Below are 288,358 nucleotides of genomic sequence, written 5' to 3'. Positions count from 1 at the left end.
ACAAATGAAAAACTAAAATTTTAGTAAATAAGTAAAGTCCCAAAGTCTCTCTACTCAATCAGATATGCTTCTTTACATATTCATGCACATCACAGATATTTTTTATACAAAGTTATTTAAATTTAAACATGTTAAAAAGTGAACTTTATCTTACCTTCTGCTAGCAGTGTGTCCACGCCGGCTGTAGTCCCAAAAAGGACTGTCCAGGCCCCTGACGGAAGGTCAAAGCCACGCCCAGCTCAAATTTCATTGGTCACAGACTTATCACCAGATTTTTAAAATGATACTTTATTAAAAAAAAATGAATGGGGCAGTGTGTAAGCCAAAATAGTGGTTTGTTGCCTGTTCGTGTGGAGGGCCCGCCATATTGAGTGTCGTCCCAAACCATCGAGCCTCGAGTGTGAGTGGTTTATAAAGCCCTCGATCACCGAGTCTGCATCGATGCAGGCTCAGCCGTCGCTGCGTTTCAATTGTCGTTCAACATGCCCTCGTTCACTTGCCCTCGGCACTGCCCTCGGGGAATCCCCGCCGCCATCATAAGTGTCGTTCCAATTGTCTGGAAACTGAAGTGAACTTGGTGAGATAGACCCTCGGAGGGCTGAGTGATCAAGTGAACATCCATGGTCACTCCAAGGTGGATATCACCCACAGTGCATTGCAGTTTGTCTTCTTCTTCTTCTTCTTTTATTTTCCGGTAGACTGTATGCCTTTAGGGACATTGCGGCCACCCACATATAGGGGAGGACGGGGAATGTGAGGCATCGGGTAATGTGAGACACCCCCTGTATCTAGGACACCGAACACATTTTTGGTCATGTGAGATATATGTTTTCAAGCCCCTCTCATTTCCCTTTGGCCATGAAAGAGAGGACCTCATGGTGATGTTGTAAGCAAACTTCTATCACACATGTTGATGAACTACTTACATATGAAACCATGTGATGATGATAACTGAAGATTAGCCTGAATTGCTGAGAGAGGTAGTTTTTTCTCAAATTGTGGCAGTGGGGTAAAGTCAGACAAATGCTGTGGGGTAAAGTGAGACAGTGTCTGTGCCCTATTTTAATGAATCCATTATATTTGAGGTAGCAAGGAGACTAGTTTGAGAGGACAAAAGACAATGTGGGCTGGAGGTGGGGGTTGATGGTTGAAGGGGTGTCAGCAAGGGCATGGTTTGGCACGTATGTATGTTGGGGACAGGAGAGTGACCTTTAACATCAATAGACTCTAAGAAATATGTCTTTATTCAATTGATGATCCCAATAAAATAAATGCAGAAAAAAGTCTCAAAAGATGGAAAATTACAGCTGGGTCTAGTCCTGTTCTGAGTCCCAGACTGTTCTGGTTCTGATTGTCCTTTGCTCTAACCCCCAGACACTGGCTGGCTCTAAAGGCCAGGACACACCAGCCCGATAATCGCCGTCGTCAAAAAAAAAGACGAATCTGTTTGGTGTGTGCCGTGACGTCGGCCGACGTAGAGGTCGTCGGGCTTGTTTTGAGCCTGTCGGCCGCCGATTGAGCATGTTCAATCGGCGGCCGACCGTCTTTCATTTGGAGCAATTTGATTGGTGGAGGGCTAGCGAATCAGTGAAGCCCGGAAGTGAGGCGGGTAGCACAAACAGCTAACAACAGCTAGCCATCGTTTTAATGTGTTTGTTCGTTTCGTTTTGAGAGTACTCACATGCATCAACCCTTGTTGACTGCTCGACACCATGCTCGACACTCTCTGCTAAAAATTGTGCTCTTATGGTCCATAAATATTAGAGGTGGGCATAGATTAATTTTTTTAATCTAGATTAATCTAGATTAATTTTGGAATTAATCTAGATTAATCTAGATTAAAATGGCTCATTTGAATTCATTCATAATATGTGTGTGCTCCTAAATAATGACTCAAAGTAAGTCTTTGAGAACGTGTTTCTCAAGCCAGGTGGCGCATCAGACCAGGGGCTCATCTCCTGTGTAGGTGCACACCTAATGCATCAAGTTAACTTGCGTGCAGAAAGAGGATGTCACGGAACACATGTCCGTTAGCTTTTCAATATAAGACTGTCAAAATAAAAGTCCCGCAAAACAATCGTTATTTTGGGGATTAACTTCTCCGCGTGAGAAATTTGAGTTGTAGGCTAGCGTGTGAGAGTGTGAGCTGGTTGATATGAGTGTGTCTCACGGCCAAAAGGGTGAGACTTGGCAGCTCTGTCAGTTGTCAAACAAAGCGGACGGACGTGGTCTCTATAGCAACGAGATCAGCTGAGCTATCACTGATAAAAAAAAATGTTGTTTCCATAATGATTTCCATAGCCTTAAGCCATAGGCTAGCCTACATGTTGTGTAATTCAGTGATTTTCAACCTTTAATGAGTCGAGGCTATGCATTGGCTTTGGCGATTTCCCTTGCCTCTTTTTTTTCTCTCCACACAAAGCTCTCCCATTGCACACACGCATGCCCCGGCCGCTTCCGAGAGCACAGACTGTTAGAACTCCTACAGTAAACCAATTCCGCATTGCACAAGGTGCAAACAACCTTGGTCTTGTCGAGGTTTCCATTGGGAAGCTTCTTAAAAATAAATTTTCCCTGAAGCAAACCCGGCGGCTTCCTAGCTGCATCCATGTCAGCACGTTACGTTTGATGTGGTAGGCTACACAGGTGCGAAGTCGGACTCGTTCTGACTCGTGCACTACAGTGCAATTCGGCCAGGTATATATCCGCGCTAAAATAAGAGGAACAAGAGATTAACGGCGATATTTTTTTTATCGCCGATAAGAGTCTGGCGTTAACGCAGCACGTTAACGCCGTTATCGGCCCACCACTAATAAATATAAATACGTATTTATATCTATGTTTATGCTCTAGAGAGATGTCCAATCATTTCCGGCTTTCGTATTTTTTCGGGCCACATTACAGATTAGCGCCGCCTGCTGTTGTGGAGACATTACGTCCCGCGAGCGTACGGAAAGTAAACAGTCGTCTCGGTGTGTTCTTTGGCCGCGACGGGAAGACTGGAGCTTCCTGAAACGGCCGACTCCATTTTTTGCGTAGTCGGAACATGTCGGACTGGTGTGTCCTGGCCTTAAGGGTCCTGTGTTCTGACCCCCAGACTGTGTTTTAATCTAACTGGTTCTATCTGTCATTTGAATGTTAATTATTGAATATGAATTATATGTTGTATTTGATCAGAGTTACTTTCAAGTGTTTAGAATTTGTTTTTGCTTAATTGACCAAACCCCATGATTCTGTTACTAGTCCGACATTAGTTTTGTAATATTTGGTTTTCAAGCTAGCTGTCAGGATTCTAAATGTTACAAGTTGTGTTGTTATGGTAGTTTCAGAGTGTACAAAGTAGGTGGTTCAGTTTACCCCCTTGATTTTTCTGGTCTGTCTCAGTTTACCCCACAGCTGGGGTAAAGTGAGACACATGACAACTTTTTTTTAAAACAATCATATTTTCACTGCCCTTTGTCTTGAAAAAATTCTGCTAATGCCCATTTCTAGGAAACATCCTGAATTAATGGGAAATGTGTAAATTTGAGTGATAAATCATTTTAGCTCGCTTAGAGGGGAGCAAATGTAAAAAGTGTCTCAGATTACCCCGTTCTCCCCTATATAGGCTATATATTTTCCAAAACACCTCAATAAGCCTATCCTATTTCCATGGTAACAATTCAGTGAATGCATTGCAGTTTACATTGCCGCTATAACGCTGACGGCTGGCAGTTAGTAGGGTTATTCAAAACGGCATGGAAATGGCTTTATGCAATATATGTCAGCAAAATGTTATAATTTTCTTTTATTTGCATTCAGAACTACCTATGTAACTGACAGTCCATTGCGACTACAAGGGCAAGTGGGTTCCATTTAAATCCCCCGCTCCTCCCCCGACCAGTCTCCCTCCGAGCTCCAAGTTCCCTCCGTGCGACGTATGCTGTTATGTCATAACAAGGGCTGAGGGTAAGTTAACGAGAGGAAGTGGAACTACTAATGAAACACAGCGCCTACGTTTGACACGTGTCCGCCAATCAATTAAGTCCGGAATGGAAGAGCAAACCTACAAATGAGAGTTCCATTCCATGCAGTTTGTTTCCCGAATTATAAATGAAACATTCTGTTACGACGGGGCGACTGTGGCTCAGGTGGAAGAGCAGGTTGGCCAATGATCCAAGGGTTAGCGGTTCGATTCCCGCATGGTTGTTGTGTCCTTGGGCAAGACACTTCTTCCACCTTGCCTCGTGTGAATATGTATGAATGCTGTATGTTTGAGTTGGTGGTCGGAGGGGCCGTTGGCGCGAAATGGCAGCCACGCTTCCGTCAGTCTGCCCCAGGGCAGCTGTTGCTACTATGGTAGCTTACCACCACCGGTATGACTGTGTGTGTATGAATGGAACCTGGAACCCTGTAAAGCGCTTTGAGTCCCTAGGGAATAAAGCGCTATATAAATCCAATCCATTATTATTATCTTACACATGTAAATTGTTTGCTCCGACATATTTTCTTATTTATGTTAGTTTCAACCAAAAACTTTTGTTTTAAATAGTCCTCTAGTTGGCAGCCATCTGTGTTATATAAGCAATGTGTAAACTGCAATACATTCACTGGATTGTTCGTATGGAAATAGGATAGCCTAATTGAGGCGTTTTGGAATATATTTATATATACTGTATATATTTGTCCTGTGGGTGGCCACGATGTCCCTAAAAGCATACAGTCTACCGGAAAATAAAAGGAGAAGAAGAAGAACACGAACTGCAATGCACTGTGGGTGATATCCACCTCGGAGTGACCATGGATGTTCACTTGATCACTCAGCCCTCCGAGGGTCTATATCACGAAGTTCACTTCAGTTTCCAGACAATTGGAACAAAAGTTAAGATGGCGGCGGGGATTCCCCCGAGGGCAAGTGAATGAGGGCATGTTGAACGGGTATTGGAACACAGGGTCAGAGGTGGATATCACCCACAGTGCATTGCAGTTCGTCTTCTTCTTCTTCTTCTTCTTCTTCTTCTTCTTCTTCTTCTTCTCCCTTTATTTTCTGGCAGACTGTATGCCTTTAGGGACATCGCGGCCAACCACAGGACAAATATATATAGCCTATATAAATATATTCCAAAACGCCTCAATTAGCCTATCCTATTTCCATAGGAACAATCCAGTGAATGTATTGCAGTTTACACATTGCTGCTATAATACCGATGGCTGCCAATTAGAGGACTATTTAAAACAAATGTTTTTGGTTGAAACTAACAGAAACTAAGAAAATACGTCGGAGCAAACAATTTACAAGTGTAAGTAACAATATCTTGATAATCTGAGTTACCATGTCAAAATTCAATGTGTGTTATGCTATGGAAATGGCTTAATGCAATATAGGCTACTGTAGAAGAACGTTATAATTCTGTATTATTTGCATTCAGAACTACCTAACTGACGGTCCATTGTGACTACAAGGGCAAGTGGGTTCCATTTAAATCCCTCGCTCCTCCCCCGCCCAGTCTCCCTCCGCGCTCCAAGTTCCCTCCGTGCGACGTATGCTGTTACGTCATACCAAGGGCTGAGGGGAAGTGAACGAGGGGAAGTGCAACTATAGTCAAAATAGCATTTTACGACAGACTAATTGTAAAATTATTTTTTTCAGCTCAGATCATTTCTATGAGGTGTCCAGAACAACATACTAAAAGTCCAAAGAAATCCTGGTTGAGGAAATATGTTAAATGCTTGTTCGAGAAAGCTAGTGTCATTCTTTACTTTTTCAGTGCCATTCCCTTTCCTAAGCCAAATAGATGAGACGTAGAATCACAGCCTGAAATGGCATGGATAAAGAGGAGGTTGTCTGGTTGTTGTTGCTTTCTTTGGTTCTGGTGCCAGAAACAGCTCCTGTGCATTCAGATCAGGATGATGCAACAAGTGTACTAACAAGTGACAGTTGAGTATGCAAGTTTGTGTAGGCGAGAAATGCCAGGATAAATACTAACTTTCGGGAAAATTTTGTGTATGGATTGATACTTTTCCTACTCAACCGCCCCACAATGCATTGCTTCTTTTCAAACAACATGGAATGTTTTTTTTATTCTTTATTGCTTCTGAATACTTCAGTGTAAACAGTCCGACCAACCTCGCATACACAATCGATTGTTAAGTAGACAGTATGTAGTATATACATGTTGGGCCGGTTTCACAGACGAATAGTATTTTTTGCATAGGAAATTTCCTTTCCTATCGAGATGACCCGGAAGTACTCGGCAGATAGGTGATCCGAATTCTCAAAATGCTTAGGAAAGGCATAGGAAAGGAGCCTCGATTCATCCTTTAACCCTCCTTTAGCATAGGTTACTCCGGACCAACCTATGCGAAAGGAAAGGAGATAGTGGTATCCCATAATCCTTTACGGCGGCAAGATTTAAAGTAACAGGCCACCGCCGGAGTTTACCGACTCTACACAAATACGAACGAGAGGTAAAACAGAAGAGAGGAGAGGAGAAGAGAGGAAGATTTAACTCGGCTAAAACAAAATACCCCTTCCCCCCCACACACACACACACAGGCTAAAGATAATAAAGAACTCATAAAAGACCACCATCATAATAGTTATTTTCGTAGCACATAATTTACACCATAAGAAAATAAAATACCAACTTCACATTTAATGAAGTTACTGGGGGCAGTTAATTTCAACATCAACATAAGTGTAGCCTCTTTTTATTCCACATGTGAATTGGGATATATGGGAGTGATTCTCACTCTGTTGGCGACAACCTGATTAAAATCAATATGAAAAGAACGCATGGATCAAACGAGCGCTTGTTGTAGTCAATTTTCGGAGAATAGGCTATAGTGTAGTTTCACGCGAGTGACTCACGTCAGCAATACTCGCCGTCGCGCAATGACGTCGGTTAGGAAAAGTGGAGTCGAATTCTTTTGAAACAGCGCTGTCCTTTCCTATGTTCGATAGGAAGCACCTTTCATCTCTCCTTAACCCCGATGACGTTTAGGGGTTAAGGTATAGGAAAGGAGGCTTATAGGTTAGGAGAGTGGACTATTCGGATAGGCCCCGAGACTAAAATGCCTGTTGAGCTGGGGCCTATCCGAATAGTATTTTTAGCATAGGAAATTTCCTTTCCTATCGAGATGACCCGGAAGTAAGCCTACTCGGCAGATAGGGGATCCGAATTCTCAAAATGCTTAGGAAAGGCATAGGAAAGGAGCCTCGATTCATCCTTTAACCCTCCTTTAGCATAGGTTACTCTGGACCAACCTATGCGAAAGGAAAGGAGATAGTGGTATCCCATAATCCTTTACGGCGGCAAGATTTAAAGCAACAGGCCACCGCCGGAGTTTACCGACTCTACACGAATACGAACGAGAGGTAAAACAGAAGAGAGGAGAGGAGAAGAGAAGAGAGGAAGATTTAACTCGGCTAAAACAAAATACCCCCTTCCCCTCCCCCATTAAGATAATAAAGAACTCATAAAAGACCAACATCATAATAGTTATTTTCGTAGCACATAATTTACACCATAAGAAAATAAAATACCAACTTCACATTTAATGAAGTTACTGGGGGCAGTTCATTTCAACATCAACATAAGTGTAGCCTCTTTTTTATTCCACATGTGAATTGGGATATATGGGAGTGATTCTCACTCTGTTGGCGACAACCTGATTAAAATCAATATGAAAAGAACGCATGGATCAAACGAGCGCTTGTTGTAGTCAATTTTCAGAGAATAGTGTAGTTTCACGCTAGTGACTCACGTCAGCAATACTCGCCGTCGCGCAATGACGTCGGTTAGGAAAAGTGGAGTCGAATTCATTTGAAACAGTGCTGTCTTTTCCTATGTTCGATAGGAGGCACCTTTCATATCTCCTTAACCCCGATGATGTTTAGGGGTTAAGGTATAGGAAAGGAGGTTCATAGGTTAGGTCAGGAGATTCGACTATTCGGATAGGCCCCTGGATTAATTCAAAACTACTTGCACAGACTCAGTTTAAAATAGTCCTAGATTAAAACTATTCTGGATTAAACAAAGCCAATTGCAAGACAGACGACTAGAGCTACTCTAGGTCTAAATTTGAGTTTGAATTAATCCTCCAAGGAGGCAGGTTTAACTTCATGTTAGTGGTGTTTGTGAGAGAGCATGGACTATTTGGAATATCTAAATGAAGACCAACTCCCACTGCAGAGGCCAGCCAGAAGAGTACTTGTGGATAGGTCTTATCCAAAACATTTATTTGATGAATTTACATTTCGAGATCGCTTTCAATATGGAAAATGCACTGCAAATAACAACTTTGCTTGACCTTATTAGATGGATGCATTTAAATTGAAGATGTATTCAGCACAATACAATGAGTGTCTAAAACAATTGTGTTTTCAAATGTGGTTGTTGTGATTTAAAATACTAACACACATGAATAACCTTTGATTTTCTACTTATATCTTCACTGTGATTAGTAATCACAATTGTCTCAGTCATCTTGTTTGAATCACAGCTCTCTCTTCCAACTTCATGTCATACAGTTTACGCTCTCTGGACTTTCTTTCCACCTCTGTCCCCAGAACCCATACTGAGTTTGGGAAGAGGGCTTTCATGTACTCTGCTCCCTCCGCCTGGAACACTATTAAAAAAACACTCAAATTGCAGGAACTCATCACTAAGAATGATTTTTAAAACTTTTCTCATTGCCTCAAAATTGTTGTTCTTCTTCGCCTTCTGGAATGTATTTGTCTCTGTTTTCTCATGTCTGTGCTTTCTTCTTATGTTTGTCTTATATTTCATTCATTCTAACTGCTGCCATTTTCTGCCAGGCCTTGCTCGGAAAAGAGGTCATTTGACCTCATGCAATTTTGCCTGGTAAAATAAAGGTTAAATAATGTCCAATTCCACCTGTTTAACTAGTCCACATTAAGGCCTACTCCTGGCTTAATCTAGGCCCTGTCTGTGAAACCGGCCCGTTGAGTATGTAGGAGGGAGGACGTTAGTATGGCTTTTCGAACACGACCTGTGTGATCACATACTAAGACTGTCTTTTGTTCTGGCAGAGGCAATGGCAGTTTGGACAATGAGCACATCTGCATCGTGCTTTGCATGGTCTGTGATAGACCCCGCCCTCTCAAGTTTAACACTGAGATAAACCAAGAACCGTTGTCTTATTTACCATACATGGAAAAACCTGCTTTGTTCTACGTCACACAAGCCAGGATATTAGGCACTAGGGTGCCGTTGACGGCATCGGAGTGTTGAGGCTGTGCACAGCCACCCCAGACAGTAAGCAGGGAATACGTCTAAATGCACATACGTCATTATCTGACACTTTGGTAGCATTTACCATGACTGTATTACATTATAACAGCATTTATAGCTCAGAAAAGATGAAAAAGCACAATAGGTGCTCGGTAAGGTCAATAGCCTATAAGTCTTTTTGTGGAAAGTGACCCAGGTAAGTGGGGCAAGTGACTTTAAATGTATCATGTTTATGCATAGGTTAGCTTACTGTATGGACATGAATTTGTTAGTTATTTGGCCCCTGTTTTTTCTCATTGTGACTTTATGGCTTCTTAGCCATATGTCAATTAGGCCTGGTGTTGAACTCATTTGCATATTTAAAATAGATTTTTCCGAGAAACTTGTAAAACAAAATTTTTACTTTTCATGTATACTTTCACTGTGTAAGTTTGATTTTGATAGGAGTAAAGGAACAAATTAAGCCTATTTGGGTGTATTTTGGGGTAGCCTATATTCGATTACTGTATTGCTCATTTGCATATTCAAATTAATTTTCAAAGAAACTTGTAATACAATTATTTTTACGTTTCATGGATTCATTGTGGGAAGTTTAATTTTGATAGGAGTAAAGGAAAAAAAAGCCCTATTGGGATGTATTGTTGTCTCGCCTTATTGCCACACATCTCGGATTTACGAGAATTAAACATATTTCCTCAACTAGGATTTCTTAGGACTTTTAGTATGTTGTTCTGGACACCTCATAGAATGATCTGAGCTGAGAAAAATTATTTTACAATGAATTATATTTCTGCCCCCTTTAAAGAGGACCTATGATACTTTTCGACTTTTATGACCTATAAACGTTGTTATAATGATTTATAGTCATGTTTAACCATACTAGAGTATCAAATAATTATAAATAAATAAACATGTATTTCGACGTATTCTCTGCTGACCGTCTGGGGTGGCTATGCAGAGCACTAAACACTATGGCAGCCGGTCGAGCCGAACTCGTTCAAATTTCCGGATAGTTTCTGTCACGCTCGGGTCGTTTCTGTTATTTTTCCATGTATGGTAATGCTGCCGCTCAGGCAAGCTCTGGCTGCATGCCCCCACCTTCCTGAAAATTTCCCGCTGCTGGAAGGAAGGTAACCAATCACAACGGAGTGGGGTTTGCAGCAGGAGGGGGGAGGGGCGGAGAAGCTCAAAGCAGTGTGTAGAGAGAGACTGCTGTGCTCGCTAGGGTAAGAGGAAGAGTGTCCCGAAAATCTACATAGTTTTTTGTGATGTGATTCGTGTCAGGTTGCTCTATAGCAGTTTTTAACAAGAAATGAAGACCAGAAAAGTAGTATAATAGGATCTCTTTAACCACTAGTTCCTCCTCTTTAACACACTAAGCCCCTCCCCTTACCACATTAAGCTCCTCCCCTTTAACATGTTAAGCTCCTCCCATTCACCATTATGAGCTCCTCCCCATACCATGTTAAGCTCCTCCCCTATAACACTTTAAGCCCCTCCCCTTCACCATATTAAGCTCCTCCCATTCACCATTATAAGCTCCTCCCCCTTATAATGTTAAGCTCCTCCCCTACCCAACGTTAAGCCCCTCCCCTTCAACAGGTGAAGCTCCTCCCATTAACCATTGTAAGCCCCTCCCCTTTACCACATTAAGCTCCTCCCCTTTACCATATAAATAAAAATATATATTGACCTAAAAATTGGAATTCAAATGTTGCATTCCCCCACTTGCAGCGGGCAGTAGGCAATTGTAATAGTGTATGGGGCAATTGTAACAACAGTTGTTATACCTTCACATAAACATCAAGAACCAAAATAAACTCACTTAAAGATAGGCTAAGGTCCAACAATTTAATATTATTTGGACAATTTATTCTTGTTTAATAAAAGAGTATAGTTACTTAACAATTCTAAAAATATTAAAACTATTAAAGGCATGGAACAAAAAGTGCCTTTAAAAAAAATCTACGGAACATGTACCACTCTTTACAGTCTACCATAAAACTACAAGCCACAGACAAGTCACATTGACCGTGGTTTTGGAAGTGGATGCTGACTTGACTCACTCAGTAACATTATGGTCCCACTCGCCAGCCACAAACAGCAGATGGCATTGTTGCACTTCACAGAGAAATGACGAAAGGTTGTTGCTGCAGTGCTGAACATCATGTAAAGCAATCTTCATTTAGTCCTCAATCAGGATGTTATACTGTTATTCTCCTGTGTGTAGAGATCCAAGTCCAATTCGATACAAAAACATCATATAATCTCATGGGTCAAAATATTGAAAGGCAGTTTTCTGATCAATCAATTGTTGTTTTGCCTTGTAAAACTGGCTGGGAAGAGCAGGATGATACCGGAAGTACACCCTTAATGTCAAAATAAAGGCTTCAAATTTGTAATTTTTAGAAAGCATGAAATGAAATATGCCATATAAAGCAATGCTTACTGTGTACTTTGATTGACTTCATATCTTGCTATCGTATACTTGACCCACATTAACCCATCATGTTCTCTCTAGCTTTCAGTGAATCATGAATTCAGTCCTCGCTGATGTTTTCTTGTAATTTCTTGTAAACTGTACTTTAAAACGGTTTGTAATGGTTAGGCATTGAGTTTAGTCCAATGTTGTATTGTTTCCATGGTGTATGCTAGCCTGGCTCCGCCCGCCCGCCTACTTCCGGACAAATTTAATTTTCCCTTCAGTAGTCAGTCTGGGTGTACAGTGCATTTCCCAGTTTTCTCCGGAGAATCTTCAATCGTCCAATCAGCGAACTGAGCGAGTGGCTGAGAACGATGACGTCGAAGTCGCGCTCCAGTTTCAGTTGAATGCTGCGTTCCTTTATACTCGGAAGAAGGAGATTTCCGACTTGGTAGTTCCGAGTTCCGACCTGTCTGTGTTCCAGTGCATCTGCTCGCGAAAGTATGGACGCCTAAAACCATTCTCGTCCAAATAACTAAACGTTAGGCTCTAACAAGTTACTGTTGCCAGGTACCGGTAGATTCATAGACTACAATATGTAGTGAAGTCGGAAATTTCCGAGTTCCCTGTCCAACTGGAACGCACCGTCAAAAGCCGGCTCATGACACACGTGACGACCAAACGTGATGCGATTGGTTGGCTAATCCAGAGTGGCACTGGGTACACCCACCTCCAAGTGAGTGAACGTTTGCCAATTACAGCACTTCCAGACCTTCTGTACAAATTAAATGAAGTACGATGGTCTGGTTGGACCAGGCTAGGTGTATGCAGAAGCTTCTGGACGATTGTAAAGACTTTCAATTGGGTGATTGGCAGCAATACATTAATACAATACAAAAGATATATCATTTATATTATTGACTCTCCAAATTTTCTCCAAAAGCTGGCTAAATATAGTGTGCAAAAACATTGTTTCATTTTAGGTGTAGAATATAATTTTAAGGATGTGTTATGAAAAGCTGATGCAAAGACAAAATTCCAAATTTTAACAGAGAGATCAGTTATTAAATATAGATTGAAAAAGTGACACAGTTGGATCTTAATTATGAGAAATGGCCAACGTCAATGTCTTGTTTTATTTTGAAAGCAATAACAGGGAAAAATGGACGTGCTACTGTTCTCAGCTTGACTGCCTCAGCTGAGTGCCCCATGTTGGTCAGTGTTGACACAGGAGCAGCATGAGAGCGCTCTCTGCTCGGATCATGAAAGCATGGGGATATATGGAGGAAAAGACAGTGAAAGCCCACTCTAAGACAAGGTAAGCAACAACCCCTCTCTTTTTCTCCCTTAAAGAGAGGCTGCCAGATACTTCCAACTGAGCATGCAGATTTGTTAAGGCTTCAACTGAATGTGCTTGTGTAAAATATGTCCATAAAACATAATCCGGGGATGTAAAAATGCAGTTTTACCCTCTGGCAAATAGATATCCAACATAATAACAATACTCATTATAACTTTGAAAACAATCTTTTACTTCAGTATCACAGCAAAGGTTTAGTAACCTTATAGGAAGAGCAACACAACATTCTTAAATATGTCTATACATTTACAATTGACCATCACTGATAGAATTAAGGTTCATGTTAAAAAGAATATAGAAATTGTATATTTATAATCACAGAGACACATTGTAAGTTCTTGTAGCAATGTTTAAGAAATGTAACTTTGTTTTTTTCCTGTACGGGATTGTGAACTCTAGGATGAATGCTGGTTAAGGGAAGGTCACACCCTGATCTGGCTTGATGCCGGTCGGTACTATATGGATAGAAATAGAATAGAGTTGAATATAGTGTCGCTGTGATTATCTAGCACTAATATCAAACACAGCAGATGGCCCATAAGTCCTTGGTCAACATAAGAGAGCTCCGACAGTACGTCCTGAATGACATGTGACGGTAAAGATAGAGGGATAGTTCAGTGATTCAGTCATTTGACTGGAAGCTGGTTGGGTTTCCTGTCGTGGTTAACAATCAAGCTATTAATCAGCTTGTTATCAGCCTTCTATAAGCACATGTTATGGTGTTGGGATGCATTAGCTGAAGTGCATGTATTTCTGTAAATACCAATATGTGACATGGTTTCTTATTATTAAACCACTCAAATATATGCACAATCAAACAAAAGCTCTAACGTATCACTCTCACAGACCTATGCAGTTTGATAAACTAGCAAAACTGTGCAAACTGAACAACTAAGGGCGGATTCCATTGATTGAGAATCTTTTCCATTTTGGCGTTCAGTGTACAATGCACCAAACAATCTAGGTTTACATGAAAGTATACACAGGGATTCATTGAACCTTTTTTCAGGCAGACGGTGTGCACTGACTATTTGCATGTCTCCAGGGTGATTTTCATTCACTTTTACATGCAACACGGACTTGCAGGAGTTGCTCATTTATGCCACTTGATGTGTCTGGTCTCCATATATAAATAGCTAAATATCTGTATTCTTGTCACTCCCTGGAATAGAGTGACATTCACTAATGTTATTCTAATAACACCCTCATGCCTCGCACTCACTCACTCACTCACTCACTCACTCACTCACTCACTCACTCACTCACTCACTCACTCACTCACTCACTCACTCACTCACTCACTCACTCACTCACTCACTCACTCACATTTTCCAGGCAGCTTTGATTTAACCAGCTGAGGCTATTATCAGGTTTGCTTTGTGTGTTCCTATCTATATTTGGCTCTATTTCTTTGGAGTGTCTGCAGGAATACCCCCCCCCCCCCCTCTCCCCAAGTGTCGGCAAGTTGTACTCCCCACACCCAAGACCTCCATGTCAGAACAGCTCTTTACTAGACTTTTCAGTCCCCTTCAACGATTAATCCCGGAGCCAGTCCCAAGGCCTGTCTGCCCGTGGGAAACTTACCCCACCCACCCCAACCAGTGTCCCAACAGCGTGTCTTTGACTGGAACAGCCTGCCCCTGCCATGCAGCTATCAGTTTATTAATAGGTGCCTCGGCTGCTACTTTGGTCACAGCTCCCTCCCCAACTAGCTCTCCCCATCTCATAACACAAACAAGCCAACAAGCCCCCACTTCCCCCACCCAACCTCCAACAAGTACCTCAAAAACAGTGTTCTTATTTTAGGCTCGGCCGGCGGGAGCTAACTGACACGTTAGGGGTATACATACCGATATGTGCAGGGCTTGTAGTTAGAGCGAGCAAGGTTTCATCTCGTATTGCACGATAGGGAAAAGGAGAACGCCACAGGAATCCCAATTGTTTAAATTGAGGGTTTAAGAGGGCTAGATCTCTCCTCATCACATGCTTGAGTCATTAGCATTCATGACCAGTACCAACTCCCTCTATTATGTTCATTTAATGCTTTGAAGATATAACATACATACTTGGGGAGACTGCTAAAACAATGGGAAGCATCTTGTGCTTGCATTGCATCCATAGTGAGGGAGTTTTGTTTGTGACAAGTCAGAAGCAAAAAGGAATAAAGATGGAGCTAGCATTGTTTTTGTAGGGGATTTTCTGAGGAAATACCGCGGTGAGATAAAATGAGAAATGGGATTAAAGAAGAATCCAAGTGGTTGCTTTTGTGTCAGGCTGACCATATCTGAGAACTGTGTCAGGGTGTGCTGGCTCCCACGCTGATTGATAGTGTGTGTGTGTGTGTGTGTGTGTGTGTGTGTGTGTGTGTGTGTTTTGAGGGCATGTTAAAGCTGGCATGGTTACTGCTGTATCAGTACTGATAGGTAGTCGGCCGTCTGCTGGGAAAGCTTGCTTTTGGTGGGATAGAGAAGTTCCAGGTCGTGTCATGCTTTGACCATGGTGTGTCTAGGGAGCAATGCATCTCTCCTCTGTTCTGCTCTGCCTGTGCTGCTTCTACAGCCCCCGGGACAAAAAGTACAAAAGGGAAAATCAAAAGACACGTCATGGCAAAGCTCCAAGCTGCACTCGCTATTTTCGGGCCCAGCTATGGGAAAATAACCAAGTCTGTAATAACTCATCCGCGGACAGCTCGGTGTAAACCCTGGTTCTGCTGTTGGGCCGGCTCTGAAAGTGATTTATAGGATCCGAAAGGGGTCCACTTTCCAAATAATGAGGAGAGGAGAATGGGTACAGATAGCGGTAAAAAGACTATATTGTGTTTGTGATATGTGCGTGTCTTTAATGTTTAAATTGGGGAGTGCATTCAGAACATTTGTTCTTAGAAGGCTGTGTCACCCTCAGCTTGCAGGTCTATGTTCCCTGTTTGACCTGTAACTCAACCTCCTTGTGGTCATTACATAACAGGATCTTGTGTGTTGACTGATGTTTGGCTCCCACTGTGCTACATACTTGCTAAGAAAAGTTTTTCATATGTGTTTCATTTAAAATAAGCTGCCCTGAATTGATTGTCTGATTTACAATACATTTTCTCCTTAAAAACATGCCGAAAATCCATTTGTAAGACCTGTGGTAGGTTTTTTTGAGAAAAAATATGGTAGCCTATCCTAAATCTGTTCTGTACATTTTTAATGAATGAATTATTTCATTTGAACTCTTCTCTAGTGCTCCTTTTTTTGGTCACAAAAACTGCTTCTGTCACTTTTTGTTTTACGGCTGACAAAGTTGTAGAAATCCAGAGCTAAGTTCAGACACAATTTTGCAATTGTTTTGTGATGGCATGAAAGAATGTAACAATTCCGAACAGCTTTGCTATTGGGCTGACAAAAAACAAACAACAACTTTTCATTGGTGAAGACGAGACAATTTCCCTTCTGCTGTCAGACATGACAGTGACAGCCATTAGCTCCAGCCGAGGTTTTCTATTGCTGCTGAATGGAATGGGTTGTTTTGTTTATCTGCCGATGCAAGCCACGGCTGTACTTTAAGACAAATACTTTTCTATTATGTTAACCTATTGTCTTTGGGTGCTGGGGCTGTTTCTCAGGACAAAGCAATTCTCAATTTGTTGACACTTTATAGACCAAGCTTTATCGATTCATTGAGAAAAACTATTTATAGTGGAAAATAATCATTAACAATTCTGAATAGTGAACTTCCTGGCTGTTCTTCTTTCTTTTTTTTTACCATGTGTTTATTGAGTTTTCAATTTTTTGACAAAAAAAAACAAAAAAAAACAGACATAATAATTATAGAAATTAAATTAAAAAAACATATATATATATAGGGGAGAATCTGAGGCATCGGGTAATGTGAGCCACCCCCTGTATCTAGGCAACGGAAAACATTTGTGGTCATGTGAGACATATGTTTTCAAGCCCCTCTCATTTCCCCATGGCCCTGAAAGAGAGGACCTCATGGTGCTGTGGTAAGCATGTTTTTTTCACCAAAATAGGTATTTTGCATGTAAAAGTAAATGTTCTTGCTGTCAACTTAATCAACTGTTGTGCCAAAGCAAATGTATTCACATAGAAAAACTTCTATCATACGTGTTGGTGAACTACCAACATATAAAAACCATGTGATGATATTAGCTAAAGATTAGCCTGAAATGCTAAGAGAGGTAGTTTTTTATCAAATTGTGGTGGTGGGGGAAAGTGAGCCAAATGCTGTGGGGGAAAGTGAGCCACTGTCTCACTTTCCCCCACCATGAGGCACAAGTTAAGTTTAGTCTTAAACATATTTTAATGTAATATTACATGACATATGTTTTATTTTAATGTCATACACATTGTAGAAAAGCCATCATGCCAAGGAAATACACCAGGAAGACGACCTGGGGCAACCACACGGAAAGAGCACCTTCTCATCTTTCCCTGTAACCTTCAGGGCTGGAATGTAGAGTAGGCCTAGTTGTAGAGTATGACAGGCTGATGTTATAATCCAGTTGTGTCTTTTCCTGTGTTCTGAGTCCCAGGCTGTTCTCGCTGGTTCTGATTTTCCTATGCTTTGACCCCCAGACACTACCTGGCTCTAAGGGTCCTGTGTTCTGACCCCCAGACTGTGTTCTAATCTAACTGGTTCTATCTTTCATTTGAATCTTATTAAAACCTTTTGAATTATAATATGTTGTATTTGATTTTGTTCAGAGTTACTTTCAAGTGTTTAGAAAATTTGCTTTGCTTAATTGACCAAACCCCATCATTATTTTACTAGTCCGACATAAGTTCTGGAATGTGTGGCTAGCTTTCAGGATTCTTACTGTTACAATATGTGTTGTTATGGTAGTTTCAGAGTGGAAAAAGTAAGTGGATCAGTTTACCCCACAGCTGGGGTAAAGTGAGCCACATGACAACTTTTTTTAAAACAATCATATTTTCACTGCCCTTTGTCTTGAAAAAATTCTGCTAATGCCCATTTCTAGGAAACATCCTGAATTAATGGGAAATGTGTAAATTTGAGTGATAAATCATTTTAGCTCCCTTAGAGGGGAGCAAATGTAAAAAGTGGCTCAGATTACCCCGTTCTCCCATATATATATATATATATATATATATATATATATATATATATATATATATATATATATATATATATATATATATATTAGTGGTGGGCCGTTATCGGCGTTAACGTGCTGCGTTAACGCCAGACTCTTATCGGCGATAAAAAAAATATCGCCGTTAATCTCTTATTCCACCTCCTGTTCGGCTCAGGGGAGATAATAATAGCCGGGGGCCGTTGTTGACACTTGAGGAGCCTTTATTCTCTCACACACCCGCCGCTCTCTCTCTCCATCACTTGCCCACGACACAATCGGGTATTGGAACGCAGGGTGGGTGTGTGTGGCCACCGGTCGCCACGTGACTATAAGTTTCCAAGTTTTAAACACTTCTATCTCTTCAACGTCACCGTACCCGAATCCTAAATATCCCCTTAGCAGACGCTATATTTCATCGGGGGGAAAACTTTGTTTTGCGCCACAGTTCGGCCGTAATGCTGCTGCACACACAGACACAGACACAGACACAGGCGCACACACACACGCTGCATGTCAGAGAGGGGCGCTACCAAAAAGACGAGAGGAGCGGTTGGAGCAGTTGGAGCGTTTAGAGACACATGCGTGCACATTTATTTACATAAAATCGCAATCGCAGTCATTTGTGCAGTTATGTAAAATGTTTCACTAAGGAAAATTACAGAAAAAGTAACGCACAGTGACTTTGATGAGTAACTTTAATCTGATTACTGGTTTGGAGATAGTAACGCATTAGATTACTCGTTACTGAAAAAAGAGGTCCGATGCCGGTAACGCGTTACTAAGTAACATCTTGTTGAACATTATTTATTTTCATCACCAATTATCATAGTAGAACAGCTTCCTCAAGCAGATGAGCCCCTGGTCTGATGCGCCACCTGGCTTGAGAAACACGTTCTCAAAGACTTACTTTGAGTCATTATTTAGGAGCACACACATGTTATGAATGAATTCAACTGAGCCATTTTAATCTAGATTAATCTAGATTAATTCCAAAATTAATCTAGATTAATCTAGATTAAAAAAATGAATCTATGCCCACCTCTAATATATACATATATATATATATATATATATATCAGTGATCCTTGAGAACCGGGACAAAAGGTCGTCTTCCATATGTAAATGCTGTTATCTTTCAAAATAAAAATATTAAAAATTGTAGATGTTATTAGGGATTAAGAATAGAATGTCTGGAGCACAATTATCCCCTTAAATTTAATTTTATCATTATTATGTCAAATATATGACACTTGTTATCTTCTCACGACGTCCAAAACAGTGTGTCCACAGAGAGGGTTTCTATCTTTCATATGCAATAAAACCTATTAAAAATGTACTTTAATGATTAAAAAGTGCTTTTTCATCATAAGCAACACTAAATAATCTCTCATATCAATAAAACAGTTTTTCTTCAACAAATTTATGTTTTATAAGGTTTCAAAGTGGTTTTTGTCACCACCGTCAGTCCATCCGACAATCCATTAAAATGTAAGAAAATCAGCCAAAATAAGGGGCAGCTGTCACTATGAAGGACCTCTTGTCACATTCTACCTCTGCAGAGTACATTAGGGTCAGACAGGCTCTGATAAGTGTTGTAGTTTTAGAATATTTTACATTCTAAATCTTGAAAGTAATGCGTACAATTTCTGAAGAAGTTATTTGAAATGTTTCGATAATTTTATATTCCTGAGTTCATACTAGCACCAATCATCAACAGAAAAAACAAATGGCTAACTAGATTAATTCCGTTTGTTTGTTAATTTTTTTTTAAATATGTCAACACCGTCAGATGTCAACTCCGTCAGATTTCCTGTCTGACGGTGGTGACAGGCCAATGACGGAGTTGACATTCAATGTGAAGGCATCATATTTGGGTGGTTTTCAAGTTATTATAATTATATTAAATACAGAAATAGGGTTTAGTTTTTCTAATACTGTATTTTTGGAAACTCTCACAATCTTCTTTTGTCATGGGTGATTCTTAAAAAAGTACAGGATGATATACAAAATGAGGCGATTTGGTCTGAGTCTTTTAGAGCTAGTCTGATTGAAAGACTGTAATGTGAATCTTGAATTAACACTCAACCAATAATATGCTGTTATAAAATCACTGTTATTGATTATTCTATGTATTTGATGGTTATCTGGGTTTTTGTCACCACCACCGATATGTCAAATTCATAAGATATACTTGTCAACTCCGTCAGATACTGCTGTGTCAACTCCGTCAGATTTATATTATTATGATAACAATACATAATGCTAGTTCATATTTGTTGAGGAATGGTTGGTCATATGTGAAAATCTAACCAGTCACCTAACATGAGAATGTGTTTTGAAATTTGAAACACATCTTGATTGCTGTTAATTTTAAAGTAAACATTCTATTACACAGTTCAACTGAAGAACATAGAGGAAAATCGATAGAAAATATCTATAGTCATATACATGTAATTTAATTTGCCTAAACATAGGGTTTGTATTTTTTCAACATTGCACCCTGTTTTGTCCCACTTCTCAAGAATCCATGATAAATACACATGCATACGACACATTTCCTGGCTGTTCTATGTCTAGCAGAGACAATTGTATTTTCATATTCAAAGGGCTGTTGGGTGTCAGATGTGTCCCCTCACTGTGAGAGTGCCCTCCATGTCCCTTTGTGTCTCTGTACACAATGGCTTATTTTTATCCTGTTGCTCCGTCAAGAAGTGGAGTTTGGGACAGAGAAGGGAGGAAGTTGTTGCAGGGTGACAGAGGTAGATAATAGCATCCTTCTCAACCTCCATCCTTCCTCCACCCTCCCTCACACACACACACACACACACACACACACACACACACACACACACACACACACACACACACACACACACACACACACACACACACACACACACACACACACACACACACACACACACACACACACACACACACACACACACACTCTTAGGGTTTGTGTTGCTTCTCTGTGGTTCCTTGGATCCCCCCCAGTAAGAATAATGTGTGAATATAGCACATGCACTAGCAGACACACACACTCCATGGATAGCTAAGAGGAGGAAGGGGGGGGAGCTTAAAGTGAAGGATTCAGTGTCAGCGATGAATCTTGAAGGATGTCCGACTAAACATATGGATATCACTGAGCATGTTTTACAGTTTATTACAGTAAAACTGAAATGCAGTATTTTTCTGTGATTTTTTAAATATAAATTAACATTCTGGTTAGAGGGTTGCCAGTAGATTACTTGAAATACTACATGTTTACTGAAGACGGATATAATTGAATAGAAAAACTCAATTTAGCAATTTAGAATATCTAACATATCAATCTTCTAACATTTGTTTTTGTCTTCTAACACGTTTTTGTTTAGTTTTTTGGGCTAAAGACATCTGCTATGCATATCATGGATTATTATTATTATCAGGTAATCCATGATAAAAAAGCAATGAACAACTTCACAAGAATATGAATCAAACAGACTTTATTTAAAATGGCAGTATTAACAAATACGGAGACTGTCTGGGATGCAATGTATTAGGTCCTCAAAAATCTGTTGAAACATTTGGAAAATATGCATCATTAGGAAAAAATATATAAAACAAAACAATGTACAATTCAGACCCTTTGAAAAATATGCATATCATTAGCAACATTTGGGAAAGAAACTCCAGGTAGGCTTGTCTCTTAAAAGAGTCCTGTGAGGTAGGCTAATGCTTAGCTTCAGAACGAGTCTGGTTGTTTGTATCTGAGAGGAAGTCTTCTGGGTCGGGGGAGAGATGACCACCACCTTGCCTGTTGTTGATCCTCAACTTTGATTCAATCCAGGATTGACACTGTAAAACTGCAACAAACACAATAATGAGTCAAATCATCTCTAGAATTGGGAATACTGAAACAATGCGGACTCGATGCTAATGGTCTGGGTATCATTGGACCAGACCCAAACTCAGCCTTACTGATACATGACATTTTAATATCACACACTCACTAGATAGACAGGTTTCTGAGCATTGGTTTCATTTCAAACATTATTATTTGGAATGTTACCTTTATGAGGAAATAAGTGATGAGGAACATAACATTGTTTTTAATTACCGTTTTATTTCTAGATGCTCCACTCAAACGATGCAGAGCAATGCTGGACTTCTTGTTTATGCGTTGCACATGTACTCCAAAGTGTGTCCTACTATCTGGCTTCAAGCAGCGAGTTATCGAGCATCATCTCAGATCTGTAAGTGTGATAAAACATGATAAAAACCATCAAAACACATCACGCGCATACACATTCACCCATCTGTTGCTCTCGGTTGCTCTGAATGTGCACCGGCAGTGAGACGAGTGCCGGTTTATAGCGATCTCTCTTCTGATTGGTTATCAGTAGTGGGATCCCCGAAAAGTTTATTTGCCGATTACATGTAGAGCGGGTGACTGAGAGATCGGCTTTATGAAACGTGCACACTACGTAAGTGATAACTGCATGAATAACACTTATATTAACATAAATAAATCAGTTACTTCACCTTTAAGTGTTTATAAATGTTTAGTGATGAGCAGTTTCAGGGGGACCGAGCCTGGCATGTGAATGAAGGTGAAGCCCATTGGTTGTCTGGAGTCATTGGCTGTGTGTCTCGCTCCCTCTGGTTCTCCCTGCTGGTGTGTTTCTGGCATTTAATCTTATCAGTCACACTCCCATCTGCAGCACTACACACTAGAGTATTTTTGAGTCACACTATTTGAGTCTTGTTTGTCTTCGTAATCATGAAAGGAAAACACGTCATTATGGAATTATATTTTCTCTTTGGTTGTTGACAGCAGCACAATTCCAATTAGACATTTGCTCTTTAGGCTGTTACATTATGCTACACAGTTGGGGTTTTCTGACCAGGCTTCTGTTCTCTCCTGCCTGGAGCAAATGTTAAATGCACACTATGCAACATTTAACAAAATAATTAATTTAGAGTCACATAAAAATAATCCCTCTCAATGATCACTTCGGCGCCACTAGAATATGTGGTGGTGTGTCAAGGCCTAGTAGACATGAGACAGCTCCTGGTCTCCCTCTCCTTTTGTAGGTCTTCCTCTGGGTCCATTGTTTGGTCGGATCGATCCTTCTGTCAACGGTTGAAGCAGGAGTGGAGAAAAGCAGAAACAGTGGCAGGCAAGTTGAATGTTGGGTTTGTTAGTGTAAAGAAAACGGGAATACTGGAACACTAGGATTCTAAACAGGGCCAGCCCTCTACATCTGGGGGCCCTTAGCACGATCATTTTAGGTCCCTGGCAGTGTGGATAGTTAAGTATTGCCGTGGCGAACTAGCAACTGATTGCAATCCTAACTCATACAATTACATTTTATCCGTGCTAAGCCTATATCTTTTAACATGATTGGCTGCGATTATTTTTCCTGCTAATTACGTTTTTATTTTTTTTGGACAGGTAGCAGATTGTGAAGGGATATTCACTGATCGTAACAACAAGCATTTTCCAGAATTGCTGACTTCACCTTTAAGGACAGTGATTGTTCTCTAAAAGTATGGCTTACAATCCTAGTTTACACAGAAGGTCCTTTAAGAAATTACTCTGAATTAAACGTTTTCATTCTGGTGGATGTTAAGCAAATAGATTACTTGAGATATTTTAGCAGATAACTTGGTGTTTGATAAAAGAGTGATCTCATATATTTTGTGCAAAATTAGAGATCCACTGCACCGGATGCAGAGATAACAGACATTAAACACACACACACACACACACACACACACACACACATCCAACTTGTAATTGGCATATTACCATTCATTGGAAGTTTTCCAAAGGCATTCTGGGAAATGTAGGATGTCATTAAATAATTTAAAAGGAAAGGCGGATTGAGAGAGACAGTGGGCGTAGGAACAATTAATTCAGTTATCAGTAGCCTACATAACTTAAAGAGCGGATGGGATATGACAGGGTGGAGATGGATTTTGATGCATATGTTAGGGCCAAAAATAGGAGTTCCGTACATTATGCTTATGTTCTACCTTCTAGCATGAACACATTGTACGTAGAAAGGTAGAAAGACCCTAAGTCACAAATACAGAGACACGCACAGACATGCAAGCGCCCGCACACACACGCAAGCGCCCCCCCCCCCCCGCGCGCACACACACACACACACACACACACACACACACACACGCCTTGTATTCGTGGTTGAAGATGCACTCACTGTTTGTGAAATACTATGCCTCCCTCCACTTTCCATTATAAAGACAGACCTTGTCCTTGTCTTTGCCTTGAAGGTACAGTGTGTAATATCAGAGTATTAAGCGGCATCTAGTGGTGATATTGTAGGTTCAACACTCCCTTGCAAACCCCTCCCTTTGGGCAAATTTACAGAAGCTATGGTGGCCTAAGCTATAGTTACCAAAGATGGCATCATCCATCACTGCCTTAAGTCTTTCCACCCTATCAAGTGATGAGGTGAAGATTGATTTATATGTATTTTTTTAGTTATTTATTCTATAGTACGTCTTTTTGGTCGTCCAACAGTTCCATTTCCCCAGGACACCCACTATATATAAAAACGTGTAAGGCCGTTAATTCTGTTAAGTCTATTCTGTGCTGTAGAAACATGGCGGTGCAACATAGCACATTCTAACTAAAGTAATAAAAAAAATCTTAAGCGTGTATAGACCAATCAAAACATATAATTCTTATTATATAACAACTAGTGCTGTCAAACGATTAAAATATTTAATCGCGATTAATCGCATTAATGTCATAGTTAAAGGCCTACTTCACCGGTTTGAATATGAAGGTGTATTGAATTCTGAGATCCTATGTAGTATAAATGTGCAAAAAAAAAAAAAATCGGTTCATCCTAGCCTGAGAAAAGGCAGAAAGAGTGTTTTTTTTAACCCTATATTTCTCTTTCTCGTGACATCACAGAAAGAGAAATATAGGGTTAAAAAAAACGTACTTTGTAAATATTACTGTGATGTCACAGTAAAAGACATCACAGTAATATTTACAAAGTAAGAATTCAATACACCTTCATATTCAAACCGGTGAAGTAGGCCTTTAACTCGCGATTAATCTCGATTAATTGCGATTAATCGCATTTTTATTTATTCTAGCCTGAATGTCCCTTGATTTCTTTTTGTCCCATTATTGTTTCTCATTTTAATGCTCTTATCACACCCATTCTAATTATGATATTAAAGAAATACACTGATTGTAATTCAGTGTATTTCTTCTAAAATATCATAATTTGCAATTCAGTGCAAATAACAATAGGCTTGACTGAATTGACAGTAACTTAAATGCGAGCCATATGAATAGTTTGTGGTGTTTCAGTTGTTCTAACATTACTAGTTGATACAACAGCATGTGAAACAACAACCACAACATTTCCTAGGCCATGACGAGCGTTAATCCCGCGATAAAAAAATTTACGCCGTTAAAATGGGTTTGCGTTAACGCCGTTAATAACGCGTTAAACTGACAGCACTAATAACAACGTATAATTATTATATTAAATTCCTACTAAGTCTGTTGCTAAAAAAAAAGCTAATACATTATACACACTGCACCTTTAACCTGTTGTGAAGGAGCAGTTTAGCTCAAACCTAGAAAGCTTTTTAAGTGTTTGCTTACAGCTTTGCAGCATTGTCAGTGTATTTGTGTATGGAGATTTTCATCACTGTCATTGATGTGTGTGTGTTGTTATAGGTGTGTTATTGATGCACATCACTTAACTTGAGCACTTTGGTTGCCAAGAGACTAGCCCTGCGTTCCGAATCGCATACTATTTCTTTTTTCTATTCTACATTTGACAATAAAAATAATCTAGTTACGATACAGCAGGGGCGTTTCTAGGTTTCTGAAACGTCCGGGGCTTAGCCCAAGAGGGAATAGGATAGTACACTTTATTGCGCATGCATATTTTTTTTCATAATGCTTTACCTAAATAAACACAATAGGCAGGTAATTATAGCTTTAAATAGCTACCTGACTGCTATGCTGCTTATCCCCAGACATCTAAAGTTCCATTCAAGTTATTTCAGAGTAAAATTTATACAAGTGAGACAGACCTTACATTACCATTACCTTACAAATGGCCACTCATGATGAAATGATAATCACACTATGGGCCGGCATGGAGTTTACTGACATGCCTTCTTTTTAATCCAAAAGTAAAAACAACATCTATGAATATATGGTTTACAACCTGCGTACAGCGGCCTACGCTAGGTTTCATTTAAACATTTTGGGGAACAAATTATAGGTGGGGGGGTATGCTCCCCCAGAAATTTTTGAGCCTCAAACGCTTAATTTCCTGCATTCTGGTGGATTTTTATTCATCTATCTGTGCCCTTTCTGCATCATTTTATGGAAATATTTTTTTTTCTGTGAAGGAAAAAACAACATTCAGGTTCCTAAAGAATCAACTATAAATAAAATAATAATGCAGTAAGGCTCTCAGGCATCCTGGATTTTTCAAAACTTTCTGCAAAATAATTTTTTTTGGGGGACATTTTTCTCCGTCCTTTTGAAAAATAATTGTTTAAAAATGAAGAGCTAGTTTTAAGGTTCCGGGTAGAATTAGGTTTAAGTATGGTTAAGTGTCAAGTATTTTGTTCATCAATGTGATACATTTTTGTTTTTTAAAGAATTGAAAATGTACACATAATTTGTTAGATATTGTTTCATATTTATTCAATATTTCTGGAAAAGGTGTATTAGTGTTATACAAAATAATATTGTTTTAATGTCAGTAATCAACAGGCAAAGTTTCATGAGGATATATCTATAATTTAAAAGGTTTCCCCTTTTCACCTGCACTGTCTCACATTAAAGGTCACATATTATGCTAAATGCACTTTTTAAATGTGTTCTAACATATCCATGGGTCCACGGTGTGCCTAGAGACTGCCAAAATATTTAAAAAAATAACACTCTCCTTTTCTCACAACAATCCCCCTTTCTGAAACCCCCACCCCTCCCCCCCCCCAATATACTCCAGTCAGAATTCTCCCAGTTTCTGACCTCACAAACTGGCTTCGCTTCCGGACAGGGGGCGGGGGGAGCTCAAAGATTGTATATTTACGAGGGGAGCTGCAGTTCCTTTTTAAAAAATAGGCCATTGTGAGATTAGCTGAACATCAGCATATACAATAAATTATCTGAAAGTTTTTTTCAGCAAACAATTAAAGAAAAACGTATTAGGGACCACTAAAACCATATAATATGGTGTATAATAGAACTGAAAAGTGTATAATATGGGAGCTTTAAGTTGTGATGTTTAAGACCAAAGGCCTTTGCACACCGGGCGCGAAAAAGCGAATCATTTTGAATGTGATTTTGATGCGTCTGACTATAGGAAGTGGCGTCCTAGAAAAATCTAACTCAGTTCAAAAAAGTAAAAGCCGCAAATTCGCGAAGCGAAATTACGGCGCTGACATGGAAGCTTGTATTGACTCTGTATACGTTCGGTAATGATTAATAATGTGCAAATTAATCACACGAAAAAAAACACGCCCGTTGTGCAAAGGCCTTTGGGTGAGGAGCTATGGAATGTGAGTGCCCTCACAAGCAGTGTTGGGCAAGTTACTTCAAAAGCGTAATGCGGTATTTATTACTTATTACTGGCATTTCAAAGTAGTTAGTTACATTACAATATTAATGTCTTTGAATTGTAAGGCATTACACTACTTTTACATTACTTTTGCATTACTTTCACCAAAATAACATGAAATATGGATTTGGTGTTCTCAATAGATCTTCTTGTGTTCAATGCAGCTCATTACACAGCAGGAGGTGACATGGTATGGCATAATGACTGAGCTAGGCTTAAGGCTAACACAAGTAGGCCTATGCTATATAATATAATGGTCACATTTATGGCTCATGGTGCAATACATTTTATAATAGAAATACTGTATCTTTAGGTATTTATTTAGCCTATATTAATGTAGATTGAAAAAGTAAATTGAGCCTCAAAGATTTTTTTCTTGCGTTCTGGCGACTTAAAAGCACAAACAAGTTGTTCACATCATCATCAACTTTTGCCTTTTTTAGTTGTTCCAAAGAATCTGCCTTATCATCTTGCCATCTAATCTAAATGATAACAGCCCATTATGTTTGTTTATCGTCTCTCTTGCGTGACATTTTATAATAACAATAGTAGCCTAAATATATATCTCCTTTGCTAATTCAAAGCATCCACTCATTATGTTGGGAGTCGACGTGTGTGTCAGAGGCATGAATCGACAAAGCGATCAACTCTTATTGTGACTTTTTTGCTGCAGCACTTTTAGTGCTGAGGAGAGCTTGCCAACTGCGCTGTCCTTTACGCACCATCATTGCCGCCGTTATGTTAAGATTTCATAATTTGCATCAAAGCAAACCCTTTAGGCGCTGGGTTTTATTTTTAAAAATACTAGATTTTGACACTTAAATTTCAGAAGGCTCTGGATTGAAAGTGGTTTGAGATAGAGACAAAGTGCAAATGAGACAAATATTGGGAATGACCTAAAGTTTATCTGGGGAGTAAATGTTCCCATCTAATTAGCACATTATGACGTCATATGGTGGCGGCCAGGCTATTATGCAATTTCCATGAAATACCTGATATTTTGAAAGAGAGTTGAACTTATTTAATCAGATTCACCCCTCCATCCATTTGTAATGATGTCCACTTTGTTGTAAGCCAACAGTTGTAAACTAGAACTAGAACTACACCACAAAACTCATATAAACAGTAGGCGTTTATGATATTTTTTACCCACCACCATTTTTATTTCCTTTTTTCTTCTATTCTTCATTATTATTATTATCATCATCATTATTATCATTATAATATGATAATATTAATATATAATGCTGCGTCGCATGGCTGCACCACTGCTGCGCATGGACGCACCGTGACCGGGGCCATAGAAAGAGTGAACACCAACTCCCTACTCGTCAACTTTTTGCTTGCCATATCTCTAAATAATTCCTAAATCCAGCAATACCGCTTCAGCATAAATAGCTTCGTGGCACACTATCTCCGATTTCGCACCTAACAACAGCGCGATTCATTTGCAGCCTGGACGCGGAGGTGTGTCACCTCTCTGCTCTGACAGCAGACAGGGACTCGCTCCGAGGGGCTGCTCCAAGACTGACCGTCTCCGAGTGCTCTTATGCCTCATTTCCACTGAGTAGAGCGGGTCGGATCGGAGCGGCTCAGAGCGGGACAGCTCACTTTTAAGAATCTCTGTGTTGTTTCCACCGCCGACCCTACCCTTACTGGTAGGGCGGGGTTTAGGCTGGACTGCGATAGCCGCCGCCAGATTGTGGGTCAAACTATCGGGCTGTGGAACAACTGTGGTCAAGCCAGCGGTCTCTTGTTTTTGCTTGGTCAAACCAGCCGCTTCTTTATTTATTCCCCCCTGTGTTGTGAGCACAGAGACGGCTCGATGCAACTGATAAGAGACGGTGAGCGAACAGCGCTGGCTGCGGCAGCTACGTGACATCGTAGCAGTGGGACACAGTGTAGCCAACTGATTCATTTAATGACGAGGAAAAACACCACACAATAAACAGTGCCGCGCTCACATTGTCGCCAAAACTCTCTTCACTCTAGCCGAGGTGACTACAAACGGCGGAAATGATTAAAACCAGCCGCTTCTTTATTTATTCCCCCCGTGTTGTTGTGAGCGTGTATTTACTACTATCTATGGCGTAAACACACAGAGACGGCTCGGCGCAACTCACAGAGACAGTGAGCGAACAGTACTGGCTGCGGCAGCTACGTGACTGTGGGACACAGTGTAACCAACTGATTAATTTATTGACGAGGAAAAACACCACACAATAAACAGAGCTGTGCTCACATTTTCGCCAAAACACAAGACTATCTTCACTCTTGCCGAGATGACTACACATGGCGGAAATGATTCTTTCGACCAATCAAATGACGGCTCCGCCGTTTCGGCACCCTTTCAGGCGGCCAGTACCCCTATGGAGGAGTACTGAGATTTGGAGCGGCTCAGAGCGGTTAGGTGCGCTTAAACCGTAACCTACCCAACTTTTGGCAAATGAAAAGCCAAACTACCCGGACCGAACCGCTCCGATCCGACCCGCTCTACTCGGTGGAAACGAGGCATTAGACGGGGAGGGGCTCGCGGCAGCTTCCGCTGCTCGTTGAGCACAGATTGATACGTGGTTTCACGTCAGAGTCTCCAAACACCACAAACGTTTTCAATAACTTGGGCAGTGAGACGGAAGCCAGTAGGCTAGCGCATCTTTGGAATCAATTATAGCAGCAAATCGAGTTTTCTTCTCCTCTAGCAGTAACATTAGCGTGGGTTTTTTTCTCCTCTGCGAAACTCGCAGTGTTGGCCAATTTGTATAAAAACAACAAACCAGTCAATTTCGGGTTTAAAATGCATTGTAACGCGCGTTTCTGAGCTATGTACCGCGTTACATATTACCATTTTTTTTGCTGTAATGCCTTACATTACCGCGTTACAGCAAAACGTAATGCATTACAGTAATGCATTACTTCCTGTAACGCGTTACTCCCAACACTGCTCACAAGTATAGCCATACAATCGCGCGTGTTTGTGTGTGTGTTTATTTGACCTGAGTTTAAACTTCTCCTTTCCTTATGCCCTCCTAAGGGAGAGAATGTCTCGACACAAATGAAATAAAGGTTATCCAGGAAATGCTGAAAACATGGACACATTTCAACATGGAGAAGGATAGGGACTTCAGACAGATCTAACACACACAAATATGTGCACAATCTGAGTCAGCGTAAAGCGGGTTCTCTTTTATTGATAATTAAAGCTCAAATATAACGCAAGTCAGAACAGTTTTTCAAGAAAGTTTGTTGTACATTTGGTGTCATTTTGTGAGTGTCTCTGCACATTCCTCCCTTAAGCTGCGAACACAGTGCACTGGCCGCGCGGCGAGATTACATACAAAGTCAATGTACTAGCGCGTGGCCGCCAAAGAATCGGCGTCCAGCGGCGGGCGTTTCCGCGGCGCGTGGCCGCGCCTCATCGAAGCGCGTGAATCGAAGGCGTGACCATTTGCGGCGCGGCCAACATGTGCGGTGAACGCATGATGAAAATATTTATCTTTTTGGCGCCGACGCGCCGCGATAGCCAATCAGCTTTGAGATTGCCTGGTGGTCTGCAAGACGAGGTGGGCGTGTGGAGTGAGGACATTGTGCTTCCAATACATTCTGCAAATATGTGTATTTGGCATCTGTTTAGCTGTTGGTTGTACTTTAGCCAAGGTAGCGCCGGTTAGCATAGTGAAACTCACCCAGCTGTGTGCTGCTCCTGAGGATAATATGAACCCAAACTTGACGGCAGTGTCCGTGTGGAATTCCAATAAAGTACAGCGAAGCACCAGTGTTGTCCTCCGCCAGACCGCGCACTTTCACTTTCAGGTAGGCTGATGTCTGCCTTTATTTTTGCCACTGAGCACAGACTGCTGTTGTTATTGTGTTTAGTATGTTGCTGAATTGCTGTTAATGTGTGTGTATTTGCGATCGGGGTGCGTCTTCATTGCTGTTTTAATGCTATTTGTGACATGACTGCCGCTGTACACAGTGTACCTACATCTGTATTTTTTGGCACAGCTGGACCATGTTGTTGTTGTTGCACCGTAAGTGTGACGGGTCTGATCTCAGAAACGGCGTCGGCGTCAGGAATATATGGCCCAATATGATCAAGCGGCGAGCAACTTGCGTTCACTCGGCCAACTGCCGCAGGGGGCGAGTGCAGTGTGTTCGCAGCTTTAGAGTCGTCCATACCTCTTTTTATATGACACATCCCCTGCGTTCCAAATTGCTTACTCTTTATTTTTCCTTTTCTACATACTACAGCTGACCATAAAAATTATCTACTAAATCTGACCACAAGAATCGGGACATCCTAAATCTTTTTTCTACCATACTAAATTGCAGAAAGTATGGGGATCGTAACGCAGGGAGTCTTTTCCTTCAATGTCTCCGTTCATCTCCATTCATGATCAGAGGTGATGACCCTGAAGAAAATAAAGGGACAAAAAGACGTGGACAGAGGACGTGACATTATGCAGCCGCCCTTCAGTCTCTATTGTTACCGGGACACAAAGACAAACCAAACTGTTTACAGATGGATTGTAAGCAGTGTCCGCCCATGGCTGACAATGGCATATACAGCGAGCACTGCCATGGTATTATGATGTGTTTGAGTGTGCCCTTGGATTGACAATGCCCTGATAGTGAAACAATACGTTCCTTAGTTTTGTCAGTGGGTTTAGAGCATTGCGTGTGTGTGTGTAAATACTTTAAAAAAATATATAAATAAATACAAATCAATTATATAAATTATAATAATACAACAAAAATAATATATAAAGAGAAAAGATATATCAAATATAAAAGACAATAAATAAAACATTGAAAAATTGCTGTTTGCTGGGAGTTCTAGAACTACAGTACACACACCCAGCTATGGATATACAGTAGCTCCACTGCATCGTGGGTCAGCCTCACCCTGACAGAAAAGCAGTGTTCTGGCGGTGCACAATATTAATTATGCACGTTAATGAAGAGATACCAGTTCATATAGTACTGTGAAATAGAGGTTGCTGACATAGGGGACTTTAAATTCAAGTTTTTTTGGTAAATAATAATACATTTAGGTATAAATTTATTAATTAATTAATATTATTTATACATTTTAAGAAACATGTCTGAGTTCATCTGAAATATATGATTTACGTAAGCAATTATCATTAAAGACTCAGTCTGTAATTAAGACTGACTTCTTTAGTTACTGATGGAGTAACCATTCATTCATATGGCCGAGTCCTCCATGAGTCTGACATGAGTCCTACATTAACTCAGGATGAACTGGGAATTAGTTAAGCATCAATTAATGCGGATGAGTGTCTACTTAATGTAAAGTCTACCGAGTGTTGTACCGTCAGTCAAGTCATGGCCAACACTCGTGCAGGCTGGAGGAGGACAGGACAGCCAGGAGACAGCAGAGGAGGGACAGGAGGAAAGCTCCTGTCTACTGACACATTTACATGTCCTACATTTCAGAAGTTATGTCGGTCTAGGATCGGGTTGTATAGCCAGATTCAATCTCATATAGATGTGAAACCATGGGGATGGGTTATATCGGCACTGACTACCTGGAGCTTGCTTGTACGGAGCCTGGGTCTGTTTCATTTCATTTCATTTATTGTTTATTTAGCAGGGACAGTGCACAATATACAATTGAGCCAGATTATAGCCACATGGCTAATTTTCGTCTGTAGTCCCTGGACAGGAATTGGTGTTAAGCTAAAAACAAAAAGGATTAAAATGAATAATAATACAAGAATTTGATAATACAATTAAAAGGTGCCCAATGTGCAAATATAGGCTCACAATATGAAGGTGAAGGTGCGTTGCTGTTTTTAGGCTGTGATAGCCATGTAGTAGGATAGGATATATAGAATTGGCATTGACACTACCTGGAGCTTGCTTGTACAGAGCCTGGGTCTGTTGAAGGTGGCTGTGCTGTTTGGGCTTTGATAGCCATATGATAGGATAGGGAAGAAGTAAGTGAGAAAGTATGTTTTTGTGTATATAATTTTTTTTACAAAAAGGTTCAAACTCGATATCATCATTGAAATTGATGGTTGAGTAAGTGAGTGAGTGAGTGAGTGAGTGAGTGAGTGAGTGTGTGTGTGTGTGTGTGTGTGTGTGTGTGTGTGTGTGTGTGTGTGTGTGTGTGTAAAGGGGGGTTGAAAGATAAATAAGTGTATGCAAGATCTATAATTTTGTCAAGAGTTTTTGTAATGCCACAGGTCGTGAAGTGATGAGCACCCAACAGTGACCAGTAAGATCGTCTTGCTGGGTCTCTGATACAGACAGTGCTCATCTAATTACTCCTGTCAAACAATGAATTGGGTATTAAAGGCAGACTAAAAGGACTACTGGGACGCCGCTAGACATACATATCTGTGTTTTAGCCACTGAGCTAACTAAAGCTAACCCCAGTCAAGGAAGAGGGGGGAGAGTTGTAAGAACTTTTGACTTATTGGTCTTAAAGCTGGGGTATATGATTTGGGAGAAAATAGCAGTTGGGATAGAGATTTGAATCCAAATACCTCAACTGCTCCACTTGTGTTCTTTCTGGTCCCTCCCTGACAGCTTTACACCAACAACGTCGGTGCCAAAGTGAATGGACAGTCCCAACAGCCCATAAGAACGGAGAATCGGAGCCTCGCTCTGATTGGTCAAAGTGTACATGAGCGGTGGCAATTTTTGGGGCAGGCACACACAGGCAGGGGAGAGCAAAGTGATGAGTAGATATTCTCAGACCACCTCACCTACATATAGCTGAATGGCTAATATGACATTTTTGCCAAATATTACAGTGAAAAAGTTACCCACCCCAGCTTTAATTGGCAAACGTTTACATGGTCTGTTAGAACCAGTTAGCAGCAGTTAGCATCTGATTATGTTTTGTGAAAGGAAAAAATGTCTGAAAGGTGAGCCATGTATATTGAATAATTCAGACTGAGAAGTTATTTATTGCAAATGTTTTCCTAGTTAACTTTGTTCCTTGGGGGGACCTTTGCACACCACTCCCTTTAGATATGACACATTATAAATCACTGAGCATTATGCCTTAAATGAGGCTTTCATTGCTCACTGGAACATCATTTATGCACATTTTCTGGCTTCTGTCTTGTTCCCCCTATCCTGACAATCACACACTCCTGTATCCCCTGCTCTGAAGAAAGAAAGAAAGAAAGAAAGAAAGAAAGAAAGAAAGAAAGAAAGAAAGAAAGAAAGAAAGAAAGAAAGAAAGAAAGAAAGAAAGAAAGAAAGAAAGTCCATATAAGGAATGAAGAATGTTTTTTCATACTTTTCAAAGCACTGGTTCCTGAAACCCGCACACATCCTGCAGCACAACATTTCCCATATTTTTATCTCCTTCATTTCTCTTTTCCGTACTCTCTTTCCCTGTCAAAATGTTTTTGTTGCTTTGGCTCCAAATAACTTCTTGGCACGAGTGTGAACTGTAACCACTTTTAAACTTAAAACTATCTGGACTTTAAAGGTGGAGTCAGTGATTCTGGGGCAACAGTTGTTGTCACAAAATCAGTGAATATCTCCTAACGATCTTCAACCTGTCCGTAATTTGTGTGTGTACGTGTGTGTGTGTGTTTTCCATTAAATACATCATAACCAGTTTCCTCCATGGATACATAAAGCCCTGATTTTAGCATCTGTCCCTTATGCGTCCTTATGGAGAGGATTTATTTCAGCCCTTGTTTGGCTCATTAGGCCCAAGAGGAAACAGTGCCACTAACCGCTCCAAAAGCAATAATAAACACACATCTGTTTGTGTGACCCTGAGCACAGCCAGCAGAGAGGAATGACTGCTGGAGCATGGACTTCCTGTCCTGTTAGATGAGAAAGATACACATAATGTAAATAAACATACAATCGCAAGCACTCGCATAAACTCATATATAAACTCAAAAAAGAGGCGATTGCATAGTTCTTCATTTTGGGAGCCCTCAAATAGACACATCAGATATACAAGGAGTAATTCCAGTGGCCTCACAGAAACCTTTGAGTTAAAGTTGATTGTGTGCAAAATGTGCCTCAGTGCTATCATGTCTTACTTCCACTTTTGCCAGGCTATCTGCACGACTCAAGGGGACGACAATGTCAGTGTTCCCGACACTTTGGTTAAAAACAGTCAAATTCACAGCAGACATAACATTCCTGCAACGAAGGGAAAAAATATACCACCTAATACCACCTAATTCACCAAGACCAGCGCTAACTGCCACAGAGAGTTATAGTGGAGCAATTTACCACCGTATTCCACCATGTGTAATAATCGTAACGCAATTTAACTCTCTGTCTTTGTCTCTCTCTCACTTCAACGCTGGTCCTGATGGACCAACGAAATATAAATAAATAAAACAATGTAAAAAGGGTAGGTGCAAAAAGCTAAGCTTTCAACCAACACCTTTTCAATCAACACTATTGATAATAAATGTCAATGTATAAATCAAGATGACAACTTTGTCTTTTTTTTTACTCATGTATGTCATGTTGTGAATCTATGTGTGATCGAAATAAACTAAACTAAACTAAACTAAACTAAACTAAACTAAACTAAACTAAACTAAACTAAACGCTAGTGAGCTTTAAATGATATTGAATTGGTATTGAGTTCTATCATAGGGGAAATCTACAGTCAGGAAGAAGTGGGTTGAGTACTTATAAAGGATTTTGAAATGAAAGAGTTCTGATGCAGCTCAGGATAATTCAAAAAGGGGCTGCTTTATTACAACCAATGTCACGTGGGTAAAAGTGTGAAAGCACACGGTGCCAACTCAAACGGTTCCACCAGGGGAGGGATCCGCTCACTCACGTCAACGCAAAACGAGGGCAAACTGCGCTCAGCTGCCAAACGGTGTGTTAGCACCGGCATATGGGGCAACCGTGGCTCAGGTGGTTAAGCAAAACCACCAATGATCCAAGGGTTGGCGGTTCGATCCCCGCTCTGCCACCAGTGTCATGGTTGTTGTGTCCTTGGGCAAGACACTTCACCCACCTTGCCTCGTGTGAATGTGTATGACTGCTGTATGTTTGAGGTGGTGGTCGGAGGGGCCGTAGGCGCTGAATGGCAGCCACGCTTCCGTCAGTCTGCCCCAGGACAGCTGTGGCTACTATGGTAGTTTACCACCACCAGTATGACTGTGTGTGAATGAATGGAACCTGGAACCCTGTAAAGCGTCTTTGAGTGCCTTGAAAAGCGCTATATAAATCCAATCCATTATTATTATATAAGTAGTGCAAATTCCTTTGTAGATACGGTGCTAAAACGGGGCAGATTTCTGGCGCTTTTTTGCAGCAAATCATGGAGCTTTTAGTACGCACAATCATTTCTCAGTTCTCTAAGTCTTGTTTGTGTAATAATCAGGGCCGCCGCTCCCTATACGCAGAGTACGCAGACTGCGTAGGGCACCAAGTTCCTGGGGGGGCACCCCAAAAAAAATATATATATAATTATAATTTTTTTTTTTTTTTTAATTAAAAAGGAAAAAGAGATGGTCCGGGGGCCCCCCAAAATAGTTTTTTTTTTTAAAGTTCATGATAATCATTACATTACAAAAAATATATAAATTAGTTATGAACAGGCCCATCGTTGTTTTTTCTTAATTGTGTAACCTATCCAGGGGTGGATTACTGCACAGGCACACCGGGCACAGGCCCAGGGGCCCAAGGGCTCAGGGGGGCCCTTAGCCAGAGATACTGATAGTAACTTTTCATGTTGCATAGTCAAAGAGCTCAGTCACTGATGTCAATAACAGGGTCCAAAAAGGAATAGCCTAAATATAAGTACTCATTAAAATGTAACAAGATAGAAATCATCATGGGCCCCTCAACTAGTAGGGGAGAAATACAAAAGCAAATTAAAAACAACAGCATTAGTAGCTCTGTCTAAGGGGGTTGAAGGCCCCCTCACACATACACAAATAAACTTTATATGTGTGAATTCTAAATTGTTCATATCCACCCTTTATCTGTTGAAATGGGCCTCTCAATCATAGAACATGGGTCTGCAGACCAATATACTGTTTTTACAGTTGCAGAGTAAAGAGTGCTACCTGTTTAAGAAAAATCTGAAAAATAATGTTCCTTCTGCATCTCAGGATTTGATATCTCTCTAGTCTCTAAAATTTCCTCACAAAGTGCACCAGATTGATGCATTTTACTTTAAAAAGGTAAAAAAAATTCCACCCACCCCCCAACAAGGTACAGGGTCCCTCCAACAATACCCCAAGATCCTGTGGGAAACACTGACTTCCTTAATATGTTTTTGCCATTAATTGTATGTATCTGTGTAGAAAATTCAGTGTACCTGACTGGATAGGGACAAGTGGGGGGCCCTTTTAAGAGTGTAAGCCCAGGGGCCCATTATCTCATAATCAGTCTATGATCCTATCACTCAATTCCTTTGCAAAGGCAGTTTTTTCACAAGTTAAGCTGTTCTTTCTGTTAGTAAATGCTGGCAAATGTGCCAAAAAGCAGTCGCAGAGATCTTGTAATGGCAAAAAAATGTTGCTCGCGCCCTGCGGACGCGAGCTTCTGGGTGTTTTTTTTTTGGGGGGAGGGTGGGGGGGTGGGGGGGGCATCACTGACAATTTCTGCTTAGGGCACCCAAAAGCGTAGCAGCGGCCCTGGTAATAATGCACACATAGAATACTTTGTTTATTGTAAGAAGCGAAGTTTAGGAATAAGTAGCGAATTCTCATTTGAAGTACTGTATTGTTGTGTCAAAATGTCTAAAATGCATCATTCTTGTTTGCCTTTCAGAAACATGTGCAGGACTCTAACACTCTCACTGGTCATTGCACTGGCACTGGGCACAGAGGTGAGTGTGATCATGACTCATGAGTGTGCGACATTACAGTATGTAGATGCATAGACTTCTTCCTTGCATTCTATGTACATTTAAGTTACTACTTTTGCCACCCTGAATGTGTACACCAAGTAGGTTTCCATATGCTGTACTACTTATTTCCATACTCTTGTACTTTCCCATTACATTTTAGCTTTGATTTGTTTTTGTTTTAAATAGGGCTGTTAAACGATTACAATTTTTAATCAGTTTAATCACAGGGTAGCTGTGGATTAATCACGATTAATTCTAACATTCGAAATATGCCTAAAAGATTCTAATTTTCTCTGTATATTGTTGTTGGAACGGAAAGATAAATGACAGAGGGTGGATATACATTGATTGCTGTCCGTGGTGTGTGTGTGTGTGTGTGTGTTTGTGTTTGTTTGTGTGTGTTTGCACGCGCGCCCACGTTCTGTGGGATTGTTATTTTGTGCCAGAAAGCCAACGTTTTGTTAATTTCACTTATTAATCACACACACCTCTGGAAACGGAAGACGTTTGTGTCCTCCCGACATCAACTGCCGCCCATGAAACAGACGTGGCCGTTAGCAGTTCAAAACATAGGCTAGTGTGCTGCTATGTTTGGCTGCGCACAGCTGCTGATCCTGGGTCAGTCACAACGTTAGAGTGACTGTAGTGCAGAGCAGGTGGGACGCACAGGGCGGGTCATTCTTCACATGCGTTAAAAAATTAACGCATTAATTCCAGAAATGAATCACTCTGCGTTAACGCGTTCATTTTAACAGCCCTAGTTTTAAATAAAGTGTTCATAAGTGTTTAGAAAGTCCCATTTGCATCTTTTGTACGTGTAATGTTGCTTAATAAAGAAGATGCTGGTGACTTGAACAAGAGTGATTTACTCCCAAAATAGTCACAAGGTGTTACAAACAGTAGAGCAGTAGCGTATCATCGTACATCCAGTAGTCACCAAAATGTATTCTATTCTACTTCCTCTATTGCTCTAACTTATATGAACACTTACTATGCGCTTTACCATAGTGCCGCCTAGTGGTGTAAAGTAGTAAGCATGAACACAACAATACGTTATTCTAACTTGCAATGCTAATGGCACAATTTCTCCCTGGGACATTTCTGTTAGTAGGTGATGTACTGCAAAGCGATATTTGGGCCTAACAATATAACACTGAAGATGATGTCACAAAGATAAGCCCATCATTCTAATGTCTCTAATATCCATATAAATGTAATGTTCCCCAGGTGTCCCAGTCTGAGGATGTGGGCTCCTTGTTAGCGGTTGTGAAGGAGGTGGAGGAGCAGCAGCAGGAGAACTTCACTGACATATCCATCGTACTAGGAAAGTCCAGACACCAGATCCTTGCTGCTCAGTTTGAGTGCTACCTGAAGATCATCCATGACCCACCACGAACAGAAGAAGGTGATATCACTATGCCTTCTCACACTTCAGCTTATACATCCAGATGGAACCTTACATCACCCTGATGGTATAGGTTTTTTTATACTGGCCTTTGGTAGATGTGGAAATGCTCTTACTTTCACTATTAAACATAGCCCGGAGTTCTACTGTCGATATTTTGATTCCACCAAATATATATATATTTTTTTAAAGTGATCTCCCTTCAAGATCATTTTCGACCACATTTCTTCCTCAAAGATGGGGGTTCACCACTATCTATCCATGTTTTAATAATGCGTTGGGCAGTTCCTAACAGGATTTTAATAGTTTCATCTTCTCCTGAGTAGTTTTCTTTGTTTTATGTATGCCAATGATTTCACCCCTCTGATACAGAGTAACATATTTTCTTTACACCACAGCACGTCTTCTGACATGGTTGTTTAGGAAATAAGAAGCTATTCACTGCATCAGTTAGGGTTAAATAACTTGACACAGGTGTCTTCTATTTTGATGAAAAAAAATGGTCTACACAGCCTTTTAAATAAATCATGTGCTGATAACTGTTTTATAACATGCAGATTTGGACGTATGCATTACTGGTTGTCCTACCTATGAACAGTTTCCAGTGTGTGTGTGCACCCACTAAGAGAGAGAGAGAGAGAGAGAGAGAGAGAGAGAGAGAGAGAGAGAGAGAGAGAGAGAGAGAGAGAGAGAGAGAGAGAGAGAGAGAGAGAGAGAGAGAGAGAGGAAGCCGCTCTGAAAGAAAGGAAACTTGCCCTTTGTCTCTTTCCCCGTGCTTGTTACTGGCTACTTCACTGCCTCTGAATGTTATTTTGTGCTCCATTTCCCAGCATGCCACTGTGCTGCCTGGTACCGCCAGGTTTCCGTCTATTGTTGACAAGCTTTGCACAGGGCCATCTGTGGTGACACACGCCATTTGTAGAAGTAGAACACCGCGTTTGTGCTGAATAGATTATTTATATGATTCATCCGGCCAGGGAGTGTATTAAAAATTCAGATAGTACCCCGCCTACCTTTATGATTCTCTGTGGACCTCTGTGAGCTACTGACAGCACACACACATTACACAGCTGTTTAACTTCATGCGTTGAGTGATTATACATAATGTACTGTCCAATGCAGTAGTCCATCTAACCTATACCGGTATTTGAAATAAAAGCATAATGCTGCCCCTAATTATTTCAAATGTAATACTAATTTCAAGTAGTTGTAAAATGAAATGAACATGCAGTCTATGTATAAAACATTATATTTGAGTAATATTTAGATAGGGGAACACATCACTACTGTCCAGTCATCATGTCCTTACTGTCCTTACACTGTAGGTTCTTACTGTAACCGTACATGGGACGGCTGGCTGTGCTGGGGGGACACAGGGCCGGGGACTGTCATGCAGATGTGTCCGGGTTACTTTCTGGATTTTGACCCTGCTGGTGAAGCCACACACACACACACACACACACACACACACACACACACACACACACACACACACACACACACACACACACACACACACACACACACACACACACACACACACACACACACACACACACACACACACACACACACACACACACACACACACACACAGTTTTATTCTGTGTGTATTATTCCCATTCTTTTGTTTGATGATGATTAAAATCACTTATCTCTTACCTAAGTCAAACCATAGATTTGTTTTAACGTTTTTTGTATGAATGATAACGTGTTGAACAGAGAAGGTGACCAAAGTGTGCAATCCTGATGGCAACTGGTTCCACCACCCGGAGAGCCACAGAGTGTGGACTAACTACACCCAGTGTGAGGCCTACACCAAGGACAAACTCAAGGTAAAACAACTGCAGTCAAACCACTGGCTGTTTCACATGTCTAACAGATAATATCGGTTAAAAAAAAACAATGCTCTTTGTCCTATTTTAGTGATTAACCATGAGCGATAAAATAATGCCAATTAAGTGCAGACTCATTTGCTTAATGCTCCCGCCCACACAAATGACTCATTTGTACAACATACAGTGGAGGAAATAAGTGTTTGATCCTTCACCAATTTTGTAAGTTTGCCCACTTACAAAGAAATGAGCGGTCTATAATTTTAAAGCTAGGTTTATTTTAACAGTGATAGACAGAATATCAAAAAGGAAATCCAGAAAATCACATTAAAAAAAGATAGAAATTATTTTTCATTTCATTGAGTGAAATAAGTATTTGATCCCCTACCAAACATATAGAATTCTGGCTCCCACAGATTACTCCCTGTGCTTTAAAAAAGTATTCCTAATCTCAACTAGTTTCCTGTATAAAACACACCTGTCCACAGAGTCAATAAATCAAACTCCAACATCTCCATCATGGGCAAGACCAAAGAGCTGTCTAAGGACATCAGGGACAAGATTGTAGACCTGCACAAGGCCGGAATAGACTAAAAGACCATTGGCGAGAAGCTGGGTGAGAAGGAAACATCTGTTGGTGCAATTATTCGAAAATGAAAGAAACACAAAATGACCATCAATCTCCCTCGGTCTGGGGCTCCATGCAAGATCTCACCTTGTGGGGTATCAATGATCATGAGAAAGGTGAGGGATCAGCCCAGATCTACACAGGAGGATCTTGTTTATGATCCCAAGGCAGCTGGGACCACAGTCAGCAAGAAAACCATTGGTAAAACACTATGCCGTAATGGATTGAAATCCTGTAGTGCCCGTAAGGTCCCCCTGCTCAAAAAGGCCCATGTACAGGCCCGTCTGAAGTTTGCCAATGAGCACCTGAACGACTCAGAGAATGCTTGGGAGAAGGTGATGTGGTCAGATTAAAACAAAATAAAGTTATTTGGTACCATGCTTGGAGGAAGAGGAATTCTGACTATGACCCCAAGAACACCATCCCCACAGTCAAGCATGGAGGTTGAAGCATTATGCTTTGGGGGTGTTTCTCTTCTAAGGGGATAGGTGGACTTCACTGCATCGAGGGAACTATGGATGGGGCCATGTACCATGAAATACTGGGTGACAACCTCTTTCTCTCAGCCAGATCCGTAAAAATGGGTCGTGGATGGGTCTTCCAGCACGTCAATGACCCTAAAAATACAGCAACGGCAACAAAGGAGTGGCTCAGGAAGAAGAACATTAAGGTCATGGAGTGGCCTAGCCAGTCTCCGGACCTTAATCCAATAGATCTGTGGAGGGAACTGAAGCTCAAGCGACAGCCTCAAAACCTTAAAGATTAGGAGACGGTCAGTGCAGAGAACAGAGACAACAGGAGGCTGACAGATGACAAGATGTTGATATCTCATAGTCAGAAGTTACACAAGGGCGGACAGCTGAGTTTAGACAACACAAATGTAGTAGGGTGGCCTGCAGTGTGGACTCACTGACTGCCGTGAACTAGCTGTGAACACTGTAGTCTAGGGCTGGGCCATTTGATGTATAAATCCACTTCTCTAAGTAGAAAAACAAGTAACTTTCATTTCTTGCTAATTAAATAATGCCATTTGAAAAGTAGAAAAATTAACTTGAATCTCTTGTAACCCAATATTTGAAATATTTCCCTGTGAAAATAATAAAATATCTTGAATCTCTAGTAAAACTATATGTTCAATATAAATGCATGTAAAACAAAATTACTGCTGATTAAGTGTTAAAAACTGCTTGAAGAAGGCCCAAATTAGAAATAATAATGGACACGGTCAAGTTTAAGTCGAGTACAGGGTCTGAATGTCACTTTACTTTTATTATTGATTAATTGCCCAGCCATACTGCAGTCTGTACTTGACAGATAACAAGCCGGCTCCTCCATGTTTAGCTACGGTTAAACTTCAGCCAGTGGAATCAGATTTTCATTGAAATCTCCAAACTGTTTAAAATCTCTATGATAGGTTCACAGTTCACACACCCTGATTGGCCATTGGTATAGTTGTTATAATGATCTCATTAAATTTAGATAACAGTGATGATTTTCTTCAGTGCTTCTCAATTCATTGCTTTTCATGAAACATTTTCTGTTTTGATGTTTTCTCAAAAGGCTCACTTTTCCCACAGATGTGTCCTTTGCTTTTTTCAGGGCTGCAAAGAGGCGAAGGTGCTTTTGATAAAGACTGTGCTCACTTTAACCCTACACTGTAATGTTCGTTTCATGCTAACTACTCTTGTATTCCCGGTCAAAAATGACTGCCTCGTGATAGCTGATTATAAATCCATAATTATACATATATGATCACCTAATGTTGTTAAAAAGGTTTTTAATCCATTTAAGTTATTGTGATTATTGCACGTTTCAAAATTCTGTTTACTATGTATGGCCTGTAGGCCTCATTGATCTGAGTTCATACATTTTAGATTGAGTAAAAAACATACTGTTAAGAATAGGATTATTTTGACTATAAAAATAAATAATCAGATGAAACATATTGGGCTTTTTATCAAACACAATATTGTGTCATAGTCTAACAAGGACATTTGTTTTGAGACATTTTCAACTTTTTAAATAATGGCACAACATAACCTCTGACACACACATTTCTTTCTGTTGGCCATTTCAATGGTCATTTTTGAACGGGAACACCATGGGTGTATACAAATCCAATAAAACACCCAAAGTTTTATGAAACAAAAATCTTTCTGAAGTTTGTCCGTGTCCACGTATGTTGGTGTGGGACGTCCTCTGGATCGATGCCCGTGTGTAGGTTCCCATAGCACCAGCCTGCTGGCTGGGACCTCGTGGTGTCTCTGGCAATGACCGGCCAGCCTCATTCTCCTGGATGCTACCTTCTCACTCAGCCCTGGTAGCCCACCATACAGATGCTTGTTGGTTACATGCTCATTCTGGTCGATGTTGAGGACTGCGCGGAGCATTCTGGTGTAGCACCCATCCAGAGACTTCTGTATGGTGGGTTTCAGGGTCCATGTTTCACAGCCATATAGAAGCACAGACTCCACGGTCGCGTAAAAGAAGCTGAGCTTGATGTTTCTGGGGAGGTTGGATTTCCATACACAGGCCATGCCATTCAGGGCCCTCCAAGCGAGCGCCTTCCTCACTTTCAGGTCTTGTTCCGATGAGTTTACCCATGAGCCCAGGTACTTGAAGTCATTTAATTCCTTCCACTGCCCGCTGCTGTCATTAGGGGTGGATGGTGCGGGAGGATGTTGTAGGTGATTACCTCGGTTTTCTTGGCATTCAGCCTAAGACCAACCTTGGCACATTCCGTCTCCACTCTGGTCAAGAGCTCCTGTGCCTGCTCTACACTGTCCGATATCAGGCTGATGCCGTCTGCATAGCCCAGGTCTGTTAGGACTACGGCAGGGAATCTCCTAGACCTCCCCGGTGTGATGGTGAACCCGAGTTCCAGCTCTCGTCCTCTGATGGCTTGCCTGAGTGCGTAGTCCAGCACTATAATGAAGAGGAAGGGTGCGAGGGTGTCTCCTTGTAACACCCCTGCTAGGATGTCAAACTCCTCACTGTCTCCATCATGGGACGAAAATATGGAGGAAAAAGGACAAATACAGTAAGCTTGCTGCAGCGTGCAGAGAAGCAGGGTGGAAGGCTTTCACCTACCCTGTTGAAGTTGGATGCAGAGGCTTCATTGGAAAATCCACCCAACATCTGCTGAAAACTCTGGGAATCACTGGAAGCAAACAAAGAAAGGCACTCAGGGAACTGGCTGAGGAAGGGGAGAAAGGGAGCTTCTGGCTGTGGCTCAGAAGAAAAGACCCCAAGTGGGGCAACCAAGGATCTTAAGGCCAGTCGCAGGGAGTGGTAGGGAGACGTCCCTATCACTGCCCCACCACCCAGAGATGTTCTGAGATCAAAGGGGCGAAACATCTATGAAGGGTGGCTCCCAGCTGACGACCCTGCGGCTGGCTCATCGGCACCGGCGGAGGTGCAGCAGGCAGAAATGTCTTGCAGGTGGAAACACCTGTGCTTCTATCTTTTTGAAACAGTAACTACTCTTTTTTAAACAGTAACTACTCTTTTTTAAACAGTAACTACTCTTTTTTGTGTACCTTATTGTAAAGTTTTACCAAATCAAGTACATGTTTCAGAGAGAAAGATTGTAAAAACGGTCAAATTTGCCCACAGCAAAACAGGAGGGTTAATGTAAAGGTTTCACTCTTGTGCTTAAAATATATATTGAGGAATATAACAGCCGTCAGAATAAATGAATAAATAAAGTACTCGATAAATAAATGAATATTGAGATTGAGGGCTTGATTATCTAATAAATGTGCATTTTAAGTTGAAAATAAATGAAATAGAAAAATAAATAAAGTTTATTTATTGATACGACAAATTAGTATGTTAGCTATTCATTAATTTTCATATTATAATTTTTTAAATTCTAAAACCCATCTTGTTTGTATGTGCAGTTTGCCATCAGTCTGTACTACCTGGCCATGGTGGGTCATGGCCTGTCTATTGTGTCCCTGATGATCTGTCTCATCATCTTCTCCTACTTCAAGTGAGTCAAGTCTTTGACTTTACATAGCCGCGTTTCCACCGCAGGAACTAGTTCCCGGAACTAGGAACCTTTGTAGGAACTATGTGTCACCTCAGGAACCAGGGTCTAAACTGTAGTTCCTGGAACCTTTCTCACCCCAGAAAAAGAACTGCGCTCAAGCCAGCCAACACTTTGAGAACGAGAGTCAAGCCAGCCGACCCAGTATTTTGCTGTACGTGTACATATACTAGCCATTACGTCAATAGCGTCGCAGAACTTGTTTCAAACTAAAAGCATTCATTGGGTACATACCGAAAGACAGTCAATAAAAGCAAATACTGTCAAAGGAAATGTACAGACTTTGTGATATGTATTTCAAAATAAATTCCCAACTGATTGACAAATGTATAGGCTTTATGCCAATATTTTTATATTGTAACAATGCACTCTGTTTCCACACAATCATATCACTTCAGGGTAATAGTACACACCCCCATAGGGTCCCCCAGTAAGTTTCAAGACTTTCTGTTTTATAATTTCAAATTAAAAGCCCACCAAAAATTCAAATACTGTATGACACATATTACATATGATTTTGGATTCAATTTAAAAGTTACAGTTGTTACAGAGACTAATTCCACTTCAAGGCAAGGCAAGGCAAGGCAAGGCAAGTTTATTTATATAGCACAATTCAGACACAAGGCCACTCAAAGTGCTTTCACTTCAGGCTATTAGTACACGACCCCATAGTGTGACCCAGTTCCTTTCAAGACATTCAGATGTATGGTTTCAAATTAAAAGCCCACCAACAATTTAAATATGAGACATTAAATAGGATTTTGGAAACATCATTTGTCTCATCTGATTCAATGTAAAGTGAAACATCATTTTGGTCTCATCTGACCAGAGCACCTTCCTCCTACCCTTGCCACAAGCCATTCGGGGGACACAGCATAGTCAGATTTGTCCAAACTTAAAGTTTCTGGCCTGAGTGCAAACTGCAATGTGTGGCGGAAAACTAACACTGTGCATCACCCTGAACACACCATCCCCACTGTGAAACATGGTGGTGGCAGCATCATGCTGTGGGATGCTTTTCTTCAGCAGGGACAGGGAAGCTGGTCAGAGTTGATGGGAAGATGGATGGAGCCAAATACAGGGCAGAAAACCTGTTAGAGTCTTCAAAAGATTTGAGACTGGGGCGGAGGTTCACCTTCCAGTAGGAATACTACCCTAAACATGCAACCATATCGACAATGGAATGGTTTAGATCAAAGCATAGTCATGTGTTAGAATGGTCCAGTCAAAGTCCAGACCTAAATACAATTGAGAATATCTGGAAAGACTTGGAAATTGCTGTTCACAGATGCTCTCCATCCAATCTGACGCTAAATCTGAAGCTCAAGCTATTTTGCAAAAATGTCAGTGTCTAGATGTGCAAAGCTAGTAGAGTCATACCCCAATAGACTTGCAGCTGTAATCGCAGTGATAGGTGGTTCTGAAACGTATTGACTCAAGGGGCTGAATACTTTTGCACGCCACACTTTTCAGTTATTTATTTATTTATGAAAATAAATGAAAAACATGTTACATTTTTGTTCCACTTCACAATTATGCACCACTTTGTGTTGGTCTAACACGTGACAACATGTGGAAAAGGGGTATGAATACTTTGGAAGCCACACTACATCAGAATGCCTTGAGGTGGAATTAGTCTTTGTAAACATGGCGCCTATTTTAAATTGATTCCAAAATCCTATTTAGGGTCTAAAATTTTAAATTTCGGTGAGCTTTTAATTTGAAACTATAGGTTTGTGACCGAGGAGTTCCTGGTAGTTTTGGTGGAAACGCGTCTCATGTTAATGTGTCAGTGTCAGTATGTGTGTGTGTGTGTGTGTGTGTGGGTGTGTGTGTTTGTGTGATGGCTTGGAAAACTGCTATAAGCTGCTTGTATGTAGACCAATATATGGAAACAATAATGATGCTTGTCACATAATCACAAGTTCATTGGTCAGTATATCATAAATTACATTATGAATACATCCATGTCTGTCTGTCTGTCTGTCTGTCTGTCTGTCTGTCTGTCTGTCTGTCTGTCTGTGTTTCCAGGAGTCTGAGCTGCCAGAGAATCTCCCTCCACAAGAACATGTTCCTCTCCTTTATCTTCAACTCCATTGTCACTATAATGTGGCTCTCGCTCAACGTGGCCAACAACCAAGCCATGAATGCAACCAGCAACCCTGTGAGACGCTCAACTTATCCATACCTCTTCTTATTGCAAAAAGAATCTGCCCATGAATATCTGCTTTCGTTAAGACTGTACAATAAGGGTACATTCAGTCACTGTTAGTTGATGCAGTTAATGCTCTAAACACTTAATCAATGCATAAGTACTGCTTAGAAATGTTTACTAAGCATTAACTAACCTTTAATGTGTACTTATTAATGTTATTTAGTTAAGGATAAACTATGCTAAGGGAACTAATGTTAAGTAAGCACAACCGTTAGTATATGCTTAATTAATGCTTATTAATTAAGTATAAATTAAGCAGTGATTAATGCTTGGATAATGCTTATTAACCATTAACTAAGCATTAACTAACAGTTAATGAATGTACCCTAATGTAAAGTGTTCCTCTGCTCTCATATTTCATCATACCCTTGACTGTGTCCATTCAGGTGAGCTGTAAGATCCTGGCCGTGCTGACTCAGTATACGTCGACCTCCACCTACTTCTGGATGCTGTGTGAAGGCATCTACCTGCACACCCTCATCATAGTGGCAGTGTTTGTGGGGGAACAGCAGCTCTTCTGGTACTACGTCCTGGGATGGGGTGAGTTCAAGACAGTTTAGAGACTCCCTCGCGAATGCAGTCTCCAACTTGTCGCAAACAGTCGCAGCCCAGTGAGATAGGGGCTTAAACAAAGCACTCTCATCATATTAATAATGCATTTGCAAAACCTCATAATACTTACGTATGAGCAGCAGTCCAAGAGCAGAGTACCGGCATTATCCCCAATGATTTTCAATGCAATTTCAATATTTTCTTTTGTCTTGATTTTTTTTAAATGTATTTGTATCCCCCTATGAAGCACTTTAGCCTTATGTCTGAATTTTGCTATATACTGTATAATACAATAAACTTGCCTTGCTAACATTAACTGTTTCAAAGGTGAACATTCAAGTTAGTTCTTCCAAATTGAAGTGTCAAATCATTCATCTACTTGTAGGTACAGGTTGTATGTATGGAAGCACCTGCCGTCTTTGACATTTGAATGCTTTTGTTTTGCACTTAAAACATCACTTCATTCAAAATGCAAAAAAATGCAAACTTTGAAGCCTGGATTCACCTGTGCTGAGATAAGTGGGCTGTTCATTTCAGCCCTCATGCGGCCATTAGTGAGCCATTCCTTTGTATCTCTCTACAGCGCACACCTTCTATATCTGTATAGTGTTCCTGTAATAAGCACGGCACATGTCCTCCATGTCACCTTCACTTCTAACTCATTGCTGTTGTTGGTGGTAGGGTAGCATGACCTTCCTTAACGGAAAACCTGTATAGCAACTTGAGTCGAGTCGATAACTTGAAGTTACTTAAATAAATTGTTTTCTCAAGCACTGGTCAATATTGAGATTGTTGGGTATTTTCAGATTCAGATTCAGAAAACTTAATTGTCTGTCGTAACAGAAAATCATCTCCGACGTGGCTCGACATACAAACAGGACAATGTACTGATAGGCATTCACACAACATTGATCTCCGAGATCACACAGTGTGTATAGATCTTAAAACAAGTATAAATATTAAAAACTGTAAAAATAACAAGATAAAAGCTGTGGATATGTGCAAAGTGTAAAGTGACAGTGCGTCAGGGTTCATTTGTCCATTGTTTGTTTAAGCTGTTTATGGCATGAATGAGTTTGTGTATGTTTTTCTTAGATAGGGGTACTCTATACCGGCGGCCTGATGGCAGAAGTTGGAAGGACTTGTGCAGGGAGTGGGTGGGATCCTGTGTAATGAGGTTGGCTTTCCTTTTAACTGCCTGGCTGTGGAGTACTGATAATTGAATTTGAGTTTTGCCAGTTATTTTGCTTCCTTGATTGACGATCCGGGAAAGCTTTGATTTGTTTTTGACAGAGGTGAGGGTGAACCAGGATGTGATGTTGAACGTGAGTACAGATTCTATGAGTGATTTATAGACAGCTGTTAAAATGTCCTGTCTGACATCACAGCTCCTGAGTTTCCTCAGGAGGAACAGGCGTTGCTGTGCCTTTTTGTACACAGAGTCTGTGTGCTGGGAGAAGGACAGGTGGGTGTCGATATCTGTGCCCAGGTATCTAAAGCCCTCTACCTGCTCGACTGTCTGCCCATTCAGCCTCAGTTTTGCTTCAATAACATGTTTGATTTCCTACTCGTATAGATAAAAGGTCCAAAATGTACATGTATGTGTTTACTCTTGACTAAAGCTTGTATATTTCCTCTATTCAACCATCTTTACCACCCATTATCTCAACATAATTTTCTGAACCAAAAATCTCAACTTCTAAAGCACTTTCATCTACTAAACTTTCTATAATCTTTCTCAGCACTAATCTGAAGGGTGTTACAGATGGATTTGTTCAAATGTTATTCATTTGTGATTTATTATACATGGCCTTGATTTATAAAATGAAAAAAGGCTGTATTCAAAATCCGGAATTTCTTTTTGGACACTAATATGTTGTGAAAATGGAATAAGAATTAGAACTCTGGCGTAATCCAACATCTAGATTTGTTTTAGAGAGATTGAGGAAGTGTCACAATGATGTCTGTGTTTCCCTCTGTCTCCCCTGCAGGTTTTCCCATGGTTCCTGCCGTCACTTATGCTGTGGCTCGCGGCCTCTTCTTTAATGACAAGTATGGCCCCTAAGAGGTTTACTGTTGTTTCTATTGTCACAACCTGTGAAGCAGGCAGTTTACTGTAACATCACTACAGTCTCCTCTCTCTCGTCCACTCTGTTTGATCACCTTCAGGCTGACAAGAATGAAAAGAGATTGATTTTCTCCATTTAAAAAAAAAAAATTCTTCATTGGCATTTTGCCCACAATAACTAATCCACTTCAATTTGACTAGGACTAAACTATCCTTTTTCTCTAAATACTATTTTGTGTCTGTTCTGTCAAAAAAACTTTTTGATAACTAGTTGGCTAATTATTTAGACATGGCAGAGCAGTAAATAAAGAGGCCAGGAATTCCTTTTGCGTAGCTATTTATGTATTACAGCTTTAAGTGGTATTTGTGTGAGCCCTTAGTCGGCTGAGTTGAGGACTAGTGATGAATTATTAAGGCTACCATTCATTGGCTTGGCTTTTTAATGTCGCTGTGCATTCAACAAGATTGTTGGAATCCTGTCCAGAAATTCACTTCTTCTGCCTCTTTTGTTTTATTTGTGTTTTTTAAGGTGTTGGATCAGCTCCCATACACACCTGCTCTATATCATTCATGGGCCCGTTCAAGCTGCTCTGCTGGTAAGTCATTAATGGTGAAGTAAGCGATTTATTTATGTTAATATAAGTGTTAAATGTATAAATTACACTTATATAGTGTGCGCGTTTCATAAAGCCGATCTCTCAGTCACCCGCTCTGCATGTAATCGGCAAATAACATTTTCGTGGATCCCACTACTGATAACCAATCAGAAGAGAGAACGCTACAAACCGGCACCCGTCTCACTGACGGTGCAGGCGAAGAGAGTGACAGAGGGGTGAATGTTTATGCGCCTACAATGGCGGAGCAGGTAAAAATCCTTCCCAATAATCTGTTTTGATGGTTTTTATCATGTTTTATCACACTTATGGATCTGAGATGATGCTAGATAGCTAAACTGACCATTCTGCTTACTGAAACTTTAATTAAGGTGAGACAGTGTTAAGTTAATAGGGTCAAATTGTTGACGTATAGATATCAACATGAAACTTTGTCAGTTGATTTATAACGGGGGCGACTGTGGCTCAGGTGGTTAAGCGGGTTGGCCAACGATCCAAGGGTTGGCGGTTCGATCCCCGCCCGGCCGCCTGTGTCATGGTTGTTGTGTCCTTGGGCAAGACACTTCACCCACCTTGCCTTGTGTGAATGTGTATGGTTGCTGTATGTTTGAGGTGGTGGTCGGAGGGGCCGTTGGCGCTGAATGGCAGCCACGCTTCCGTCAGTCTGCCCCAGGGCAGCTGTGGCTACTCTCGTAGTTTACCACCACCGGTATGACTGTGTGTGAAGGAATTGAACCAGGAACCATGTAAAGCGTCTTTGAGTGCCTAGGCAATAAAGCGCTATATAAAACCTATCTATTATTATTACATTACAACTTTTATTTTTTGTGTTACCATTTTTTCAGAAATGTTCTATTAAGAATACATCTCTTTTTGAAAACCAAACATCTAAATGCTGGATGAAGCCAGAGTTCAAATCTTTATTTCATTTTTACAACATACAAAGTTCTTAATATGGTTAAAGCCTTCTCATTTAAAATTGACATTCAAAACCACTTTTCAAAAGAAGTGGTAAACAGTGCTAACTATGTTAATATTAAACAGTACTAACTATTTTAATATTAAACAGTACTATCTATGTTAGTGGGGCATTTATGTATTTTCAGCATACTACAATTGACGTGCATGTATTGGGACATCCTAAATCTTTTTCTGGCATATACTAATAGTAGGGAAGTATGGGGATTGGAACGCAGGGATAGTTCGATGCCTTCATATGGAACTTGTCAGGTGGAGCTTTTGACATTGAAATTCAAAACCCTATGTCTCTTTTAATACAAAACAGACAAAAGCAAACCAGTTTTTTGGAGACTTTCCCTATGTTCCAAATCACATCCCTTTCTTTTTACTATAGTACATACTCAAGCATGTTGCTTTCCATACTGCAAAATGCAATTGGATTTATTAGGGAATTTGGGTATTTATGGCATACTGCATTTGACATGACATCCAATTCTGGCATAATAAATATATAGTGTGGAAGTATGGGTATTGGAATGCAGGGTAATTTTCCATCAGCTTGTTATGTGAATGTGTAGTTATAGTGCCGCCATCAGGCCAATCATTGTAATTCTTTCAAAAATATGCACAGACGCAGTGGTGTAAAGTAGCCTGGTGCTACCAGACCATCTTACTTAATTTAATTTGTACAGAAGGGGAAAATCAAATTTGGCCGGAAGTAGGTAGGTGGGCGGAGCCAGGCTAGGTGTAAAGAGTACCTGAAAACAATACTTGAGTTAGAGTAGAGATACCTTACTAGACTCCGTTACAAGTCACCTTTTACATTAGCTTGAGTAAAAGTACAAAAGTAGCTGATTTTAAAAGTATTTAAGTACCAAGAGTATTGAGCTGTAAAAGACTGCATACATGTTATGTTCATTGTTGATCGAAGTATTTAATGTTTTATTTGCATAGATTAATTGTTTGCTTGGTTAAAATTCAAATGATTTAAAGGAAAAGCAGCAGATCATTAAATTTGAGAAGCTGGAACCATGACATGTTTGGCTTATTTACATTAAAAATGACTTATCAAAATAGCCAATAGAAAATCAATTTTTGTCAGTCAAGATATTGATTAAGGGGACTAATGTTTCAGCTGTGCTTGTAGGCCTATATAGGGGAGAACGGGGTAATTTGTCACACGGGTTGGTTTTCACAATCGTTGTATCTCGGAACCAGAAGGCGCTGTCTATGAAATTTTGGTATGTAAATATCCAGAATTGGGATCAGAGGTCACCTACATAGTCTCCCTTGGAGTTAGACTGCTGAATTTGAGGTGAGACGACTGTTTGTGTTTTTCATGTCAAATTGAAAATATTTAGCTCCTCAGTATTTTTCTTCTAGGCTTTTACGCAATGGGTTTATAACAAAACACTTGTTACCCATACAAAGTGTGAAGGGTAAACTATATTTTAGATTGTGGTTAGCAAGCTAATTAGTTGTCAGATGGTTGTTGGCCTTGATGCTAGCAAGAAATTCAAGTTGGGGTTGGTCGTCACATTTTTTGGGGGGTTGGTTGTCACATGTTATCTCAAGGCTGCAGCCAGAAAAGGAACCCAATAACGAAAGAAATTGTCAAGCTGTATCCTCACTGACACCCCAGAGAAGGAAAGAATAGAGCAGGAAAAGGCAGCTAGCAAAAAGGGCAACAAAATCAAAACAACCCAGTGCATCCCAAACTAGACCAGCTGCCAAGGCTACAGTAAGTTATGTAGGCCTATTTTTCAACTTGACAATGCAATTAAACTTTCAAATTTAGTTCTACTTTCTTGCCTTCTTTTTAAGATTATTCCCATTAAGATAACATTATGACAAACAACCCCATAGTGTTTGACAACCGACCCCTTGATGGGGTTGGTTGTCACAATGTGTAAGGGTGTCTTCGATGATTAATTTCTTCTTTATTACAATAAGATAGAAAAAGTGAGGGGTACATCTTTCAAGCCAACACCTTAAGCTTCAATTTAATGTAGGAATGACTATTGAAAGATGTTTAGGTGATAAGCAATTCTTACTAGAGTAAAAAGTGTGCCTACTTACCCCGTTCTCCCCTACTGTTTGTTATTATACAATAATTCATAAACTCTTAATATGTTTCATTTGCAAACATCTTAATGTGTAAAGTAACTAGTAACTAAAGTTATCAGACAAATAACAAAAGAGATTATTTCCCCTGGACTTGTAGTGGAGTGGGAGTACAAAGTAGCATGCACATAACATATTCACGTAAAGTACCGCAAACTTGACTTAAGTACAGTGAATTGAATAAATGAAATTAACATTACACCTCGGCACAGATGTTCCTTCCATTCAAGTCAAGTTAAATACTGTGTTATCAGTAGCTTTGACCGATTCCTATCTCTGCCCCTCCCTTCTTCATCCATCCATCCATCCATCCACCCATCCATCCCTCTCTCTCTATAGGTGAACCTGTTCTTTCTGCTGAACATAGTGCGTGTGCTGATCACTAAGCTGAAGGAGACCCACTGTGCAGAGTCCACGGCCTACATGAAGGCAGTGAGAGCCACCCTCATCCTCATTCCTCTGCTGGGGGTACAGTTCATCCTCTTCCCCTGGAGGCCCGAGGGTCGCATCAGCCGCGCCATCTACGACTTCTTTGTCAACGTCTTCAGTCACTTCCAGGTATAGGCATGGGGCCCGCTATGATATGCTGACGGTAAATGATAACCTTAGGCAAAAGTAGCACAGTTTCACGGTATCACGGGAGTACGGCTCTCGAATGTGTCATTTTGGACACATGTCTGGGTTAAAATAAAAACAGAAAAGGGATAGTTCAGTATATTTGAAGTGTGATTGTATGGGGTACTTAGACATAGTTACGCCTCGTTTCCACATACGCACATTCTCGTACGCAATCCAACCAGATCCGACCGAATGTCCATTCATTCCTATCTGATTCTCCGTAATGTCCGTTTGCCTCCGAAACTAAAAGTTAAAAAAATTTACCCTTTAAGTGGATTACGGCTAGACCGTATGGAAGTTTTGCTAGGTTAGCTTACATGCGATGTCTTTCCACTCTGTTAATGTTGATTGTCAAGTCAGTTAGATGATTTAAAAGTATTTGATATGAAATACAGTCAGATTTATTAGTTTAATGACACAAATGAGAGTTCCTGCGATCGCTGCAGACACGGACCCCACGGACCCCCACACTTCCTTCTGTCGGACACTAGAATAACCATCCGTAAAACGGGCACGAGTGACATACGTATGTGGAAACGAGGAGTTAGTGTGTTACCTTATGGAGATGGGGGTCAGCGCTGTCACTTTTAAAGGGTTTGGGGGAGACATTGCTGTACAGAAGAAAGAAGTTATACCTCCACATATGTAAATGCTATATTAAAACCTAAATATCCCTAAAGTTGTACGCTAAACTAACAGCCGGACAGCTGTTTAAGTTTGTTTTCTTGTGTCTCTTGAATAATCCGCAGTAGCTCTGAGTCGAGAGGCTGATTGGAGGAGTGATACAAAAATAAAGGGCTGTCTGGCAGCACAGTCAAGCTGTGCAAAAAATCTCAGTTTAGTGTACAATTGAACAGATATTTCTGTTTTCGGTTAGCATTTATATATGTGGAGAAAAAACTTTATTTCTTCTGGCCCCCTCTGTAACAGGACAATGCTAAAGTCTCCCCCAAACTCCTTATAGTGACAACGCTAACTTAATCCAAACACCATCTCCATGAGGTAACACACTAACTATGCCTAAGTGCCCCATACAACCTCACTTCAAAAATGCTGAAAAATGTAATTTTCTGAACATTAATTCACTTGACATAATAAAATAAATAATTGAATTATTCTAAGCAAAATTTGAACAAAAGAAGTCCTTTAAGTGAGCAGCTCAACAAGGGTTTTTAGACACATTATCACTTTCTACACATTTCTCTTTCAGTCAAAGTTATGACGCAGGAATATTATGAACATTAATAAACTGGTAAACCAGATCAATATTGTAAATAAGAAACTGTTCTTAATATTTTATCTGCAAAAATAAAGGTTAAAAAAAAAACTTGTATGTCAACATCCTGTGGAGGGACGGGGGCGCTTATAAGAACGGTATGAGGTCAAATAATAGTGGTTCTGAACACCTTGACTTTTTTCAAATCACGGTATACTGTACCTTGATAGCGGTTATGGACCCATGCCTAGTTCCAGGTAGAGCCAATGATAAAACTGCCCACTAGAGTTTGAACAGTAAAGGCCGATTAATTCAACTGGCCACAGAGACTCATTCAAACCATGGTTAAAGGGTCACTACGATGTTTTTCAAGGGGGGGGGGGGATTTGTTTACATTTACAGATCCTGCAGTTAGTTTACAAAATATATTTTCACTACGTATTGAATCATCATAAATCAAAATCAAATAATTTTGGGGCACCAGGAAACAAACTCAAGACAAAACTGTAGGCCTTGCTGCTGTAAAAAAAACTAACAAAAACTCAGTAAAACAGTAACTTTTTAGATAGATAGATAGATAGATAGATAGCTTTATTGTCATATGCACCGTTACAGCACAATGAAATTTGCCTTTTCAGTACACACCTCTCCAAGAAACATACAAGACAGTGACAATAACATGGGTGGACAGGAGATAGTGTAACTGCAGGGTCGCAGCGGTGCCGCGCCCCTCTTTTAGGATGCTTTCTAACTACAAACAGTGTGAGGAACCAATTTTCCTTTTGAAGAACGTTTGTTTATTCAGAGAATATACCTTACAAAATGTTTACTTCCCTGACACACCCAAAGTAACATAGTGCACCTTTAAAGAAACGCCTATATGCGGAAGTTGACTATCACCTCTTTTGTTTTTACACTTATAATCTGCATGTTTCCTCATGGATACTTTTGTCTGCTTGTGTTGTAAAGAGAAATAATTTAATTTTCATTTCAGCTTTATTTATACTGGAGAGATCAATTGAGGGGCGACCCTCATTTTCAATGTCGACTAAGTGAAAACAACAATACAAACAAAATATACAATCCAAAATATACAATCCAAAATATATCGAATATACAACAAGCTGATAAAGAGAAAAAACTATTAAACATTTAGACAGTGATGTAGAATGGCTGGAAATACAATGAAATGAGTGAAAGTACAATATAACCTAATTAAAACAGTTGCCGGTAGAGTTTGTCAGATTTAATATAATGTGTTTGAATTGGTTAGAGGATTTGATTTGTTGCTAACCTTAACCCAATCCTCTCCTTCTATTGGAAATTGGACTTTCAGTTACTCGAGTGATTTTTTTATTTGCATGATAATCTCACTGACATTTGTTTCTGTATTCATCTTTAATCTATGTCCTATTTTTCTTCCTTTTTTGCAGGGACTCCTGGTGGCAATTATATTCTGTTTTTGCAATGGGGAGGTACATTATAACTATTATATTTCATGTTTCAAAGATAATATAAACTGCTGAAAAAAACCTACAGGTTGATCAGTTGTTATGACACGCAATGTAAACTGTTGCGTCATGTAGAATAAATGCATGTGATAAATCTGTGAAACTAGTCAAACTAAACTTTAAAGGAGTAGTTCAAATCTTTAAAGTGTTTAGCTTTTTGCACCGTCACAGCACTTTCAGGGGCCTGTTGCATAAAACTAAGATAAGGGATTAACCTAGGATATTTTGGTTATCCTGGCTTGCGTTAGCCATGATCCGGTTGCATAAAAGCGGAGGGACATAAGTTACCATGGAGATTTATCCTTCACGTTTAGCCTGGTCCCGACCAGGCTAAACTTATTCTAAACTTATTCTGTTGCCTGATTGGCTCAGTCAGCTGTCACTCCGATCTGAAATCAAGGTGTTTAACAGTTATTCCATGATCTTCTGTGTACTGCTTTAGTTTCATTAACCTGTTTTAAGGTACCACATAAAAGACTGCATTGTCATTTAGTTAAATAGTTCTTATTTTTTATTATTTAACCTTAACCATTTATAACAGTGTTAATTTTGGCAGCATATTCTGATTTAGTCTTAGTCTTTTGAATATCACACCATTTAGTCTTAGTCCTATTTTAGTAATCTGAAATATTTTAGTATTAGTCTAGTCTTAGTCAACTAAATATAAACACATTTTAGTTGACTAAATGTACAGCAGACTTAGTCAACTAAGGGTATATTCACACATGCCGTGTTTAGTTCGGTTGAAACGAACTCAGATGCACTTCTGCCTTCGGTGCGCATCTTTCAGGCAGGTGTGAATACAGCAATCGCACTCGGGGGCGGACCAAACAAACGCTCCGAGACCCAGCTGAAGAGGTAGTCTCGGTGCGTTTCCAAAGCCCAGAACAATATTACATTTGATCGAGACATGACGCGTAAACATGCTGAATGTGTTCAGCGATCAGATGAAGGAGAGGGGAGCGTCTCTCGCACAGTGCCAACAGGTTCACGCTGCGCAAGAAGTGTGTGTTTTTATTTTGCTTCCCATGTACGGGACCGTCAATACTGTCCCTGTGTCAGTTTGGAGCTGAACTGCGCCGACCCAGCTGATACACAGCTTAATCAGCTGAGTGTCAGCTTGAGCCTATTCTTCTCGCGTGACGCGCGTCCAGCACCAAAAATACAGTAAAAATTATGTTTCACATTGTAGGCTACAAGCCACATAACGTGGCATTGACATAGGGCTACATATTATAACCATATGAAACAACAATAATTTGATGTTTTTCCTCATTATTTATAGGTTAGATGAAGGCCATTTTATTATTTTTGACCCCATATTATATCAATGATATATATTTCGCAGTTTTAACTTTGTGCTTCCTGTTTCTCTCCACCCCAGAATGTCTGTCCAATGAATGAATAACCTCAGATCACGTGTGGTTTTGCTTCGTAATGCTGGTTCACTTGCAAAAGGGGCAATATGAAAGTGGACCACACCAAACAAAAAAAATCAAAACTCTATTTGGTCTGGACCAAAGCAAGTGAACTAACGGACTTTCCCTGTGTGAATACACCCTAAGTGTTTCTTTCTTCATTGAATGGTATTAAGTTTTGAATATGCAATACAGACACAGATTTAATGGTTGTAATACAAACCATGTATTCTATTTCATTCCTAATAATCTCGCATAAAATCAGTTACCTGACTGAATAGGGGGGGCTTTAAGAGCCTGTGCCCGGGGGCCCATTATCTCATGATCTGTCTATGAACCAACTGGATTCCACAATCTTTTTTCTTTATGCGGGGAGCATGCACAAGAATTATTTATAAAAAAAAATTTAAATAAAGAAAAAAATTGGTGGGGGGCCCCACACTAGGTCTTGAAACGGGCCCCGAGATCGCTAAGGCCGCCCCTGGGCAGCAGCAGAAGCACGCAGTTAAGGCGCTGACAAAAGTGAGCAACTGCGCTTTCCTTTAAACAACACTGCTGCCGCTGTGTGTGTTCGGACTTCTATTGCATTGCATCAAAGCCTTTTTGATAATAAAATGAGAGGTTTTAATTGAACGCTGTCCTTGCGTCGGAGACTGTTGATTGTAACTTACTCGGGTGAAAACAGAAACTAAAGTTGGGGGGCGGCAGTTTCACAGTTAATTTCCTATATAGATGCGCAGTCAGTTTGGGGACATGGTTCTGTGTAGTCAAGCTCGAGACACAGCCTACTACAAACAGATCGCGGAACTTAGCCGTTCCCCTAGACAACGTTAACGGGAAGGATATCCCTGTCTATCATTTTGTCCATCAAACCGCAGAGTTTTTCTGCACAGCGGCTCACTCCACCCGCTCACACTGGCGAGGTCTCCCGTCGATTTTCACCGACACAGGGTTGTATTCGCTGCTTTGCCCTGATTCGTCCCCCCCTAACATTTTCGTATCGTTCCTATTCGTTGACTATAGTGTCAGTTATATTCGTCTCAGTCTTCGTCATCATATCTGCCTTTTTATTTAGTTTTTATTTAGTTTACGTCCGTGAAAAAGGTTTGTTGACTAATATTTTCGCCATAGTCGACTCTTAGTCAACAAAATTAACACTGATTTATAATTAACTTAATTATAATTACATTAAGATGAAATGATATAAATTATAATAATTTATGTGATAGTCTGTTCATATTGCAGGCTATATTTATACAATTGATTATCGATGGCAGATGACGTTGCAAATGTGGGTCAAATAAATTCACTTTGTACTTATAACTATATCGAGGTGCATCTAAAACAAAATGAAATATCAATGAAAATGTCCTTTTTTCTACACGTTTACCGACTCTACACGAATACGAACGAGAGGTAAAACAGAAGAGAAGAGAGGAGAAGAGAGGAAGATTTAACTCAGCTTTTATTCCACATGTGAATTGGGATTCAAGTGGCCTTAAATATTCCCCTTGGCCAAGTCCGATCTAAGTGATTCTCTCTGTTGGCGACAACCTGATTAAAATCAATATGAAAAGAACGCATGGATCAAACGAGCGCTTGTTGTAGTCAATTTTCGGAGAATAGGCTAGTGTAGTTTCACGCTAGTGACTCACGTCAGCAATACTCGCCGTCGCGCAATGACGTCGGTTAGGAAAAGTGGAGTCGAATTCATTTGAAACAGTGCTGTCTTTTCCTATGTTCGATAGGAATCAAGATTCAAGATTTTTATTAGTGTCCCAAGAGGGCAAATTGGTTTACAGCGAGGAGAGGCGACAGCACATAACAGTACAAAACAGTGACGGACGCAAACATCGCAACATGTACGCAGGCCTGGGCACTATAGTGCAAAGAATCAGGGAGAAACCAACACAACACAGTCAGTTCCTTTCCCTCCACAGATTAAGACGGGCCACGCTGGGGATAGAGTCTTGCTGTACGGCAAAACTTGCCCGAGATATGACCAGAGAGTTCGGGCTCTTAGTAAAGAGAGTTCCCGCTCTGAGAAGGCAGTCCAGGGCAACTTTCAACTACTGTTATCCTCCTAGCTCCGACAGGTAGACTCAGGTCTTACCGTCATAAAATAAAATAAAATAAAATCATAAAATAAAATCATAAAATCATAAAATCAATAAAATCTAATAAAATCATAAAATAAAATAAAATAAATTAAATCAAACATAAAATCCTAGAAACGTAACATCATAAAGTGCCAAGATAAAGTGCTATGTGGTCAACAGCAAACAATCAATAGCAGCAAAATAAAGTGCAGAGTGCCGTTAGCAGCAATGCCCACAACAGCAACAATATCAACAGTACAGTACCATAAACACCATCAGCTATATAAAAAATCGAAAACCCAGTCAACAATAGCAGCATTTATCTGCTGCAGGCAGCATTGGTTGCTCGAATCGAGGCAGGGGCAAAGGAAAACTTGTATCTGTTTTTGGTGGTCGTAGGGCACCTTTCACCTTTCATATCTCCTTAACCCCGATGACGTTTAGGGGTTAAGGTATAGGAAAGGAGGCTTATAGGTTAGGAGATTGGACTATTCGTAGAGGCCCCTGGGTCTACTTCCGAAAGCTGTGGGCTGGCACTTAACATAATTACCCTTTTCATCCTGGATTGGCGTTTATGCAATTGACTAATCCAAAGTGCCCAGGCTAGACTTTGTCAAGGCTGGCTTTATCAATCATCCTGGATATCTTAATTCCACTTTTATGCAATAGGCCCCTAGTTTCCTTCCAGTATGTATTTTGTTTATTAAATGACATAACGTGTACAAATATAGAGCGCAACATAACATGGTAAAGAAACAAGTCCCAACAAGCACACAGGAGCGTTTAGTGATGCTGTAAAGTTCATCTTTTGACCTGCTCCCCTTGACTACCAGTGTTTGATTTCTTCATTAAAAAATGCACACAGTTACAGGAACGGTTTTTGTTGCCTTTTTCTTGAGCGGGGAGGGGGGGGGGGGGGGGGGGTAAGGCAAGCTCAAAATTATAAAAATAAGAATAAAGTATGTTCACTGGTATTGTTTTTATCTCACTCGACTATGCATCTGTTTTGTGGCCAGGCCCAGACAGCGCTGCGGAGGAAGTGGGCCCAGTGGAAGACGGCCTGGGGTAAGACGGGCTGGGGAGAGACGCACAGGGCCAACAGCCACTTCAGCTACCATCACAACTCCTCCATTACAGAGAGCAGCAGGGCCACTGTCAGCCTGGAGCTGCCCCCCTCTCCTGCCCCCTGCCTGGCCCCCTCCCAGCAACACACATACCCTCAATCCATGAGCAATGGACTGCAGAACAACAGCAAGGAGGAGGAGGAGGAGGAGGAGGACATGCTTCACAAACTGGAGACCACTGACATCTGACTGGACAAAGCATGGTGATGGCTGCGGTGCCAAACATACACTCACTTACTGTCTACAGACACAGTGAGGCAGAAGGATATTTAAAAAAAAAAGGAAGTTGAATTTTTCAAAGTAATGGTTCATTGATTGCTCAGTCGATGTTGATGATGGAGTTATCGGAAAAGCACTTAATGTTCACACACACACACACACACACACACACACACACACACACACACACACACACACACACACACACACACACACACACACACACACACACACACTGGTAAAAAAACTAAACATTTATATCATGGTGTCATAATGTAATCCTTATATTGTAATGGTTTTCCTTTGTTCTGTTGCAGGGATAACGTCCATGCATTTCATTTATTGTTTTTTTTAATAATATATTTCCTGTTGGGAGGGTGCAAATCCCAAATATGTGGATTTGAAAGGCAGAGCTGTGTGTTTAGTATGTAAGCCGTTTTAATAGCTTCTCAATACATTCACTACTGTGACCAATGAATGTCATGGCCCACTGTTGTGACGTGCATTTATCTCTGACTATATAGATTATAGAATAATCCCTGGCCTACGCAAAACCAGCATCCCTATCTGAGATGATGCTCAAACTAAATACAAACACACCATAGTAAGAAAATCAATATAGATGTCCAGATGGCAGGCAACAGAAATAGGATTTGGTCAAAACTGAGTGAGATCACAATCTAATAAAGATAAAGCCTAAATGGTGAAATAATCACAGCTAGCCTTAGCTGAAGTTCAAACTACATTTACTGATTTTTCCCAGCATTATTTGTAATATCTGTTTGGATGAATTGACAACTGGTAACTCAGTTTGTTATAACTAAATGAGTCGTACAATCCAATCGTGATCAAGAGAACATGAATGCTAACGTTAATTGACCAAGCTATAGTCTGCTGCTTAAGGTAGCAAGGTTAGCATTGTAGCAATGGCTGCATCACAAGCTTTGAACTATTCTACAGTCAAAAGCTGCGTGGTTTTCATGTTTGAATGTATTACATTATATATTATATTATATATTGAAAATGAATAAATTGTATTAGTTTCTATATATTAATGGTCAACAGAATAAATAAGTTTACAACACACAGGTGGCAGGGTGGGGATCGAACTGCCAAACCTTCGATCATTGGCCGACCCACTCTACCACCTGAGCCACAGTCGCCCCAACTGGTGCAGACATAATGGAGCTGTGTACGGCTGCAGTCATTTCTGTCTCGGTCATTTCATCCCAGGGTTTGGGCCAAAAAGTAGTACACAAACATGCACTATACAGGGTGAAATGATGTCTGTGATGAGTGTTTGTTCATGTGCATTTAGCTATAGCCCCTACTGCTTTATTAAAATTGGTGGGAAAAAAATTACTTATTTAATTTCCCTGAAATCTTTCTGCAATTCCCTCAGAATCTTTGTTTTAATACAACAGGGAAATCTTCTGATATGAAACTTTCATGAGCTGAAAAATTGATTAGTACAAAGATGAGACAGAGCTAAGCATTCACCATTCAATTGTGAAAGGTTTCTGTATAGCCTAAGATGAAATATAGCTTATGAACACAGAACAAGACCTTGCCAAGTACATGTTTCAATAGTTAGGAATGGATGTTTAAATATATCTATTATTACCTCCACTTCAGTGAGCATGGGGAGGAGACATTTTCAAAAATTTCTTTTTTTCTTACAGTGTTTCTACTGCTTTGTAATTGTCTGTGCTATTACTGTTGTTGTGGCTTATAAAAGAAACGTTTTACCATAACCAATGGTTTGTATTATTGTTACAGTATGCTTTTATTGCTTTTCCATTGCACCTGCACAATGGCACACACCACAGTACTTTTTCAGTTTTCAGTGAGACAGTTTGTAAATGCGTATGATGTACTTTTATGATACATCCATATACAACGTACTGGGAACACAAGGTGCCAGTGTGGATACAGCAGGGTTCACTGACACATGATAGCATAGAAAAAACACAACTGGGGTAGAGAAACAGAGGAAAATGAAAAAGGCTCACGGCTCATTCTAGGGATCCCACCCTGTACACTTTTGTCCAATTCTGCCCAGTGGAGAAATAGCTCTCATGGACATATTTATAAAGACATTTGAGAAAACATTCCACTGAAACACAAAAGGAAATCTTCTATTCAAGCATATGTTTATCACTGCCATTTAGGCTACGTGTGGAAATAAAGTTGTTTGACAAATACACCATGGTATTCAGTGTGGATTATTTCAGAGTCAAATTACAGTCAAGCCCGAAATTATTCATACCCCTGGCACATTTTGACTTAAACTTACTTTTTTTCAACCAGCAAGTTTTTTCTTAATTAGAAATGACACAGGCTTCTCCCAGAAGATAATAAGACGATGTAGCCTACAAGAGGCATCATTGTGAAAAAATAAATGTTTCATCTTATATTTACATTTGAACAAAACGTGGCATGTCCAAAATTATTCATAACCTTCTCAATAATCAATAGAAAAAGCCTTTATTGGCTATTACAGCAATCAAATCATTTCGGGCACGACTGTAGCATACATAATACTATGTAGGGATGTCACTTGGAGAAAGACTGTCAGAAAAGCCTTCATATAGCCCAGTGTTTCCTTCTTCAACCGGCACTCGAGTAACGTACGGGAATCCTGCTGTATGCCCATGAATCTGACCGACAGTTCTCACGTTTAATGTTTCTTCGCACTCCCGCTGTGAGTGGATCTCGTTACATACCGAGGAAAAGGACGAGGTCCCACCGAGATTTGAACTCGGATCGCTGGATTCAAAGTCCAGAGTGCTAACCATTACACCATGGGACCAGATGGTACGGCCAAGATGGCTCATGTTTTTATCATAGAGCACGAAGGCCATAATACGGATGGCGTAAACGTGTTAATCATCTTCGGTTGAGAGGTCAAACATCGAAACAGACATAGTGGACGGAGCTAGCCGACATCATCTACTTTGGAGTCATTTTAGCTAGCTAAAGTGTGTAGAAACAGTTTCCCCAATACCGCTCTGTGTGATGTAGGCCTATTTGGAGTGAAACGAAAGTCTTATACTCTAACGCTACCTCTTATGATCTCCATATACCTTAATAATGGCAAGTAAACGCGTTAAAGATGAGTGTTTTGTTGATGTAGTAAGCTAATGCTGGGGTGAGGTTGTAGTAACTGATAATGCCACGTGGGGGCAGTAGAGATCTATCGAAGCTTGACACATAAAATAGGCAGAACCATTTTTTTTTAACATCCAGGCTTATTTTTTGTTTCATATTTGATACATCACACCAGTGTAGACATTTGGAACATTTCAATAAGGTATGAAATATTCAACATCAATTATATTATTTTCAAAATACCTTTTCAAAATGAGCATTATGTTGATATGATATATGGGGTTAAGGTACCAAGTCCATAGTGTTCTGGCCTTCTGTGACTTGAAGGTATAAGCTACGTCTGCAGCTTTTAACTTGAGCTGTGTCTCAACACATCGGTTAGGCTACATTATGCTTCACACATACAGCTTGCTTTTCTACCCCTTTGCTTTTCTTGAAGATGATTAAAATTTCATCCAATCTAATGTAAAGTCAAATTACCATGCTCAATGAACTTTTGAATTCAGTTCAAAGCAGCGTGAAATGCCCATCCCCCTCTTTCTCTATCTCCCCTCTGTGTGTGTGTGTGTGTGGGTGGGGGCGGGGGGTGTGTGTGTGTGTGGCTGTGAAGCGGGCAGACGCTGCTCCATTCAACCGGCGCTCAGCGGGGAGGTGCTGCGAGGAAACGTTAACCTGATGTCCCACATCTATACTAACAGCTTAATGCACACACACACTTGACTCTGTCATCACAATCCCTAACACGTGAGCACACTACTCTCCCAGCTGACCCCCCGCCACTTCAGCCCCATTAAAGACCAGTAGAAACACACCCACACACAACCAAGCCACCCCCCCCACCCCCCCCCCCCCACACACACACACACACACACACCAAACAACACTTACATATACACTCTCTCAGACCCATATTTGTTCAATTTAAAGGGATTTGGTGGTAAAGGGATATGAAATCAATTTAGTGGGACCTAAGGCTGATTGTACATGCATCTCACTGCTGCTTTAACCTATACCCCATATACAGGAAGTGGGTCAAGCTCCCCACACATAAATGGATTTGAATTGTCTCCCTGCTATGACATATTATGTTACAAAATGATGATGAACAATTAGCCCAGAAAAAAAAACATGCCCAGAGCAAAATCAGTTTACATGTGAAGACATTTTAAATGATTCAAATCCTCACATTTCTATATTGTGAAAGAATAACGTGGTCCATAGCCTAGAGAGTGATGCAAGACCACAGGGAATTAAAAATATAAACAAATTCTCACTTTAAAACTTTAACGGCAATGATCTTCTCAACATTAGATTGTCTCAATACTCTGAATCAAATATCTCAACTTCTGATGGCGGTATCCATGTTCTATAAATGCTATAAACACTTATATATTGTAAAAAAAATAAAAATAAATAAAGATTGTAACTCTGGCTTTATCCAACATCTAGATGTTTGGTTTTTATAAAGATGCAAATGTACACAATTAGTTAGACATTGCAACATTGACTTTGACAAGCTCTGGGAGCCGTATATCATGGCGGATGGGAACATAGGATATATTTGCCTTTTTTTGGTCATCTTTCTTTTGTTTTATTTCTGTTCTGTTTTTTGTTTGTTTTGTTTTTGTATGTTGTGATGCTGCAGGCATTTGTTTGTTTGTGTGTGTTGTGTAAAAAACAAATACAATGAACATATTGAGAAAAAAAAGATATTGCAACATTTGTATATTTATTCAAACATTTCTGAACAAATTGTGAGTAATCAGCTGGCAAAAATGTATCCCTATTCACCTGCAGTGTTTTTCGTTAATGTATAATTTTGTATAGTTCAGCTCACATACCGTATAGTAAAACACACGTACAGGCTTTTTTTTCGTCACAAAAAAAAGCATAGGAGGAAATGAGAAAAGTGGTGCGACCAGAGAGCGCTGTATTGGTTTTGAAAAAGCTCTTTAGATGTGGGTTTGGCAGTGAGAGCCACATCCTGCACCGCTAAAAAGAGAGAGAGAGAGAGAGAGAGAGAGAGAGAGAGAGAGAGAATGTCAAAGTGAGATGAAGAGAGATTAGAAGAGCCAGGCAGAGTAGGGGAGGGGGCAGCCGGCTGTGTTACACTGCCATACTGACAGCTTCAAGTCAGGCTGCAGGATCCAATCGGGGCATGCAAGGTCACAGCCACTCAACCACCAGTTACAGTACACAGCCAGGAGGCGCCAGTAAAATGCAGGACACATTGGGCTGATGTGAACAACTCATTCTTTATGCATGTTGTCACATAACAGAACCCCGGTGGTGTTAAAAAGAGCTTTATGTTGATTCTATTGTGCACTTTATTTTTTTTTTAAATAATCAAAGAATGGAGGAGGTGATTCAAGTCAACAGAATTAGTTAGACTTACAGTTTTTTTCCGATCGCTAAACCACAGTGGAGCGACATGTGCAAAACGCTAACACTTTGCACAGCAGCGGTTCATGTGGACCAAACTCTAGCTGGTTTTTCATTGCTTAAACACACATTTCAAAACTCTACACACTTATTTCATGGCTTATATCACAACCTGCACAACACTGTGGATTTCCAGCACTTGGTTCAAATGCTAACACACTGCTGTCACAACTGTAAAACACACATTCAAAACAGAATGGATTTCAACCTGGTGTATTTTATACACTGTGGATTGCAATTTCAACTGAACCACTAAGAAGGTGTCTTGTTTTAGACTTGTTAGTGAACATACAGTATAGGGGAGAGTGGCCTGAGTTGTGCCAGTGGGGAAGTTGTGCCACCCCTTGTTTCTAGAAAACTGTGGAGGAAATTGGAAATGTGACCATATATTTAAGAAGAGCCATCCATTTGACTCATCCTGTAAAGAAGGGAGACACAAGGAATAAGATATAAGCACATTTAAGCTCAAAAACTGTTTTGCACACAAAAAATTCCATGATCAAGGTTTTTTGATTATTGTGTCTGAACAATTATAGACAAGTTTGAAAACATTTGACACATGTTTTAGTGCTTAAGTATGTTACACTTTGAGTCTACTGTATACAGTTAGCACGATGTCAGCCCTAAACTGCTGCATCATGCTAATTATCCAAAATTCTGGGGTTGGGGTGATTTGTGCCAAAGGGCCTAGGTGAGTTATAAGTAAGTAAAATGTATTTATAAAAGCACATTTATAACAGTTTGCACTGTCCAAAGTGCTGTACATAGTGCATTCAGTAGGTAAACAATGAAGGTAAAATAACAACAAAAATAAAAGACATAAAGCCCATACATCCACATATAAACAAAGATAGTAGTGCAGTAGTGGATCTCGCGATGTTGTGTCCTTTGCCCTCAGACGTCTCAGCGGACCAGGCGGATGGGATGAAGCCGGCAGGCTGACCATAAATAAAGTTTCTCCCTGAGCCTCTGTGGATATATCGAGGTCTACGCAATAGTCCTAGCTGCTTAATGGTGGAAATACAGGGTGGGATGGAGCGGTTGTTGTACTTCAGCAGCTGTGAGGCGAAGTACGTCAACATCGAACCAGCCAGAGTGATGTTAGCCTGTTAGCAGCTAGGTACGGACACGAAGCAGCTGGAGAAGAGCTGGGAGGCAGTGCAGAAAAATCCACGAGATAGTAGAGACAGCTTTGCAGGTTGACCGGGGCATATTCCTCACCAGGATCACCGAAAAAAACGCCAGTAGTGACCAGGAAAATGTTACATCGGCTACTTGTTTTTAGCCGTTGCTAGGGACGCCAAAATAGCAAGTGAGCTACACAGCTCTTCCACAATAAAGTTGGAACAACTAAAGATAGTCCATAATCCATTGCTTTTCGTTGTTGATGTAGCTTGCAGGGAACCAAGAAGAGATTAACGGTTCACAAAAAATCACTTTTTGAAATAAAATTGGCCCAAAAATTGCTTGGAGAAGCGCCGAACAGACAGCGCCAGCGTCCTCTCCAGCTGATTTTTTTTGTCTGAGTTAATCTGTAATAGATGTCTTAGGTAAGCAATTATCATTAAAGACTCAGTCTGTAATTAAGACTGACTTCTGATTAGTTACTGATGGAGTCTTACAGCTCACAGTGCATGTCAGAGCAAATGAGAATCATGAGGTCGAAGGAACTGCCCAAAGAGCTCAGAAACAGAATTGTGGCAAGGCAAAGATCAGGCCAGGGTTACAAAAGAATTTCTGCTGCACTTAAGGTTCTGAAGAGCACAGTAGCCTCCATAAATCTTAAATGGAAGAAGTTTGGGACGACAAGAACTCTTCCTAGGGCTGACCGTCCCTCTAAACTGAGTGATCGGGGAGAAGTTATAGGTGGGAGAGGTGAAGAAGAACCCAAAGACCACTGTGGCTGAGCTCCAGAGATGCAGTGGGGAGATGGGAGAAAGTTCTAGAAAGTCAACCATCACTGCAGCCCTCCACCAATCGGGGCTTTATGGCAGAGTGGCCCCACGGAAGCCTCTCCCAGTGCACAACACATGAAAGCATGCATAGAGTTTGCCAAAAAACACATGAAGGACTCCCAGACTGAGAAATAAGATTCTCTGGTCTGATGAAACCAAGATTGAACTTTTTGGCCTTAATTCAAAGCAGTATGTGTGGAGAACCAGGCACCTCACATCACCTGGCCAATACCATCCCAACAGTGAAGCATGGTGGTGGCAACATCAAGCTGTGGGGATGTTTTTCATCTGCAGGGACAGGACAACTGGTTGCAATTGAAGGTATGATGAATGCGGCCAAGTACAGAGATATATCGTAAGCACACAGCTAAAATTACAAAGGAGTGGCTTAGGAACAACTCCGTGACTGTTCTTGAAGGCCCAGCCAGAGCTTTGACTCAAACCCAATTGAGCATCTCTGGAGAGACCTGAAAATGGCTGTCCATCAACGTTCACCATCCAACATGACAGATCTGCAAGGAGGAATGGCAGATGATCCCCAAATCCAGGTGTCAAACTTGTTGCATCCTTCCCAAGAAGACTCATGGCTGTATTGGCTCAAAAGGCTTCTTCTACTCAGTACTGAGCAAAGGGTCTGAATACTTTTGGCCATGTGATATTTCAGTTTTTGTTTTTTAATACATTGGCAAAAATGTCAACAATTTTGTGTTTTTCTGACGAAATGGGGTGCTGTGTGTACATTAATGAGGAAAACAATCAACTTAAATGATTTTAGCAAATCGCTGAAAATTTAAAAATTGTGAATCTGAATACTGTCCGTACCCACTGTATATGAATGCTTACCTAAAAAAAACATCCGTTCACACCTGGACTAAAGTGGTGAACTGACACACCAATATTACTGTCCTCAAAACAAAAGAACAAACTATATACTCCCTGATAAATGCACAAGACAAGAAGATAGCTGATGATAAATATAAAATATTTCATGCCAACAATCTTGTTCATGAGTGACTCATTGTCCTTGGGGCACTGCCTGCATTTCCTCTTGCCCGTACAGCTAAGTAGCCTACACACAGCATGTATTTTGAGAGCTGGGCTAACTTTGGTGGGTGGCACATGAATTCAATATGGCTTAGAAGTTGTATTTTGACACACCTCACTTAACGTGCGGAAGAGGCCAGTGCATGTGTTGTCATGCAGGGAAAGAGTCCGCATGGTTCTAAAAGAGTTGGTAGAAAAGCTTCAAGAGACACCTCAAAGCGCACCTGGGCACAGGGATAGGGGTTAAAGTGAAGTGCTTTCCAAGATATTTGAAGGTCGGATGAGGGCAACAGTTTTGAACTGCCTCACTTCTCTTCTGTTTCCTGTGCACATGTTGGATGTCATTTTATTGGGCTGTACCTTGTGTTCATCCATAAATAAGCCACGGTCTTAATAGGAAACTTTAAGCCAGTAACATCCCAGAGGCCCAGCTGTTCTGAGGTCAGCCTCTCCTTTGTAACGTTTTTATACAACAATATTTATGTATAATTTGCTCCCGATCGTTCAGAGGGTGTCTTGCATGGCAGCTATACTGCCATCGGTGTATGAGTGTGTGTATGAATGGGTGAATGTGGTAAGAAATGTAAAGCGCTTTGGGGCTGTGTTAAGAGAAATGTCCTGAGATTACAGTTTGTTTCGATCGCTAACCCACAATGGGCACAACTGGAGCAACATGGGCAAAACTCTAACTACAGTCTGCACTACCAACAGTCACCGGAGCTGAACAGTTAATTTCACCTGCAAAACAGGTTCAGCGCAGCAAACACTATGAACAATCCTCATTGAGATAACACATACTGTCACTCAGAACGCACTCAGAGTATAAACACGAGCATCAAACCCCAATACACAAATTACAAACTTTTAATCTTCACAGTTTGAATCATTTGAATGACTTCACACAAATCAATATTTTCTTAAAACTAAAGCGTTATATTCTTTCTTATGAACATTTTTATTTCATAACATACCAGTTATTTAGGTAAACAAGAAGGAATCAGCAGTTTGCTACAATATATGTATATTTCTATTTGTATTTTAAATTGTATAACGTTTCCAAATATATCATTATCAGCTAGCACTCTATCTTTACAGTAATCTCTTTGGTTTATTGCATTGTTGACAACAACCATGTCATAGATAGCATTTCCCTGTGCATCTGAAGATATCCTTCCTCTCCCTCCTGTTGGAGGCAGCCTCTGGGTCCTGTTGTAAATATATAATTTACAGTAAAACTGTTAGTATATATCTGTGTAAATACTCAGCACAGAAAACAATTCCTGTAATGTTATTCTTTTCTGTAAGGATGCTACTCTCACCTGTTTGTTTGGTGAAGAATGTTCAAATCCATTCTGTTTTGAATGTGTGGTTTACAGTTGTGACAGCAGTGTGTTAGCATTTGAACAAAGTGCTGGAAATCCACAGTGTTGTGCTGGTTGTGGTTAAGGCCATGGGATAAGTGTGAAAACCTTGTCCAAGCAATGAGAATTTGGTCCACATGAACTGCTGCTGTGCAGACTGACAGGATATACATATTACACAAATATATCATAATCAGCCACCACTCTATCTTTACATTTCCCATAGTTGTATTGCATTGTTGTGACAACAACCATGTTGACCCTGCCTCTCTCAATGAGAGACCATGATTCACACCAGGGTCTATCAGTGTAGCCCTTACTGTATTTCAACAGAAATGTCAGCTCTATGTCTACTAGGTCTTCCTCCACGCATTCACATTGTCACAACACAACCTGTCTTCCCTGGTCCATTTCCAAAAAAAGTAACCTGAGCCTCATCTACAGTACACTGTGTGCACAATTATTAGGCAAGTTGTATTTTTGAGGATTAATTTCATTATTGAACAACTACAGTGCTCTCGGTCAATCCAAAATGTTAATGAACCTAAACCTGAATGTTTAAGAAAGTAAAAGTGAGGTTTTGTCTTTCTTACGAGAATATATATGTGTACAATTATTAGGCAACTATTAGTCTGCAGAATTATAATGCAAAAAAAATTAAAATAAAAATACATTTCCCATCTCACTTGTTTATTCTCATCTGTTAAAGTGAGAATAATAAAACTAAAAATTTACAAATGAAAATTTCCGACATGTCAAAAAAAAATCAGTGACCAATATAGCCACCCTTCTTTTCAATAACTGTCACAAGCCTTCCATTCATGGAGTCTGTCAGTTTCTTGATCTGTTGACGATCAACTTTTTGTGCAGCAGCAACCACAGCCTCCCAGACACTGTTCCGAGAGGTGTACTGATTTCCTTAACTGTAAATATCCCGTTTAAGCAGGGCCCACAGGTTCTCAATAGGGTTTAAGTCAGGTGAGGAAGGGGGCCATGTCATTATTTTTTCATCCTTAAGGCCTTTGCTGGCTAGCCATGCAGTTGAGTACTTCGATGCATGTGATGGAGCATTGTCCTGCATAAAAATAATGGTCTTCTTGAAAGATGCAGACTTTTTCCTCTATCACTGCTTGAAGAAAGTATCTTCTCGAAACTTGCAGTAGGAGTTGATTTTGAGGCCATCTTCAACCCGAAAAGGTCCAACTAGCTCATCTTTAATAATACCAGCCCATACCAGTACCCCACCTCCACCTTGCTGGCGTCTCAGTCGAAGTGGAGCTCTGTGCCAGATCTTGAATGCACCATCCACCGTCGAGGGAATAAATAAATGATTAGCTGCAATTGGGCTGAAAAGTGAAAAATTCTGCATTCCAAAATTCTTCCTAAATTGGGTCCAGATTCGAAGGGAGTGCTTAATCACGGGATTACTGTTGGGAATAGCCGAAGAGAGTGGAAGTGCGGCACTTAAGAGGGCAGATAGAGACAATGGGCTAACAGCGCTGGACTCCATTGTTACCCAGACTGGGGCTGAGTCGTCAAGGTGAAAATGCACCCAATACACTAAAGAACGGATATTAGCAGCCCAGTAATAGTATTGGAAATTAGGGAGGGCCATTCCGCCTGTTTGTTTTGGTCTTTGAAGAAATGCTTTCCGTAACCGAGGGTGTTTACCCTTCCAAATATAATTTATCATTAAAGAGTCAAGGGCCTGAAAAAAGGATTTGGGGAGAAAGATGGGGAGACATTGGAATAGATATAGGAACTTTGGGAGTAATGTCATTTTAATTTAATTTATTCTACCTATGAGAGAGAAAGCCAGAGGAGACCAATTCGGTAATATTTGCTTCGCCTGATCCAATAATTTGAGGAAGTTCGATTTAAATAGGTTTTTAAAATTCCTGGTAAAACATACCCCAAGGTAACTCAGATGGTCTGTCACCACTTTGAGTGGGAGAGCTGTATAATCAAGGAAAAAGTTCGCTCTTGCTCAAGTTAAGTTTATAGCCAGAAAACTGACTAAAGACTTCCAACACAGAAAGTGCCTCCGGTAAAGAGGTGGCTGGCTTGGCGACAAACAAAAGTAAGTCATCGGCGTATAATGATACCTTATGTTCAATTCCTCCTCTCCATATCCCCTGAATCTGTTTGTTACCTCTGATGACAATCGCAAGTGGTTCGATTGCAATAGCAAAAAGGAGCGGGCTCAAAGGACAACCCTGCCGGGTCCCACGGTGCAGATCAAAACTACTTGAGTAACGGCTGTTTGTTAATACTGAGGCAGAAGGGCATGCATATAATAATTTAACCCAAGAAGTGAAAACAGGACCCAAACCGAATTTTTCAAGGGTGAACAACAAATAATTCCATTCTACTCTATCAAATGCTTTTTCAGCATCCATAGAAGCGAGGCATTCTGATTCAATATTTCTGAGGGAATATAAAATGTTCATTAGCCGGCGGATATTATAAAATGATTGGCATCCCTTTATAAACCCAGTTTGGTCGGGGGATATGATAGAGGGGAGAACATCCTCCAATCTGTGGGCGAGAATTTTAGCAAGTATCTTCACATCCGTATTTAATAGTGAAATTGGTCGGTATGATGCACAATCTAGAGGATCTTTATCCTTTTTTAACAACAGGGAAATACAGGCCTGGTAGAACGACGGCGGGAGTTTACCTGAGTCAAATGAGTCTGAGAATACTGAACATAAAAAAGGCGATAATTCGGCTGAAAATTTCTTAAAAAAGTCAGATGGAAGTCCGTCTGGACCAGGAGATTTGCCTGATTGCATAGATGTTATTGCTGCAATAATTTCCCTCTGAGTAATAGGTGCCTCAAGGCTATGTCTCAGGTCTTGAGAAAGGGAAGGCATGTTTAGGTTACTGAAAAAGGTTTCCATCACAGCTGCGTCTACTGTACAATCAGAACTATACAAATTTGAATAGAATGTTTTGAACTTTTCGTTTATCAATTTCTGATCTGATGTTGTACACCCACTGTCTGTCCGTATTCCAGGGATGAGTTGCTTCGCTCTAAATCCGCGCAGTTGATTGGCCAGGAGTTTGCCAATCTTGTCACCATGCTCGTAAAAAGTACTTCTGCTCCTAAGCAACTGGTCAGCAACCTGACGAGAGGAAAGAAGGTTGAATTCTGTCTGAAGTTTTAAACATTCTTTGTAAAGTTCAGATGAAGGTGAATTAGCATATTGTCTGTCTATGTTCAGAATCTGATCAGCTATTTCAGTTTGTTTATGTTTTGTACACTTATTTTTGTATGCTGCAAATGATATAATTTCACCTCTCAAATAGGCTTTCAGGGCTTCCCAAATTGTTGCATTGGACACATCTGGTGTTTTATTTATACTCAAAAAAGTTTTAATATGTGTAGAGATGTGTGAAAGAAAACTCTCATCTGTGAGCAACAATGGATCCAGTCTCCACTGTCTTCTTGTATACTCAATGTCAGAGAAAGCCAGTTGAAGGAGCAGAGGAGCGTGATCTGAGATCACAATACTTTCATAACTGCATGACTTTAGGTCTGACATCAATGAATTATCAACAAAAAAATAATCAATTCGGGTGTAAGTGTGGACATTCAATTCAATTCAAAGAACTTTATTCTTCCGTTAGGAACTTCATATGTGGAGGAGCATCAGGGTACAACGGTACATACAATATACAAACTAGTGGTGGGCCGATAACGGCGTTAACGGCTACGTTAACGCCAGACTCTTATCGGGCGATAAAAAAAATATCGCCGTTAATCTCTTAATTCCACCTCCTGTTCGGCTCAGGGGAGATGCTGTTCGCCGTCGGGGTGAACCCCCTTCCGCACGTGAAGGCTCGCTTCACGTGCGGGAAAGCTATAGTGTGAGCGGCCACAGCTTGTATTTTGGTCATATCTAACACTGGACTGCAGGCCTATATAAAAGTGTTGTACCTTTGCTTTCTTTGGGTTAAAAAAAACTCCATCAACTCAGTATCCGTCTAGTCCAAAAAAACTCTGTCAACTGCAGTGGCTGCAGACGGTGTGCAGACGTGCTCGGAGAATCGGCATCGGCGCATCAACAGTCATTCAATGCAGCGGCAGTAATCATACAACCGAACGGTGTAGAAAGTCCCGTCAGTTAAAAATAGTGATCCAGATTTTAAATCCATGTTAAAATCGGAAGGATATAAAGCTAGTTAGCTTAAAAAAAGTAGCAAACATGTCAACTGTGATGTGTTCAGGCCGGCTCAGTAATATGATTGATGTGTTCAAATGCAACACAAAAAAAAAGAAATTTGAGATTTTGGCGAAACTTGTTTTCCCAGCAAGATAAAATAGATAGTAAAGATGGAATGGAATTATGACCTGTTTAATGTCCTATCTAGAGCTATGATCATATCAGCAATTAAAGCAATAATACAAGTTCTATTTCAACAAAATAATAGAAAATTATCAATTTTGATATCAATAAAGACTTGGATCGTTAAGGAGTCTTGAAAATGGTATCAATATCAATACAAATTAACGATCTCCTGTCATCTGAGAGAAATTAAGATGATTTAATTTTTTTAACCGTTAGTATTTACCGGTTAAAAATATTATCGGTTGACTGGTTTACCATGGACATCCCTTATACTGTATAAATGTATATCATACATTGTATGTTTTTTTTTGTGTTATCCCAGTTAAGTTTATTATTAATTTTTTATCATTTAATATTACTTTTAATAGTTCCGGGACGTTGGAGCAATAACCTGGTGTTTTGACACTTCAGTCTGCACTGTGAATTTGAAGTAATGTTCAGTTTTTGAATAAAGATGCAGCATTTACAAATGTTTATTTTTTTTATCCGATTCATCGATTAATCGAAAAAATAATCGACCGATTAATCGATTATTGAAATAATCGTTAGTTGCAGCCCTAAACAATTCATCGTTACCTCTTATGGCCTACAGTTCAAAGTTCATGTTTAACTGAATAAACAGTTTGTAAACACAAGTACATCTTGTTGAACATTATTTATTTTCATCACCAATTATCATAGTAGAACAGCTTCCTCAAGCAGTTTGTGATGCATGTTGGAAACAGGAGATGAGCCCCTGGTCTGATGCGCCACCTGGCTTGAGAAACACGTTCTCAAAGACTTACTTTGAGTCATTATTTAGGGAGCACACACATATTATGAATGAATTCAAATGAGCCATTTTAATCTAGATTAATCTAGATTAATTTCAAAATTAATCTAGATTAATCTAGATTAAAAAAATTAATCTATGCCCACCTCTAATACAAACACACGCGCGCGCACGCACACGCACACACACACACACACACACACAGCATCAGCCCGTACTCGACATATGGCAGATAAAAACAATCTTTGCTTAGCCTATAGTGAATAAATAGTACCTCCATAGAGGAGGAGTAATAAATATGTTAAAAAAGTTATAAAAAATAGTCCAGAAAAAAAAAAAAAAAAATATATATATATATATATATATATATATATATATATATATATATGTGAAAAGAATGAATATTCTCTTCCTGTGGAGTATAAAAACCTGTATGGATCAGAGAGGCTATAATCAGCAAGAAATGATTTGATATAACCTGCAGATCTGCTAAGAGTGGCAAGTTTGGGGGAAGAGCGATCTAAAACTGGATCTAGATAACAATTAAAATCCCCACCAAGAATAAGAGAATAGGAATTGAGATCGGGGAGTTGAGAAAAAAATCTCTTAAAGAATTCTACATCATCCACGTTAGGCGCGTAGACGTTGGCCAAGATGACTGACTTATTGTAAAGTTTGCCTGAAACAATAATAAAACGTCCATTTTTATCTGATATAATGTTTGAGGACTCAAAAGGAATATTACTATCAATAAGGATAGCTGTGCCCCTAGCCTTACCCCTGAAATTAGAATGAAAAAAATGTCCACGCCAGCATTTACTTAATCGCCAATGGTCAGAGTCATGTAAGTGGGTTTCTTGAAGGAAAACTATTCCAGCCCTGAGCCGTTTTAGGTGGGTTAAGACCTTACCCCTTTTCACTTGGTGATTTAGCCCCTTGACATTCCAACTAATTAAATTAAGATTGCCCTTCATCTAGCTCAGTTATAGTGAGAATAAAAAGAGTTGCTCCGATAAGAAAAAGAGTAGCAAAATACAGAGGGAAAGAAAAACACAAAAAAAGGAAAACACAGATAACTGAAAACACAGCAGGTGATGACTTATCAGCTAAACCCCCAGTTAACACCACCCCATCCCACCCAGAACCCACCCCATATATTGCTCTAAACAGCAAACCCCAAAAGACCCTTACTAGTCTCACAACAAACATTCCAAGCCTTAACTTTCTGACCTGTGCTAGCTTCCCACATAAGTCTTGTACAATTCACCCCATAACAGCTAGTAACACTATGAACAATCCAGCAAACTGTCAAAATGACAACACACTAAACAAACATACCGTGCTCACCCAACAAATTCTAAATACAAAAAAAAGAACAAGGCGTGAGTTAGACAAGCTGTCCAAATGGCAAAAAAAAAAAATAAAATAAAATAAAGAACAGACACGCTTATCTAGCCGTTTTAAAATAGAGATACAAATATCATTTTGACAATACGTCAAAATGACAAGCAACAAAAATGTCACGTTCACCCAGCTAATATACTAATTTAAAAAAAAAAGGGAGAAAAAATGCGCGTTGTACCATCAGTCTGAGAGTTTGGCTGGGGATATGAAAAGAGCATTTGTCCACATTGTATACTCACAGCAGGCGATCGGATTTACTACGGACTCACACCCAGTGTAGATATGTAGTTAGATGCTTCAGAGACAGACCGCAGCCACTTTCTCTCGCCGCTCTGGAGAGTAATGCGAAGCCTCGCAGGATGAAGAAGAGAAGGACGGAGACCGTGCTGATAAAGCACAGCCATGGCCCCCCTGTATTCAGCCCGCTGCTTCACCCGCTGGACGTTGAGCTAGCACCAACGTCCATGCTAACCACACTGTCCGAGGACATATCCGACTCCGCCGAATCTCTTTTTGCGTTTTTCTTGCTTCTAGGCATCTCTCCAAAACAGTATCAGTGTTACCGGCAACACAAGCACAAAAAAAATCGACGAAAATAGGGTTTAATCAGTTAGGTCTGAAATAGTTTGTGGGAGCTATAGAGCGATCGCACCTACCCCATGCTCTGTAACCCGGAAGTCCGAAATGTGCTACTATTTTAAAATAATAATGAGCCCTTGCTCCCCCAACTGTCCCTGCAAGTCCCTGGTTGATAAGATAGTTATTCTCTCTACAAATACATGTATGTGTTTATTGAGGGATGAGCGCACTCACACTCATTGATAGAAGTAAAGCATGGGTGAGGGGGGCCCATTGTCTGGAGGTTTTCAGGGGCCCAGCCATTTGTGTGGGCAGGCCTGGCCACACCCTCACTCATTACACAAATACACATCACCTGGTATGCTTAAATCCAATAAGCACTTAGCACTTTATACAGCTTGAAGTTGGGAAATATGCATTAAAATTATGATATGGCCAAAACCCTCACTTCCCTAATAATTGTGCACACAGTGTATATACTGTGTATATCTTCACTACAAGTCTAAAACAATACACTTCCTTAGACTTTCAGTTGAAATTGCAATCCGCAGTGTTTGAAATGGACCAGGCTCAAATCAATTCTGATTTGAATGTGTGGTTTACAGTTATGACATCAGTGTGTTAGCTTTAGAACAAAGTGCTGGAAATCCACAGTGTTGAGCAGTCTGTGAGGTCTAGGGGTATTTTCTCCGATTTTACATACTTCTATAAATACCTATTTCAAATGTGCAAGAAGATAAATTATACCAAAGCGTTTTATATGGAAATGTTCAGAACACATTAGGCCTTTGTTTTCTGAGGTCTACTTATGTCCTAGACCATTATGTATATAAATAATTGGCTTAAATGCTGAAAAATTAATTGCGATTTTTGAAAAACCTGTAAATTTGTGTGAAAGAAGAACCTTTAGTCATCCCGTTGAGTTGTTTTGGCTCTTGAAATTGCTTCTCCTAAGCCTTAGCTTCAAAAATGCAGTGGAAATTTTCCAAAACACAGTAGGGAAGTGCACAAAACATGACTAATATAAAATATGGTCCAGACGCTTTTTGGTAGAAATGTTGTCTCTACTTTCAAAAAACATTAGGAAATTAGACTGAATGAAGACTTTGAACCATTCATGGGATGTATACTAATAAAAGAGGAAGCATCACAAAACATTTTTCAAACAAACCTATATAACAACAATAACAACAATAATAACAAACTATTTTCACACTATGTATATACTCTATGCACTATTTACAAGCTAAGTGGTAGCTGGGGAGCTTCTGGGTCTTGCTTCTCACGGTGTTTCCTAAGCCTGTAAGGGACTGACAGTATCACGAGAACATTACCCGGAAACAGGAGGACCTCTAGTTTGAGATGATGTTTTCATTTTATTTTTCAGCCATATCTTCAGGGAGATATTAATAAAGATTTGCGCCTCATAGACCTCATAGGGTTGCCATCAGATACGTGTGTAGAGTTTTGAAAAGTCTGTTCCAGCAATGCAGAAGGAGCAAGTGTTTGGTCCACATGAACCGCTGCTGTGCATAGTGTTGTTAGAGTCTGTGGCTCCAGTTGAACCCGCTGTCGATAAGCAATCAAAGAAAAAAAACTGAAATGCTTTATGGATGTCACATCTTCTCAGATGTACAGAATGATATTTCTTCTTTTGCCTTTTTCCATTTGGCCTTCCACTGTAATTGTCTGGTGCCCCAGAGTTCTGGCTGGTGCTATTATTTTAATGTTCCAGTCTATAACTAAAAAGATTTTTTAAATGAATGGCTGTTCTTCTTCTTCACCCACTCAAATGTATTTGTCTCTTTTTCTCATGTCTGTGCTTTTTTCTTATGTTTGTCTTATTTTTCATTCATTTTAACTGCTGCCATTTTGGCCAGGCCTTGCTCGGAAAAGAGGTAATTTGACCTCAAGCAAATTTGCCTGGTAAAATAAATGTTAAATAAAATAAATTTCATTTATAATAGCATTCATCTGATCATTTTCTTGTACCGACTTTTACTGAATATGCTCTGGATTTCAGAGGTGAGACGAAGAGGGCAGAAAAATATTTTTTTCAAGCTCTTGTCAATTTCTAGATTTGAGTCTATTGGTGGATAGAATAAACACCTGCCAACACACTAAATAACATGCGTTATAGCCAACAAAGTGGCTTTGTAATAATCCCTATCATTTCTGCTTAATGTGAGAATGACATTTTGGGTGGCTTTGACTTCATGACACACCATGGAGTACATGAAAACTTCAAAGATTTGTTCCGTTTGATATACAGTACGTCCAGCAAGCATTTGTACTTTAGCTACAAAGCAGCCATGCGGCCACTTGGTCATTATCACATAATGGTGCATTAGATTCCCTTTAACATTTCCATAAATTCTCAGAAGCAAGTAGTTCAAATAAATGTATTAAATCTTAAAAGCTTTAAAGCTTACATAAGTTGTAAATGACATTACAAAAGACTGAAGTTACGTTTAGTTTTTCCCGGTAATGCTTGAACCTTGAACCACTTTCAGCATTAATTCCTCAAAGACTGGATCTAATATTTTTTACCATAAAAAAGTGTATTGTTAAGGTTATTTTACTCTGATCAAGAAGTTGAAAAAAAATCTATTTGTTTCAATGCTTTTGTAGAAGAAAAGATGGATTCAGCTCAGGCCGGAGCTCAACACTCTCTTCTACTTCCAGACTACAATGTGTTTTTAAGAACTGGACATACAGGATGGTGCCACATTCCTTTTCGTTAGACTTCTTCATTTTTGGGCCTATACACTTCTCTCCTGTCATTTACAGTATGTTTAAAGTAACATCCCCAACAACCAACATAACTGGGTGAGCTTAACGAATATATGGACATTTCATTACGTTCGGATCTGTGATGCAAATCAAATGAAAGAGAGCCAGAGAAGGCTGCACGCGGCGAGACAAAATACACTGGAAAAGTCCCGGAGAGTTTGGGAGTATATACATAGACATATAACCGAATGAAGGCGGTAGTCTCTGGCCAATCAGTGGCCAGCAGTCTGCCGACGTCACATTTTAGCATCGGCTCAGCTCGCTTGGAACCTAGAGCGAGGCGATACCAAAAAGCAGCCGCTACCAGGCACCAGGTACCATGATTTTGCGGTGGAAACGCCAAAAATGCCAGTTTTCGTCGAGGTACAAGACACAGTGCTCAGACAGCAGCTGAATTTTGATTCAGCATTTTGATTCTTAAACACAGTTGTGTGGCCCTCCACTCTTACTGTAAGTGGCCTGTTTTCACAGCAGTAAATTGGGTGCTAACAACCCAGACTAATGTAATGAAAGAAAAAGTGCTGACGTTGCAAGAGTAAGGACCCACAGTCCAAGAACACACTTTGAATCCAATGTGCTGAGACAGAGTGGCTGCTGTTTATGGGATGATGGGGTACATTCTTTGACACTATTCTACAGCACCACATTTTGTATGTATACTGTATAATATAAAAATACACAAATTAGCTGTGTTTTGCTGTCTTTTTTAATCAATTATGTGTGTTGAAATTGGTAACACTTTACAATAAGGGTACATTAATTAACTGTTATTTAATGCGTAGTTAATGCTTAATACACATTAATTAAGCATGAAGTAGCTATGAATAACTAGCATTAGTTAACTTAGCATAGTTAATGCTTAACCATAACTACGCATTAACAGTTAGGCCATGGTTCCCAAACTTTTTCTGCAGGACCCCCCTTTTGTAGAAAATTAATTTTTACGCCCCTCCAAAAATAAACACTCAGACACATCCTTTGCTTGCACACTACTATAGAATTTATATAAAACATTGTCTGTAATTAAGAAATACAACTTCAGGGTGTGACATTAAAAGGGAGGATTGGTGTCCCGATGTATGACAGCCACTATTGAGGTAATCAGTGCAGTCTGAGGCTTGTAATGTAATCGGTCGCTATCATTTCTGTCCCAGCTGGCTACTATAGGCTATATAGCTGCTAGCTGCCCTACATGTCTCCTCTCGTGTCGTGTACAGTATGTTTAAAGTAACATCCCTAACAACCAACACAACTGGGTGAGCTTAGCGAATATATGGACATTTCATAAAAACAATTCGGATCTGTGATGCAAATCAAATGAAAAAGAGCCAGAGAAGGCTGCACGCGGCGAGACAAAATACATTCAAAAAGTCCCGGAGAGTTTGGGAGTATATACTGTACATGGACCTATAACCGAGTGAAGCCGACGTCACCTTTTAGCTTCGGCTCAGCTTGGAACCTAGAGCAAGACGATACCAAAAAAAGCAGCCGCTACCAGGCACCAGGTACCATGTTTTTGCGGTGGAAACGCCAAAAATGCGAGTTGAGTCGAGTCGAGTTGAGCTGATGAACATTGGAAAAGCGACATTAGAGTGATCATCACTGGCTTTAGACTGACTGCTGTCTAAGCCTATCAGCTGGTCCAAACAGCTGTTTGATAAGGAGATGAAAACAAAATTGAAACTAAACTGTCCTGGGGCCGTATTCACAAAACATTTTAAGGCTATGAGTAGGTCCTAACGTGCTGATTTAGGAGTAACTCTCAAAAATAAGGGGCGTTTCACTCCTAATTTTAGGACTCCTAACTTTTTAAGATAAGTGTAATTCATAAAGCATTTTAGCGCTAAAACTAGCTCCTAAATCTATAAAAAGCTAGGAGTCCTCGAGAGGACTCCTAAGTCACTAAGAGTAAATCACAGACAACCATTTTATGGTGTTTTGGAGAGATTTAATGCTAGTGAGCTTTATAAAAAGGTACCTTTAATAGCTGTAAGGGTTTAATGATCTTAGTAAAGCTATATTTAGAAAGTATAGACACATTTATATTTATTATATTGTTATAAAAAAAATATTTATTAAGTTCCTTTTCCTGCAGTTGCTTTGGGTTTACAATGCACTGAAAGTTACTGTTGGTATCACGTTTGGATTTAATTTCCCACTAGAGGCCTATATGTGGCGCTTCCCAGCATCTCCTCCGTTCCCCAGATCCGCTACTGTATAGTTGCGCGTCTCGCCTTTTTCCTTCCTCATGCACTTTACGATTTTGCCGGCTGTTGTTTCTAAATTGTGAATTTCCTGGTTTGTTGCTGTCCGACTATTGCTGCATAGTCCGCCATTGAGAGAAATACAGTGAGAGTGCATGGCGTGCAGCTGTTCAATGAGGATATTTTTCCGATTTAAATCATTGTAAAATTTAAAATGAATAGACCTATGTGGCGCTATTGTAGGTTAATTGTGAACAAATGTGTGGGAAACCCTGCAGTATCTTGGTTTCATGTTAAATCAGTGTCACTTGTCATTAATTGTATATAAAAACTCTTCACTTTAATACAGCAACACGATATGGATATCTCCCACAGTGTTTCCATCATAAATTCACTCTCAGCCAATCACTGTGGGCATAGAAGGTATGAACATGACATCATCCATAGCAACAGGGTCAACACCGCCCTCTAGTCTTAGCTAAGGAGTCCCTCCCATTCCTTAGTAAAAGTTGGTCTTATCAGCTTTGTGAATAGGTTTTAAGAAATTACTCCTTACTAAGAACTTTTATTGCTCCTTAGGAGTACTCTTAGTGCTAAGATAAAATGTTTTGTGAATACAGCCCCAGACCTGGCTCGGCTGACTTAAGGTGGAGCAGCAAGGTATACTGTAGCCTAAATTAACAAATATTGTAATGTAATGTATTATGGCTATTGTATGTGATAAAACTGTTCCGTTCGTAAATTTCATGTCTAAAATTGTTTTATCACGAAGTCCAGAGTGAGTAAAGTTGGTTTCCGGGTTTATTGTGAAAAACCAAAGGAAGTGTTTTTGTTTTTATAGGTTACGATAGTGACAGGGTGTATTTACGTAGAGCAACAGATGGGTGAATGTGTATGCATCTACAATGACGAGGTAGGCTCCTCCTATGAGTTTTCTCGGGATAGAGACGCCTCTTTGTTGAAAAAGCCGGAACGGCGGGGAGAGAGGGGAGTTGGTTTCACAACTCGGTGACATACAGGCGGAAATGCAAAAAGCACAAGCTCTCTCTCTATCTCTCTCTATCTAAACACAGATGACTTGGTCAAATGGTAAACGAAAAAAGGGGAAAATGATAGAATAGGAAATCGGATAGAATGTAGAGGAAGTAGCAGGATATTGGTGGTCTAACAAGGCTCCTTTAGTTTAGGCAATACCTGTTTAAGTCCTTATCATTTTTGAAGATTTCAGAGTAACGCTTTATACAATACTTATTTGGCATGCATGCATATGTCTTTGTATCGTTTCAAGATTTACAAAAATTCGGAAAAGAGATCAAGTCAACAGACAATTGGGCAATAGAAATACCTCATTTGAAAAGTATGTAGGCATATAACCTTTTCTGTCTTTTCTGTCTTTCTGTTGTATGATGTTGTAATATCATGTAATTTGAATAAAAACCAGTAAAACGTTCCACAAGTCTCCGTCACCGTAGTTTATGTTGAGAAGCAAAGGACCTAAATAGAGTTTTTTTTACAGCAGGACGAGAGTCGCCCCGATGAGAACACAGCGTAAGTTAAAGGTCACATATTATGCTAAATGCACTTTTTAAATGTGTTCTAACACATCCATGGGTTCACGGTGTGCCTAGAGACTGCCAAAATATAAAAAAAAACAACAATCTCTCCTTTTCTCACTCTCCCCCTTTCTGAAACCCCCTCCCCCCCAATATACTCCGTTCAGAATTCTCGCGGTTGATGACGTCATAAACTGCACAGCCACATCCCCATATTTTCTTTATATGTCCATGCTCCCCCCCCCCCCCCCCCACATTAGTAACCAGAAACTTCAACCGTGCAGTAGTCTATAGCCCCTTTTACACAGCCAGTGAAAGCCGGGAATATGCCGGCCTTTCGGCCCTCCGCCCTGCTGTATAAATGCGACAGTTGCGGAACGAGGGAAGAAAGGTGCGAGAGATTGTTCCGGGAATTTTACTACCTCGGGGGGTAGTAAGATTCCCGACACAATCAGTTCCGCCTCTCTGTTTAAATGCTCCAGCTTGTTGTTGCGGAACAGGGGGGCGTTTGACGCGCAGCGGAGGGCTCTTGTTCAGCTTGAAGGTCGACCTAGTAACGGGGGAATAGTCTGCTCGCCCCGCTAGACTGTCTGCTTCAGCTGACTGAAGGCTCCGGCTCAGCTGTTAGCCACAGAGCTACTGTTTTGCTAACACATTCCGCCGCCACTATTATTATCCTAAGTCTGAGCGTATATCTACACTTTATTTCTGTCTACAGTAACGTGACTTCACACACTGTGTGTATGTGTATGTTTATGTCTGATTGGCAGATCGCTGCCCTCACAAAGAGACTCGCTCACAACCAACCTGTCACACACACACACACACACACAGAGGTGAAGCAGTCGGATTGATTTAGTCAGTTTGGTTAACTGTCCCAGTGATGTTGGACTCAGCGCGTAGCGAGATCAACTGGCACATCGTGGGGACAGTAAAATACGGCCCTCTTACTGCAAGCTCCAGCACTTCTGCTCTCAATTAACCGGCCAGTGTTGTTGTTGTAAAGCAGCTGACCGGCGCGGCGCTAAATGTTTACGTCACACCTGACGCTGTTTACAAGCACCTCTTTCATTCCGGAGCGCTGTGTAAAAGGGGCTACTGATGCGCCAGCAGGCCGGCGTTGCTTGGTTCTGTGTAAATAACACAGAAGCAAGCAAAGCCGGCATTTTGGAGTGATGTTGTTCCGTCAATATGCCGCAATCTCTGTGTAAAAGGGGCTTATGATAACCCCATCCCCCCCCCCCCATTTCTTATTGGTCCACGGCCCCGAGATCCGATGGAAAATTTTACGAGCGATGTTGCCATGTTGCTTTCCCCGCTAAGCGACAAGATGCCCATAGTACAGCCTGAATGTTACATACACCAACACAGAATGCTTTTTCCCATACTCCACTAATTTATCTTAACCACAGCAGTCTATGCCTCGATTTTAATAACACAACGGATAGGAAGCTACTTGTGGGTTTTTTCAAACAGTGAAACGGAAATAAATGTTTTTATTGGTATTTTTGCCTGACTGGTGTATAGCTATTAGCTTTGGGACAAGCATTCAGCTTTTGCTCATAAAAACATAATTCTATTACCCACACCAGTCTGGAAATGCCTCGTTTTTAACAGGACAAAGGATTGGAACTTAATAGTGTAGAAGTCAACTTTGAAGATAATTTTTTCACTGATCTTAGTGGTAGTTTTAGCCGGTAGCTCCCGAGCTAGCTTCGAGACAAGCATTCAGCTTTTGCTCATAAAAACATAATTCTATTACCCACACCAGTCTGGAAATGCCTCGTTTTTAACAGGACAAAGGATTGGAACTTAATAGTGTAGAAGTCAACTTTGAAGATCATTTTTTCACTGATCTTAGTGGTAGTTTTAGCCGGTAGCTCCCGAGCTAGCTTCGCAGTAGCCACCATCTTTTGCAGCATTTTTATTGTGAACATGCCGTTTCCATTAGCTTGAAAACGGCAAGTCAGTGCATCTGTATGAACATAGTCTTTCATGTAGACAAGGATAGGTCATGTCAAACTGTTCAAAGTGCGTTACTAGCACTAGACTTGGTTCTTCTCATGGGTAGGCTAACTGCGCTAACAGGCCCAGCAAATACGTCATCATTGTTTACAAACAGACAGAGGGCGAGGCGTATCTGGCTTCGCTTCCGGACAGGGGGCGGGGCAGCTCAAAGATTGTATATTTACGAGGGGAGCTGCAGCTCTTTTTAAAAAATAGGCCATTTTGAGATTAGCTGAACATCAGCATAGTACAATAAATTATCTGAAAGTTTTTTTCAGCAAACAATTAAAGAAAAACGTATTAGGGACCACTAAGACCATATAATATGGTGTATAATAGAACCGAAAAGTGTATAATATGGGAGCTTTAAGTAACCCTTGCACCGCCTACATAGCTGACAACACTACAATTACATAATCTCATACACCTAATCTTTAAAAATAAAAGAATAGGTTATAAATACCTTTCCAGATTAAACTAGATGTTTAAATTCTTTAAATAGTATATCTGTTCTATTTTATTAGAAGGGTGGTTTACAAAACTAAGTTACTTACAACTTATAAACAATAACTTGTGAATGATATCTTCCGTGAAAAAGGAGGAGGATTTTCTGAAGCAATATTTAAAAGGGTTTATACTACACGGAGATCGGCATCATCATATAGGATGAGGGGGCTCTGATGAAGTAAAATGCTGAACACGGTGGTATATATTGAATATTGTACATTGTTTAGAAGTAATCTCAGGTAGTCTTGAGGGTAAATCCTGCGCTTTTAGCCGCAGAGGCCGGGGTTCGCATCTCTTGCAGGAACTGTGGTGAGGAGAGACTTCTTTATGAAGAAATAATAAACAATTAAAGCATCGTGTTACAAGTTGGTTGATAGGACATAACTAATAAACTTAGATACTAGCTTTTCATTATAGATCAGACTTTGGAAGTCGAGATCGCTTTAGTAACTAAAAACAAGTAATGTGTTGTGTGATTTTCGTCACTAGCCTACAGTAGACCTAGATGCTGCATTCTGAACGCCACCAACTGTTCTGTAATACACAATCGCCGATCACGTGAACACACAGCCCGTTTTTTACATTTTCTATCACATATTCATCCGCGCGCCCCACCGTTTGAAAACCACTGATTTAGGCAATGCTTAATAAGCATTAACTATGCATTAACTAACCAGTCATAGCATTAACCAACAGTTAATTTATGAACCCTTATTGTTAAGTGTTACCTTGACATTATACAAATGCAGGACCTTTTATCCATCATTATGCATCCTCACACACTCCAGGAGCCAGCAGCCAATGGGAGGCCTCCTCCAATAGGAGCGCTAGTCAAACAACACAAACACAAACAACACGGAGCACAAACACTGCTCAGTCATTCCTGTGGAGCACAGAGAGCTCTAAATGTGTCTGAAGCCCAGACCCCCCTCCAGGTGGGACACCTCGCACACAAGCCACACACTGCATACTGTACACAGGAGAACTCCCACAGACAGGCTTATACTGTCAGCAAAGGCTGTCTGCGTGTGTTTGGGGGAATAGTGAGACTGTTAGATGCAAAAAAATAAATACAGGTATCTGCTTCATAAAAGACGGAGTTTAACGAAGTAGTGTAACGTAAACAAATGCTTGTTTCAAATCAATGTGTAGTACCTGAATCCTACAGGTAGTTATGTAGAGTTGAGTGTTGTTGTTGGGACCCACAATCCACTGCACACCAGAAGTGATGTCACATCCATGGAGCCTCCATATGAAAACAAACGGGGATGCAACGGATATATAAGCAAGAGGCAAGATTGAGGTGCAATGTTATGATGAAATAAGTAAAATCACGTCCCAATTGTGGCATACTATATGTAAGATTATTAGATATTTAGATTGTTTTATGGTCAGCTGTAGTATGTAGAACAGGGGACAAAAAGAAAGGGTATGAGATTTGGAAGGCAGGGCATTGTTGGAGCCATGCGTTGTGTTGTGTTGTTGGGCAGCACAGAGTACAGACAGATCCTCCAGTGATCTCTCAGCAGGCTTCATGACCTTTTGTTATCGGGCAATGGGAATCCAATTTGCCTTTCTCTATCTCGTAAACACACAGCAGCATCAGTGTGTAGGGCAGACACACACACACACACACACACACACACACACACACACACACACACACACACACACACACACACACACACACACACACACACACACACACACACCAAAGAGCATGAGGGCCAGGGACAACCAGTCCACACTTCCAATTCAATTTAATGAGCTTTATTGGCACGCATGTAACAAAACAAATATTGCCAAAGCATCAGTCAAAATGAATAGATACAGGGGGAAAAAAGTGTTCTAAAAGGCCTTATGTGCGCTATATTTATATAAATGTGTGTGTGTGTGTGTATTTGTTTTTTTATGTATGTGTTGTATGTTTAAATTCAAGGTGCGCGTTTGTTATTTGGGGCTTTTAACCCTAACACGTGTGCAATCAGCGCACATGGCTTGGTCATTGTTAACCTCACATTAGGCCTTAATTAGGCAGAGAAATACCACTTCAGTGTTAAAGGGATAGTTTTGTATTTTTGAAGTGTGGTTGCATTAGTACTTGTGCAATATATTTAGTCTGTTACCAGGGCCGCCGCTAAGCTTTTGGGTGACCTAAGCTTAAATTGTCAGTGCCAGAAAAACTGGGGATGGGTGAATTTGGAGGTGGGCTTTCGCCGTGCCCACCTAATCAGAAGCTAGGAATGGTCCTGGTAAACTAAATAGCCATATTTTAATTGGCTGAATTCACCTTTTTTTTAAAATATTTTTTTGGCATTTTTATGCTTTATTGATAGTGTAGAGACAGAGTTGAAATGGGGCAGAGAGGGGAGTGACATGCAGAGACCGCGGGCTGGAATCGAACCCGGGTCCGCTGCTGGCCGAGGCCCATGGGGGGGACGCCCTACCAACTGAGCTAATGGCACCCCTTATTTTCTTCACTTTTGATTGGGTGGGCTGGGCACACATTTGGGTGGGCAGGCATTAATAATTTCCTTCAAAAGCTCCTCCCCTATACCATTCAGGCCCCTCTTCTTTACCACTTCAGGCTCCTCCCTTTACCGCATCAAGCTCCCCCACTTTACCACATTAAGCGCCTCCTCTTTACCATTTATGCCATTTAGGCTCCTCCCCATTATCACATTAAGCTCCTCTCCTTTACCATTTTAGGCTCCTCCCCTTTACCACATTAAGCTCCTCCCCTTTAATTACTAGCTCCTGTGATTGACTTTAAAACCTACAGTATTTCAACAAACACACAGTAATAATAATAATAATAATAAATTGTATTTATATAGCGCTTTTCTCTCATTCAGGGCGCTTTACAAAACACAACAATAAACAAAACAAAAAGAACACATAGAATTGATGGGGCTTGGGTTGGTGGGTGATCTAGGGGTAGGCAGAGGAGAAGAGATGGGTCTTGAGGTGGGACTGGAAGATGGTGAGGAACTCAGAGTCACGGATATGTTGGGGGAGGCTGTTCCAGAGCCTGGGAGCTGCCCTGGAGAAAGCTCTGTCGCCAAGGCTGCAGAGTTTTGATGTGTGGGTGGAGAGGAGACTGGCTGAGGAGGATCTGAGGGCCCGGGGGGGATGATAGGGGGAGAGGAGGTCAGTGAGATATGGGGAGCCAGTGGAGCTTTTTGAGGACTGGGGTGATGTGGTTCCACGAGTTGGTGTGAGTGAGGAGACGGGCAGCTGCATTCTGGACCAGTTGGAGTCTATTAATGGAGGTGGTGCTGATGCCGGCGAGGAGTGAATTACAATAGTCAAGGCGGGAGGAGATGAAGGCATGGATGAGTCTTTCAGCAGCATGGGGTGTGAGGGAGGATCTAATCTTTGCAATATTACAGAGGTGATAGAAGGAGGTTTTGACGGTGAGGCGGATGTGGGGTTCAAGGGAGAGGGTGGGATCAAAAATTACGCCAAGATTGCGGGCCTGGGGGAGGGGGAGACCGTTGTGCCGTCGATAGTGAGTGTGTGTGTGTGTGTGGGGGTGGGTGGGGGGGGGGGGGGGGTGAGTTTGCTGAGGGTGAATTTGGAGCCGATGAGGGGGAGTTCAGTTTTGTTGCTGTTGAGTTTGAGGGAGTTATTTTTCATCCAGAGTGTAAGTGAAGACAGGCAGGATTCAATGTGGGAGATGGGGGGGTTGTGGGGGGATTTGGTGCTGAGGTAAATCTGGGTGTCGTCTGTATAACAATGGAAGTCCATGGAGAAATGGCGAAGTAACTGACCAAGGGGGAGGAGGTAAATGATGAAGAGGAGGGGGCCGAGTACAGAACCTTGGGGAACGCCTTGTGTGACTGTGGCAGATGTGTGGTTGTGGAGGGAGATGAAGTGAGATCTGTCGGAGAGGTATGAGTGAAGCCAGGAGAGTGCAGTACCTTCGATACCGAGGTTGCTACAGTATCGAAGGCTGCACTCAGGTCAAGGAGGATGAGGAAGTTGAGGGAACCAGCGTCAGCAGAGGTGAGGAGGTCATTGAAGACTTTGAGGAGAGCGGTTTCTGTGCTAGAGCGGTTTCTGTGCTGTGGAGGGGGCGGAAGCCAGATTGGAGGGATTCAAAGAGGTTATTGGTGTGGAGATGGGATTGGAGTTGTTTGGTGACTATGCGTTCAAGGGTTTTGGAGAGGAAGGGGAGGTTGGAGATTGGGCGGTAGTTACAGAGGGAGGCGGGGTCGAGACCGGGTTTCTTGAGGGTGGGGGTGACAGCAGCAGATTTGAAAGCAGAGGGGACAATTCCATGGGACAGTGAGGAGTTAAAGAGGTTAGTGAGGTAGGGGCAGAGAACAGGGAGGCAGGACTTGAGCAGGGGAGTGGAGAGGGGGTCGGGGGAGCAGGTAGTGGGTTTGGAGGAGCTTATAAGCTTGGAGAGTGCAAGAGAGGTAACCAGGTCAAAGTGGGAGAGACGGCAATGGGGAGGAGGGGTTGGGAGGTCCAGCGAGATGGGTAGGGGAGGGGCCATTGAGTGTGCAGGGGGTTCATGTACAGGGAAAAGTGAATGGTTGATGGTGGGGATTTTGTCAGCGAAAAACTGGAGGAATGAGTTACAGAGATCTGGGGTGGAGGTGGGAAGGGTGCTGGTCCGGGGTTTGAGGAGGTTGCTCACTGTGGAGGAGAGGGTTCTGGGGTTTTGGCAGGGGTCAGAGAAGATGGCGGAGAGGTAGGCAGACATGGCAGCGGTGAGGGCGTCTTTGTAGGCAAACAGTAGGCCTATAGAGGGGATGTTGATCCTAAATATAGCCTACATTTCATTTGATTATATTTTCATAACATGTGTCTTTTATTTATTTATTTCCTTTCAGCACAAATGACATATTAATGAAAAAGCAGCTTTCTCTTTTTTCACTTGTGAATACTGACTTGTGAAAAAGCTCTAGTATCACTGTATGGGGGGAGAGACAAATCTAATTCCTGAGAGGCACCTGTTATACCCCTGGCAGGTAAGCCAGGCAGTTTTTCAGGTTAGAGGCCAGTCTAAAAGCAGCATCGCCATCACCCATTGGCAGTAGGATGATTGGATATTCAATAAGTGTGGAGCTCATGTGCATATTCAAATTGATTTAGGAAGAAACTTGTAATACAAAAAAAGTTACTTTTCAAGTATACTTTTACTATGTAAAGTTTTATTGTGGTAGGAGTAAAGGAAAACATTAAGCCTATTTGGGTTTATTTTGGGCATGTACGGTTAGTGTATAGCTCATTTGCATATTAAAATTAATTTTCAAAGAAACCTGTAATACAAAAAAAGTTCATTTTCAATTTTCTTTGATTGGGTAAAGTTTCATTTTGATAGGGGTAAAGGAAAAAAATAGCCCCATTGGGTTGTATTGTTGAACATATGAACTGGAAAAAGCACACAGGTCTGTGGTCAGTACTACTGAGTCTGAAGCTCCCATGTCCCGAGAATGCACCAACACCTTTGTTTTCATCAGTGGGTCATATGCCAAATCACCATTGTTTTAACTCACTATGTGATTGATAGGAACTTTACAGACAATAAAATAGATGGCAATGTTACGGAGTATAACTTTAATTACTATATTTTCAAGGAAATTGTGATATTATCACTTTACTGTAGGAAACTTCTCTACAAAAGTGTATCCTTGAATATTGTTTCTCCTGGGGGTCCACATATAAAAACAAGGCAGATTAAACATTAAACATATAAAAACATGACCAACATATGTTGGTCATATGTGTCATATATGAACACATATGACCAACATACATTTAACATTCATAAACATACAACCAAAAATGATAATCCACAAATAACAAACCTAAGACATACTGTTCATACAACCAAAAGTTACAAACCAACAAATAGTGTAACATAAGACACTTATTTAAAATACAACTCTAATGGGATTTAATCAACACACTGATGCCATTGACTGTTTCCCTCATTCCCCTTCATAACATCCTACAATTATGATATTCCAAGATGTTTCTTGATTTGGTTTTTGAAAATCAGTTTTTGTGATAACTTGGTCATTAACAGCGGTAAAGTATTGAACCGTATAACATACCCATGTTGAAATGCTGGCATAAGCTTTTTTTGAGTATCCTCTTGTCTAATTGGCTTAGAAGATCTTGGTCTGTAAACAAGTTAAGTGGCTTACTAACAGAAAGAACAGTGTTAATGGTCTCATTTTAGCACTTTAAGACTTGTCCACACTTCCACACTTGTGTCCACACGCTGGACCTCTTGTTATTGATTTGTAAGTAGGTCCATAAATGTACACGTCTGGGCTACGCCCCAGAGCAATGTCAGAATTTCAAGCACGATTCATAAGATTTACATATTCATGCAAACCAATTTACAAGCAGTCACATGTAAAAGCATTTGCAGGGAAGAGTATTTGGGCCACTAGCCTGGCTCCGCCCCCCTTCCTAATTCCACTCAATTTTCATTTCCCTTCAGTAATCAGTCTGGGTTCCACCGTATATTCGCGGGTTTTCTCCTGCAGATTTTTTGCCAGTCCAATCAGCGAACAGAGGGAGTGGCTGAGAACAAAGACATCACAACCAAACATTATGCGATTGGTTAGCAGATCCAGAGTGGCACTGGGCAGAGCCAATAGTTTTAAACTTCAACAGACACCCGCCTTCTAGTGAGTTTACGTTTGTCAATTGAGCGATTCCAGACCTTCTGTACAAATGAAATGAAGTACAATGGTCTGGTTGGACCAGGCTATAGGGACACAGGGGAGGGGACAAAAAGGCGAGGAGGATGTTTCTCTTTTCATTATGCACTTTGTTATGGAAATTCGTAATATAATCATAGTAGTATTCAAGCGTATTTGTTTATGTAGCCAGGTGCCATTGTGAATCTAAATACAAGTAATCTGTGGCTACTATCGTAGTTTACCACCACCAGTATGACTGTGTGTGAATAAATAGAACCTGGATCCCTGTAAAGTTGCACAGTTTAAAGCTCACATATTATGCACTTTGCTGTCAATTTTATATGGTCTAAGTAGTCCCTAATACTTATTTTTTAGATGTTTGCTGAAAAACCCATTCAGATAATTTATTGTAGCAAGCCTCTATACCCTGATTGTCCTCTGGTCTCAGGATGACCTATATTTGTGCGATCTGGCTGGCCCCTCCCACCTCTCTGCCGTGCTTTCTTTATATGTCCATGGGGCTCTCCCACCGTCTCTGCCGTGCTCTCGCGATACTAGAGAGACACTGCGTGACTGCGAACAGTGTTTACCCGGCCGGAGCTAAGACATACTTTGAGAACAGTTTGACATGACCTGACATGACTAAAACCAGTGAAAACAGTAGCTTCAAAGTTTGATTTCTACAGGAATATCTTCCCATCCTTTGTCATGTTAAAAACTAGTCATTTTCAGACTGCTGTGGGGAATATAAACAGCGTGTTATGAGCAAAACTTGGTGCTACAACCGAAGCTACATGGGCGCTAACGCTAAAAATAAGACTCAGACGATAAAATAAAATAAAAATACCACTAAAATCAGTGAAAAAAATATCTTCAAAGTTGACTTCCCCACTATTAAGTTCCAATCCTTTGTCCTGTTAAAAACGAGGCATTTCCAGACTGGTGTGGGTAAAGGCCAGGACACACCAGTCCGACTTGTTCCGACTACCCAAAAAATGGAGTCGCCGTTTCAGGAAGCTCCAGTCTTCCCGTCGCGGCCAAAAAACACACCGAGACGACTGCTTATTTTCCGTACGCTCTGCGCTTGCGCGGGACGTAATGTCTCCACAACAGCAGGCGGCGCTAATCTGTATTGTGGCCCGAAAAAATACGAAAGCCGGAAATGATGGGACAGCTCTCTAGAGCAGTGGTTCTCAACCGGTGGGGCGCGCCCCCCCGGGGGGGACACTCTACCGGGGGGGCGCGAGGGGGATGAAAAAAAAAATAATCTTATTTTTTTTTTTTTTGTAATTTCAATTTTTTTCCTGATATGTAGCCTAGTTCAGAGATGATATGTATTTTTTTTCTTTCTTAACTTTTTTTGATAGGTAGTTGCCAAGTTCATCACACAAACACTCCAATCCACTGATATGAGATCAGTTTGCAATTTCCAAGTACTGAATTAATGGTAGGACTGTGGCCACTAGAACTGGTCTCCGGTCAGCAAAGGTCTTGAAAACAGCATAAGTGTGCTTGTGACATGCGTGCCACCCATGCATGTGTATGGGCACGTGTCCCAGCAGATTTTTGAAATCTGAATAAAAAAATGTAAGTTTGTAGTTAGCAAGTGTAACATGTTCTTAGGGCAGAATTTCATAAATAAAGGTTTATTTTTTTAGCAAGATATTTGGTCAAAAGCTAGTTGTCATCCGTCCCTCTGTCCAGTTGTTAGGCATCTGGCTGCTAGCAAGTTATGTTGTCTTGCTAATTTGACTATTCATCTGAACTGAAATAAATATTGATTTTTTCCTTTATTATCTTCGCCAGAATGCACCAGAATGCTTAGATTACATGTTAAAAACACAAAAAAATCTTCTGGGGGGGATGCCCCCAGACCGCCCTTCAGGGGTTTAGTTTTCTGACAAACATTACAATGGATACTAACATGATTTGGGCATTTGGGATTATAAATCATCTTTGAATTGGTTGTACAGCATATCACATGCTATTCATTCAGGGGTGCGATGGCCACCCCACTCTAGCTCTGTGGCTCACCTTGGCCACCCCCAGTCAAAATTTCCTGGAATCGCCACTGAGACACACACAACTCCGCGTTCAGGCTGCACAGCACATTAATCGCAGGTAGCATTTTGAGCTAAATCTGGCCACTTTCCAAATCCAAGACTCAATAGTTGAAACATTCTCTGAACTGGGTTGTCAGACAGCAGTGTTTCCCATTGATCATAGACTTTGTTTTGTGAAGCTTTTTCACAACAGGTATACCTATTGTAGAATTTATTCTGTGTATGTTCTATTTAGGCTACTATTTTCTTCTCTTCTAAGGAGATTAAAAAAAAACATTTCCTCAGTGTCTCATTGATACAATCTCATAATTAGCTTTTAAAGTGCACCAGAATTTAACGTTAAAATATAAGAAATTTCCGGACCCCAACCCTAAACCCAATGTTCAACTCAAAGGTGCACCACTGGCCTAGCCCTTGTGATAATAACAATAATAGATTATCTATCTATCTATCTATCTATCTATCTATCTATCTATCTATCTATCTATCTATCTATCTATCTATCTATCTATCTATCTATCTATCTATCTATCTATCTATCTAGGGTGGTGTGTGTGTGTGTGTGTGTGTGTGTGTGGGGGGGCGGGGGGGGGGGTTGTCAGGGTCGGTGGGGGGGCCCAACTGCAATGACCCAGCTTTGGGGGGGCCCAGCTTGCAGAAGGTTGAGAACCCCTGCTCTAGAGCATTTGCGATAGCCAATCAGCGTTGAGATTGCCCGGTGGTCTGCAAGCCGAGGTGGGCGTGTGGAGTGAGGACATTGTGCTTCCAATACAATCTGCAAATTGCATCTGTTTAGCTGTTGGTTGTACTTTAGCCAAGGTAGTGCCGGTTAGCATAGTGAAACTCACCCAGCTGTGTGCTGTTCCGTAGGATAATATGAACCCAAACTTGACGGCAGTGTCCGTGTGGAATTCCAATATAGTACAGCAAAGCACCGGTGTTGTCCTCCGCCAGACCCGGCGCACTTTCAGGTAGGCTGATGTCTGCCTTTATTTTTGCCACTGAGCACACACTGCTGTTGTTAATGTGTTTAGTATGTTGCTGAATTGCTGTTAATGTGTGTGTATTTGCGATCAGGGTGCGTCTTCATTGCTGTTTTAATGCTATTTGTGACATGACTGCCGCTGGTTACACAGTGTAGGCCTACCTACATCTGTATTTTTTGGCACAGCTGGACCATGTTGTTGTTGTTGTTGCACCGTAAGTGTGACGGGTCTGATCTCAGAAATGGCGTCGGCGTCAGGAATATATGGCCCAATATGATCAAGCGGCGAGCAACTTGCGTTCACGCGGCCAATCGCCGCTGGGGGCCAGTGCGGTGTGTTTGCAGCTTTCAAACAGGGGCTAATGAAAATAAAGCAGTACAGAGAAGATCATGGAATAACTGTTCTATTTCGTTCCTACTGACCGCCAGTGGTGGTGCTTTCAGCACTGGATGTTCCATCGCGCGCATGCACAGGTCGAGATCTTATACCAACAAAGTCACCTGTAACACCTGGGTGACCCCGGGAATGTCTATATATTCCGAAAGTCACCAGAGGTTCTGTTCCTTCTATCTTCTCGCAGACTAGCAGGACAAACACACATTGTGTGTGAGAATATACCATTAGCTTGTCGCAAGTAGCTTTGTAACCTACGGGTTGGTGCCTCGGTTTGACATCGTCCACCAAAGGCTGCGACTTGCAATTTGTTTCGACTTCGGCTTCAGCCGGTCAGGGGTGAGTAAAGTGTGAAGGCTACCGCGGAAGCTAATATCACCTTTCCACCTTGCTTTAAATTGAGCTCGTCAGGCGGCGGCTGGTTTCACAGTCGCCGTGTTATCCTTTCGGTCTCGCACCGTTGCTTCTGTGTTTTTCGCTAAGCCCGGTTGCTAATTGTATGCTCGAATGTATTGTTTTTCTAGCATTGTTGCACTGTTGCTCCGGTGCTAAAGTTCGCCTAGTTGCTTACTTTGATTTAATCGACAGCGGTCCAAGCCGCCCCCACAGTATTGTGTAGCATTGTCGCACTGTTGCTCGGGTGCTGAGTTCGCCTAGAGCGGTTGCATGGGCTACTTAATTTGCTCGTCAAGTGGACGGCTTCGGATCAGAAGTCGCTTTCACTGTTGTATTTGAGCTGTGTCGCACCAGTCGCGTGCTCTTACCTAAGCCTTGCGTGGCATAGCTTACCTTATTTGCTTGCCAGTGGGTGAGCCGTGCCACACACTATGCTGTTGTATACACTGTATGCTGCTGTATTGCTCGCCGGTGGGCAACTTAGTTTCCTAAATCGCCTTCACCGTGTTATTTTAGCCGTGTGTCGCCAGTTGGCAGCTTAGTTTCACACAGGGTTCCAAAACAGGGTTACTATTGTACAAAAAATACTTTTCAATGCAAAATAATATGTCCAATAATGTGTCCAATAATGTGGAGTAATGCGAAGTAATGCAGTCAAAAAACTGTTGGCTCTCTGCCTTCCAAACCTGAACAAAGTCTTTCTCCTCCCCTATATGAGGGCCTCCAATAGGCTCCAGGTAGAGCGTGACACCACTATCTCCCCAGGTGACACAAAGGACTAATCACCACATCCTCACAAAATGCATAAATATACATATGAATACATTTTTTGTTAATATTTCATACACTTTATAATTCATAAATCATAATTTTAGCCATAAACTAAAAATGTATTTACTTTAAAATATTCAACACAAAAAACCTCTAAATGGCTCCAACAGAGTAAGTGTGCTGTGAGGTGGTGAGTACACTGAGAGATAAGTCAACAAGAAACCACATAAGTACACATCACCACAGTAAATACAAGTCTATCCACAGTGGGAACAAATATAGATGGGAAAATGACATAGGAATCTTGTAAAAAGCTGAGTGTAGGTTAATTCTAAATGCATGTCTGACATGTCACACACACACAGGGCCTGCCCTGACCAATTTGGCGCCCTAGGCAAGATTTCAGATGGCGCCCCCATTGCATTGCAGTCAGGTCCACCACTGTTCATACACTCACACAGAACTGGATAGCTTTGTCTTTGACATTTCATTTTATTTTAGAGAGAAAATAACCCACAAAATAAAAACCATACTACAAAACAAGTGACATAAAATTAAATATGAATACAATATTAAGATTTGCACAAAATAATGCAGACATTAAAATTTGAAATTATAATCTATTATAAGTATAGTTTAAATAATTCATAACTTTGCATTGAATATAATTACACACACAAGCTATATTACAAAATTAAATGACAGAGACCTCTGGATTGTACTGCTATTTAACTTGATTCCAACAGAGAGCTGTCTACATTTAGATGTTAAGACCTCATCTTCATATCTCAACAAGCTCACCTCACCTTGCTACAGCCTGACTACTCTTGCCTTTGGGTCTATTGGTGAAGCCTTTATTCCTCATGCTGCATCACTGGGCTGTGCTGAGGTGGAGAAGATGTCTGCAGGACAGGTGGCTCAAAGTATTTCAAATGAAAACCTGAAGAGAGAAGAGAAGTATACATCATGTTACATTATTTATAATAAATAATAGTGAAATAAATAGTGAAACAATTAAGAGAAGCTTTAAAATGGAAATTAGATTAGATTAAACTCTTGTCATTAAAATGAAATGCAGTTTAGCATCTAACCAGAGTGAAGAGAAATAAAATAACGTTTGTTTTGCAGGACTTTTATTTTCAAATTCTTATTTTGAAAAGCTAACAGACATGAGTGCCGTGACTTCCTCTTTCTGAACGCGCGTTAACGTTATGCTTTGATGTGCACTGTGCATTCGAAGCGGGAGGCGAGCGCCCTACCCGCACCTTCTCTTCCGAGGTGTGTGTTGATAGCCTGCCAATTTACCGCTGATAAGAATTGTGTCCCCGCCGGCCGGTGAGCGCTTGCATCAAACATATACCCTTCAATTTCACTCAAGTAAATTCAGAAGATCTTTGGATCGTTTTGTATATTGTTTTTGGTAATTTGTTTGAAAATTAGTTTTGCAAAGTAACAAATGGCTCATCCGCCAATAAAAATGCTTTTATTCTTCTGTGTAATGAACTGTAGCCTATGTATTGCACATTTATAGCACTTTTCATAACACAAATCAAGGTAGCCTAAGAGGAGGGACCAAGTAACCCAGATGTTTTATTTTAGCCTAGTAGTTTGCATTGGTGTTGAACTGTTCCCTAATTTCTTGTCATGATCCTGCTTGGGCCTCTAGGCCTTGTGTTGTTTTTCCCTTTTACCCTGGTCTATGTGCTGGTCTATTGCAGGGTTGGAGTCAGGTGTGCTGGCCTGACTCCAGCCACCAGCTCCAGCCCTCGCCTGCCAGCACTTCCTCCCGGACCCCTCTGCCTGCCTGCTCTAGCCTGCTCACACTCAGCTCCCTGGACTTGCCCCGTTGCTCTCTCCCTGGAGCCCCATGACAGCCAGCTTCCCCCCCGGATCACGGTCCTAACCCCCTGCTGGTTACTTCCAAAATAAATCTTCTTAAAACTGTTACTGTCTCCGCGCCTGTGTCCTCCTGATCCAGCCGTTACATTTCTTTCTTCTTTGAATAAAGCCTAATGCTGCTAGTAAAATACCACTAGCCACTCAACCCTCAATAGTAGACATGATATAGAATAATGACCTTTATTACAGTTTAACCAAATGTTTTAATAATAGGCTACAGGAGATATTTGAAAGCACTACACATGCATTGTAGGCTATTCAATTAAATTTGTGTCAGCGAAACCGTGAATGTTCTCTTTTACTTTACATACTAATGAATGCAGAAAAGGCACACATTGCTTCATAAAAATTCACCAGAATGCAGGAAATTAAGTGTTTAATGCTCAAATTTTTCTGGGGGGGACCCCCAGAACCTCACTTATAATGTGTCCACACCTAATGTTTAATTAAAACCTGTCCTACGACTTTGCAATTCATTAATTTGTTTATTTTGATAAGATTTTTGATGTTTTATCACATTTTCCAATTGTCTATATTTCTGATTTATTATGAACAATATGTAAACTTGCAGGACACTAGCAAAAATGATTGGGTGGGAGAGAGGACACCGTTCTGGGTCCCTCGGCCAAAAAATCTCACTCCAAACTTTTGGTGAAACTTGGCAGCCCTGATCAGAAGCAAGCCTTCTGATGATATCTCATGGCTTTATGTACAGCACTTTGAATTACCTTGTGTTGAAAAGTGCCTCACAAATGAACTTGCCTTGCCTAAGGTATATGCAATGTTAACAGTTATGATGCTGTGCACTTTTAACACTGATGTAAACTAACACAATAAACCAAAGATTGACAACCATTAATTATAGTGGAAAAGGGATAGCTTTCTAATAACTATTACAAGCAGTGCAAACTTTGGCAAGTTATGAGAGGTGAGGTAGGCTAACTGAAAACTTATTCTAAATGTCTTTGATGAATTTAAGCTGGGAGTAACGTTACCCATCTTCCAAAAGTAAGCTAGCAAGTTAACACACTGCTCCTACAACGGCTAAAACAATGCAGCACACTATGCATTCATCACATTAATGTCACTGTAGGCCTACCTCTGTCTTTGTCACGTTTTTCCTCCTCTTCTTTTCCTATTTAGTCTTCCCTTGGCACCAGAGAGCTTTGGCTGTGTTCGGAAAGCCATACTAACGTCCTACTCATACTCATTTTGACTTCAATTTGAGTATGTGATGGTTGGGTATGCGAGTTTGGGTATGTGAGAAATTCCCGGATGAGTACTAACTTCCGGGAAGATTTTGGGTATGAATCGATTGTATACTTTTCCTACTCAACCGCCCCACAATGCACTGGGTCAATTCTACCCGCCCAGGAAAATGAAATATTTTCGAGCAAGTTGCTAGGCAACGACATTGTTTGGGGTCCACGATCTGACAACTGTACGTGCAGTCGTTCATAAACTCTTACAATAGATACGAGATGAAGATAAATACCTAACAACATTAGAGTTACTGTTAACAGAATTTAATTTGCTTTATGGTTGTATAATATTTTAATGCACAATACATGCTTTCTGGCTGTTGAACTTTGTCCCAGTAAACTAACAGCCCCAAAGTGTTTTGCTAAGACAAAAGTTGTTGTTTAGCCTTGAAGAAGAAACTGCCTAATAAGATTTTGGCACATACAGAGGTATGACGCATTCATGTGCACAGTAGTTGAGAAGAAAAGACTCCCTAAATTTCCCATATCCTGTTATCTGCCTAATTAAAAACATTTCTGCTTTCGCCAGCAAAACAAGGGCTGGACACACCAAACCTAGTATGTGTTTGCGCACACACCACCTTCTCTTGCATATAATCCCATGTACACTGTTCATTTCTTTGTATTCAACCATGTACCAAACCAGATACATTGTTGATTCCCTTGCTGCTGTCCGCAAGTAAATTTCACCTGCTCTGAAGCCTGCCTTGACTCAAATCCTTTTATTCAAACACTTGGTTTTAATAATTCCTTTAACAAATGGTCCTTCGAGTTGCCGGATCCAACATCCTCTTCTCTGGACAAGAAGAGCCTGCACGTGAAGACGGGGGAGTCTGCGACTCTCCACAGAAGACCTCCAGCCCGTTGCTACAGGGAGAGGCCGTCAGCAGACTCGACTTGGACGGAGGGGGGGTGACGGAATCCAGAGCCAAAACTGAGCGAGTCGAGGCTTTCTTCGAATCAGGTGAATATAAACAGCTGATTTTGTTTTGTCCAGGAATTATGGTAGTTCCTTTATTTTATGTTTTTTGTTATAGGCCTACTTGTGATGTATAGATAAACTAGTTTATGAAGCAGATATTCTAGGGGAGAATAACTGATCGTAGTGTTTGGGAAAATGCACTAAAGAGAAAAATATTTCAACCTGAAGTGTTTGAGGAAATACACTCACAACAAATAAAGTCTCAAAAATGATCATTAGTGTAGGGTCCAGGGTGGTCCCTTTGTTCTGACAGGTATATTTTGTTCCATTAAACTGAGAGTTCTTTGTAATTTGGGAAGGTTTTATGGAAACAGGGTATATTTTCTTCCATTAGACTGAGAGTTCTTTGTAATTTGGGAAGGTTTTATGGAGGCAAAGTATATTTTGTTCCATTAAACTGAGAGTTCTTTGTAATTCGGGAAGGTTTTATAGAAACAAATTGATATCTGGCTGCTTGATGTTACTCAGCCTGGGGCTGCACTCTGGCACGGGGTACTGCTCCCGGGAGTTAGTCTTTGACAGGTTGTTTATTTGTCTTGTTTTGTTATGTTTGTCAATAGTCTACATCTGCAGAGTAGACTTATTAGTTTTGTTTAGAATACATCACATAGGGTGTTCTAGTTTTAAATTGGTGAATTTTTTTTAATCAATTGGAGGGAATAGGGGTGTTTGCCCTGTTAAATTGATTAGATTTTACATTTTAAAAATGTAATTACATAATATGGATAATGATAAGATAGACATTAGAAAAAAAAGGAGACTGGTGAAGAAAAGTCTCCTCCACCCCTTCCTGTGTCTCTTTCCATTGAGACCCAAAACCCCGGCTCCTCAGCTGCTCTTCTGCTGGCAGGTCCAGAGAATCAGATAAAGAACAGTAAAGAGAGAGGTGGTGGCCCAGGAGATGAATAACATGTTGTTGAAAGTCATGATAAAAAAAGAGCTTAAAAAGTATATTCAGGAGTCTGTAGAAAAATGCCTATCAGAGAAAATGAATGTACTGCAAAGTCTTATCAAGACAAAGGAGAAACAAAATGCTCGTCTCCTAAAGATGACCAGAGTTCTGACTAAATTGCTAAACGCTTTAAAGTTTAGAGCTAAATATCTTGCCAATCCAAGCCCCATAGTCAACCTTAAAGATTAAAGGTGTAGTCAGTCAGTTGAAGTCCCAGCATAAACTTACAAAAAGCGTCCTTTTGTGTTCTTTTTATGAAAATGTTCACTAAAAAGAATTGTTCAATGCTTTTGATTTGAATTACAAGTTAAAGGGGATTTTTATGCTAAAATATCATCATAATGTGTATTGTTGATATAAATTGATTCAAAAACTGGTTAACTGTAAAGACACCTATACTTAACCAAGATGTTAACTTTTGTTATTTGAAGAACAAACTGTAACACCATGCAAAGGGAGAAAAGGAGAGAGCACAAGAAAATGTGTGTGTGTAATTCAGTCCCATGCAGAAAAGGGAGGGCCTGTCTCACTGTCTGTGTGTGCTTGTATGCTACCCAACACAGACAACCATGTGGAAGAACGAAATCAAACCTATCCTAAAATGTTGATATGCGTCATTGTGACATCTAGAGCAAGCAAATTGGATAGGATGATATTTTAGAAGCTGTTTGCCCTGGCAGAAGAATGAGTATTTGTTTTGGAAAACATGATACATACTGCTCTATATTCATTCTGCTTTCAGATGCAAGAAGAAGACCAAGCTGACATGCTTCAATAAGGACGGACACTGAGGAACAATCTGAATAGGTTATGGTAATGCCTAACCATTCCCCCAGTGACTGTAATATGAAGGACACTTTGCGTCAAAATGCCACAAAGGGACTTGTAGACCATCAAGACGACCTAGGTTCCTGTTCCCTGGCTTCTGCAAAAGACTGTCCTCTCTGAAACTGTACATAGACGATGTTGCACCAGTACACAAACTTGCATTTTCACAACTGTAATGTTGAAAGTACTTGATATTCTGCTTGAATGAAACGCATTTACTCATTTGCTTAAATTCTATGCTTGCAAGAAAGTTGCATTAAATATTATAAAAAGGGTGGAATGTTAACAGAATTTAATTTGCTTTATGGTTGTATAATATTTTAATGCACAATACATGCTTTCTGGCTGTTGAACTTTGTCCCAGTAAACTAACAGCCCCAAAGTGTTTTGCTAAGACAAAAGTTGTTGTTTAGCCTTGAAGAAGAAACTGCCTAATAAGATTTTGGCACATACAGAGGTATGACGCATTCATGTGCACAGTAGTTGAGAAGAAAAGACTCCCTAAATTTCCCATATCCTGTTATCTGCCTAATTAAAAACATTTCTGCTTTCGCCAGCAAAACAAGGGCTGGACACACCAAACCTAGTATGTGTTTGCGCACACACCACCTTCTCTTGCATATAATCCCATGTACACTGTTCATTTCTTTGTATTCAACCATGTACCAAACCAGATACATTGTTGATTCCCTTGCTGCTGTCCGCAAGTAAATTTCACCTGCTCTGAAGCCTGCCTTGACTCAAATCCTTTTATTCAAACACTTGGTTTTAATAATTCCTTTAACAGTTACTATGCGAAATGAGTGATGTGAGTCTGATAGTGGAGAAAGATCAGAACAGATCGCTGTTCCACACACCGCGGCTCGTCCAGCTCAACTCACAGACAGCTGAGTGCTGATGAGCCGGACAGAGAGCGTCGGAGGGATCCTCCGCCTCAAAACATAATTATAAAACAAGAGGTCTAAAACACAGATGATGAACACAGGACAGTAAAAATCTAGTTCAATATCTAACCTGTAGAGGGCGGTTATACGCTAAACAGCGTCTTAACTGCCTGAATCTTACAAGAAGAAGAAGAAATTCTTCATTGCTTGAGTATACTTCAACTGAAAACGTTTTGACGCACCTCGCATACACAATCAATCTTTGAGTAGACAGTATGCAGTATATAGATGGCGAGTGTAGGATGTAGGACGCTAGTATGCCTTTCCGAACACAGCCTTTGTCTTTTGACATGGTGTGCGCTCTTTTCTTCCGGTTCCGACCGGTGAAGTTACCGTTCAAATCATGGACATATAAAGAAATGGACACCTTATTGAAAAATGGCGCCCATTCATTCCTATGAAAGCTGCTCATTGGCTTAGAGAAGCAACAAGGAAGCTGCCATATTGCTTTCATGAGAGCCCTGGCACGCCCAAGTGTATGACATAGCGGCGCCATCGACCTATCAAGAAAGAGGGGGCGGCAATGGGCGGCAAGCGTAGGGGACTGGTAGCGGATGTAGAATCCTCATCCTGGTTCTGTAGCATTGTAAGCTAAAGGTTTTAGCCTTTTGCGAGCACATTTGCTATAAGTCGTTGGGCTAATAAAACGCTTGATGTGGCGTTTTGAAATGAAAAAACTTCAGTTTTAATAGTATATGGTCTAAAGAGAAGTTTGAGCCTATGATTGATATCCAGAAAAATGTTGAGGCGACACAATCTTGTTCACCGCTTGTATTGGTGTGGACGGGAAAATCTGCCTTAGGGCTACCATGAAAATAAGCTCCACCCCCCAGCCCCAGCCCCATTCATAGCATGCAGTACCAATGGGTTGGCCACATGTCCATGCTGGCTGCTCGGAGAAGCACAGTCCTGGGGGCCTGGTTCAAATACCTGGCTGATCGCCAGAAATCTGGAAGAGTCTAACGAGCCTGGAGGGGAGGGGGGGGGGCGCTTTCTATCATTTATTTTATAGTTTGTCTATCCTCTGTAGTTGTGATATTTTAAGCTTAACTCATATTTTTAAATAATAGTATTAACAGTATTAGTAAAACAAAATTAAAAAAAAAAGTTTTGGTAGCCCAATTATTTCATGTATTTGTTGTTGCTGCGCCCCCTATGGATGGATGCGCCCTTAGCATTTGCCTATACTGCCTATGCCCAGGGCCGGTGACTTGTCATTTTCTGCTACCTATCAGATTTTGCTCCCTAGTGGTTCTGCGCATGCGCATTCCGAAAATAATAATTCTGCGTGGCCAGCAATGTTCCCTCTAATTTTTCATGTGCCTGGGCATACACACAAGCTCCCTGAGCACACTGAGAACCACTTTGAGCAACATCAGATGTGCACGCTGTGGCCACACACCAGTATCACACCTGGTCAAAACCTTGGATCATAGCAAGTTACATGGCTTATTAAAAGATTCAAATTACAGCAACAATTTTCATTATTTTACTTTTAATATTTAATGATTTGACCCAATTAAAATGAAAAAGACATACATCTTGTTGTTCATGAGATGTGTAGTATGTGAGAGTCGTGTTTTGGCCTGGGAAGAAGAGTCCTGCTTTGGCCTGGTAAGAGTCCTGCTTTGGCCTGGGAAGAAGAGTCCTGTTTGGCCATGGGAAGAAGAGTCCTGTTTGGCCATGGGAAGAAGAGTCCTGTTTGGCCATGGGAAGAAGAGTCCTGCTTTGGTCTGGGTGAGGGCCAGTTGTGGCCTGGCTGTGGGTCCTGTTTTGGAAGAAATGATACATATACACCTTTCAGACATAACATTTTGTTCACATTAAAACGTTCACATTTTGCACAATGACGTGTGCTGTAACTTGTGTAAATTCCTGTAACTCTTTATCTGTAAAATATCTAATTACTCAGTTTTTTTATTAGCATTTTTCTACTACCCATAAATGATCTAGTAGAAACAGCATTTAATAATTAATATCCATAAATATATTTTTTTAATAAATGTCACTAGAATATGCACAAATCTGACTTAAATTTTACCTTATTTTTCACGTCTGTCCTTCTCACTTCTCCAATGGTTGTACACTTTGTCCAGGTTGATGGCTTCGTCTGCTTGTTGCTTTGACTTTATGCGCATCAGCTGGTCCAAATGTGCCACTTCAAGACAATTTCTGGATGCTGTTTTGATGTGATTCATTAAACTAAATCCTCTTTCACAATCTGCACTGGAAGCTTGGAATGTAGCACAAATATCCACCAGCTGTGAGATCTCCTTTAGCTCCTCACAGCTAAGTGCTGCAGCAACCATATGTGAGAATGTGCTGATTGACCCCTGTTTAAGTTTTTGCTTCATTATGTACTTAAATTCAGCATATTGACTGTTAATGGCTTGGCCTCCATAGACTGTGGGTGACGGAGAAGGGCCTCATACTTCTTTGCCAGTGTGGCAATGTCTGCTGATCCATAGTCAAAACTGATGTCTGAGCTCAGTGCTTCAATGTCAAATGCAGACCACTCCTTTAATTCATCCTCTGGAAATCGAGCATCCATGTGATCACAGAGTTTACTAATGAAAAGAGTAATCTCACCAGTATTGCTGCCATCAGCTGATGAGGTCCCCATTGCCTCTTTGACACGGTCACTCCACTGTACATCCTTCTCCTTCAAGTATTGGGAACGCAACTTCTCAATCTTTGCTCTAGCAAAGCAGTGTCCTTCCATCACAGTCAGGTTGCGTCTTTGGAAAGTGAGGCAGAGTTGTGCTAGCTCACACAAAACATCTCCCAGAGCAGTGACGGTACAACAATTGAGAATATTGAGAAAGACTTAAATTGCTGTTGACAGACGCTCTCCATCCAATCTGATGCTGAATCTGTAGTTCGAGCTATTTTGCAAAGAAGAATGGGCAACAAATATCAGTCTGTAGATGTGCAAAGCTGGTAGAGAAATACTCCAATAGATTTGCAGCTGTATTGGCAGCGAGAGGTGGTTCTACAAAGCATTGACTCAGGGGGCTGAATACCTTTGCACGCCACACTTTTCAGTTTTTTATTATTAAAGAAAATTAAAACCACGTTTCATTTTCATTCCACTTCACAATGATGCGCCACTTTGTGTTGGTGTATCACATGAAATCCCAATAAAATAAATGTACGTATGTGGTTAACGTGACAAAATGTAGAACATTTCAAGGGGTATGAATACTTTTGCAAGCCACTGCAGGGTTCGACATAACGTATAGCCCGATGGCCCGGGGCCAGTAAAATCATATGCAGGGCAAGTTGATTGGCCAGTCACTGTCCCGCCCGGGCCAGTGACTGGCCAATCACAGTTCAGTATCTTTTTGTAGATTACCTTTTTTGTAGACTATCATGGTTCATTGAAATGCGCGTTGAGAGTCGTAATGAAAGCAGTGTTTATTTAAGACTCAATATAATAAACCTAATATAAAATATATTTTTTAATGAAAGGCCAGTGGACAACCGATGCGTGGGCGTTTTGACAGGCAGAGCAAGAAGCGGGTGCACTCTCGCTCCGTTGGCAGAGCTGCCTACCGTCCGCCTGCGAGTCGACACATCAATCGACTTGCTTTGCCCCCTTTCTTTCTTCCCACAGCAGAGGTTGAGGTGCAGAAAGTGATAACTGCGCTTTTCCTTTATCTGCCACCGTAATGTTACAGTATTTGCATACAAGCCCCAATGGTAATACAAATGAGAGGCGTTATTTAAACGCTGTGAATGCGTCTCCGGTGATTGTGTCGGTTGTAGACAGAAACGAACGAAGGGACTCCGCTCACTGTACAGTTCCTATAGTCGCGCAGTTTGGCACTGTGTTTTCAGGCTCGAGACATTCAATCAAATCGCGGAAGTCTTTCCCATTGAAATCGCTAACGGGGAGAATATCCCCGGTTATTATTTTAGCCACAAACCACAGTTCATCTGCGCGGCGGCTCACTCGCTGGCGAGATCACACGGTGAAACGCTGCTGTGATCGGACGAAGGCATTGTGTGTTTCTAAGGTGATTTAACGTCTTAGTCTTAGACGAGCGTTTAACTTGTGCTGCATATTTTGCACTGCATTGTTTTTTATCAATAGTTTGAAAAAATGGTCCCACACCGGACTCTTAATGTGAAGCTGACACTTCATGGAGAAGTGACACTCCTGCAGCGCGCTCACGACCAGACGTGAACTCACATACACGGTGAAATCTCCCATTAAAAAAACGGCATAACCCCCTGATTTTCGTATTTCTATTCTATTTTTAAAGTCAACTTGAGCGCAAGTGGAAAACCGGTCATTCGGTCGACACATTCACATCCCTAATGCATATAGAGAAAGTAAAAAACAGCCTACCACACCACAAAGAATGATCAGACCTTCATCTCTTATTTTTTTTTAATGTTTGAACATGACTTCTGCAGGTGAACTATTCATTAAACTGCCCAAATTCAAGAATAAAAACAATCAAAAATCATAAAATCAAACTACTGGACTTTAAAATACGTGGCCGACTCTTTCAACATACTTTCAGTTGTAGGCTTCTAATTCAATATGTTTGCCTGGTTTTATATTATGTGTATGAGCAATATCAACATTTCATATAATTAACTAAAATAAAAATAACCAAATCTAAAGGGAATATCTATACTGTTACAGTATAGATATTCCCTTTAGATCTGGTTATCTTTCTTTATTTTTCTAATACAGGTATTATAATTATTGACACTAAATTATGAAGAAAAAAAGTGTGTGCAGGGCCAGTGAAAATATACAAGGGGCCAGTAAAACTCAGATCCACTGGCCCGGCGGGCCAGTAGGAAAAAAAAGTTATGTTGAACCCTGCACTGTATACAAAAATGGCACTGTCAAATTATGCTATGATTGGCTGCATAGCGTAAGTGAACCGTATCATATCATTGGCTGGACACCTGTCACTCACTGAGTTACATTGCAAAATGGTACAGAAAACAATATTATTGGTCTAATTTATTAGATTAGATTAGGTCTAATATTAGATATTAATTAATACGTTTATGTTGAATTTTATTTTATGCGCTGGATAGATTTTCTTGTGCGCCGAGAATGTGCGAGCAGTGCGCGATTGCGCATGCGCGCAGCTTAGAGGGAACATTAGTGGCCAGCCGTCACATTCTGCTACCTTTTTGGCTGATGGCGAGTATTTTCTTTAAAACATGTTTTTAACTGCGTAATTATGCTACACATATGTTTAAATTGTGCCTTTTGACCTGTGAGCATGTACAAATATGCATGTAGACACTGGCTTTGCTGCTGAATATAGAAATAAAATGATAGGGTTTTCTATGTGTTAACTTTACCGGACTCGGAGTGGAGAAAGTTTTCGCCGGTGGTGGGAGGGGGGGGTGTACATGGGTAGTGTTGTAAAATAACGTGATTCTGTAGTGGGAGCATTATTTGATAGAGACAATTGATCTCACATTATACCCTACTAAATCTATAATAACGTTATAAAGGAGCATCAAAATATGCTCCCCAAGCTTTCAGTGTAGGCTACATAGGGTGAGTAGTGGTGTAAAATAACCTGATTATGTAGTGGGTGCATCGTTTGATAGAGGTAATGTGGTGATCACAGCTGGTTGCTGTGCGTGTTCTTCCTCCTCCTTCTGCCACTCCCCCTGTCTGTCTCCACACCTGGTTCTCATCACTAATCAACTCACCTACATCTACTCCTGGTTTCCCTGCAGTCGGTGCCAGAGCGTTCCTCGCACTCAGTGGTAATTATACGTACCTGGCTACAAGTGTATTTGTCTACCTCGCTCTCACTCTCTCTCTCTCGTCTCCTGTTGTGCTTTTGATGATCACATCCTAACCTTGTTTCCTCTGCCTGCAGTTACCCGGATCTCTCACTCCAGCTCACCTGTCTCGCACTTCCCCCGGCTTCCTCATCAACCCCCAGCTTCTCCACCTCATTCAATAAACTTTTTATTTATCCTAATACTGTCTCTGCCGGCTCTTGGGTCCAACCAGCGTCAAACCATAACAGGTAATTGGTCTATACGCAACCAATGACGTAGTGTAGCATTTTCTGATAGGTAGCAAAATCTGACAAGGGAGCAGAAAATGTCAGAACACCGGGCCTGCACACATCTTAAGTCTGTAATCAAACATTAATGCACCACTGTGTATAATTTTAGTTTCTGCTCTGCTCTTCAATGCCTTGGACTCGACCTGAAGAATTAAAGATCGCTCTAAAACATTTATTCATAGACAGAGTGAGCGTCATCTGCTCTACTTGTTAATCATGCTCACAAACACACAGACACACACAGACAGACACACACACACACGCACACACATACATACATACATACATACAGACACACACACACACAAATACACACACACACACACACACACATACACACACAAACATACACCGATGCATTCACAAACAAAACACACACACATATAGAGGTACATGCACAACTCCCTTTCCCCCTCTCGTATGAAAAAGATTCAACCTGGCCATGTCTGGAGCCTGTTTGCTTTGCCTGCAGAGCTCCACAACACTACACAGTAAATTCCCCAGTGTTAAATATGCAGTGTCAAACTCCATTAACTCTATCTGAGTTAATATAACAACAGCTGGAGTAGAATGCCTCCTAGTGTTGGTGTCAATTTCGGTAGTTAAAAGACGGGGTGTAGAAAGTACTCTATAAGGCTTTAAATAACACTATACAGTGTACACTGTAAACAATTGCTGTAAATTTACAGCAGGATTTCAACAGCATTAACCTGTTATTTATAAAAACAGCATTTAACTGTTAATATAAAAGGCAGTCTGTTAAATGACAGTCCTTTGCTGTTATGTTACGGAACGGTAATGTTTTTCAAAAATACTGAACTTTGCTGTTAATTTACCATCAAATTTAGAAGGGACAACTTGACATGAGCTGCCTGCACATGTGAAGCTTATACAATTTTCTTCATTAATCCTCATCCTCACATCTTAACTAATAAGTGTTGTTTACTTCATATCCTCTGGTTAGGTTTACTTAAAGTTGAGTTATATTTACTTGGAAATGAAAAGTGCAGTTAACGTAATTAGACCAAGTTAGTCTGAAGTTATGTTTACTCAGTAGAATGAAGGAAACGGATTGCCTTCGATAAATCAAGTAAGCACAACAAAGTGTATTGTAGAGACGCCCCCTTTCCCACAATGACTTGCACTGGACTAAACGTTTGTTATGTTGCTATTTGCACCCTCAGTAAAGGGGATGTTTCACTCCATTACCTCACTATGCATTTTGTTTAAATAAAACATTTCTGTGTGAACTAACCGTTATTTTTGGTTATAACAAACGGTTTGTGGAAATCTTAAGCAAGATCCCTAGTTCAACTCAGGAGACAATTTACAATAGAAATTAATCATTCCAATGAACTTGATATATTGTGACAAGTGTCTTGAAGTAACAAACAGAAGCTGCTGTCTATGTTTAGCATTTTAACAAATAGGGGACATAGTAAACTTACATATGGAATGAAACACATCTGCCCAATGAAATATAACATCCCCTTCACTCACGGTGCAAACAGCAACATAACAAACATTTAGTCCAGGTTCATCCCTTTTTTTCATTAACAGTATAATCCTGTCAATTTTATTGACAGTAAAATAATGTTAATTTAACAGTATTAAAATGGCAACCCTGCTGCCAGTTGATTAATGTTTTTGTACAGGGAAATGTCTTACAGTGTATTTTTAACTCTATTTTGAGTTAATTTAACTTCCCTTTCTCACCTCACGGCTTCTTAAAAGTTGAAGCGTTTAAAAAATGTAAAAGGGAGTGTGTTGGCGTTGCATAACAGTTGGGTGGTTATGTAGAAGCAGCAGAAGACTCATCAACACTAAAATAATTCAAGAGCTGGATGTTAAGGGCACAGTGCTATACTCATGCTAAGTGTTTGATTGACCAAAGAAAGACAAGGTTGAGCATCAATGAGCATCATGTTTTGCATACTTGATTTGATCAAATGTATCCGTGCACAATAGTTGTGTGTTTGTGTGTGTGTACTAGGTGATGCAGGCTGGAGGCAGGAGGGGTTGGCACACCAGTGTGTAATTTACTATGTATAACTCTGGCTCTGAGGCATTACGCTCAGGGTTGCCAGTTCATGTTTTTCTTATTTTTCTTTCTTTTGAAAACGAGACCCAAACAATCCCCCCCCCCCCCCCCCCCCACCCCACACCCCACACACACACAGACACACACACACACACAGTGTAGGAATACACAGACTCTCGTAACGTATGGATTCCAAACATGCCCACCACGTGACTTCAGGGGACACATGCATACATAATCTTGCCCTTTGGCTATGTACTGTACATACTGTAGCAGGGGGGAGATGGAAAATAAAAGCCACTCTCCCCCACCTCTTTTTATCCTCCCTTCCTTCTGTTTAATTCTGCAGCCTAAGAAGGGTCAATCTCATCCATATCTGCACCTGTCATCTTGGAAGTAGAACAAAACATCTTGTACTTTAGAAGGGTCTGAGCAGATGGAGGGAATAACTTCAGCAAACACATGCAAACATGTCACGCACGTACCGTATGGGCCCATGTAACTCAATGTCCTGACGTGCAGAGGTCAAGACGAGAGAGGACAGTGTGTGTCAAGTCCAAAATGAGTCATGAGTATGGCTGCAACTATAGCAATGATTCATTTATAGAATGTAGATTTACATAAGGATTGTCTTTTTTATTATTTGATTGACTGTAGAGATAAAGATACATTTAGATCCCATAGATGTCTTATTCAAATGATGCGTTATTGTCCAACGTGTTTATTTGACTTAACCTTGTCTGTGTGCGTCTGTATATTCCTCCTATGCAGCTATATTTAACGGCCATTATCCATTAGTTTTTTCAATACTCTGAGCTAAAAATCTCAATTTATAACATACTTAAATCAATTAAACTAAAAGTTACATATTGACAAATTTGCATATTTATTCAATCATGAATGAAAAAATTGTTACATAAAAAAATTAATTGTTTTAATGCAAGTAATCAACAATGTAATAAGATATATAAGTTAAACATGTGACCCTTGTTCACCTGCAGTGTCTTACAGTTTTTTACGATTGCTAAACCACAGTGGGCACAACTGGAGCGACAAGTGCAAAACTCTAACAACAGTATGCAGACCAGCGGTTCATTCGGACCAAACTGTAGCTCGTTTTTCATTGCTTAAACACAATTTTCAAAACTCTACACACCTATCTCATGGCTTAACCACAGCCTGCACAACAATGTGGATTTCCAGCACTTTCTTCAAATGCTAACACACTGCTGCCACAACTGTAAACCACACATTCAAAACAGAATGAATGCCTTTCAAACACTGCGGATTGCAATTTCAACTGAAACACTAAGATGTCTTGTTTTAGACTTGTTAGTGAACATACAGTATATACAGTATAAAGGGAAAGCTCAAAAATATATATTTTTTTGGAAATGGACCAAGGAAGACAGGTTGTTGGAGGTAGAAGAGTGGCAGTGAGAGTGTGGTTGTGTGCAGGAAGACCTAGAAGACATAGAGCTGTATGTCTGATGAAATACAGTAAGGGCAACACTGATAGACCCTGTTGTGAATCATGGTCTCGCATTGAGAGAGGCAGGGTTGAGAATGGGATCTGCAAAAATCTAAAGTTGCATCTGTAATACGAATTTTCCAGCAAACAATCAGCTTAGAGTTGCATCCTTACAGTAAATGACAAAATTACAGGAATTGATTTCTGTATTACAATTATAGAGTATTTACACAGATAAATACTACATTTGGAAATGTTTTCAATAAAATATACAAAATGTGTATCTATTGAAGCAAACTTATGATTTTCATTTATTTTTGTTTTCCTAAAAAAACTGGTATGTTATAAAATAAACAATTTCATGTGAAATAAATTCACCCCTTCATCAAAGAAAATATTATGTAATTTGTGTGAAATAACTCAAATTATTCAAACTGTAAAGATTAAAAGTTTGTAATTTGTGTATTGGGGTTTGATGCTAGTGTTTGTACTCTGAGCAGGTTCTGAGTGACTGTGTGTGTTATCTCAATGAGGCTGGTTCATAGTGTTTGCTGCACTGAACCTGTTTTGCAGGTGAAGTGAACTGTTCAGCTCCAATGACTGTTGGTAGTGCAGACTGTAGTTATAGTTTTGCACATTGAGCTACAGTTGTGCCACTGTGGTTTAGCGATCGAAAAAAACTGTAAAGCCTTGTGGTCAAACCTGAGCTTATTGTGTGTAGTTCTAGGTGACAACAAACATACTTACGTTTGGGAAACTAACCCGACAAGTAACAACAACACGAGGGCTTGGTGCAAAAAGGGCATAAGTGATATTTTCTGAATTTTATAGGAGAGCAAAAACAAACTTTTTATTGATCGTAAATATTTAATAAAAATCAGCATATGGAAGCAATCTCTTCTTTAATAGGGATTAGGCTTCAAGGAATTCATATTTTAGAAAACATTTAAAATTTAAAAAAATATAGGGGAGAACGGGGTAATCTGAGACACTTTTTACATTTGCTCCCCTCTAAGCGAGCTAAAATGATTTATCACTCAAATTTACACATTTCCCATTAATTCAGGATGTTTCCTAGAAATGGGCATTAGCAGAATTTTTTCAAGACAAAGGGCAGTGAAAATATGATTGTTTTAAAAAAAGTTGTCATGTGGCTCCCCAGCTGTGGGGTAAACTGATCCACTTACTTTTTCCACTCTGAAACTACCATAACAACACATATTGTAACAGTAAGAATCCTGAAAGCTAGCCACACATTCCAGAACTAATGTCGGACTAGTAAAAGAATGATGGGGTTTGGTCAAATAAGCAAAGCAAATTTTCTAAACACTTGAAAGTAACTGAACAAAATCAAATACAACATATTATAATTCAAAAGGTTTTAATAAGATTCAAATGAAAGATAGAACCAGTTAGATTAGAACACAGTCTGGGGGTCAGAACACAGGACCCTTAGAGCCAGCTAGTGTCTGGGGGTCAAAGCATAGGAAAATCAGAACCAGCGAGAACAGCCTGGGACTCGGAACACAGGAGAAGACCCAACTGGATTATAACATCAGCCTGTCATACTCTACAACTAGGCCTACTCTACATTCCAGCCCTGAAGGTTACAGGGAAAGATGAGAAGGTGCTCTTTCCGTGTGGTTGCCCCAGGTCGTCTTCCTGGTGTATTTCCTTGGCATGATGGTTTTTCTACAATGTGTATGACATTAAAATAAAACATATGTTATGTAATATTACATTAAAATATGTTTAAGACTAAACTTAACTTGTGCCTCATGGTGGGGGAAAGTGAGACAGTGGCTCACTTTCCCCCACAGCATTTGGCTCACTTTCCCCCACCACCACAATTTGAGATAAAACTACCTCTCTCAGCATTGCAGGCTAATCTTCAGTTATCAACATCACATGGTTTCATATGTTGGTAACATGTCAACATGTATGATAGAAGTTTTTCTACGTGAATACATTTGCTTTGGCACAACAGTTGATTAAGTTGACAGCAAGAAAATTTACTTTTACATGCAAAATACCTAATTTGGTGAAAAAAGCATGCTTACCACAGCAACATGACGTCCTCTCTTTCAGGGCCATGGGGAAATGAGAGGGGCTTGAAAACATATATCTCACATGACCACAAATGTTTTCCGTTGCCTAGATACAGGGGGTGGCTCACATTACCCGATGCCTCAGATTCCCCCGTTCTCCCCTATTTATTAAAATAAAATAAAAATAAAATGTTTATTTTAGTGTCCATATTGTCTCCATCATATGTGGATACATTTTTTTTGCAGTATAAATGTTGGTCTTTTCTGCAATCCCTCCATATTGTCAGCTCTTTAGCCTATTGTTAATGCACTTACACCTTTTGTGTGCCAAGCTCAGAGCACTTAGGCCTATTTTGCTCCAAACTCAACTGAAGGTTTTCACTTACTGTAATGTATAGTGACGTTATTCTTTTACCATTTGATAGAACTTATCAAGATATTCAAAATGATATATAAAAGTCATTTTCGGAAAATATGTCTCTTACGCCCCTTTTGCTCCAAGCCCTCGAACTAGTCCATATTGCCCCCTACTGGGTTAATACTCTTAATATTTATAAGCCATTAATATCAGAACTTTATCAGAAATAGTCTTTCATTTAGTGGTATAAATCCATAGCATCACCTTTGGATTCCTCTGCTCATGTATGTTGTGCAGTCACATGCTCTGTGCTGTCTTAAATCCCTAGAGCTTAGCGTGTGCTGCAGGGCTGTGGCGATGTGTGTCACATGTGTGCTCTCATGTATTAACTAATGTTCATGCTGAGACCCAGTCACACATGGCAAACAGGGGAAACTGCTCTTCTGTATGGCTTCACTTAGACTGTCTACTCTGTGACAACTTGTTTAAGCACTCGGCTGAAAAGTGGGATTACATCTGTACATAACGTGTATACATATTTTTAAATTATATTTAACATTAATATATTACATGTACAGTATCCTATTTCACTAAAGTTATTGTAAGTTTCATTTAATAAATTTCTTCTAAATTTTTCTAAATGTACTTTTTATTTGGTGCACCTTATCTCTACACTGTTTACCTGCACTGTGTCCTTGCACTACTGTTGTGTTTATTTGTGTCTCAGGTGTTGCTCTCTTCACTTGTGTTTTTCTCTTCTTCTATATTGCATTGTTGAGCCTGGGACTGAAGAACTTCATTGCCAATAACTGCTGCTGTAATTTTGAATGTGCATATGACAAAAAAAAATCTAAAATCTTGAATCTGTGTCCACGGTAACACGGGCAAATCATTTCACAATCCTGCAGAAATCCTCCAGCCTAGGAAGACATTACTTAGGAATTGGTTGGTTGGTGAATGGATCTTTAGCAAATAGGAAGCTGTTGTACCTTGGGGTCCTCCCTTAAAAACAAAAACAAAAAAAAATGTAATTTAAGAAGTTAAGATGAGAAGAAAAAACAAAACTTCAAATGTGCCTAAAATGAAGTGGAGAACAATGTGTTATATGTTGAACTTGACTGGTGATACTTTCCAGTCCATTTTGGGGCAAAGAATAATAGACCCAAAAAAACTAGAATGAAAGACGCAAGAAAAAATTACACAACACAGCTTGCAAATGGAAGGAAATACTGACCAACCTAAGCCACAAAATGTCCACAAAATTAAATAAAAAAATCCAACAATGGGAGGGTTGGGGATGGACTGTCCTTTGAGAGCTGCTGCCAGTTTCCAGCGCTAGGGGAACAAGTGTGGCATGTGTGGTGGTGTGCACTCCATAAAAACAGAAATCTTAGTGGTAGGAAACTGCCAAGATGGAATGAGACTGTATGATTTCATAGCTCACTGAAAATTGGACACATAAATGCCACGACAAAATCTAAACTGGGGGACGTGAAACGCAAACACAAAATCTGACCCTGCAATGGCAGCTGTGCTCTCTTGTGTGTTATAAAAAAGTCAAAATCTTCATCTTTTATACATGGGCTTTGTTTGATAGCAGCAGTTTGTGGAGCTTGTTGGTTTGTTGTGTGTGTGGATCTGGGCCTTCCAACTATCACTAGCTCTCCTGTCATGTGACAATCCATTTTGGGCTTCTGACGCAACGCTGCAGGAGCATTACATTTCACTGTTCTATGGAGCCAATGAAGCGGGATGTTTTCAGACCATGGCTTTTTAGAAAATGAATGGGGGAAATGAACAATCCTTGTGCACCACAGTACACCATTACAATGGAACTGGTATTTTTTTTTCAGCAGTCACATAACTGCTATCTGTTGTGAGGGGATCTTGGGTGTTTCCACACACTGCCTGGGCCTTCCTCTTGTGAGCAGGCCTACTAGGACAGAGGTCACACACAGGGAGCAACGGAGGGGGGGGGGGGGGGAGCAATAGATAGGAGGGAGAACCTGCATTGTCATCAATCCCTGCATTGAAACACCTTCCTAGAAAAAACGACTCAATTACAAGTCAGTATTGACACTTGAGTAAAAGTGCAACGGTATTTAATTGTGCTGTGGCGAAGTGGAAAGGTTGTGGACCAGCAACTACAGGGTCGGTCGGTGGTTCGATCCCCAGTCTCCCCGCCACATGTCCAAGTGTCCCTGAGCAAGACACTGAACCCTTAAACGTCTCATGATAGTTAGCCAGCACCCTGCGTGGTAGCTGCTGCTATCGGCGTATGAATGTGTGCTCAGTTGTAAGTCGCTTTGAATAAAAGTGTCTGCTAAATGACATGTAATGTCATTTAAAAGTATTTAAGTATCGAGAGATACTTACAAATACCAAACTGTAAAACATACTCTGGTACAAGTAAAAGACATGCGAGTCCGTTTTTATGCATAAGCAATAAAGACAACTTTAAAAAGGATCCCCAGCAACAAAAAATAACTAAAATAATATAGTTCATGTTGAAAAGTGATAGAAGTTTTAAAACATTCTGGTTCTACCCTCTTTTATTTAAAACATTCATAGAACATACATATTCACTTTGCATACATCACTATTCATATTTTAATTTAGTATTACATCTGGTCAATGATTGACTCCTTTATGATTTTCTCTACTTACGACATCTAATGCAGTATGTCCGTCCTGGGAGAGGGATCCCTTACTCTGTCAACTCTGCCTGAGGTTTCTCGATTTATTTTAATCCTGATAAAGGGTTTTTTACTGGGAGTTTTTTCTCAGCCGAGCTAAGGGTCTAAGGGCAGGGTGTCATACTGTATGGAATGTAAAGCCCACTGAGGCAAATGTCTATTTGTGATATTGGGCTATACAAATAAAACTGATTTGATTTGATTTGATTTGATTTGATTTGATCAGGGTCCATGATGTTGAACTCCTGGATTAAAACTAATCAAAGATTTGGGACAAAACTACAACAAAATAATCTGAACAGATGAATCGAAAACATCAAACAAGAAATATAGCAAACAGAAAATCACTGCTGCAGCTCATGATCCTTCAATATTTGGTTTCTGAGAGTTTTTCTTTTTGTTTGTATCCAGTGTTACTTTTTTCAGCTCATCACTGAAACCATAAACTCAGTAAAACTATCTAAGTATGATCAGGAAAATGTATTTCAAGTTAAAGTGACGGTTCTTCTATTATATATTGGATTAATGTTTCTCTTGCATTAAATTAAAATCAGGTTTGTAGCTGGACGAGGTGGAGCTCACTTTGTATGGGACTGCTACTGTGGCGACTGTGGCTTAGGTGGTAGAGCGGGTCGGCCAATGATCGAAGGGTTGGCAGTTTGATCCCTGCCCTGCCACTTGTGTCATGGTTGTTGTGTCCTTGGGCAAGACACTTCACCCACCTTGCCTCGTGTGAATGTCGATAGTTAACCTGCTATCGGTGTGTGAATGGTAACGTGGGAATGGGAACAGGTCTCCCTTGCAAAAGAGTCTCCGGTCTCAAAGGGATTGTAGGGGAGAGTGGGGTGAGATTTACTCAAAGTGACTTTAAAGTGAGGCATTGACAGTAAAGTCTCCAACTCAAATATGTACATATATTTCAGGGTGGTGTGCATCCCCGGCAACAATAACTTTGGATCTGAAATAAACTGTTTAAGAAATATAGCTTTCTGAAAAAAAGTTGTCTTGTGGCACAACTTGCCCCCGGTGTGGTGTAAGTTGTGCCACAAGAGAGAATACCATGGGGTAAATTGTGCCATTGATATATATCTCATAAACTGTAATGCAAGACAAGCGTATACAGCCATGCGTATGCAGCCATGCCAATGGCACAACTCTCAGAAATTTACTTTGCACTAGCTGCTTCGCCCTTGTAGAACCAACTGCCACCTGACATATGCGATTCCCCCTCCATTTCTGCCTTTAAATCAAGGCTCAAAAACCATCTGTACACCCTGGCTTTTCCTCCCCATTAACTATCTTACCTCTGCACTACTATCTTTGTCTGTATGTCTGGGCTTTATGTCTTTTATTTTGGTTATTGTTATTTTACCTTCATTGTTTACCTACTGAATGCACTATGTTCAGCACTTTGGACAGTGCAAACTGTTATAAATGTGCATTGTAATAAATACATTTTACTTATTTACTTACTTATAACTCACCCCAGGCCCTCTGGCACAAATCACCCCAACCCCAGAATTTATGATAAGCATGATGCAGCAGTTTAGGGCTGACATCGTGCTAACTGTATAGACTCAAAGTGTAGCATACTAAAGCACTAAAACATGTGTCAAATGTTTTCAAACGTGTCTATAATTGTTCAGACACAATAATCAAAAAACCTTGATCATGGAATTTTTACTTTGAAAGGCAAAAAACTGTTTTTTGAGCTTAAATGTACTTATATCTTATTCCATGTTTCTCCCTTCTTTACAGGATGAGTCAAATGGATGGCTCTTCTTAAATATGTGGTCACATTTCCAATTTCTTCTATGGTTTTCTAGAAACAAGGGGTGGCACAAATTCCCCACTGGCACAACTCACCCCACTCTCCCCTATAAATAAAGGTTAAAAAAATACATTCCCTTATCTTTGTAGATTGAAGTCGTTATTCATTTATTTTATTCAAATATTGTTTACTTGATGATCAAAGGGGAAATCAACCAACTTTGAGAAGCTGGAACCATGACATTTTGCATTTAAAATGATTTTGAAAAATATTCACTTGAAAATACATTTTATTGGACTAATGTTTCATCTGTGATGTAGTGGGTTGAAAGTATACAGTAGCATGGAAAGAAAATATTCAAGTTAAGTACAAGTGCCTCAAACTTGTCCTTAAAGTACAGTACTTGAGTAAGTGTAGTTAGTAACATTACACCACTGCCCAAATGTTTAAAACTGCACAGCAAAATATTTAGTGTTAGTATTAGCATCAGACGTAGAGGGACAAACTGTGGACCACTAGTCTATTGAAGTATTGCTGAAATCTCAACACAGGTTGTCTTATTATATTTTAATGGAAATTATGGTTTTATTTTGTGCAAATTTGCCCCCATACCTCTGATTAATTTGAGAGACCACTGACTTTATCTTTATTATTATTGTTTTTTTTCTATTGTATTAATTAATGAATTAGTATTTTTTTCTCTCCCTTTTTTCTATTTGATTTATATCTCTGTATTATGGATAGCTAATTGATGGTTAGCCCTGGATTGAGAGGTAGCTCATGTATTCTACTTCTCTTGGTGGAATACATTTTATTATTTATTTTTTTTATAAATATGTCGGCATGGTTTTTATCATTATTGCCAAATGACTGGAGCTGGAGCAGAGAGAGAGAGACAGAGATAATGTGGGGCCTCAAGAAATGAAGCAATAAAGGGAAGACAAAGGGAGAGGGGTTTGGTGTTGTGCAACAGTTTAACATTGATCAGGGCTGTTGAATGGTGACACAAACAGCAGCCTATTGTCTCATCTGTCTGCACTGTGACCCCCCCTCCCCTCCATTCTGTCTTTTCACGTCTTTGTGTAGCCTACCGCAAACCTTTCTTTTCAAATTGTTTTCTTCCCAGTATCCTTGACATCCAGTTGGTTTATGGTTGCCATGGACAACGGAGACATATACTAATAATAATAATATCTTTATTTATATGGCACCTTGAAAAACAATGGTTTACAAAGTGCTTTAATAAAATACATACGAGCAAGTACAATCAAATACATACATACTAATCAAAAAAACACATATACAAAAAGATAAATACACATACTCATATATACACACAAACAAACCAAACGAGATTAATAGGTGCTAGTTAAAAAGACATTGAGGAAGAGAATAAAAATATATGGAATGTGTCTGTATTGTTGTTGTTACAGTTAGGACTGATCTTTAATTGTGTTGTGACAGTTCTCAATTGAGACATTTTCCATGTCTCAATTGAGAACATGCTCTTAATGAGGTTTTTGTGTAAAGAACACTGATGACACCGCGGGGGCATCTATCCCATACGTCTGTATCATGTAACGTTGCCATTTGATTACTTACTTTAAAATAATATTTTCTTCTATTACATTTTTTTTTTTAGAAATCTTTCAATACAAATGCAAATTTGGAAATGTCTAACTAATTATGCATTAATTTGCCATCTAGATGTTGGATAGAGCCAAAGTTAAATTATAGTTTACTTTTCACAACATATAAATGTCCAAAGTTTTAGTGCTTTAGAAGTTGAGATATTTGGTTCAGACTATTGAAAAAAACGTATGTTGAGATAATTGCCGTTAAAGATGGTTGTAGGGAGATATAGACAGACGCAAACAGACAAGGTTTAATCAAATAAACTCATAAATGAACATTCTGGACCTTTTGATATGTAATAGTATGAAAGAAGAAGTTAAATAGGCACAAATCCCAAAACTGACCAGAGCTTGGAAAAAACAAAGTTTTTGCCTGCAGTGTCTCGTCTCGACAAGTAAAACCAAATAGAGACCCACATTCATCCACACCCAGGTTCATCTACATCTGATTCTAGTATTGGTGGAACATAATGAATTATCTCTCCTCAAGAGCTTTAGTTGATTTTAAGGTTATTTTACTTTACTTGATCATTTGCCCTTTTATGCTACTTTACTATGCTGGGGCGGCAGTGGTGAAGTGGGTAGGGAGGTTGTCTACTGGATTGCAGGGTTGGAGGTTCGATCCCCCGTCTCCCCGCGATATGTCAAAGTGTCCCTGGGCAAGACACTGAACATTGCTCCCGATGGTTCAGAGAGCGCCTTGCATGACAGCTACTGCCGGTGTATGAGTGTGTGAATGTGGTAAGAAATGTAAAGCGCTTTGGGGCTGAGAAAATCGGCTAAAAAGTGATATATAACTCAATTCCCTTTACCTTTGTACTTCTGATTCACTTCATGGGGACAATCTATAAATATATTGGCGTGTACTGCGGGCCCCTTGTCACATGATTCATAAATCCTTACGTTGATACTATTACAACAGAGAAGGATTTACACACATTAAACTTCTTACAGGGTTAATTTTTTGAGGACTGAAGGGGCAAACTTTCAAATATGGCATAAAAAGAAAACATTAGAGAAAAGAAAGCATGTAAATCATTTGTATAGTAACATATTAACATATCCCTGCTTGTGGCATATTAAAGATGGAGTTGGGGATTCTGGACAACTGTAGTTGTCAAAATCACTTTTGGTTAATATCAGTGAATATCTCCTCATGCTTCTACCTGTCCGCAGGCCTGCCCACACAAATGGCTGGGCCCCTGAAAACCTCCAGTTAATGGGCCCCCCTTACCCATGCCATACATGTATTTGTAGAGAGACTAACTATCTTATCAACCAGGGACTTGCAGGGACAGTTAGGGGAGCAAGGGCTCATTATTATTTTAAAATAGTAGCACATTTCTGACTTAGCCCAGCATACCTACCAATCTATTTCGATTCCCTGACACTCACACAATTGTTTAACAGATCAACAGATCTCTACAAAATAATCAGTTCACACAGAGACATTGTTCTTCTTTAGTATTCACTAAAGCAAACAGTTTTTTCACAATTTGCACGTTTTCTATGCTACTAGTTCAGGGGTGGCCAACCAGTCAGAGACACAGGCCACAGTCCTACCATTAATTTAGTAATTGAAAATTGCAAACTGATCTCATATCAGTGGATTGGAGTGTTTGTGTGATGAACTTGGCAACTACCTATCAAAAAAAGTTAAGAAAGAAAAAAAAAAAACATATCATCTCTGAACTAGGATACATATCAGGAAAAAAATTAAATTAAAAAAATTAAATGAAAATAAAAAATAACATTTGAACTGGGGGGGGGGGGGGGGGGGGGATGGCACTGGGGTGGCCAGTAAGATTTCAGGGGGGGGGGGCGTTTTTATTTTCGCGGGGAGCTTGCACATGCATGCACAAGCATTATTTATAAAAAAAAAAAAAAAAGGCCCCCAGATCGTTAAGGCCGCCCCTGTGATAATGACAGAACTGGACTCCTACAGTACTAAAGACGACAGGGCAGTCATTTTCAACAATGAACATTGTGTGCACTGCCTCACACACAAACTCTCAGTTCAACCAAGTCCACAAACAAAAATATAACAATTTAAAATAGCGTTTTTCTCTTACTATGCATGTTGCTTTGTGGGACTTACTTTTAGCATGGAGAGAGCTGAAGTGGCGCCGAAGATTTGAAGCCTTGAAATGCGCAAATGACACCTGGCATATAAGGCAGAATGGCCTGCCATAACGTTCAACAAAAAATATGAACTCTCCCACTCTGTTTCGGAGCGAACTTGACACAAATAGTTTACTCACGGAAAACCTCCCTCCAAGCTGAGCGGGCAGTTTTATGTTGCGTCCGCACCAAACGTTTGCGAACGTTATGTTGCGTCCTCAATTAAACATTTGCGAACAGGCATACACATAGGGCCTACACATTAATAAAATAAAAAATGAAATAATAGACAACATGTAAAACGAACGTAAGAGCCGCATGAAACGTTTGCGAACATGCACACACATAGGCCCACACACAAAAAAAAGTATATATAAAAAAAGAAAAATAATTATAATCACATCATTTGATATGAACTGAAGAGCCGCACGAAGCTGGGCAAAGAGCCGCATGCGGCCACCACTCTGGTAAGATACATTTACACTAATTGACTGCACCAAATATTGCACTTTTTTGTATTTCTGCACATGACATTAAATCATTTGAAATCTGTTGGTGGTATTGTTGAAATAAATAACACTTAAAAAACAACATCAACAACAAATTCTTCACACACAAATGAAAAAAGGCGGTTCTCTACATGAATAACCAAACCAACCTACCCTCAAAACTATAAAGTTGGTTGCAACATTTAGGCTTAGTTCATTCTCCTCTCATCACTGCAAAAGCACTGAAATCATTACAAAAAAAGGTCTTAATCTTTGAACTCAAATCTGTTCCTTCAATTATTTCCAACTTCTTTGTGCCTTATGTCTTTCTTTGCATCAAGAACTTTTTTAAGTCTATTTAAATTTTAAATTTTTAGAAACAATACAGAAAGCAGGACCTTGGTGGTTACGGCAATAATTAAAACAGGATGATGCTGCTCGTCAGCTTCATTGTGGTACGACCCGCCTGGTTGGTCAATTAGCCAGGTTTCTGAAAAACTGGTCAGACTTGGCTGGTCGTGTCAACCTGAAGACTTATGTCAAAGCCTTTAGAAGGTATAGTCCCCAAAGGAAAATTCTTTTTCACAAAAAATTACGTTATGTGGAGAGAGAATTTAAACCTGTTTGTAGACTCAGGAAAATTACAGAGTAACTAGCCTGTCCTGTTTATAAGAATGTAGAAGAACTACAAAAGGTACCCAACCTGTTTTTTCATGGGGTCCAAATACTTTTCACAACGACACCCAGACATAAGTAGCAGGTAGGCCTACATGTGTTTTCCGTGAGCAGGAACGACTCAGGAAATATAATCCAGCCAAAACTGTTTAATATCAAAACCCAATCTTGTCACCATTTGGCACATAAAGGGTTTATAGGATGGATTATGTTTTAAACAGTTACACTCCGCTGTGCTCAATCTGAAACATTTTGAAAATTTCTGCTTTTCTACTGCTTTTTAAATGGCCGTAAGCGGAGCCGCGGCTCTGTGTAAACACCCAACTTAGAATAGATATTGACATAAATATCAAAAAATCAAAAAATAAAGTTTAGCTTAGTTAGGTTCTTGGCTTCCAAAGACCATGGGCCCCCCAAGTGGCTGGGCCCTAGAAAGCCTTCCCACTTTCTACCCCTTATGGGCGGCCCTGCCTGTCCATACTGTGCCCTGAAAAGTGTATTTAATGCACAGCCTAGGCTGTGTAAACTGGTATGTAATTAAGGGGTGTGTAAACAAAGGGGGCCCTGTGCGGACAGGCTAGCGGATAGTGAGGAGATATTCACTGATTGTGACAAAGAGTGATTTTGACATCGAGCAGATTCTCCAGAATCACTGACAATTCTCCCACAACTTCTTTTGACAAACAACCTTTATTTGATTATTTGCCTGGCTTTGGACATTGACGGACACACACACACACACACACACACACACACATATATATATATATATATATATATATATATATATAAAATATATATATATATATATATAGGGGAGAGTGGCCTAAGTTGTGCATTTTGGAAGTTGTGCCACCCCTTGTTTCTAGAAAACCGTGGAAGAAATTGGAAATGTGACCACATATTTAAGAAGAGCCATCCATTTGTTTTGCCTTTCAAAGTAAAATTTCCATGATCAAGGTTTTTTGATTATTGTGTCTGAACAATTATAGACAAGTTTGAAAACATTTGACACATGTTTTAGTGCTTTGGTATGCTACATTGTGAGTCTATACAGTTAGCACGATGTCAGCCCTAAATTGCTGCATCATGCTTATTATCCAAATTTCTGGGATTGGGGTGATTTGTGCCAAAGGGCCTGAGTGAGTTATACTGTAAGTAAGTAAGTAAGTAAGTAAGTAAGTAAGTAAGTAAGTAAGTAAGTAAGTAAGTAAGTAAGTAAGTAAGTAAGTAAGTAAGTAAGTAAAATGTATTTATAAAAGCACATTTATGACAGTTTGCACTGTCCAAAGTGCTGTACATAGTGCATTCAGTAGGTAAACAATGAAGGTAAAATAACAATAACCAAAATAAAAGACGTAAAGCCCATACATCCACATAAACACAGATAGTAGTGCAGAGGTAAGATAGTTAATGGGGAGGAAACACCAGGTTGTACATATGGGTTTTGAGCCTTGATTTAAAGGCAGAAATGTAGGGGAATCACATTTGTCAGGTGGCAGTTGGTTCCACAAGCACGGAGAAACTAGTGCAAAGTACATTTCTGAGAGTTGTGCCAGTGGCATGGCTATATATGCTGGTCACCAAAAGAAAGTGATTGTCTACAGTAGCTCAGAAGAGAGTGACATCTCAATTCCACTTAACGACACCACTGAGAGTTCAGATGGCCAGAAAGATGATGATGGTGACTTTGTCATTGTGAGCTTTGCAGGTAAAACCATTAGATCTGCTAGGCCTTGTTTAAGATAATTGTCCTTCAATCTTTGTCAACTATTTACTTTATTTACTTTAAATACACCTAAAATAAGTGATTGTCTAATGGATTTGTCTTGCATTACAGTTTATGAGATATATATCAATGGCACAATTCACCCCATGGTATTCTCTCCAACCGCACAACTTACACCACACCGGGGGCAAGTTGTGCATCAAGGCAACTTTTTTTTCCGAAAGCTATATTTCTTCAACAGTTTATTTCCAGATCCAACGTTTTTATTGCCAGGGATGCACAACACCCTGAAATATATGTACATATTTGAGTTGGAGACTTTACTGTCAAGGCCTTACTTTAAAGTCACTTTGAGTGAAAGGTTGCACAACTTAGGCCACTCTCCCCTATATATCGATGGCCGAAAAGCAAAACCTCCTATCTGCATTTTTTCTTTAAATGATGAGAACAAGGAAGGCTGCTCCTCTTCAGTAGTTTTGCAACATTTTCCCGCCCTTCATTGTGACAGAAAAGTCACATGAAAAAAACCTCCTATAACGTTCGCCGGGAATATGTTTAAATTCAAAACCTCCTATCTACACAAGTTCAAAACTTGAGACTTCTGATGTATGTAAACTAATCTTAATGTCTGTCAGATTGCAGTAATAAATTGTTTTCTTAATCAAATGTATCTTCCACCTTTACTAGTGAAGTATTTGTTACTATCTCTGTCAAGTTAATGATGAGAATATGAATCGGGCAGGGTACCGTATTATTGCTTATGCATCAGTGTATTACTGTATAAACCATAGATATCTATGGTATTAGCGCCCAATAGTGAACATTTTATTTCACCAAGAGGGTGAGTTGATCTAAAATATTATAGATAATACTTGAAACAGCTCTGATCACCATAAATAAGCGTTTTTGTTAGCCTAGCTCTTTTTAGGTAAAAACAGAGTTTATTTACAGCCAGTACTCTTTGAACTGAGTTACAATTATACACTTCAAAAGTAGATGAGTAGCCTATATAGAGAAGCCCATGCCAGACAGAAGACTGCCCAATAAAGGTGGAGACTTACAGTATCTCACAAAAGTGAGTACACCCCTCACATTTCTTCAACTATTTCATTATATCTTTCCATGGGACAACACTGAATAAATGACACTTTGATACAATGTAAAGTTCATTAATGTTATTATTAGTCTACTTGCTTGATTTAGCCTACAGAGACACTTGGAGACACATGTGGACATTTATTTACTGCAAATCGCGGCCTTTCGCGCGGATATGACCATACACACCCTATTCACGCCTATGGCTGATGGAATTACATGTGATGGTAGCGTGCCTCTCTTTCCGTTATATGCCACGTTCCAATTACGGCCACATACTTCAAACCTGCCCAACACATGTTATGTCTTTTTGATGTATTCCCGCCTGCAGCAATACACAGTAAGAAGTGAATAAGTACAAGTGGAATGTGCACATGGAATGTTGGATGCTATAAAAGAGAACATGTTCATGTGTACTCTCCTAGTCATGAGAGGTCACGTCCTTATTATCTTTACTTACAAAGTAATTTAAAAAAAAAGTGTTTTCCTGAATGGATGGAGCGAAAACATCAAAAGGGATAAAATCACGCAATCCACAATGTGCACATTTATTTCAGTTTCATAGTCCAATTCCAAATGTACATGAAATCCATACTGGAACACTCCATAACATCACAACATCAAATCTAGAGGAAACACTGCTTAACCATCGGTACAGGGAATGATCTAACCAGCTTCATATTTGTTCCTCTCCAGCAGATCAGTCTGGACATTCTCCAATCTCTGTGGGGAGGAACTGGTTAAATTAATGACCGGGCCAATCAGAGCCTGTGTTCTGACAAAGTTTTCCTGCATTCCAATCCCCATACTTCTCTACAATTAGTATGCCAGAAAAAGATTTAGGTTGTCCCAATTCATGCACGTCAATTGTAGTATGCTAAAATTACAGAAATGCCCCAGTAACTCCAATAGCAATTTACAGTATTTGTCTTTTTTCTTGACATTTCTCGACATAATGAAAAAAAAGCTTCCTTATCTGATTTTTTTTCTCTCTGGTGGCCCTAAAACTCTTCTGTACTTAAGTATGTAGTGTAGTAAAAAGAAAAAGTATGTGATTTGGAGCGCAGGGTTTGTCCCTTATAGTGGAAGCCTGCTTCTGATTGGTTGATGTAGTCCTCAATCTAGCCTCAAAGAACAGAAAGTGAGGTGGGCCCGGTCTGACTGGAGGCTTGATTGACGTCTATACCAATCTGAAGCTGCCTTCCGCTATAAAGGACGTACATTAGGTCCTAATGTGATGCCTTAAATCAGTCAAAATAAGCTATGTCCAGCTGGCCTGGTCATGTCCAAAGGTGTATAGTGCATTGTAGTGTGTAATGTATGTTCTTCATGTTATGTCTGTCAGTGTCTGATGTATGGACTATCTGTTTGTGTCATTTGTCTGATGTCATGTCATGAAGTGCGACTGTGCCGCAAACCCAACTGCCCCACGGGGACAATAAAGTTTTCTACTACTTTCTACTACTACTGATTAGCCCGGTCATGTTTTGACTGGACTCCTCCCTACAGGGATTGGACCATGCTACATTCCCTGTACCTATGGTTAAGCAGTGTTTCCAGATGACATAGACCCCTTTAAATTAAAATCCATAAGATTTGATGTAATGTTATGGAGTGTTCCAGTATGGATTACATGCACATTTTGTAATGGGCTGGATTGATATGAAACTGAATGAAATGACACATTGTGGATTGCTTGAGACAAGGCTGATCTCACCATACTAGGCTACAGGGAATGTACAGTAGTATTTTGCTGACCTCTTGACCCCATGTTCCATTTTTTTTCGGTCAGCTATCAAATTCCCCTCACGTCTGATTGGAATGAAAGCCGGCAGCAACATATCTTGTGAACAGGGTCGACTTTATTGATGTTGGAGACTGGTGACCACATTGTTTAGGAGTGTAGAATGTGGACAGAGGGACGGCCCTGGTGGATAGTCAACCCCCCCTTCCCCGTCCCCCTCTCCCCAGACTGTGTGATCCTCCCTCTGTGTGGCCTCGGCTGACTAAATATCCCAGAGGAACTTGCAGCACACGACTAGTAGTGACGCTGCCGTAAATCTCTCCTCGCCGCACACTGCCAGAGATCGTCAGAAAGTGTGTTTGCCGACGGCTCGCTTGCAAATTGCACTGACTCCTTGTGCCTTTTTTTTGACTGCAGCTGAAAAACCAGTGTGAGGGCCGCATTCATCCCAAGTGAAAGTCCAGTCATGTGTGAGCGAGCCAGTCGGGGCCAGGGCTCGGCCTCACTGAGACTATTTGCTTTTCCAGCTGTTTCCTAGACTCACCCTTAGAGTTGGAGAGGGAGAGAGAGAGAGAGAGAAAGAGAGAGCGATAGAGAGAGAGAGAGAGAGTGTGTGTGTGTATGTGTGTATGTGGGTGTTGGTTTGGAGCCATTGTGAGTTCCTAGGAAGGAAGACAGTGAGGAAGAAGAGAGAGGTATGGAAAGAGGGAGAGAGAGAGAGAGAGAGAGTGTGTGTGTGTGTGTGTGTGTGTGTGTGTGTGTGCGCGCGCACACAATTTAAGTAAGAGTGTCTCCTGTTCCTATTACGCTGTAGTGTATTTGCACAGTGGAAACCCTTGCTACACCGGCACCTCATACAGTGTATGCTCTTTCTCTCTGTCTCTCTCTCTCACACACACACACACACACACACACACACACACACACACACACACACACACACACACACACACACATACACAAACACAGAGGAAAATGAAGTCCTGTGTGCGCATGCCCCCCACATAAACACGCCCATATGCCTGGCTGCCCCTCATATAGACTGATCCGCCTCTCAGACACAAAGCCACAAGGGATGGCCTAGATTCCAGCACATGCACACACAGGCAGGCTGCAAGGGGAAAATATCATGCACGCACAGACACACACACACACACGAACACACACTCACGCATGCGCACACACACACACACACACACACAAGCAGACACACACACACACACACACACAAGCAGGCACACACACACACACACACAAGCAGACACACACACACACACACACACACACACACACACACACACACACACACACACACGTGAAAGTAAATAGACTGTATATGTACTCACCACACAGTTACAGGCTCTTTTTGTATATTCTGACTGCAATAACGTAGAGAGGCAGCATTGATTTATGCTCAGATGTAAAATTGTAAAACGTGTGTGATGTTCATTAACAGAAATTTATTTAAATTTTTTGTAACAGAATCACTAGCTGACGGTCAGGTGTTAGCTGCAAAGCCATGTCTTTTAAAATGGGATTTACAAATGTATTTGAGTTGCTTTTCTAAAGCTAGGACGTCTCTTGGTATAGGCACATATTGACTATGACCATCATGCACTTGTTCATGACTTTTTAGGTTTGACAGATACAGTATAACTAGCCACCAGCCGGTAAATTACCCTCAATTAGTTCATTTTACAACCAGGGCATCCGGCCTATTCCTCTAATATGTAAAGGAAAGACACAGAGAGGGTGATTTCGCCCTAAATCTCAAGTCTAGTAATTTTATTTTTTTTTGTCCAGGGTTAACTGACTCTTGGACATCAGCCACCACAGTAAAACCGATAAATACTTGTTTTATTTTGGTGAGAAAATGAAAAATAATGTAATACATCACATGAGGAAAACAAAGAATGGCTTTTTAAAAGGCTCTTTTAGCACAGCACAGAAAGCAAACTGAAACTTTGTAAAAAAAAACCCTAATCCTTTCACAGAGAACTCAAAGCCAATAAGCCGGCTTCAAGTTGCCTTTTTTCCACCTGGCAGAAAGGAGCTATAGTGTGGTCTGTCAGAGAGGGGCTAAGGCTGCCTATCCAGTTGCCTATCATTGCCTGAAAACATACAGCAAGTTATGGATAAGTTACTGGAGTGTCACCAACATGGACCAGTTCTTAAGTTGGGTACGCCTACTTCTGTCAAAGCCAAATTGCCTGATTGACATGATGGTGTCGTGGGTTGGATATAAGAAGAGAATAACTCCTAATGACATAGGGTTTAATGTGGTGATTGAAATGCTATATTAAAAAACTCCCACCGGTGAAATATCATACCACCTCAGGGCCCTGACATTCTCACTGGATTCTATGTTGACAAACTGAGCTCTGCCATTACTCCTACACTTTGGACACAGACCAACATGGCTAGTGGGTCAGTCAAAACGTTTTTCACTTCTTGTGTTCTTGGTATGTGTGCACTATCAGTTACCACTAGTTTCCAAGACAGCGAGATGCAGAGGAGGAGGATGGAACCCAAGTCCATATATTATGTATATATATGGCATAGGTAAATCATACATCATTCATGACAAGAAATATGGAGTTACAAAGTATAGTAATGCAAAAATGTAACATTGCTAAAACTTAAATTTGGACATACCTGTATGAGGAAAGAATTGCATTTGTTGTGACACCATCTGTCCACTGAACTCTCTATCAATGCAGGCTAATGCTCCAGAATATATATTCTTTAAGATTTATTTTTTAGGCTGTGCTTTAATTTGTTTAATTTACTACAATTATGTTTCCCTCGACGAATCGTTTACACTCGCCAGTGTTGGGCTGTCTACTACGTCAGGACACACCCCTATATGGTAAGGAGACAGCTGGTGCCACAGGCCGAGACTGATAGTCTTCTCGACCAATGGGAGAAGACACTATCCCAGAGGGGAGCGCTGTGATTGGCCACGGGGGCGGATTATATATATGTATAGATATGCCTGACTGCTCAACCGTGGGGGGCGGGACTATGAGTACAGTCCATCTATGTTGATACAGATCTAAAGAACTGGACTAACAGAGTGTGTGAGTTCCGACGTTTCTCTTCGCATGGACTAATGTAAGTCGGTTTGTTGTTTCCCGTAGCTTTCGGAATGTCCCGTTTAGTGGAACAATAGCATTATAGTTGAGCCTTTTCACCTTTGGTTTTGCTGATAAGTGCTTTCGGGCCGAGCGGGGCGCACGCGCTATACATGCTAGTAAAGTGTGCTGCGTAGCTGCAACGTAGCTGTTGTTATTGCTCTGTAGCGGGCTGCGATATTTTGACATGCCGCCGACACAAACAATGTAGGCTACTCACTCAGCCTGTGCGTACTGTCATTGTAAAATGAGAGAGGCCATTTCACAGTCGCTCCGCTAATGGACCACAACCTCTCCGCGGTGTGTGAACGTTAAAGGACATGTTTCCCAAGTGTTGTAGCCTAACTGCTGCTGCTGACGTTTCTTGTCAGCCAGTGTCCGAGCACGGCCAACATGCTCTGCGTAGGGACGGTGGGCATTCTCTGTTCATTTACATTTTTACATATTCTTTAATGTGTCCGTTCGTGCTGACACATTTAAAAAGCCAGTGACATGATTTCAGGTAGCCTATCATAAATGTTCATGGTCCACTCCTCTGTTTGAAATAGAGCCCATAGACAACCCACGGCAGCCCAGTGCCTCTCTCACCAACATGTTAAATGATGACTCTGCTGTTGGTCCCCCGTTGGGTACAAGCAGTAGTTCGAACAGTTTTAATTATAAAACTACACGTTTTGTTTTGTTTGAATGAAAATGCCTTATTTATGCATGTAGACTAACCCCCTAATGCCCCAACCCACAATTCCCAGTCAAGAGCGACTCGCGGAACGTTCTAAAAGCCATGTTCTCAGCTTGCGCGAGGCAACTATTGAATAGCCAGATTTATTGAATGACGTCCAGCGTCACTGTGTGTCCATTGCAAGAAATAACGGTACGTCATAGCGGGGCTCTAACGTTACCCAACACACACACACAGCAGCGCCCCGACTGACCGTTTCATACACACAGCCCCCTGCCTGATCACTCCTCCTCTGCTCTTGTGTTAACAGTTTTGTTTTTGGACGGTGGAAAAGTTTCCAGCGTGTGGGAATTTCTTAAAAAAAAAATAAAAAAATAGGCCGCCTTCAATTCCACTGGCTCCGAATTGTTTTTGGGAATCCTGGCTTCAACATTTGGGGGCCCACCGCACAAAGTGAAGGTTGCTATGCCACACCAGGTAAGAGTTCACACTATAGCTTGACTTTGTGATAGAAACGCAACACTTGGTTTGCATGTAATGATATGAACTGGCCGCTGCACATGAACACATCAAAAAAACGATCTTGCAGCTCTGGTCTTTGTTTCCTCGCTATAGCGCTTTTACGAGCAGGGAGGCCAGCACATGGCATTTCACGCCGCGGATTCGTTTCGCATTTCAGCCCAACTTTCTCCTGCAAGCAGCCTCGGTCCGGTTCTGTTTTGTGTGTGTAGTGTTATTGTTAAAGGCGGGTCGGTGCTTCCCTCCACATTCCACATGTGTATGGCTGTGTGTGTGTGTGTGTGTGTGCGCGCGCGTGTTCGTGCGCGTGTGCTTGCCTGCAGCAGGGCCACTGCGCTATTCCAAAGCAGCCGATAGGAAAACACACACACACACACACACACACACACACACACACACACACACACACACACACACACACACACACACACACACACACACACACACACACACACACACACACACACACACACACACACACACACACACACACAGAGGATATTCTAATGCTGCAGTGAATTAACGTGAGTTTTTGGATTGGATAGGAAGATGACGTGCATTTGGAGGTGTTGAGAGTAGATCCTTGTGTGATGTGGAGGAGGCTGCTCCTCTGTGCAGGCAGACAAAGGGACATATGAGCATGGTACACAACACAACACAACAACAAGTTGTTGTGTTGTGACTCTAAAGGAAGCACACACACAGGACACTGTGGACAGTATGTTGGAAAGTTATTTTAGGCAAGACCCTGCAGGCAAAAACATAGTTTCTCAAGGACTGGTCAATATTGAGATTTGTCTATTTATCTTCCATAACATGTCTTCTTTCATAGTAGTGTAAATTAAATTGTCCAATGTGCATTTAGGTGTTTATTTGACTTAATCTTGTCTGTTTGCGTCTGTATATTTCTCCTATTAAAAAAACATGTTGAACGACCATTATCTCTCAACATTAGTTTGTCTTTTTCAATACTTCAAACCAGAAATCCAATTCCAATTCTAAAGCACTTACATCAACTTAACTTGACATAAACATTCTTAGCCCTAGTTGGAGGGTTATTACATAATGATTTGTTCATATCTTGTTAATTGTCTGATTTGATAAATTTTCTTCTTATATTAAAAATATATGCTTTTTTCATACTGTCCACAGTCTTTTTTCATTTATGAAATTAAAAAAAGGCTGTATCCAAAATCTAAACACTTATGTTATAACAAATTAAATAAAGATTTTAACTCTGGCTTTATCCAACATAAAACATTTTTTCTAAAGAGATGCAAATGTACGCATAATTAGTTAGATATTGCCAAATTTGCATCTTTATTCTAAAATTTCTGATTTTGATTTTTTTTTTCTATTCACCTGCAGTTTTCTCACCTTCTATTTTATATTGCTGGCTGCATATGTATTATTTTAATATAATCATCAAGATTGAAATTCCATTCATCACTTATACAGTAGAAGACTAAACTGTCTTGCTGTGATGTCATTTGTGTGAAGGTGGAACACGCTCATCCTCAGTAGTGATTGGCTCTCTTTTAAGTGTAAGTTGTGGTGATTTTCAGCTTGTGGGCTTTACTTTGAAGCTGAACAAACACTTAAAGGAATACTTCACCCATACGGAACCAGCGTTCTATCATTATAAATTAACTATTATAATATAATGAATGAGGTTTTTCTTCCCTCAGTCTTCCCTTAGCCCAGCTGTCCTGTTAATATAACCCTTACTGTGATGTCACAAGAAGGAAACTGTAGGGTAAGACAGTGAGACCATAAAACACTCTTTCTGCCTTTTCTCAGGCTAAGATGATCCGATTTAATAATTTTTTGCACATTTATACTAAATAGGATCTCAGAGTTCAATACACCTTCATATTCCAACCGGTGAAGTAGGCCTTTAAGAACTGATCATCATTTCATAAAAGAGGAATTAAACCGCTTTTTGATTCAACTTTAAACAGTTTTTGTACTATAATTTCCTGCAATCTTTCTGGTGTTCTGCTTGGACTTGAAGTATATTATTCAAAAACATAATAATAATAGCACTCCTGTGTTTGCAGTGCTGAGCTACAGTCATGCCTGAAATTATTCATAACCCTGGCAAATTTTGACTTAAAGTTACTTTTATTCAACCAGCAAGCTTTTTCTTTATTGGAAATGACACCGGCTTCTCCCAGAAGATAATAAGACAATGCACAAGAGGCATCATTGTGGAAAAAAATATTTTTCAGCTTTTATTTACATTTGAACAAAAAGTGTCATGTCCAAAATTATTCATAACCTTCTCAATAATCAATAGAAAAAGCCTTTATTGGCAATCAAACACTTCCTATAATTGCTGGCCAGTTTTTTCGCATGTCTCCATAGGTATTTTTGCCCATTCATCTTAAGCAATGAGCTCCAACTCTTTCATTTTGGAGGGTCTCACTGCCATCACCCTGATCTTTAGCTCCCTCCACAGATTCTCAATTGGATTCAAGTCAGGACGCTTGGTCACTGTAAAACGTTAATGTGTTTGTCCGCTAACCATTTCTTCACCACTTTTGCTGTGTGTTTTGTGTCGTTGTCGTATAATTAAAAAATACAAGCAGTGCCGCATTGTGGGAAATCTCAGAGGACGTGGTTGGAAGCCCAAAGTTACACCTGTACTGGCCAGGAGGATAGTGAAATCGGTGAAAAATAATCCCAGGATCACCACCAAGGCCACCCTGGTTAATCTTGGCTCTGCTGGAGGCAACGTCTCAAGGCAGACAATCCAACGGACACTGCACACTGCTGGGTTCCTTGGACGCAGAACAAGGAGGATGCCACTTCTCCAGATAAGGCTCACAAAAGCCCGCTTGGCTTTTACAAATGCTCACCTGGACAAAGAAGAAGACTTCTGGTCTTCTGTTTCAGGTCAGATGAAACTAAATTACAATTAATTAACCTAATCACAGTAAACGGCTCCATGAAAAAAGAGCAATATATCAAGATTTTTAACAACAACATCAGGCAGCCTGCAGAGAAACTTGGCCTTTGGCACCATTGGACATTTCAGCAGGACAAGGACCCAAAACACACAGCAAAAGTGGTGAAGAAATGGTTAGCGGACAAACACAATAACGTTTTACAGTGGCCAAGCCAGAGTCCTGACTTGAATCCAATTGAGAATCTGTGGAGGGAGCTAAAGATTAGGGTGATGGCAAGGAGACCCTCCTACCTGAAAGAGTTGGAACTCATTGCTTAAGATGAATGGGCAAAAATACCAATGGAGACATGCGAAAAGCTGGCCAGCAATTATAGGAAGCGTTTTATTGCTGTAATAGCCAATAAAGGCTTTTTCTATTGATTATTGAGAAGGGTATGAATAATTTTGGACATGACACTTTTTGTTCAGATGTAAATAAAAGCTGCAAAATATTTTTTTCCACAATGATGACTCTTGTACATCGTCTTATTATCTTAAGGGAGAAGCCTGTGTCATTTCCAATCAAGAAAAAGCTTGCTGGTTGAATAAAAGTAACTTTAAGTCAAAATTTGCCAGGGGTATGAATATATTTCGGGCATGACTGTACATTTGAAGGGGCTGTTCTAGTCTGTTTTTTTGCCGCGTTGACTCGATTAAAAAGTACTGTCAGCAGCTACAACCACCAGATTAGAGAGGTAATGTTTTATTCATTAGTGAACATGTTGTGGTATTTTACCACATTGTCTTTGTATTGCACTATTTGTAATGATCGCTTGTTTTGGCACATAGTGATTCTCCAGCTGTGCTCCCACGTTGTGAGTTCATTCTACACCCTTGCAATAACACCTTTGGCTGACCACTTCCCTCCCAGGAACCTTCTGTCTCCATGCTTTCAGCGTTCTAAACTTCTGTCTGTCAGCATCACACAGATTATCACACTATCATGAATGTGCTGCAAAGCTGGAAGTTGAGCCCATTTGTCTTGAAAGGGACCATCAGTGTGTCACTGTTGTTGTGTTGTGTTCCTTGGTCCAGGGGTTCCTCTCTCCTCAGTGGGATACAAAGGGCCTTTTTCTGTAATGGGCTGCTTAGCGGAGCACATTGTGCTTAGGAGGGTTGGTTCTCCGCTGAGTTACAGGCAGGTTGTAAAATGATAACAGATGCACGGTGGGGCCTCAAGGTGCAGCAGCGTTTTCAAATATAAGCTAATTCCAGGCAGTATGGAATACATGTGTGTGTGTGCACAAGTCCAACACACTCACACACACTTTGCTGCTGTTAAGTCAAATGTTTCCAGTGTCTTTGTTCAGTTGGCGAAGTTTGGAAGTTGGTGTTGCCTCAAATTTGCTGAGGGGTTTGTGCAGTGACATCATTACACCTTTTTAGAGTTTGGACTCAGTTTGTATCATGGGATGTGTTCAAAGTGACTAGATGAGCAGACAGTTTACATTCAGTAGCCTTCCTTCCTTAGCCTTTTTCTTAAATGACTGATAAACGCGGGTATTTTTTGATATTGTCATGGACGTCGATTTGGCTAAACAAGTGGGGGGGACAAACAGGCATTCTGGAGTGCATTTTCAAAAGTGGGGGGGACAATGAGGAAACATCTTTTTTTCTCTTTAGTGCAGGTAATGAACGGTTCTGAAAGACGGCATACCCGCTCACTAATGAATAAAATGTATACAAAACACTGATGTCTGACACATTTGATGAAAAAAGCATTTTCAAAAAGCAGCGGACATATGAGCCACTAGCTGCTCCCCGTAGCCCAACCAAACATGACGTAAACAAAAGGAGCTTGGGAAGGTAGTTCCGACTGAGCAATCTGATTGGTCGAAGGCATTTTGACCGTGCTCAAATCGAGCCGAAGCACGGCTGGACTGTCGCACAACAATATTACTCCGCCTCGGTCTCCATGGCAACCTAACTAGTAGCATAGCCATGATCAGCTTCAATTACTTCTTGATAAACAACATCGTCAGTGACGTGCGGTGAGGTCAGTGAGTGGGTAGGCACTGAGTTCTGAAAGCCAGATTTCTCTAAATCAAAAACAACAAACGGGCACGCACGGCCGATTTCAAATGAGTTTCTTTCTTTCTTTCTTTCTTTCTTTCTTTCTTTCTTTCTTTCTTTCTTTCTTTCTTTCTTTCTTTCTTTCTTTCTTTCACTCACTCACTCACTCACTCACTCACTCACTCACTCACTCACTCACTCACTCACTCACTCACTCACTCACTCACTCACTCACTCACTCACTCACTCACTCACTCACTCACTCACTCACACACACACACACACACACACACACACACACACACACACAGACGGGACGTATATGAAATGTCACGACGGTGACTTCAGGTTTGCCCGTAGCCTACTGTAGTTTGGTCTAAATGATTAAACATCGCATCCATCGACTTAACGGACCCGTCCCTCACACCGAGGGCCGAAAAAACGTAAGGCAACAAGTCAAACCTTCGCCGATTCAAACTACCGGTACTACTTCTATTCAACTTAAAAATAAAAGACAGCATTCATCATTATGTAGGACTACAGCATAACTGATGGCAACTCCACTCCATAAACTTTATCTTAATAGATAAAGTACCAGTAACATATGTCCCATGGACCTGTCCAGCATCAGAATGTAACCATTTATCCACATTGCAGAGCTTAGGTTTGTCCGTCAGTAACAATGAAAACACAACTGCTCAATTGAATATAAAATGCAGAATGGATTGCACTCGGTATCAATTCATCCAACTTTATTATTAAATAAACCCCAAAAAAGTTTCTGACTCACCAATCTGACCTGGCTGTAGAAATAAGCAAGACGATAGTAATCCAGTGACAGTCTGACTGACAGCACAGCTAGCTAGCATCCTTCCGTTCATGTAGGCTACCTGTCCGTTTGAAATGCTCGAACATTGTTTGTCCCTGTTGCTGCTGTACACCGTCCAAGGCTGGCGCAGGCCTTTCTCTTGCTATTCATTCTGTTCCTTTTTAAATTATAATCCAATTTGTTAAAATTCCTCCAGTCTGAAATATCTGCGGGCACGGCACAGCAGCTGCAATGTTGACTTAAAAATCCGCGGGGGTAACGCGACGTGAATGAGCATAGCCAACGTAATGACGTTGGCCTAAGCTGCGTAAATGTCTAGTAATATCTCGATTTTAATTGGTCCATGAATGATATGTAATGTAAAGGCTTATGTGGCATACCATTTACGTAAAAAAGGCACAAAGAATTATGCTTATTTGCGTACATGTTAAATAATACAGAATCAAGTGCGCATGCGCGAAAACTTTTTTTTTCTTGCCGTCCACAATGATTAGGCGCAAAGGCACTGATTCTTTGCCGTACACAATGAATGGGAAACAGCAAAGGCACAATATTTTTTTGGCGTAACTTACTAACTGCCACGTTTCGAATCAAAACGTCTACACTTTTTTAAAGTAATTGGGGATTACATGTAAAGATCGAAATAATTAACAGTAATAATACAAATATAAGTTTATTAAATAAAAAAATATTTTATTTTTATTTTATTTTTTTGCACACGGCGCCAGGGTAGGCAGCCTACTATCAATTGGAAAATGTAGGCTCTTTGGTTGATGCTGTCATTTTTATTTTGCACTGACTGACTAAAGCCAGACTGGTGTGGTATTTTGCACCAGTTTTTCTTTTGTATGGAAATTTAAGTTCCAAGTAAAATATGAAAATAATCTAATGTGATTAAAGTTCAGTACGGTTATTGTAATCCATTGAATTTTAAGGGAAAATACTATATCGTGATATATATCCATATCGTGATATAAAATTACCTATATCGTGATATAAGATTTGGTCCATATCGCCCAGCCCTATCGCACGTGATCAATTTCAGTACCAAATGCGATCAAAACTGTCGCACTGTACAGCCCTGATACATTAGTAGGGGTGTACATGTGTACACGTTAGGCAATTGATTCTACTTTCAGATGGTCTAATCATGTTCAATATGGAAGGCACAAGGATGTTATTTGCACCCTCCCGACACGTTTCAAATTTGTGTGTCTATCTGTCCACCAATGGCTCTGGAGGCCTAAGTACAAAGTATACGGGTGTTTTTCTCTCTTCCGTTGTGTTTTTTGTTAATTTGTATAAATATGACTTTTACTAAAGGTGCCTCCATAGGCGATCCTATCGTCTTGGGAAAAAAAACAATCGTTATCCATCCCTTTAATCGCTGATAAACGTTCCGATTGCCAATCGGAAAAAACAAACGTAGTACACGTGTAACTGGTGAGTTAATCATAACCGCTTAGGATACAATCAATAAAGTTTAAAACATATGATTTCAATGTGTTCTGGAGACATGCATTCATTAATCTCACATCACAAATGACACCAACTATTAGAGATGATTAAAACTGGTCTGCAGAATCTGTCTGCCCCGCTCAGTGTCAGCCAGCATCTCTGCATCACTCCACGTCAGTGTCGTAAAGTAACTCACTGTCACAAAGTTTGCTTTCTACTCTAGTATCTGAAATTTCCTGAAAGTGAGATTTGGCTTTTCTTTTTTGCTCTTGGCCCGGGACTCATACTCACTGTCTGTAATTGTGTAGAACGTAATGGATTCTTCACTGAACAGCTGTGGCTCTGAAGTCACACCCCCTAATGCATTGCCTGTATCTCGTCTGCACCCCCCCCCCCCCCAAATAATAAAAAAAATAATAATAATTAAATATTGCTCATTTCTAATACAGAATTTGCTGATGTCACGGTTAACCGTGTAGGCTACACAAAAAAATATTTGTCGCGTAACCGTTTAGACATTTTTGTAAACGTTCACACCCCAAGTTGGTTCTTATTACTGCTTCAGGTTTTTGTGAAATATTAGGAACAGTACTAGTAAGTGTAGTGATGGATGCTAGCTTTGGACATATGGAATGATGCTGTTGTGTGTGTCTACTGTGATTGTATGAGAGTATGGATGTCCCGCAGTGATTTAGTTAAATTTGGCTCTTGCTGCGTCACTGGTTTGGCCAGCTCTTGTCCTGTATTAACGCTGTAAACCTGCTTTCTTGGAGTGCAAATAAATATTTGAATACTGATTGCAGTGTAATCTACTGTGTTTTCAGATTGAGATGATCCCTGGTCAGTGGTCATAGACAGAGGCTAAAAGGCTTAGTGTAAAGTAGGGCTGGCAGGATGACGGTATTATACCGTTGTAGTAGAAATGTGTCAAACGGGAGAGATTTTACAAAACTGTTTAAACCGTGGAGAAAAAAAGTTCATGTTGCAGGAGGCAGCTGTCCCTCTGAGTCCCTAAAGCTACACTACAGTTACACCGCCGCGCCACACGGGGCACTGCAGCAGAGTGTTTCGATGCAAGACAGCTTCACTTCCTTCAAAAGGAGAGGCCTCACCTGTTTAGTTCAAGCTAAATTTAGTGTGTTTGAAGCATTGTCAGCCCGATTTATTTCAGCATACTGTGGCTGTATATAAATTGATATTGAATTGGCAGGATTTAACCTTGTACTGTTTCTTGAGAATAGTTTCCCGTTTCTTGAGATAAACTTTGAGAAACAGGGCCCCGGCTTATCCTGTGAGTCGAAGGCGGTAACTGTGTAGCCGTGGCCCGTTTCGTATAAACAAGTGCTTGTATTCCGTAAACAGGCAGGCTCATCAGGCTTGGGAGGCTGATGATGACGTTGAATCAATTCAATCGACTTACTTTGCCCCCTTTTTTCCCTCCCACGGCAGAGGTTGAGGTGGTGAAAACAAGTGAAAACTGCGCTTTTCCTTTAGGCATCAGAGCTGCCGCCGTTATGATACAGTATTTACATCAAAGCCCTAATGGTAATACAAATTAGATGCTTTTTTAAATGCTGCCCATGCTTAGCAGGTGATTGTAATTTTGTCGGCTGTAGACAGAAACTAACGGAGGGGAAGGGCTCAGTGTACAGTCCCTTTAGTCGCGCAGGAGGCTCGAGACATACAAACAGATCGCATACAAACAGATCGCGGAAGACTTTCCCATCGACATCTCTAACCGGGAGAATATCCCCGGTTATTATTTTAGCCTCAAACCACAGAGTTATTTTGCGCTGCGGCTCACTCGCTCACTGGCGAGATCTCACAGTCAGTGAAATCTGACATAATATTAAAGAATTTCTTAAAAAACTCAACTGGGAATCCATCGGGCCGGGTGTTTTATTGTTTTGCATGGCTTTGATAGATGATTTAATTTCTTCCAAATTCAAAGGTACATCAAGCTCATTAGCAGTAGTGGGATCAACTTTGGGGATATCAAGATTCTGGAGGAAAGAAGTCATTTCTGTCTTGTCTGATGATGATTCTGATTCATAAAGGGAGAAATAGAAATCCCTAAAGATGTCATTTATAGAAGTGGGATCAGAGACAAGTGTGCCAGAGGAATCTTTAATTTGTGGAATTAATCGAGAAGTAGTTTGACGTTTCAATTGATGAGCCAGGAGCCTACTCGGCTTATCACCGTGCTCATAATAAGTTGCACGAGAACGTAGTAAAAGTCGCTCAGCGTTGCTTGTTGTAAGGAGGTCCACAGGGATTTCCTGGCTCAGAATGGGCCTTTGGGGGGTCAGTACGCGGACCGATTCTTTTGGGGTTGCAACTATGTGTAACAGTAAAGGCAAAACGTTTGTGTATTTTAAGAGGGGTGTGGGGTTAGGGAAGGTGTGTTTCTGTCCAGCTATAGAGCATTTCAGTTAGCCTGTCAATCACTATGTTACCATCGAGCTTACTGACTTATAAAATCACAATAAAGAACCTGTAGATATGAAGACAAAATACTAATGATGACTATCTAGGCCTATTTAATAATGTAATTGTTTCTAATTGATCTACACTATCGAAATTGCAAGAAGGTAGGGCTGCTTGATTATATAAAAAAAATCATAATCATGATTATTTTGATTGACATTGTGTAATCACGATTATTAAAGACAGTTAATCATTGATTTAATCACATCATGCATTTATTTAACTTTTAACAAGGTTGTTTCTATTAACACTAGGGCTGGCCCGAATTATTCGAATACTCGTTCGTAAAATTAGTATTCGGAGCTTAATTTAGTATTCGGAGCTTCGTTTTTTTATTATTATTATTATTATTATTATTATTATTATTATTATTATTATTATTATTATTTTTTTTTTTTATTTATTTTTTTTTCAATTATTTTTTTTGCAAGAAGCTAGTACTGCAATATAATGTCATCAAATAATTTTATATTTGGATATAAAAGTTAGTAATATTGTAGTAGTAGTAGTAGTATTGCTCATTTAGGAGGATATTACATCACTAAGTGTCATAGCGCATCCATTACTTCACCTCCGAGCGCGTAAATCTTCAACAAAATATACTGTCAAAATCGGTTCCAGGGAGTATATAGGGATTATTAACGTTTTTTTTTTAATTTAATTTATTTTATTTTTATTTTGAATTTTTTTATATATTTTTTTTATGTTGTTTTTGATGGCGTGTTTTTCTGGAACGAATATTCGAATATTCGCTCGGAAAAACCAACGCATATTCGAAGCCTGAAAAATGGCATTCGGGCCAGCCCTAATTAACACCATGAGTTTGGACTTTAAACATAGGCCTAATTGAACTAAAACAAGGAAAATAGAAATAGGCTAAATAAGTGAAACATATTTTTAATAATTGAATAAAATCAATATGTCAAAATAAAAATAACCCGTTGCTAATGGTGTTGATAGGACACAAATTTTGCTAGCAGGAATGTGAGGGCATCATTTATTTATGTCTCAAGGAGCTGGCTGGATAGGCTGTTGCATTGTACAGTGTTGACAGTGTGGTGGCAGGAGTCAAGGAGCTTTAAATTCCTGTGTTCTTAATTAATTTATTGCCTTGTCATAGACCACTATGATTCGACTTAAAGTGAATAAACAAAATGTTCGCATTTGCCTTTTTCTCTCTCTCTCGGTCGCGTAGCCTATGTCACTTGACTCGAGTGTCCGTGTGTGACTTATCTTGCACATTGTTTTAGTCTGTTGTGAGTCTGAAGTGTTTTCAGACAACATAATTAGTTTTACCTTTCTTCTCGACCAAAGGCTGACTTTCTGTCGTCCTCGGAAGTTTTTCAAAACACCCGGCAATGCGCAACATTTCCCTCCTACTCTGGACCAGCCGACAGCTAAACTATCAGGTGAGGGAGGGGCAGAGCGGAGCTCACGGCTGAAATGGTTCGCTGCATTTACAAGCCTGCCTGCGTGCGGAACAATGATAGATTATTTTGTTTTCATGATTGAGGGAAGCCGTACTAGTATCAAAATTGAAATGTAAGTTATTACCCAGCCCCTCAAGAAGGGTGACTTAAATTGGGCTGAATTTGGAGAGGTTTTAAATGGCTATAATTATTCTCAAATTTTATCATTTTGGCGCTGGTGATTTTCCTTTGGCGCTTGGTAAATCCTCTTTGGGGGGCGCCAACATTTTCTCTATGCAGGAAAAACCCTGTAACAGATCGGGATGATGAGGTTTTTCTGCCACTGATTCTTTTAAAATCTGCTGGGAGGGATCTGAGTCAGCTCGCCTACATGATTAAATCATGGATCCAACACACTGAAATATTAATATTGGCGTTTGTCAATTCAACCAGCAAAAGGACAGCCAACATTGGCTAAAAATGAGTAGTTGCTACCTGAATGTTTTGTAAACTGCTCGTTGCTATGAAGAACATTTTCCGAAATAATTGATTGTCTAAACTAGGTTGCAAAGAAATCTGCTAAAATGATAATTATTATGATTTCTTTTTTACATTGACACAAATGTCACTCATCTGACAGTGCAGAACACGACGAGAGAGAGCAGCAATGTAACACCACTAGCAGGCTTGTTGTGGACAAAACCAGTAGAGGAGAATTTGACTTTATTTTAGCTGTTACCAACACATGCTAGATCCTCAGGACTGGACAAGCAGGTAGAGCAGTTGACCCAGTCGTCCACTGTATTGCAGGGTCGATGGTTGGACCTCCTGTATCATGTCCAAGTGTCCCTGTGCAAAGAGACACTGAACACAAATGCTCCTGATGGTTAGCTTGAACCCTGCGTGGTAGCTGCTGCTATTGCTGTATGAGTGTGTGAATGGGTGAATGAGAGGCAAGCTACAACAACAATACAAATATAACAAGCTAAAGCTCTCTGGGGGAAAAGGTGCTAAACAGGTGCAGTCCATTTATCAGTCAGTAATATCATTGTTATTCAAGGATTTCTACCTTAACATTGAAGACATGACCCAAGCCAACTACTAAACTATACAATTACAGGAGGTGTAGGAGAAATATATTTGAAGAATAGTAATACCAACAATAATCTCTCATTATTGCGTTTTTCTTTTGTTGCATGTTTCATTATCTCTCCTGTCATTCTAACAGCTCAGTTCTGTATTGTCTTTTCTCTTGAATTTTCCCTTTGTGTTAAGCCATGGTGTTCACACTAACCACTTTCTCTTCTGCTTATTTCAAACATAACCCATCACTCCCTCTGTTTTGGAGAACCGGGGCAAAATGTAAAAGCTTTGATGAGCTGACCAGAAATGTGATCACCATTGTGTAGAATAGATCAGACATAGAGAAGAGACAAACTTTGTGACATTCACATTACAGATAACTCCTCTTTTATGATCCTTTCCTCCTCCAGCCACAGTCTCCTCCTCCCTCCTTACTGTGAACGGGGGCTAATGGATTCCTTATGAGTGCTAATTGTGTAGCTACAAGGTAAATGTAGTGCAGGCTCTGTGCGCTGTGGCTGCTGTGATTAAGGCTTGTTTAAAGCCCCTACGGGGCTTGGCCAGATAAACGTCAATAGCGGCTCACCTCACAGTTTGAGGACACAGGCTAGCATACAACTAGTGCTTATAGAATAGCAGGTTTGTCAGGGTTCACAATCTGAATTACTGTGGTGGTAAACAACAGCAAAGAGTCCAGAGATCACAAGGTTCATGCAGCATGTTGTGGTCTGGGGTAGCTTAGCACAACATTAAAATGGCTAGGCTTTCCCACAAGGCTAAAATGTATTCACCATTGGAAATGTAAGGCGGTCTGAATCAACATACAGTGCACTGCCTCTATCTTGTTGTGTACACACACTTATCTTGCGTTCCATACAAGTCGGAACTGGAGGATTTCCCAGTTGTGTTTTCCGATTTGCAACCGTTCCAGACAACTGGGAAGTCGTAATTTTTCCGACCTCTTATAAGGAAGATACGACTGGAACGCTGATCAAAGTCTGAGTTCCTACTCTTAAACTCTGAGCATATCTATCTATCCTGACTTTGAGGTCAAAAATCGGAAATTACAACTGTTCAATTTACCACATACAAGCCATTCAAAGATCCAATATTGATGTTCTTTTGTGTATATATGATATGCATTATTGACCAGGTATTCCCATGATGTAAGCGGTCACCATTGCAGCGCTGCATAGTGAACGTACACAAACAGCTAAGCTAAGCTCACGTTAGCATTTTGCCAAGCATTGCTTTTCTTTCTGAGATTGCGCTAATGTTGTGTTATAAAATTAAGGGAAAAAAACTTTACGTCTGTTAACGTAATGTAGCCTACAGCTGGTATCTCACCGGTTGCTCTTTGCGAAAGGTCAGCTGAAATCTTGGTCAAAGTTCAAATAATTTGATGATATATTTTAAATGTGCGTTTAATTTGTATTTTCAGTCAGTATAAGCTATTTTTACAAAAAAAAAAAGAATTTTCCCACTACTGAATTGAGCTTCGAAAACTAACCTAACAAACGAGTATTCGAATAATTCGGGCCAGCCCTGATAGTCACAGCTGAGAAAACAAGCCCTTCATATGTGTTCTAGCATCCATTTGTCCAACAGGCTTACTTTAGATAAAGCTCAGTCCCACTTTTCTTTTAGCAGGGCTTAACGTGCTCAGAGAACAGCTTAAATGCTTAACAGGAGTCTAGAATCACCATCAGTCTGTCTTTGCAAAGCTGATCTGGATTGGCATTCAGTTGACAGAAACAGTCACAAGTTTTTAATCCAAAGAAAAATCTATATGCTAATCACCCACATACTTCTTTACCTTTTTCATAGAGAAGATGCATGCTTCTTTAGCTTTAGGGGTCGTGCCAACAGGAGCCCTGCCAGCGCAGTTCTGCAATCCATTCTCTTTGGTAGGAGGCGCTAGCAGCGCGCTTGTTAAAAGTGCGCCTCAAGTTGAAAACAGTTCAGCTTCTGAAGAGAAGCTCTGCCTGTAAATGTCTCTCTTTTCCAACGATCAATCAAAATGGAGAAAGATGCTAGGCTAGAGGCGGTCTGAAGCTTATTGGTCTCGTAGCTCGTGACATGCGAGAGGACGACAACATAAAAATGGTCTGGTTGCATTGGAAACGCTCAGGACTTGATTTCCAAAGCACTCCCCCTCGCGTCCTGTGGACTGGACACGGCCCCTATGACATCATATTTAACCTGGTCAAACAAAGATGTTAGGAAATCATAAAACTGTGTTTTATAACCGTAACAAATGGTTAAAAAAATAAAAATAATAATACCATATACCAGAAGATACCATTGCTTGCTCAGAGAAGTCTTATGCAGATACTGAACGTCGATGTGAATCAAGCCTGACATTACCGGTTCCCTTGCCATCCCTGATCCAGCACAAATGACTGTTCTCAAGGTTCATTATTCACATCATATATTAGTTTTTGCATGCTGCCGAGGCTGAAATATAAAGGCATGCATTCTGCTCATTTAAACGGGCAGAACAGAAGAACATCAGCAATGGATTCAGCCTGTCATTAATGGATTCACCGATAGACTCCAAAAAAGAAAAGAAAATGGACATCAGGTTGGCAAGAACAACCAGGTGAATATGCTGTATAAAATTATGGAGTAGTCATAAAGGAAAACATTGAAATGTAACTGTCAAGCCCACCATCTCTACCATTGTGTCCTTGAGCAAGACACTTAACCCCAAAACTGCTCCAGGGGCGCTGTACTGCGGCTGACCCTGCGCTCTGACCCCCTCCGAAGTGTGGTAACTTGAGAGGGGATATGCGAAAAGACAAATTTCAATGTGCCTCGTGTACAACTGACAAATAAAGATAACTTAACTTAACTTAAGTACAAGCAGAAAACTCTGTTTTCCCATGTCAAACAAACACATTCAACAACAAGCAATCACAGTCTGCCTGTGCTTCCTATGCACAGCTCTGTCATTGCTCTAGCAATACAATACAAACTCCACGCTAAAGATATGACCGTAAGCAGCCAAAAGTATATTGTTACCGCTACTACCGTCTCTGTATGAATGCGCTCAGTTTCCATTGATTTAAAGGGAGGCCTTTTAATTAGACTGATGTGTGAGCCGATTGTGTTTTACTGCCACACTAAAAGCATGACTGGCTCATTAGTGGAGCCACTTTTTGTGTGTGTGTGTGTGTATGTGTGTGCGCCTCCCATGGGCTTGCAGTAGAGCAGTTATATAAAAATGTCTCTTAGCGCAGTTCACACCTGATGGTCAGCTTCCAGACGTCTTCCTTAGTTCCCTTTGTGTTTTATGGTAATTTGTATAAATATGAAGCAGCATCTATAGTGAATGCACGCTGTAGATCATAAAAGGAACGAAAGATTCAGCAGTGGACAGCCTGCTGTAAAATGTATATAGAGGAGACACTGCTCAACTCAAAAAAATACCTTTTTAAAAGTTTCAGTGTTGATTCTGAGAGGTGGTGCCTGTGTGATTCTGAGGTGCAAAAATGTTTCTTTTTAATTCTGGCTTAAAGCTGCGTTAATAAACCTTTTTTATTTCAACATGGATCAAATGACTACTTTGGACAGTAAAGAGGTTACTTCTTGTGACAGATCTTTCAGCTTATTGTTCTGGACTTTACGGACCTAAATATGTTATCCGTAGGATTACAATCAAATTTATTGTTTGTAAAGTTCCTATCTATCAAAAAGTGAGTTATAACAATGGTGATAGAGCATATGACCCACTGATAAAAGCTCTTGCATTTGCTGCGTTCCTGTACTCAGGACATGGGAGCTTCAGACTCAGTAGTACTGAGTACAGTCCTGTTTGCATTCCAGTACATCTGTTAGTTTTTATTTTATTTAGTTTTTATCTTTTATATACTGTCTATGTATAAGACATGGTCGTGGATTTTTCTGAAGTGTCTGAGGTTCCCGATTTTCCACGTACAATCGAACGCAGCATGCATGCCTGGTTGAATGTTCTTACAGCGGAGTATCGATGTTGAAGGATACAGACTCTCTCTGTCTGTACTTCTCATAACTTCTGGGTCACAATGTTGGATCAGAACACACAGAGAAAACATTCTGCAGGTATGAACTGACAATCTACTGACTTCATACAGTCAATAATGTTTGGCTTTGAAAGAAACTCTGGTCCGGAAGCGCCTGCTTATACATTTTACGGCCACTACAAACAACAACGTGACTCAAATGTTCAAGATTACAGCTTCAAAGGTTTTGTTTTTTTGTCAGCATTTTTTTGAAAATTAAACCTCTGATAAAGCCTCTCTACCTTTCCTGCCCAGCACAACAAGGCTCACAGACAACATGAGTGAGCAGCTAGGGGAGGGGGTGGTTGACGTGAGTGTATGAATTTTTCATGCGCTTGTGGTTCTTGCTTTTTCTTATCTTTAGATATTATTTACAACAATTTACAGTTACAATGCAATGTAGTGGACCTGAAGAGCTGACTGATGATTCAAATATTGTATTTATTGGTGGCACTGGCAACCCTACACTTTCATGGGAGTCTTCATTTAGATACATCAGTGTTTCCTCCTCCTGAAACCACAAATTGTCATTTTCATGTTTTTGTTTTTTGTACCAGTCAGTCAAACAGGATACATCTAGGAAGTTACATGACAAGCTGTTTCCCCCCTGCTTTCACACACTTCAAACTGGAAGGAAATAACGTCATCTCGTTGCAGAATTTAATAAAATTCTCCCAGAAAAAGGGGGGCGTTAACCTTTGTGGATATTGCGGCGAAATATCAAATCTGTCTCCATAGTGTTTGTGTGTCGAGGCCCAGTGGAAGGCTCCGGTAAAGGCCTTCTCAATCTTTTCTTCCCCCTCCATTCCTTACTTTCTCTTTGCTGATGCGACTGTAGCACAGAGATACACGCCCACTGATTGTCCATTGGTTGTAATGTAACAGGCCCCCCGCACTAGGCTCCACCCATCCCATCCTGTTTGTGGGACATGTCATCCAGAAGTGTTGCGGATGACCGGCCACCCCAATGCATGCACACACATGCTCTGAACACATTTACAGCTGATACGATGCATTTATTTCCTGCCTGCATCTTTTAGACACAGGTTCCAGGGTGAATGTAGAACAAGACTAAGCATGTTGTTTTGGCTCAAAACTTTAACACTCTCACTTTACCTCCTATACACTTGCACACTCTGTAATGGTTTTATTGTTATGCAATCTTAGACTTTACAGTTGGATTTAAGCAATCAAGCAATATTCTATGGCTTTTAAAAAAAAATCAAATCAGAAAGTCTTAAACACATACATTAAATATCCCATTTTTAATTTCTTTGTAGATAAGTCCAGCACAAAGTTGCTTTACATTCCCTATCCAGTCTAATTGACTAAACACAGAAGGTCTTAATGTCACTTAACAGTAGTACCAGTGCTAATGCTAATGCTTGGACTTTAGATGTGAATTATATTTGACATTTACTTGTGGTGCTAACGTCTGGTCTCCCGCTCCGAACCAGTCTCTAAAACCACTCTAAAATTAGCCCAGAGGGTGGAGGTCTGTTAACAGCCCTGCCTCTGTTTTTCTTGGTGTTCTGTTGGTTGACTTACATGGTGTACTGTAGACACGGCAAGATGTGAAAGCTTTATGTCTTGTTTTGGATTCATAGTTGGTCTTAAAATCCCATCCCGGTGGATTTACAAATGTCTTTTAGACCCTGTTTCCACCTGGCATTAATATGTGGCTCTGAGGAATCCGATCGTTATATGTAAATGTAATATGCTTGTTCACACCTGGCCTTAACAATGCGTCTTCTATGCGCGTTTGCGATCCGGATTCGAATTCCCCGCGCTGTATGGAAATCAGCTCGTACATCATTTCCGCTTATAGGCTACTGTTGTTTTTAATCGGCGGGGGCAGCAGTGCCCCGCCCTTGCCTAGTCTGCCGGAAATAAAAGAAGAAGAAGAAGAAGTGTTGACCATCCACGACCATAGACATTATAAATCCCTTTATAATGTCTATGGTCACCTCGGCAAGAGTCTTGTGTTTTGGTGAAAATGTGAGCACAGCACTGTTTATTGTGTGGTGTTTTCCTCGTCAATAAATTAATCACTTGGTTACACTGTGTCCCACTGCGTAGCTGCCGCAGCCAGCACTGTTCGCTCACTGTCTCTATTATGAGTTGCACCGAGCCGTCTCTGTGTGTTTACGCCATAGATAGTAGTAGGCTAAATACACGCTCACAACAACACGGGGGGAATAAATAAAAAAGCGGCTGGTTTGACCGAGCAAAAACGAGAGACCGCTGGCTTGACCACAGTTGGTCGAAAGAATCATTTCCGCCTTGTGTAGTCACCTCGGCTAGAGTGAAGAGAGTCAGTGTGTTTTGGCGAAAATGTGAGCGCGGCACTGTTTATTGTGTGGTGTTTTTCCTCGTCATTAAATGAATCAGTTGGCTACACTGTGTCCCACTGCTACGATGTCACGAAGCTGCCGCAGCCAGAGCTGTTCGCTCACTGTCTCTATCAGTTGCACCGAGCCGTCTCTGTGCTCACAACAACACGGGGGGAATAAATAAAGAAGCGGCTGGTTTGACCAAGCAAAAACAAGAGACCGCTGGCTTGACCACAGTTGTTATTATTTACCTGCAACGGTGCGCTTTTATGACGTGAATTGTCGCGTGAATGAGTACGCCTTTCCGCCCAGTCACTCGCCGCAGTTGAGTGGGCGGGGCCTAATGTGTATGAGATACGCATACGTGTTTCCACTGTTAATGGGTATGTGGATATGTGGTCTCAAACCACCTCCGAATGTGGATAATCTCAATGCGCATTCAATGCGCATTGAGCGTGTTTCCACCTGTAGTTAGCGCGATCGGATCCTAAAAACCACATATTAATGCCAGGTGGAAACAGGGTCTTAGAGTCCTACAACGGGCTGGAGTTGGTCTAATTTTCAGGCCCTTGAGTTTCATGCCTCACTTTAGTTTGTGACCGACTATATTACAATGACGTAATAACAACCTTAGTAGGCTATGTAAAGTCTGCAAAAGCGCACTGTTCTCTTCAGTCTTGTAATTCACTGTGTTTCACTAAAATATCATAATTTCCAATTCAGTGCAAATAAGTGTTGATTTACAATGTGTAGATGTATTGTGAACATGTAGCCTACATCAGGACCCGTTGAACATACTTCTCCTCTCTCTGGTTAGCAAGACATGCCCCCCTCCACTTTAAATCAGTGCACACAGAAACGGTATTGAAAATACTTGATTTGATTCATATTCCTAATGTTTCTGGTTTTGGTGCTTGGATCCATGCTGAATTTGTTTCTGTGCGGAACACAGTATACTGTGGTGTGTAACTTAAAGGATGAGCTCATTCATCTGTCCCATATTCATTTAGATCCACTGTCAAGGTGGATTTAACAATCATTAACAACCATTAAACGGTAACAATACAATAAGTCTTTAAAAAACGACTAGAACGAAATGCAATGAAATCAGACATATTTTCACTGACTTGAATGGACACGTAGCATGTTTGGTCTCCTTTTTCTTCTGTCTTTTTTTTATAGCTTCACCTCAGGTGGTCAAAGTGAAGTTTTATTTGCATATTTTGTCCAGAATGGGTCTAATGCAACCCATATTTGCCTGTTTTTTTCTTTGGTGACTAAATTGCTCTTAAATCTAATTCCTGGTAGCAGTAAAGTCTTAATTTGCACTTTAATGGGCTCCGTGACCGTCTCATTCTTCTTACAGCCTGTCTCTGCCTCATTTCCTCCTGTTGTCGCTCTGCCCTTCTTCCTCTCTCTCTCTCTTCTTTTTGCAAACAGCATTCTCTCCTTTTGGTGGGTTTTCTGTGTCTCTCTCCCATTCCCTTTGTTCCTCCTGCTATATGCTGTATTATAACGTTTAAGACTATCGGCTGTTAGCAGGTGCTGGTGTCTGCTTGGGTCACATTTGTTTTAGTTCACTGATGGTGGCGTGTTGCTATGAGTTTGCAGGGGAAAGAACACTGCCACACATTGTTACTGTACGTAGTCCCTCTCTCCGACGCTCTGCAAACTATGAGCCCTCTCCACTGAATCATTCGGGAAAATAACGCAACATGAATACCATAAAATAGATTATAGGTTTAGTTGGTGTGTGTGTGTGGTTGTGTGTGTGCCTGTGTACATGCTTATCCATCTCCGGACTACATATGCCATCTTTCACACGAGGTAGTTTGAATCAGTGCATTAAATGTGGTCTAAAATATTTCAAGACAATTCTCTCTGAATATTTGTAGTATTAAGCTAAAGAGTGAGAGGCCACCAGGGCTGATCTCATAGACTCAGAGCAACCGTCATCAGGTCAATGAAACGCTGTACACAGAGAATCGTGCTGCTAGTTGGCTGACCAGGGAGAGGAAACACACTGTCATCATCCTAATTACTTCTTACTAGCAGCTGTGACTGAGCACTGTCCTCTACTGGCCCACACACACACACACACACACACAGAAATGAGCAACAACAGAAAAACACCACACAGTTTAATAATCAAAATAACTGCATTTTTGTTGTCTTTTATTAACCTGGCTGGCCCCCCACTGAAGATATTCTGTACCAAGGGGCCATGCTATCATTGAATGGACACACACGTCTAAAGCTACAATTTGCTACTTCTACATTATTTGGCTGCAACAGTGGCACTATTGGTTTAGCCTTCAGACCGCATAGCAAGACGATCTATAGGAAGCTGTAATAGCTGTGTTTATATTTTTGGTATATTAACGGTAATGTTTTGTGTCTGTTACAGTTATGAAACAGAACATTGTAGCCAATGATTGTAGCTGTGTGTGTCCGTGTGTGTGGGTGAGACTATGTCCATAACTTGTAGGGCTGGGCAATTCATCGAAAAAATTCATCAAAACTGACATTTAGACCTTGTTATCGACTTAAACTTGACCATGTGGATTATTTTAAATTTGGGCCTTGTTCAAGCCCCTCTTCTTTTTACTCTTAAAGCCACTACGAGTAACTTGGTCCCTTGGCGGCCCCTTTGGACAAAAGCGGTAGTATTTTTACGACGCCAGCTGTCGTGAAGCTGTTTTCTAGCTCGTGCCAGGCGTGCGAGATTCAAATAATCAGGAAGCAATATAGTGCATGTCCGTGTGTTGAAAGTGTGAGGGCACCGGACTCTTTTCGGCTCTGAGAGTGGTTAGTGACACAGAATCAACTAATGTAAACTTTGTTTTAGTAGGCTATCGCTCATTCATTTAGGAGTAAATACTGCAGTTTGCTCCCGTGAAATTGTGTATACGTTGCTTGGCAACGCCCTCCCGCTCGTCTACCACTCTCCCTTTTAGCTTTTCTTCATTGCATTTTCTTTTTTTTTCCTTTGATGGTTCAGCCCCGTTATCAGTCATTATTAGGGCTGGCCCGAATACCATTTTTCAGGCTTCGAATATTCGTTGGTTTTTCCGAGCGAATATTCGAATATTCGTTCCAGAAAAACACACCATCAAAAACAACATTAAAAAAAAAAAATATATATATTAAAAAATTTTTTTTTATTTTATTTTTTTAAAACGTTAATAATCCCTATATGCTCCCTGAAACCGATTTTGACAGTATCTGCATATTTTGTTGAAGATTTACGCGCTCGGAGGTGAAGTAATGGATGCGCTATGACACTTAGTGATGTAATATCCTCCTAAATGAGCAATACTACTACTACTACTACAATATTACTAACTTTTACATCAAAATATAAAATTATTTGATGACATTATATTGCAGTACTAGCTTCTTGCAAAATTTTTTTTGAAATGACTAGGGCCAGCCCTAGTCATTATGACGACAAATAACTCTCAAACAAAGCTCCCGCTCCCCTTCCCTCACCTGGAGGGATAGGCTTCTCAAATCTCGTTGTTGCGCCAGACTGAAATCTGCGACCAATACGGATATGTGACCAAAGCCTGCACGAGCGAACCGAAAATCGGACTGGGTGTGCGACCAGACCAAACGCAGTAATAAAAACTATATAAAAACGTCTTTCTTTGCACTGATGGTCTCGTTTGCTATTAAAAGGTAATTTATGATTATCAGAGGAAACATGAGGCTGTTTAAAAGATATTTAAATGTTACTCGGAGCTGCTTTAATCAGCAGTGATTTTTTGACTTTATTTATGATTTATTAAAATATTAGATTACTAGAGATTATAGTTATTTTCACATGGAAATATTTAAATCATTTATTTAATTTGCACAAAATGTAAGTTATTTATTTTCTGTTTTGGAGAACTTGGTTTTTACTACTAAACTGAATTGAGACATTTTCATTTCAAGCAAAAGCTTTGATTTCAGTTCATCTGTGAATTTCCTTCATTTGTTTTACTCACAAAGATAAGATATACCATTTCATTAGAGAAAATATCCCAGCTTTAGTAGTTGACCATATTTACAGTACAAACCTTGTCAGTCAACTATGAGGGCAAAAAAAACGAAATAATTGTTCATTAATCTTTATTGAGGTAAAATGTTAGCCTGGCATTCCCAGACCTGCCACTAGGCGCTGGCAAATTAAATTTGCTGCGCCTGTTGGTCTGGACACTCTCCATTGAAGTTTTTTCAGAAAGTCCAGAAATCCCAACTCACGTTTCAATTGGTTCTATCTAATATGGGCGCGCCAGAGCCCTTTGTATGGTGCTCTGGGGCGGACGTAACCGGATGACGACAGTGAATGTCTTGACCGAAAATGTCTTGACAGAAAAGTTTAATTTAACAGTTTAACAGCTGTTCGCTAAACGAACGGGCTTAATACGTCACCTTGTGCATCGCTCTGATTGGTTGTAGTGCTATCCAACTGCGTGCAGTGGCATTTGAAATGCACAAGTAGGAGCCGCCCCTTGAGTTGGAAATTACTATTGATCATGGCCAGGCCCTCTATCGTTCAAGATATCAGGGTCTGGATTTCCAGGCTAGTAAAATGTTCAATTAATTGTGATATTGATTTAAAGATCTCCTATTATACTACTTTTCTGGTCTTAATTTCTCATTAATGACTCATGTAGAACAACCTGACATGAATCACAGCACAAAAAACTATGTAGATTTTCGGGAAGCTCTTCCTCTCAGCGATTTCAGCATTCTCTGCCCACATTCGGCTTTGTGCTTCTCCGCCCCCTCGCCCCGTTCTGCAAACCCCACTCCGTTGTGATTGGTTACCTTCCGGAACACTTTCGGCGACGCACAGGCAGATTTGAGCAACCAGGTGGGGGCATGGCCGGAGCGTGCCTGAGCACGTTGCAGCATTACCATACATGGAAAAATCCGGATTTTCTACGTAATAAATCCCGGAAATTTGAACAAGTGAATCGTGACCGGCTGCCCTAGTGTTTAGCGCTCTGCACAGCCACCCCAGACGGTCAGCAGGGAATACGTCTAAATGCATGCAAGTCATTATAACAACGTTTATAGGTCATAAAAGTTGAAAAAGCATCATAGGGCCTCTTTAAAGAGGACCTATGATGCTTTTTGACTTTTATGACCTATAAACGTTGTTATGATGATTCATAGCAGGGATGGAAATTAACACCCGCCACACGCCAAATGCGGGTAGATTTGCGTGCTGGCGTGTAAATTGTGTCACTTCACCCGCCACTGTGTCGGGTAATACTTTCCAGTCAGGTCCAATCTAATTTGCATATTCAATACATTCGTCATGAACATGATGACAGGGCGCTACACAGTTCAACAGTTTCTTTTTGCCTTTCTAGTCGAACTGAACTACGGCGCGATCCGCTCCGCTAGGAAATACTATCTGCGAGTTAACGTGTGGAGGCAAGTCTACAAATCAATCGACTTACTTTGCCCCCTTTTTTTCTTCCCACAGCAGAGGTTGAGGTGCTGAAAATAAAGTGAAAACTGCGCTTTTCCTTTAAGCAGCAGAGCTGCCGCCGTTGTTACAGTATTTGCATCAAAGCCCTAATGGTAATACAAATGAGATGCTTTATTTAAACGCTGTCCGTGCTTAGAGGTGATTTTAATTGTGTCGGCTGAAACAGAAACTAACGGAGGGATTCGGCTCACATACAGTCCCTTGAGTCGCGCAGTCAGTTTGCCGACATGGCTTTGTATTTAAGGCTCGAGACATACAATCAGATCGCATACAAACAGGGAAGCCTTTCCCATCGGTATCGCTAACGGGGAGAATATCCCCGGTTATTATTTGAGCCTCAAACCACAGAGTTCTTCCCCGTGCGGTGGCTCGCGCACTCACTAATGATCTCACGGTGAAACGCTGCTTTGCTCGGACGAAGGCATCGTGTGTTTCTAGATGATTTAACGTCATAGTCTCAGACGAGCGTTTAACATTATGCTGCATCTTTTGCACTGCACTGTTTTTTATCAACAGTGAAAAAATGGTCCCACACCGGACTCTTAAGTGTAGCTGATTACTTCATGCACGCACCTTGCAGAAGTGACGCTCCTGCAGCGCGCTCACGACCAGACGTGACACGGTGACATCTCCCATTAATAAAACGGCATAACTCCCTGATTTTCAGATTTCTATTTTTAAATTCGACTTGAGCGCAAGTGGAAAACCGGTCAATGTGTCGACACATTCACATCCCTAATGCATATGGAGAAAGTGATAAACAATATCAACATTTCATATCATTAACTAAAAAGAAAAAAGAAATCTAAAGGTAACTTCAATACTGTATTATAATTATTGACTAAATGATGAAAAAAAGGTGTCTGCAGGGCCAGTGAAAATATACAAGGGGCCAGTAAAACTCGGATCTATTGGCCAAGCGGGCCAGTTGGGAAAAAAAGTTGCATTGAACCCAGAGTATATATGGAGTTCAATTATACAATGTTTTGAAATAAAGATGACGTGTATTGTGTATCATATATAGTAAGAGTGTACCATTTAATTTGCAACTCAGTTCCTTGGTAGCACCTACTTACAGTACAAATGACTTCTGATGGAAAACATTTGTATGAAAAACACTTTCATTAGCTATTCTTACTATTGTATTGTTTAACATTAACGCATATATTAAAAAAGATATTGCGTATAAAAAGTGGCTGGTAAAAGAGATGAGTGGCTGGTAGATTTTTAAATCTACCTGCCACAGTGGCTGGTAGGCAAAAAAGTTAATTTCCATCCCTGATTCATAGTCATGCTTAACCATACTAAATTATCAAATAATGACTTACATGCATTTCGACGTATTCCCTGCTGACCGTCTGGGGTGTCTGTGCAGAGCACTAAACACTATTCTAGCCAGTCGAGAAGTCACGTCTTCAAAGCGGTCTACCCTTTGTAACTTTGTGACGTCGCATGTAACTTTGTGAAGTCACCACGCGGATGTTTCCATGTATGGTAATGCTGTCACTTCCCTGTTCGCGTCTGCCTCGCATCTGCCTCGCGCCCTTATAGGTCCATGCTCGCGCTTCCCGCCACTGAAAGTGTTCCGGAAGGAAGGTAACCAATCACAACGGAGTGGGGTTTGCAGGAGGGGGGGGGGAGGGTAGCGGAGATGGCCGATGCACAGGCGGAGGGAGCGGAGATTGCCGAAGCACACACACTCAAGTGTTGACAGGACGTGCTGGATCGCCAAAATAAGAGAAAGAGCTTCCCGAAAATCTACATAGTTTTTTGTGATGTGATTCGTGTCAGGTTGCTCTATAGCAGTGTAAAACAAGAAATTAAGACCAGAAAAGTAGTATAATAGGTCCTCTTTAAGGTCAAATCGCCCTGTCCTGATAACTTGTGTATCACAGGGAAGTCATATGTTTTTGACTTGGTCAATCTTGTTTGTATGCTGAAAGGTGAGCCAGCTGTTTGACAGAACACCAATGTGTTTCTCCACACTACTACTACTCTCAGTTTTCGCTTCTTTCGTTTTTCAGCACCAGATTCATTTAGGCTCTTACTTGCCATTATGAATCCCCATTCATAAACAGCTTGATAAAACTGGCTAGTAGGGGTACAAATAGTTAGCTTGCACCTTGTGTGGTAGCTGCTGCTATCAGTATATGAACCTTACCTAAGTGCCTACCTCCAGTTGTAAGTCGCTTTGGGTAAAAGTGTGTAATGACATGTAATGAAATTGAATGTTGATTTGATTACTAACTTTCTGCAGTCTGAAGTGACAGCAGCTGGTAGAAGTTCATGGAATGAAATGCAGCAAATACTTCTAGAAATCGCTCTGTAACAGCCATGATCCACATAATGTTACAATTCGTATCATTCAGTGTGAAAGCCAGAATTTCCCAAGCCTAAAAAACTGCTGTTTTTGTAGTTTTTTTTTAGACAGAAGTTGATCTGTGAGAGCTTCACAATCTGTTCTGTATTTTGTTGATTCAGTTCAGGGGCTTTCTGGACTGAGGTTTTGAATCAACATTTAGAGATCAGCCCGTTTTCCTCTCTACTGACCTGTAGTCCACAGTGATCTATCTTGATTTCATGATTTCACTGCGGTTAGTTCCTGTCAGTACAGTAGACTAGTAAAATAAACAGCACCTACATCTGCGGTGCTGCTAGTTTCTTCAAGTTGTTGACAATTTTAATAGACAGGTTAGAATTGTTCATACCTAAATGATGTGCCACACTGCTATAAAACAAGTTATTATTCTTCATGTTGTTCTGGGATGTCTCTAAGTGTTTTTTTTTTTTTTATTATTTTTTAACCTTTATTTATACAGGTATATCCCATTGAGACCGAAGACTCTTTTGCAAGGGAGACCCGTTTTCCTTTCCCACGTTACCATTCACACACACATTCATACACCGATAGCAGGCTAACTATCGACATTCACACGAGGCAAGGTGGGTGAAGTGTCTTGCCCAAGGACACAACAACCATGACACAGGTGGCAGGGCGGGGATCGAACCTCCAACCCTTTGATCATCAGTCGACCCGCTCTACCACCTGAGCCAAAGTCGCCCCAAAAAAAGTGTTAATGCTTCTGTTGGTAATGCTGGTGCTGCTGAGCCAGGTTTGTATCTATTCAGCATGGATGTCTTGTCTTCTTTCAAGTTAAATGTTGTGTAGTTTAATACTTTCGCTGTTTAAAAGTTCGCTGTGACGCTTATGGCAGCTGAAATGTTGAGTCCGTGCTCATAATGTGGTGAAGAATGCTGAAAAGAGGAATCTGATAAGATAGGAAATACACATTTTCTAACCTCTTCATGATCTCTACTGAAGTGATAGGTAAGCAGAGAGATAATACATGTCAATAATTTTATTCAGACTTTATAGGAAAAATATATATTCCTATTAGGAATGTCCATGGTTAACTGGTTAACCGTTAAGAAGATCTTTAACCGGTTAATACTAAAGGTTAAACGGTTAAAAAAAAAAAAAAAATAATTTCTCTGAAATCCGGACTCTTATTTTGATATCGCTAAACCGGATATAAGAATGCCAACTGTCGGTAGAATGAAACGAGTAGTGTAGGCTACGCTCAACTTTATAATAGGTCCATGGTACGCTCCCAGAAAGATAGCCAGTCACAACTTATGGTCACAACACTCCCCTGCCATGTGTTTGTATAATTTAATTAACAGCGTGGGCTCCCGCTAGCTTAACATAGCGCTAGCATTAGCCTTCTTGAGGTGGATGCTGTCCTGCATCTATCACCGTCTCAGTGAGTGTGAGAGAGTGACAGACAGGCAGTGAGTGCCCCTGCACAGACACGGAGAGGTCTGCCATGCTTGTGTGCGAAAATCCGTCTTAAACAAAAGCGTTAAGTATCATTATGCAGTACTGATAACATCGAAGCTTATTATCAATATTACGGTCTTTCAAAATGTTGCCCCGTGCTCAGCACTACTTAGCATCGGGTTTCGGTAGGCTACCCATCCACTAAGCCTGTGTGTGTGTGTACATGTCCCTTTTCAGTCACTTATTGCTCTTTCTGCTCCTACATTCGCATACTAGACCTCTTCTCACAACAGACAAAGGTGCCGTGTGAATGTCAAAATGTAGGCATTTAAATTGGCTACTGGTCCTTGAATCGTTTTTAAATTAATATGCCGGTCCTTGGAACAAAAAAAGGTCGGGAGCCCTGCTATAATGCTTCATGTATTTCACTATAAATAGGCTACATTAAATCTTAACGGTTAACCGGTTAATAACCGTTAATTCTGGTGGTTAACCGGTTAAAGAAAAAATTCTAAATGGCCATCCCTAATTCCTATCAACAACGTTGCAATATTCTCAATAGTGCTGTGAAGGTCTGACTGATACTATGGTTAACATGAAAAGAGCACTGTATACTAAAAAAAGTATTAAAGAAACAGATGTGTTTTTTGCATTACAAATAACATACCATTGTGTGGTTTGTTTATGATGTTATGTGTTTCGGGATGATATTGGTAGTTGAAATATAGACCTTTTGAAAAAGTGAAATCCTTTGAAGATTCCAAATCCCCCTCAGCCTTCATGTATTTTCTAAGCAACTTCCCTGCTGGCAGCGCAAAGTGGGTTCAGCATCCCTTACATAACCTAGTCATTCTATGAATACCTTGTAAGTTAGCGGGGCTTTTCATTCCCCCAACACATTTGTCTTTGAGTCAAAGCTTTAGTCCTTCCACTAGGCATTCAAAGTGTTGATGCTCTGGGGGCTAATTCATCTTCCTCATCTATACTGAAAATGATCCTTTGAGCTGTCTAGCAGCTGTAGGCTATGTACAGACAGGCTCACAGATAGGAAAGGAGGAAGCTACTTTAGGCTAGGCTATAGGAAAAATAATAAATATAGGAAGACTGCAGTTTTGTGTAGGCTATTTGTATTTGTGTATGGACACGTTGCTACAATGTAGGAAACACTGTTGGTAGTGTTGCTGCCTGGGCTGACATGCTTCTCTCTCCTTGGTGTGTGTTGTTGTTGTTGAGCATCATGCGCGTTAGGGAACGTGAATGGGTCATACGTCACTGCATCGTGATATGACACTTTTTTATGATGTAAACATGAATTTCAGTGTTATCGCGTATGGTATGACATGGCACAGCCCTAAGGCAAATTAATCAAAGTTTATTTATTCATGAAACTTTCACCCTGCAAACAGTGACTTGTGCACAACATGCATGCGTCGCTGGTGTTCACATGTTTACATATCTGCAGTTATAAATGAGCAATGCATGAATACCCAAACAGTTATGGTAATATCTATCTATAAAGCAAGAAACGTCTCTGTGGCTCACATATCTCTCTGACTTTGAGTCAGATCGGCCTGAGCTTCCAGATATGTCTTCCGCACGACACAAAGGTGAGCATTCTTGATTTTGAAGATCTTTAAGACCCTCGAATGGACCTTTGTCCCCGTCTGCCCTCTGCTTGGAACCTGGCCAATCAGAGCAGACCAGGTCTGCAGTGATTGGCCAGTTTCCCTAATAGCAACCGGATAGCAACAGGCACCGCCCCCTAGCTTCACTGTTGCACTGAGCGGACTGTAGTGCAGACCATAGATAGTATATTAAAATGGATGTAGCATCATGGCTGATCTCAGTTCACCGAGGAGCATCCATTTTTCTTGGCTTATGCGGGCCGCCATCTTGTCAGTTTGACTCCGCCTCACTTCCTCGTACCAAAAAAGGGCATGGATGTGACGTTGGGGGGAGGGAGATACTCCCATCTAGCTGAAGTACCGTGACGTACACCGAATTAGCAACATTAGCACGACCGCCAGGAGCTAGGCTAACAGCTAACAGCAAACCCTCTTCTAAATAGCCTACCGGTATACGGGCTCAGTCACGTAATACGCTGCCTCCAGTTTGATCCAACAACCCCAAAAAAAAAAAAAAGTGTTACAAATATGTCTAAAGTGACATGACACATTTTTAATCTCAGACATTAAATATTTTATGTAACTGCACCCAACCCTCTGGAACTCCCTCCCTCCAAACATCAGCATCTCAGACTAAATACACTCATTCAAAAGTCAGCTCAAAACTCACCTCTTTAAGAAAGCATAATTACACCTGACTCCACTCCAAACTTTATCTTTAATTTGTCTGTATATTGTTTTCTTTTTCTATAAGTATGATTTGCTATATGTATGATGTAAGTGTCTTTGAATGACCTCCAATAAAGCACTATATCAATTCTATCAATTACTATTAACAGTCAAGAGATGACCAATGACTCTGCTAATTGGTGTCAGGTGGAACTGTCAAGATCCAATGCATTACAACACACCTGCTGCTGCTGTAAATAGGCTATAACTTTAATGCTATGCATGGCAGCAATGCATCTCACTCAACATGATTGCTTGAATAAAAAAAAACAATAATAAAAAAAAAAATCTGCCATTTTTTGCCGATTGACGATTTTTCGAAGATGTGCTATAATCGGCCAATATATCGGTCGGGTCCTACTTTAAACTCTCGGTTGCAAACTCTCCTCGTCATGATCGAATGCTCGGTGAGTGTCTATGATCTTCCGCACGGAGCAGAACTGCGGCCTATTTTACACATATTTATTTTCTTTCTTATAATTATATTATTTAATGATCATCTGTGCAGCAACTGAAAAACTTGTGTTGTGAGTGAGAATAATTTTACATGTTATGCTTTTTACACTTGTACTTTATATTGCAAACTTTTGTATATTTATTAACTTCACATGAGCACTTTAGGCTCACCATCATGTAAGCCCACCAGAGGCAGGCAGTTTCAGGAGATACTTTGCTCAAGGTCAGGGGAGAACTATTTGTGTGGGATGTGCCAGCACATGACAACCGGCCTAGCAACGACCCCGCACCCTCCCTTCACCTCTCTTATGAGCAGGGTAGTGTAAACCATGAAATGTATCTTATGAAGACCAGCAAGAAGAAGACTTAATCGGGAAGCCAAGCCTAACATCTACGGCCAGCCTCTAACTAATAGTCAACCAATCAGAAATTCATTTTAATCATTTTTTCTTTCTGGGGCCGCCTTTTGAGAACCAGTAAGCTCCATGTAGGCCTACATGTTTCTGCTCACTCAATTTAGATAATAAACCTTTAAGCTTTGAAATAAATCTTCTACTTGTTTTTCCTTCTTCAACTCTGGTTAAAAGAACATGAAATATTTGTGTTACTCACCGAAAAAACTGGAGAGGCACAGTTCTTAGACCATCGGTTGGTACAGTTTACCGAGGAGCAAGTCATCTTTGCACCAGGCTCCACCACACGAATGAACAAAGGAGTTAGCATGCTAAGCCTGACAACTAGCCTTCAAGGCTAACTGAGGGACAATGGCTAGCTTTCACTCAAGAGGCCGCGCCCCTAATATTCATACATCTCAACCTCCAATAGAATAAAAACTAGGTTGCGTTCCGAATCGCATACTCTTTCTTTTTTCTATTCTACATACTACATCCGACGATAAAAATAATCTAGTTAGGATGCAGTATGCATACTATTGGGACATACTTTACTCTCTTATTTCATCATAACATTGCGCCTTAATTTTGCCTCTTGCTTTTATATCCGTCGCATCCCCGTTTGTTTTCATATGGAGGCTTCGTCGATGTGACGTCACTTCACATGCGCACTGGATTGTGGGTCAGAATCGCCCAAATAGGATGCAGTTTTCAACGCTAACAATCTTGGCCGCATGCAGTAGGACATCCGGGTACTTCTAACCATCCTAAATCTGGCCACAAGAATCGGGACATCCTAAATCTTTTTTCTACGTACTATATAGTAGAAAGTATGTGATTCGGAACGCAACCCTAGCCTGGTAGAAAAAAAATTCACCCCCCTCAGAGTTGTCATGGAGATATGAACTAAACATACAGACTAGAATGGTTTTTTGATCCAGGCCTGAAATAGGTTTAATAATGCTGTGAAAATGGCATGTTTAACATTTGAGTCAATGAAAAATGGCTCTCTTCTGCATACAGCTCCTAGTGGCCACCGGTAGGTACTGAAATGTTAGTCACTTCCGCATAGGATACTGGGAGCACGAGCTGTGGTTGGGGCTTGGTGCAGGGACGGGCCTGAGCATGTAGCAGCGTGACCATACATGGAAAATCCGCTTTGTGTGATGTCACGTAATCCAGGAAACTAGGCTCTAGGGCAGGGGTGTCCAAACTTTTTTCACTGAGGGCCACATACAGAAAAATCTACGAAGGGCCGGGCCACTTTGCAAAAATAACACATTTATCAGGACATGTAGCTGCTCTGATGTTTAGTTTCATAGTGTCTTCGTAAATTGTAATCCTTCTTCACGGCAACACTTTACTTGCACATTAAAAAGATACATCCCCCCTCTTGTTAAATGCCATTGATACACCCAGTGTTTTCTGTTTTTACGTCTAATGCCCAGCTTGGTGAAAATAGTAGCCAGCTGAGATCCCGCCCCTCCAAGGGAGGATACCCCCGGGAGATTTTTTTAAGTTTTTAAAGTGAAATGCTTGAATCTGGTGCACTTTGAGAGGGAAATTAAGAGGCTAAAGCTGAAGAATTTTGTATGAAAAAAATAAAAACACTGTGTCAGATGAATTAGAAGCTATTGGAGAAGGACACATGGATTTTCCATAATAATATTAATTTAAATTAAAATATTATGCAGGGTCCTCTGGGATGGCCTTGGTGCTCTTTTTCTTTTATGGGACATATTTCTCTGTAATATGAGTGCATTTAGATTATTTAAAAATTAAAAGGGCCATATTACATTATATTTTTAAAATGTGCCAAGGGCCAATCAATCAGTTTTGACACCCCTGCACTAGTGGGTTAACTAAGAAATGCAAAGGGCCATATTGCATTATATTTTTAAAATCGGCCGCGGGCCAATAAAAAGCGGACCGTAGTTTGGACACCCCTGCTCTAGGGTGCCGCGAACGGCATCTTAGTTTTGAGCGCTGTGCACAGCCACCCCAGACAATAAGCAGGGAACTTCTAAATGCATGTACATCATTATTTGACACTTTGTTATCGTTTAACATGACTATAAAACATTAATGTCAGAAAAAAGAATAGGTGCTCTATATGGTCGTGGTATCGTTTCAGTATTGAGCCATTTTAGGCAGGTATCGTAACAAAGTCTTACTTTTTGTATCGTGTGAACTGCACCGAGCTTCCAGAACCAGTCTAAACCACTTTTGCTAGTTACAAAAAGTGACATTCACAAAATGTACCTACATGTGAATGAACCACCAAGTATCGACTGAATCAAGCTGTGCAACAGATGTCAGGAACCAGTGTTGTTTTTCTGCCTAGGACAACATGCAGTTTCATTCCAGTGGACATAATTCTGTGTGTGCCTGCCTGCTTGTGTAAATGTGTGTGGATGTATATACAGCCGCTGAAAGCAGGTAAATGTTGTTATTTTTATTGTTGGAGGACACATGTGCTAGTTTACACAGAGAGAGGGAGAAAACAAGCAACAAACATCAGCCACAACAACACTTAACAGAGCTAATGATCTCTCTCTCTTTCTCTCTCTCTCTCTCTCTCTCTCTCTCTCTCTCTCTCTCTCTCGATCTCAATCTCTCTCTCTCCATATGGTGTGGGATGGCTGTGGGTTTTTGTTCTGTGCAGCTCTGTGTTTATGTGGTGATTTGGTGAAGACCTCATGCCAGGCTGGAAAATACAGAGGTCAGTTTCTCCGGTACATACACATACATCCATTAACTCGGGCACAGTCGCTGAACAAAACGGATGGAAGCACGACTAAACTTCCACAATCTCTCTCTCTCTCTCTCTCGTTCATCGATTTTGATGAAGACGTCCACTTTTAACCTATTTTAATGTTTTGAATAGACAAACACACTCTCACTTCCCCATCCTATCACATGGCTACCACAGCCCAAACCACACTGCCACCTTCAACACACCCAGGCTCCGTACTTGCAAGCTCCAGGTAGTGACTATCATTTTGTACTTCTATCTTTGTGAGCACACTCATTGGCTTAATGCATTCCCTAGCCCCTTACCCTAAGCAAAACTAATTGCACTGCTCCCTAACATAATTCTAATGTGTGGTCTAAAACCAATTCTTAACCAGGCCTTTGAAGAAGTGAGGACCAGGCATATGTCCTCACTTGCCAAAAATGTCCTCACTCTCATGGTTAAAGGCTAAAACTGGTCCTCATTAAGATGCATGTACAAGTACACACACACACCCACACGTGTTGCTCCGCCTGCTCACTCCTTTATCCCACTTGTTTACTGGTTTGCTGGTCACCGCGGAATTGAAGCTGTCACTCAGAATCCCATTCTGCTTTCACATGTGGTGATTCAGACCGCCGGTTTGAAAAACAGCCTTCATGTTTGGCATATGTGTACTTTATGGCTGTATGGCATAGAGACTTGATTCACAAAACCTTTTCTGACAGCCTATGTACTTGCGGTGTATTTGTGTGCGCTCTAATAGTGAGAAGTTTTTTGGGCTGGGGTGGGCTCATGTGTGACTTTAAAGGGTGTGTCATTGTCTGCCACGCCACATTTTGTTCTCTCCACTTTTGTTTTTCTCTCTGTCTCTGTCTGCTTTAAAGTACAGCAGAAATGTGCCGAATAGAATCCAGAAAAACTCATGAAGACGTTGTTATATTTTCGACAGAGTTAGAAGTAAAATTCCTGAGCCTTTTTCATACACAATAAATAATTATTCAAAACTAGATCAAGCAGTTCTTTTTGACAATATTCAGTACAAATTATACATAGAACTAGATATATAGAGTCAAAATAGAGGCAATCACATTATAACACATTTCCCGTATAGGCGATATTGCATGGCTTTGACCGTGTTGTCAAAGCATGGCAGCTGTAGGATTTTTTAATATTGAAGTTTTGGAAATGTAAAATATTTACAACTGTCACTACCATTTTGGATAGCCTGGTCCTACCAGACCATCGTACTTCATTTCATTTGTACAAAAGGTCTGGAATCGCTCAATTGACAAACGTAAACTCACTTGAAGGCGGGTGTCTGTTGAAGTTTAAAACTATAGGATACGCCCATTCCCACTCTGGATCTGCCAACCAATTGCATAACGTTCGGTCGTGAAGTTTGTCATGCGCCGGCTTCTGACTACAACTGAAACTGGCACACGACCTCAACATTATTGTTCTCAGCCACTCCCTCTGTTCGCTGATTGGACCGGTAAAAGAGAGAACCAGCAACTATACCGCGGACCCAGACTGACTGCTGAAGGGAAATTGAGCGGAGGTAGGGCTGGGCGGTATGACGGTATCATACCGTGGACGGTATAAAAGTGTCTACTGGGAGAGATTTGGCCATACCGTTTATACTGCAGAGAAAAAAAGTTCATGTTGCGGGAGGCAACTGTCCCTCCGAGTCCCTAAAGTAACATCGCCGCGCCACACGGGGCACTGCAGAAGAGTGCTGTGCTGCTAGACAGCTACTCTACCCTCAGCAGAAGAAGTCTTACCTGTTAGCTCTGGCTGTTTAGCTACTGTGTGCCGTCACTTTACAGGTAACAAACCAACTCTGTGTCACAGTGGCAGAGCAGCTGTTTGTTTTAAACGGTCAAAAATATTTACAGGCAAAGGAAACTTGCTGCTGTGCGTGGCGCTTCGGTGTGCTGTTGCCGTGACGCAGAGTTGGCTTGTTTTAAGTAACTTACTACATCATGGGTTAACTCTCTTGAGCTAACTGGCTTACACTGACATTTTAAGCATCTATTCAGGGTTTAACCCCTGTGCTGTTATTGGTGGAGACAGCCAGCAAGGCTGGTTTTATGTTAACTTTAAAACATGTCAAACTTGAAAATATTATTTGTTGAAGCTGGAGTAAAATTATCACCAGACATTTGCACACTAGTTTATTTTGACAGCTTTTTTTAAATGAAGATGAGCAAATACTGCAGGAAAATTCAAATATTTAATTATTTTGATATTACTGTATATCAATTGAAAAAATGTAGGCTACACATTTGGTTGATGCTGTCATTTTTATTTTCCACTAAAGCCACTAAATCCACTGGCTTTTTCCATCTCCAGTAAATGAAGACAAATCGCTCGCTTGTTGTTTTTTCTTTTTTACAAAAAAATAGTGCTTGTTGGTTAGTTGGGCAACGGTGCTGACAAGGACAAATGAGGATTTACCAAAGAGTCATGTTGCTAAGCAGCTTTCTCTTCAGGGGCCGCACACTCATACATCTGCTTGTAAACACAGACAAACACACACATATTCCTGAGATCTCCTGTTGTTAGCAATCTGCAACAACCCCTAAGATTTAAGTGGCGTATCAAGATAGACAGGTACCCTTAGGCCCTGTTTCCACCTGGGATTATGATGTGATTTTGGTAATCCGATCAAAGGTGGCCAGCTCTCAGTCCGTGTGTTCACACTTGTCTGTCCACATGTGACTTCTTTGTCTACTTGTGATCAGATTGCATTTACCCGCTCTGTATGTAAATCAACACGTACATCATTTCCGTTTGCATTGGTGTTTTTAACCGGTGGGGTTCAAACAAGTAAAGATACAGGGCTGTACAGTGCCACAGTTTTAATCGCATTTGCTATTAAAATGCATTACATGCAAAGATAATTACAAGTCTAGGTTGACGAGATAGGCTACTGTCTCATTTAGACCAGGAGGAGTGATGCACAACACTGCTTAGAGGGCTCTACATTAACACTCGCCAAATGCGGGTAAATATTAGGGCTGGCCCGAATGCCATTTTTCAGGCTTTTAGTATTCGTTGGTTTTTCCGAGCGAATATTCGGATATTCGTTCCAGAAAAACACACCATCAAACCAACATTAATAATGCCAATGTACTCACTGAAACCGAGTGTGTGAGCCGAGACAGCAAGCTGCGTAGTTTGTTGATGCTTTAATAACTTTCGAACGGTAGTAAAGTTGGAGTTCCTTACTTTTTCCCCGTGGAGGCAACAGCTGTTTTTCGTTCCAAATCAGCTGTCCTCTGCGCCATCGTAACCCATACAGGAGCTTATCAATTCATCCAGGAGCGTGCATCTTTTCTGCGATTAATTTTTTTGAAAAAACAAAACAAAAAAAACAACAACGAATATCCCGAATACTGAATTGAGCTCCGAACACTAATTTAACAAACGAATACTCGGATATTCGAATAATTCGGGCCAGCCCTAGTAAATATCATAGATTGTATATAAAAGTAAAAACTCTTAGGCGAGTAAGTATATATCCACATGTAGTTAGAGCTGTCCAGATGTGATCAGATCACAACAATCAGATGTTAAAGACAAGTGGAAACGGGGTCACACACACACGGGTTGGGCGGGATCCATTTTTTAATACCTTTAAACCTTCCCCAAATTATAGCCTGGTGTAATTTGTCCATGCATTTATTTTTAGTAGACTTGACTACTGTAACAGTGTCCTTGCTGGCCTTCCTAAAAAATCAATCAGACAGCTTCAGCTAATTCAGAACGCTGCTGCTCGAGTCCTCACTAGGACCAAAAAAGTGGATCACATCACCCCAGTTCTGAGGTCTTTACATTGGCTTCCTGTTAACCAAAGAATTGATTTTAAAATATTGATGTTGGTCTACAAAGCCCTAAATGGTTTAGGGCCAAAATACATATCTGACCTACTGGTCCCTTATGAACCAGTCAGAGCTCTCAGGTCGTCTGGGACTGGGCTATTGAAAGTCCCCAGAGTAAGGACCAGACAGGGAGAGGCAGCCTTTAGTTTTAATGCACCCAAGCTCTGGAATAAACTTCCAGGGGACTTGAGGTCCGCTTCAACACTTGGCTCTTTTAAATCAGGTCTGAAGACCGTTCTGTTTCCGTTCTAACCTGAAATTTTAATTTCTCATTTTGAATTAATTAATTATTATTATTTTTTTTTATTTTTATTTTTTTTTTGGAATGTGTGCTCTATTCTTGATGTATTTTGTTCTTGCTTAAATTCTTTTTTTGAATGTGTGCTCTATGCTTGATGTATTTTGTTCTTACTTGATGTATTGTTATTGCTTATGTAAAGCACCTTGAATGGCCTTGTGTCCGAAATGTGCTCTAAAAATAAACTTGCCTTGCCTTGCCTTGCCTTGTTAGGGCTGGCCCGAATTATTCGAATATCCGAGTATTCGTTTGTTAAATTAGTATTCGGTGCTCAATTCAGTATTCGGAATAGGGGAGACTGGCCTAAGTTGTGCCACTGTTTACTCAAAGTGATTTTAAAGTGAGGCCTTGACAGTTATGTCTCCAACTCACATTTAGGAGATCATGCCAAATAGGGCAGACTAATAATTAAATACATTCAGAGTAATGTCAAAGAAGTTTTAGGGCTGGCCCGAATGCCATTTTTCAGGCTTTGAGTATTCGTTGGTTTTTCCGAGCGAATATTCGGATATTCGTTCCAGAAAAACACACCATCAAACCAACATTAATAATGCCAATGTACTCACTGAAACCGAGTGTGTGAGCCGAGACAGCAAGCTGCGTAGTTTGTTGATGCTTTAATAACTTTCGAACGATAGTAAAGTTGGAGTTCCTTACTTTTTCCCGTGGAGGCAACAGCTGTTTTTCGTTCCAAATCAGCTGTCCTCTGCGCCATCTTAACCCATACAGGAGCTTATCAATTCATCCAGGAACGTGCATCTTTTCTGCGATTTATTTTTTTGAAAAAACAAAACAAAAAAAACAACAACGAATATCCCGAATACTGAATTGAGCTCCGAACACTAATTTAACAAACGAATACTCGGATATTCGAATAATTCGGGCCAGCCTTAGTAATTATCATAGATTGTATATAAAAGTAAAAACTCTTAGGCGAGTAAGTTATTACGCCACTTTGGCTGGTGAAAGATGTGTGCTCGCCGGGCGGCTTTTCTAACGTCTGCCTCTGATACACTCTGGTCACCACCACCAGTACACGGCTTTCTATATTAATGCAGTAAAGTTACTTTATGTGCAAACAGAATATTTCCTGTGCGCCTTCACATTAAAAGCCTGTTACTAGCCAAACGCGAGTTAACTTTTATTTTTAAGCAGATGAGAACAGGAAGTTGCTGCCTTGCAGCGCACCAGTCAATAGCAGCGATTTCCGTGTTTTCAGATTTACGCAGTGAAATGAAAACAGAGGACAGAAAGCTTGTCATTTGCAATACTGGCAGATGCAACTAACGTTCACGAGGCTTCTATAAAAGCTGCATGAACGCCAGTGATGCATTTTCAACGTATTTCCACTCAGGGGGCGGCAGTTGAGTAGGAGGTCCCTAATGTGGACAAGAGTCACATTGCTGTTTACACTTCTATTTGAATGCGGACACATCGGACACAAGCAACGTAAACCACCGCCGAATGTGGTTTTGTGATCCAATCTCAATGTGTCTTCAATGCCTCCTGAGAGTGTTTCCACCTGTAGTTAGAGCTGTCCAGATGTGATCACATCACAAACATCAGATGTTAAAGACAAGTGGAAACGGGGTCACACACACGGGTTGGGCGGGATCCATTTTTTAATACCTTTAAACCTTCCCCAAATTATAGCCTGGTGTTAGGGCTGGCCCGAATTATTCGAATATCCGAGTATTCGTTTGTTAAATTAGTATTCGGAGCTCAATTCAGTATTCGGAATAGGGGAGACTGGCCTAAGTTGTGCCACTTTTTACTCAAAGTGATTTTAAAGTGAGGCCTTGACAGTTATGTCTCCAACTCACATTTAGGAGATCATGCCAAATAGGGCAGAATAATAATTAAATACATTCAGAGTAATGTCAAAGAAGTTTTAAAAACAGAAAATCATTGTGGACGGTCGCACCACATGATTTTTTGACACTTTGGATAACGGAAAATTGCAAATGACTAATGTTTTTTGAAAAGTTTAAGTGAGCACATATATGGTCAATATGCCACAATATATGGTATATATTTATGTATTTTAATAATTTTCCAATTTCAAAAGAATGCAGGAGTACAGAAAATGAATACATACACATACATGCATTCATACATACAGTGGAGGAAATAAGTATTTGATCCCTCACTGATTTTGTAAGTTTGCCCACTTACAAAGAAATGAGCGGTCTATAATTTTAAAGATAGGTTTATTTTAACAGTGATAGACAGAATATCAAAAAGAAAATCCAGAAAATCACATTACAAAAAAGATATAAATTATTTTGCATTTCATTGAGTGAAAACAGTATTTGATCCCCTACCAATTATAAAGAATTCTGGCTCCCACAGATTAGTTCTCGTGCTTTAAAAAAAATATTCCTAATCTCAACTAGTTTCCTCTATAAAACACACCTGTCTCAACTTGTTACCTGTATAAAAGACACCTGTCCACAGAGTCAATAAATCAAACTCCAACATCTCCATCATGGGCAAGACCAAATAGTTGTCTCAGGACATCAGGGGCAAGATTGTAGACCTGCACAAGGCCGGAATAGACTAAAAGACCATTGGCGAGAAGCTGGGTGAGAAGGAGACAACTGTTGGTGCGATTATTTGAAAATAAAAGAAACACAATCTCCCTCGGTCTGGGGCTCCATGCAAGATCTCACCTTGTGGGGTATCAATGATCATGAGAAAGGTGAGGGATCAGCCCAGATCTACACGGGAGGATCTTGTTTATGATCCCAAGGCAGCTGGGACCACAGTCACCAAAAAAACCATTGGTAACACACTATGCCGTAATGGATTGAAATCTTGTAGTGCCCATCAGGTCCCCCTGCTCAAGAAGGGACATGTACAGAACCGTCTGAAGTTTGCCAATGAACACCTTAACGACTCAGAGAATGCTTGGGAGAAGGTGATGTGGTCAGATTAAAACAAAATCAAGTTCTTTGGTATCATAGTGACTCACCATGCTTGGAGGAAGAGGAATTCTGACTATGACCCCAAGAACACCATCCCCACAGTCAAGCATGGAGGTTGAAGCATTATGCTTTGGGGGTGTTTCTCTGCTAAGGGGACAGGTGGACTTCACTGCATCAAAGGAAATATGGATGGGGCAATGTACCATAAAATACTAGGTGACATCCTCTTTCTTTCAGCCAGGTCCGTAAAAATGTGTCGTGGATGAGTCTTCCAGCACGCCAATGACCCTAAAAATACAGCAAAGGCAACAAAGGAGTGGCTCAAGAAGAAGCACATTAAGGTCATGGAGTGGCCTAGCCAGTCTCCGGACCTTAATCCAATAGATCTGTGGAGGTAATTGAAGCTCAAGTGACAGCCTCAAAAACCTTAAATATTAGGAGAGGGTCTGCAAAGAGGAGTGGTCCAAATATCCTCCTGAGATGTGTGCAAACCTGGTCATCAACTACAAGACACGTCTGACCTCTGTACTTGCCAACAAGGGTTTCTCCACCAAGTACTAAGCAATGCTTTGATAGGGGATCAAATACTTATTTCTCTCAGTGAAATGCAAAATCATTTCTAACTTTTTTTTTATGAGATTTTCTGGATTTTCTTTTAGATAGTCTGTCTATCACTGTTAAAATAAACCTAGCATTAAATTTATAGAACGTTCATTTCATTGTAAGTGGGCAAACTTACAAAATTAGTGAGGGATCAAATACTTATTTCCTCCACTGTACATGCATACATGTTAGGGGTGGGAATCTCTTGGCACCTTTCGATTCCGAGGTCAACGATTCAAAAATATATTTATCTGAGTTTGCTACTCAGAGTTTGCTACTCACTTCCTACTTTTGTGATGATCATTAAATACAATCAACAGATGAATTGCCTTCTCTAATATTGTATTAGAGAAAAAGCTTTTCTTGTCACAAATATGACTTTCTATGAACAGTGCAATAATCAATGCAGTTTGCATTTCAACACAATATGGAAGTATGTAAAAACTAAACCGATTCAGTTTTATTTTATTTCTACTCTTGTAAATCATGTTTTTATAGGATTTCTATTCTACTATTTTCTATGTCATTTGAACACATTGTGCAAAAAGTATGGCTTGGAATTCAGCTCTCATACAAAAACGGAAACGGAAATAAAGCCGGTACAGGTCATATGGGTTTGCTGCTCTCAGCCCTTTTGTCGCCACTTTTGTTAACAACTCGCACATGTGTGGTGGGGATGCGCAGTGAGTACTAGTATTTAAGAATCGAATTTCTGATTATCAAAGATCTCCTATTATACTACTTTTCTGGTCTTAATTTCTCATCAATGACTCCTATAGAGCAACCTGACACGAATCACAGCACAAAAAAACATGTAGATTTTCAGGAAACTCTTACTCTCATCTGGGTGCATTCAGCAGTCTCTGTCAACACTAGGCTTCGTCCTTCTCCGCCCCCTCGCCCCCCTCCTACAAACCCCACTCCGTTGTGATTGGTTACCTTTAGGGATGTCCATGGTTAACTGGTTAACCGTTAAGAAGATCTTTAACCGGTTAATACTAAAGGTTAAATGGTTAAAAAAAATTAAATCATCTTAATTTCTCTGAAATCCGTACTCTTATTTTGATATCGCTAAACCGGATGAAAGAATGCCAACTGTCGGTAAAGAATGAAACGAGTCGTGTAGGCTCCTCTAAACTTTATAATAGGTCCATGGTACGCTCCCAGAAAGATAGCCAGTCACAACTTATGGTCACAACACTCCCCTGCCATGTGTTTGTATAATTTAATTAACAGCGTGGGCTCCCGCTAGCTTAACATAGCGCTAGCATTAGCCTTCTTGAGGTGGATGCTGTCTTGCATCTATCACCGTCTCAGTGAGTGTGAGTGAGTGACAGACAGGCAGTGAGTGCCCCTGCACAGACACGGAGAGGTCTTCCATGCTTGTGTGCGAGGATCAATAGCGAAAATCCGTCATACACAAAAGCGTAAAGTACCGTTATGCAGTACTGATAACGGCGGAGCTTATCAATACTACAGTCTTTCAAAATGTTGCCCCGTGCTCAGCATTACTTAGCACCGAGTTTCGGTAGGCTACCCATCCCAAGCCTGTGTGCGTAAATGTCCCTTTTCAGTCACTTATTTCACTTTCTGCTCCTACAATCACAGGGGTTGACACTAAGGTTTCAAAAGCACTTGCCCATAGGGCAAGTACAGGTAATGTTTTACTTTCCCGAATGTCGTGTTCACTTGCCCAACAAAAACTGTTAAACAATGATATATATATAGGCTAATTAAATTATACATTTTAGCGAACCTTATCTCTTAAATGCAAACACTGCTTACTGTCTCATCCTGACCACATACAACCAACAACAATTCATATAAGCCTAGATATCATGACATCACAGTCACACTACACCAAGCGCTTGGTCCTGCTGCAGCATTGTAAAAGGGCCTCTTTTTGCCATGCACCTGGCCTGGTTTTGGGGGTCTCAGAAAACTCAGTCTAGCTCAGAGTCAAGCTGAAGGTAAGCTTCCACACAAAAGTGTTCAGAAAAATTTAACTTATTTTACTTATTTAAAACAGTCACATTGTGCGAAAAAGTGATAGTCTGCCATACAATTATTAAAGTCCACCATGTTAAAGCTATTGCCCAGTTATACTGTAAGTAGGGAGGGGGATCATTAATTTCTATTGTAGTGTGCGCACTATTGAATCAGCGCTCATACTCCGTTTCACACCATAAACTGCACATTTTTAAGTGATTGGGATTATTTTATCTTGGTCTGAGCACTGAACACTGCATTAGTATTATCTACTAACAATTGTCCAACAAAGTCATTGGCTACCCGGCACAGCCTGCACTGCAAGTCCATGCTGTTTACAAACTTGCGTACATGAGGTGAGAGCTGGCGTGGGATTTGAGTGTACCCTACGCTCACGTCCAAATTGATAAATGCAGAGGTGTGCGTTGAAATGTGCGTACACCCTCCACTTTTCTGGTCTACGCACGGTTGATAAATGAGGCCCATTGACTTGCCCTCAACACTGTAAATTAGCAATATCATCTACTCAAAGCTCCACTGTGAACAACCTTCTGCCCAGTTTTACAATTGGAGCTCAAGCGTAACCACCCCTGCTTGTATAACTGTCAACATGGTACTGTTGTTTTCTCTGCATATCTCCCCTTTTTGTCCTTTTAAAATTCACTTGATCCTTACTTTCACACTGGGCTTTGATGGAACTCAACATTGAGAAAGAAGAAGAAAATTAATCATATCTCAGTCTGACTTTCCCTCAAGTTCTTCCTCCATTATAGACATCTCAATACATCAGTGGATTGTGGAAGCAAATAACGCTGCTACCGCTACATCCACAACCTTGGCAAGTCATCCAAGCATTGTAGATCAACCACTGAAATTGCTGTCATTTAATCTACATCCTGAGCTCCTCCTTTTTCAATTTGTAATTATAATACACAGTATAAGTTCTTGTTGATGTGCTGTATATACATCTCATTTCCTTAACTTTTGGATAGGTCAGCACCATCAATTCATGGAACAGAGAGGGGGTAAAGCATGTGGTAATCAGTGCTGGTGTGTTCTCATTGAAGAGCATGTTTTTATGAACAGGATGTGCCGGAGCTGCTAACTAGAAAAGAGGAAGAGAGTGAGTGAGCGAGCGAGCGATAGAGGGATGGAGCGAGAGATGAGTCATTTTCTCTGACAGACAATGTTGTTTTCCACTAAGGCCTGTTATTTCCCCTCATAAATGGATGCCAGGTAGTGGGTGGAAAAAGGCTATTTTTTTGGTTTCACATTTGGTGTAATTTTATAATGGGGCAGACTGTGGTTAATCTTGAGACGTTTGCATGGACTTGTCCCTACGTAACCCTCTTCTCTGTCTTTCACATAGACCAAGACATCTATTTTAAAATAACTTGGCGTAAGATTAAAACATGTGGTTTGGTGACATAGAGATGCTCATAGTTATGTTTTTAAAAACAATATCCATCTTTTGATCAATTTCCGTTCCCTCGCATCATCTTAAACTCCTCCAGCCTTATCACTATATTGCCAAAAGTATTGTCTCATCTGCCTTGACTCGCATATGAGTGTGTTATCCCATTCTTAATCCATAGGGTTTAATGTGACGTTGGTCCACCCTTTGCAGCTATAACAGCTTCAACTCATCTGGGAAGGCTTTCCACAAGGTGTAGGAGTACCGTACTTTCCGTACTATAAGCCGCACTGGACTATAAGCCGCAGGTGTTATAATGTTTAATTACCATATGTAAGAGTTTGTGCACAGAGGGGATTGTCGGGAAAGAGATGGCTGCTTGAGGAAGCTCCAATATATTAACATTTCAACAAACAAGTTGCATATTTGCATAACGTACGTAAGTGTTACCATTTTGTGCAATAGTAGCTATTAGGGATGGTCACGAGTGTTTTCGCTACTCGTGTGATCGCTTGCATTCCTCGAGGATCAATCGATTCCTCGTTAAACTTTTTTCTATTTTTAGAACGCAACGCATCTGTCTACAGAACAACGGTTGACCGCAATAAAGCGCTCAATGCTTATGTCAAACAGTCACAGTTGCCATATGATATTAAGGATTTATTTTCCACAAGTTTAAAACACATTTTCCTAACTGAAAGTAATTAAATAAGCGGGCCACAATTTAAACCGATCAAGTAGGTCTGCGGTGGAGAGAGAAAAAAGAGAGAGAAAAAAAGCATGTGCTGTAGTTGGCTAACAATCAAAATAGACATTTAGAATAAGAAGGGCAGCAAATACAATAAAATTATTGTCCTACCATTTAAACACATAGATAGGCTAAATAACTCACCAAAGCAGTAGAAGTAGTAGTATATTCAACCGCGTAATGCTCACTCCTGTCCGTGACTAATTACCGCGACTAATTCCTCGTTAACGGAACGTTACACCGGTCGGCTTTTGAATCTCAATCCTATATTCCATAATAAAGGCTTCTTAAATGTCGTTTGCTCGAATGTGCCCGAAGTCAGCCAACTTCTTTACGTGACTTTCCAAGTTTTCCAGCACCGCATTCAGCTCCGCGGTGCTGTGGAGACCACACACTGGCTGCGCTGCACGGAGGTGGCAGTTATTTGCGGTTTCTGTTTGACACAACGCTTAGTTTATTTAACTTGGATCAAAATATTTAATTTTGTTAAACTTTATATCCGTTTTGTGCCGTTTTGTACACGTATATAACATTTTAAAATAGGGGCAGCCGGCCTAAAGGCTACAAACACTAAAACAAACAAAAAACGATTTTCCTCATCCACCAATCGAGATCATTTGAAACGAGGAGTACTCGAGTACTCGATTACTAACGCCCATCCCTAGTAGCTACAGAATATACTGTGCTGTGTAATAACAGGGTCGAAAAACGGGGAAAAAGTCGCGGCTTGTAGGCCGAAAAGTACGGTATGTTTATGGGAATTTTTTACCATTCTTCAAGAAGCACATTTGTGAGGTCACACACTGATGTTGGACGAGAAGGCCTGGCTCTCAGTCTCCGCTCTGATTCATCCCAAAGGTGTTCTATCTATCTATCTATCTATCTATCTATCTATCTATCTATCTATCTATCTATCTATCTATCTATCTATCTATCTATCTATCTAATCTAATCTTATCTATCGGGTTGAGGTCAGGACTCTGTGCTGGCCAGTGAAGTTCATCCACACCAAACTCTCTCATCCATGTCTTTATGGACCTTGCTTTGTACACTGGTGCATTGTCATGTCGGAACAGGAAGGGGCCATCCACAAATTGTTCGCATGGAATTGTCCAAAATCTCTTGGTATCCTGAAGCACTTTCCACTCAATAAATACACTACATTGCCAAAAGTATTGGCTCAATTAGTTGGATGGGTGAGTGAACACTTTTGGCTCAATTAGTTGGATGGGTGAGTGAACACTTTTGGCAATAAAGTATATTTCGATATAAAATGTCTATAGTGTCCACCCTTGATACAAAAGCCCATATAATGTGAATTTATACAGTATACAGTATCTCACAAAAGTGAGTACACCCCTAACATTTCTTCAAATATTTCATTATATCTTTCCATGCGACAACACTGAATAAATGACACTTTGATACAATGTCAAGTAGTCAGTGTACAGCTTGTATAACAGTGTAAATTTACTGTCCCCTCAAAATAACTCGACACAGCCATTAATGTCTAAACTGCTGGCAACAAAAGTGAGTACACCCCTAAGAAAAAATTTCCAAATTGGGCCCAAAGTGTCAATATTTTGTTTTGCCATCATTATTTTCTAGCACTACCTTAACCCTCTTGGGCATGTAGTTCACTAGAGCTTCACAGGTTGCAACTGGAACCCTCTTCTACCCATTCATGACGACATCAAGGAGCTGGTGGATATTAGAGTCCTTGCGCTCCTCCATCTCCCGTTTTAGGATGCCCCAAAGATGCTCAATAGGGTTTAAGACTGGAGACATGCTTGGCCAGTCCATAACCTTTACCCTCAGCTTCTTTAGCAAGCCAGTGGTCGTTCGGAGGGGTGTTTGGGGTCGTTATCATGTTGCAGTACTGCCCTGCGGCCCAGTTTATGAAGGGAGGGGATCATGCTCTGCTTCAGTATGTCACAGTACATGTTAGAATTCAATGAACTGTAGATCCCCAGTGCTGGCAGCACTCATGCAGCCCCAGACCATGACACTCCAACCACCATGCTTGACTCTAGGCAAGACACACTTGTCTTTGTACTCCTCACCTGGTTGCCGCTCCACACTCTTAACACCATCTGAACCAAATAAATGTATTTTGGTCTCATCAGACCACAGGACATGGTTGCAGTAATCCATGTCCGTAGTCTGTTTGTCTTCAGCAAACTTTTTGTGGGGTTTCTTGTGCATCATCTTTAGAATAGGCTTCCTTCTGGGATGACAGCCATGCAGACCAGTATGATGCAGAGTGCGGCGTATGGTCTGAGCACTGACAGGTTGACCCCCCACCCCTTCAAGCCCTTCAGCAATGCTGGCAGCACTCATACGTCTATTTTCCAAAGCCAACCTCTGTGTACGACGCTGACCATGTGCACTCAACCTTCGTAAACTGGGCCGCAGGGTGGTATTGCAACATGATAACGACCCCAAACACACCTCCAAGACGACCAGTGGCTTGCTAAAAAAGCTGAGGGTAAAGGTTATGGCCTGGCCAAGCATGTCTCCAGACCTAAACCCTATTGAGCATCTTTGGGGCATCCTCAAACGGAAGGTGGAGGAGCGCAAGGTCTTTAATATCCACCAGCTCTGTGATGCTGTCATAAATGGGTGGAAGAGGGTTCCAGTTGCAACCTGTGAAGCTCTAGTGAACTACATGCCCAAGAGGGTTAAGGCAGTGCTGGAAAATAATGGTGGCCACACAAAATATTTACACTTTGGGCTCAATTTGTATTTTTTTTCTAAGGGGTGTACTCACTTTTGTTGCCAGCAGTTTAGACATTAATGGCTGTGTGTCGAGTTATTTTGAGGGGACAGTAAATTTACACTGTTATACAAGCTGTACACTGACTACTTTATATTGTATCAAAGTGTCATTTATTCAGTGTTGTCCCATGGAAAGATATAAAGAAAAATGTGAAGAAATGTGAGGGGTGTACTCACTTTTGTGAGATACTGTATATTTGGTTTCTGTTTAGAGGGGGCGGGAAAAATAATGAATGTTAAAATGGTAGGTGTAGATCAATGTTTATTTTTTTGTTTAACTAAATCTTGACTATCTGTCTATTGTCTGTTTCAAAATGATCAAAATACACTAAACAAAAAACTCTTGTGTGTTACTGTACAGTTACTGACATATCACAGATGTGGTTTAACTCAACAAAGTTGTTGAGACTTGTAGCCCCAGAGCAGCATATTGTTAATTATATTTAATTATGTTATCACAAAACCTCAGGCAGTTGATAGTTTGGCCTTGTTTTTTTTTCTTACCCTGCAACAAGTTCTTTGGAGCCTACATTTTGAAGAAGGACTATTCTTTATTTTTCCCTTATCCTCCCACTACTATATCATTCTGTCATTTTAAATACCGGATAAAAACTAAACGGTCTGGTTGTGCTGAAATGATTAGCGCAAAGTGACAAAGTCAGGCCCTCCTCTTCCGTAAGAGGCCCTTGTGCTTCACTGAGTGCCAGGCTGCGTCTCCTCTTAACAGCCTGCCATGCCACATCGCGGAATGTCAACCAGTCTGTTTTCAAGCACAGGCTCAAGATCCATCACTTGAGTTTGTTATCCTGCGCTGACCCTGGACCAGATCCCCTTTCAAAACCACCTGCGCTTTATGAGGCGGTGCTGTTACATCTGATGGCATTCTGTTAATCAGTCCAAGTTATCTATTTGTTTATTTTCTAGTTGAACCAACTGTTTATTTGTTTAACCATTGTAAATCTTGCTGAGAGCATGCTGCGTGGTAGATAGGGGGGCTGTATAGATTTACAGCTGCATACTTGGCAGTCTAGGCTAGCTGGGAGGAGTCCCCTCTCACAGTACTGTGATGGTAGATACACTGTTTATGCCATTAGAACTGTTATTACCTGGTTAACAAAAGGCGCTGTCAGCTGTACAGTGGGCCATCACAATGACTGCATACTGGAATCAGAATAAGAAGACAAAGACATGGTTTATCGTGTACTGTGTGTGTGAGTTTTCCACAGAGTTGTATGGTTCTTTTGGAGGATTGTGTGTTTATGTGTGTTTGTAACACAACACTGCGTTTTACACCACTGTGTGTGTATGTCTTTCTCCTCAATCCTCCGCCTGCTGCCATTAACACGTGGAAATAATACTCGGAGGAATTCACCTTTCTGCCTTTTAGAGAGGATGAAAGCAGCCATGGACTAGAGTTGCATACCAGGCAAGCTTATTCTGTACTCTGAGCTGCTAGTGGTCCCTGCACAAATGGCCTCCCCACCCACAAAGCACACACACACAAGGCTTTCAACTGAGGAAAAATCAGGTTTGGATTTCCCTCTACAATCCAAGTGTCCTTCAAGTAAGTAAGTCCTAATATGACAACTAAACTTTGCAAATAATAAAAGCAGAAATGGAGTTAATTTTCTTCTAGACCAGGGTGAGTGCTTCCTCTCTGATTTTTACAATTCATCCACATATAATTAAAGTTTACCGTCACATGGGAGCATAGTCGGCATATTCTCCCATCAGGAATGTAAAATACAACTCAATGCCTGTCATCATTTTTAAGCCCTCTAAACATCACCATGTTGGCATGCTGACTTAGGCATTCTTTGAAAATTGAAAGGCCATGAAGCAAGTAGAATCATGTAAACCGGTCTGCATAACATCTGTTCTGTGCCAGACAAAATCACACTCTGGAATATCAGTAGGCAAAAGATGTTTGCTCGGAATTGTCCAACACAAGTAAAACTTTTTCCTTTGTATGTCATGCGTGGTGTTGGCCTTTGTCCAAGGCGAGCAATAGACAACAATTTCAAATATTTTTGATATGCCACACACACAGACTTCAGCTAATGTAGCAGTTGCTCAATAAGCATTTGATAAAAGGAAACTGTTTTGTCATGCGTTTGATTCAGACACCTTAAACTTTGCTCTGCTGTAAAAGTGAGAGAAATATGAGTGCTGTCCTGCCACATTAAGCACCTTACATTTCAATGAGCTTATATGTTAGCTTTGGTCGGTTTCCCCCACTTTTTTTTTTACTTTGACATGGAGATTTTGGCAGAGGGCAAACCCATTTTGGAGGTAGGGGGAACTATAATGAGGTGATGAAATCACAGGGGCTCTGGGTTGTGGACTTTTCTGCCAAATTGTTGAGCATATGGGGTTTGATTTTTACAACACAATAATCTTATCTCTGTAGGAGAAATTATAACTGTTAATTATTCTTAGACAGGAACGAAAAGCTGTTACAGTCAGTCAATTATTAGCCATTTTTTGTTTAGACTTTTGGGCCTCAGCTTTATTTAAATACAACTTCAAATTGTCTGTGGTGAACGCTTTCTGTCAAAAGCCACTTCACGGTATACTGTCCCCCCCCCCCAAACACACTTTATACCAACGTTGGTTGTCAACATGTCAGGCACTGGAATATTAAACCTTTCCATTAACCAAATCAATAGCTTATAATATAAAATACAGTAGTCAGTAAACTATAATGCAATATTTAAGACTGTCCATCCAGCATGATTTTATAGCATAGTTAATGTAAGGGAAACCCTTCTATGATGCTAGAGACCCTGTCAAATGGGATGGGACCCACATTCAACTATTCAGTTAAATGGTTGAATCCAATTCAACTTGAGTAAATGAGTGAGTTAGTAAATTACTCAAAACAGGTTTGTTATAAAGTAGATGAAGGTACAACTGCCATTAAGTTGTTCATATCAAGAGGTCTAGCCCTCAATAACTTCATGCTCCCTATTTCTTTTTATCTTCCATGTGTCTTCATTTAAAATGGATAATCCTGGCATGGACTTCCTCCGGCTATTTGAGGCCTAGGAAATTCTCAACGCCTAAAGTTCACTGCCTTTTTAACATTCCAATGTCATGTGGCATGCACCCCTTAGCTTACAAGGCCAATTGGACCAACACGGAGTCACCAGACCCGTCACCCCCTTATTATTAAGGCCGTATTTTTCTGTCTCTGACCATCTTTAACTTGTCACTGTTCCGATGGCTCATCTCATGTTGGTATACTACACTCACTGTTATTGTTCGGTATCTGATTGATCTAAGGTCAGCTTGGCACTGGTGTTGCCAGTCTCACTCCAAGTGCAATTCACTTCTGGATTCCATCAATGGGCTGTGGTATCTCCAGGTCACAGCAGTTGTTGTTGTTAGCTTGATGATCTCAATATTACAAAATGGCTGCAGTATATGCTGCATCAAAGACCTCCATCTGCATCCAAGCATCTGAACAGAACCACCGTGTTGGATTTCCAACTCATTCTTATTAGGGGGCCAAGCCCGAGAAGGGCATGTGACCGCATTTTGCAGAGCAACGCGGTTCCATAGCCCTGCTGGGCATGGAACCCTTTTGTTTTTGCTGGATGTTTTATTCCGCTTATTATTAATCCTTACGTAAAACTGGTGCTGCAGCCCAAACCGTAAAGGGTTGGGACTAGGGATGGGGATCGTTAATATTTATTGATATCGATACCTTTATCGATACGCCTTATCGATCCGGGTCTTTATTGATACCACTATCGATACTTTTCTATTATTATTATATATTTTTAAGAAAATATTATTTTTGGTTTTAAAAAATCAAGTGTATACTATCTATGAAAAAAATATATAAATGTTCGCACTTGTTGGTTAATGTATTGTCTTCTGTCACTTTATCATGTTTTAGTGATTAGGAAAATATTTAGGAAATAAATAATTGTATTTTAAATCAAATTAAATTTCTAATAAATATTGGCATCAGTAGTTTAAATATATATTTTAAAATGATGAGAGCACTAATACAACTGTATTACTCATGTTTCTCGCCAAAAACTCAATTTCCCATTCCTTTACGTTACACTTGAACACATCATGATAACCTAATAGTCGTTTTACTGAGCCATCCTGAACACATCATCACGCAGCACGTCTGAAAACTTTGTTTACTTTTTAAGCTAACTAGCTTGTATGCTGCCGATTACAACACGGATTTCACAATTGGATTACTATTTTTAACTGACGGGACAACAAGCTACACAGTCTGTGTGTGTGCGTTTACCGCTGGTACTTTGTGGATGATGAAGACGGGCCCGTCTGTGGCTATATGGTCCAGATGCAGCCGCTGCCACTTGCCAGTGCAGCTCGGCCAAACACGCCCATCCGCCAAACACCCCCATATCGGCCAAACACGCCTACAGCTCGTGCGCATGCGTAACGCTACAGAACTAATTCAAGCCCGCAGCTCAGTCCCATTGTTGCTTACTTAGCGATGTTGTCGCTATATTTACCGACTTTTCAGACACCTCTGGCGACGTTTTCTTCATAAAAGCGACCAGAGACGAATCTAGCTACTTTTTCTGGTGTTATTGGTGACTTTTTCGCTCAAATATCGCTCTTTACAATAATCAACGATCAGCGGGTGCCTCCCCCCCTTCCCAGAGCACTGATAGGCGGCAGAGTCCTCGCGCAGCAGTCCCTCCCAGCTGCGGACAAAGCAGGAGATATACACCTCTCTGCTCTAGTGTTCCTTTAGCATCACTATTAGCAGTTGTAGTACCCCTCTTTTAAAGTCTATGAGTAGTGCAATTCAAAATGTTATGCAGTGCTTATTGAAACTGTGAGCATGTATGATTACTGCTAGACTTAACATTATCACGTCGGTTTTCTATGCAATTGTCATGTGACTGTATAAAAAGTAAATAGCCTTCAGTCGCTAATAATATTATAAGAGACTGAAGTATTATTAAATTATAATAATGTTATATATAGGCTATACATTTATATAAGTATTATTAATATTACATCTCACATGCTTTTCCATACTGATTGTATGTGCATAATGCACTCTTTTTCCACCCCAAAGGTTTACGGTTAATTGACACTGAAGCTTAACTTGTATGTTCATGTAAACAGACTAGTATTAATTTGTTTGTACCTTGACATGTTTCGACTACTTCCTGCAGTCTTTAACATCAGCTGACACAACGCGCGTCATAGCAACAGCTGACGCTTCTGAAGAAGACAGCAGGAAGTAGTCGAAACATGTCAAGGTACAAACAAATGAATACTAGTCTGTTTATTTACATGAACATACAAGTTAATTTACCAAGTTAGACTAAATTAACCTTTTTGACACTAAAGCTTCTTTTAATTGGTCCATTTCCACAGCAGGCAAAGTGTAGCAAAAACAGACAAGAAGTTTTTGACACTGAATATGGCAGACCCATTGGTCAGTGACATCTTTGATTTGATATGAATTGCAGGCTCTCTGGGACAAAAAAACCTTCGAAAATACACAATATATTAAATAAAGGCAGCCCCCAAACCTGCGGACAACCACCTTGGCAACCCAGCAAGTACTGTTTAATTGTGATTACCGCACGTATGGAAGAGCTGGAGCTTTTTGAAAAAGCCCACTAAATATGTTCAGATGTATAGCTCTGAGACTCGCTATGTGGAACAGAAGCAGAGTCTCTCATGAGGCTCATTGCAATCAAACAAATATAACTACCCTTAATCCATTTCTTCTGACTGAAAGGTATTTTTCAAGAGGGACATGCATGGCTGACGCACAGCAGTACAGTAAAACATACACATTAACACAAGGTACACAGAAACATAAAACTAAAACTAAAAAGAATGATGTGCGAAAACACAGCATGTAGGCTGTGTATCAACATCAGATTTTTTTCAGCGCTCAGACAGTACGGACAGGTTTGATTTTGACAAAATGTTGTACAAAGTTCATGTGCACCTAAAAATAGAGAAAAACAGTCACTTAATTACACTGAGGGGACTGAGTCGCTAGTTTAGCCTTTAAAGGCCTACTTCACCGGTTTGAATATGAAGGTGTATTGAATTCTGAGATCCTATGTAGTATAAATGTGCAAAAAAAATAAAAATAGGTTCATCCTAGCCTGAGAAAAGGCAGAAAGAGTGTTTTTTTAACCCTATATTTATCTTTCTCGTGACATCACAGAAAGAGAAATATAGGGTTAAAAAAAAAACTTACTTTGTAAATATTACTGTGATGTCTTTTACTGTGACATCACAGTAATATTTACAAAGTAAGTTTTTTGTGAAGTAGGCCTTTAAGTCTACACAAATACAATGACATCTTGTTTATGTATTATAACGTATGTAACTACCAACAAAGCACCATTGAAGGACGTGCAGGTGTGACAACTTAATTTCTTTAGGCAGCTGATTTGGCTATGGAGACCCAGACCATTTTGTTGATGCAAGGCTCCAAAATGTCATCAGGTGTTCGTAGCTTGCAAATCTATTCACAAAAGACACATCACATAAAAATCATGTTAGTCATTAATTAACATAGTCAAATAAATTATACATTGCCACCAAAATAATGTTAACAGTAACACCTAACCTGTTACCTCATATGCTGACCTGGGGCCGTATTCACAAAACATTTTATCTTAGCGCTAAGAGTACTCCTAAGGAGCACTAAAAGTTCTTAGTAAGGAGTAATTTCTTAAAACCTATTCACAAAGCTGATAAGATCAACTTTTACTAAGGAATGGGAGGGACTCCTAAGCTAAGACTAGAGGGCGGTGTTGACCCTGTTGCTATGGATGATGTCATGTTCATACCTTCTATGCCCACAGTGATTGGCTGAGAGGGAATGAGAGCTAAGAGTGAGTTTATGATAGAACCACTGTGGGAGATATCCATATCGTGTCGCTGTATTAAAGTGAAGAGTTTTTATATACAATTAATGACAAGTGACACTGATTTAACATGAAACCAAGATACTGCAGGGTTTCCCACACATTCGTTCACAATTAACCTACAATAGCGCCACATAGGTCTATTAATTTTAAATTTTACAATGATTTGAATCGGAAAAATATCCTCATTGAACAGCTGCACGCCATGCACTCTCACTGTATTTCCCTCAACGGCGGACTATGCAGCAATAGTCAGACAGCGACAAACCAGGAAATTCACAATTTAGAAACATCAACTGGCAAAATCGTAAAGCGGAAGGAAAAAGGCGAGACACGCAACTATACAGTAGCGGACCTGTGGAATGGAGGAGATGGAAGCGCCACATATGGGCCTACTCTAGTAACAAATTAAACCCAAACGTGACACCAATAGTAACTTTCAGTGCATCGTAAACCCAAAGCAACTGCAGGAAAAGGAACTTAATAATTAATAAATAATTTTTAATATAAATATAATATATATAATATAAATGTGTCTATACTTTCTAAATATAGCTTTACTAAGATCATTAAACCCTTACAGCTATTAAAGTACCTTTTGTAAAGCTCACTAGCATTAAATCTCTCCAAAATGCCATCAAATGAGTGTCTGTGATTTACTCTTAGTGACTTAGGAGTCCTCTCGAGGACTCCTAGCTTTTCATAGATTTAGGAGCTAGTTTTAGCGCTAAAATGCTTTGTGAATTACACTTATCTTAAAAAGTTAGGAGTCCTAAAATTAGGAGTGAGACGCCCCTTATTTTTGAGAATTACTCCTAAATCAGCACGTTAGGCCCTACTCTTAGCCTTAAAATGTTTTGTGAATACGGCCCCAGATGCCAGTCTAATTTAATATATACAAACAAACACATGTTAATCATTTTTATCATATACTAATTATCATTCAGATAAGACTTATAAAGAAGCTATTTGGTCTGTAACGTTAAGCTATTTTCTAACCAACAAAATCCTTTGAATAACACAAACATAACATTAGGTAACGAAGTAGGCGAATAAAACATTTCTATTGACTTACCTGATATAGAAGAGCAGGGGGGTGTCTGTTTCAGTCCCAGCTAACTGTTGTAATCCATACTCTCGCTGGAGACGTAACTCCTGTACTAAGAGCACTCAGTATTCATGTTTAATGTAGCGGATGCTGATTCTCTTGTTTTTAACTGTGCTGTAATGTCCTGTTTTAAACATTTTGCTGGTGAAATGGTCTCAACATTGACAGCAGCAAGAGCAGCTAGCTGGCTAGCGCGATATTAATCAACAGAACGGAACAGGAAGAACGTCATACAGCTTAGTGCAGAGCAACCATAGCAACAAGCTGTAGGCGTGTTTGGCCGATATGGGGGTGTTTGGCGGATGGGCGTGTTTGGCCGAGCTGCACTGGCAAGTGGCAGTGGCTGCATCTGGACCCTTCTCGTCTGTGGTGCGGCGGCAGCAGCAGGAGGAGGAGTCTTTTCAATCCGGAGACAGTCGAAGGTACTGCATTTGGCCTTTATTTGATGCACAATGCTGAGGTGCTTGGCCATTGAGGTTGTGTTCCCCCCTTTACAAGAAGTTATTTTGCAACATAAGTTGCATTTCGCTTCTGCTTTATCTTCGAACTTGGTAAAATAAAGCCAAACCATAGACCTTTTCGCCCGTTCAGCCATCCTCGCGAGCGAAATTAACTGCCAGACTTCTCTTGTTTTACTTTTAATACCTGTTTGCATATCATTCATAAACATTGGCGGACATGCAGCAGTGATTGGTTTGATTTGATTTAAATGCCGTGACGCGACTCGAGGGACACACAATTGCGTTACAGGACCTATGGGAGAAAAAAAACGACGAGACTCGATGGTGGTATCGATAAGCCCAAACGTTATTGATTTTCGTGTTTTGAAAAAAGTGGAACCGGGTCCTTGATAGAACCGGGTTTCGATCCCCATCCCTAGTTGGGATATGCCACTTGCATGACTAGATCCAGGTTCGTGCCTGGTATGCAGACACACAAATTCAGACATGCCGGCCACTAGGTGGCGCTACAACAAAGGAAAACGGAAGGAAAACTATAACTTCCACACCGAATGTCAAGTAGCTGGGTCAGCAAATTCCCAATGACCTATGGGATGATAGCTTGCATTATATTCATACCTGCTCCATAAATGCCAGACAGTCAGTGCGTTTACATGCAGACTTATAATCGGATAACTAAACAAATAAGACCTCAACAGGACTTTTAAACTGCATGTAAACACCTTTATCCGATCTACTTCGGACACAAATCGGCACAATAACGGACAAGAGAAGTCAGATAAGAACACCTAGATAATTCGTTCATTGTCTGCTTTCTCTCTGCATGTATACAGGGATCGGATTTCGCATATCGGACTTCTCGTTCTGTGCTTGTGTGCCTGCGCGTGATAGGCTACACCATGGGTTATTGACGGAAGAGAACCGGACGTGGCTCTAAAACCACTTGTTGAAAGCATGGTTGAAAGGGCTACAGCGCCACCTAGCATAGTGGAGACAGCCATGCATCGGACATGTATCCGATTTCTGAAAGGCCATGTATACTCAGACAAGTGACACGGTCCGTTCGAGTGTCTTGTTCGATATATGTGATAATCCAATCTAGTTGTGCCATGTAACCGCACTGACTGTCTAATTCAGTTTAAAGTGCTACACCGGCTATACTACTCGAAATCAAAACTGAACAAAATATTCCCCAATGTTTCCCCCCTCTGTGACAAATGTCAGATCCAAGAGGCCACTTTAACCCACAGCTTTACTCTTTGCCCCAAAATCGAAAGCTTTTGGACCAAAATATTCAGGATCTTCTCCAAAACTCTGAAAATGACACTATCAAATCAAAATCAAATCAGTTTTATTTGTATAGCCCAAAATCACAAATACATTTGTCTCAGTGGGCTTTACATTTCATACAATATGATATATGATACAATATGATACAATATGACACCCTGCCCTTACACCCTTAGCTCGGCTGAGAAAAAACTCCCAGTAAAAACCCTTTACCGGGAATAAAAAAAAAATTTAAGAAATCTCAGGGAGAGTCGACAGAGTAAGGGATCCCTCTCCCAGGACGGACATACTGCAATAGATGTCATAAGTAGAGAAAATCACGAAGGAATTTGATCATTGACCAGGTGATTACATGGTAATACTAAGTAAAGTGCGAATAGTGTCGATGCAGGAAGACTTCAGATGCTGCCAGAGGATCCACGCCGTCTCGTCTCCACCAGGGAAAACTAAGGTTTCCATCGCCGGGATTACATCCCACGTCTCCAGGTGGCGCCCTTAACCACAGCAACATCTTTCGCGTTAATGGTCCATTCTCAGATGTTACCGGAGCGGGGACCAGATCCACACCGTCTCGTCACGACCAGGGAAAACTGGAAGAGGACAGACAGGCAACCAGTGAGCAAAGCAAAAATTAATTTAAAGATTGAACAAGCAAGCGAGTAGAAAGAGTACTATCCTGATGGACGATGAATCAGTGCTGATGTGAGGCAATAGCAGGCGGGGAGCATCCGTTCCTAGGACAGCTGATTCCACACAGAACTCGGAGTCAGTCGAGTAGCATGGAGAGTGCTTGGTAGACAGAGGGAGAGAACCCCCGGGGCAACGCTCAGCCAATCATGGAAGATAGACAGAGGAGAACAAATGTCAGAGAAATGGTATCAGTTATGCAATTAGCGTCGGTAGGACAATTCTTCAGTGGGAGGACAACCGGTACTCAGGCCCAGACAAAACGAGACCGAGGCAGCTCCTCAGGCTGTTAATAATAACGCTATAACAATGTTAAACAATATGAACACAATTAACATTAAATTACATTGATTACACTCTACCGTTCCCCACCGACACACAATCGGCGCCAGCCCCCCAGCACCCCGCCCCCAGAGAGCACGCCCCAGTACGGCACTAGTTCCGAGGAGGACCGGGGCCATAGATAGAGAATAGAGTATAGAATAGGGAAATAGCCAAATGCACCGCTGCCACGAGGAGCAACCACTGCCGAAACCCCCGGAGGGGCGGCCCATACAGCCCACTCGGGCCCGCCGGACCGGCCATGCCCAGCCCATGAGGCAAGGCCAGAGGCGCCAAGCACAAAGGGCGCGACGCATCCGCCGCCGCCATCGGCACACCCAGAGCTAGGACCGGCCGGAGGAGCACCGACGCCGGGCAGCGGAACACAGACGCCAACAGCAACGCCACAGAGCGGACCGCCAGGCAGGGATAAATGATTAAAACAGTTTAAAAACAATTAAAACGCAAATTGCATAGATTGCTTCTATCCGCCCCATGACAATCTATTGTCTCCCGAGGCGGTCAAAAGCAACCCGCGTCAAACGATTAAAAACATCGCAGTGCCTACCTACCAGTGCAACAATTACACAATCTGCACTTAGCAAACTATCTGCTTCTCAAAAACGCTTTGTCTCTTATGGACTAATAGCAGCAAAAAAACTCATGCTTAAATTTTGGAAGGGTGATGAGGTTCCTCCAGTGAAGCTGTGGATTTCAGATTTAACAGACACATTGCACCTAGAACGTATTAGGTTTATCTTGAGTGATAAATTGAAGCATTTTTCAAAAATATGGTCACCTTTTATTTCATTTCTCGATCAACAAACAATTTGAACACACACATAAAAATCACACGTAGCCCCTGATGGGTAGGTTAAGGGGTGGGTAGATGGATTTTTATTTTTTTAATTTTTTTGCCACCTTTTTGTGGTTATTTTTTTTTCTTTTTCTTTTTCTCTCCTTTACCTTTTCTATTATGTTTGAAAAAAAAATTAAAACTGTAATTGAAGCAGTTCCTTATTGCGTGTAAATGTCAAGTGATATGCACTTATTCTTTCAATAAAAAAAAAATTTGAAACAAAAAATGCCCACAAGTCAGCTGCATCTTTTGAGATAGGCCACGCCCATTTGCGTATATATAGATTTTTCACTACATCGCAAAAACTGTGTCAGTCACCAAAACATACTCCCAGGGTTCAACATAACTTTTTTTTCCTACTGGCCCGCCGGGCCAGTGGATCCGAGTTTTACTGGCCCCTTGTATATTTTCACTGGCCCTGCACACACTTTTTTTTCTTCATAATTTAGTGTCAATAATTATAATATCTGTATTAGAAAAATAAAGAAAAATAACCAAATCTAAAGGGAATATCTATACTGTAACAGTATAGATTTTCCCTTAAGATTTGGTTATTTTTCTTTTAGTTAATTATATGAAATATTGATAATGCTCATACACATAATATAAAACCAGGCAAACATATTGAATTTGAAGCCTACAACTGAAAGTATGTTGAAGGGGTCGGCCAGTATTTTAAAGTCCAATAGTTTGATGATTGTTTTTATTTTAGAATTTGGGCAGTTTAATTAATAGTTCACCTGCAGAAGTCATGTTCAAACATTAAAAAATAAAAAATAAGAGATGAAGGTCTGATCATTCTTTGTGGTGTGGTAGGCTGTTTGTATTACTTTATCTATATGCATTAGGGATGTGAATGTGTCGACCGAATGACCGGTTTTCCACTTGCGCTCAAGTTGACTTTAAAAATAGAATAGAAACCCTCATGACACCCTCCTGACCAATCACAGGAGGGCAGTGTGAAGACAATAGCCTCACCTGATTGGTCAATCCTTCTTTCTTTTTTTCACCAAGGGATGCCAGCTCGGGCTGGCGGGACAGTGACTGGCCAATCAACTTGCCCTGCATATGATTTTACTGGCCCCGGGCCTACGGGCCATGCGTTATGTCGAACCATGACTCCTCCTACAGTTTTTGCCCGATTTGGATGAAACCAAAAGCATTATGCTCTACCGACTCCCACGAGCAAAAGTTGTATAAAGAATTTTTATATGACCGTCGAAGACCAAACGGTAGCGCTTTAAAGAATTGCGCATTAGCTACCTTGTACCAAACTGCTCCTAAATCCAAAACGATTCACCCTATTAACACCAAACTGTGTTGGTCCTATGGTTCTCAGGTTGGTTCTACTTTTTCTTTAAATTGCTCCAAAAGGGGGCGCCAAAAACACAAAAAGTATACATTTCCTTATCCACTTGAGCATGTTTCTCTGCAATTTTTTTGCCTTTTGGTCTATAACTCCCAAACCAAACATCCCATGTTCAAAAACTTTACATTCCCGGATTCCGTGAAGCGAGGGGCCGGCGCTTGCAGTTCTAGTTCATTTTGGCATTGTTGGAGGAATAACAATATGATAGGCTGTAAAACAGAGTTGCTGACAATCAAACTGAACTTAAATAACCTTTGACACACTTCCTTGATGTGATTACAACACACAGTGTAGTAGTACATCTACTGAGTTATTGTGCAAGTCAAAGAATGTTTTGAGTTCAGGGGATTCTTCTTCTTTCTCTTGTTTTTTTCTTCTTTTACTTCCTCATTTCTCTCTGTTCCTTCTTTCCTCCCTCCCTGCACCTTGGTTTGTGCTTTTCATTTTTTTGAACACCATTCATCACATCTCAACCCTCCTTCTTTCCTCCTGCTCCCCTTTTCATCTTTCACTCTGTAGTCTAGGGCTGCAACTAGCGACTATTTTGATCTACAGATAACTGAAACGTAAGCTAACAAGTTATCAATCATATTGCTTATTATACGGCCTATGGTTTAGGGTGAACTGCTCCCAAATATATCTTGCTATGTCCCGGTCACTTTCACACAGTTTGCATAACACTCAGAGATAGAAGGGGAGCGTGATGGTTCCATAATCACATCTGGAAAAACAACCTTCAGTTCAGCTCTAGAGCATAGAGAACCGGCACAATGACGTAAATAACTAAATAACAACTATTACATTTGTTTGCAACTCATTTAGTTGACTAGTGATTGTTGCACCCTTATCGTAGTCCTCTGCTTTTCAGATTTACTGTATATAAATGATGTTTTATTGCATCTGCATATCCTTTCTTCTCTTTTGCTCTTCATCTGCATTATTTGTCTATCTAGATCATTCCCTCCTGCCAGTGACGGCTTGTGCTGTATTTAATGGAGTTTGCCCTCACCCTGCTGACTCCAACCATCAGGTTAACCATTAACGTTCAGGTTTCACCTAGTTGGCCCTTTGCCCCCATTTCCTCGTCATCACAGATATCGCACACATGGCCACAGGATGCATTTGTTTTGTGCTGCATCAAACATGCAATGCTCTGGGAGAGGAAGAGAAATGAAAGGAAGTAATTGGTGTGGTGGAAGTAGTGGGAGGAAATGATCAAACCGTAAAGGAAGAGGTTAGGCGTGGGTACGTAGGAAGTATCAATGAATATCCCAATGATTGAAGTTTGCATAGAACTGAAGCAGAGGAAGGAAGCCAAAGGTAGAGCCAAGTGTGGGGTTTCTACATCTTGACCCAGGGAGATGTTAGCCTGGAGGAGTGGAGTCTACTGTGTTTTTGACTGCTGGGAGGAAAATGAAGGAAGCTCCCCTGAAGGACCCCTGTGATCTGTGTCTGCAATATTTTATATCCACAATGCTAAAATCTGGCCTGAATAAAAGCCACTACTAACACTTTTCCACTATCATTTATGTTTACTTGGTCCGACTGAGCTAATACAGAGGCATCTTCAAAGTAAGACAGTGACTCACTGCTATAGCAAATTAAAAAATACTTTATCAACCCTAATATAATAGGAAATTATATATGTTTTACATTGGTAAATATTTTTTGATAAAAGGAGCAGTCACTCATCCTACTTGAAATGACCATTATGACTGTTTTGGAAAGAGCTGGACTTTTTTTGGACAGAAAAAAAAGCTTTTTTTTATCCAAAGTTGACACAAATCCATGGTCACAAAGGTGATAGCATGTCTGAAGCAGACATCTGTGTTGGGTGTCTGGCTTTCATCATTGTCTGTGTGTGGCTTAGTTGTACGTACTGTATGCTGTGGTGGGATTTGACTTTGTGACATGATGGCTGGTCAATCAGCTGTTTTCCTTTTTTCACTTTTTCTAGGTCAGCCATTAACAAAAATGTCTAAATCACCCATGAGCCCATCTGTGTGTGTATGTGTGGACAGAGATATTTGTCTTTCTCAAGCTATTGATTTTTTGAAAATGAATTGTACGAATGCAAAACCTATTGAAAGCCAAAAACTACAACTATAATGTAAACTGGTAAGGGCTGTCAACTCTCCTGTGGTTGGACTCCTTCCCAGAACACCTATATGTGGCTCTCACATGCCTCATGGCATGTGTTATTTTCATACTCCCAATACAAAGCTATATGACACACGTAGTAGAGGAATGTGCTCTATGTTAGAAATATGTCTTCTTTTTCTCAGTCTGCATAATAAGACGCAATCGCTATGAAACTGTCAGGATCAGCGCTCGGCCTATCACCTGAAATACTTTCTGCCTTACACATCTATTCTGTAGAAAAAGCTGTAAACAATGAAAAAACCTAGAAGCTGTGTGCAAAACGTTTTTTGGCTCTCTCTGTCTCTTTCACTTTCTCCTTTTTCATCACATCTTTCCCGCCGACATTCCTTTCTTCACAGGCTGTCCTCTGTGTGCAGCGCTCCGTCTCTGACTCCCTCTGTGTGTCCCCGGTTTCATCCTCAGCCTAGAAAACAAGGTCTAAAGTTCAAAGCTGTTGTTGTAGATTGGGCGGCAGGAGAGAGGAGGTCCGGCCTGGCTCAAAACACATCTGAATATGTTATTCTAATCACACAGGCCAATTTCAGCATTGATTACTCATAGCTGTACCGGTTCCATGATGACTAAAAAAGTAAAATCATATCAAATCATATGTTGAAAGTATATGTGTCTGAGTACTCTTCAATAAACATTTGAGGAATTTAACCTTAGACATACAGGAGTAATACAAGATAAATACAATGTTTCCTATTGCATTAATAAGCATTCCAACATTCAATATCTGCCACCACAAAGGATTGAAAGATTATTGGCTAGGTGTATTTGCAAACCGTGTATTTGTTTATTGAGACCTTTCCCTTTTGATTGTACTTAATTAAGAGGTTGATAAAATGCCATAGTGCCTAGGTTGATGAGGGGAAATGGACATGATGTTAAAGGGGCAGGAAGCGGGGGTGTAGTGCTATTTTTTTAATGAGTACCGGAGCGCATCTATGACGCACAAACATGTGTGCGTTTGTGTGGTTAACATGTGGCTTCTTTGAAAGGATGTGTAACCAATGTTCCTACTGTGAAAAGTTTACATAATATTAGTCAACTGCAGCCCATAAGACAAGATCAAATGATTTATGAATAGTTGAATCATGTTCGGTCGGTCTCAACATGATGAGCTTATGATGTATGAATATGAACGCATAATGGATGATTGTGTACCTGACAAAACACCACCACGGTGCGGTGAAGATGATTTTAAAGATTTTTTGAGCATTTTTGATGCTTTATTGATAGAGCGGCGAGACAGAGATGAAATGGGGTAGAAAAGGGGAATGAGATGCAGTGAACGACCCTGGCCAGATTCTAACCCGGGCCTGCTGTGAAGAGGACTGAGCCTTAATGGGAGCCACTACACCATGAGCACCCCTAGCTGCAGGTGTAGTGTCACAATGCAATGTGTTAATGCTGCAATAGTGCATTCCAAGGGACAAAAGTCTAATGCATGTTTACATACAGTGCTGCTTGAAAGTGTGTGAACCACTTGAGCATTTTGAAATTTTATTTAGTTTAACCATTATTATTAATTTTTTTTCAATACCAGTATTTTTTATATTAAATAACAGGTGTGTGTTTATCAATTCCACATTTTTCTTTTGTGGAAATCATTTGTTAAAACAAATAAAACAAATGATTTGCCAACTTTAGTATGTGCAAAAGTTTGTGAACCCTGAACTGCATTGCTTAAATCGAGCAGGTAAACACAATCAGGTTGGCCAAATTGAGTGATGAAATTGACCAATGTAATGATAGATCTTTAGGGAAGAAATTGGACGGCACTAGATAAAACGGAGATAAAACCAGGTCAGTTTAGGCCCACCCGTGGCCTAATAGCCACCTCAAACTCTCACGTGGCGGTGACCTCCCATAAGAACGTCCGCCTAGAGTGACATTCCTTTGTCACACTCGCACACACACCCTAGACATGTGCACACATACCCACACATAGTATAAATATCTGTATACATGGGTTTTATACTTTTAACTGTTCCTGTTATTTTTTTTAGCTATGTTTGCTCTCTTAATTTAGATAAGTTAACAGTTATTGACTTACGTGTATAGTTTTAATCAACTTGCCTAAGTGAATAAACCCTTCCCTTTTTGATTCTAAGAAGCAGTGTCTTTGATATTTGTGTCTTCTTGTATGTCACTAAGTGCTGGTAAATAAGGTCTATGCTCGAATATTAACTCCTTTATTATCTTAAATGTACATTGTAACATACTTTGACATTTTTTAAGGTAAATCCCTTTTACATTGAGACTGTTCTTCTGATTTGGTACAGAGTTCCCTTTTTCAAAGGGTGGTGCTCCGTAGGTTTTAATAAGTCATTTGATTAGCTTGACTAATTTAATTGATCATTAATTTAAAAAAAAATCTTAATATTATAATTTCCTTTAACTGATTAATATTCTTGACTTTGACCAAATCTACCCCTCATGAATTCCCAACACATGTTACTCAGTTCATGACTAGGCTGGTGAATCTATCAATCTATCTATCTATTACATGCCAATATGATAAATGACCATTGTGATTGCTTTTAACTCTTTCATGCAATTGGAGTTAGTGAGGCATCAAGGTATTTTTGGCATTCTGCAATTGACATGCATGTATTGGGACATCCTAAATCTTGTTCTGGCATACTAAATAGTATGAAAGTATGGGTATTGGAATGCAAGGTCAGTGTATAATTTATTTTGGATTTTTAAATAGATTAGAAAAACTCTGTAAAAATACGTCTTTGGTTTACTACTTTGTGTAGATTAGACAGATCCCACTGAAATCATTGAAAAAGGGTTTGATTACACGTGGAGAGTTGTGCGAGTGTGTTTGCTGGATACGGTGCAATACGTTTGTGGTTAAGAATGATCTGGTTAAAGCTAGGGCCACTTCATTTAGAGTCTGTGGATGCGTGTGTATTTGTGAATGTGTCAGGGGGGTGTTCCGCATACCAACCAATCACACCACTCACTCCCTCCCTTCCTCTGATGGCTCATTTGTGGATGTACACAGCTCTCCCTCCCTCTCTCCTCCTAGTTTTGTGACCTTGCTATATAATAAAGTACTGTATTATACTGGAGCACAGTGTAGCATCCCGATGCTGACATTTGTTGTTGTTGTTATGCTGCTTATGGATTATAATTCTCTTAGTTTATTATGCACTGACTATGGTGGTGTGTCTGTGTGTTTTATAAATTGGTACATTTGTTTTAATCATGTTGTGTGCAGTGTGCAGTTTCTTTGCTGCGGGAACATGGCAGCAAGTAGCACATACACTTGGTTGTCAGTTTATTAGGCACAATTATCTACACATTATGCAGTTTAATGGAACAGTACTACAATAAAACTCACCTTTTTACCAAAGATTTAAAGCTGGGGTATATGATTTGGGAGAAAATAGCTGTTGGGATAGAGATTCGAATCCGAATGCCTCAACCGCTCCACTTATGTTCTCTCTGGTCCCTCCCTGACAGCTTTACACCAACAACGTCGGTGCCAAAGTGAATGGACAGTCCCAACAGCCCATAAGAACAGATAATAAGAGCCTCGCTCTGATTTGTCAAAGTGTACATGAGCGGTGGCAATTTTTGGGGCAGGCACACAGAGGCAGGGGAGAGCAAAGTGAGTAGATATTCTCAGACCACTTCACCTACATATAGCTGAATGGCTAATATGACATTTTTGCCAAATATTACAGTGAAAAAGTTACCCACCCCAGCTTTAAGGCGAGACACCCCAGGTGAATAGGGATTTTTTTTAACTTATAGATATCATCATGAAACTTTGCCAGTTGATTACTGACACTAACACAATATTTTTTTGTATTACATGTTTTTCTTTAATATTTGATTAAATATGCAAATATGGCAATATTTAACCAATTATGCGTAAATTTGGGTAATTTTTCGAGAAAAAAATCGAGATGTTGGATAAAGCCACAGTTAAAATTTCTATTTTATTTTAAGCACATAATAGTTTCTAAAGTTTTTACACAACAGATTTTGGATACAGCCTTTTTTCATTTAATAAATCAAAAAATACTATGTACATGTCTTAGAAATGCATGAGGAAAATGTATCATAAATCAGACAATTAACAATATACTAACAAATCCTTGGGTAAAAACCTTTAAAATAGTGCTATGAATGATTATAGAAAGTTTGGTTGATGTCAGTAGTCTAGAAGTTGAGATATCAGTTCCTTTGGTCTCAATCAGTTGGTGAAGTGTACCAAAATGCAGCAGCATAAGCCACATGAGAACGTTCTCTTCATTCATTGGTCAGATGTGTCTGGGGCTGCTGGAGCAATAACTTGTAACTTTACAATTATAACCAGGCTTGCATCATGGGAATACACGGTAAATAATGCATACTATGGATACAAAAGACTATCGATATGGGAACTTTGTATAGAGATGCACATTCGGGGATGAATTGAAAACTCCCGTTTAAGGGCTATGATGGAACAGAGGACAGCTGATTTGGCACAACACAGCTGTTCGCGTCCACAGGGAAAAAGTAAGGAACTTCGATGTTTGAAAGTAGTTCAATCATCAACAAACTACGCAGATAACTGTCTCATGCCACACCTCGGGTAAATTAGGATTATGATTGTTGCTTTTGATGGTGTGGTTTTTTAGAATGAGTATTCGAAAACTCTCAGAAAAACCAACGAGTAATCAAAGCCTGTGAAATGGTATTTGGGACAGCTGTACACTTGTTTGGTCTGCTTATGTTTCATCAAACCAAACAAGGCGAGTTGGAGCATTTTGGGTGGTGTTGTTTGTCGTCTGTTGTTTGCATTATACAGAGTGGTGTTTCTGTTACTTTTTCTTCCTTCATTGATATAAATGGGGTCAGTACAATTACAGAAAGTATTTATTTGGATTATTTAATATGATGAGACTACCAGAGATAAGAGAGACTTGGGATGGCTGTGGGAGCATAGTGTGGACCTGTATTGATGTCTCCATAAGTCCCTGGGGTTAGAATAATGCTACTCCTCTGTGATTTCCTATTCATTTACCTGCGATGAGGACTCGTGTAAACAGTAATGAAAAACCTGGGGACTAACCCTTTGGGAAAAGAAAAAAACAACCTGGTAAAACCCCAAAGATGACAGAACCAGAAGTCTCAGTGTAGCATCATGGTAAGGAAACATGAAGAGCAGCTGTTTGGTTTTGGAAGAGCAGGATTTTGCGTGCGTGTGAGGGTGTATCGGCATCATGCTCTGGGCCCGGCTGGACTGGACTGGAGTTTATGGCAGTTATCTGTTAGTGAGGCCCACTGTGAGGCAGCTGGTGTTGAAAGTAGGCCATGTTCCCTGTTGTGACCGCCTATGGAGTGAACCCCTCTCTCTACACGCAACAGATTCCATTTCCTATGGTACCCTCCTATAAGGGACCTTCGATGGCCACCTGAGCTTTGAAGAGAATGTGGAAGGAAGGAAGAGAGCGTCGGTTTAAGTTGCACAACTTTTTGTACCTAAAGGAAAGATTTTGGGATCACTCGGCCTGACATTCTTACGAGGTACGGTACACCTGAGGATTACAATTAAAACCATAAACACTTACATTAAATATATTTTTTTAGTCATTACAAGTTAACCGTTGGTGAATAAGGAAGCAATCCTTATTCGTACCAAGGCTTCCAGCTTGCAGTACAGCAGCTGTATTCTTTTGGAAATGTGAATGAATTAAACTGAAAAAATTGATTGGACCTGATTATGCTAGGTGCCATAGGCTCAACATCAACATGTCGCCTCACAGCAGGTGGGGATCCATGTATTGATGGGAACTCATTCATACTGCAGCTACAGTGGCCGCGTTCCAATTCAATCTCTGCAAGTGATTGTAAGAGTGTCCAACACCTTTCAACACAGAGGGTCAAGGGTGTGATCTGTTATTGATCCCTGTGGGTAAATTGTCCTTTGATTTGCTGCCTTCACTCAGAGGTCTGCCTGGGAGAAGCAGCCCTTCAGCGGGTGTGTGTGCAGTAGTTCAGGGACACTTATCACCCTTAGTGTGTCCCTGGACTAATGCCATGGCAGATGCTTGCTGGTGGGGTGTGAAGGTCAGGTCCTTAACTCAGGGACTATCTCTCTAACCTCTGTGCTCCCCGTCACCAAGTTCAAACCACTTGAGCTGCACACGGCAACTCAGTAAACACGTGATAAGCAAGGCAGCAGCCAACAAGTCAGCTAAACATTCTTTTTGTGCGTTTAGGATACAGGAGTTAAACGATATTGACAGAAAATTACTCGGTATGCGGACCACGACAACGACGTCACGGTTAACCGTTTTCACAAAGAAAGTTTAGATATTTTGGTAAACGTTCACACCCCTAGTTCTGATCCAACATTGTGACCCAGAAGTTATGAGAAGTGCAGACAGAGAGAGTCTGTATCGCTACAGCGGTTGGCACTGGGCAGCGAGAGCCCTCGCCCAGACATGCATGCTGCGTTCGATTGTACGCGGAAAAAATCGTGAACTTCGGACACGTTTCATACAATTCGAAAATGTGGGACCTATTACCATGTCTTATACAAACCATAGACAGTTTATAAAATATAAAACAAAATGAAAAAACTAGCAGATGTACTGGAAAGCACACTGAAGTCAGTACTACTGAGTCTGAAGCTCCCATGTCCTGAGTAGAAGGGAACATACTGCTGTAGCGCAGGTTATACCACATAGCCCCACTGATAGTATAACAGGGCAAAGCAGCAGACACATGCGCTTTAATAAGTGGGTCATATGCTCAATCTTGTTTTAACTCACTATTTGATAGATAGGAACTTAACGGACAATAAAATAGATGGTTATGCTCTGGAGTATTTAAGATGGGTTATGAACTTCAACTACTGCTCCTTTTTAGATGTCACAGTACGGCTATTTTTTGAAGATTCTTTTTTTTTGGGGCATTTTTACTCTTATTAGACAGATTTTGGAGTGACAGAGTTGAAATGGGGCAAAGAGGGGAAGACATGCAGAGGACTGCCCTGGGTGGGATTCGAACCCGGGTCTGCGGGTCCTCGAATTGCCATGTTTTGAATTTCAATTCAAGTTTTGAATACAATTATTTTGACTTGATTTGTCTGCTGAATTATCATTATAATTTGATGCGATGTATTAAAAACACCCAGATCATACACATCAACTTGTATTTCAGCTCTGACAAAAGGCTCAATCATGGTGATGACTTTTGATTGTACTGGTGCAGGTTGATCAATACTTGTCCACATCATGCTCCATTTGACACAAGGCCTTTTACACAGTGACAAATACAGGCTGCTAGTCCAAGGCCTACGTCCAGTTTATTACATAGTATATTGAGTAAATACCAATTCATAATTTTTCTTATTAGCATGGGACACGTTCCTCCCCAGTCAGGTGGTCTTGTTGTTCTAGCAGCTCATGGGCTATGTCAGATTTATGATAGGAGGAAAGCATAAAGACAACCGCAGCACAGAAGTTTGACTGGCCTCTAAGGGGCACACAAGGGGCTGGAGGGAGAGTGGGAAAAGCACACAGTTTTTTAAATGAGACATGCAGCTTCTTTTTACTATAGTCAGGACTCAGGAGTCTTTATTGGGCATCCATTCTAATTATTGTTGTAGATAAATCTTATGTCTTTTAAATATGAATGTTTGACTGCATTAATTTATTCAACACTCTTTGAAGACGACCAATTATGCTATTTTTCAGTCTAACTTTGGTACTGCAGTTTAGCCTCTCTGCAAAAACGTACTGCCCTCTGTCTCCGTCTGCACTCGGTTTCAACCTGGCCAATCAGAGCAGATCAGGTAACTGCATGACAACCTGCACCGCCCCCTAGTTTCACGTTACAATGAGCGAACCTGTTTTCAAGGTGAAGTGTCCAAAAAAAACTACACTGTGTGCACAATTATTAGGAAAGTTGTATATTTGAGGATTAATTGTATTATTGAACAACTACAGTGCTCTCGGTCAATCCAAAATGTTAATGAATCTAAACCTGAATGTTTAAGAAAGTATAAGTGAGGTTTTGTCTTTCTTAAGAGAATATATATATGTGCACAATTATTAGGCAACTATTAGTGTGCAGAATTATTATGCAACTAAATGAAAAAACTAACATTTTCCCATCTCACTTGTTTATTTTCATCTGTTAAAGTGAGAATAATAAAATAACTAAACATTTACAAATAAACATTTCTGACATGAAAAAAAAAAAATCAGTGACCAATATAGCCACCCTTCTTTTCAATAACTGTCACAAGCCTTCCATTCATGGAGTCTGTCAGTTTCTTGATCTGTTGAAGATCAACTTTTTGTGCAGCAGCAACCACAGCCTCCCAGACACTGTTCCGAGAGGTGTACTGATTTCCTTCACTGTAAATCTCCCGTTTAAGCAGGGCCCACAGATTCTCAATAGGGTTTAAGTCAGGTGAGAAAGGGGGCCATGTCATTTTTTTTCATCCTTAAGGCCTTTACTGGCTAGCCATGCAGTTGAGTACTTCGATGCATGCGATGGAGCATTGTCCTGCATAAAAATCATGGGGCCTATCCGAAAAGTCCAATCTCCTAACCTATTAGCCTCCTTTCCTATGCCTTAACCCCTAAACGTCATCGGGGTTAAGGAGAGATGAAAGGTGCTTCCTATCGAACATAGGAAAGGACAGCGCTGTTTCAAATGAATTCGACTCCACTTTTCCTAACCGACGTCATTGCGCGACGGCGAGTATTGCTGACGTGAGTCACTAGCGTGAAACTACACTATAGCCTATTCTCCGAAAATTGACCACAACAAGCGCTCGTTTGATCCGTGCGTTCTTTTCATATTGATTTTAATCAGGTTGTCGCCAACAGAGTGAGAATCACTCCCATATATCCCAATTCACATGTGGAATAAAAAGAGGCTACACTTGTGTTGATGTTGAAATGAACTGCCCCCAGTAACTTCATTAAATGTGAAGTTGGTATTTTATTTTCTTATGGTGTAAATTATGTGCTACGAAAATAACTATTATGATGTTGGTCTTTTATGAGTTCTTTATTATCTTTAGCCTGTGTGTGTGTGTGTGTGTGTGTGGGGGGGGGGGTATTTTGTTTTAGCCGAGTTAAATCTTCCTCTCTTCTCCTCTCCTCTCTTCTGTTTTACCTCTCGTTCGTATTCGTGTAGAGTCGGTAAACTCCGGCGGTGGCCTGTTGCTTTAAATCTTGCCGCCGTAAAGGATTATGGGATACCACTATCTCCTTTCCTTTAGCATAGGTTGGTCAGGAGTAACCTATGCTAAAGGAGGGTTAAAGGATGAATCGAGGCTCCTTTCCTATGCCTTTCCTAAGCATTTGGAGAATTCGGATCACCTATCCGCCGAGTACTTCCGGTTCATCTCGATAGGAAAGGAAATTTCCTATGCAAAAAAAAGTTTTCGGATAGGCCCATGGTCTTCTTGAAAGATGCAGACTTTTTCCTGTACCACTGCTTGAAGAAAGTGTCTTCTAAAAACTGGTAGTAGGTTTGGGAGTTGATTTTGAGGCCATCTTCAACCCGAAAAGGTCCAACTAGCTCATCTTTGATAATACCAGCCCATACCAGTACCCCACCTCCACCTTGCTGGCGTCTTGAGTCGAAGTGGAGCTCTGTGCCCGTTACTGATCCAGCCACGGGCCCATCCATCTGGTCCATCAAGAGTCACTCTCATCTCATCAGTCTATAAAACCTTTGAAAAATCTATCTTCAGGTATTTCTTGGCCCAGTCTTGACATTTCAACTTGTGTGTTTTGTTCAGTGGTGGTCGGGTTTCAGCCTTCCTTACCTTGGCCATGTCTCTAAGCACTGAACACCTTGTACTTCTGAGCACTCCGAGTAGGTTGCAGTTCTGGAATAGGGCAGCACTGGAGGATAATGGGTTCCTGGTAGCTTCACGTTTGACTCTTCTCAAATCTTTGGCAGTTAATATGCGTCTTTTTTTCTCAATACGTTTCTTGCGACCCTGTTGGCTATTTGCAACAATACGTTTGATGGTTCTGTGGTGAAGCCCCAATATCTTAGCAATTTCAAGAGTGCTGCATCCCTCTGAAATACTTTTTACAATTTTTGACTTTTCAAAGTCCGTTAAATATCTTTTTTTGGCCCATTTTGCCTGAGGAAGAGAAGCTGCCTAATAATTATGCACACCTTGATATAGAGTGTTGATCTCCTTAGGCCACACCCTCACTCATTACACAAATACACATCACCTGGTATGCTTGAATCCAATAAGCACTCAAGTTTATACAGCTTGAAGTTGGAAAATATGCATAACAATTATGATATGGCCAAAAAAATCACTTGCCTAATAATTGTGCGCACAGTGTAAAATTAACTATATTTCTCTGTTTTAGAGCCAAAACAGCTCTAAATCAGAGAGGCTTTTTGCGTTCCAAAAAGCCCAGTCTGCTCTGATTGGCCCCTGAATATTATGACGTCATAGGGGGAGATAGATCTGACAGGGGTTTTTAAAAAGGTTTTCAGAAAGGTGGAGAAAAAGAGAATGGTTGTTTTTCTCATAATTCTCTAGTCACATCTGGCCCCCCCCCATATCTCACTGACCTCCTCTTCCCCTATCAATCCCCCCGGGCCCTCAGATCCTCCTCAGCCAGTCTCCTCTCCACCCACACATCAAAACTCCGCAGCCTTGGCGACAGAGCTTTCTCCAGGGCAGCTCCCAGGCTCTGGAACAGCCTCCCCCAACATATCCGTGACTCTGAGTCCCTCACCATCTTCCAGTCCCACCTCAAGACCCATGTCTTCTCCTCTGCCTACCCCTAGATCACCCACCAACCCAAGCCCCATCAACTTTACATTTTCCTTTTGTTTGTTTACTGTTCTGCTCCTATGTAAAGCTCTCTGAGTGCGAGAAAAGCGCTATATAATTTATTATTATTATTATTATTATTATTATTATTATTATTATTATTATTATTATTATTATTATTATTATTATTATTATTATTATTATTATATTAATGTAGAAAAAACATGAACAGTCATATTGCATACGAGGTGACCTCTAAGAAATACATTTTCTAACTAGACAGGGTTTCCCGCAGCGCTTCATGGCTTTGGCGGCCGCCTAAACAACGCCAGCCCCTCGCCTTGACTACCGACCAACCGCTTAGCCCGTTAAAGCAATTTTTTTTTTAGAATTTAAATTTTTGGGAGTGCTGCAAAATAAATCTACTAGCAAGCGATGTGTGCTTGTGCATGGTGATAACCGCGCACAAGGCTGCAATGTGCGCTCAATAAATGTGAGCATGTGTCTCTGATTGGACCATCAGCTGCTCTGCGAGCGGGTAAACACAGCGCTGCTCTATATGGGGATATTTAGGATTCAGGTACAAGGACGTTGAATAGACAGATGTGCTGTAAAAAACTGGTTTCAATAAGTTTACAGAAGTGCGTTTATTTATTTCCAAGGGGAAAAACATTATTTATCATTTTAACTGTTATGTTATTTTGAAAAGAGCAGTAGGTAGTAGTAATATAATAATAATAATAATAATAATAATAATAATAATAATAATAAGAATAATAATAATAATAATAATAATAATAATAATAATAATAATACATTTTATTTATATAGCGCTCTTCTCTCACTCAGAGCGCTTTACAAAAACAAAACAATAAACAAACAAAAATAACATGTAGAGTTGGGTTGGTGGGTGAACTAGGGGTAGGCAGAGGAGAAGAGATGGGTCTTGAGTTTGGACTGGAAGATGGTGAGGGACTCACGGATATGTTGGGGGAGGCTGTTCCAGAGCCTGGGAGCTGCCCTGGAGAAAGCTCTGTCACCAAAGCTGCAGAGTTTAGATGTGTGGGTGGAGAGGAGACTGGCTGAGGAGGATCTGAGGGCCCGAGGGGGTTGATAGGGGGAGAGGAGGTCAGTGAGATATGGGGGGGCCAGATGGTGGAGGGCTTTGTAGGTGAGGACCAGGAGTTTGTAATCGATCCGGAATGAAATGGGGAGCCAGTGGAGCTTTTTGAGGACTGGGGTGATGTGGTTCCACGAGTTGGTGTGAGTGAGGAGACGGGCAGCAGCATTCTGGACCAGTTGGAGTCTGTTGATGGAGGTGGTGCTGATGCTGGCGAGGAGTGAATTACAATAGTCAAGGCGGGAGGAGATGAAGGCATGGATGAGTCTTTCAGCAGCATGGGGTGTGAGGGAGGATCTAATCTTTGCAATATTACGGAGGTGATAGAAGGAGGTTTTGACAGTGTGACGGATGTGGGGTTCAAGGGAGAGGGTGGGATCAAAAATTACACCAAGATTGCGGGCCTGGGGGGAGGAGGAGACCATGGTGCCATCAATAGTGAGTGTAGGGGGGGGGGGGGGGGGGGGGGTTGTAAATTTGCTGAGGGTGGATTTGGAGCCAATTAGGAGGAGTTCAGTTTTGTTGAGTTTGAGGAAGTTATTTTTCATCCAGAGTGTAAGGGAAGACAGGCAGGATTCAATGTGGGAGATGGGGGGGTTGTGGGGGGATTTGGTACTGAGGTAAATTTGGGTGTCATCAGCATAGCAGAGGAAGTCCATTGAGAAAGTAACTGACCAAGGGGGAGGAGGTAAATGATGAAGAGGAGGGGGCCGAGTACAGAACCTTGGGGAACACCTTGTGTGACGGTGACTGTGGCAGATATGTGGTTGTGGAGGGAGATGAAGTTAGATCTGTCAGAAAGATATGAATGAAGCCAGCTGAGTGCAGTACCTTCGATACCGAGGTTGCTGAGCCTGGTGAGCAGGATGGTGTGGTTAACAGTATCGAAGGCTGCACTCAGGTCAAGGAGGATGAGGAAGTTGAGGGAACCAGCATCGGCAGAGGTGAGGAGGTCATTGAAGACTTTAAGGAGAGCGGTTTCTGTGCTGTGGAGGACGCGGAAGCCAGATTGGAGGGATTCAAAGAGGTTATTGGCGTGGAGATGGGATTGGAGTTGTTTGGTGACTATGCGTTCAAGGGTTTTGGAGAGGAAGGGGAGGTTGGAGATTGGGCGGTAGTTACAGAGAGAGGCGGGGTCGAGACCAGGTTTCTTGAGGGTGGGGGTGACAGCAGCAGATTTGAAAGCAGAGGGGACAATTCCATGGGACAGTGAGGAGTTAAAGAGGTTAGTGAGGTAGGGGCAGAGAACAGGGAGGCAGGACTTGAGCAGGGGAGTGGGGAGGGGGTCAAGGGAGCAGGTAGTAGGTTTGGAGGAGCTTATAAGCTTGGAGAGTGCAGGAGAGGTAACCAGGTCAAAGTGGGAGAGACGGCAATGGGGACGAGGGGTTGGGAGGTCCAGCAAAATGGGTAGGGGAGGGGCCATTGAATGTGCAGGGGGTTCATGTACAGGGAAAAGTGAATGGTTGATGGTGGTGATTTTGTCAGCGAAAAACTGGAAGAATGAGTTGCAGAGATGTGGGGAGGAGGTGGAGAGGGTGCTGGTCCGGGGTTTGAGGAGGTTGCTCACTGCGGAGAAGAGGGTTCTGGGGTTTTGGCAGGGGTCAGAGAAGATGGCAGAGAGGTAAGAGGGTGAGATCGAAATTGTCCAGTAAAATGGTGAGTTCAGATGAGAGCTTGGAGGTGGGGGAGTCCATGTGGATATTAATGTCACCAAGTAACAGCAAGCGTGGAGAGAGGGTTAATGCTAATGTGATGAGTTCGGTGAAGTCAGAAAAGAAGGAGGGATTAGGTTTGGGTGGCCTGTAGATGAGGATAACTGTCGTGGAGGAGGGGGCTTTAAAAGCAATGAATTCAAATGATGATACTGAGGGGAGGGTGAGTTCTCTGATCAAATAATTATGTTTGTGGATGACGGCGGGAAACTGGGTGGAGGGGTGGTGGTGGTTGAGTATATAAATGATTGGCCATTTGGTGAAGTGATGTGTGGGTGAGGGGAAAGGACAGCAGTGAAATCCAGTCCATGTTTTCTGTCCTGCCTGGTGAGCTGCTGCCTGACAGAAGCGGTGAATGGTCCAATAGCGGGTGAGTCCTGATGACGTGGCAGAGGTGCGGCGGAGCTTGCAGGTAACCGGACGAATGGGATAGAGTTTCCGTGCTGGGTCAAAACAAACCCGCGGCGGGAGCCTCTGTGGATGTAGCGGCGGCGGCGGCGTAGGAGTCCAAGTTGTTTAATGACTGAGATGGACGATGGGATAAGGTAGTTGAAAAGTCCAAACAGCTGTGCAGGTGAATAAGTAATCATGATGAACCAGGGGAAGAGTCTGACTGAGGGGAGACCATGCGGAGTGAGAAGGATGGATGCGACCAGATGTAGCCGACGGAGCAGCGATCGTTTGCCGCCACTCGGTAGCTGAGCGAGGGCGACCCGCTAGCCGTACACAATACAGTGCGATCAAAGAGACCAGGAGGCGGCTGAAGCGGGTGGGACCAACGATGATGGTCAGCAGGCACCCGGAGATTATCCGACTGGCCAGTGTTGGAGGACAGCGGCAGCAGGTGTAGTGGCGTGTGTGGCTATATGAGCAGTGGCGAGAAGCAGCGAACAATCAGCAGCAGCGGCCTCTGCCTACGGTTGGTACGTCCCTTCGGTTGCCAACACACGAATGGTGTTATGAGATAAAGTCCCCGTTCAATCTTGAAGTAAGCTAGCATCCAATGAATCGTTGTTCCCACACAAGTAGTAATGCCAGCGGATTGAAAAAATATTCCAAGTGAAGCCAATCACACTGTCCGATTAGTTCATGGAAAATAAAATAAATAAAATAAAGTTATTGAAAGTTAAAAAGTTCAAACTGTTCAAAAGTTACCGGCGAGCAGCGGCAGCAAGTTGCCAGCGTTCACTCGTTGCCATGGTATATATATAGTAGTAGTAGGCCTACGAGATTTGTTTTTAATGCTTTGAATAAAACAATGTTTTAAATTGAGAAATACATATTCTTACCCCCCAGCCACCACCTTAAATAACAAAGAATAACTTTATCATTGTCATTACTGTGCATTCAGTGTATGATGATGATTTACTGAAGAACCCAAACTCTTTTCAGAGAGCTGGAATTGCTTTGCTTCTTGGCTGTATTTTCTGAATGGAATACTTTGTGACATTAGTGTGGAAAAAACTGAAAAAAACTAAACTGTATCCCCCTTAGTGGTTCACTAAGGAATGCTAAATATCCTTCAGTGAATGTTTTGTTCCCTGCCCACTGCGTATCGGGCCTTGGTTAGAAGTGGTGGAGATGGCACTCAGTCACATGCTCCACACAGTGAAATAGCATCAGCACCATAGACTGAGTGGCTGTGCTGTAATCCCACCTGCTAATCCCTCTCCCTACATGTTTCATCCTCTGTCATTACATGTTGGCGGCAACATGCTGAAATGTGTTTACAGCTAGAGGGTGGACAGTGAGATAGTGGAAAAGAGAGGCACAGATTAGCAGACAGTTGTTGCCATGACAGCAGAAATACCAGTGTTTATCAGTTCTAAAGCAGCAGACTCATACTGCAGTGATTAACAGGGAAAGGGATTGATGCTTCTGTGCCCCTGCCCTGTTTAAAAATGAGGATGACTAATGCTCTGTTAGGTTTAAAAAAATAATAATTAAAGCGAGACACTGCGCAAAAAAAATTTGTTTAGTTTTTCAAGCACTGGTCAATTTTTAGATTTTTTTTTGTCTTTTTTGCTTCCATAACATGTCTTTGTTCATACTAGTATAAATCATATTATTTTGAACACAACTGTAGTTGTTTATTTGACTAAACCTCTGAAAGTTTGCCAAAGTCTTTTTTTTGAGTATTCAGTCTTTGGCAACACTATTGATTTAACATTGAATTGTGATGTTCTGTCAACACAGTCAAGGACTGTTAGGTGCAGTGGCTGATAAGAGTCACAAGGCTGTGGACAGGGAATAGGAGGTCAACAGCTTGAGAAAACAAGCACTCCTCTTCTATATGTAAAGATAGCCATGCCATAACCTATAGCCACAAGGATTCTCTCTTCTGTCATGTACATAGGGACACACAATTACACACTCTATGTCCTGACACTTTCAAGCATTTCTATATGTACTATATGTAATGGTGGTTTGGGTATACTTTCATAAAACATTCTACTGTCATCACATCATACATTTCAAGTCTTCTTTTGAGATGGGGTGTCGATAAAAAACCATGGCTGAGGTATTGAGTCATATACAGGTCTGGAAAAAATTAAGAGACCACTCCAAATGTTCAGTGTCTCTTGTTTTACTCTTTAAAGACATATGTTTGAGTAAATTGAACATTTTGATTTTATAATATAAACTACTGCAGTGTTTCCCCTAGAATTGTTTTTAGGCCCGGTGGTAAAAGCTGATAAAGAGTATGCGCGCGGCGTGCGTACCAAATTTGTAGTAGAAATTGACCAAAACTAACTGTATTATGGATGAGCCTCTTTTGACAGCCCGCTACAAATCAGGGCATAGGGTTATGCCTTCACATTCGGTACGTTTGTACATTTTGTGTTTCCCTCAGGATTTTTTGAGACTGCTGGGGGAGAATGGACCTTCTAGTGGGGTCTTGGGGCATGCCCCTGCGGAAGAAAACCTTTACCTTTTTAAAGTTAAATGCATCAAACTGGTGCACTTTGAGAAGCTAAATCTGATTTTATTTTTTTTGCTCTGTAAACAGCTGTCATATGTCCTGCCTAAAACAATTTTATGGAATAATTTGGAGACACAAGCCATATAAACTATTGAAGAAACACACATTGATATGAAAATAAAATACAATAAACACGAAGACCTAATATAGACAGGTATATCCTGTCTAGTATTAATTTCTGGAATAATCTGGATCATGAAACATTTTCTTTAATTTATCAAATATTAATTTAAAATAAATGAATTAACCTAGGCTACACATCATGATTAGCCTATCAATCAAAACGTGTGCAAAATAAGCAACATTTTGTATTCTGACCCATTATATTTCATGTAGCCTAGTTCTCAATTTAAAACATAAAAATAAAGTAGCATTGAAAATACCAAAAAATAAAGCTTGTAGGGCTACTATAGCCTGCTGTTTTCAAGATAACTTGCTGCGCTGTCTCAGCTGTTGATACAGATTGGTTGCCATTGCGACGTAGCAACTTTAACTTTCTAAGTTTTGCTCATCACTTTTTCCTGTTCAACTCCCTGTTACTGAGTCCTAAATATCTCCAGTGTAGCCTATGCCATGGACCTATAAAGGAAGGTTCTTTCTCGTCAGTTTCCCTGTTTGACATGTGCGCTCCGAATGCACACGTGCATCGCGCGGCGTAGCGCAGACAAAAAAAAAAAAAAAAAAAAAGATTAATATTTTTTTTTTTTTTTACTTTTTTTTTTTTTTTTTTTTGGGCAGCTGTTGGCCTGGCGGGGGGTCCCGTTGGCCTGGCGGGCCCGCCAGGCCTGTATAATGGTAGGGGAAACACTGTACTGACAGCATTTCTACCAAATTCACAATAAAAATATTGTCAGAGCATTTTCAATAAGTAATGTAGAGATGAAGATTTAAGAAAAATCCAGTTTGGTCTCTTAATTTTTTCCGCGGCTGTACAGTAGTTCCATTTTCACAACATGCAACAACTCCTTTTGGTTTCCTTCATTCACTAGATAACATAAGCAGATGATTCATTGCGTACATGGCTAGTATCGAGGTCAAGTTCAACTTGATTTGTCCACAAAGAGGAACATTTTCTTCTGCTTCACTACATACAGTGACATGGTCAAAAAAAGACACAACAGCAGAAAGAAACAGCCAGAGCTTTTAAAAAGACACAATAAACAAAACCAGCAACCCATACTGGTTGACAATAATAAACTATTCAATCCACAACCAAGCATTGGCTAAAATGTATTTAATTGACAACTTTATGAACAATTGAGCCTGCGCTAAAACCTTATCATTTAACAATACTGTCTACTATTTTACTGATTGTGCTTTTTATTGTGCCAATATAAGGAAGAATTGTAGAAATGAATAATACTATAACCGTAATGAGTTGTTAACCTGTGTTTGAACCTTTTTACTTGCTGGCAGTGTATCTTGTTGTCCTCCCCATACAGAGAGGGTCTGACCTGAGCTCTGTAACATGTTAAATAAATCAGTTTGCCAGTGTTGACAACACACACTAAAGGACACTGGATCCATGAATAATCCATTGTACACAGCCAGGGTTTTTCCTGGCTCAGAATGGGCCTTTGGGGGGTCAGTACGCGACGACTTTTTTTGGGGTCGCGACAGTAAAGTCAAACGGTTTGTGTATTTTAAGAGGGGTGTTGGGTTGGGAGAGGGGAGTTTCTGTCCAGCTCAAGAGCATTTCAGTCAGCCTGTCAATCACTGCGTTACCATGGAGCTCACTGACGCTAATGAAATCACAATAAACAACCTGTAGATATGAAGTCAAAATACTAATAATGACTAGGCCTACCTGTTTAATACTTTAATTGTTTCTAATTGATCTAAACCATGGAAGAAGGTAGGGCTGCTCAATTATGAAAAAATCATAATCATGATTATTTTGAGTAATCACATTGTGTTATCACGATTATTAAAGACAGTTAATCATTGATTTAAGAACATTATGCATTTATTTTACTTTTAACAAGGTTTTTTTCTAAAAACACCATGACTTTGGACTTTAAACAAAGGCCTAATTGAACTGAAAACAGGAAGAATAGAAATAGGCTAAATAAGTGAAACATATTTTTAATAATTTAATAAAAATATGTCAAAATAGAAATAACCAGTTGTAAATGGTGTTGATAGGGCACGTCTTTTGCTAGCATTAAATGTAAGGGCATGATTTATTTATGTCATGGAGCTGGCTGGATAGGCAGTTGCATTGTAGTGTTGACAGTTGTGGTGGCAGGAGTTAAGGAGCTTTAAACTTCCTGTGTTTTTATTCATTGATTGCTTGGTCATAGACCATTATGACTCGACTTAAAGTGAATAAACAAATTGGTCGGGATGTTTAAAGGTGCAGATCAGGTCGTATATCACTTTTCTTTCTCTCTCTCTCTGTCTCTCGGTCGCGTATGTCATGTTACTCGCGTGTCCGCGCATGACAAATCTTGCACATTATTTTAGTTTGTTGTGAGTCTGAAGTGTTTTCAGACAACACAATTAGTTGTACCTTTATTCTCGTCATCTAGAAGTTTTTCAAAACACCCGGCAATGCACAACATCTCCCTCGTAGCTACTCTCTGGACTAGCCGTTAGCGAAACTATCAGGTGAGGGAGGGGCCGAGCGGAGCTCACGGCTGAAAGGGTTTGCTGCATTTATAAGCCTGCATGCCCCGGCGAGCGGAACAATGATAGTTTAGTAACGATTATCCCCGACCTGATTTCTTTTTTTACAACTGAGATTGCAAGTAATATGACTGGAATGGCGCGGAAATGGAAACACATTTGGAGCCGTTTTAAGTAGATTTTTATTTATTTATCTATATAAAAAAAAAAAAAACACTTTGGCGCTGAGGATTTTCCTTTGGCGGGCGCTAAAATTCCTTTGGCGGGCGCCAAATTTTTTTGAATGCAGGAAAAACCCTGCACAGCTGAATTCTGTTTTGTCCAGTAGCATTGCCTCCCTTGTCTCTCTCTCTCTCTCTTCAATGAACATACTTTTGTTGGCAACGATGTCATATTAAATGGTACCCAAGAATACCACATGAACATGTATATTGAATGGACTAATATAAACAAACAGCACAATAAGGATCTATTGAGATTCAATCAGTTTTAGCTTAGAAAGTACAGGATGATATACAAAATGAGGCGATTTGGTGCGAGTCTGTTAGAGCAAGTCTGATTGAAAGACTGTAATGTGAATCTTGAATTAACGCTTAACCATTAATACAGTGGCTTGCAAAAGTATTCATACCCCTTGACATTTTTCAGATTTTGTCACGTTAACCACACACGTACATTTATTTTATTGGGATTTTATGTGATACACCAACACAAAGTGGCGCAACATTGTGAAGTGGAATGAAAATTAAACGTGGTTTTAATTTTTTTTCATGAATAAAAAACTGAAAAGTGTGGCGTGAAAAAGTATTCAGCCCCCTGAGTCAATGCTTTGTAGAACCACCTATCGCTGCCATTACAGCTGCGAATCTATTGGAGTATTTCTCTACTAGCTTTGCACATCTACAGACTGATATATTTTGTCCATTCTTCTTTGCAAAATAGCTCAAGGTTCAGATTAGGCATCAGATTGGATGGAGAGTGTCTGTCAACAGCTATTTTCAAGTCTTTCTCAATATTCTCAATTGTTTTTAGGTCTGGACTTTGACTGGGCCATTCTAACACATGACTATGCTTTGATTTAAGGGTCAAAGACGTGACGCCTTTATTTTTTGTACACCTACATTCTTTTGAAATAGAAACATTATTCAAATACATAAATATATACCATATGTTTGTGGCATATTGACCATATTTGTGCTCACTTAAACTTTTCAAAAAACATTAGTAATTTGCTATTTTCTGTTATCTAAAGTGTCAAAATATCATGTGGTGCGACCGTCCACACTGATTTACCGTTTTTGAACTACTTTGAAATTACTCTTAATGAATTTACATGTTTTTTCTAGCCCTTTTGGCATGATATCCAAAGTGTGTTGTAGTCCTGTACAAAATTGCAAAGCATTTGTATTTATTTTTCCATACAAAAAATACAAAAAAAAAAACCCTGTACCAAGGATGTCCATTTCATGAAATATCATGTGGTGCGACCATCAAGAAATGACCACTCTGGCACTTTTATGTTGAAATTGCATCACATGCCAATTTACCAAGTACCCATGGAAGCTGCAAACAGGTTTGTAGCTCACTCCTAAATTTGGAAAAAATCTACCTTTATAACGGCTGGTATGAAGTGTCCACTTTTGGATGTCATGTGGTACGACCGCAAAAAAACATTAAGTTATTTCTACAAATATATATTTTTATTATAAATGTCTTTGTGCCCTATTGTTGAAAGCTAGCTTGTTTTCTTTAGGTGCCCCATTCTGTGCCTGTAAATTCTGATTGAACTTGAAAATATCATGCGGCGCGACCAAATATCATGTGGTGCAACCATTGTTAAGTGCTTTCCATGATAGAAATATGTCCTAGATTGGCAGTTTTTGTGTTTATATATACTGTATATATAGTTGATGATTCACATGCATTAAGTACTTTTTTTTATAATATTATTAAAATACTTAAATACTCCAATAGATTTGCAGCTGTAATTGCAGCAATAGGTGGTTCTACAAAGCATTGACTCAGGGGGCTGAATACTTTTGCACGCCACACTTTTCAGTTTTTTATTTATAATTTTTTTTTAAAACCACGTTTAATTTTCATTCCACTTCACAATGATGCACCACTTTGTGTTAAGGTGCGAACACACAACACGCGTTACCCGCGTAAGCTTTTAGCCATATCTGTTCATCTGGATGTGCACTTTCAGCTCGTACCAGAGTATCTGCTGTGGCCCAAAAACTCAACTTGTAGCTTGTCAAACATTTACCTTTTTTTTTTTTTTTTTTTTTTTTTTTTACAATTTTGTTTAGGGATGCCAGATAAACTTTTAGGTACCCCTGAAAGGGTCTCAAATCACCCCCGGTAGACCTAAAATATTTCACTTTGTCTATAATGATTCTAGAATCTTGAATATATAAATTCCAGAAAAAAAGGAACTTTTATATTTTCTAATTGTTTGAGATACACCTGGATAGAAAAATATATGCATTAGCAAAGCATTAGCTACTTATTAAGCAATGTTTCACAAATGAGAGCCAAGGGATAGGAAGAAGGCATATAATAGGGGAAACAGGGTGACAGGAGTGATTAGTGGGAGCCACCGTACACTGTTGTTGATCTGCACAGCTGAAGGAAGCCCAGGTTGTTTTGCTGTTTTTTAAAATGCTGTCTCATGGAGCTCTCTCACCCTCTTTTTCATTATTCAACTGCTGTTTTTGTCACATGATGACTAATTGGGCGCGTGTGGCGTGTTTTTGTGTGCATATCTTTCTTTCTTATTCCCTGCTTAGCCTTACTTCATTACACTAAATCCCTCCCCCCTATCCTCATTAGGTTGTCTTCTCCTCACATGACCTCTTCCACTTCCTGGAAGTTTCCTCTGCTCTTTCTTCAATCAGACTTCAGACAGAGGGGCTTTCTGTACAGATTGAAATGGATTTTGCTCGCAGTGGTGTGCTACTCTACTGCTGTTTATTTCATAAGGGAAGGCCAGATGGTGTGTGTGTCTTTATGTGTGTAGAAAAATGAGCACTGCAGATTCCATTTTATCCTGGCCGGCATTATTAAATGCATCAGTAATTTTTGTTTGGCTTTAGCAAATGGCCCGCTTTCGTACCATTAATTCTGGGTAATTTCATGATTCCGAATATTCTGTGTGTGTTGGTACTTGCTGAGTCATTCAGCCAATAGCTTGTAAGATGCATGAGTGTGGCTGTTGATGCCTTTTTGGTAAATATGCAAATAAGCCAGTAACACCTGTTTGTATAAGAAGAGGAGAGCACACACTCCAGCGCTCCCTCACATCACACCAGCACAGGACACACTGATTTATTAGTCTTTGTTTGAGGTTGGTGAAATTGATGGATGCACTCGGACAGGACGCACATTAGCCTTTTTTTTTTTAATATTTTTTTTTACTCAGAAACAAGGAGCAGGCTTGCAGTGTGCCATCAGGCTGTAACCACTCCTTTCCTCCCTTCTCTTTAGTGATGGAGCCCATGACGGTGAGCACGTCCATGATGGGGCCGGAGGAGTTTGACCGCAACGCCCCGCGGATCTGTGGCGTGTGTGGGGACAAGGCCACCGGCTTCCACTTCAACGCCATGACCTGTGAAGGATGCAAAGGCTTCTTCAGGTGGGTGCTGCTGCTACTCAGCCTAAGCCCACCTTTTGGGTTCATGTTGGCTATTTTGCCCTCTGAGGTTCATATTGGAAGTCTCTGCTGAATGGTTTCTCTTGTTATTGGCAGCATTTTCATGTAGAGGATGTGTTCTTTGGTTTTCTATTTTGCGTTATTAGAGCAAATTTTAAATTTTTTTAAATGTATTGAAATGAACAAACTGAATTGATGTAAATGTATAAGTTCAGTGTCTGCCATATTAATTTTCAACATGTTGCATTGCCCAATAGCAAAAAAAAACATTCAAATAGGATTATGTTCGTATGATACATAGGGTTATTATTCACTCCATCATTTCCTTCTTTTTATTTTTCTCTTTCTTCCCTTACTTCATGTCCTTCTAGCTCGCTTACTCACATTCACAAACAACACACAACAACTTTTCTTCGGGATTCTAAATAGGATTTTACTTTTCCTGTGAAGTGTTATTATGATCAATGGTGTCACCAGCCGAAGGGATTAGAAGAAAGTCATTAGTTATCGACAGTTTTTTAAATGTCTTATTATATGGCTTCAGCATGCAGCATGACTCATAGAATCAGGCCCCAATGATTTCAACCATCACATGTAGTAAACCTTTTTTAAATGAGTTGTTAACAAATTGCTTGTTGAATCCTGAAGGCGCAGTATGAAGCGTAAAGCCTCTTTCACCTGTCCATTCAACGGGAGCTGCACCATCACCAAGGACAACCGCCGCCACTGCCAGGCCTGCAGGCTAAAGCGCTGCATTGACATCGGCATGATGAAAGAGTGTGAGTTGACTTTTATTTCTGGACGCATTTGTTGGGAGTCATAGCTTCAGCTGTAGCTATTTTCCTTTCAACAATTTGTCATGATTGCCTCTGACTTGTTTCATTGTTTAGATCTTCTATTCGATCTTCTATTCTTAAGTGTTGTTAGCTGAGAAGGAACAGAGTTCTGTCTGACACAGCATAAGCCAGAACAGTGTTCATTTCGTTGAAGACTAAATCAGAATTTTCTGCCAAAATGAACACTGAGCCAGAACCTATAGTCTGGTGATGTGAAATGCTCCATGTGCATTTTTTTTATTTTTATTTAATTTTTTTTGAGGTTTGACAATACAGTACTGGAGACATGTATGTTCTAGCTAGCGTCTCATCATTTGAGTAAATCACATTAATTACCATATTATACCAGATATTTTTTAACTGTTTTAAGATAATGTAGGGACTCATAAAATGATTAAGTGACTAGATAAGACATACTATCATGGAATTGCCTGATACAGATTGCCACTTTTCTCTCCTTGACCAGACAGTATTTTAGCCATTTCAAAACCATTCCCATTCTTATTTGAACATAAAGCCAGTTACAGGACAGCATCCTACAGCTTTGATATGCTATAGCTGATTTTAGATAGGCCTATGTAATGAGTGTGTAATGTTCGGCTCACCTTATGGTTTTTCCCCCTCGTTTTATTACATAGCACCTTCAAATTAGGAAAGTAAAAAAATAAAATCTTAAAATAAAATAAAAAATTCAACATTGACTCATGAAAATCAATCCAAAATAAAACCTTGTTAGTGTTATTTAAGCACTGTATGGGAAGCACTATTTAATCTTAAGTCATTTGTGTTCACTGTTTTATGGATGCTCTTTATCTTGCTATCATTGTCATTATTACAATATTATCTAATATTCATTGATAATGTTATGTGCTATCTTATTTACTTTCTAATGCTCAATTCATGCAAGCTCAGTCGTTTTGAGATGGCCCAACTGCCTGGTGAGGATTAGTGTCAGGTTGGCTGGTGCAGTACAGCAGTACACTGGTTTCCTGCTTGAATAACATTTAATCTAAAAATGTAAAAGACATCCTGCAAGGCCCAGCTGCCAACATACTCAGTGGTAGGGTGTAAATGGATCTGATTTGCAGCAAGGAGACTGGTCATAGTGAATATGCATGAAGTTGACCATATGTCAAACCCAGACACGGGTCAAATAGTAGCAGAAAAAAAGAAGTAGAGCAGTAGGGCTGGCCCGAATGCCATTTTTCAGGCTTCGAATATTTGTTGGTTTTTCCAAGCGAATATTCGGATATTCGTTACAGAAAAACACACCATCAAACCAACATTAATAATGCCAATGTACTCAATGAAACCTAGTGTGTAAGCCGAGACAGCAAGCTGCGTAGTTTGTTGATGCTTTAATAACTTTCGAACGGTAGTAAAGTCGGAGTTCCTTACTTTTTCCCCGTTCCAAATCAGCTGTCCTCTGCGCCATCGTAACCCGTACAGGAGCTTATCAATTCATTCAGGAACGTGCACCTTTTCGCCGATTTATAAATCTATACAAAGATCCATATTGATAGTCTTTTGTGTCCATATTATATACATAAAGGCCCGCCTATTCCCATGATGCAAGCAAGTCACGGTTGATGATGGCTGAATAGCAGCGCTGAATGTAAACAAACAGCTGAGCTAAGCTAACGTTAGTATTACGCCAAGCATTACCTTTCCTTCTGAAATCGCGCTTATGTTGTGGTAGCCTATAGAGTTATTAGGAACACAATCTATTCTTCCTCCATCTCTCTCTCCCTCCTGCGCTTGGTGTCGCTTTTAGTTTGGCTCACTCTGGTAACATCACGTAGCCTACTACAGCTGATATCACCAGTTGCGCTTTGAAAGGGCAGCGGCCAACTAGGTCAAAGTTCAAATAATTCGATAATATATTTTAAATGAACGTCTTATTTGTATTTTACAATTGTTCTATAACTTGTGTATCCAAATATTATTTGCTGACGAAATATACTGCAGTTTGAGCTACCTTTGCAAAAATAATTACATTTTTTATTTATTTTATTTTATTTTTTAAACAAATATTCCGAATACTAATTTAACAAACGAATACTCGGATATTCAAATAATTCGGGCCAGCCCTATAGAGCAGTTATTGGACTTTTGACCTACCAGATGGGTTCCCATCATCAGTGCAGTTAAGCTGGTGTTAACTCTTGGAACTCTGGCCACGCCCCATTGCGTTATTTGACGTGCCGATCACGTGATCACGTTCGAGCCGACGCTTCATAGAAACTAAAGCGGGGACAACTTCGCCGACGGTGTGTGTCGAAAGTTATACTGGGTTGAAGTTGATACAAAGCTATTTTATTTTCACAGGCTCAAAAGAATGAGAATTCGATGATCGCGGCCATTATTTTGTCATTTTACGATCGGAAAATAGTGCTGGAAACTACATCCTGCTCAACAGGCTGCATTTACCAGGGAGGGGAGGAGGAGAGGGAGGGTTGGCGGGGTGATACGAAGTTACACGAAAAGAGATGAAGAAGAAGAGTGACAGGGGGCGGGAGCTGTGCGGGAGTCTCTCTATGCGAGAGAGACGAGGCTGCTAGCAAACAAAAGTGACAGACACACGGAGGAAGATTGAGAGGTACTGAGAGTTTTGAAGATAGGCTACTGAGAATTTTTTTTTGTGGTTTGGGTCCATATAATGTTCAAATATTATGTCAAATTGAAATAAAAACTGGCAGGTAATGAAGGTGAAGTTTTACTGGAACAAAATATACCAAACACAGCAAGCTTAAAATTTTTGTATGTGCCCTCTGTTTGTCATGATCAGTGTTGGGAACGTTACTTTGAAAAAGTAATTAGTTATAGTTACTCACTACTTGTTCCAAAAAGTAACTGAGTTAGTAACTGAATTACTTTATAATAGAAGTAACTAGTTACCAGGGAAAGTAACTATTTGCGTTAGCCTACTGTAAAAAAAAAAAGTTGTCAAAATTTGGATTTTTCTGAGCAGTTTTCACAAGTCAGTTGAAATGAGTAGAACAGACAGGTAGGCCTACTTGTAGGCTACATAACCTTCAATATTTATTGCACATCAACAGACAGCAAAAGGTTTATCCTGCACTTCAAGTATTTTGTTCTCAACAAAAGTAGTAGAGGAAACTGCTGAATGTACCGTGCTGATCTGCTATATCACTGGATTCACTTCAGGGGTGTCGGCTAAAACACCACTTAAGGCCAAACACGTCAGACTATGAAGCATGAGACGATGAGAGGAGGAGTAAGGATTTATCCTATGTTTATTTCCTTCTTTAACATGCACAGCAGCATACAGATCCCAGGAAAAGAACAATATTCAAATCGTGATGACACGCTAAACAGCTGTTGCAACTGGCGAATCGCGGCCGTTTAATAATGTGCATAAATTATAATTTATAGAGATCGGGAAACTCCATGCACTTACTCACAAGGGCAACGCAAACAAACTCAGGGAGAGCACGTTTAAACCGTGGATTGATGGGTGGTTACTGCGGCAACGTGCACGCTCACACAACAGAGAGAAAGAAAAAGAAACTTCGCCAAACAGGCGCTCCGGCTGACTGACGTAACGGCGCTAACTGACAGTTATAATGTCATCCTGAATAAAACACAACTTAAAACACACCGGTCTCCTCTCTAGCAGTTTGTGTAGTATGGAGCCAGGGGTGCGTTCGGATTACACAGTTTATTCAATCAATTCATAATAACGCACCGCATTTAACGTTCAGTAACGGTAACGGCGTTGTAACGACGGAAAAAGTAATTAGTTAGATTACCCCGTTACTGAAAAAAGAACGGCGTTACCTAACGCGTTATTCCCAACACTGGTCATGATTGACAGAACTTTGAGGAAAACGCCTATTGGCGCTTTTCCACTGCATAGTATCAGCTCGACTCGACTCGACTCGACTCAACTTGCATTTTTGGCGTTTCCACCGCAAAAACATGGTATCTGGTACCTGCAGTGGCTGCTTTTTTTGGTATTGCTTCGCTCTAGGTTCCAAGCAAGCTGAGCCGATTCTAAAAGTTGACGTCGGCAAACGGCCGGCCGCTGATTGGCCAGACGGTAGTCTCTGGCCAATCAGTGGCCGGCCGTCTGCCGACGCTTCTGATTGGCCAGAGACTACCGGCTTGTTTATTCTCCCCAACTCTCCGGGACTTTTGAGTGTATTTACGCCGGGACTTTTGAGTGTGCAGCCTACTCTGGCTCTCTTTCATTTGATTTGCATCAGAGATCCGATTTTTTCCCCATATATTCGCTAAGCTCACCCAGTTGTGTTGGTTGTTGGGGAAGTTACTTTAAACATACGAGAGGAGTCATGTAGGGCAGCTAGCAGCTAGGCTAAATAGCGATAGCTGATAGCGAGCGATTACATTACAAGCCTCGGACTGAACTGATTACCTCAATAAAATATTCAGGCTGAGACACGGCTTGCATTTGAAAACACGTATCCTGAAACAGTCAACATTATGATGCCCGTGTTTACGTGCATAGGGATGTACGTGACACATCCCTACAGCTGACTGTGTGGCAGTCACACATCGGTTGGTTCAGTTAATAGTGCAACAACTGCTTGTAATTTCTGCTTTGCTACTTGCTCCGGAGTTGGCTTTCAGCCCCTTTGTATGACGACCCCGCCCACGTTCAGAAGGTACTATTTGCAGTGGAAAACGACCCGTGCTGCTACCAAACCAAGTTGAACTGAGTCGAGTTGAGTCGAGTCGAGTCGAGTCGAGCTACATGTGCGGTGGAAAAGCGCCATATGTATTCACCTGCTATTTGTTCATAAAATTTGTATGTAGGTTGATGCCACCTCAATCAAACTTTTACATTACCATAAAAACATTCCATGTATTTATTTTCACCTTTCAAAAAAATTTAGTATGAATGTTTTAGTTACCCAATGGGTAACTCAAACATTCATACTGAATGGGCCATGGTAGAAATAATATATTTTTTAAATCCGTTTTTACATTTATCATGTTGTTTTTGGTCCAATATGATCATTTATTATGTCAAAATGAAAAAAATAACTATCAGGCCATATAGGTTATGGTGTTCTGAACCAAAAGATACCAAACTTTGGCATGATAATCATTTTTTACTGTAGTTTAGTAAGGATTAATCAAAAGTATGCAAAACGGGCAAAATAGCCCTAGGGTTCAGAGGGTTAAAGTTCTGTCTTTTATGTGTAAAAAGGTTGTTTGCTGTATCGCTCCTCTTAATCATGTTGGTTATGCATACAGTACCAGGGTGTCATACAAGCAGAATGCTCTGAAAGGAGAATGAGACATCACCTCAGCACATGTTAACACAAAGTGACACCTTGTCACAACTCATTCATAAAGACTAACAAAGAGAGCTGTCTCTTCTCCATGCTGATAAATGATCATACCTTCCAGTAGTTATTATGCCATTAGTCCCATATCCAATTTATTTCAATCTATAAGTGTGCACTTCCATTTCTATAAGCTAACCCGACAATAGGACGTAGCAGCAATAGTTGTCAGCATAACCATGACGAGCAGTAGATGAAAAGGGGATAATGAGAGAGGGAAAGGAAGGAAGCCGGGAGGGGGTTCAAGTCCAATTCAACGATGGATCTCTTCCCTCAAAGACACACACTATGAAACAGAGATTATGCTGGGCAAGTTTGACCTCAAATAGCCACATGGCACTGGAGCTGGTCTGTATTTCATTGAAAAAAGATGAGAGAAAATTAACGTGAATTACGAAAATTTACGTGAATTACACTCGTTGTTACTGCAAGTAAGTGAAATAAAACAGAAGTTATAAGCCCAACATTGTCCAATGAGTAGGCTTCACCTGTTCAACCTGCATTCAACTTGAACACACAATATTTTAATCTGTTCTGTCGGTCCAGAAATGCACAGCACACTAACTCAGCAGTTAACTAGCTAAACAAACAAATAAATCTGTCTGTCATCTAATCGTTCAGCTTAGTTTGCCAAGAATCCTAAAATAATGCATACTTGTATAGCGTTGCTGACTGAGACTAGTGTAGCAGCCCCTCCTCCCTAAAGCAGGTGAGGAGAGGAGGAATACCGAACCATGTTTTTCATTCTTTTAAACTTTGATTTAATATATTGAAACAGTATTGACTTTATTTAAAAACATTCGGAAAAATGCCCTCAGTTGCCCATGCACTGTGTATAGTCTATACTATTTCAGCCTCATCTGTGAAAAAAACAACAGTTCTTGTAATGTAACAAACTCTAATGTAAAGTTAAGTGATTATTTTAAAGAAAAGAAAAGAATATAGAAAGAGTACAACTTTGTGGATATTCATTTGCATAATATTCTATTGTATATTCATATTTTTATGGTAAATACATGTCTTTTTTCAATAGCTTCTAATTCATCCGAACCAGTGTCTCCAAATTATTCCAAAAATAAGTAGGCCTACTACACAGAAAACAGGATCACAAGATTCCTCAGATTTAGCCTCTTAATTCTCCTCTCGAAGTGCACCAGATTCATGCATTTCACTTTAAAAAGGTAAAAAAAAAATGTCCTGGGGTTGAACACCCCAGGACCCCCCTAGAAGGGCGGGAACTCGGCTGGCTACTATTTTCACCCAGCTGGACATTGGGGGCAAGAATGTAAATGAATCATGCCACCTAGAGCAAATGCAGAATCACTCTAGTGTGGTGCTGAAAAGAAAGCGGGATGATATTCTAGCAATTAGCGCCTGACATCAGAAGCATAATTACCATCATTAGCTCTGATTAGTTCCCAACACAGTTGCATGAGGGCAGCAGGTATGTGTTCATCTGCAGATTACAATGGGAGTGACGTGCATTGTCAAAATTGTATTATGCACTACAGATGGTTACCTTTTTAAAATCCAGCACAGAAACAACCAAGCAGTTTCAAAATAACCGCACATGCTCATGCATCTGCACATCCGTCTGCATGCATAGCTGTAAAACCAACAATCTATGAACTGCAACATATAGAAAGGGGACTGTTTATAGTGTGTGTAACTGGTGCAAACCGTAGAGACTGCGGCTTGCATCTTCACTCACTAAAACACCAAAAGTATACGTTCCACTCCCTCTGTTTATATGTTTCAGTATGCACCTTGCACATGTGTTATTTTTAGAGGTGGGCATAGATTAATTTTTTTTATCTAGATTAATCTAGATTAATTTTGGAATTAATCTAGATTAATCTAGATTAAAATGGCTCATTTGAATTCATTCATAATATGTGTGTGCTCCTAAATAATGACTCAAAGTAAGTCTGTGTGCTCCTAAATAATGACTCAAAGTAAGTCTTTGTGCTCCTAAATAATGACTCAAAGTAAGTCTTTGAGAACGTGTTTCTCAAGCCAGGTGGCGCATCAGACCAGGGGCTCATCTCCTGTTTCCAACATGCATCACAAACTGCTTGAGGAAGCTGTTCTACTATGATAATTGGTGATGAAAATAAATAATGTTCAACAAGATGTTACATAGTAACGCGTTACCGGCATCGGACCTCTTTTTTCAGTAACGAGTAATCTAACGCGTTACTATCTCCAAACCAGTAATCAGATTAAAGTTACTCATCAAAGTCACTGTGCGTTACTTTTTCTGTCATTTTCCTTAGTGAAACATTTTACATAACTGCACAAGTGACTGCGATTGCGATTTTATGTAAATAAATGTGCGCGCATGTGTCTCTAAACTCTCCAACTGCTCCAACCGCTCCTCTCGTCTTTTTGGTAGCGCCCCTCGTCTCTGCCATGCAGCGTGTGTGTGTGCCTGTGTCTGTGTCTGTGTGTGTGTGTGCAGCAGCATTACGGCCGAGTCGAACTGTGGCGCAAAACAAAGTTTTCCCCCCGATGAAATATAGCGTCTGCTATGGGGATATTTAGGATTCGGGTACGGTGACGTTGAAGAGATAGAAGTGTTTAAAACTTGGAAACTTATAGTCACGTGGCGACCGGTGGCCACACACACCCACCCTGCGTTCCAATACCCGATTGTGTCGTGGGCAAGTGATGGAGAGAGAGAGAGCGGCGGGTGTGTGAGAGAAGCTTCGCCCCTCGTCTCTGACATGCAGCGTGTGTGTGTGTGTGTGTGTGTGTGTGTGTGTGTGTGTGTGTGTGTGTGTGTGTGTGTGTGTGTGTGTGTGTGTGTGTGTGTGTGTGTGTGTGTGTGTGTGTGTGTGTGTGTGTGTGTGTGTGTGTGTGTGTGTGTGTGTGTGTGTGTGTGTGTGTGCAGCAGCATTACGGCCGAGTCTAAGCTGAACTGTACAAATGACTGGCTCCCTGAGCCGAACAGGAGGTGGAATAAGAGATTAACGGCGATATTTTTTTTATCGCCGATAAGAGTCTAGCGTTAACGCAGCACGTTAACGCCGATAACGGCCCACCACTAGTTATTTTATTTAGCTATTTAGAATAGATACATCTAGGTTGAGCCTGTTTTTATGCATGTTACTGTGTCTACTTTTTATATAATAACATTAAGTGCTTTAGTAAATACATGCTGAGGCCAGGGTAAATGTGTAGCACCGAACATTGATTTGTGGAAAGTTGAAATCCTCGTTCACACATGAATTCAAGAATGTGTATTTAATAGTGCTGTCAAATGATTAAAATATTCAATCGCGATAAATCGCATTAATGTCATAGTTAACTCGCGATTAATTGCAATTAATCGCACATTTTTATCTATTCTCAATGTCCCTTGATTTATTTTTGCCCCATTATTTTTTCTAATTTTAATTATTCTTCTTTCTTATCACACATATTCTCTACACCAGGGGTGTCCAAACTACGGCCCGCAGGCCAACTGCGGCCCGCGGCCCGCTTTTTATTGGCCCGCGGCCAATTTTAAAAATATAATGCAATATGGCCCTTTGAAAAAAAAATAAAAAAACATAAAAAATTTTTTTTTTTGCATTTCTTAGTTAACCCACTAGTGCTGGGGTGTCAAAACTGATTGATTGGCCCTTGGCACATTTTAAAAATATAATGTAATATGGCCCTTTTAATTTTTAAATAATCTAAATGCACTCATTATATTACAGAGAAATATGTCCCATAAAAGAAAAAGAGCACCAAGGCCATCCCAGAGGACCCTGCATAATATTTTAATTTAAATTAATATTATTATGGAAAATCCATGTGTCCTTCTCCAATAGCTTCTAATTCATCTGACACATTGTTTAAATTTTTTTTCATACAAAATTCTTCAGATTTAGCCTCTTAATTTCCCTCTCAAAGTGCACCAGATTCATGCATTTCACTTTAAAAACTTTAAAAAATCTCCCGGACGGGGGCATACCCCCGGACCCCCCTTGGAGGGACGGGATCTCGGCTGGCTACTATTTTCACCAAGCTGGACATTAGACGTAAAAGCAGAAAACACTGGGTGTATTAATGGCATTTAACAAGAGGGGGGATGTATCTTTTTAATGTGCAAGTAAAGTGTTGCCGTGAAGAAGGATTACAATTTATGAAGACACTATGAAACTAAACATCAGAGCAGCTACATGTCCTGATAAATGTGTTATTTTTGCAAAGTGGCCCGGCCCTTCGTAGATTTTTCTGTATGTGGCCCTCAGTGAAAAAAGTTTGGACACCCCTGCTCTACACCCTTGTAATCCAGTGTATTTCTTTTTTTAAATATCATAATTTCCAATTAAGTGCAAATAGCCAACAATGTAGATCCCCCCACCCCTAGAGCAGCATACACAAACATAATAATAAGACGATGTACAAGAGTCATAATTTTTATTTACATTTGAACAAAAAGTGGCATGTCCAAAATTATTCATACCCTTTTCAATAATCAAAAGGAAAAGCCCTTATTGGCTATTACAGCAATTAAACGCTTCCTCTACTTGCTGACCATCTTAATTCTATCATCTTTTTATATTGGCAGCTTTGTCTAAGCTTCACTACCATTCTGATTTTGTGTGCGTGTGTGTGTGTGCACTAGGGTTGCTGAAATTTCCTGAAATGGCCCCTTTTCAAATCCCGGGATTTCAGAGCTCCTCATGGGATTTCCTGGGATTTCCCGTTGAAACCATTATTGCCCTTTAATACTACTTTAATGGGACTAAATCAATGCCAATAGATAAATAAATGCAGCAGAACAACGCTATATTACATCACGTTTTATTTCTACTTAAATAACATGAAGAAAAGCCATTCAAATTAGGCAAAATATTTTCCAGAAGTTAAATAGGCCTATTGAAAACGGTGTTTTTATGAAGAAAATACGAAAAATGTTTCACAGAGGTTCAATATCAAAACATGGCCAAAAAACGGTGTTTGGCGAACAAATGTATTTCAAACAATCTATTTTTATTTCTATGAACGAAATCAGTTTAAATTGAATATTTTCCAAAGGATAGGCAAATAACAAAAAATGCACTACCGATTGCTCTTAACGTGTGAAATAAGACATGACAGAACTAACAGCCTATTCAAAACTGACACGCTAAGCAAGACTACTTTCCAGCTTTCCTTTCTTTTATTTTCATGAAGTGTGACTTCAAGAAACACTGCTCAGCCTGTTTCTGAGCTTTGTCACGAACTGACTGCACACCGAGAACGCTCTTTCTTCCATGGACGTCGGCTGTATGGTGGAAAGTGCAGAGTAGAGCTGCTGCAGGTGTTTGGGTAGCTCTTTGGTTGCCTCGAAGAGTGCAAACTCTTTTGAAATTATTTTGTGGAGGTCATTCCCATACCTCTGGTCTGGCTCGGGACATTGCATGCAGTCATTAGCCTCGTTCGACTTGGAGCCGTCTTGCTCAGACCTGCGCAACTATGAAGCCCGTCTTGCTGAGCGCTCAACAAAAATGCTGTGCGCTCAGCAAGCCGAGCGTCATAATTGCGCAGGTCTGAGCAAGACGGCGACATCTCTAACGAGGCTAATGACTGCCTGCTGCAGATGTGCAGTAAGGCTCTGGGTCATCGTCTGCTCGCTTGGCTCTGGCTGATACGCATATTCTTGGGTATCATCAGAATCTTCCTCGGACACAGCACTTTCAGTATTGTAGAGGCGCTGGTATTTCGTATGCCTGCCTGTCTAAATAATATTTAAAAAAAATACATTTCACACAAAATATTGTGTAGCCTTTGTTTTATTCATTTTAGCTTATTAAAAAAAATATCCCCCCTCAAAAAAAAAAAAAAAAAAAAAAAAAAAAAAAAAAAAAACGGGAGGACGGGTCCCGCGGCCAATTTCCGGTACTCCCGGACTGACTCATTTCACGGGAAACCCGAAATCCCGGGACCCGTCCAGCAACCCTAGTGTGCACTTTCCCACCTATCTAACTGTGCACCTAGTTGTCGTAACGCCTCCACTGACAGTGGACTACAAAGCTAACAGGGCACATTTTTCAAGTCCCCTCTTGGATATGCTTTAAAATCATGTTAAAAACATGTCTAATACCGTCTGGTAAATTTTCATAACTTTTGCCAAGAGGGGACTTGGATGTGTGTGTGTGTGTGTGTGTGTGTGTGTGTGTGTGTGTGTGTGTGTGTGTGTGTGTGTGTGTGTGTGTGTGTGTGTGTGTGTGTGTGTGTGTGTGTGTGTGTGTGTGTGTGTGTGTGTGTGTGTGTGTGTGTGTGTGTGCTGTGCCAGCTGAGTTTATAGTAAACACCCCTATGCTGTCCTTGTTTGACAGTTGAGGTTATAGAGATGCCATGAATAGGCAGCCTTTGTATGTATTTGTAAGCTTGCTGTGTTTGTCTGTTTGCACTCATGTAAATGTATTAGAAGGATCACAGGAGAGTTTCTGAAATGTTTTAGCCTTCAGATGAATGCTACATTTACCTCTATTGTATATTATCGTTAACAACCTTTATACCTGCATTACCATCAGTGTCAGCTGCTCAAATGTATACAACATTTAAAAACTTGACAAATGTAGGTATGTATACATTGAAAATTTCAACTAATCCTGGTCTCCAGACTATTTTGCTTATCTTTTAAAGCATTACCATCCATATGGATTTGTATGACGTGCTGTCCAAACATGGCTTACAATCAAATGTTTTGATACTATGGAGTTAAAGTTGAAAATAACTTCCCTGTATTTTCTGTGTAAGCATTTTGCACTCATTATGAAAGGAAATGGAGAAAAGATTCCGAGGTGTTAACTGATTAGAAACACAGATGCAGAAAATTAATTAACGACATGTTTTCAAAAAGTAGACACATTCACGTTCTGAAGAGTGTATACTTCCACCATGCTCACTTGTAGTTCATTCAGAAGCCATTTTTGCATCACACTCAGCATGTGTGGGTGTCCTAACGCCGGACTGACCTGAATATACCTCTTGAAATATCACAGGCCCTGGGGGCAGCAGTGGGGAAAATATTGGCCACACGCCAAATCCAGCATGACATACATCTCGACCAGATCTGAGTGTTAGCAGCCTCCATTGTGTGTAGCTGGTTGCTCGGCTGGTTAATGAGTAAACCCGCTGTGAACCTGTGAACTGCCTACTGCTGTTGACCAAACTCCCCCCCTGTTGTCCTCGCTTTCTAGTCTTTCTCTCTTTTCATCTCCCTACCATGCACGGCACTACATCCAATCAGGCGCCTTTCAAACTGAAAATCTTCTTTTGGTAAACTGCTGTCATCTGCCAAGCGCTGTGGCGTGGTCAAGATGTTGCTTTGATGGTTTGTAGTTTTTTTGTAAGCCACTGGCTTTAGGATGCCATCCAGGGCTCAAACCTGGCACTTGGAAGACTTGACTGGCCTTAGAATAGCTGCTTTAACGTCCTGTGCCAAACTTTGACCAAACTGTGCCTATTCATGATTGGGCTTTGGGGCTGCATAATTGGATGTCCCCACCACAAGGAGTGGTTCTGGGCAGTCCTCTCCAAGCTTGGGACTGGATGGACACTGGATTGCAGCCAAAGCCTAATTAATGACGGTGGGTCAAAAGAGATGAAAGCCAAGTAAATCCTTTTGGTTAGCTGAGCAGCAGCTCCACTCAGATGCCTTTTTAAGCCTGTGTAGCCGAACTGTTGTTGTTGTTGTTGCCTGCATCACTACATTATGTGGTTATGTAACGTTGCTTCTGTGGTTGCAGTCCAGGGTGTGCAATCACCAAAAATACACTTCAAATATAGTTGTTTACAACTTTCAGGAAAACAAGCAGCAGCAGTTAGTCTGGTGGGCATGGTCTGAGCACTATTTCATTTAGACTAATCCCTGCCATCTCATCCGTCTCTTAAATGAGCAGTTACTTTAAAGTATGTATTTATTTGGTGTATTTATACAGTTGATCCAAATATGTACTTACCATGGTAAGTGCCTAGCCAAGTTGTAGCTTGCCACGTGACCACATATTTTGTTGACATTTTAGATATTACATAATTCATAAAACATTTATAAATTGCTGTATGAACTGATGAGAATACTCTCAAAACAGTTGAACCAGTTAAAACCAATTTCAGATGAGGTAACTACAGCTTGTTCACAATAATTCTATCCTGCATTTAGCTAACGTGAGCAAAGCCTTGATCTCAACAAAATGGTACATTCCATTCCTATAACCCTAGACAAATCATTTGATGAAGCTAAATATAATGCCAGCAAAGTAGTCTGTGTAGCTGCTAGAGTGTCAGATATACCATTGTATCTGTGTGCGTTTGGTGACCTCATGGCTCTGGGCTGGGCTCTGTTTGGCAGTCATGCTGTCTGGGTGTCAGTCTGCACCGTGTGGTGCCTCATGGGTAATCCTGTCACTGTGGCAGAGAGTAAAGGGATAATATAGGCCCAGGCATTCAGGGGTCAGTGCAATACTCCAGCAGTGACTACACTCACACACGTAGGTGACTTCAATACTAACAGTAAAAAAAGACACTGAGGTAGTTCATTATCTCCATTTAATGTTGTCTTATTGAACAGAGTGTCTTCATTCTGTGCAGATTTTTTGTTGACAGTGTGCTATTTTAGGTTGCTGCAATAAGCTGAAGAAAAAAAGGCCATTTGAAATGAACTTGCTTGATATTGCACTCAAGATATGAAATGTGCTTCATTAAATATTGTGTGCTCTTTTTTTAGTTCAATGGTACACATTTGCTCAGAGTATATAACTGAAGTTCTATGTGTTATTAGCTTGTGTCTTATTAGCTCTCTTGAGTGCAGGGAAGATGTGTATGTGGCCATCTGATTCCTTCTGTGGGTTTGAGAGTAAATATAATGTTCTGAAACATATAGGAGACAACCACATTTCTGAATAGAAGATGTTAAATATAATCATGATGTTTAAAACTACGAAATTACCTGTAATAGCAATCAAGACCATGGCAGGCTGACCCAGAACATCCTGTGTCTATGAATGGTACTAAATCAATCTCATCTTTGCTTCACCGTCATCATTAATCTGACAGTCATATAAATATGTTTTCTCATCGCAATGCATCTGCGGTCTCTCTGTCTATGTGCCACCGGAATGCTTGGATGCTGGTGTCGTAAAAACCCTACCTCTTCTGTCCAAAGGGGGGCTAGATTCAACAAGAACTGAAAGTCGGTTGTAGCCATTTTAATATAGCAATGATGTACGTGGATGTGTTTGAATACGCTCTTTTATAATGAGCATTCTCAGACGCACATTGTTCATGCATGGTTTAGACTTTATGATATAGCTATAATAGTTGTACTAAATTAAAACAATGACATGTCATATATTATTCAAGGGTGTTATAATTGGAGATAAAACAAACAGGCTAGTCGTCTAACAAGAAATGTAAGACAGAAAAGTGTATTCAGACCACCTCATTACAGATGTCGCAAACACACACTGCACATTGGAGACACGTGTTTTTAATTTGATCAAACCTCATCAGGCACAGCAGATTTCCTGTTCCACACCACCAGTGGCCACTGTGCAACACGCATCCAGATGTTGGGTGTTCATTTTGTTGCTTAGAGGCACAAATGTACTGTATTATTCATACTTAAACCAAACGAGAGAGAGAGAGAGAGAGAGAGAGAGAGAGAGAGAGAGAGAGAGAGAGAGAGAGAGAGAGAGAGAGAGAGAGAGAGAGAGAGAGAGAGAGAGAGAGAGAGAGAGAGAGAGAGAGAGAGAGAGAGAGAGAGAGAGAGAGAGAGAGAGAGAGAGAGAGAGAGAGAGAGAGAGAGAGAGAGAGAGAGAGAGAGAGAGAGAGAGAGAGAGAGAGAGAGAGAGAGAGAGAGAGAGAGAGAGAGAGAGAGAGAGAGAGAGAGAGAGAGAGAGAGAGAGAGAGAGAGAGAGAGAGAGAGAGAGAGAGAGAGAGATTTAACAAATACTGGGTGAAGAAGATACATGTGGAAGTGGCATGCAAACCCTTAAAGTCCCAAAATCTAGCCAAATGGAATGGAGTGACTTTTAACAGTACAGTAAATACACAGTATAATTAGTAATTAGTTCTGCAGCACTCTGCCTGCAGTCTCTACTCATGAATGGGCCTTTTCTGCTTGACAAACTAAATCAGTGCATGTTTCATGTATGGAGATGTTTGGAGCTTAGATTATAGCTCTCTCAGCTATTTTGAAAGGTGAGAGAGTATCACTCTTAAAAAGTGGCAATATATCCTTAATAAGTTAACCACTTACTTTGTAATATCAACATCCTACCTAACATGATGTGGGGGAGCACACACTTAATGATATCGCTTCACATACAAATACCCGGAGGCTGGGCTACAAGCAGAAATTAAATTTTAACATGATATCAGACACTATATTGCAAATGGACTAATATGCAAGAATATTTTATTTGGGAACTTTTCTGATTGAAAGTAAAAATCATAATTTTGGACTACTATAGAGTTGTTCAAGTTTTGCATTGATATGAATGCATGCCACTAATATGGAGAATTTAATTCCAGATGTATGAAACATTTATAGCATGTAGTCAGGTGTACAATTCTCATCTTTTAATCTTTGTAATCTTCTTCTTGACATCAGTGCTGGTTTATATACAGTGCAGGTGAATTTGTGATTTTTTTTTTAAGATAATTTTTTGGCATTTTTGCTTTATTATTAGACAGTTTGGAGAGACAGAGATGAAATGGGACAGAGAAGGGGAATGAAATGCAGAGAACGACCCGGGTCGAAATTCTAACCCGGGTCTGCTGCAACCATTACACCATGAGCGCCCCCAATCTGTGAATGTGTTTGATTCTAACCTGTATTCCATCCTGTATTGCAGTCATCCTGACAGACGAGGAGGTCCAGAGGAAGAAGGACATGATCATGAAGAGGAAAGAGGAGGAGGCAGCGCGTGAAGCCCTCAGGCCTCGTCTGAATGAAGAGCAGACCCAGATCATCTCCTCTCTGGTGGAGGCTCACCACAAGACCTACGATGCCTCCTACTCTGACTTCAACAGATTCAGGGTGAGTCCACTACAAAGTAATGAGAAACCTCAGGGAGAGTTGACAGAGGAAGGGCCGACATCATGCAACAGATGTCATATGTACAGAAAAGAATAGAAAAATCACAAAGGAATACAATCATTGACCGGATGTTTACATGGTAATACTAAAGTAAAATATGAAGAGTGAATAGTATGGATGCAGGAGGACTTCAGATGCTGCCAGAGGAGGGACCTGATCCACACCGTCTCGTCTCCACCAGGGCAACCTGAAAGAGGATAGACAGACAACCAATGAGCGAAGCAAAGTGAACTTATGGCGCTTTTCCACTGCATGGTATCAGCTCAACTCGACTCGACTCAACTCGCATTTTTGGCGTTTCCACCGCGAAAACATGGTATCTGGTACCTGCAGCGGCTGCCTTTTTTGGTATCGCCTCGCTCTAGGTTCCAAGCGAGCTGAGCCGATGCTAAAAGGTGACGTCGACAGACGGCCGGCCGGCCGCTGATCTGATTGGCCAGAGACTACCGGCTTAATTCTGATGTTTATTCTCCCCAACTCTCCGGGACTTTTGAGTGTATTTACGCCGCGTGCAGCCTTCTCTGGCTCTCTTTCATTTGATTTGCATCACAGATCCAATTTTTTCCCCATATATTCGCTAAGCTCACCCAGTTGTGTTGGTTGTTGGGGAAGTTACTTTAAACATACGAGAGGAGACATGTAGGGCAGCTAGCAGCTAGGCTAAAGAGCCTATAGTAGCTGGGACAGACATGATAGCGAGCGATTACATTACAAGCCTCGGACTGAACTGATTACCTCAATAAAATAATCAGGCTGAGACACGGCTTGCATTTGAAAACATGTATCCTGAAACAAGCACTAAACAGTCAACTTTATCATGCCCGTGTTTACGTGCATAGGGATGTACGTGACGCATCCCTACAGCTGACTGTGGCAGAGGCACACATTGGGACACCAACCCTCCCTTTTAATGGCCCGTCACAATATTCTTCTACTTCTTTTAACAAGCAGATACAAGGGGGGTATTTCTTAAACATTTTTCATCCGTGTTTTTGGCGGTTGGTTCAGTTAATAGTGCAACAACTGCTCGTAATTTCTGCTTTGCTACTTTGCTGCGGAGTTGGCTTTCAGCCCCTTTCTATGATGACCCCGCCCACGTTCAGAAGGTACTATTTGCAGTGGAAAATGACCCGTGCTGCTACCAAACCAAGTTGAACTGAGTCGAGTTGAGTCGAGTCGAGCTACATGTGCTGTGGAAAAGTGCCATTAGAGACTGAACAGGCATGAAGTAAAAGAGTACTATCCTGCTGGGCCATGAATCAATGCTGATGTGAGGCACTAGCAGCAGGGGAGAGTCCGTTCCTTTGAGAGGGAGAGAGAGAGCAGGAGAGGCATCGCTTGGCAGATTGTGGAAGTTAAACAGAGAAACACAATGTTAGGGAAATTCATGAATAAATATTCTATTATCAGTTATCAGTTATAGTGTTTGCGTCGACGGGTGTCTCTTCCTAAGGGCCCGTGTTCACATAGCTAGACAAATGACCAAAACAGTGAGGAAAGCCCTTTTGTGGGAGCAGATTGGGCAGAGACTTGATTCTCCGTATTTTATTATTTATGTTTTAAGATTTTATATAGAAAACAGTGAAACCAGTGACGATCATACAGCGGCAGTCGAGAATGACGATCAGCTTTTTTCTTCTCCCCATCGCACAGTTTTCTCTCTCCCAAGTGCAGCGCCAGAGTTTCTTTTTTTTTTCAAATGTTTTTTTATTCATCAAAATATTTGCGAAGCAGTAGGGGAGAGTGACCTAAGTTGTGCATTTTGGAAGTTGTTCCACCCCTTGTTTCTAGAAAACCGTGGAAGAAATTGGAAATGTGACCACATATTTAAGAAGAGCCATCCATTTCACTCATCCTGTAAAGAAGGGAGACACAAGGAATAAGATATAAGCACATTTAAGCTAAAAAAAACTGTGTTTTGCCTTTCAAAGTAAAATTTCCATGATCAAGGTTTTTTGATTATTGTGTCTGAACAATTATAGAAAAGTTTGAAAACATTTGGCACATGTTTTAGTGCTTTGGTATGCTACATTTTGAGTCTATACAGTTAGCACGATGTCAGCCCTAAACTGCTGCATCATGCTTATTATCCAAAATTCTGGGGATGGGGTGATTTGTGCCTAAGGGCCTGGGTGAGTTATAAGTAAGTAAGTAAGTAAAATGTATTTATAAAAGCACATTTATGACAGTTTGCACTGTCCAAAGTGCTGTACATAGTGCATTCAGTAGGTAAACAATGAAGGTAAAATAACAATAACCAAAATAAAAGACGTAAAGCCCATACATCCACATAAACACAGATAGTAGTGCAGAGGTAAGATAGTTAATAGGGAGGAAACACCAGGGGGTACATATGGGTTTTTGAGCCTTGATTTAAAGGCAGAAATGTAGGGGAATCACATTTGTCAGGTGGCAGTTGGTTCCACAAGCACGGAGAAACTAGTGCAAAGTACATTTCTGAGAGTTGTGCCAGTGGCATGGCTGTATACGCTGGTCACCAAAAGAAAGTGATTGTCTACAGTAGCTCAGAAGAGAGTGACATCTCAATTCCACTTAACGACACCACTGATGAGAGTTCAGATGGCCAGAAAGATGATGATGGTGACTTTGTCATTGTGAGCTTTGCAGGTAAAACCATTAGATCTGCTAGGCCTTGTTTAAGAAAATTGTCCTTCAATCTTTGTCAACTATTTACTTTAAATAAACCTTAAATAAGTAATTGTCTAATGGATTTGTCTTGCATTACAGTTTATGAGATATATAGCAATGGCACAATTCACCCCATGGTATTCTCTCCAACTGCACAACTTAAACCACACCGGGGGCAAGTTGTGCATCAAGACAACTTTTTTTTCCGAAAGCTATATTTCTTCAACAGTTTATTCCAGATCCAAAGTTTTTATTGCCAGGGATGCACAACACCCTGAAATATACAGTTGTGCTCATAAGTTTACATACCCTGGGAGAATTTAAGATTTCTTGGCCATTCTTCAGAGAATATGAATGATAACACAAAAGCCTTTCTGCCACTCATGGTTAATGGTTGGGTGAAGCTATTTATTGGCAAACAATTGTGTTTACTCTTTTTTAAATCAAAATGACTAGAAAAGTACCCAAATGACCCTGATCAAAAGTTTACATACCCCAGTGACTTTGACCTGATAACATGCACAAAAGTTGACACAAACAGGTTTGATTGGCTACTCAAGGTTCCCATCATCACCTGTGACCTGTTTGTCTGAAATTAGTGTATGTGTATAAAAGGTCTGTGAGTTTCTGGGCTTCTGACAGACCATTGCATCTTTCATCCAGTGTTGCACAGACGTTTCTGGATTCTGAGTCATGGGGAAAGCAAACGAATTGTCAAAAGATCTGCGAGAAAAGGTAATTGAACTGCATAAAACAGGAAAGGGGTATAAAAAGTTATCCAAGGAATTGAGAATGCCAATCAGCAGTGTTCAAACGCTGATTAAGAAGTGGAAAATGAGCGATTCCGTTGAAACCAAACCACGGTCAGGAAGACCAGCAAAGATTTCAGCCACATCTGCCAGGAGAATTGCTCGAGATGCAAAGAAAAATGCACAAATAACTTCAGCTGAAATACAGGACTCTCTGAAAAATTGTGGTGTGGCTGTCTCAAGATGCACAATAAGGAGGCACTTGAAGAAAAATGGGCTGCATGGTCGAGTCGCCAGAAGAAAGCCATTTCTGCGCAAATGTCACAAAGTATCCCGCTTACATTACGCCAAACAGCACAGAGACAAGCCTCAAAACTTCTGGAACAAAGTAATATGGAGTGATGAGAGCAAAATTGAACTGTTTGGCCACAACCATAAACGTTACGTTTGGAGAGGAGTCAACAAGGCCTATGATGAAAGGAACACCATTCCTACTGTGAAACACAGAGGTGGGTCACTGATGTTTTGGGGATGTGTGAGCTACAAAAGGCACAGGAAACTTGGCCAAAATTGATGGCAAGATGAATGCAGCATGTTATCAGAAAATACTGGAGGAAAATTTGCACTCATCAGCCCGGAAGCTGCGCATGGGATGTTTTTGGACATTCCAACAGGACAATGACCCAAAACACAAGGACAAGTTGACCTGTCGTTGGCTACGGCAGAACAAAGTGAAGGTTCTGGAGTGGCCATCTCAATCCGTGGGGCCGCCATCTTGAACCGGTCAAACTCCACTCAGTGTAGTCTGTTTGGCAGGTGCAATGAACTGTCAGCGCATGTAATTAATCATATCTCATTAAATACCAAACTGATTTTCATGCGGTTTTCTTTGCTGCAAAGATCATACATGTAGCTAAGATACAGGGCACAAGTGACGTGTTTTAATATTCATAGTGGGCTTAACAGTCATAGAAGATTCTGATATGATAAGTAGCCTAACCAGACGTCCGAGATCAAAACGAGGAACATCCCCAGAAAAGGGGGAAAACGGAGACATTTCCAGTTTGACTAGCAATCTGATTTAAAAACCTAATGAGGTGTCAACAAAACGGGAACAGGTAGTTGTTTCTGTTTAGCCAGGGACAGGCAACCGACAATGGGGACGTCTGGTCACCTTTATGATATGTAGGCCTAATGTGATGTAGTCTATGATAGGTATTTTGCAAATCACACACTATAGACTAAATATGATAGAGAAGCAGAAACAGATAGGGGCAGTAAAGTCAGCTATTTTAACAAGTTAACAATATATGATTAGGCTATATATAAATATACTTATTCATTTACAGTGACGAGCATACACAATAAAGACAATCACAGGGATAACATAAACAGAGAACAGAAATAAAATAGGATAAAATATATTAATTTAAATAAAGTAGTCCTATACAAAATACAAAAAAAGAGCAAAAATAAAATACTAAATTAACAATGAATTCAGCTAAAACAGTTACAGTCAGATGTGTAAAATTCATAAATCATAGATTCAAATAAACCAAGAGTAGGAAGAGCAGTCATTTTTAAGTTGCTCTGCAGAGCATTCCATGAATTAGGGGCACTACATGAAAAGGCAGTTATTCCTAAACTGGAGTTAGCTCGAGTAGTCGAGCATGGTACATATGAAGGGTGGATGTTTCCCATGAAGGCATTAAATATAAATAAAAACCAGTGTATATAATATCTCATTAAAAGAGAAGGACAACATGAGTGTTCATGTAAAAATATGTTTTATTTCTCTAATTTAAAACACAAGCTCGTTAGGCAATTGCCTCTTAAAAGAGGACGGGATTATTTAAAAGCAAAGTCTTCTTGGTTGTCCAATGTTCTATACTAGGGGGGGATACCAAATTCAGTCTAGTCTCGAGTTGGTTCCTCAGACACAGACAGGAATGCGTGCCTTGCAGCGCGGTACATTTAAAAGCACATTCAATACAAAACCACAGCAATCAAAAGTATTAAATTAAGGGAAAATCAAACAACAACAGCAAACAATAATACTCAAATGCATAAAATAAAGTTAACCATCCTTACAATCGCATTTTACTCCGAAGAGAAATAAAAGGATTTTGATTCTGATCTCTGATTAGCTAAAACCCCTGAAAGAGGACTGTTTTACAGAGCTTCTTTCTTGTGCTCCCTTTCTGTAATTCAAGCGAGGCGAGTTTGGCAATGTGGTGCAGCCTTAATTTGTGAAAGACAGACACAACCAATGACAACAAGTCGGAATGGTGGTTGTCGATGCCAAACTGTGTCTCCTCAATATGTTCCCCAAGCAGAAACACATCCTCCGTTCCAATCTCCTCCCGGACGAATTGTGTGACTCAGACGTCTGGTTACTTATATCATATCAGAATCTTCTATGACTGTTAAGCCCACTATAAATATTAAAACACGTCGAAACTTGTGCCCTGTATCTTAGCTACATGTATGATCTTTGCAGCAAAGAAAACCGCGTGAAAATCAGTTTGGTATTTAATGAGATATGATTAATTACATGCGCTGACAGTTCATTGCACCTGCCAAACAGACTACACTGAGTGGAACGTTTGACCGGTTCAAGATGGCGCCCGCATTTCTCGCGCTCAACGCCCAACGCGGCGTCTATCCTTTATTATGTCTATGGTTGAGACGCTCGCCAGATCTAGCATTACGAGCTGTCCCGCTCTGATCCGAGCCGCTCTGCTCGGTGTAAACGAGGCATAAGTTACCCTTTAAAAGACTCACAATGTTGTGAGGATACAGAAGTGTGATGGTCTGGTTTTTTTAAGAAGCCAAATTAGGCTACTCTCTTTTCCTTTTTCTCTTTTCTTGTATACAATTTTTTTATTTATTTTTCTCCGATGGTGTTCCTGTGCCCCCTCCCCTCCAGGGCCCGGGACAACTGTTCTACCCCTTGACGGCGGGCCTGCATACAAGTAACATACGGCACACAACATTCAAGTTAGCAGCCTAAAACCATATAACCTTGGACGATAAAGTGCTAAAGAACTGATGGTAAAACATCAAACGAAATAACAGGATGAATATGGATACCATCTTCTCTGGTTTACCACACCACTGTTGACCTTGGCATTCTCTCTTTTAGTTTGTACCTATGACTGTAATTGGCTGAAGTAGGGTACAATTATCGCTCAAACACCAAGAATGTCTGCAGCTTACTCCTCAGCAGGGGGGTTACATTCACAGCAATTATGACTTTTTACAGTTACATACTGGATTATTCTAGTTACTTTATTGAATGGTCTATGACAGGGTGTTTTGTTCTTAAAGTTCTAAATGTTTGCATTAGTATTACACTCTATGCAAAGACAGGAAAAGTGAGGCTAAGTGGCTTAGGCTTTGGTATTTGTGTGGATGTGAACGTTGAAAGCAACTTGACTGTAAGAACATAACTAAAAAGCTAACTGTCATGATATTAGCCACATTGAAATGGATTGTCTCAGAAGGAGAGACAGAGAGGATGCAGGAACACGTTAGCAGAGCAGCTTTGGTGAGCAGACTGATACAGACACATGAGACATCCCATGACTAACTAGCAGCTGAAATGCCTCCACATGCTAAGAGGGGGACAACGTCAGTGTTAGTGTGTGAAAGAGGGAGGGAGAACGAGAGCACCATGTAATGCCAGCTGTGATGAGAAGACACCCTGCTTCCACCTGGCACTAACATGTGGTTTGAGTGATCCGAACACAAGTGGACAGCTCTAACTACAGGTGTAAACCAAGCCCCAACCACAGCGAGTTCTACCAGCATCAGACAACAATTGCAGCTGCACCGGGTGGCCACTAGGGGCAGGTTTCAAAACAGAGCAATTTTTCGTTGACTCCCATGTTAAATATGCAGTTTTCACAGGATCATTAAACCTATTTAAGGCCTGGTACAAAAAAACATTCTAGTCTGTAAGTTTAGGTCATATCTCCATGACAACACTGAGGGGGGTGAATTTATTTTTCTCTTCTTTTGGAGGTTAAAATGTATGAATAATTAGCGGCGCGGTCTTTTGAGTGGCAGCTAGCCACCCGCTGGCCCTCACTTCACCTCAGAGGTATATGTCAGCTAGATGGGCGTATCTCTCTCCCCCCGACGTCACATCAATGCCATTTTTCGGAAGGGGAAATGAGGCGGAGTAAAAATATGACAAGATGGCGACGCACATAAGCCAGGACGATTGGATCCAGTTGGAATAACTGAGGTCAGCCCGGATGCTACATTGATTTTATATACTATTTATGGTGGAAACACTCTCAGGATGCATTGAAGACGCATTGAGATCGGATCTCAAAAACCACATTCGTAGCTTGTGTCCGATGTGTCCACAGTTTGTATTGTTTATGGGTATGTCTGTTTCTTGTCCACATAAGGGACTGCCTACTCAACTGCTGCCCCCTGCCTGAGCAGTAGTACTTTGAAAATGCATCACTGGCGGCTGCCACTAACGTTCATGAAGGTTTTAGTGTGGGTGCAGTTACAATTATTGCAAATGACAAGCTTTCTGTCCTAAAGTTTTCAACGTGTACATCTAATAACACGGACATGCTGCTCTTGACTGGTGCGCTGCATGGCTGTGAAGCGCTAACTTTCTGTTCTTATCTGCTCAACTCACATTTGGCTATTAACATGCTTTTAATGTGAAGGTGCACAGTAAATACTCTGTTTGCACAAGCAGTAACTCGACTGCGTTAATGTAAATAGCCGTGTCCCTCCCGTTACCGGTGGTGACTAGAGTTTGTTAGACGCTAAAAAAGCCGACCGAGCACACATCTTTCACCAGACAAAGTAGCCGGTGGACTCAATAACTTACGGAGCCCCTAAAGGGACATGGAGGGGGAAAAAAATGTTGGTAAAAAAATAAATAAAAATAAGATAAAAAAAAAGGATATTCTTTTGCGAGATTTGCGTTATAACTTATAACGTTTACTTGTTTGAACCCCGCCGGTTAAAAACAGCAACGCAAACTGAAATGATGTACGTGTTGATTAAATACATAGCGGGGAAGTGGAATCAGATCACAAGTGGACACAGAAGATGCATGTGTACTGCCAGTAGTAAACTTTGGGGTTTTAATACCCTCTAGTCAACCCTTTTCCTGTTTAGCTATATGTTGGCTAACACAAAAGATAGAGATTCCGAGACTCAGAGGGTGAATTGTATAATATTTCAAACGGAAAAGCAAGATCTGAATTAGTATTTAGTAAATAACGTTGTATGGTGTTTTTTATGCACGTGTCATTGGTGTAGATAAGGATAATGCTGCTCTGGAATGGACCATTATACAAACATTCAGTTTTCTCTGGTCAAAACCACTGTATAATGTTAACGTTGTTGCATTCTTGTGTACTTGACTATGGTCTTGCTGGCCAATTTATCTCCTCTTGTTTTCATATCAGTTTAGATCACACACGTCACATACACACGTGAGGAGGTGGTAGTGACATCCAGATTGATTAAATATTGGTATTTCATGTATGGTAGTGATGGGAAGTGCAAAGTAAAATGGCTGTGCTGTGTATTAAAAGTTATGGCTTCAATGAGATATCTTTAAATAATATCCACGCCCACAGTCAGACTAACACTTCAACCACCAGCTCCTCTGTGTGTGTTTTACATTTCCTTGACACTGGTCACAGGAGTCACCAGAAGGCATCACACTTTCCCCTCTAAACGTCATGTTATAGACACTGGTTTAGAAAGAGTTGGTTCTGGGACAGCAACAAGTGGGTTGTCCACTGTAAATGAAATGGAGGCCTGGGATTGGCTGGAACTTCTGAACAAGCCTCAAAACACTTCTCCATATGTCTGTGGTTTACTGCATCAACTGGGATTCTAGCACACTCTGTTCAGACAGCCCAGCTGCACTCCTGTTTTGTAGGTAGGACATACCCAAGGCCAATAACTAATTTTTCCATATATTCAATTGTGATTGTGTCACCTTAAACTAGGGTTGCTGAAATTTCCCGAAATGGCCCCTTTTCAAATCCCGGGATTTCAGAGCTCCTCACGGGATTTCCCGGGATTTCCCGTTGAAACCATTATTGCCCTTTAATACTACTTTAATGGGACTAAATCAATGCCAATAGATAAATAAATGCAGCAGAACAAGGCTATATTACATCACGTTTTATTTCTACTTAAATAACATGAAGAAAAGCCATTCAAATTAGGCAAAATATTTTCCAGAAGTTAAATAGGCCTATTGAAAACGGTGTTTTTATGAAGAAAATACGAAAAATGTTTCACAGAGGTTCAATATCAAAACATGGCCAAAAAACGGTGTTTGGCGAACAAATGTATTTCAAACAATCTATTTTTATTTCTATGAACGAAATCAGTTTAAATTGAATATTTTCCAAAGGATAGGCAAATAACAAAAAATGCACTACCGATTGCTCTTAACGTGTGAAATAAGACATGACAGAACTAACAGCCTATTCAAACTGACACGCTAAGCAAGATTACTTTCCAGCTTTCCTTTCTTTTACTTTCATGAAGTGTGACTTCAAGAAACACTGCTCAGCCTGTTTCTGAGCTTTGTCACGAACTGACACCGAGAACGCTCTTTCTTCCACGGACGTCGGCTGTATGGTGGAAAGTGCAGAGTAGAGCTGCTGCAGGTGTTTGGGTCGCTCTTTGGTTGCCTCGAAGAGCGCAAACTCTTTTGAAATTATTTTGTGGAGGTCATTCCCATACCTCTGGTCTGGCTCGGGACATTGCATGCAGTCATTAGCCTCGTTCGACTTGGAGCCGTCTTGCTCAGACCAACAAAAATGCTGTGCGCTCAGCAAGCCGAGCGTCATAATAGCGCAGGTCTGAGCAAGACGACGACATCTCTAACGAGGCTAATGACTGCCTGCTGCAGATGTGCAGTAAGGCTCTGGGTCATCGTCTGCTCGCTTGGCTCTGGCTGATACGCATATTCTTGGGTATCATCAGACTCTTCCTCGGACACAGCACTTTCAGTATTGTAGAGGCGCTGGTATTTCGTATGCCTGCCTGTCTAAAAAATACATTTCACACAAAATATTGTGTAGCCTTTGTTTTATTCATTTTAGCTTATTAAAAAAAAATCCCCCCTCAAAAAAAACGAAAAAAAAAAACGGGAGGACGGGTCCCGCGGCCTGACTCATTTCACGGGAATCCCGAAATCCCGGGACCCGTCCAGCAACCCTACCTTAAACTGAGTGTGAACGTGCCAGGATGAGGTATTCAATTAATCCTTCAAATAAAACGCCCAACAATGGGTTTCTTTACTATAGACGTCACATGACTACACCCTTAACAAGAGAATGATAGAGATTTCATGAAAAACTAATTTGTAAAGGGTAATGCTTAGGGTTAACTGTGTATTCACTGAACAACCCAGGAACATGGGCTAATAAATTCACATTTCCCACTGCAGGGTAATCAGGGGAACTTGATGACCCTGGTATGTAGGGTCTTTGTATGGTTAAAGAAATATAATATCAAGATAATAATACATATTATAGTAAAAAACTATCAACCTTAACCTAATGTATTGTTCCTGGATGCCTCCACACAGCCTGCACACATTCAATCACTGGCATTTTTTTCTTTTCTTTTTTTTTCATCACAACTACTTGTAGATCTTGGCACATCAAGGTTGGTGCAATACCTATGGGCTCACTGACATGTTTCAATACTCAATTTAATGGAGGCCTTTCAATCGGTGCCATACAAGTATCAAACTTGGATAGCCAACCCTACTGGTATGGGAAACATGCTCCCTACATGTGAGGATTAAACATGTTATCTTGTAGATAATGAGTTTCTTGAGCAGGTGGCCCCCAGGAGAAGGAGCCCAGCAGTGCACTGAGTGGACTCATTTTCCAGAGAGGATATTCATCTGTTCTTGTCCGTGTGTGTGTGTGTGTGTTTGCAGCCTCCAGTGCGTGAAGGCCCCGTCACACGCAGTGCCAGCAGAGCCGCCTCCCTCCACTCTCTGTCTGATGCGTCTTCTGACTCATTCAACCACTCACCTGGTGAGATGCACTAAATCAAATCAAATCAGTTTTATTTGTATAGCCCAATATCACAAATAGACATTTGCCTCAGTGGGCTTTACATTCCATACAGTATGACACCCTGCCCTTAGACCCTTAGCTCGGCTGAAAAAAAACTCCCAGTAAAAAATCCTTTATCGGGATAAAAAACTATTGGGAAACCTCAGGAGAGTTGAGTAAGGGATCCCTCTCCCAGGACGGACATGCTGCAATATACGTCATAAGTAGAGAAATCATAAAGGAGTCAATCATTGACCAGATGTTTATATGGTAGTACTAAATTAAAATATGACTAGTGAATAGTGTGGATGCTCCACTACACACACTCTCCTCTGCTCCTCTCTAGCTCACGTGCGTCACATGCCTTCTCATGGCCAAGGACGCATCCATGAAGGCTTCCATTCATTTACAAACACAAACAAACCCACGCTGTCATTCCGGACCTACTTTCTGTCATTGACAAGTCTATTCAGTGTGTTCTCAGCCTCCAACTGTTCCAACTAGATAACTCATGGAATCCATTTAATTTTCCGCTTTAATATTATATTCAATGCAACGACCTTCATGTATTGTACTTCGATTGACCTTGTTCCTGCTCTCAGTAACTATACAAAAGTTTGCAGTATGAGTCAAATTTTCAATTAGTATGTCATTTTGAACCAACATCCCAGAATAGAAGTGATTAATGCAATTTTGAAAAAGAGGAGATGTTTTTTTCAGAGCCCGAAAAGCAGCAACATGTCCTTTCAAAATAGTGCAAGTCTTGTACACTTAAAACAGTTAAAAAAAACTGGATTCACTTACATCTGTATTTGAACCCCTCTGGACTCAATGCTGCTCTTGTCTTGTTTAATCCTCTTAATGGATCTTTTGCTATTTGTGTTCAAATGTCTTTCTTTGAGTAAACTATCCTACTCTTTACCTGTACTGGTTCTCATCTCCTCAAGCAGAGTCTGTGGACACCAAGATGAACCTGAGCAACCTGTTGATGATGTACCAGGATGGAGCCAGCAGTCCAGACTCCAGTGAGGAGGACCAGAAGCTCTCTATGCTGCCCCACCTGGCAGACCTGGTCTCCTACAGCATCCAGAAGGTCATAGGCTTTGCCAAGATGATCCCAGGCTTCAGGTACTCACTTCATGCCCTGGAACCACACAGTTTATCAGTCCTTTATCAGTAGGACTGTGTGTCTTTGTTTAATTCAGGGGCCTTTAAGAAATGATATGTAACTTATAATGGGTTCTAAAAAACTACCAGAGGCGCAATCAGGTGCACCTTGATTCAGATTTTACATTTGACAACAGCAGCAATAGATCACTTGTCAATCACAATGTTGTTTGGATGGTTCTCATTAATGCATCTCAAATGACGGACCTGATCCAATTTAATTTAAAGCTGAAGCGATTTCGTTGATGGACAGAAAAATAAATGTGCAAATATCCTACACTATAATTGGGTTCATTTGTGTGTGTTTGTGTCAATCTTTGCACATCTCTACATTCCCAGACTCCAAAATTGCCTAAACACTGTCCAGGGGTTCGGGACTGGTTTTGGGCCCAACCAATATAATAATATCTTTGTTGCCTGTCCATTATTATGTTCTAGGCATATGTGTAGTGATCTTACTAGAAGAAAGCTCTTACTATATTCTGAGATATTTTCTTCAAAAAAGGATTGTTTAGTTTATCAAAAGTATAATCAGCAGATTACTGGTAGTTAATAAATCAAATCATTGTTAGTAGCAGCCTTGATAGCTGGGAAATTATTTGTTGACTGGTCAAATGCATTCAACCTGCAGCCCATACAGGCTCAGAGGCTAGCGGCCACCCACACCCACAGCACGTTGACTCGCCGCTTACATGTATGGCACACATTATTGGGTGAGGCGAGAGGTTATCGCCGCTCCCAGACAAACAAGCGCTCCCAAGAACATGCTGGAACAGGCTGTAAAGCTTTATGAAATGCTGAGCCCAGAGATGAGTTTATAAATGTATGCACAAGCACGTTACAAACGAAAAGGCAAGACGTATCCACCATATGGGTTTACATAATGCATATAGCGGAACATACACTCAACAAAAATATAAACGCAACACTTTTGTTTTTGCTCCCATTTTTCATGAGATGGACTTAAAGATCTAAAATTCATTCCAGATACACAATTGTACCATTTCTCTCAAACATTGTTCACAAATCTGTCTAAATGTGTGATAGTGATAGTGAGCACTTCTGCTTTGCTGAGATAATCCATCCCACCTCACAGGTGTGCCACATCAAGATGCTGATCTGACATCATGATTAGTGCACAGTGCCTTAGACTGTCCACAATAAAAGGCCACTCTGAAATGTGCATTTTTTTGCTTTATTGGGGGTCTGGGGACTCAGAACCAGTCAGTATCTGGTGTGACCACCATTTGCCTCATGCAGTGCAACACATCTTCTTCGCATAGAGTTTATCAGATTGTCAATTGTGGCCTGTGGAATGTTGGTCCACTCCTCTTCAATGGCTGTGCGAAGTTGCTGGAGACGGCTTATGGTGGAGAAATGAACATTCAATGCACGAGCAACAGATCTGGTTGACATTCCTGCTGTCAGCATGCCAATTGCACGCTCCCTCAATGCTTGTGGCATCTGTGGCATTTTGCTGTGAGACAAAACTGCACATTTCAGGGTGGCCTTTTATTGTGGACAGTCTAAGGCACACCTGTGCACTAATCATGATGTCAGATCAGCATCTTGATGTGGCACACCTGTGAGGTGGGATGGATTATCTCAGCAAAGCAGAAGTGCTCACTATCACACATTTAGACAGATTTGTGAACAATGTTTGAGAGAAATGGTACAATTGTGTATCTGGAATGAATTTTAGATCTTTAAGTCCATCTCATGAAAAATGGGAGCAAAAACAAAAGTGTTGCGTTTATATTTTTGTTGAGTGTAAATGGACAAAACAACAATTGTTGATGTGTAGATGGCTTTATATTTACATACAGTTATTCCCCTGGGTTAGCCTTGTTGCAGTGCGTCATGAGTAAACTATTCTAATGTTTGGAACCCAATCTCAACTCTGTGTAGTTAGGGTCATTTGTATGTAGGGATACAGAAGAACGGGGATGTTCTATTTAGCTCAAAGTTCTAAAGGGGCTCACACAATCTCTTATCCCGGACCTCCAAATAGATATATCTGACCCCTCACTCAATGTATGGGCACTTTCAGAAGCACGCCGTATGTGTTCAACCTTATGTCTCGCTCACTAAACCATATGGGGTATTGAGTCATTCATCAGTCACTGAATGATAATAGTCCCCTCGACAGTCATTAAAAAAATCTAGTGAAAAGACAAACACTTACTCACTAACTCAATGGAGTTACACTGATATTACAGATATTTGATCTGAAGTGGTTGTTTCACTGTTATGTCTAGTTTCAAGTGCACTTTTATCCTTCTTAATTTGCCATTTTGAAAGTCTTTTTCTGCTGGTAACTTGAATGACTTAATAGCCCAGGTTACTAGTTGCCCTTTAATTCAAATCAGACATATGATATGTTTGTTGTGAGTATTAAAAGATTTGTTAACAACAGAACATTTTACAGTTGGAAAATGTCCTGATCAGTGCTCTCTAGTGGAGGTAACGTTGTAAAACGAACATATGTGTGATAAGCTAATATTGGCCCATTTATCCGTCTAGTCCTTTACTTTACAATTACTTTGCAGTTTGTATTATTCAAGAAAACATTTAAAGACAATTGAGGTACAGTACTTCAGAAATGTTTGCTCTGACATTGAAAGGCAGAAACTAAAGACACAACAAGAAGAAGAACCCCCATTCTTCACCATAAACAATAGCAAATTCCAATAACAATAATAATTGACGTGACTCTAAAGCTGTTCACAGTAACAGCACTGTGAAATTGTGTGTGTGTGTGTGTGTCTGTCTGTCTGTCTGTCTGTCTGTCTGTCTGTCTGTGTTCCAGAGACCTGACGGCAGAGGACCAGATTGCTCTGTTAAAGTCCAGCGCCATCGAGATCATCATGCTGCGTTCAAACCAGTCCTTCAGCCTGGAGGACATGTCCTGGAGCTGTGGAGGGCCAGACTTCAAATACAGCCTCAATGATGTGACAAAGGGTTGGTTTCATTACAAGAGTCAAGAGCTTTATTTGGCATATGCACAACAATTACAGCAGCATTCATTGGTAATGAAATTCTTCCTCAACAATGCAATATAGAAGAAGAAAATGTATAGAAGAAACACACAGGTGAAGAGAGCAACACCTGAGACACAACTAAACACAACAGTAGTGCAAGGACACAGTGCAGATACCAAGTGTATCTCACTGTCTGCCATAGTACCACTGAGAATCTAATGCAGAGTCACTACACAACCTCATAAGCAGCAGTATGTATGTGACTGCAATCAGATTGTATTGATAACATGTCTGCTCCTCTTCCTCGTTGACCCAAATATGTTATGCTCCCACTTGTATACAACAGAAGCTGGATCTCAATCCAGAGACCGGGTCCTTGGTAGGACGCGGTCTACACGGTCTATGAAGGCCATAGCCTATGAAGGCCGATTCGAAGGCCGAACGAGCGTTGTTAAACGGGACGGTCTCCGCAGGTCTCCGTTTACGAGCATTTCCGGTTTGTGTAACAAGCCGTTACCTTGCGTGACGACACGCCGCTCCTGTGCTGCCTAGCAACCCTGATTGCTGCCAACGGAGACAGCCTTGTCAACGGAGGAAAAAAGAAAAAGAAGTTGCCTATCAGACAAAAAGAAAAAAACGTACAAGAAAAAAAGAAAGGAAGATAAAAGTTAAGAAGATGGAGCAACACGTTGCTGTTTTGTTATTTTTTATTTTATTGTATGCCATCTCTGAAAAAAACGCAATGAATCTTGGGATATGTTGGGCCGCGAAGGATACATCTGATGCAGCCTTCAAAACCGTGAAACGAAGGCTGCATTTCTCGGCCGCATATGAGGAGCCTTGCAAGGAGCCTTGCAAATGGGACAACCTTTGCGCACCGCTATGACGCAATCGGTCTTCAAATGCAGCCTTCGTAGACCGCAACCCCTGTATTGAGATTCACCCAGAGTCTTACAAGGATCAGCCACACTGCCTTTTCTACACACTATTTGCACATTATTTAGAGTTTTTGTTGGCTTCATGTATTTTCACGGAAGCTCATAAATCAACCACAGACACATACTCAGTTCTTATTCATTGCAGGCAGTAAAGTAATGCTCTCTGCCTGCAATGTATAGTCACATAGAGAGTGATTACTCTTCTCTAAAGCCAACTGCTGGATACACATTAAGTGTCTTTCATCTATAAATCAGTAGAAAAGCAAAATATAGGTTTCCTTGGCATATTGCAGGTAAATGTAATGCCTTGTTTCCACTGAGCAGCACAGTTCGGTTTGGCACGTCAACCCTAGTCATGGCTTGTGTTTCCACTGCAGACTGCACCCTTACTTGGTGAGTAGGGTTTATGCCGGACAGTCAGAGTATATACAGTCTATGGGTCAGAGCCGTTGAACGCATCAGCTATATAACTATGGTGACATCATAGCAGTGGGACACATCAAACAAAGAGCTGCGCGCCGACATTTTTCAGCACAACACTCTTTTTGGCAAGGTGACCACAAACAGCCATTTATCTATCACATGGAAATGATACTGTCAACCAATCAATGGGCTGCAATGTGTAGCTCCACCCTTTGGGACGGCTTGGTACCCTAACCAAGGGGAAACAAAAATAGTTGCGACTCGGGACACTTATTTTGGTTCCATTCCCAACCAAGCCGCACCGAACCAAACCGCCCCAATGGAAACAAGTCAGAATTGGCTACAGTACTGATGTGTGTTTGTGTGGTCCTCTGTAGCGGGTCACACTCTGGAGCTGTTGGAGCCGCTGGTGAAGTTCCAGGTGGGTCTGAAGAAACTCAACCTGCACGAAGAGGAACACGTTCTGCTCATGGCCATCTGTCTGCTCTCCCCAGGTACTGCTAGGGGGTTGGGTGTTTGTGTGGGTGGGTTCATGGTGTTATGTGTTTGTCCTTCCTTCTTTAAAGTGTGAGATACTAACAGTATGTACAGTGGCTAGGTTTGGTTTTAATGCTGCCAGTAACACATGGAAAAACTTTTCCTGGAACACAATAAAAGACAGAACATGTAAGTGTGGGCTTGGAAACGGTGAATGAAGCGATTAAGTGAATGTGTCATCAAGCAGCAAGGTAACTCAGAGAAAAGATGACGCACACTCATTCACCATTTGAAAGGTTTCCAAGAATGTTTGTTCCCACAGTCTTAACAATACTATAAGTCAGTAGAATTTACGTAAATGTGAAATGCTAATTTCTCTTCATAGCGTTCAACCTCAGAGGTTTAGAAAGATTTTACTCCTACTTCATTTATGCCGCAGCGTGGACATTTTTCATCATAGTTTTTATCAGTCCGATTTTCCAAGCTGCTTAATTACCAAAATGTTAAAGCAAACAGCCTAAAGGTAAAACACCTTAGTTACAGGATTTGGTTTTACTGTCAGTGTATATTTTTTGACATTACCAAGGCTCAAAACATCACATTCAAATGTGTGTTGAATTCTTTGAACACTGACGCTCTTCCATTCATAATATTCTTTAACAAACTGTTCCAGTACATGGGCCACTCATTTGCAATAATTGTCGGAGTTTTGTAACTTACAATTAAAAAGTTACAATCTAAAAAGTAATTCGATAATTACTAGAAAATCCCGCAGAGATTTTAAAAGTACAGGCCCCCCGGTGCTGACCGCCAGCTCTGCATCGGCAGTGCCACCCCCGTCGGTCCATCTCGAAGCGCTTCAAATCAAACAGTTGCCGTCTTGGCTAATTAGCAGCAAAGGCCTGCTCTCGCGAAGACGTTTTCGTCAACCGCAGCCATGTTTTTTGAGTTATCTTGCCAAAACCGTAACGCTGTGTACACAATTTGGTGATGATAGGTTGAAAATCCATGAAGTAAATGTCACGTGACTGTAATTCAGTTTATGCAAATTAGGTTAAAAAAAATCATGGCTCCCCTTCTCTACTTCCCCCTCTCCTCTCCACTGCCTCTCTCTCTTCTGTGTCTCAGACCGGCCTGGGGTGCAGGACCACGGGCGCATTGAGCAGCTCCAGGACCGCATCTCCGAGACTCTGCAGGCCTACATCCAGGTCAACCACTCTGGGGGCCGCCTGCTCTACGCCAAGATGATCCAGAAGCTGGCTGACCTGCGCAGCCTCAACGAGGAGCACTCCAAGCAGTACCGCTCCCTCTCCTTCCAGCCCGAACACAGCATGCAGCTCACCCCGCTGGTGCTGGAGGTGTTTGGCAGCGAGGTGTCATAGCAGAGAATGCACGCTCGCACACAGACTCCTCACAACACAGGATGAATAAACCAACCCCCTTAACCGCCTTTTTACCCAAGGAAAAAGCTGCTGATATTCCAACCTTTGGATATATACCTGGACACCTCTTCTTCATTATCTGCCCCTAATCTTCCTCCTCGCTCATATGCCTGGACCTCTGGATTTATGGATTAAAAACACACCGAAATATGCTATATGGATTTCTGCAGCACTTTGATAACCAGATTCTATTTTGCCATGTGGATTCTTAAACATAGTACAGCATACATTTTTCCTGACATCACTCTGCAGGGGACGGTCATCCTGATCCTCTCCACATCCACAACCTCCAAAAATAACAAGAAGGCCTTTTCTCATGACCACCTTTCCACCGGACATCACTGCTAGATTCCTGCCATATTGGGTTTTTACAGTGAAGACAGCTTGGTGGATGTTACATCACTTTTACCATCGTCTTCATAACATTGTTCCATGTTCCACATCATCGCAAAGGACAGGCAGAAATAGATACATCCATTTACATCTATTAACCAATGCTAGCACTTGTGAGGTACAGATACATTGCTCACAATGTTACTACGCTAGTGTAAGATAGCTGTACACTATTGTTTATTTACAGGTTGCTGACAGCAAAGACATCCAAATATATTAAAAACACCAGCATGGCCAGCTACGGGCAAGCTTACAGTAAAGGAATGAAAATATACATAGTTTCCTATAGCTTAAATATACTTGGTTAAGATGAGTCTGGCTGGGATGTGTTCCTGCTTCTGGCCCTGTGTATCTGTGGATGTACAAAGAGAGATCTCACATGGTCAGCAGAAGTAAAGAAAAGACATTGGAATAATATGGGAATGGTGGAAAGAAAGGTAATTGTGATGAATGAGTAAAGGAGGCTGGATAGATGGAGATATACTACAACTGGAATTCCCCTGTTCACAAGACTAAAGGGAATTTCACTAAACAAGAATGTATGTATAATGCTATATAAATATAAATGATACATATAAACTGATATATAAAACAAATTATAAATATATATATATATATAATTATATATCAGTGATTCTTGAGAAGTGGGACAAAACAGGGTGCAATGTTGAAAAAATACAAACCCTATGTTTAGGAAAATTAAATAACATGTATGTTTCCAACATATACTAAGCTACTGAGCTAAGCTTTGACACAACCTCCCAGCTTTTGTTTTTTTTTACCGTCATTGGCCCATCACCACTGTCTGATGTCAACTCCGTCAGATTTCCTGTTTGACGCTGTTGACATATTTAACGTTTCTTAAACATAACAAATGGAATTTATCTAGTAGCCATTTGGTTTTTCTGTTGATGTTAGGTGCTAGTATGAACTACTTCAGGAAAATAAAATGATCAAAACATTTCAAATAACTTCTTCAGAAATTGTAAGTCGGTGTTGACATATCACGGTTGTGACACTGACACAGGACTTTCAAGATTTGGAATGTAAAATATTCTAAAACTACAACACTTATCAGAGCCTGTCTGACTCTAATGTACTCTGCAGAGGTAGAATTTGACAAGAGGTCCTTCAAAGTGACAGCTGCCCCTCATTTCGCCTGATTTTATTACATTTTAATGAAATGTCTGACGGTGGTGACAAAAAGTGTCCCACCCCTTAGAAACCATATTAAACATGAATGTGTTGTAGAAAATGTCTCTGAGGACACACTGTTTTGGACGTCATGAGAAGATAACAAGTGTCATATATTTGACATAATATTGATAAAATGAAATTTAAGGGGATATTTGTGCTCCAGACATTCTATTCTTAATCCCTAATAACATCTACAATTTTAAATATTTTTAGTTTTAAACATGACAGCAGTTACATATGGAAGACGGTCTTTTGTCCCGGTTCTCATGAATCACTGATATATATGTATATTGAAGAGAGTGAACATGGTTGCTTCCATGGAAAGTTCTGAGTGTATAATGTAGAGGATTTGAAGGCCCCTCCTCAGTTTTGTGTGTGTTTGTGTCATCTTTCAAAAGACAAAAATGTACACAGGCATAAGAAAGCACTGAGACATGTGTGAGGAGTCCTTCTATTTTTGTGATGTGTGTACAGTGTAAGAGACTATTATTGGACCACAAGGGGGTTTGTGTCCAGGCTGTGACTGAGGGAAAGCACTTCTCAGTTGGATCTCTGTCGTCTTTTTTGGAACTGTGAAGTTTTTAGACGGGACATTCGCAAAAACACAACTTCATGTTTCATGGATAGGGACTAAACCCAAAATATTTAGTTAGGCTGGTTAGATTGCTGCTAAAGACAGTTAGAGCAGGCTGGTTGGGACAGAAAACCAACTAACTGCTATTGCCTCAGGGAAAAGTTTGTCTAGTGATATTGTGTACTTGGTGTTTTATGGTGTGTTTGGCGTAAGCTTACAATCATAAGAAAGAGATTGTTTTTTGAAGCTATAGGCATCACTGTGATTTCTAATCATACTTTAAAAAAAACAAAAAAACAGCAGAAGTAAGCTAAAAAGTGAAACTTTTTAAAATATGGATTAACACAAGGTTTTTCATTCTGAAGATGATCTGTTCAATGAGAAAACTCCACGTATGGAACTACATTGTTTTAAAGCTGCATCCAGCTGTGTTAAAACATTGAGTGAGTAATATCAGCCTTACGGTTTTACCTTTTTGTTTAGTTAAGTTTTTTCGGACAAAGTGAATATTCTACAGAAGAAAGCAATGGACAGTAGGTAAACAATGTATAATCCATAGTGTTGTTTTGGAATGCAAGTCTTCGGATGCTCTTAACAGCAGGACACTAACAGTATGAAACATGACAAATTATTTTTTATATGAAATATAAAAATCTAGCTTCTTACCTTTTTTGTCACTTTTTATCATTTTCAACACCAGCCACATAAGCGAGGTTTTAGGATGTAACTTTTCAGCATCACTACATAATACATATCATATCACATGGTTCTGTGGAGGACGTGCATGCTCACCCCTCACTCAGGCCTGGATCACCCCCTTGTGGACAAACTTTGTAAATACCACTTGCTAAGTCTGTACATAGTTAGAGATTAACGTAGGCAAAATACTAAGATAATTCAATTGTGGATGGCAAGATGCTCTGGAGATACAGCACTATATGCAATTAGGAGATGGACTATTTGTTGTATTCAACGTGAATGGACAGAGGTGGCAGTCCTGGGGCAGGTCACTGAGTTGTTTCAGGGTGCACTGAAGAAGACATTTAGGTTTGACTAAAGTTTGGCTTTTTTAAAAAGCTTATATTTTTGACTGAAATTGTTGGCAACCAATATTCAGCATTTTTCAAATTGTATCAATTTCGTAAAAACAAGATAACTGAGTTCACACCTGACATAAGCTGTATCATGGTAAAGTGGCCGATACAGTCCATAATTAAAAGGGCTAGCATTGGTCCACCCCTGTTTTTGGATGATGCTCTTATTAGTGCAATGATGGGACTCGGGGAAATCTGATGTGTTATAATTGCAAAAAGCTTCATTTGACTGAACATTCCCCAGTGGTGGATGGTTAACCATTCCAACCGGCTGAGTGTCTCACTGCACAATTTACAATCAGTTCAATCAGTGTGAGCGTCTTGAAAGGGTGCACCACCCAACAACTCAGTATGTTAGCAACAGGAGGCCGCCTCTGTCCGTTCCAAACGCTTATGGATGTACATCTTTTTCTCCTTCTTTCTCTCCTTCTAAAGTCTATCGATAAGCTTTTGACAATTATACAATATATATTCAGACATTTTTATTTTGGTGATGAACATTTTTTCTTTTTTTTTCTTCAAGATTGTCAATTTGAATGCGTGTCAGTTTGCTGTCTAGCTAAATAGCGATTGGGCTTTCTGCGCTGGGACCTTGTTTGATTCAAACAAGAGTGGAGCATGGTGGACTACAGGAGCCTTTTTCCAAGTGCAAAAGGAAAAAGTTGGGCCCTGCACCTTGTTTCCTTGATTTCAAGTGAGTGGATACAGAAACGGCCTTTTTAACCAATGTCTTGGCTCTGTTTCCCGGGGTTTGGACTCTTATGGTATAACAAAGACTTGTGAGTGCAACACAGTGGAGCAACATCTATTCATTGACAGTCCTCAACTCTGTTACAAAAAAAAAGAAGAAAAATAAGCAGGCTGTCCAACACGATACAGTGATAATGAACTTAACACCGCCTCTACTGACTGACAAAGGATTTTGTCAATAGCAAACCACAGCATGGTCGTGCCTCTACATTCATTCATTCATAAAGCAACCATCTCACCGCCTCATTTTCTTCTTCTTCTTCTGCAGCAGCCATTTTATAGCAGGTCTACTTACTCTTCATAGCTTTAACTCAGCGGGCTCTGCTTTTGAAAAAATTAAACTAAAGGATAAACTTTGGCGCACCAAGGGCTGATGGGAGTCGGAGTTGTAAGTGCAACAGCTGCTGTGGAGCTGGACGTTTCACTTCACTGTGAAAAAAGGCACACTGCGCTAATGTCTCCTTTGTCCCGTTTGAACCGGGAAAACTCTGTACAGAAGATCTAAGGCCATTCAGTATTTTTAAAAGCAGAAATTGCTATGGGGCAAATCTAGTGACAGGCACAGTGTGCAGCGACTGACCGGATGATGTCGCCTCCTGAAAGCCAAAGTCTGACATTACCTTTACTTGCTTATTACTCTGTGTCTCACAATGCAGCTCTTGGAAATTCAGTTCTTTAAAAAAAAAAAAAGCTTGTCTTTAGAAGAGTTGTTGGAACACATACAAAGTGGACTTTTAACATTCAACATCTCCATCTCTTTCAAAAAAAGGAATTGAGGAGAGGGTGATGGGGTGAGAGTCTGCTCAGTTGTTAGGGTTCTGAGAGTTAACGCTACATTTCATAGAGTTGCTATATGCTGCTGCTGGATATACCATTCATTTAAATGGATCACTTAATTAGCAAGGCAAATCCAGCTTAGATTTGTCCACACTCATTGTTAACATGCTCATTGTATCTGATGTCATAGCCCTTCAGTGCTCACATATTAAACCTAAGAAGAACCAGCAGTCTCTCCCCTCTCTCCTCTGCTCCCCTCAGCCCAGGTAAAGCAACACCACCTCAGTAGCCTTACTTAACTAAACCGCACTCAGCCGGAGCCATGAACCGATACCTCAAATCATTTACAGGTTTAACGTTTCACAATAGCCTTTGATGGAAGCAGACATCAACTCACTCACACACAGATGCCACAACAGCTCTCCACCCTCTCTCCTCATTAACCTTTGCAGTGTTTCTGTGTCAGACTAGTTGCCAGTTGTATAATGAAGACGGTTGTCCAGTAGAGCCCTCTTGCCAGTATACCAGTCACTATATGATTGGATCCCAACCTTTCTACATGTTAACTGTCACTGGCTGTTTCTTTGCTTTACTCACTTTGATCTTCATGTTGGCCTCAATCTTTCTATTCCATCTCTGTTGTCTCTCTACGAGCCCCATGACGTGACGCTAAGCTTTTTGGCGCTGTGTTCAACCAAACAAACTACCTCTCCCTCTTGCAACTTTTTTGGGTGTGTGTGTATATGTACAGTATATTTCTTTTCCTCCCAGTTCTCTTTTCAAATGCTGGATGTTTTTTTATACCTCTATTTTCCATTGTAAGCCCACAAGTCCTAAAGTCGGTAAGAGCAGAGGCCTCTTTAGCATCACGCCATACATGTTAAAAAACGTTGCATGGAAGTAATGCTACATTCACATAGCAGCTGAAAGCACCTAGTTTGTCTTTACTCAAATTGTTTTGAGAAGCCCAAACCATCTAATTGTTTCAATTAACTTTGATTATTCGAAAGAAATATACAAGTTCATCATTTATATTCATTATTTAGGTGCCACAGTGACTTGGCTGAATTAGTTTTGGCTACCAATTAAAACCAAGGGAAAGAATGGGCGATTGCTTGGTATATAACTAGAAAACCTGCCCTATAAATGAAAAGTGTAAGAACTGAGAGAAGTGACGGCTCATGGCAATAGCTTCATACAGATATTAGAGTGCTATATAGTGTATGTGAATCATCCCTTAGATAGTCAAGCAACTTACAAAAAAGAAGACAAGACAAAATGACAAAGCAAACTGAATCCTCATATCTATTGTTAATAGCTCAATGGATATGATCAGCAATTTGACATTTGGCCTGAACGCCTGCTATGTGAATGTAGCATGGAGGACATGACTGGACGTGCGTCTGCTCATCGGAACTCACTTTAGAGGCAAGGGGCAAGGGAAATTCAAAGTACTTGGATGCTACTTAGCTAACAGGTGTTGTAGTAAGACACCAGCTGATCGGGCCAGGATACTTCAGTGTGTTGTGTTTGTTTGATGTCTACACAGCTGCTAGTTGTTTTATTTTTCTAAGAGCCAGGCATTCAGCTTCACACAACAGTTGGGCGGTTTCACTGTAGTACCATGCTGACTCCAATAGGGGGGAGTGGTAGTTAACATTTGATACTGCTCTGTCCTAACATCTGACATCCAACACTGTGGTGTGTCCCCTCACTCCGCTTTGCTTCTGTATTGCACTTTTTCCTGTGTGTTTGTCTTTAGCTTGTAGCATTCCTTCGATGTCCGATATATAAGGGTTTGTAACCTTTGGGATCCCACGTTAGATATTCTAGATACAAATAGTGCGTTGTGTTTTTTTCTACTCAGCAGCCAAACCTCCTCACTCTGCCTTCTTCTAGCTCTCCTCTTGAATCTGTCCTTTAACCACTGCTCTCACTCAGCCCACGCCTTCACACTATACAGTATGCTGTGAACCACACACCATCTCTCTGATATCATCTAATGAATCAGCGCTCCTCACTATCATTTATTATATCAGCTGATGTTGATGGAAATGTTGAATGGGGTTTTAAAGATGTTAATGATACAATTGTTTTATTGCAGGAAAACAATGTTTCATAGCCGATTGGGAAAATGATTCAATGAGACTGATTGCAAACAATGTTCCTTTGAAACAGATATGAAGTTATTTGTTGATTCAATCTTTACACTCTTAATTAAACGTATCCTGAAAGAATGTAATGAAAATCAACATAGTGAACATTGGACTTGTAGTTGTTTTGGGCCAGACTTTAGATCTCACATTGGAGTGAGGCTCGTATTGTGTTTGGACCTGAGCAGAGGAGATGGAAGGTTGGCTCTTCTATTGTGGTAACACAAGGATGGCTTTCATTCACCTGTTGCTCTAATTGCATTTCTCTGCTACCTCTTTAAATATGTGTTTTCACACACACACACACACACACACACACACACACACACACTCACTCACACTTAAACTACTAACATACACACATACGGACTGACTGAAAAAGGCAGACACTGAACATACACACACTAGGACAATGCACACGTGTGCGCATTTCTCTCTCTCTCTCCCTCACCAGCAGTTTTTGCCAATGATGCACTTGTGTTTTTGTCTCAATGCTCTGTTAAACATGTGACGTCTAAAAGGATTTGTTGTCATCATCTTCTTTAATAAAACAGAAAGTCATCCTGTTAATCTGTATAGTCAGACCTGGGCTAGCCAGGTGCTAAGACAGTGATACATTGATCATTCAATGTGCATATATTGCTCTGCTCAGTTGTACCTTGGTGTGCCTAGTACCCACAGCCTTATTTTGGGACAATATCAGGGGTTTTAAAACCGGAATACAAGACCATCTGTCTTCATGTCGCTGATGTAAAGACAGTTTCATTTAGTTTCAGTATAGCTGTTATCTTTCCTCTCCATATCCACACATTTGTTTCTGCAATGATGTATGGGTTTTCATATGTCCGCAGTAGCTAGCATGTGGGAGGTGCATGTCCTCACTAGGATGCGCGTTGTTTTCTGCTGAGTGTTCCTTTCTTTTAACTCAGTACTTCTTATTCTATTCCCCTCGGTTGAGTGTTCTATGACAGCTGGTTCTAACCCTGGTCAAACTTATGAGTGTTGTCAAGTCAAAAGCTCATTTGTGTAGTAGTCTAATGCATGTTTCTTTTAAAGCATGTCGAGCAGACTGGGACCTCCCACAAGCTCCTCTCACCATTTGGAGAACAAACAAAAGAAAACCAGTTTAGAACTGCAGGTATACCTCAGCCCAGTCCCAAGATAAGTCCTCTTTCCCTTCACACACGCTCGCCACCATGCAGTAAACCTCAGTGGACCTCAGCGCTTCTTGCAGAAACTTGTCTTTTCAACATTCAGTTACCATGGTTATAGCTGTTGATGGCCCCATCAATAGCCCTATATAAAATATGAAATAAATAATGTTAGACATACAGTACCTTAACCAATGTCTCTCTCTTCGTGGTCAAAATCACCGTCTGTTTTTTTTTGTTTCTTTTTTTTCTTTTCTCTTTGCTCTTCTTGTCTTTGAATTTGATCCATTGTACTTTGATTACATGCATTGTATGTAGTAAAATACTGATAATATTTTGGGGAAATCACAAATAAAACTGTACATAATGATGCAAAGTATCAACTGTGTTTGCTGTCTGTTTTTGTTTAGGCCTTGTTGTTTCAGTAGAGAAGGCTAAAGCTCAGTGAGTTTCACTTATGCTAACCGGAGCTAACTTGGTTTAATTGGCTAAAGCACAGCCGATAGCTGAACAAAAGCAACAGACACATATTCACAGTCCACCAGGAATGCCCAATCTCCTCGCGGATTCCCCACGCCTGCTCCGTCTTGCAGAACAGCGGGCTGGTGTCAGCGGGTGCCGCACACAGCCATAACATTTTTCTACTCTAGTTTCTACTAATTTTTCTAGTTTCTCTGCCTCTACATTCCATAGATTGTCCTCCTTCTAGATGTCGGGTCAATCTGAACGCCGTTTGACTTTTGGGTCAAATGGTTCATCACGCTTAAATCAATGACCTATTTAAACTTAATGCATTTCACCTCCAGCATTGTATTTGGGATGAAGGCCCCTTTAAAGAGACAGGCTCTAAAACAGAGCATTTTGGAGAGAGGCTGAAAAGATAAATATAAAGTGTGTTTTGGACACTACACCATGAAAACTGTTTCTTGTAGAAATCCAAAATATAATTTTGAAACATGAATATGACAATAATATGTGACCTTTAATTATCCCAGATCACACTGTTAACTATTTCTGTGACTATTTCATTGGTAGAAAGCAGTTGAATCTGTTGACAGTAAGGTCTGTGGCTCATACTGACAGTATTTCGTGTGTAATTGGTTAACCAGCTTTTTATTTTGCAGTTAGTAATACAAGTGAGACACTTTCACCTCAACTGTATCTTTCTAAACATTTTAAAATGTTTAGAAAGCTGAACATTTAAAATGGGAATTTAAAAATTAGAGACAAATAGGGGAAAAAAAGAATGCAAGCAACTAATATGTTTTGTTTAGTTCGTTGTCAGTTTTCCTCCCAGACCCTCAAGTCAACTTGTTTATTAAACGGTTTGTGTTTGAACACAGCACACATACCTGTGTTTGGTCAGTAGAGGGCGCTAATAAGCTGTTGTAATAATGAACAGCAGACTCTGCTCCTGATTCCTAGGCTGTATCTCGATTCAGGGGTTGCGGTCTATGAAGGCTGCATTTGAAGACCGATTGCGTTAATAGCGTCGCGCAAAGGTTGTTCCATTTGCAAGGCTCCTTGCAAGGCTCCTCATATGCGGCCGGGAAATGCAGCCTTCGTTTCACGGTTTTGAAGGCTGCATCAGATGTATCCTTCGCAGCCCAACATATCCCATGATTCATTGCGTTTTTTCAGAGATGGCATACAATAAAATAAAAAATAACAAAACAGCAACGTGTTGCTCCATCTTCTTAACTTTTATCTTCCTTTCTTTTTTTCTTGTACTTTTTTTTCTTTTTGTCTGGTAGGCAACTTATTTTTCTTTTTTCCTCCGTTGACAAGGCTGTTTCCGTTGGCAGCAATCAGGGTTGCTAGGCAGCACAGGAGCGGCGTGTCGTCACGCAAGGTAACGGCTTGTTACGCAAACCGGAAATGCTCGTAAACCGAGACCGTCCCGTTTAACAACGCTCGTTCGGCCTTCGAATCGGCCTTCACAGGCTATAGCCTTCATAGACCGCGAGACTGTGTCCTACCAAGGAGATACAGCCCTAGTGTAGGCCAAGAATCAGGCTTATTTCAGGCTCTCTTCAGAGTCACAAGGTATGAAGGTGATAACTTTGAGTGTAGCCTGTGATTTCATATGGTGCTGCTTTAAACAGGATCTCCTTCAAACTATCACATCAGCTACTCAGTCCACTTACATTAGGTGAAGGTGCTGAGAGACTGTGATTCAAGCACTTTTGATTAGTTACTGGTAAAACAGACTAATACTGCATTAATGAAGCATTCATGCTGGGAGGCTCACACCAGGGCCTGCAAGGACTCAAACACTGGCTATGAAATGAAATGCTGTCTACACTTTCTTTAAGCTAATATGTTTGTTTGGATATATTGACTCATTATACCACATACTTTAATGCTGTGGCTATAACTTTATACATTTAGTATAAATAACACAATGAAACTGACATCTGCTGCTCAGCTGGTATATTTCAAGTTTGGCAGAAACAAAGAAAGGCTATCTCATATTTGCGAACAGCTTAAAAGTTTGTGTGCGTGTGTGTGTGCATGTGTTCACTGTCTATTACATTTCTTGTGTAAAGATGGCGGCAGGCTGTGCAGTAAGGGGCCTGATTAAGTGTGAGAAACAGGAGGCGTTTCGTACATACAATGTTCTATCCAAGGCTCAGCTCTTCTCCATTTGTCTGCAGCCACAGCAGATGTGTGTGTCAGACACTTGGCTGAAGAGAACAAGAATCTTATTCAGTGAACACTCCTCCTCCACTGGGACCAGGCTGATGCGTAAATGAGACAAGCAAGAAATACTGAGGTGACTCCCTTCTGCTGGCTGGACATTTCTCCATACAGTCCAGCCCACCGCCCTGGGGCAAGAATCAAATGTGTATTAATCCACTGCTCCTCGACGAATGCACTATTTATTATTATCATTATTTTTAGGTTGAGTTTCAAGTGGTGTGTGGACATCCACTGAGAGATGTCAGTCAGACAGGAAGAGATTTGTTCCGCTAGCTGTGTTTCAGTCTTGGGAAAGGAGATAATTAGTCGGGTATCATCTGCGTAGCTGTGGTAGGAAAAGCCATGTGAGTGAATAACAGAACCGAGAGAGTTGGTGCACAGAGAAAAGAGGAGGGGTCCCAGGACGGAACCTTGGGGGACCCCAGTTGTGAGTGGACAAGGTTCGGACACAGATCCTCACCAAGTTACTCCGTATGTGCGGCCATTGAGGTAGGATGTGAGCAGGGAGAGTGCAGAGCCTGAGACACCAAGGGCCTATCCGAAAAGTCCAATCTCCTAACCTATAAGCCTCCTTTCCTATACCTTAACCCCTAAACGTCATCGGGGTTAAGGAGAGATGAAAGGTGCTTCCTATCGAACATAGGAAAGGACAGTCCTGTTTCAAATTAATTCGACTCCACTTTTCCTAACCGACGTCATTGCGCGACGGCGAGTATTGCTGACGTGAGTCACTAGCGTGAAACTTCACTATTCTCCGAAAATGGACTACAACAAGCGCTCGTTTGATCCATGCGTTCTTTTCATATTGATTTTAATCAGGTTGTCGCCAACAGAGTGAGAATCACTCCCATATATCCCAATTCACATGTGGAATAAAAAGAGGCTACACTTGTGTTGATGTTGAAATGAACTGCCCCCAGTAACTTCATTAAATGTGAAGTTGGTATTTTATTTTCTTATGGTGTAAATTATGTGCTACGAAAATAACTATTATGATGTTGGTCTTTTATGAGTTCTTTATTATCTTTAGCCTGTGTGTGTGTGTGTGGGGGGTGGGGGGGGGAGTATTTTGTTTTAGCCGAGTTAAATCTTCCTCTCTTCTCCTCTCCTCTCTTCTGTTTTACCTCTCGTTCGTATTCGTGTAGAGTCGGTAAACTCCGGCGGTGGCCTGTTGCTTTAAATCTTGCCGCCGTAAAGGATTATGGGATACCACTATCTCCTTTCCTTTAGCATAGGTTAGCCAGGAGTAACCTATGCTAAAGGAGGGTTAAAGGATGAATCGAGGCTCCTTTCCTATGCCTTTCCTAAGCATTTTGGTTATTCGGATCACCTATCTGCCGAGCACTTCCGGGTCATCTCGATAGGAAAGGAAATTTCCTATGCAAAAAAAAGTTTTCGGATAGGCCCCAAGATCATTATGTGTGGAAATAAGTATCTGGTGATTTACCGTGTCAAAAGCAGCAGAACGGTCCAGAAGGATGACCACAGAGGAGATAGAGGCTGCTCTAGCGGTGTGAAGTCGCTCAGGGTGATCAAGAAGGTTGTACTGGTCAATAAAGGAAGAGAGTTGATTAAAAATAGCACTCTCAAGAGAAAAGGGTTGAAGGTGGATTTTTTGAGGAGAGGAATTACTCTTTCCTATTAGGGAAACAGCCAGTTGACAAAGAGGTTTTAATAAGATGGGTGATAAAAGGAAGAAGGTCAGGAGCAATAGACTGGAGAGGGTGAGATGGGATGGGGTCATGGTTAATGGTAAATGGACTTGTATAGCGCTATATCTCCGTTTATCACAGACCCAAAGCGCTTTACATTGTTTTTTTTGTACACATTCACCCAGTCACACACACATTCATACACCGATAGCAGCAGCTACCACGCAGGGTAGGCTTAGCACTAGGGTGCTAAGCTAACTAAGCTAACTATCGGGAGCAATTCGGGGTTCAGTGTCTTGCCCAGGGACACTTCGACATGTGGCGGGGAGACGGGGGATCGAACCTCCGACCCTGCACACCAGAGGCGAACTCCCTACCCACTTCGCCACTGCCACCCCATGGTTGTAGGTGGTTGGTCGGGTAGAGGTAAGAACCTGATTGGGAGATAGGAGGTCAAAAGAGGATAGAGTTTGGGATGAAGATGTGTTTGATGGAAAGGTAGCTTCCGAAGGTGAGTTGGAGAATGAAGAGGGTATGTCATCCATCTCTCTTTTCTTAAAGAAGTTGACCAAGTGGCTTGGTAGAAGGGACGAAGGAGCTAAACGTTAGGGGCTGGACTGCAGGTTGTATTTAGACACAGCTGACCCTTTGTGTCACTGAAGAGGGGAGTAAGAGGCTTCTTCTGTGTCGGGTGAAAACAAGAGGGTGTGGTGTTTGAAAGGAGAAGGATCTAGATGGAGTTCCAGAGGGAGAATGAGCTGCGGTAACACTGCTGACGCACACACAACACGGAGGGAGGGAGAGAGGGAGGGAGAGGGAGAAAGCCGTGGAAAGGAATCTCTGGCAGGGAGCAGCAAACCTCCAGACAAGGTCAGAAAGCCACTGGCGACATGACCAACGCGCGCGCACACACACACACACACACAATCACTGGTGTAATAATAACAGCAAATAGAGGTTTAATAGGTGATAATTATTGATGGGGTTATGGTTGTAAAAAAAAACAAGAGAACGGAGACCCAAAACCAATCTCCAGTCCTCTCTCTCTCTTGGCGTTTTTCCACATGTTCAGGCTTGGCTCTGCACGGTTTGGCTCAGCATAGCACAGCAGGGGTTTGCATTTAAATTAAAGCAAGGCTAACTGGTAGTGTATGCATTAAACTGATGATGCGCCCCTTCTGGTGCTTAAAGCTGGGATGGAGGATTTGGGGAGAAAATGGCAGTTGGGATAGAGACTCAAATCCCTGACACGCTATACACCAACAAAGTCGTGCCAAAGTGAATGGACAGTCCCAACAGCCAATAAGAACAGAGAATCGGAGCCTCGCTCTGATTGCTCAAAGTGTACAGCTCATGTTAACTTTGACAAATCAGAAATCACATAACCCAGCTTTAAGTTAATGTATTTGACCACTGTACCGTTTCACAACTTTACTGTGCAGCCATGAGTTGATGAAGTGTAAAAGCACTGCCCTCTTTTGCTATTTATAGCTCTTAAAATTAATCTATGGCTCATACTTTATCATTACCACAATCGAAATGTCAATAGCGTTTTCCATTGTATATTAGCATTGAGCTAGCAGACTAAGCGATAGGTATTTTCAACATGGTTGTAGCAGTTTAGCTTTGGCTAGCTATGCAGGGAATTATTTTGGCTTTAATGGCACAATTTATTGTATGTTAAATATGCTTTATAATTTGGAATATGGGTTTCTTGTAGGCCTATGTATTTGAGATGTTTAGCTCATCAGCGGAGGCTGGTCACATGTCACTAAAGGGACACTGAACGGTGACACTGATTCCCTCTCTCACACAAGCACACACACAACACACACAAACACCTTTCCTCTTTGATGACCAGGGGCCTATTGCATAAAAGTGGAATAAAGATATCCAGGATGATTGATAAAGCCAGCCTTGACAAAGTCTAGCCTGGGCACTTTGGATCAGTCAGTTGCATAAACGCCAATCCAGGATCAAAAGGGGACGCTTTGTCAAGCCAGGTGTAAGTCATTCTGTTAAGTGCCAGCCCACAGCTTTCAGAAGTAGACCCAAAGATCGAACACAGATTTACTGATGGAAAAATGGAAAAGACGGCCCATTTTCCCACAATGCCTTGCTAGTTTAACCCGTAAGTGAGGGGGCAGTTCATTTCATACTGCAGATGTATTCTCTGCTAACTCATCTTGATGTACCTGCATTGTTTTATGATAAAATAGTTGACAGTGAGCAGTCTGCAGGTGCATATAACAAATTTAAAGCGGCAACGAGTAACTTTTAAATATCTTTTAAACAGCCTCATGTTTCCTCTCATAATCATAAATTACCTTTAACAGCAAACGAGACCATCAGTGCAAAGAAAGACGTTTTTATATAGTTTTTATTGCTGCATTTGATCTGGTCGTACACCCAATCCGATTTTCGGTTCACGCGTGCAGGCTCTATGGTCACATATCCGTATTGGTCACAGATTTCAGTGAGGCGCAGGAACGTGAATTGAGAAGCCTATCCCTCCTGGTGAGGGAAGGGGAGCGGGAGCCTTGTTTGAGACAGTTGTTTGTCGTCATAATGACTGATAACGGGGCTGAACCATAAAAGAAAAAAAAGAAAATGCAATGAAGAAAAGCTAAAAGGGAGAGTGATAGTCGGGCGGGAGGGCGTATACACAATTTCACGCAGCGAAACTAGACTGCAGTGTTTACTCCTAAATGAATGAGCGGTAGCCTACTAAAACAAAGTTTACTTTGCCTCACCAGCATCATCAGATGACCATTATTCATCGGAAATAGTCATTATTTACAACATAAACACATTACCTCATCGTGATCCATACTAACTGCCATCTCTCGTTCATTCGCTTTGTGTGAGGACACGGACTCGTTCAGCTCCGTGAGAGGTGACAATGCATCAACTCATTGCAATCAGGTGTGTTTAGCACTTACTGGCATTAGTTGATGCTGTGTCACCCATAGACTCACGGAGCCGAAAAGAGTCCGGTGCCCTCACACTTTCAACACACGGACACGCACCATATTGCTTCCTGATTATTTGACTCTTGCACTCCCTGCACGAGCTTCACGACAGCTGGCGTCGTAATAATACTACCGCTATTGTTCAAAGGTGTCGCCAACGTGCCGACTTACTCGTAGTAGCTTTAATATCATGGAAAGTCCATTCAAAAAGTGAAACTTTCATAGATTCATTACACAAAGTGAAATATGTAAGGTCTTTTTTTTGGATGATTGATTGGAATGGAATAAGATATGGAATAAAAAATCCAGTATCTCAAAATATTAGAATATTACATACAACTAATCAGAAAAAGGATTTATAATACAGAAATGTCGACCTCCTGAAAAGTATGCTTATTCTAGATTAATTTCACTTCATGTGAATTTCTAGAATATATTTAAGTTTCACTTTTTGAATTCAATTACAGAAAAAATTAATTTTTCATTGATATTGAATTTTGTTTTAGATGAATTTATTTGACCCACATATGCAACGTCATCTGCCATCGATGATCAATTGTATAAATATAGCCTGCAATATGAACAGAGTATCACATAAATTATTATAATCATTGCATCTTAATGTAATTATAATTAAGTTAATTATAAATGGTTCAGGTTAAATAAAATAGAAAATAAGAACTATTTAACTAAATGACAATGCAGTCTTTTATGTGGTACCTTAAAACAGGCTAATGAAAATAAAGCAGTACACAGAAGATCATGGAATAACTGTTAAACACCTTGATTTCAGATCGGAGTGACAGCTGACTGAGCCAATCAGGCAACAGAATAAGTTTATCCTTTACGTTTAGCCTGGTCGGGACCAGGCTAAACGTAAAGGATAAATCTCCATGGTAATTTATGTCCGTCCGCTTTTATGCAACCGGATCATGGCTAACGCAAGCCAGGATAACCGAAAAATCCTAGGTTAATCCCTTATCCTAGTTTTATGCAATAGGCCCCTTGTCTGAAAAAGAAGTGTCGCTTTATTTTTGTGGGAAAGCGGACTGTCACCACTCCTCTGTCCCTGTTCCATTTCTCCATGCGTGTGTTTGTGTGTGTTTATGTGTACACACATTTTGACATTAGCCAGTGTGTTGAATGGTTTATGTTTCAGCGGCTTGTGTTAGCTGTGTTTGACAGTTTCGCAGAGCAATTTCTATTGCGATTATTGAATACATATTTGAATGTCGCACAAACACACAGACAGACACACACAGACAGACACACAGTGTTTTAAGTCTCATATGTCCTCAGATGTGTACACACATGCCACTGCATGTGATTGTGTGTGTGCGTGGGTGTGTCTGCAAAGGTTTGCGTGACCCTACAAGTGCTTTTATTTTGGTATGCGTATGTGAATAAATGCATCTGTGTCTACTGTACAGTATTCGTGCAAGTGAGACAGATTGAGTCACATCGGTATGTATACGGCTTTCTATGTATACGTTTGTGTGTGTGTGTGTGTGTGTGTGTGTGTGTGTGTGTGTGTGTGGTTGCATGCTTCTGTGAACATGTGTGTTATGTGTGTTCTGGCCAGTCGGAGCGTGGGAATGTGGTGAGGGATTTCTGTGGTATTTTTAATGTTTGTTATTAAATATTACCACAAGGGACCGTGACCAAACCCCGGACACTCCCCCTCTGCTCCCTTTCCACTGACAATTACAGCTAAAGGACTGGCCACTGGTTGGAAAATAACCTGACACTTTAAAGGTCAAACAAAACGCAGTAAGAACCAACCAGGCAGGGGTATAAAGTAAAAAATAAGCTATAGTGCGTAACTTTTTCATATGAATGAATGTCGGTTACATGCAAGCCATCGCCAAACGAGTTGACACAAAGCTGATTAGGCCTATCAGCTCAGACTAAGCCTATCAGCTCCACAAAACTCTCTGTATTTCTCAGTATGGCAGCTTTTACAAACTGGTGCCACCCCCCCCCCCCCCCAACTGACACTGGTGCAGGAGCTCAGAAAAAAACAAAGAAGAGCCCAGGAAATGTTTCAGTTGTTGATTCTACTGCTAATGAGCCTGAACATACAGCAGAAGGTATCAAATCCATGCACGATATCACAGAAGGCTTTACCTCTGTACGGTGGGTAGACTTCAGTAGGAGAAAGACCCGATTGCAGACACACTGAGTGGATGTGATGATTTATTGAGAACAAACTATAGTGAAGTTTACTTTTGCGATATCTGTATCGTATCGTTAGCTCCAAAAATGCAAAAAAAAAAAAAAAAAACGTTTTAAGGACAAAATGTATCATAAATCAGTATTGAAAAAACAAAGAAACATTTTGGGATGAAGGCAGTTATGGTTATAAAGGAGAAATATACAGACACAAATAGACAAGGTTTAGTCAAATAAACACCTATATGTACATTTTGGACCATTTATTTATACTAGTATAAAAAGACATGTTATGGAAGCAAAACAAAAATAAATTTCAAAATTGACCAGTGCTTGAAAAAAAATTCAAAATAAAAATTGCCAGCAGTCTCGCCTTAGATGAAGTATATACTCGACTCTTCCAGGGTTCATCGCGTATGTGTGTTTACAGTATAAACTTGTCACAAACTTTTGACAGAACCTCACATCCCCTATCAACCCCTGCTATGTCATCTAACGCCATTTGTTCCCAACTTTCTCCACGCTTGTTTCTTCTCAATCTTTCTTCTTCTTCTTTTTGAAGAAATATGTGAGAAGCGCAATCATCGAGCCTCCAAAGCTTTTCCTCACAAGCAGCCAAATTTATCCTTGTGGTTTCCCCGTGTTTATTTTGGTTTTTTTCTTGAGGGACAAAATATCTGCGGGAAAAAAGCAAACGGCCCGGAGCGGGTGCTTTCCCTCTGGGGAGCATATCGCGGTAGCAGGGGGTAAAAATAGGAAAGTCTTTTTTGGGAAATGGAATTAAGGATTTGGTGAAGAGCCTCCCAAGGGTCCCGCTCTCTCTCTGAAGCTGCAAGACACAGAAGGATGTAGCATCAGTCTTTATTTATTCCTTTGTTTGTTTATTCCATTCTACATATCATGGGAAAACAGCAATTTGGCTTCTAGTTTTAGACACAATAGAATGGCACCACAGCAGTTGTTCTCCATATTTAATATCACTGTAATTTCGCAGAACAATTAGCACAGAAATCACACATAATTACTTACTAACACAAAAAAATTAAACAACAGAGTCTGTGTGTGTGTGTACTCAGAGGGGAGGATCAATGTCTGTCATCCCTTTTAAAATGACTCTTCTGCACTTTCCCTCATGCTTCCCTCTCAGCTGAACTTGATGGCTGTCACTGTAGGATGTGTGTGTGGGTTTGGGAGGAATTCTGGGGTAGGAAAAAACAGCCTCCTCCGCTCTGACTTGTTGGTTTGACCTGTGTTTAACATGCTGTCTGATACGGCATCTGCTATTGCTATTGCTACCACTGCTTTGCTGCATTGATGGAAATAGTGGAGACCTGCTCCCATTGCATCAAGAGACATGATTCAAGATGGCATATTTGTCATGTGCACATTAACAATGTACGGAAGCATTCATTGGTTAATGCAATTCTTAAAGTCCCAGGCTTCTCTCAACAATGCAATATAGAATAAGAAAAAACACAAGTGAAGAGAGCAACACCTGAGACACAAATAAACACAACAGTAGAGCAAGGACACAGTGCAGATAGAAGTGTAGAGATAAGTAGAATATATGTGAGGTTGCCAAAACATATTCTGACGGGTGTGAGGGTGGAGCAGGCCTGTTGCATGACCAGATTTAATTGATGCATAGCAGTGCATAAGATGTACGTTCGGATATCTTTGTTTTAGTCTAGCCTGCAAGCCTGTTAATGCACCGCTCATTACAGCCGCCCTGTCGTACGTTTGTGCGATCAGTTTGTTTTCCAGTTTATATGGCTGAAGTTTCTCCTTCAGGAGTGCTTCAACTCGCGCCGCAGTTCTGTCCTCCAACGGGGAGAAACAGAGAAACCTCTCCACAATAATGAAATAATAATGGATTGGAGGGTTCCATTCATTCACACACAGTCTTACCGGTGGTGGTAAACTACGATAGTAGCCACAGCTGCCCTGGGGCAGACTGACGGAAGCGTGGCTGCCATTCAGCGCTTACGGCCCCTCCGACCACCACCTCAGACATACAGCAGTCATACACATTCACACCAGGCGAGGTCAGTGTTGCCAACTCTTCAGTAAGGAAAGTAGCTATTGGCTGTCCAAAAAGTCGCTAGAAGTCGCCAGATGACGTCATCGCCTAATTTGCATATTTGTAGACAGTGGTTTTATACAGTAATATTTGAATAGATGAGGTTCTAGTGTTATGAACCTGACAATCGCATAAACAACCAACGTGATAATGTTAAGTCTAGCAGTAATCATACATGCTCATAGTTTTAAAAAGCACTGCATAACATTTTGAATTGCACTACTCTTATAGACTGTAGAATAGGGGGGGAGCTGCTAATACAACTGCTAATAGGGATGATAACGGAACACTAGAGCGGAGAGGTGTGTATCTCCTGCTCTGACCGCAGCTGGGAGGGGCTGCTGCGCGAGGACCGGGCCGTCTGTCAGTGCTCTGTGATGGGGAAGGGGCCGTGGAGGCTCCCGCTGCTCGTTGAGAAGCGTTAAAAAGTGATACTTGCTTTGGCGAAAAAGTCACCAATTACACCAGAAAAAAAGCTAGATTTGTCACTTGTCGCTGTTTTGAAAAAAAAGTCGCCAGGGGGGCTGAAAACTCGCTAAATATAGCGATAAAATCGCTAAGTTGGCAACACTGGGCGAGGTGGGTGAAGTGTCTTGCCCAAGGACACAACAACCATGACACAGGTGGCAGAGCGGGGATCGAAGCGCCAACCCTTGGATCATTGGCCAACCCGCTCTACCACCTGAGCCAGTCCACAATCTGTGACACCCAATGTCTGTTTTTCTTTACATGCTCGTTGTGTCTCTGTACGGAGATGCGGGGGCCGTCATCCAGCTGACAGGCAATATTTACTTTGCCCAACATTGAAAACTTCACAGTTTCCAATGTGAGAAGAACTGCATTCATGTTTCTTGATTTTACATGACTCGTTTTAAATCCACAACCCCTTGTTGGGTCCAAGCTGTGTCTCCTCCGAACAACACGCAACGGAAACAGAAGAGAGTGCTCCTAGCTACGCTCGCCGTTAGCCAGGCCTTCCTTTCGAAGAGACGCAAAATGAACGATTTTGTCTCGTGTCTTTTTGTTTAATCTGAACATCCTTTGGCCGATGTGCCCCCAGTCTTTTTATTTCTTTTTTTTCTTCTAAAGACATCAACGAAAAAGGATGCATTAGGAGGTAGTCCACTTCGTTAACTACATTAGCGCTCGCCATTGTTGTCATCACTTTCTTTCTCCCGCCTCCAACAGTGAGAGTCACCAGTGAGAGTCACTGTCACTGTTGGAGGCGGGCCTACAGTCAATGGTCTGGGCTATATTAATTTAGCCCAAATGGTCTCTTAATCAAGGGGGTATTTCGTAATACCTGTCAATCACGATTGGATGCTAATTAAGTGTGGGCCCACATAACATATCTATATTAGGGCTGTCAAATTAACGAGTTAATTTCAATGAATTAATCACAGAAAAATTAACGCGATTAAAAAAATGTACGCAGATTAATCGCACTTCTATAATGCCCTTTGACCCAGTGCAAAAGTGGTGCGCAGCTGCACCGAGCTGCACATGTAGTTACACGGCCCGCACGGGTGAAAGGGAGAAAAGTAAAGAGAGAAGCAGGGGAAAGGGCGGGGCCGACGGCTCTATGGACGGTTTATGGGATGCTTCAGGCAAGTAAGCATGAAGGTAGGAAGACATCTTACTTTATTCTCCGCAGTGTCTGTACATTATTGATTTAGTGGGTGCAACCATGTAGGTTCAAAACAGTATCTCTCAATCTTCCTCCGTGTGTCTCAATTTTGTTTGCTAGCTGTCTCGTCTCCCGCGTAAACGGACACCCGCCCCGTGTGTGTGTGTGTCAATATTTTTGCCTATGAGTACGACGATGGTGAATGAATCGGCATAGGCATCTGTGGCAGTGCAGCGCTGTCTGTTGTGGAGACAGAAGTTACGAGAGACGGAGAGAGAGAGAGAGAGAGAAACAAACTGTAGTAGGCTAAACAGCTGTTTATAAACAGGTATAAAAGTGTCATAAAAGTATGCGATTCATTTAGATTAATTAATTACAGAGCCTGTAATTAATTAGATTATTTTTTGTAATGGCTTGACAGCCCTAGTATATATGTATCCTGCCTTTTGGTGATTATGTGGTGCTTTTGCTTCTCCCGTTGCACCACCATCAACCAATTCTAAGTTTTAGTAATTATTATATTTTAATATTTTCATTAAGTTAATAATGTTCTCATGTCTATTGAAAAGATAGGGAGGAGATCGCTTCTTCATATTGATGTTAGAAGGCCTGACTAAAATGAAAGGTTATATCAAACATGTATAAAATACTTCAGGAGGAAATAACAGACAACAGTCTGGATATTAACAACAATTGGGAACTAGAAATGAATACAATTATCTCAGATGAAAAATGGGAACAGGCATGTAGAGATGGACATAAATGAACCAATTAAAATGAGATATTTCAGAACTCCTCTTATCATTTCAAAATTCAGCAACACTTCCAACATGTGCTGGCGGGGCTGTGGCTTGGTGGGAGACCATACACATATTTTGGGACTGTCCAAAATTATCGACATATTGGCTTGAAATACAAAAAGAAATTTATTGAAAGTCCTTCTTCTGATAGCCAAAAATATGGTTACGGTCTCCTGGCTAAAGCCGCAGCCACCGTCACTGAGTCAATGGAGGGAAAGGGTTGTTAATGTGTACTATATGGAGAGCATAACTGCTAGACTTCAGCTAAAATTGGACATTTTTACAGATAAATGGTCTCCAATCATCCTACAGCTTTTAAAGCTGCAACAATAGAGATTCATGATAAATGGTTGGCATTGGAGGATTAATATTAGTGGTGGGCCGTTATCGGCGTTAACGTGCTGCGTTAACGCAAGACTCTTATCGGCGATAAAAAAAATATCGCCGTTAATCTCTTATTCCACCTCCTGTTCGGCTCAGGGGAGATAATAATAGCCGGGGGCCGTTGTTGACACTTGAGGAGCCTTTATTCTCTCACACACCCGCCGCTCTCTCTCTCCATCACTTGCCCACGACACAATCGGGTATTGGAACGCAGGGTGGGTGTGTGTGGCCACCGGTCGCCACGTGACTATAAGTTTCCAAGTTTTAAACACTTCTATCTCTTCAACGTCAACGTCACCGTACCCGAATCCTAAATATCCCCATAGCAGACGCTACATTTCATCGGGGGGGAAACTTTGTTTTGCGCCACAGTTCGGCCGTAATGCTGCTGCACACATACACACACACAGACACAGGCGCACACACACACGCTGCATGACAGAGACGAGGGGCGCTACCAAAAAGACGAGAGGAGCGGTTGGAGCAGTTGGAGCGTTTAGAGACACATGCGTGCACATTTATTTACATAAAATCGCAATCGCAGTCATTTGTGCAGTTATGTAAAATGTTTCACTAAGGAAAATTACAGAAAAAGTAACGCACAGTGACTTTGATGAGTAACTTTAATCTGATTACTGGTTTGGAGATAGTAACGCGTTAGATTACTTGTTACTGAAAAAAGAGGTCCGATGCCGGTAACGCGTTACTAAGTAACATCTTGTTGAACATTCATTCATCACCGATTATCATAGTAGAACAGCTTCCTCAAGCAGTTTGTGATGCATGTTGGAAACAGGAGATGAGCCCCTGGTCTGATGCGCCACCTGGCTTGAGAAACACGTTCTCAAAGACTTACTTTGAGTCATTATTTAGGGAGCACACACATATTATGAATGAATTCAAATGAGCCATTTTAATCTAGATTAATCTAGATTAATTCCAAAATTAATCTAGATTAATCTAGATTAAAAAAATGAATCTATGCCCACCTCTAATTAATATACATGTTAATGTTACAAGCCATTGATCAGTGATTTCTGTGTGTCTCCTCTGTCTTTGGGGGTTCAATGTGTGGTCTCTGAGAGGGTGGGGGGAAATGGAGTAGAGTGAGTACCTGCAATGTATCTTGGATATATGTGATGTAATGATTGTGAGTGCACCTTGATAACGACAAGAAAAAAGAAAAGATGGAGAGGGCTTAGTCCCATTAGCCCATTGATACCATCCGTCCCTGTATGGAAGCAAAATAGACAAATCTCAAAATTGACCAGTGATTGTAAACATAGGTTTTTGCCTGCTGTCTGGTATTAGGCGTGATATGTTGACTCCTTACTGTTCTATAGTAACTTGCCTGCAGTCAGCTCCATGTCCACGTCAGCACTGACCACAGCTTGCTTCACTCAGCCGGTCAGCTGGGTGTGACCGCGGCTCTGCAGGCTGCTGGCACTCTGACTAACAGCAAACATGCACAAATATCAACAAATGTATGAAGAGATTTATATTGCACAAGAGCACATGCGTTCAAACCAGGGTTGGAGAAAATTCAAAAATTTGACCCTTTTTAAAATCACTGGATTATACAGCCCCCTCCCGAGAAATCCCTGGAATTTCCATTGAATTTTAAAGCTTTATTTTGCACCAATGTGTCCTAGTGGGCACGTTATAGCCATCTTTGTGCACGGCAGAATGAATGCTAGAACTAATGGCATGAAAAGAATAGCCACTTAAAGGCCTTTTCAAACAAGAGGAGACATTGCCCCTGCATACTGGTGTGGAGAGAGGAGGAAACACTGTGGTAACCATGGAAACAGCTTGTGTTTACTGGAACCTAATGACGCTGCTGTGTACTACCGTATCCCTGCCCTTAACTATCGTCCAGTACAGTTAGTAGGCTGATAAGTGAATTGAGTTTAGTTTAGGTTCATTGGCTACTTTAATAGGTTGATTAAGTGTTTGGTAAAGTAAAGCCATGGACTGGTGACAAAGTCTCCAATCTTGACTTTGAGGCAGGAGCATGTTGAATGTCAGCATCTGATTCAAAAACCTGGGACAATCATCAACACTACTAAATTCCCATATTAAATTGGTTGTAAGCTGGTGTAAGTGGTTTTGGGGTTTAGTTACACTTTAACATGCCTCTAGGCTAGAGGATCACTGAACGATGACGCTGATTGGACAGCCCGTTTGAGGCGGGGCCAACCTGCTTCGGCCCCACTCAACAGTAGGTCCATCCTGTGTCATGGGTTGGCGCGGCCAAAAGAGCCAGCGGAAAAACGCCACGGGATCCGCTGAGCAAAACACATCTCCTTAAAGGTCACATATTATGCTAAATGCACTTTTTAAATGTGTTCCAACATATCCATGGGTCCACGGTGTGCCTAGAGCAGGGGTGGCCACTAGGTCGATCGCGATCGACCGGTCGATCGCGAGGGTAGTGTGGGTCGATCGCGTGGCATTCTTAAAAAGAAAAAGAAAAAAAAAAAAAAAAAAAAAATGTATTTATTTTTTTCTATGAAAGAGCGAACGAGCCGTGTGAGCATGCGCCGACGTTCGGTGGAGGGAGAGAGGACACCACTTTCTAATTTGACATACAGTACATATCAGTTTGTTAGCCAGTGAGCTAACCAAAGCTAATCCAAGTCAAGGAAGTGGAGAGGCTTCTACACTGTGACAAATTCTACTATGTAAAATACAGCCAGAGAGAGGAAGACTGTTCAGACAAACAGACCACCACATATTCTAGTGGGGCAGAAGTGATCATTGAGAAGGATTTTTTTTGTATGACTCTATAAGTCTGCCTTTAAGATAAACCTATGCATTTGTGTATATTTCTTGCTCTTTTAAATTAGAATTGCTTAAGCCAGTGATTTTCAAACGCGGGGTTATGGCAGGGGGGGCGCGGATGAATATGTGAGTTTGTGTTTTTTATATTAAGATCACGGCATAGCTGGACAAGAGTTATTCTGCTTCGTTCCTCTCACTGCATTTAAATGCATTCATTATATTACAGAGAAATAGGTCTCGTTAAAGAAAAAGAGCACCAAGCCCAACCCAGAGGACCCTGCATGCATTTTTTTTTTTATTAATATTTTTATGGAAAATCCATGTGTCTTTCTTCAATTGCTTCTAATTCATCAGACCCATTGTCTCCAAATTATTTGTTCACACACAATTCCTCATATTTAGCCTCTTAATTTTCCTCTCAAAGTGCACCAGATTCATGCATTTCACTTTAAAAAGGTGAAAAAAAATCTCCCGGGGGGGCATGCCCCCGGACCCCCCTAGGAGGGTCTGGTTCTCTGCTGGCTACTATTTTCCTCCAGCAGGACATTGGAGGTACTAGCGTGGCACTGGATGTGTGAATGACATTTAACTAGGCAATAATTTGGGCAAGTCTGTCTGCCTATCTTTCTCACTCCGCTGATATTTATTGGAGACTTTGGTTGTAAAAAATGCCAAAATATCAAAAAAATAACAATCTCTCCTTTTCTCACTCTCCCCCTTTCTGAAACCCCCACCCCTCCCCCCCAATATACTCCGTTCATAATTCTCACGGTTTATGACGTCATAAACTGCACAGCCACATCCCCATATTTTCTTTATATGTCCATGCTTCCCCCCCACATTAGTAACCAGAAATTTCCACCGTGCAGTAGTCTATGATAACCCCACGCGCGCAGATGCGTTACTCGGGCTAAAGCAACATTTTAGCCGCGTATGAGCCGCGTATATACGCACCTAACGCCCCTGCGCGTGGAGTTAAAAAAAATTTAACTTTTTACGCTCCTACGCTTGACGATTAGCCGCGTTGGCCAATCAGCTTGACCCGACGTCACATACATTGGCACGGTCGGAGAACAGTATACACAGAGGCTGAGAGACACAGAGGAGGAAAATGTATTGCAGGCGGCCCGGTGCTGTATATCGTGTTTAATATCGATATCGATCAATATCAAAAAAATTATCGTGATAATCATTTTTGCCATATCGCCCAGCCCTAACCTATTATGCTTTTTCAACTTCTTTGACCTATAAACGTTGTTATGATGATTTATAGTCATGTTTAACCCAAGCCCCAACCACAGTGATTTTTACCAGCATCCAATAAGCAAGTGACAAACATTGCAGTACCTTCCGGTGGCCACGGGGACGTGGTACCGAGAATTTTTATTATTAAAAATGTTATTCTTTTTGGAGGTTAAAATGTATTGGCCCGTTCTCTTGAGTGACAGCTATCCGCCCGTTGTCCCTCAGTTTGCCTCGGAGATATACGTCAGCTCAATGGGCGTATCTCCCTCCCCCCGACGTGACGTCGATTCCCTTTTTCGACAAGAGGAGTGAGGCGGAGTGAAAATCTCACAAGATGGCGACGCGCATAAACCAGGATTATTGGATGCCGTGTGAATAACAGGTCAGCCCGGATGCTACATCCATGTCAATATACTATCTATGGTTTAACCATACTAAAGTGTCAAATAATGACTTACATGCATTTAGACGTATTCCCTGCTGACCGTCTGGGGTGGCTGTGCAGGGCGCTAAACACTAGGAACGCCGGTCGCGATTCATTTGTTCAAATTTCCCGGGATTTATCTATGTAGATCAATCCAGATTTTCCATGTATGGTAATGCTGCAACCTGCTCAGGCATGCTCCTGCCATGCCCCCACCTGCCTGCTCAAATCTACCCGTGCGCCGCTGAAAGTGTTCTGGAAGGTAACCAATCACAACGGAGTGGGGTTGGCAGGAGGGGGTGGAGAAGAACGAAGCCCAGTGTTGACAGAGAATGCTGAAAGCCCCAGATGAGAGGAAGCATTTCCCGAAAATCTACATAGTTTTTTGTGCTGTGATTCATTTCAGGTTGCTCTATAGGAGTCATTAATGAGAAATTAAGACTACAGAAAAGTAGTATAATAGGAGATCTTTAAATCAATCAGTGGGCTACACTGTGTCCCACTGCTACGATGTCACCATAGTTACATTGCTGCTGCAGCCAGCGCTGTTCGCTCACTGTCTCCGTCTGCTTGCACCGAGCCGTCTCTGTGCATACAATTTGCGGCATGATACGCTCACAACACGGGGGAATAAATATAGGAGTGGATGGTTTGACCAAGCAACAACGAGAGACGGCTGGCTTGACCACAGTCGTTTCATGCACAGCCCGATAGTTTGACCCATATTCTGGTGGCGACTATCGGCGTCCAGCCTAAACCCCGCCTACCTAAAGGAAAGGGTTGAGTGTGGAAACGCTCTCCAGATCTAGCGGATGCGAGCTAGTTCAATAACATTTACTAATAAAAACAAATACTGTGACATGAAGTCAAAATGTCTGCACGGAAAATGAAAGGAACTTCAGGAAATGCCTTCCACTTTAACATCTGCACAGCTTAGGTCCTATCCTTGTTGAGCAAAATACAGAAAACAATTCCACATATACAGATAAATATGTATGTATACTGATAGTCCATTAGTTTAGCTGTGTTCACAATCTATAATAGACTTTAAC

At 40.8% G+C, this 288,358-nt stretch overlaps 2 protein-coding genes across 3 annotated transcripts; both read left to right on the top strand.

Annotated features, from left to right (window-relative positions):
• The first annotated feature begins 12,868 nt into the window (after positions 1-12,868).
• calcrl2 (calcitonin receptor-like 2) lies at positions 12,869-63,460 on the top strand. Its single transcript, XM_080031938.1, has 13 exons — positions 12,869-12,976; positions 38,492-38,549; positions 39,798-39,975; positions 41,301-41,408; positions 41,698-41,810; positions 46,341-46,432; positions 48,521-48,653; positions 49,091-49,244; positions 51,248-51,308; positions 51,854-51,920; positions 55,362-55,580; positions 58,290-58,331; positions 62,901-63,460. The coding sequence occupies exons 1-13, from the start codon at positions 12,897-12,899 to the stop codon at positions 63,195-63,197; spliced, it is 1,602 nt and encodes a 533-aa protein (XP_079888064.1). The 5' UTR covers positions 12,869-12,896; the 3' UTR covers positions 63,198-63,460.
• Positions 63,461-136,449: 72,989 nt separating this feature from the next.
• Positions 136,450-268,806, top strand: LOC307252810 (vitamin D3 receptor A). Of its 2 annotated transcripts, none has more exons than XM_080030606.1 (10): positions 136,450-136,511; positions 137,521-137,687; positions 224,050-224,197; positions 224,864-224,994; positions 241,226-241,410; positions 252,826-252,925; positions 253,897-254,074; positions 256,923-257,074; positions 258,833-258,949; positions 260,061-268,806. In XM_080030606.1, the coding sequence occupies exons 3-10, from the start codon at positions 224,052-224,054 to the stop codon at positions 260,312-260,314; spliced, it is 1,263 nt and encodes a 420-aa protein (XP_079886732.1). In that variant the 5' UTR covers positions 136,450-136,511; positions 137,521-137,687; positions 224,050-224,051; the 3' UTR covers positions 260,315-268,806. The 2 variants fall into 2 exon arrangements, with proteins under 2 accessions (XP_079886732.1, XP_079886731.1); XM_080030605.1 differs by having other exon boundaries at positions 253,894-254,074.
• The last annotated feature ends 19,552 nt before the right edge of the window (positions 268,807-288,358 follow it).

Source organism: Ammodytes marinus, assembly GCF_949987685.1.
Source record: "Ammodytes marinus genome assembly, chromosome: 7".
In the NCBI taxonomy this organism is placed as follows: Eukaryota; Metazoa; Chordata; class Actinopteri; order Uranoscopiformes; family Ammodytidae; genus Ammodytes; species Ammodytes marinus.
The sequence above is the reverse complement of the archived record's forward strand: the minus strand, read 5'-3'. Positions and strand labels throughout refer to the sequence as shown.

Excerpts from the sequence above, each read along its gene's own strand:
- calcrl2 (XM_080031938.1), top strand. The coding sequence starts at position 12,897 with ATGAGAGCGCTCTCTGCTCGGATCATGAAAGCATGGGGATATATGGAG. Across the intron at positions 46,433-48,520 it reads ATCATCTTCTCCTACTTCAA|GAGTCTGAGCTGCCAGAGAA; the intron begins GTGAGTCAAGTC and ends CTGTGTTTCCAG. Across the intron at positions 58,332-62,900 it reads TCTGTTTTTGCAATGGGGAG|GCCCAGACAGCGCTGCGGAG; the intron begins GTACATTATAAC and ends TTTTGTGGCCAG.
- LOC307252810 (XM_080030605.1), top strand. The coding sequence starts at position 224,052 with ATGGAGCCCATGACGGTGAGCACGTCCATGATGGGGCCGGAGGAGTTT. Across the intron at positions 224,198-224,863 it reads GGATGCAAAGGCTTCTTCAG|GCGCAGTATGAAGCGTAAAG; the intron begins GTGGGTGCTGCT and ends TGAATCCTGAAG. Across the intron at positions 224,995-241,225 it reads CATCGGCATGATGAAAGAGT|TCATCCTGACAGACGAGGAG; the intron begins GTGAGTTGACTT and ends CCTGTATTGCAG.